Source organism: Microcebus murinus, chromosome 8 (assembly GCF_040939455.1).
Source record: "Microcebus murinus isolate Inina chromosome 8, M.murinus_Inina_mat1.0, whole genome shotgun sequence".
NCBI lineage: Eukaryota > Metazoa > Chordata > Mammalia > Primates > Cheirogaleidae > Microcebus > Microcebus murinus.
Genome location: NC_134111.1, coordinates 73,976,032 through 74,258,671, shown reverse-complemented (window position 1 = coordinate 74,258,671; position 282,640 = coordinate 73,976,032). Strand labels below are relative to the sequence as shown.

The window sequence follows — 282,640 nt, the reverse complement described above, 5'->3', positions numbered from 1 at the left end:
AAAAATGCAACTAAGTCTGAGAGATTTTAAGGAGATTTTTTTTTTTGAGACAGAACAAAGTCTCACTCTTTTGCCCAAGCTAGAGTGTCATGGCATCAGCATAGCTTACAGCAACCTCAAACTCCTGGGCTCAAGCAATCCTTCTTTCTGCCTCAGCCTCCCGAGTAGCTGGGACTACAGGCATGCGCCACCATGCCCAGATAATTTTTTCTATATGTTTTTAGTTGTCCAGCTAATTTCTTTCTATTTTTAGTAGACACGGGGTCTTGCTCTTCCTCAGGTTGGTCTTGAACCCCTGAGCTCAAACATTCCACCCACCTCAGCCTCCCAGAGTGCTAGGATTACAGGCGTGAGCCACTGCACCCAGCCTAGTTGGCCAGTTTCTGTTTTTAGTAGAGTTTGGGTCTTGCTGTTGCTCAGGCTGGTTTCGAACTCCTGATCCTGAAGGATCCTTTGCCTCAGCCTCCCAGAGTGCTAGGATTGCAGGTGTGAGCCACCGTGCACCGGCCCTTCCTAGAGATTCTTAGATGAGGATCCTAATTGCTGAGCCAGAGTGGCTAGATTTAAATCCTAGCCCTTAGCAGCATGACATTTGAAACATCATTTAAGTTTCTGTGCTTGTCTGTATCATCTGTAAAAGGAAGATTATAGTATTTGCTTCAGGCTTATGAGTATAAATTAGTAATATTTGAAAAGCATAGTTGAAACAGTGGCCTGTATTTTAAATAAGGTATTTTGGGAGAAAGGCATGTATGTCCTGACTCTGGTACTTCACATAATGTTCTTTGGTGTCCCATGCAATCATTTTTTTTTCTTTCTCTGTGTTACCCAGGCAGGGCTCCTCAACTCCAGGGTCCCAGCGATCCTCTTGCTTCAGCCTTCCAAATAGCTGGGACTACAGGCACAATTCACACCCAGCTGCAATTGTCTTTTAATCATCCTACTCAAAAAAATGAATACATTAGGGTTTCCTGTGCAGAATATTTTTCTGGAATTTTTTTTTAGGAGTAAGCCCTATGTTAGTGACATTTCCAGTCCATGTAAAATAACTTCTAAGCTGCCTTAAATTCTTTGCTGAACATCTGGGAATCAAAAGTACATTGAGGCCGGGCGCGGTGGCTCACGCCTGTAATCCTAGCACTCTGGGAGGCCGAGGCGGGCGGATTGCTCAAGGTCAGGAGTTCAAAACCAGCCTGAGCGAGACCCCGTCTCTACCATAAAAATAGAAAGAATTTAATTGGCCAACTAATATATATAATATAAAAAAAATCAGCCGGGCATGGTGGCTCGTGCCTGTAGTCCCAGCTACTCGGGAGGCTGAGGCAGGAGGATTGCTTGAGCCCAGGAGTTTGAGGTTGCTGTGAGCTAGGCTGACGCCACGGCACTCACTCTAGCCTAGGCAAGAAAGCGAGACTCTGTCTCAAAAAAAAAAAAAAAAAAAAAAAAAAGTACATTGAGTTGAACTCAATCATCTTCTTCGTCTGCTGAAATGAAAAAGGAATAAATAAAAGGAAAAGAAGTACATTGGGGCTGGTTGTGGTGGCTTGAGCCTGTAATCCCAGCACTTTGGGAGAATGAGGCTGGAGAATTGCTTGAGGCCAGGAGTTCAAGACCAGCCTAGGCAAAATAGCAAGACTCTACAAAAAAATAGGAAAAAAATTTAGCTGGGCATAGTCATGCCCATCTGTATTTCCAGCTACACAGGAGGCTGAGACAGGGGGATTGCTTGAGCTCAGGAGTTTTTGTTTTTTTTAAATTGGAAATATTAAAATGGTTTAATGACTCATAAAACTTTGACAGATTGTACTATCTTTTATGAGGCATTTGTTCTTTGTTATTTATGTATATGTGAAAGAAACAACATACTTGTGTTTTCTGTTCCCCATTTCAGAGGGAGATTATGAAGAGAGGGTCTAAACTATAAGTCAAAACCCACCTTGCATAGAAATGAAATACAAAGAGAACTAAATCTGTACACAGTTGTGCCATAAGAGCATAGGTGGCTTAGCTCGTATTTTGGGCATGAAGTAATTTAGTTCATCTCACAGGAAACAAAAGCAGGTTCTGATCATGAAAACTCCAATTAATTATTTTTAGCATGCCTCTTAATTTTTCTCTCCCCTGGCTTCTTATCTTCTGTGCCTGAGTCTTGAACAGGTAATCACTTGAGAGGATGTCACTGATAGATGGGCCAGGGAGGAAGTGTCAGCAAACACAAAAATGCAAATCCGGCCATAACTATATAGACAGTCCACCTGAACTGTTCAGCCACGTACCCGTAGATAAATCTAATTATTGCAGAAAAAAGAATAATTCCCTGAAACATCTGTTTAGCTAGCTTCTGGCCCTTGTAGTCCATCTGCGTGGGCAGCGAGCTCAGATGCTCCAGCATGGCTGGCCGAGGAGGCAGGCAGTAGAGGGCAGGTGGCAGGCTGCAGGGTGAGGGTGACTGAGCGAGCTCAGGAGTTTTGAGGTTACAATGAGCTACAGTGATGCCACTGCAATGTAGCTGGTACAACAGAGCAAGACCCTGTCTCAACAAAAACTGCATTGGTTGCATGTTTGAAAGTAAATGTATTAGATTGGATGACCTAAAGGCCTATATTATTTTCTTAGATTTATAAGTAAGGCAGTTCAGGCTTTGAGGCTTGTCATTCCTCAGGAATGGTGTCCAGAGCAAAGTTGTGCTAACATCCCATTTGTCAAAGTCACATGACAGGTCCCAGAATCAGTATGGTAGGGTACTGCAAGGTTGCATGGCAAAAGGGGTGGAAAACTTGGGTTATCAGTGCAATCTACCCCCAATCTATTAACACAGCAGCCAGGGTGAGTTTGTTAAAATAATCACATCACTCTTAAAATCCAATGGCTTCCATGTCAGTTTTACCAAAGTCCCTACAGTTGCCTTTACAGGGCTTTACAATTTCTGCTGTGCCACTCCACTTTTCTCATCACATGACCAGCTACTTTTCCCTCAGATGCAGTGTGTGGCCTCACTGGCCTCCATTCTCAAGCCCACCAAGTATAGCCAGGTGTGGCTGGTGCCTGTAATCCAGCACTTTGGGAGGCTGAGGCAGGAGGATGGCTTCGGGCCAGGAATTCAAGACCAGCCTTGGCAATATAGTGGGACCATATCTCTAAATCGCAACAACTTCCCTTGTCAACTTCATCTATATCCCTTTTGTTCTTTTTCTTCATGGGAGTTTTTACTATTTTAACATATTTTCCTTTTTAAATTTATTTTTTACACCTTTAAAAGGTGAACTCCAAGACAACAAGAAATGTCACTTTGCTCTTTTTGTTTTGTTTTAAGTTTTTAATTTTATACTCTTTTTGTGTGTGTTCCCTGACCAGAAACGATCACAACATGTCACTTTGTTTACTGTGTATCCCAAGAGCCTATAATTGACCTGGTAGATAGAAATCTCAGTAAATGCTTGTTGAATGAATGGATAATGACCTTTTATTTTGAGCAGGGTTGTTAAATGAGTGATCCATGTAGATAATCCAAAAGATTATGCAGAGAGAACAGTAACTGTGAAGCCTCTGAGGCAGATGCATACTTAGTATGTTCAAGGAACAGTAAGGAGACAAGTGTGGCTGAAGCCAAGTGGGTGTTGAAAAGTGTTGGGAAATGTTAACCACTTCGGTACCAGCGTCAATTATAGTCGATAGCCACAGATGAATGTGCACAATGACTGTAGCCGACAGCCATGATATGAAGGCGCACAGCCGGGTGTCTTTAGCAGACAGCTGTGATATGACTTTTCTAATTTTTCATTTATCAAAATAAAATTGTGGGCCAGGTGCGGTGGCTCATGCCTGTAATCCTAGCACTCTGGGAGGCCGAGGCGGGCGGATTGCTCGAAACCAGCCTGAGCAAGAGCGAGACCCCGTCTCTACTAAAAATAGAAATAAATTGATTGGCCAACTAATATATATAGAAAAAATTAGCCGGGCATGGTGGCGCATGCCTGTAGTCCCAGCTACTCGGGAGGCTGAGGCATCAGGATGGCTTGAGCCCAGGAGTTTGAGGTTGCTGTGAGCTAGGCTGACGCCACGGCACTCACTCTAGCCTGGGCAACAAAGCGAGACTCTGTCTCAAAAATAAATAAATAAATAAAATTGTGAAATTAAAAATAACGTAATGAAAACATATATGTATATGTTATCTATGCTGATTTACATTACAAGTATAGCTGCCTGTAAAGTAAAACAAGCTTTCAGTGCTTTAAAGCTTTCCTCATCACACAAGAGCAAAACGGATTCGTTGTCAATGCACAGCACAAACTATTGTGCGGACTATGCGTGCCGGCTGTGGGCAAGGTTTCGCGGCCGGTGAGCGCTGTACCATCGTGGTTAAAGGCATCCAGGGGCCAGATCATAGGGCTTTGTAGGTGATTCCATGAGATAGGAAGTCACTGCTCCACATAGTGGCAAGAATGATTGCCAGCAGCCCCTGGCTTATATGCTTCCACTAGAAGAAAGAAAATTGCCTTCCTTTCACAAGTCACAGAAAAAGATTCCCAGAAAAGTGGTGATATTTTAGATTTGCTTCCCCAAAATCCAGGGGTTTGAGGGAAGTCGGCAGGAAATATGGACAAAATAAGATTGGCCATGAGATGATAATAGATGAAACTGAGTTGATCAATCAGGGTTCATTGTATTTTTTTCTTGTATTTTTTAAATTTTCCATGAGAAAGTTAAAAATCCATTTAAAAAAATCTTTCTCTGAAGTTGGTTAAAGAAATAAAAAGAAAGATACAGAGCCAACTGAAAACTCAATGTAAACAGTAAAATGAAACTTAAGCTTAACCAATCAGAAACCACCAACTAACCTCCCACTAGAGACTTTCCATTTTAACCAACTGGATATTTCCTTTGTCTTGCTTCTGTAAACACTCTGTAAGTTTCCCCCTTGTACTCTTAGTTCATTTCCTGTTGCTGTGACAACTCTGGGTAATTGAGACTTGGTAATTGATAAAAAAAAAGAGATGTATTTCTTATAGTTCTGGAGGCTGGAAAGTCCAAGATCAGGCAGCCAAATCTGTTTGGCTTCTGGGGAGGCCCTCGTGCTGTGTCATAACATGGCAGAAGGCATCACAGGGCGAGTGAGGTGCACTGAGAGCCAAACTGGCTTTTAGAATAGGCCCACACTTGTGATAACTAGCCCATTCCCATGATAAACTATTAATTCATTAATTCAAGAGCTTCATCACCTCTTAAAGGGCCCACCTCTCAATACTGCCACACTGGGGATTAAATTTCAACATGAGTTTTGGAGGGGATGAACATTCAAACCATAGCCCCCTCAGTGGAGCTCTGAACCACTGAGTCAAATGCTACCCAATTCATGAACCACTGTCTGTTCAAATAAACACATTAAAATTGTGGCCGGGCGCGGTGGCTGACGCTTGTAATCCTAGCACTCTGGGAGGCCGAGGCGGGCGGATTGCTCAAGGTCAGGAGTTCAAAACCAGCCTGAGCGAGACCCCGTCTCTACTATAAAAATAGAAAGAAATCAATTGGCCAACTAATATATATATATAAAAAATTAGCCGGGCATGGTGGCTCGTGCCTGTAGTCCCAGCAACTCGGGAGGCTGAGGCAGTAGGATTGCTTGAGCCCAGGAGTTTGAGGTTGCTGTGAGCTAGGCTGACGCCACGGCACTCACACTAGCCTAGGCAAGAAAGCGAGACTCTGTCTCAAAAAAAAAAAAAAAAATTGTAATGTGCCTAAGTTTATCTTTTAACACCACTGTGGGTAATTGTTTAATTAATACCACTGAGAAACTCTGGGAACCAGTATAGAACTTTCTTTTTTTTTTTTTTTTTTGGGACAGAGGTCTTACTATGTTGCCCAGGCAGGGCTCAAATTCTTGGGCTCAAGTGATCCTACCACTGCAGCCTCCCAAGTTCTGGGACTACAGGCATAACTACTGTGCTCAGCTTTCAGTACACGTGTCTTAAAGCTTTTCCACCTGAGGGGATACAGCCAGAGATACAGACTACTTATACACCAATTCCTGTCAGTCGCTGATTTAGGCTGCTCTGAATCAACACCAGGGGATGTTAATCCTCGGCACTGCTGGACGACGTCGAGTTCTGGTAGAGTGGGCTCTCGCTGCCAAGGAAAGCCCTCAGGCAAAAAGACACAGGTGTTGCCTGGAGAACTTGGACCTGGATGTTCTGTCAAGGTAAGGAAGGCCAGAGGAGATCATAGCGGACACCAGCAATGTCTGCCACAGGCCACTCCTGGCACCTCTGAAATCCACTCAGGCTCTACCGTAACTTTACTCCATCCTGTCATTGCTTCCTCTAGGTGGTTGCTGGTCATAATTTTAAAAATAAAAGAATTTATAACAGGAGGATAAATGGAATAAGCTGTAACATCCCTACTGCTGTAGTTGGTCCCAAGGTCAATGGTGACAACACCTCCCCTCCACTACACACTATAGATTCTTGCCGTACTGGTCTAAAAGCTGGCCCCTGATGGAGTACTATGATACTGTAATATAACAGGAAATATGTATTTGATCTTTGGCCCCAGTTCCCGGCACAGAGCTCCTAAAACCCTTGAAATTTCCTGGATGATAAGAGGCGGGATAAGGGGGAGATAAAGGTGAAAGATGCACTTTTTGTTATTCATAACACACCCCTTTCAGATACACCTGAGTTTATGTTCATTAGGTGAATTTTGGAAAGCCTCAAAGCACTGGGGGAGAGAGGGGCTGGTTTGCTGCCAGGGTGACAAGCCATGTGATTTGAGGGCTGGAACTTTCAGCCCCACCTCCCTGATCTCAGGTGGAGACAGGGCCTGGAAATTGACTTAACCACCAATGGTCAATGCTTTAATCCATCATGCTCATGCAGTGACACCTCTGTAAAACCCCAATAATGGGCTGGGCGCGGTGGCTCACGCCTGTAATCCTAGCACTCTGGGAGGCCGAGGTGGGCAGATTGCTCTAGGTCAGGAGTTCAAAACCAGCCTGAGCAAGAACAAGATCCCATCTCTACTATACATAGAAAGAAATTAATTGGCCAACTAATATATATAGAAAAAATTAGCCGGGCACAGTGGCGCATGCCTGTAGTCCCAGCTACTCGGGAGGCTGAGGCAATAGGATTGCTTGAGCCCAGGAGTTTGAGGTTGCTGTGAGCTAGGCCGACGCCACGGCACTCACTTTAGCCTGGACAACAGAGTGAGACTCTGTCTCAAAAAAAAAAAAAAAAAAAACCAATAATGGGCTTCTGAGACCTTCTGGGCTGGTGAACACATGGCAGTACCAAGAGGGTGGTGCCTGGAGAGGAACTTGCATGCCCCACGCCTTGCCCTGTGCAGCTCTTGCGTCTGGCTGTGCCTAAGTTGTGTCCTTTCTAATAAACTGGTACTCTACTCGGTAAACTGTTTTCCCGAGTCCTGTGAGCCTTTCTACCAAATTACTGAACCCAAATAGGGAGTCGTGGGAACTACAAACCTTCAGTTCATAGCCAGTCATCCAAGGGAGCAGAGGCCCAGACTTGTGCCTGGCATCGGAAGCGGCGAGCAGCTTGTGGGACTGAACCCTTAACCTGTGGGGCCTGACACTAACTCCAGGTAGTGTCAGAGGTCAACTGAATTGTAGGACAACCAGTTGGTGTCTGCCAGAGAATTAAATTGAGATGTTGAGGGGAAAACACATATCTGGAGACCGGAAATGTTGGTGTGAGTAGCAGCAGAGGAAAAACAGTTTTGTGTTTGTGTTTTCTTTAGAGGTGCCCGAACCTTCATCCCTTTCGAGGCAGCTGCGTCCCTGCTCCTCACGCCCTTGTAAGGCCATGATTGCGGCAGTTATCAAGGCACAGATGTCCCAAGAGGTGCTCTAGTGAGTTCTTTGAGCTCCAGACGTATTCTGCCGTGCCCCTGTGGCAGCAGCCCTGTCTGTCATAATAGGCCAGTTTCCCTGCCAATACACTGACGCCTTCATTTGAAAACTGCCGAATAATCAGGCAGCGGTATGGGTTTAGCTTTAGCGGAACATTTACTATGTGTCCATGGTGGAAGTTTCTCCCATCCTTGGAACAGAGCTCTAGTACAGAAGTGTCCCAAGTGGGTTGCTGCAGTGAAGACGAGAGAGGCCACTGTACTTCCGCTTACCATTCCCGTGTATTCTACCCTCTGAGTACACAGCATGGTCATTGAGTCAAAGTATATGCCACAAGCTGTGGTTTGAATGAGTCCCCCAAATGCAATGGTGATGAGAAGCGGCACCTTTAAGAGGTGATTAGGCCATGGGAGCTCAGGAGACACTGCCCTCCCGAATGCAGCAGTCCCGTTATCACAGAGTGCAGAGGCGGTTAGTTGCTGCAGGAGTGGGTTTCTGATAAAAGGATGAGTTCAGCTCTCTCTCTTTCTCTCTGTCTCTCCCTCCCCGCCCCCTTCTGCCATGGGATGGCATAGCATGAAGGTCCTCTCCAGATGGAGGCCTCTCCACCTTAGACTCCCCAGCTTCCAGAACTGTAAGAAATAGATTTTTTTTTTTTTTTTTTTGAGACAGAGTCTCACTCTGTTGTCCAGGCTAGAGTGAGTGCCGTGGCGTCAGCCTGGCTCACAGCAACCTCAAACTCCTGGGCTCAAGCAATCCTATTGCCTCAGTCTCTCGAGTAGCTGGGACTACAGGCATGCACCACCATGCCCGGCTAATTTTTTCTATATATATTAGTTGGCCAATTAATTTCTTTCTATTTATAGTAGAGAGGGGGTCTTGCTCTTGCTCAGGCTGGTCTCAAACTCCTGACCTCGAGCAATCCACCCACCTCGGCCTCCCAGAGTGCTAGGATTACAGGCATTAGGAACCATGCCCGAAGAAATAGATTTTTTTACTAAAATAAATTACCTAGTCTGTGATATTCTGTTATATACAACATAAAACGTTCACGTCTTGGAAGATAGTGCCCCAATCTCATAAATTATCCCTACACTGGTGTCTTGGCAGCACTTTTTCTTTCTTTTTTTTTTTGAGACAGAGTATTGCTCTATTGCCCAGGCTGGTGTGTAATGGTGCCATCTTGGCTCACTGTAACCTTGAACTTCTGGGCTCAAGGGATCCTCCCGTCTCAGACTCCCAAATAGCTGGGACAATAAATGCATGCCACCACACCCAACTAATATTTTTTTAAATTTTTGTAGAGATAGGGTCTCACTATATTGCCCAGGCTGGTCTCAAACTCCTGGCCTCAAGTGATCCTTCTGCCTCAGGCACCCAAAATGCTGGGATTAAAAGTGTGAGCCATGGTGCCTGGCTCTTGGTTGTGCTTGAAGAGCCCATTCCAGTATTCTCTCTGATCAAGAGCTTCTGGGTGAGGTGGTATAATGGGACTGGTGAAACCCATGGTCACATGCCCATAATAGCATCTCCTTTGTCATAAGGTGTTTCCCATGTGAATTTTTCTTTTTTTAATAAGGGGTGGGGGATTGTGAAGAGGGGTGTTCAGTTGCCTTGTTTGTTTTTGTTGAGACAGAGTCTTACTCTGCCACCCTGGGTAGAGTGCAACGGCTTCATTGTAGCTCACCGCAACCTCAAACTCCTGGGCTCTAAGTGATCCTTCTGCCTCAGCCTCCCTGGTAGCAGGGACTACAGGTGCACAGCTGCAATGCCTGGCTGGTTTTTTTTTTCCCTTCTTTCTTTTTGGTAGAGACAGGGTCTTACTCTTGCTCAGGCTGGTCTCGAACTCCTAACCTCAAGCAGTCCTGAGCTCAAATAATCCTCCCGTCTTGGCCTCCCTTCCATGTGATTTTTAAGCAAGACTCTCTAAATAAATTAGACATTCTGTAAACTCTTGGGTAGTGGTGCTGGTCAAAGCACTAAGGGCAAGGAAGGTAAACCCATATTTGGAATATGTGTCAAGTGCCAGTTAGGATGAATTGCCCAGCCAGGCATGGAAAGAAAATGACAGGAGTCAGGAAGTGGAGCTTCCCTTCCCTTACTCATACCGTACACTCCACCCACTCACCCCTGCTCTCACCTTAAAGTCCTCCAGCAAGGACTCATTGAACAACATGTTGTCCAGCTGATCCTTTGTTTGCTGCAAGAAGAACAAAAGGAGGATGAATTTGAGGTTTGGGAAAAATACCTAAAATGCATGTTTTTCTGATGTACTTTTATTTCTAGAATTTCTCATTTTTAATCAATGTAGGAGAGTTTTAAAAACAGAGGATTCCATGCATAGTGGATTTAACCATTTAGTTAAATGGATTTAACCATTTAACCATCCATAGTTAAGTGGATTTAACCATTAGTTAAATCAGTTCCTCCTGGTTGGAATCAAGTTATTTTTAAAATCTGGCCAATTTTGAAGCAAAGGCAAAAGCTTGACTCAGTGCTGGTCTTTCTGCAGAGCCACATGAGGTCCTAAGGGACACCTATGTCAACCCTACAGTGCCTTGAGTCCCCTCTCATGTCCTGCTCTTTGCTTTTCTTTCTCCATACTGTGGACACCCAGCTCCACCCTGGAAAGACGTGTGGGGATGGGAAGCATCTCCCGACGCACGTCGTCCAGGTGCGGTGCTTCCCCAAGCCATCGGTCTTTCGGGTCTGGGAACTCTATAAGCTGAGGCAATTTTACTTCCCTGTCACAGGACATGGGGAGCATCTTTACCTCTGATCAGACCCTTCTTGATTTCTCCCAGCCGATAAAGAATAGAGCTCCAGGCCGGGCGCGGTGGCTCACGCCTGTAATCCTAGCTCTTGGGAGGCCGAGGCGGGCGGATTGCTCAAGGTCAGGAGTTCAAAACCAGCCTGAGCAAGAGCGAGACCCCGTCTCTACTATAAATAGAAAGAAATCAATTGGCCAACTGATATATATATAAAAAATTAGCCGGGCATGGTGGCGCATGCCTGTAGTCCCAGCTACCAGGGAGGCTGAGGCAGAAGGATTGCTCGAGCCCAGGAGTTTGAGGTTGCTGTGAGCTAGGCTGACGCCACGGCACTCACACTAGCCTGGGCAACAAAGCGAGACTCTGTCTCAAAAGAAAAAAAAAAAAAAGAAGTCTCTGAGCATGGCAGAGAGTGGCATTTACCTTTTTAGGCAGCTTTTCCTGCATCTATGCCCCATCATCCGGGCTTAGCTTAGCTCACGGACCCATAGCTTAATCTAGGACTCTCTTAAGATTCAAAATTTGGGGGGAATGGGTGCTGGAGATGGAGGTGGAGGAGCAGGAGGAGGGTTCTTACAGCTCCAGCAGAAGGCCGGGTTCAGGCAGTGCCAGGAAGAGAGAAAGCGCAGGAGGGAATTATACTCACAAAGAAAATCTTCACCCTGCCGAAGGCAGCTCAGAGCTCCCAGAGCATGTGAGGCAGGCTGGCTGGGAAGTGGGTACTGCTGTTCTTACACTGAGTACTCTCGGCTGGCCCCCACCCCACCCAAGAAGACCAGGCAACATAGCAGTGCTGAGCTGGGCACGGTGGAACTCTGCCTTCTGCAAATCTGCCCTGTGGTTTGCTTTTGCAAGAGCAAGCCCCTGAGGTATAGACCTTCACCTCCTCTGTTCCCTTGTATATTGTGGTCTCCATTCATAAAAAAGCCAGAGTTGGCCGGGCGCGGTGGCTCACGCCTGTAATCCTAGCACTCTGGGAGGCCGAGGCAGATGTATCGTTTGAGCTCAGGAGTTGGAGACCAGACTGAGCAAGAGCGAGACCCTGTCTCTACTAAAAATAGACAGAAATTAATTGGCTAACTAAAAATACATAGAAAAAATTAGCCAGGCATGGTGGCACATGCCTGTAGTCCCAGCTACTCGGGAGGCTGAGGCAGCAGGATCGCTTGAGCCCAGGAGTTTGAGGTTGCTGTGAGCTAGGCAGCACTCTAGCCGGGGCAACAAGAGTGAGACTCTGTCTCCAAAAAAAAAAAAAAAAAAAAAAGCCACAGCGTTAACAGATTTCCTGGAAAAGGTTTTTTCTGATCAAAGCTCCTCCCTTCCTTAGACCTCTCCAATTTTCATTTGTTGAACTTAAAAGTTTTTAATTTTTGCATTGTAAGCAAAAGGACTAGTTAAACTTCTGCAATAGGCTATTTTTAGTACAGAGTACTTCCCTCTTGCTTTTTTTAAAAATAAATTTAAGCCTCTCAAAAAAAAAAAAGTTGATTTTCTGGGGAGAACAGCTGTTCTGTGCATGGAGGCCTACAGCTGTGGGTTCCATTCAGGTATTCCTAGGTCACAGGGACGTGGACAAATTGACCATTCCAGAATACACTGGGATTGAGAAATAATTGGGTCCTCCCAACCTGGGTTGAATACCTAAGACTTCTCCCTACTAACTTGGGAGTCACCTTAGTTCTCTGGGGCTCAGTTTTCCCACGTGAAAATAAGGGGGTAGGCTAAATATCTTCAAAACTCCCTTCTATTAATGGTTCTCACATTTTATGCTCCAAGACTGACCCTTGATGTGACTGGCTTCCTAGAGGACAAGCAGGGTCCTGGGCTGTGCTCCAGCCTCCTTCTCTGGTTTCACTTAGAAACCAGAGACTTACCCCATGTCCCAGAACTTGGGGTAAGTTAGTAAGAATCATCCACATCAGGCTGGGCGAGGTGGCTCACGCCTGTAATCCTAGCACTCTGGGAGGCTGAGGCGGGCGGATTGCTTGAAGGCCGGAGTTCGAAACCAGCCTGAGCAAGAGCAAGACCCGTCTCTACTATAAATAGAAAGAAATTAATTGGCCAACTAATATATATAGAAAAAAAAAATCAGCCGGGCATGGTGGCGCATGCCTGTAGTCCCAGCTACTCGGGAGGCTGAGGCAGGAGGATCACTTGAGCCCAGGAGTTGGAGGTTGCTGTGAGCTAGGCTGATGCCACGGCACTCACTCTAGCCTGGCAACAAAGTGAGACTCTGTCTCAAAAAAAAAAAAGAATCATCCACATCTCCTGAAAGCTTTTCACAGGCCAGGGAGGGCGTCCTTACCGTGACCCTCATTGTCTCTACTTTATAGTGGGCACACCAGGCACAGAGTTGTCCAGGAACAAAAAAAGAAAATGACAAGCCCAGGTTTTTAATTTTTATTTATTTATTTTTTTGAGACAAAGTCTCACTCTTTGCCCTGGCTAGAGTGCTGTGGTGTCAGCTTAGCTCACAGCAACCTCAAACTCCTGGGCTCAAGCAATCCTGTTGCCTCAGCCTCCTGAGTAGCTGGGACTACAGGCATGTGCCACCATGCCTGGCCAATTTTTTCTATATATATTTTTAGTTGTCCGGCTAATTTCTTTCTATTTTTACTAGAGACGGGGTCTTGCTCTTGCTCAGGCTGGTCCTGAACTCCTGAGCTCAAATGATCCAACCACCTTAGCCTCCCAGAGTGTTAGGATTACAGGTGTGAGCCACCGCATCCGGCCAAGCCCAGATCTTTAAACTCTTAAGTCATGGTCATAAAATCCGAGAACTTCTCTGATTGCCCTAAAATCTTATTTTTGTGTCTCCTCGGGGCCAACCTTACTGATAGACACAAAATTTAATTGAGCACTTCCAAAATGGTGGTGTAAGAACCTCCAAAAATCTGCTTGTCATTTTTTCTATAAATGCTCCTGTGCACTCAGATGTGACCATTCCAAGCCATACTCCTTGTAGTCATCATCACTGCAATAATGGCTAAGTACACCAGCCACTTGGTCCCCAAAGCATGCACTTCATTAAGTGCTTCGTCAATTATTATTATTATTATTTTTTTTGAGACAGTCTCACTTTGTTGCTCAGGCTAGAGTGAGTGCCGTGGCGTCAGCCTAGCTCACAGCAACCTCAATCTCCTGGGCTCAAGCGATCCTACTGCCTCAGCTTCCCGAGTAGCTGGGACTACAGGCATGCGCCACCATGCCCGGCTAATTTTTTTTTGTATATATATATATATTTAATTGATCAATTAATTTCTTTCTATTTTTAGTAGAGATGGGGTCTCGCCCAGGCTGGTTTTGAACTCCCAACCTTGAGCAATCCGCCCGCCTCGGCCTCCCAGAGTGCTAGGATTACAGGCGTGAGCCACCACGCTCGGCTTGGTCAATTATTTGATTAACTGCAATGATATCCCATGTCATGGATTCCTAGCCTCCCACTTCCCACTGGCAAAAAACTCAGCAGTGCTTCTAGGTTCAAACCAAATGGCAAATCCCCTCTTTGGGAGTCTGTTTTGTAGGGCCACTTCTTACCAATTCTTTCCAGTCAGGAGACAGAGGAAATCTAATTATAATGGAGAGATTTAATATAACATATTTAAAATCAGGTACTAGAGACTTGAAAAGGCAAAGGGGATGACGACAGAGGTCATAACTGCAAGAAGCAGCAACCATCTCTCCGGCTGGGGATAAAAAAGGGAAAATGTCAAGGTCATTCAAATTTAAGGTTTGGAAGAAAGTCCAAAGATGTGTCATTTAACTTGGGGAGGGACCTCTTCTTGGCTGAAGCTGGAGCCTTGAACTCAGAGAATGAAATTCACAGGGCTGGGAGTAGACCTTGTAGAGGGAAATGCTGGTTGGCTGGTGCTGGTATCTGTCAGAGAGACTGTGGGGCTGATTCTGACAGCGTGGACAAACTGCAAACTTCAAGTGCCACTGCCAGGGTGAAGAACCATTGCTGTAGTGACACTGACAGGAATAGGAAGCCAACAGGAAGCAGCAAGACTTCCTTCCTCCTTTTTCATCCTAGTCTTCCTCTAGAACTTCCTGTAGGCAGAAACTAACTGGGAACCAGATGGCATATAAGAAATGTAGTCTGGCCAGGCATGGTGGCTTGTCCCAGCTATTTGGGAGGCTGAGGCAGGAGGATTGTTTGAGGCCTGGAGTTCAAGACCAGCCTGGGCAACATAGCAAGACCCCATCTCTAAAAAAAAAAATGTACTCTGCAGAGTTCCAGCATCATAGAGGACAAAAGGATTTGTATGAAGCTGAGAGAAAATAGCTTAACAATTGACACACTACCATTTGTTTTTTTTTCCTACAATGATTGATCTATTCAGGTTTTCTCTACCTTCTTCAGTCTATTTTGGCCATTTCTTTTGCTATTTCTCATTTTTCTAAATCACCATTCAGGATTGCATGTAGGTGAATGTTAACAGATCTAAAATAAAAGTTAAGATACTTTGTAACCCCAAAAAAGTCCAGATGTAGGTTATCCAGGGATGAATGCTTGCGTCAGGAACTCGGGCTTCTATTTTTTTTTTTTTTTTAATAGAAAGGGTCTCTCGCTCTTGCTCAAGCTGGTCTTGAACTCCTGAGCTCAAGCAATCCTCCTGCCTTGGCTTCCCATAGTGCTAGGATTATAGGTATGAGCCACCACACCCAGCCCCAGGCTTGTTTTGTTGCCCTGAAATTCTCAGCGCGTGATTCCTCATCTCCATGATCCACAACTTCTGTCTGAACTCCAGCCAGCATGTCCACTTCTCAGCCAGCGGGAAGGGGAAAGAGAAGATGCCGCCTCTCCCTTTAAGTAGCTCATGGCAGTTGGGCTACTTAATCATATAGCCACATGTGGCTTAATCATATGGCCACACTTATCTACAAGGGAGGCTGGGAATTGTGTTTGAGCAGCTAAAAGTTGGGAATTCTATTTCTAAGAAAAAACGGGGGAATAAATATTAGGGCCCACTGTTAGTCTCTGCCATATAGACATTAATGCTAGCGATCTGCCCATTTTTATTTTATTTTTTGGAGACAAGGTCTTACTCTGTCACCCAGGCTGGAGTGCAGTGGCATGATCCTAGCTCACTGTACCACGCCTAGCTAATTGCTATGTTGCCCAGACTGGTCTTTTTTTTTCCCTTCCTCGCCCTCTCCACCCAGCTTTTCCCAACTCTGGGAAGAACCAGGAATACAAGGCTGCCCAGGCCAGTCTTGAACTCCTGTTTTCAAGTAATCCTCCCACCTCAGCCTCTCAAAGTCCTGAGATTACAGATTACAGGCGTGAGCTACCACACTTGGCCTTTTTTTTTTGTCCCTTTCCCTCCACTGTTTAACAGCTTTTCCAGGTGGTGAACCTTCTGTTTTCTGCTGAATCTCTGTAGGGGCACTCACCTGACAGGGTAAGTTAAGGGGAGAGGACAGAGGGGTAAGTTAATGGTCCTCAAAGATGTTCAATAAACTTCTGTTTTCAGCTCCACCACTCACACCCACCCTTAGAAGAAACTAGTACCCCCAACTCCTGAGGCTCTCCGAGTCCTGCAGTGCCAATCAACTTTTTGGGTTATTGTCAGCTCCCTATTGCACCACAAGGACTTAGCAGAACGAGGCAAGCTAAAATCAAGCTGCTTGCTGGCCATATCTGCTTTCCTTTTTGTAACAGTTGGATATTTTCCATCTGCCATTAACTCTTCTCTCTTGTTCCTTGGCCTTGTAAATTTATAACTTTTAGTTATTATAATGGATCTTGTGAGGACATAGACTGAATGCTTTAAGTCACACAAAGCTCACCTCCACGCGTTATACTGGGCCGTGAGGATTTCGGCTATCATCTTGCTCCTCCCTTCCTACAGTTGCTAAACAGGCACCATAGTGCTGGCTGCTGGTACTCCCATTCCCTTCCATCTATTCCTATCAAACAAAAAACCTGTATTCAGGACATATGCACAGTGCCCAGAGTTCTTTGCACTCCCATTAACATACTCTTGGTGAATAAAAGTAACAGTCACCACTGAGTATGTATGTGCCAGGTACTGTGTTAAGCACCTTTAAGTAGAACTTCTCAACCATCCCATGAGGTAGTTGTCATTCTTATTTTATTATTAGACAAAATAGTATTATTTTTTCCTGTTTTTTTAGAGATAAGATCTCGCTATGCCACACAGGCTGGAGTGCAGTGGCTATTCAGAGGTGCAGTAATAGCGCCTTACAGCCTTACTCCTGGGCTCAAGTGATTTTCCTGCCTCAGCTGCCCAAGTAGCTGGGACTACAGGTGCATGCCAACACACCCAGCAACATTTTATCCTCTTATCATCATTGAATTGTCACTCATATTTTACAAATGCAGCAAATAAGTCTCCAAGGTTAAATTACTTGCCCGATCACATGATAGATGGAGACAACTCTTTCTCTAGACTATACTTTCTAGGTAGGCATGCACTATTTTGATCAGATGTGAGGGGCTTGGAAACCATATTTTGTCTCCAAGCTTTCTCTCATGGTATCATTTTTTAAATAAATTTAAATTTTATTTTCTTTTTTAGTGTTTCAAAGCAAAGTATCTTAATAATTTATAGACTACAGCCTTCAAACAGGACTCTCCAACTTGCCAGTCCCTGCCACATCCTTTCGCTTTGCATTTAGCCTAGTCTCCATTACCTGCCCCCTCCTATAGGTCTGAATCTTGGGGACTGGGTGCTTTTCATTACCATTGTCCTAAGCTGAGCACAGTTCCCAACAACATGCATTTGTTGATTGACAGGTTCTCATTGTCTCGGCCACATCAGTCCTGACAACACTAACAGGACACAAATAGCTTGGACTTAATCTAAGAAAAGTTACTTCCCAGTATCTAAGTATTTGGAAGTGACATAACAGCTTTCATTCTATAGGCAAATATACCTCCTAATTGTCTTTTAATAATGGAATAAATTGATGGGTTTTAGAACCTTTTTCATATCCTCCTTCAGTATTCCCTAACAACTGATCCATGAAGTATTGTATTACTTGCTCTCATTTCTTCACTTATTTGCATGTTTACTATGTGACAAGTGCTGCCAGTTATTGGGCAGATAGGAGTAAAGAAAAGGCAGATTAAGCTAGAGTTCATGCAGGGCCTTCTAGGTGAAGACAAAGGTTTTAAACTGTTAACTACCTACATTTAAAGACTGCCCTAGCTGTGGTGTTAAAAAGAGAAGGTGGACAAAAGTGGACACAGATATCACTTACTAACTAGATGAGATACTGGTGGCCTGAATGAAGGCAGTGGCATTGGAGAGGTTATGTTGGAGCTGGAGTGAACAGGACTTGAAGCTTTCTGGAGTAGATGGCATTAGTATCTTCTGAACTGAAACACGGGCACTTTTTGAGTGTGTACGGACAAGAGTTGAAGTATTAGAAGCCACAGAAACACAAAAGTGGATCTGGAGAAAAAAAAAAGTGTGGAGGCACAGGCTTTTCAGTCATGTTACACTGAGGCAAAATGGGAAAGGTCAGGGACTGAGGCCTTAATGGACAACCATCAATTGAACAGTCATTGCTTTTTTCTATATTAACAAGGAGGCTCATGAAATTTTATTCACTTTTAAGGGTACAGACAAGAAGCAAGTTTCGCAGTTAAACACAGAAGTAATGCAGCAATATAATTACTGGCTTGGATGGTTATACTTGAGGTTGTTGTGTGCCAAGAGCTATCTGGATTACCAGCTATCCAGTTTTCTCCGTTCTTCAACTGTTTGCCATGCTGGGCACCATCAGTCCTAACTAGAATGGAAATTAGGTGTATTTACAGAGGATAATTTTGTTCTTAAAATTCCAGAAACTGTAGAGTATCTTTTTGAAGTAATATAGGCTTTAGTCTATAAACAGGTCAGGTACTTTCAATAGGTTTACCTCAAAGTTAACTTTTAAGCACAGCCTTCAGGATTTTAGCTAAAAAAAAAAAAAAAATGGCTTAAACTATTTTCATCCTTAGCACGAACTAGCTCCTAGCTTGTTTGCTCAGATATTTTTAAATGGTTACACTGAAGGGAAATTCCCTGAAACAGAACAGCTCCATTATAATATTTGACACTTTGTAGCACCCCAAATCCATTATATAACCATAAACATTCTAATCATATCATAGTTTAACAAGATATCAGTCCTAGATAAAAAGTCTACAAAGCAAGGGATTCCACAGATTTTTAGCACTGTCTCCTCTAGGGAACTACAGTAGGCATCACAAGCAGTTGAGCTTTTAATAACTAAGGTTCTGATTAAGGGTTACTGTATTGACAATGACTGAATACATTTGTAAAGTAGCCTAATCCTTTCAATTCATTAAGAACTGAGACTATAATCCTAGAATAAAGATAAAAGGATCTTAAAATGCATTGGAAAAATGAAAATAATTGGATTTAATGTGACTGCTAATTCCCATAGTTAAATGGGGGAAAAGTGGGGAGGAAAGGAGTCAGGAAGCCTTTCAAATGATCCAGTTTCTATGCCTAAGATTGTGTTCAGATACAAATCCACTGCAATTCAAGTTCTTAGACAAAGGCCAATTATAAATTCATTACTTTGATATCAAAAGTACTCATCATCACATCATCCAAACTCCACTTAAATAAAGCCTACTGAAAAAACTTTTTATTCTTAATATTTTACAAAGCTCTAGGCCTCAGTAGGCTGGTGAACAGAAATACTTCATTATTGATCCTAGACTACTAATATTGAACATGAAAAAAATCTTAGCAAGGCAACTGACTAGAATTATCACAGAAATTAACCTGTTTTACATGGTACCTGTTAATAGCATGAGGAATATTCTTACAAAAGCTAATTCAGTAATCTAAGTAATAATGTACACTACAACTTTGGCACCTATATTTAAAGCCAACCAATAGTTCTTAGTTCTGCAAACAGCCTATCTGAGTCTGACAAGTAAAGGTTTATCAACAAAATTTCAGTATCATTTATCAGTGGTATGCCTACAACTTTAAATCACTCATCTGGAGGATTTCCACTAATTTTTATAGATTAGAAGGAACCCAAATGATTCCTTTAATTAATGATACATTTATAATCAAAGAGGAATCTGTTAAGACCTCAGAAGCTAATGGGAAATGCTTTGCCTGGTGCGTATGGTGGGCTAAGGTACAAAGCAAGACGGTGACTGGCAGACAAATTTCCTTTATGTTCTACTGACCCTGACAGAAAGAATACTGCTTGGCAGTACAGGCAAGCATAAAGACATGTCTGCCAATGCAACTGTCTATCACTAGGTTTCCTTCCTCTTTTTTATAAGAGGTATGCATTCTCAATGGGGGTGATAGTGCTCTGAAGGAGGACCAAAAATATTCCCTCTTTTCATGTATAAAGCATAGAAATAGCACATATACAGCATATCTATGATACTAAAATTTATTGGGGGCACTATTAGAAAACAAGCATAAAAAGGTTTCTGGGCTGGGTGTTGATAATGGAGAAAAGCTTTAAAAAACTGAATAAGAACTAGTTAATTTCTTGGTCACATGCATCTCTCCTCACTATCAATATTATGCTGTATCAAAATATCCTGTGGCATTTTTGGTAACTGCAGTTTTTATAACAACAGAATAATAAATACCTTTAGAACAATACCCCCAGAATATGATTAAGAAACTTATGATCAGCTCCAAAAACACATAGTTTCTAAGAGGAGACATCCTTAGATACCAAGTTAGGAAAATCAATTAACATTTACCCAATCATAATAAAAAGTACAATTTATTATCTATTTTAAGAATTACATATCTGAGGCTATAGGCTGGCACTGGCAGCTAGCAAGTTCTAAAATTATCACTAAGATTCAAAATGAAAATCTAGTCTTTTTATAAAGCATTCCTTTTCTTTGCACTATACTGTCACAGGTTGACTTATCCATTTACTATACTATAATACTGTAGTAAGTAAACACTACTTTGTCATTATGAAGAAGAAAACAATGATCAAAGATCTGAATGTAGTTCTGGAAGACCACACACTTTCACTATACACTGTATATAATAAAATAGCACATTTTGTATGGCAGTAACATGCAAAGACTTGGTTGTAGAAATGTTCATGTAGTTTCAGCTATATAATTCAGTGTAAGTGTTTACAGTTTGGGAGTTATGAAAGGAGGAATTATTACTTAATGCTATACAGTAAAGACATAACACACAACATACAATCCACTAGGTTTTAACATGGAATTTACAAAAAAAAAAAAGACTGATCTATAAAGCCTAAGTGTAAGGATGGACTTTATTTTAAAAAAAAGTCTTTTGAGGACTACAAATTACAAAGTAAAAGCAGATCACTACATAGAAATCTAGTGAATACATTTTGCCTGTGCACGAAAACTTTATCAAAGTTATTCATTTAACAAATTCACCCCATTCACAATGTTTTCAGTTATAATGCTCTTTTAAAGGTTACTATACCTTTATTTCAAATTATATTACACGTTATTTCCCCAAGATGAACTTTTAAACACCAAACTCTTGGCTCATAAGAATGGCACCTTCAAAAGGGGCAATCTCTACTCAGTTTCTGGTAGCATTATTCCAGGCTAGTTTCTCTCACCAATTAAAAAACCTTCAAAATGTTCACTTTTAACACAAAGTCTTTCCATCAAAAAAATGTGACTACATTTTTTTTCCTCTAATGTCTACATCATAGATGGGTAGCAGCAAGAAAAGGAAGATGAAAATTGAAAGGCAGCCATTAAAATAAATGGATCAATTGTATAGAAGAAATATTTGGCTCATGGCAATTAAAAAATGGCAACTAGGGTATATGTTAATAGCCAGATACTTGAGTCATTACTGAGTATTTTAAGAGAATGAAGTCAGTCCAGTATGACCAAGTAGGAATATGTAATTATCATTGCACTTCATTCTTTATAAATTCTCTAAGCCAATAGGAAATCTAAGTTATAGCTAGATTTCCAATTAGAACATGCTGGCTCTTAACACTTTCAACAATTTTTACAGGGTTTATACATACATCTGTCATTTCCCTTACTCCAATTTCTTTATGAGTCCTTTCCCATCAATCTAAGCATATTCTGAACATAAAATATTTTAAATGATAAGACTTTTCTAAGGTACATTTGAAAATGGTTGTATTAAAAGAATACTCATTTGTTCTGCCTGGACAGACACAAACAGAATACAGAAGTTTCTCAATAGGAAAAAGCTTCCCACTACCTCTACCACATTTGATTTCTCCAACTTTTTAAGTTTGTTCTCCATGGCTTAACTAAGGATGAAAACCATAGCAAACAAATGAGCTTAAGGACATCTGGGGTTAAAAAAAAAATGTTAACATGCAAGCAATGGTCTAAATATCAAGATTCATGTTAATGAATTCAATTACTGTAGATGAGATTTTCATTGATGAGTAGGGCTCTGGGCATACCAAATTATCACACAAATCATTGCCTTTTGAGACTTTGGATACTTTTACAGTTTAATTTGCAAACAGAATTTTTATAACAAATTATTTTTAACCAAATCATATCTTGAAAACTTTTTATAGAAAACCCAGGGAATAAAGTGAACTGTTCATTGTGGAAGGCCTTAAATTACATTATTACAGTAGAAAATACAGGAGGTAGAAGATAACTGAAAAGACTAATGCAACATTAGATTCAAATCTATAGCTCCTGTAGCTACTTAAAACATGGTTTTAGAAACTAAACCCAACATTTCCAGTAACCATAGAAACAGTTAAAATAAAATTTGCCATGAAAGCCCTTATATCATGCTTGATATAGGGAGGTAGGAAGATGTAAGAACCAGGACACATGAGACATGACAGTTTATCTACAACTCCTGTTTGCTTTACTGAGGGTGTAGTCTCAAAATTCAGTCACCTTCTTCACCTTCAGACTCAGATTCTAGAAAAGGGGAAAAATGTAGTCAAGTATTATATATTAGAAGGTAAAAGTTCTCACTCTTATCTTTGAAGCTTTTTATCATAAGAAATCTTATCTTAGATGAGAGGAATAATTCAAAAGCATTCATTTATAAATCTCAAAATTCATAAATTTTAAATATTGTAAAAATTGTCAATTTGTCTTTTAAGAATGTTTAGTATTATGGCAGAGCCACAAATATACTGTAATGATTAAAGCCCAGTTTTCTCCACCTGCCTTAAATCAAACAACTATTTGCTATCTGAACAAAAAACTGTACTCTAGGTACAAAACAGCATCAGAATGAAAGAAGGAAGCACATGTGGACATGCACTATGACCACATTAAAATTAGGTTCCAAGCTTTACCAAACCAACCTGTGCAAAATGAAAGAGACTTACCTTCTTCAGCATTTTTGAGCCACTCTACAAACTTTTTCATTTGCTCAAGGAAGACACTTTTTCCCTTTGCAACATGTGCATCCTTATACCACTTCAGAATGGGCTCTTCACTCAGGACTTCAGCTATAAAGAATAACCATTACATTAGGGAAGTTTTAACATATTTTCCTACTTTAAGCAAAGTCAGAGTCACCTGAGGTGCAAATGCCTGGTTGGAAAACAAGACCCTACTGAAAAGTTATGTAAAAACAACTATTTTTCATGTCTGTAAGATAAACCTATATTCAAACACTGGTTTCTTCAACAATCAATTTCAAGAAATATAGAAAAGATAAGGCCAGGCGTGGTGGCTCACGCCTGTAATCCTAGCACTCTGGGAGGCCAAGACGGGCGGATCATTCAAGGTCAGGAGCTCGAAACCAGCCTGAGCAAGAGACCCTGTCTCTACTAAAAATAGAAATTAATCGGCCAACTAAAAATATAGGAAAAATTAGCCAGGCATTGGTGGCGCACGCCTGTAGTCCCAGCTACTTGGGAGGCTGAGGCAGGAGGATTGCTTGAGCCCAGGTGTTTGAGGTTGCTGTGAATGAGGCTGATGCTGCGGTACTCTAGCCTGGGCAACAGAGTGAAACTACTTGGTAAAAGATGAAATGGGAACCCTGTATCGAGAGACATTTATCAACTTGTTGCCAATGTACCAAACTACAACTAGTGAAAAAACACATGAAACCAGTGATTTTTCTGAACTGAAGGCAATTTTGCCTCTCAGGGGACATTCTTAGTTGTTGTACTGGGGAGAGGTGCTACTGGCAACTACTGGATAGAAGTGAGGGTACTGTTTAACACTATAACGCACAAGATAGTCACTTACAAAGAGTTAACAGAGTTAACTGGCCCAAAATGTTAGTAATGCCGAGGCTGAGAAATCTGTATTAAATGCCAGGAATATTTAGTAGAAAATTTGCTAATATTTTAAAGTATAAAAATGTTGGTTTTATTAAAAAGAAAAAAGTAAATCCTTATACTTCATAGATCCACACTGAGAAATGTAAGAATTCAATGACAATTTCTAGGATTTGTTTGTAAATAATCTGAGCAAGATAGAGTAAGTGGGGTATAAATGCTCCCAAGAAACCTAATTACAAACTGGTAATCACTGAAGCACAGGAACTCAGAGTTCATCACCCCATACCTTCTTGAAAACTAGGGGACAGAATACATGTGCACACCAACTATACTCACTGGGATCAAGGCTGGCCTGATGAATGTACAATTTAAAAGAGTTATCACTAACCATACTAAATTAAATAACTGCAATGGGTTCTCTCCCAACAGAGGTCTTGTCCTTAGTAACCACTTTAGACCAGGTTTCTGAAATTGGGATCAGAGAAAAGGGAATGATAACTGAAACGGGCTTTTAATCCAAGTGATCTGAATTGGTCTTGAAGGACAAGTGAAAGTCAACAGCTGGTGGTGGGGTGAGATGAAGAGAAGCAGTCTTCACATAGGCTGAAACCTACAGAAATATGAAGAGTGTGTCTGGGGAAGGGACCTGGAGAATTTGATGTGGCTTGAGTACAGGAAGCAAAACTCATGAGGCTCAATAATGAAAGCTTTAGATTTTAACATGTGAAGAATGGAGTTTAGAAATGTTTTGATGCCAATGCACTAAAAATAAACCACTTTAATCAGGTGACTCTGTCTTATGACTAAAGCATTAATAAAATAGTTGAGGGAGCTGATGTTCAGATAACTACTCATTTTGTATTATTAAGTTTTTAAGGATATTTATTAAATGTATTCACAAAATCCAAAATTTAAATTACCTTTATAAAAAAGCACCACTATTTTCTGGAAGGCTTTCATGAAATGAATGTTGTCATAGCAATACTCCTGAATCTTCAGTAACAGAGTCAGCTCAGACTGACCTTGAGTTGTAAAGGCAGCAAGTAGAGGGCTGTATTGCTTTTTTAAAGTAAAGGAAGACAAAATTTAGTCATTACAAGACCATCCATTAAAAAATTCCTGTAGTACAGGCCATAGCTCATCTATTACTATCACTGTGAACTATAATCTATGTACCAGAAATTAAAAACAATATAGTAAAGTAGTAAAGCAAGTACTCCAGGTAACTGTCAAACAGAATTTTAGAGGAAAAAAGAGAACACTCCTATTTCCCAATATTCCCTCGAAAGCAAACATTAAAATTACAGGGTTAAGCTCCTTTTAAACATGTTCTTGGCCAGGCATGGTGGCTCACGCTTGTAATCCTAGCACTCTGGGAGGCCGAGGCGGGCGGATTGCTCAAGGTCAGGAGTTCAAAACCAGCCTGAGCAAGAGTGAGACCCTGTCTCTACCATAAATAAAAATTAATTGGCCAACTAATATATATATATATATATAGAAAAAAATTAGCTGGGCATGGTGGTGCATGCCTGTAGTCCCAGCTACTTGGGAGGCTGAGGCAGAAGGATTGCTTGAGCCCAGGAGTCTGAGGTTGCTGTGAGCTAGGCTGACGCCACGGCACTCACTCTAGACTGGGCAACAGAGTGAGACTCTGTCTCAAAAAAAAAAAAAAAAAGTTTTTGTTTTTAGCCTGTGAACCAAAGAAAGCCCAACTCAGACTTAAAAGTGTTATCAATAATTGATGTTATCTGTCTACTTACTGATGGGTCAATTCCCAGGAACCGTGATAAATTCTCTTAGAAAAGTATAGTCATCATTCACTTATCCCCACTTAAAAAGCAGAAGTTTGTTTTGTCAAGGCACAGTTCTAATACCTTCAAGTGCTTGATGGCTTGCTCTGCTACAAGCTCCTCTTTTTTGTTCCATTCCACGGTGCTCATTACACTTGACCAGACTATTCCAATGACAACTGGTTCGGGGATGTTGTTTTTTTTCATCTCCTCCTTGACATACAAAATTATCTGGGAAAGATTCCAAATTTAGTAACAGAAGTCAGTTTTGATATATGTACACTTCACATGTTAAAGTCAGACCTTTTACAAAAGTGTAAAAAAAAACCCTTCCATGCAATTGGCAACAACTACATATAAACAGAGACCCTTTAAAACTGGAAGGGCTATTGAGCCTCAACCTTACATTTCTGGGTATCTGAATAAGCTTATGAAAAAGACTAAGGCAAACTCCCAGTATACATTCTGTAACTATTAACTCAAACTCATGCTGGTGAAATACTTTAAAGTTTTTCAAATGACTGAAGCTTAGCCATAAAAAAATGGTTTAAACAAAAGCAGCTTACATCCTTGAATGGATCACCACGGGACATCTGTTCTTGAAGTTCCTTCTGGAGCTCCTTCCGAGCTCCTATGGTTTGCTGATTCCGAACATACTCTGAAAGCTCTTTCAAGCCTGCTTCAGTAAAATACTTTGTGAAGTGTTCAACGCTTTGCTTATTGGCAGGAAAGAGTTCCTGAAAGGAGAATTTAATCCGGTTAAATGGTCTTTAAATCAGATTAAGAAAAATACTCTTTCCACAGATCTAAAAATACACCTGTTAACAAGAATGGCAAGAAAAAGTTACAAACCATCAGTCTGTTATCCATGCTGACTTTCCGAAGACTTGCAGCTACTGCATTGATATCTTTTTCATTTATCCATGATTTAAAGAGCTTTACAGCAAAAGCTGCTGAAACCCCTGTAAAAGAAAGAAACTTAACAGAAGTACCTTCCTGGCTTCAATCACTGTATCCCCTTCAGATACCCTGCTTCATAGTTCAACCAGGTGAGACTGTTTCTCCCCAAACTTATTACTACTGAGCTTTCCTCTTCCACCATTTACCATTTCTCCAATTTCCCTATTCTACCATTTGCTAGTTGTACATTCTTGGCTAAGTTACTAAGTATTTTTGAATATGTTAATTGAGGGTAATAGTCCCCACATTTGACAGGGCTATTGTGAGAACTAAAGGTACCTTAAAATACTAAGCATGCCAAGTAATTAAAAATTACTGTATAGAGCAGGGGTCCTCAAACTTTTTAAACAAGGGACCAGTTCACTGTCCCTCAGACCATGGGGATACTGTGGGCCCAGGATGAGTCAGCTGCTAAGCAGGACAGGCAGTGGTGGCAAAAACACCCAGAGGGCTGGATAAATGTGCTAGGTGGCCCGCTTTTGGCCTGCGGGCCATAGTTTGAGGACGCCTGGTATAAAGTAATTCAATGATTAAAACCACAAAGAGGGAACTGATTTTCCTTTTCAGCTTGACATTTTCCCCAATGTCTTCTCCATTAAAGATGTATCTAAGTCTCCCTATTGGCATTAATGTTTTAGGGTTCCCACAGTGATTCTTATTTTACTTTCATCACATATAATCGCCTTTTGTCTAAATCTTATTTGTTGTATGCCTAAAGAAAACCATTAAACTGGGATGCCAAACGTATACAATAGGTGTCTTGAATTGAAATTAGCTTACTAAATTTAAGGATGGTTAATAAACTAAGACCATCACATAAATCACATTTATGAATGGTAAACCATGCCCTTTTATCAGTTCACCTTTAATGCTCTTATGCACCTCACTCTTAAGTCAACTACAGACCATCGTTTACTAAAGGTTGATTACCTTCTTTAACCAGATTCTCATTATAAAGGCTATTGAGAATGGATGCATTAAGTGTTCCATTAGCCAGAAGAACGCCAGTCAACATAGCCAGCTTGTTCCTCTCTGACTCTGAAAAACCCTTTAAGAACAGCAGCAGCTGTAAAAGTAAATAGTTAAAGGTTAAAAGAGCAATTGCATTATATTAAGAGAAGTAGTAAGACATACTGTATTGGTCACACTTGTGGGCTCTGGGGCCTAACCATCCAAGTTTGTATTTGTATTATACTACTCATTAGCTGAATGATCTTGGGCAAGTTACTTAATCCCCCTGACTCAGTTTCCTCACATGTAAAATGGGGATAATAAAACTTGCCTCACGGGGCTTTACTGAATATTAAGTGAGTTAATATAATTAGAACAATGCCTGGTACTTGATAAATGTTACTATTAATAGTACCAGATTTTCTGTGCATTTGTATTTGAAATATGCCATTTGTTGGGACACTGAACTAAGAAATAATACACAGCAAGTTGGAAATATAAATACATACATATATATATTTTAAGACAGAGTCTCACTCTATTGCCTGGGCTAGAGTGCTGTGGTGTTAGCCTAGCTCACAACCTCAAACTCCTGGACTCAAGAGATCCTCCTGCCTCAGCCTCCAGAGTAGCTGGGACTACAGGTGCATGCCACCACATCTGGCTAATTTTTTCTATTTTTAGTAGAGACGGGTTTGCTCTTGCTCAGGCTGGTCTCGAACTCCTGAGCTCAAGTGATCCTCCTGCCTTGGCTTTCCAGAGTGCTAGGATTACAGGCATGAGCCACTGTACCTGGCCTAGAAATATTTTAATAAACTAAATGATATACTCCCAAACATTCAATGACAGCCTACATTAAATATCTAAAATTATCTCAATGTTGTGGCAGAATTAGGATTTAACATTCCCCTTTCTGACCCCCAACTTTTTGTTTTCCACAACGCATATTACTCCTCATACCTTTTTTACTTCATCTTCAAAACCTTTCTCCAGGTATTTGTAGCGCCTGATTAACTTGTTAAAAACCTATGAAGAACATTAAATGAATTCAATAACTTCAATGTGCAAATGCCAGGTTACTAAAAGATCTAGGTCAGGGCCACTAAGATCTTTTCCATAATATTTCTAGAACAGCAAAGATGTGAACCTTCCACTGGATAGTACAGCTTACAGGCTGTTTAAACCAGCTTGAGTAGAGTTTTGTCAATTCCCAAATCTTACAATATACCAATGCTGTTAACAGTTTAATAGCCACTTCTCAGATTACTGTATATTAAACAAGCACTTATTATTGCTCAAATACAACTCATTTATCCATTTGTAGGACATGCACAGAATAAAATCATACATATAGTTCTATATTTCCTAATAACAATGTCTAGGTTAGATGCATTTAAATTCTTTGCTAACAATAATACAAACATAACTATGCATGAAACCTTCAAATGAAATCTTGATTAATAAGCTAATCTGCCTACCACTCATTTATCTTTAAAATAATTGTATGCAGAATTCTTCAACTATGGAAATCATAATAGGGAACTAATTTTCCTTTCCAGCTTGACATTTTTGTTAAAAACAGAAAAATTCCAGAAGGACAAAGAGGAAAGGGAGAGGTAATTTAATCTCTTCTATTTTGTTCTCCTTAACACACCTGAAGTTTTAAATTCATTATACTGTACCAAGAACAGCAGCCTGAAAACTCAATCTAATTCCTTCAACTTTCTACCTGTAACCTTCTAAAAGCAGAATATTCCTTAAACAGTAGTTGGATGGACAGTAGTTAGCTGAAAAATAATTAGATAGTTTCATTTACCTGAGCAAATGCTTGCATGGTCTCTAGGTCTTCTTGTGCTGCGAACACACAGACATCTGTACGCATCATGTCATCTGCCAATGTACCACCTGGGGCTAAGGTATATTTTGCAAAAAATTTGCAGTGACTTTCATTTTAAATTGCAATCATTTCTATCTTACTTTTTAAATAAGATTTCATTATGAAATAAAGTAAAACAATTTACACAGGAATAAACTCAGCACCACCATCCCACTGATACCCATCGCATTAAACACACAATACAGCCAATTCTGTTAAGTGAAGATGTTTTGATTATTACATGTAACTTTCCACACAGGAAACAATCCTTCAACCTTCCAAAGAGGCTTTACTATAAAAATGCACAAGTTAGAGACTTTACATTTTATTTTATTTATTTATTTTTGAGACAGAGTCTCACTTTGTTGCCCAGGCTAGAGTGAGTGCCGTGGCATCAGTCTAGCTCACAGCAACCTCAATCTCCTGGGCTCAAGCGATCCTACTGCCTCAGCCTCCCAAGTAGCTGGGACTATAGGCATGTGTCACCATGCCCGGCTAATTTTTTCTATATATATTTTTAGATGGTCAATTAATTTCTTTCTACGTTTTTAGTAGAGATGGGGTCTCACTCTTGCTCAGGCTGGTTTCGAACTCCTGACCTCGAGCAATCTGCCCACCTCAGCCTCCCAGAGTATTAGGATTACAGGCGTGAGCCACAGCACCCGGCCATAACTTTACATTTTAAAAAACAAAGGCAGGGGATAAAGTTAGTAGGGGTACAGTACAGACGATTGTGTGTTGATAAATGTTAAGGTGGGAACAGATAAGATGCTCATTATACTATTTTCTTTAGGATATGTTTGAAAACGTCCTTAGTAAATGTTTTTAAAAGATTTTTTTAAAAAGCCTTGCTGACAGCAATATTATGAATAGAAAAGAGAAATCTTTCATATTTCTTACCATTATGTATGAGCAATACATAAACTGGTAATACAATGAAAGAAATACTCAACTGACTAGGCCATTAGAAGGCATGAATTCTGAAGTTCCCAGTTCCACTACCTGACTAAACTGTCTGACTACATGCCACCTAAATTTTTTTCTAAGCTTCCATTCTGCTTGTATAGGACAGGAGTTCTGATTCCATCACAGCTTGGCTGTGAGGGTCAATACAATATTACTCTGAAAATATACTGATATACTTATGTTTTACATTCTTTCTTTCAATTGTCTTTAAAATCCAGTGTATATTTTATAGCTACAACACATCTCAATTTGGATTGGCCACATACCAAGTATTTAATAGCCACACTGCAGTGACTGGCCACTGTACTGAACAGGGCAGGATTATAGCTTTCAGGTATGTAGAAGTATTTCATAGGACAGAACAAGAGGTAAGGATTTCTCCATTAACTGGAGTGTTCAAATACAGGTTGGGAAAAAAAAATCACTAACTGGGGATGTTATATGGACTTCAGATATCAGCTAGAGAACAGTCATCCTTAAGGGTATGGTTCTATAAGAAGCAAGACAGAGCAAGGCAATCTAACAACTATGACTTGGGAGGAAAAAAATGGAAAAGTCTACAGGATAATAACAAACAAAATACAACACCACCCATTTTGATAGGTTTGTTAAATAGTTCCTATTCTGGATTATCCATAATCTCTACACATCACACTTGCCTAAACCATTAAATTTACAAAATCCAGACACTTACCCAGCATTCCACCAGCCACCAGAATGTCAAAGAGTGTTTCTGCATATCGACGGTAATCAAGTTTTGCTCCAGAAGCATCAAGAAATTTAGCTACTGCTTCCAAATCAGTACCAGTTTCAGTTAAGCCTTGAATAATACAGTCTTGAAACTGAGTAGGGTCAAACCTCTCTTTTTCATCTGAGGGAGGGAAACCCAAAACATTTTAAAAGGTTTTCCAAAATGCCAGGAAACTATCACCTTAGAAAGCTTTAACTACTACTACATTAACTAAATTCATCACAATTTCATTTATTTCAGCAGCTGGAAAAAAGCAAACACAAGCTAGATTACCCATGATTTGCAATAAGCAAACACAAGATGAGACTAAATGCCCATCCTTTGCAAGTTTTCCCTCAGCAAACACAGGCAGGATGGCCTACTCACAAGAACTGTGTGACTTTTTTCTACTTTCTTGTGATCCTCTATGCCCGAACTCCCTACTGTAAAATGGGGTAAGAATAGTATCTATCCCATAAAGTTGTTGTAAATATTAACTAACATTAATAAAACAGAAAGCACTCAGACCAGTGCCTTGCCCACATACCTAGCCTTTACTGAGTTGCTTTTACACATTCCATCATAGGGATTTGATTTCTCCATCTACGTTTGATGATATCTTAATTTTCACATACCACTAAGGTGACAAACTCCTTTCTGTTCACCTAGGACTTTCCTGGCTTTAGCACTGAAAGTCCTGTGTCCTGGTAACTCTCTCAATCCCAGGCAAATAGGGATGGTTGTTCACCCTACCCAGGACCCCAGTCAACAGCTAGCCAAGAAATCATGCATGATCTTTATCTGGAACTGTGGCAATGACAGCTCTCCCTGATGCTGGCAATAATAATAAAGTTACTTGCTATTATTTATAGAAAGGTAATATCAGTAATTCACATACTCAGAGGATATAGTCCCCCATTACTGCCAAATTGCTCTAGTTTACAACTCCTGCTACTTAAGAAAATTTACTGGCTGAATAAAAATGAATGTGCAAAGACCAGAATCAAATCACACTTTGGTCTCACCACCACCACTACAAGGGGACAGGCCATGATTAGAGATTATAAAATTCTATAATATACATCTCAAGCTGTCTGCTACTGAGGGTAGAAAATGAAAAAAAAAAAAACACAACTGACCCAGTTCTCTACTTCCTCAAAACGTCCTGCAAAATAAGGTTAATATGTGCTTTCAAGCAATAGCATTTAAAAGTGTTTTGGGACAATATTAAACTTAATACAAAAATATACCTGAGATTACATCTTACTTAGCTTTGTATCACCAGCACAGTGCCTTGCTACAACTCAATATTCACTTAAGTACCCACTAATATAAAAAGGTAAGGTAATTCTAATACTTTTCCTACTAAATCTGTATTTCAAAAGATATTACAATGTGAATGTTATTCCATAATTAACCTCCCTGAGTAAGTCTGAGTCTGATTTTTCTTTCACAAATCTTCACATAATTTGGGTGACCAAATCAGAAGCTCTCTTTTTATCAATTAGCCTTCTTAGTCAAGCATAAATTTAAATGGATACAAAAGATTCTGGAGGTGTGAAGATAGACATTAACATATAAATGTTTACCTCTTTTTCTGGTTTTAAAACGCTGGCCTGATAGCGTTGGCTTTTGCTGCTTTTGATTATTCATAAAAGACACCCTAAGAAAAGAGAAATATGGCCTTATTATCAGTGTCATTACACTCATTTAAAACACAAAGCATCAAACCTTAGTCTACTCACATATAAATCAAACGGAACACACTTTCAGCTTGACAATATACCTGGTGCAGGTACAAAGAATTACCTTCACTTGATTAAATGTAACATAAAAAAAAAAATCTTCATTTCTTTCCCTACAAGAAACTCTTTTTAAAGAAGTGAACTACACTTTTAAATGACTTTAGGATACCACAGTGATTGGTGGCAAATCAATCATCATAAACATAACCGGTCTCTTCCACATTCCTCTTTAAATTCGCCTCCATCTTCCACTATTTCTAAGCAAGGCAGAACGCACCACAATCAGGAGGTATCCAAAACCTGTATGTCAATTCTAAGATACTGTCAAGAGGTGAATCCCTTCTTCCGGGGAGCCTGGTTATGAGCAGCACCACCCTACCCTAAGTCGTGCCTGTGACCGCAGCAGCTGCTTGCACTACTCCAGCCTGCAAAATTAGCTCAGGGCAAGCCCAGCCTCCTCTGCCCATACCCTACAGTACAAGCCTCCTCCCGAGCACGTGTCTTCCAATCCACACCCTTCCTAGGCCTCCCGCACGAGCGACAGATCACCCGCTCCTCGCCCTGGACCCCTTGGCCACAGCGGGGCGCCGTAGGATTCCGAAGCCCCTTCTCCACTGACCCAGTCGCCTGTGGTGGCGGCCGCCGCAAAGAGCGGACCACAGGCGCCGAGGCGCTTCGCGCCGGGGCCCCAGCCGCCCCGTACATCCGCCCGCCCTCCAGCGCAAGCAGCGGCAGAGGAGGCGGCCGCAGTGGTGGTGGCGGCTCCTCCGCCCCGCCCGCCGGAACCCCCCCACGCGTACATCACCTAACAGAGGCCGCGGCGGCTTTGTTACCCAGGCCGGGCTGCGCCGCAGGGGGCTCGCTGCGGTCACTGCCTTCTCCGCCGCGACGCGCGCCCGCACCCCACTTCCCGACTCCGACCGCCCCTCGGCCTCCCTGCTGGAGCGGCAGCTCCGGCCTTCCAGTCCAGGCCCCGGATCCGGATCCGGCCGGGGCTCATGCGGCGGCCTCCGCTCGGGCCCACCCGAGCCAGCCCGCACCAGGCCTGCCGCCTCCCTGACCCAGCGTCGACGGGCCGCACGGCAGCCCGGGGACGAGCGGGGCGCCGGGCCTCACCGAATTTAAGGCGAAGAGAAAAGAGCCAGAAATCCCCGATGTGGCGGCAACTGCGGCGGTGTCTCCTCTGCGACCGGAACTAACGCGAGGAGGAGAAGGAGGAGGGAAGAGGTGCCACCCCCGCCCCGCTGCTCTCCTATCGCGAGATTTCTTCTCCGTGCACCGCCCCGCGCCCCTCGCCGAGCGCGGCCTTGAGCCTCTGCCTTTTCCATTCCTTGGGGCTGAGGGTGGGCAAGTAGGAAGAAGGAGGGAGGAGGGCTTTCAAGGCTTCTCGTCACATAATTGGGCTCCAGATTGCTGGACGCCTGTCCTAGGCTAACCTCTCTTTCCTCCCACCGCCGCGTCACCCGGCCTCCTCACACATGGCGGGGTTGGAGAAACGAGGCCGCCCCTAGCCACTCCCGCAGTTGGACGCGACCTCCCGGAGGCCCTCCCCCCACCCCCTCCAGCGCCGGAAATCGGGCCCGCGGGCTGGGGGCGCCGGGGCGCCGCGTGGGCGGAGGCGGAGGGCCGGCCCAGGGGCTTGGCTTGAGTAAAAGAAGCCGCACCTCGTCTCCACCCCGGCCGGGGTTGGCGGAACTCGCTCGGGCCAAGTCCGAAGCAAGGCGGCGCTGCCCTACTGTGCTGGCTGGGTGGGGTCGTTCACTGGCTCCCTTAGGAGAGAGAGGGGGCCCAGCCAGAGGGTTCAGACGGGGAAATGCGGCCTCCATGCCTTGCAGTGGTCTCCGCCGTTGTCTCCTGAGTGTGGTGGTCGTGGGGACTTGGAGAGCATAGGGAATCCCGCGGAGGGCTTGTTAAAACACTGCTGGGCCCACCTGCAGAGTTTCTGATTCCGTAAGTCTGGTGTGGGTCCCAAGAATGTTGTGTCTTTCCAAAAAGTTCTCTGTGATGCTGCTGCTGGTCTAGGGACCACTTTGAGAACCACTCAATTAAAGGGTATATCATCAGGGAGCTGGGGGACGATCAGATGAGATAGTGCATATGAGAAGCACTGTGGACGTTACAAAACTGCAAATAGGGATGCACAGCGGCTCCGGCTTGTAGCCCCATGTTCGTATTCGTTGTACCTAAGTTTGCTTCTCTCCATCGACTTTCTCACTCTCCTATCAGAGAAACCCTGCAGACAGGGTTTGTGTCTAAAATCACCCTCCCTGAACTCTGCTTCTCTCCCTTATCAAAATCCTTCATAGTTGACTTTTTTTCCTTAGCTATCTTACCTCCCTCCTCCCTACCTTGATGGGAAATTACTTTCTCAGCTTGCTTTCCTGAAATTATTGGCAGATCTAGTGATTCCTTTCAGTCTTCACCCACCTTGCCTCTTCTGAGCATTTGGATTGCTCCTCCTATCCTGGTTACTCTCTGAACACTCAGTACAGTATTTGCTGACTCCTTTTCTGTACTTAAACCTTTTCTTTCTTCATACTTACTTCCATGGCAATCTCATACGTCCCCAGGGATTTGACATTTACTCCATTTAAAAGAGTTCCAAATGCATCTATTGAATCATTAAGCAAATATTGGTTAAATCCATCCTCTATGCCCTTCCAAGTTGAGGGAACAGTATTGGGAAGGTCTTTTTTTTTTTTTTTTTTTTTTTTTAATTTGAACAGTGCTCTACACGTTTGGAGAAGCTTCTCTAGTAATGAACTACAGAAATTATCCCTAAAAGTATAGTGGGAAGATCTTGAGGCAGGGAAGAACTTGACCTGTTGGAGGAACTGCAAGAGGCTAGTGTGGCTGGAGCTTGGTGGGACATGGGTGGGTGGGGAGCAGAGGAAAGTGGCAGAAGCCAGATCTCTAAGTCTCTAACTCTGTCCTTTTTCCCAGACCACCAGTACACACTCTCTGCTGGACTGCCAAACAACACTCTCAGTGCTGTGCGTTACTCTTTCCCCAAAAGCATTTTTTTTTCACTTCTGAAGTTCTGTTAAAGGTACAATGTTTCACCAATACAAATGATAGCTACTTTTATAGAGTACATATTAGTGTCAGGCACTCTTCTAAGCATATATTAACCTCATTTAATCCTGAAAACTACTCTATAATCTAGACACTATTATCAGCCCCACTTTATAGATGGAAAACCTGAGGCACACAGGTTAAGTAACTTGACTAAGGTCATAGAGCTAGTAAGTGGAAGAGCTCCATTTGAACCCAGTCTGGCTTCACCACTATAATGCCCTGCTTCACCATCAAGATCTTATTTTTTTATTCATTCAACAAATATTTGTTGAGCTAGAGACCAGTAGAGATACAGAGGTGACAGGCCTATGGCCTCACAAACCTTATCTTCTATATTTTCCACATTTTTGAATTCCATCATCTTTTTCCAGTACCATCTTGATTTATGCATCTATTACCCCTAGCTAAATGGGGACTTTGCAGTAACTTCATAACTGCACTATCCCTTTCTCTGTACTTTCAGAGTAATTTTCTCAAATACAGCCTGAATTATTTCACTGTTTAAATGCCTTGGTTTGTACTTGAGACTGCTTGGGGTAGTGCTGACCAATGTTTTTCACCTTTACTTCCCATCACATTGATGGTTCTTAACCTGTTATTACCATCCACTGTGGGGACCGTAGCAAGCAATTTTTGACTAAAAACTGTACTCAAGTTAGAAAGTTATTGGGCATGCGTGGCTCACACTTGTAATCCTAGCATTTTGGAAGGGCAAGGTGGGAGGATTGTTTGAGCTCAGGAGTTTGAGACCAGCCTGCGCAAGAGTGAGAGCCTGTCTCTACAGAAAATAGAAAAATTAGCCATGTGTAGTGGCATGTGCCTGTACTCCCAGCTACTCAGGAGGCTTAGGCAGGGGGATCCCTTGACCCCAGGAGTTTAAGGTTGTAGTGAGCTATGATTATGCCACTGCACTCTAACTGGGGTGACAGAATGAGACACTGTCTCCAAAGGCAAAAAAAAAAAAAAAAAGTAAGTTTTTTCTTTGAAATACAAGTGGATTACAGGTTATCTTTATTATAAGATCATTCTCACTTGCATTCTGATATGCAGTATATCTAGGACATGAGGGAGAGGTTTGGGGTTACTGGAAATTGAACATGGCAGGCAGTGAACTTTTCTGTGCTTTTATGCTTTTTTCAGTTGCATCCATGGGAATAGGTACAGTGGGCTGGCATAGGAAATTTCATTTGTAAGTTGTATCATGGCAGAAAAAGGTTCCAAACAACTGACCTCTATGCTCTAGTCAGAAGAATCACACTGTGTCTTCCCTTTTCTTGAATCTTACTGTTCCAAGCCTTAACTCACTTAACTACCTTTTCCCTTAGGCCTTTCTTAGTCACTGGGGATGATGTGAACATATTCCTTCTTTGAACTTCCTTTGTACTTAGTGCTTTTTTCTGATATTTTATCTATTATAATTTTGTATTTATAATTGTTTTTTATCCTAAACTGAAATCCTTGATGCAGCAGCTATTTCTTACTCATTTTAGTACTGCTTCAATGTTTAGCAAGCAACATACTTTAATAAGTATGTAGTGAATTTGATAAAACTAGTACTTTTGTTACAATCATAGAGTTAATCATGGGGGTGAAAGAAGGGTGACAAGAAAGTTTAAGGAAGAGCTGGTTTCCTTATAGGGATGCTTAAAGATGGATATTTATTTATTTATTTATTTTGAGAAAGCGTCTCACTCTGTTGCCTGGGCTAGAGTGAGTGTCGTGGTATCAGCCTAGCTCACAGTAACCTCAAACTCCTGGGCTCAAGCAATCCTTCTGCCTCAGCCTCCCGAGTAGCTGGAACTACCGGCATGAGCCACCATGCCCAGATAATTTTTTCTATATATTTTTGGTTGGCCAATTAATTTCTTTCTATTTTTAGTAGAGATGGGGTCTTGCTCTTGCTCAGGCTGGTTTCAAACTCCTGACCTTGAGCGATCCTCCTGCCTCAGCCTCCCAGAGTGCTAGGATTACAGGCGTGAGCCACTGCGCCCAGCCTAAAGATGGATATTTAAAGGAGGATCTAGTTCCTGACTATTTTCTGATTTCATGAAAGTCACTTAACCTCTCTGTGAAATGTATCAGATGCTCTCCGTGACAGTTAATGCCCTTTTGTCTTTCAAAATTGGGATTTCATGTCTTTTTCAGCCTGTTATTGGTATCCTCAAACTGATTGGAGTTCTCAGTGATACGGTCTGTGTCTGCTTGATAAATGTTGTACTAATGTAACTGATGACCATAAGGAGAGTAAAGGTAAATCCAATTTTTGAGGACAGCTCTGATTAGGTAGATAAGGCCCAAACTTGCCTCAGATTGACTTTCTTTTTTTTTTTTTTTGAGACAGAGTCTCACTTTGTTGCCCAGGCTAGAGTGAGTGCCATGGCGTCAGCCTGGCTCACAGCAACCTCATCAGATTGATTTTCATTTTGTGAAAGTGCTACACAAAACCTTGTTGTTCAGACTTTTAGTACTCAGCTAAGCGTTCTGTAATAGCTAACCTTGCCAATTCCAGCATGTAAATAATAACGTTTTTGGCAAAATATTAGCCACATTCAAGACAGGGTCTTATGATAAAAGTATTTTGAAATTTTTCTTCATGATTGATAGGCCAGATTGATAGGTTTCCCTACTTTGAATTAAGATTTATTTTGTGAATCAAAGTATTTCATTGGTCATTCCTGTCAGTCTTCATAACATTTTTGTGTAGGATTATGTTTTGGTCCATTTTCTGTTGCTTATAACAGAATACTTGAAACTGGGTAATTTATTAAGAAAAGAGATCTATTTCTTACAGTTATGGAGGCCTCAGATGTTTAAGGGCTGCATCTGGTGAGAGGCATCTTACTGGTAGGACTCCCTTACAGTGCAGGGTGTCACATGGCAAGGAGCCTGAGTGTCTAATGTGCTCAGGTCTCTACCTCTTATAAAGCTACCAGTTCCACTCCGGTGATAATCCATTAATCCATGAGTGGATTAATCCATTCTTGAAGGCGGAGCCCTTATGATCCAATCTCCTCTCAAAGGCCCCACTTTTCAATGTTGCCACATTTGGGACTAAGTTTCTAACACATTGAATTTGGGGGACACATTTGGACCATAGTGGATTAGTATTGTTTCTTTCTGAAATATTTGGTAGAATTCACCAGTTAAGCCATCCGGATCTGGGCTTTCCTTTGTGGGGAGATTTTTAATCAGTACAGGTAATTCCTTTACTTGTTATAAACCTCATCAGATTTTAAATTTCTTTTTAAGTATGTTTTGATAATTTGTATCTTTCTATGAATTTGTCATTTCATCTAAATTGTCTAATTTGTTGATATAAAGTTTTTCATAATATTCTCTCTCTCTTTTTTTTTTTTTTTTTTTCTGTGAGACAAGAGTCTCACTCTGTTGCCTGGGCTAGAGTGCCGTGGCGTCAGCCTAGCTCACAGCAACCTCAAACTCCTGGGCTCAAGCAATCCTTCTGCCTCAGCCTCCTGAGTAGCTGGGACTACAGGCATGCGCCACCATGCCCGGCTAATTTTTCTATGAATTTTTAGTTGGTCAATTAATTTCTTTCTATTTTTAGTAGAGATGGGGTCTTGCTCTTGCTCAGGCTGGTGTCAAACTCCTGAGCTCAGATGATCCACCTGCCTCAGCCTCCCAGAGTGCTAGGATTACAGGTGTGAGCCACCGTCCCTGGCCAGTAATATTCTCTTATAACCCTTTGAATTTCTGTAAGGTTGGTAGTGCTATCTTTTCTTTCATTCCTGATTTTGGTAATTTGTGTCATCTCTCTCTCTCTTTTTTTTTTTTTTTTTTTTTTTTTTTTTTTGAGACAGAGTCTCGTTTTGTTGTCCAGGCTAGAGTGAGTGCCGTGGCGTCAGCCTAGCTCACAGCAACCTCAAACTCCTGGGCTCCAGTGATCCTTCTGCCTCAGCCTCCCGAGTAGCTGGGACTACAGGCATGCGCCACTATGCCCGGCTAATTTTTTTTTTATATATATATCAGTTGGCCAATTAATTTCTTTCTATTTATAGTAGAGACGGGGTCTCGCTCTTGCTCAGGCTGGTTTTGAACTCCTGACCTTGAGCAATCCGCCCGCCTCGGCCTCCCAAGAGCTAGGATTACAGGCGTGAGCCACAGCGCCCGGCCTCTCTCTCTCTTTTTTCTTCTTCCTTTTTCTCTTTCTCTTTTCTTTCTTTTTTTTTTTTTTTTTTTTGAGAGCCTCACTTTGTTGCCCAGGCTAGAGTGAGTGCCATGGCGTCAGCCTAGCTCACAGCAACCTCAAACTCCTGGGCTCAAGCAATCACACTGCCTCAGCCTCCCGAGTAGCTGGGACTACAGGCATGTGCCACCATGCCCGGCTAATTTTTTCTATATATGTTTTAGTTGGCCAATTAATTTCTTTCTATTTATAATAGAGATGGGGTCTCGCTCTTGCTCAGGCTGGTTTCGAACTCCTGACCTCAAGCAACCCGCCCGCCTCGGCCTCCCAGAGAGCTAGGATTACAGGCGTGAGCCACCATGCCTGGCCTCTTTTTTCTCTTTTCTTTTCTTTTTTCTTTCCTTCTTTCTTTCCTTCTTTCCTTCTTTCCTTCCTTCCTTCCTTCCTTCCTTCCTTCCTTCCTTCCTTCCTTCCTTCCTTCCTTCCTTCCTTCCTTCTCTCTCTCTCTCTCTCTCTCTCTCTCTCTCTCTCTTTCTTTCTTTCTTTCTTTCTTTCTTTCTTTCTTTCTCTTCCTTTCTTCCTTTCTTTCCTTTCTTTTCTTTCATCTCACTCTGTTGCCTGGGCTAGAGTGCAGTGGCGTCATCATAGCTCACTGCAACCTCAAAGTCTTGGGCTCAAGGGATCTTCCTATCTCAGCCTACCCAGTTGCTGGGACTACAGGCACATGCCACCATGCCTGGCTAATTTTTTATTCATTATTTTGTAGAGATGGGGTTCTCAATATGTTGCCCTGGCTGATCTGAAACTCCTGGCCTCAAGCACTCCTTCCGCCTCAGCCTCCCAAAGTGCCGGGATCACAAGCATGATCCGTCATGCCCAGCCTCTTTTCTTTCTGGTCAGTCTAGCTAAAGGTTTATCAATTTTGTTGATGTTTTCAAAGGAAAAAGATCTTTCGTTCCACTGATTTTTTAATATTTTTTTATTCCATTGATTTTCACTTTATTATTTTCTTTCAGGCAAGTATGCCGCAGACTCCCTGTTCTTACCTAAGTCTAACAGTTTTTCTCAATCTGTCATTTGCCTTTGGTTGATTTCTAACACCCTGGAATGGTGTTTTGGGATAATTTCACCTGTGTCTTGGGGAAAGGGTTTGCTGATCTTTTCATTCTGCCATTTCTGTGAGTCTCCTGTAGTACTTTTGGATTTAAAACGTTTGAACTTTCTTCTGGATAGACTTCTCAACATGGTAAAAAGAAAGAAAAAAGAATAAAAGAAAAAAAAAAAAAACAAAAACGTTTGAACTATTAGTACTTAAATGAAAGATGCTAGGTGCAACATGTGAACTTGAGATTTTTGTTGTTGTTACAGAGTCTCGCTCTGTTGCCCAGGCCAGAGTGCCATGGCGTCAGCCTAGCTCACAGCAACCTCAAACTCCTGGGCTCAAGGGATCCTCTTGCCTCAGCTTTCTGAATAGCTGGGACTATGGGCACTTGCCACCATGCCCAGCTAATTTTTTTTCTGTTTTTGGTTGCTCAACTAATTTTTTTTCTATTTTTAGTAGAGACCAGGTCTCACTCTTGCTCAGGCTGGTCTTGAACTCCTGAGCTCAACCAGTCCCCCTACCCCGGCCTCCCAGAGTGCCAGGATAATAGGCGTGAGCCACAGGGCTGACCTTGATAATGTTTTTAACTTTGGTGATGGAAATGAATGCATAAATGTTTCTTTTTCAAAAGCAAGTAACAATAGTTCTTTGTTCCAACAACTAAGAAGATGTCAAGGGCCTGTTTCAAAAAGAACATTGCTACCCTTGGAAAATGATCTGGGAAAGCATTTATATTTCTGTGCTTTGAGTCTTGTAGAAGCTTATAGAACATTTGATGAATGGCTTAAATATTGCATCATATATATGTGAAATACTTCTAGACACACACAAGTATGTATATATGAATATATTTATGTACGTATGTGCAGCTGGAAGTACTTTCATAGGCTTCACAACATTTTTACAATGGAAAAGCTTTGAGGTGTAGTGCGAGCTTTTAAATAATTTCATTTTAGATGAAGAATGTTAAATATCATTCAGTTGCTGCATATCTCATATATAACATTTCCTTTACTTGCTGCATAGAAATATTTTAATAGTTATTTTACAATAATCGTATTTGATATGATAAAAATAAGCTTTGCTTAATGATCTGAACATTTACTAAAATTTGGTAAATAAGTACCTTCTTTATTTGGTAAATAAGTACACACCTTATTATTTATATTTTTGAATAGGCTGAAATAATTGGAAGGCTTAGGGATTTAAGAAACCTGGCATATATATGTTATCTCTCTCTCTCTTTTTCTCTTTCTTTCTCTCTTTTCTCTCCACATAAGAATGATGACAAGTTGGTCGGGCTCGGTGGCTCACGCCTGTAACCCTAGCACTCTGGGAGGCTGAGGCGGGCGGATTGCTCGAGGTCAGGAGTTTGAAACCAGCCTGAGCAAGAGCAAGACCCTGTCTCTACTAAAAATAGAAAGAAATTAATTGACCAACTAATCTATATAGAAAAAAAATTAGCTGGGTATGGTGGTACATGCCTGTAGTCCCATCTACTCAGCAGGCTGAGGCAGTGTGATTGCTTGAGCCCAGGAGTTTGAGGTTGCAGTGAGCTAGGCTGACGCCATGGCACTCACTCTAGCCTGGGCAACAAAGCGAGACTGTCTCAAAAAAAAAAAAAAAAAAAAAAAAGTGATGACAAGTTAAGGGGAAAACTCTTTGCTCCTATAAAGTGTTTATTCAGAAAATACTTTGAGGTGACTTGCAAAATAGTATTTTTGGTGATATGTACATTGTAAGTTATATAACATTGCAGGATTTCATTACAACAAAACAAAACCCAACAAAGGTCCAGTGTGAGGGCATATGGTATATTAGCTATAGGATTATTTAGAAAAAACTGTTTATTGCTTATTAATTCAGATCTCTAAATACATTACTGTGCAACTAAATAATAAGGAATCTTACTAATGACTCCAGATCCAAACATCTTTGTGTTAGAAAATTATCTCAAATGTAGAACTGTTTGTTTGGCTTATTTAGATGGCCATCTTTCTATGATGTCTTTTTTTAAACCCAAATTTCGCTTTTTGGGTACCTCTATGTGATGGAAGGTTTTTACCCAAGATGAAAAAGCAACTAAACTAAATAGAACTAAGTTACCTGTGATCATTAGGAAATGATAATAATAAAGGAACTGAGTCACTGCTTTATTATTATTAATAGTAGTACTACTGCTACTACTTAGTGGGTATCACTGCTAGTACTAATGGAGTGATCATAGTAGACCTTAGGTTTATAGAGTGTTACTGTTTACAAAATATTTTCACGTGTTTTATAATTCTTCATAGAAAGTTTGTGAGAAAGTATGACTCCTTTGCTTTCAAAGTAAGGTAACTATAATCTTATTACAGTATATTATAATATAATAATGATTATTATTCTTCCAAAAGAAGGCCAGGGAATACCATTAAGTAAATTTAATGTCACTGTATCTGATGAGACAAAGTAGAACCTTTTTACTTATGATGCATTTCAGGTCCTACTCTTAAAATGCAGTGTTAAAACTGTCTTGGAGGATTTCCCAGATCCTTCTGGGATAAAATTAGTTTTCTTTTAAAAAACAGTTACATTTTTTTCAGAACCTAACCAGTACAGAAGGCTGTAGCATCAGAGAACATTACACAATAAGGCTTGCCCAGAACACAGATTCTCAGCACTAGGTGACTAGTTACAGTAAGTGTTAAGATGAAATTCTCCATTAGTTCTCTATACCTATTGCTTTGAATTCAACTCACAGTTTTCAGTACCTAAATTCCATGAAGAACTTTTAGATCCTAGGTAAAAAAAAAAAAAAGGTATGGAATAACATTAAGAATATTGCGGGTTTTATGACTTCAGAAATTTTGAGAATTTCTTGCCTAGGAAGAATAGTAGATTTAATTGCCTTTGAGAAATGCATTTGCTGAGAACTAGGAAGGGCTCTGCTTCTCTTAGGTGGAGAAGAGGTGACAGTGAAATGTCCTAGGACCTCAAGTGATCCTCCTGCCTCGGGCTCCCAAAATACTAGGATTACAGGTGTGAGCCATTGTGCCTGGCCAGACCTCCACTTTTATTTCCTTTATTCAGTAAATACCTACTAGGTGACTGCAGTGGAGGTCTGAAGACAGCAAGTGATGGTGTGTATGACATCCTCTGTCCAGCGAGGGACATAGCACAATACCGTTGCAAATATGCAGATGTAGAGGTGTATGTACAAGGTGCCATTAGAATGTGGAAGAGGGAGTGACCAACTCTACAGGATTGGGAACGATGGGTTCCCAAAGGATCCTGAATAGGAGGTGTTTAAGGTGGTTCTTGATGGAAGAGAGGAGGTTGCTTAGAAAGGGAAGAGGGAGTGGGGGCAGCACAGGGAACAGTCTGAAATGGGACAATGGCTGCTGAATTCTAAGGGCAGGGAGCAGCTTGGTGTGTGTGGTGTACAGTGCACATATATCTGTATCTGCGTATGTGTATGCTGGGGGAGGGATGGCAGACAGGAAGCTGGGGTTAGCTTGAAAAGGGCTGGGTGTCCATCCTAAGGAGTTTGGTCTTCATCTGTGTTCTTTGTTCCATGTGGTAATTTACTTTAAAATCCTTGAGAACTTTAGTGTAAACTATATGATTTATTTATTTATTTATTTGAGACAAAGTCTTACTTTTGTTGCCCAGGCTAGAGTGAGTGCCGTGGCGTCAGCCTAGCTCACAGCAACCTCAGTCTCCTGGGCTCAAGCAATCCTCCTGCCTCAGCCTTCCCGAGTAGCTGGGACTACAGGCATGTGCCACCATGCCCAGCTAATTTTTTTTTTTTTTTTGGTATATATATTTTTAGTTGGTCAATTAATTTCTTTCTATTTTTAGTAGAGATGGGGTCTTGCTCAGGCTGGTTTCAAACTCCTGACCTTGAGCAATCTGCCCGCCTCGGCCTCCCAGAGTGCTAGGATTACAGGCGTGAGCCACTGCGCCCGGCCTATATGATGTATTTAAACATTCATTAACTTTTATTATATACCCTGGGTCGAGTCATTTTGCACCCTAGGTGTCACTAATTTGCATTTGAAGAATCCAAATCATAAATCTACACTTCAAAATTGGTTACCTACGCATTTCAAATAATTTGCCAAGACTCCATCATAGGTTTTGTTAAGTGGTATAGGGGATGTTAGAAATAAGATACACGATTGGCTAGAAAGGTTACACTCACTCTGTGAACCTCATCTGAAGAAGGTCTAAAGGACTCCTGGTTCTGAGTGCTCGATTCCCGGGGGATGCGTGCGGTCAGTGGCCCAACAAGGAGGGTGGATCATTCTGCTCCCAGACAATTGTGTCCTCTCAGAGTGACCCTGTCACGCGAGATGTTTGACTTACCTCTCACTAGTGAAGGCTGTGGATATTTGTGAAAAGAACCTGTCAATTGCTGTGTTCCTCAATTTCCTGATTGCCTTAAGTCACCCTGTGATCAATCTGGTCAGTAGTGGAGACCACTAGAGATTGTCAAACTATGACACCAGCAGACCATCTGTATTGTAGAAATTCCACTCTGGGGGAATGGAGCACTGGAGACTGAGACCCTACTGGATCCTATTTTAACTAAGTCAGTGCAACCCTCCAACAACCTGCTTTTTGTATACTTGCTTTTCTTCCTCTTCCCCCTGCAGATTTTTAAAACTACCCACATTCTGGCAATACCCCTTTGGGAGGTATATCAGGATAGGGTAGGGGTGGGGAGCAGGGTGTGGGAATTTTGGAAAAGCTCTTTAGGTGGTTTTGCTAGATCTACCCTTCCTTCCTCAGGTGAGATTTCATGGATAGATAACTTAGGAGTGGGGAGAATAGCGTCAGGGCTGAGGAGAGAGGGCAGGATTTTTTTGTTGTTTGTTTTTTAAAACATGTATCTCATTCTCCCCAATTTTTATAGATTGTGAGCAACTTGAGAATGGAGTGTGGAAATTGAAATAATAAGCTCCCAAACTTTGGTTCTTTTAGTTTTTGGTTAAGAATATAAATAAACTATTGTGTTGCAATGGTGTTTGAAAGGCTTTGAAAGAAAAACTCAGGTACTTTATATTTTTATGATGCTGATCTGGATAAGCTTAGAGAACATACATATTCCAACAATTTCTTGAGCACAAGGAACAAAGACAGCAGAGAGGTGCACAAGATCTATTTAAATTGGTGCAGGCTCTGTTCTTGTTTTTTTTTTTTTTTTTTTTTTTTTTTTGAGACAGAGTCTCGCTTTGTTGTCTAGGCTAGAGTGAGTGCCGTGGCGTCAGCCTAGCTCACAGCAACCTCAAACTCCTGGGCTCGAGTAATCCTTCTGCCTCAGCCTCCCGAGTAGCTGGGACTACAGGCATGTGCCACCATGCCTGGCTAATTTTTTATATATATATCAGTTGGCCAATTAATTTCTTTCTATTTATAGTAGAGACGGGGTCTCGCTCTTGCTCAGGCTGGTTTTGAACTCCTGACCTTGAGCAATCCGCCTGCCTCGGCCTCCCAAGAGCTAGGATTACAGGCGTGAGCCACAGCGCCCGGCCTCTGTTCTTGTTTTAATTGCTAAAAAAAAGAAGAGGAAGAAGTTTGTTCTTAGTTACTCATTTAAAGTTAATTACATCGGGCTGTTTGTTTAAAGTTAAAACGAATTCTTAAATACACGTATTCTTCCTGTGATGTAATCGTCTACTAGTTATACTTAGTCAATAGATTGTATTTGTTGTAGGGTATTAAGTTTATTCATTTAAATTATTGATAAACTATGTTCATCAGTTACATTACTGTATAAGTTGTGTAGGCTCTTCTGACATATAGAAAAACCTCAGAGTTCTGTGTTTGTCTTTTTCCTTGCTAGCCACATGTCAGTGTGTAACTTTAAAAATATAAACCACAACTCCTATACAATATATAGTGAGCAGATGTCAAAGATATAGTCAATGAGGGAGCCAGTATAATAAAGCGAGTTCAAAGGAAGATATGAGAAACCAATATGGTAAAAAGGAATTTTGGAATAAGATTGTAGACTTAGGGGGAAAAACTTCCAAACAAACAACAAAACGAAACTGGTTTCTCTTCAATTATCTAGAAATCCTCCTGGGCATGGTGGCTCACACCTGTAATCCCAGTATTTTGGGAGGCTGAGGTAGGAGGATTGCTTGTGGCCAGGAGTTTGAGCCCAGCCTGGGCATCATAGTGAGACCCCCATCTTTAAAAAAAATTTTATAAAAATTTGTCAGATGTAGCACACATGTGTATAATCCTGGCTTCTGAGGAGGTTGAGATGGGAGGATCTATTGAGCCAAGGCGTTGAGGCTGCAGTGAGCCATAGCTCACACCACTGCACTCTAGCCTGGGTGATGGCGTGAGAACCTGTCTCAGAAAAAAGAAAAAAAAATACTTTGTTAATTTATCAATCTTCTACAAGTTAATACCTGTGTTAGTTTCCTGAGGCTGCTATAACAAAGCACTACAAACTTGATGGCTTAAAACAACACAAATTTATTATCTTATAGTTCTAAATATCAGATGTCCAAGATGAGTCACACTGGGCTAAAATTGAGGGGTCAAAAGGGCTATGTTCCTTCTGGAGACTCTGGGGGAGAATTTGTTTCATTGTCTTTTTTTTTTTTTTTTTTTTTTACTTCTGGAGACTCTCTGCATTCCTTGGCTTGTGGCCCCCTTACATCTTCAAAGCCAGCAATTGGTCACTTGAGTCTTTCTTTTTTTTTTGAGACAGTCTCACTCTGTTGCCCAGGCTAGAATGCTGTGGCGTCAGCCTAGCTCACAGCAACCTTAAACTCGTGGGCTCAAGCAATCTTTCTGCCTCAGCCTGCCGAGTAGCTGGGACTACAGGCACATGCCACCATGCCTGGCTAATTTTTTCTATATTTTTAGTTGGCCAATTAATTTCTTTCTATTTTTAGTAGAGATGGGGTCTTGCTCTTGCTCAGGCTGGTCTCAAACTCCTGAGCTCAAACAATCCGCCCGCCTCAGCCTCCCAGAGTGCTAGGATTGCAGGTGTGAGCTACCACACCCGACCAGTTGAATCTTTCTTGAACTCAATCACTCTTAATACTGACTCTCCCTGTCTCCCTCTTCCACATTTAAAGAATCTTGTGATTATAGTTGGTCCTACTCAAATAATTCAGAATACTCTCTTTATTTTAAGGATGCCTTATTAGCATATTTAATTCCATCTGCAACCTTAATCCCTTTGCTATGTGACCTAACATATTCACAGGTTCTGGGCATTAGGGTGGGATGTCATGAGGGGACCATCATTCTGCCTACTATTACCTGACTTTTCAGAATCTGGGCTCTAATAAATAGTAGACACATAAAGTTACTTTTTTGTAGGGCTCTACTGCCTATGTGCCTTTCTAGGTTGATGAATAATCATCTTTTCTGTTCTGTTCAATATGGTACCCACTAGCTGCATGTGCCTATTGAATACAATACTTGAAATGTGGCCAGAACAACTAGGGAACTGAATTTTTAATTTAATTAATGAATAATTAAATTTAAATAGCCACATGTGGTTGGTGGCTACCATATAGATAGGGCAGCCCTAGAGCATCAGATTATAACGGGGTTATTAGACAGTGCTAGAGTACAACATTGAAAAGTCACACTGTACTTTTTTTTTTTTGCCTCATTTCCAAGTTTTGGAATTTTTTTCTTTTTTCTTTTTTCTTTGAGACAGTGTCCCGCTCTGTTGTCCTGGATAGAGTACAGTGGTGTCATCATAGCTCACAATGCTCCTGCCTCAGCCTCCTGAGTAGCTGGGACTACAGGCATGTGCCACCACACTTGGCTAATTTTTCTATTTTTAGTAGAGATGGGGCTTCACTTTGCTCAGGCTGGTCTCAAACTTCTGAGCCCAAGCGATCCTCCTGCCTTGGCCTCTTGTGAAAGTAAAATAATTAGTGGCTCCAGCAGATGTAAATCCAATAACAACGTGAAGCCTGGTTTCTTTGTCAAAGAGCTATAGCTTCTTTCTTTTTAACCTTCTTTAGAGCTTGTGGCTCGTGGGTATCTGAGTTACACAGTGTAGTTTCATCAGTATTCTCTGTTGTCATAGAGCACACTCATTGTGCTCTATTACAGAACTAAAGCACTCTTCTTCAATCAAACATATGTAAGTACCAGTCTGAGATAGACCTGTGGCAAAGGAGGAATAAAACACAGTCCCTGCCCTCAGCCAGTGGGCCTCTCGTCTAGACACACCCAGACAAATAGGTTGTGTGTGCGATAGAAGAACCAGGTATAATAGGGGCATGAGGGAGAGAGGGTCACTTCCACACCAAAATTGGATCTATTAGCCTCGGCAAGAAAGTTTATTGGTATAGTGGGTTGAATGGTGTCTCCCAAAATTCACGTTGACCTGGAACCTCAGAATGTGGCCTTATTTGGAAATAAGATTTTGGCAGATGTAATTAGCTAGGTTAACACGAGCTTAAACTGAATTAGGATGGGCCCTAAATCCAATGACTGGTGCTTTATGAGAAAGATAGAGGATTTGGACACAGACACACAGGCAGCGGGCCATGTGATGATGGAGGCAGATATGGGAGCGATGCAGCCACAGCTAAGGACAGACAGGAGCCACCAGGAGAGGAAAGGAAGGGTTCTTCCCAAGAACCCTCTGCCCTACCAAAACCTTGATTTGGGACTTCTAGCCTCCGGAACTGTGAGAGATTAAATACTTAAGCCACCCAGCGTGTGGTAGTTTGTCCCAGCAGCCCTAGGAAATGATGGCAAGGTGCTGGGTAGGTCACAGAACTGAAGGCGGAGCTGAAAAACCAGGCCTTCAGATGTGCAGGAACAGGGCACTCCCGGGAATCTCAGCGGCAGGAGCTCCTGGCCTTGCTCTTCATGGCTCGGCCGTGCAGGCAGTCTGCCGCACTGGCCTTTGGACCTTGTGTCCATTGCTCAAGAGACTCTTAACTCTCAGGATAGAGACTCTGGCCCCAGCTTATCCTGTTCCTTTCCCCAGCAGCCTGGCTGGAACATGCGGAGTGGAGAACAGATGATTTCCCAAAGGAAAAAACAGCAGTCAGATAAAAACAGCAGGTGACCACTATACAGATGACAGCAAAGTCCCATTTGGAACAAGAAACCATACTGTTGAATGCGTCTCTTTTACCCAGTGACAGGGGTGTTTACCGATGTTGAGAAAGATTATCCTGGCAGCTGTGTGCAGAATGGTTTGGAGCGAGACCAGCTAGCCAGCCAGTACACCGTCTAAAGTTGAAGTTACAGGAGCTCAGAACAGCTTGTCCTGCCGTGGTGGCTCTGCAAGGGAAAGAACACCTCCTTTTTCTCAGCGGTATCTTAACATTGACTTTCAGGGGTGTGTGGGGAGACTGAGACGATGTCTTTATTCTCTATCTCCAACTATTTCTACCTAACTTTTAACTTTTTGACATCTTAAGAATTGGAAAAGAGGCTGGGTGCAGTGGCTCATGCCTGTAATCCTGGCACTCTGGGAGGCTGAGGCAGGAGGATTGCTTGAGCTCAGGAGTTCGAGACCAGCCTGAGCAAGAGTGAGACCCCCCCATCTCTACTATAAATATAAAGAAATTAGCCAAACAACTAAAAATAGAAAAAAAATTAGCCGGGCATGGTGGCACGTGCCTATAGTCCCAGCTACTAGTGAGGCTGAGGCAGGAGGATCGCTTGAGCCAGGAGTTTGAGGTTGCTGTGAGCTAGGCTGCTGCCATGGCACTCTAGCTCGGGCAACACAGTGATAGCCTGTCTCAAAAAAACAAACAAAAAAAGAATTGGAAAGGATATCTTTTGCTATTTGTTTACTCAATTATGAGACAGATCAAGTGTTAGTTTTTACTGTTTTGGGGTGTTGCCAGGAGCAGGCTATTTTCCTTTACACAAGAGAAAATCTACTCGGAAAACCCAGGCTGAGAAGAGTATAAATGCCTCCTCCATTCCCAAGACCAGGGGAAAGAAACAGGATCCACAGAGCACAAGATGGGCATTGGGGGGTGACAGTTCCTCACTATTACAGGCACCAGGCTGCCACTGATGGGGGGGAGCGGGTGGAATTGTCCAGACAGAAGAGGAACAGCAGGTGTGACAACGGGCCAGAACCGGGTGCTTGTCCTGTTGCCTTAGACTTCCCCTAACATTCTGACATTTGGTCATTGTATCCTGCCCATTTGCAGGGCCAACTGAAAGTAGCTCTAATCTTGACAGCAGTGGCTGGGCATTCTGGGATCGGCTATTCCTGAAGGGAAAAAAAAAAGTAGCTAATAAAAGTAGTTACACTTTCTGCATGTGTGAGAATTAGATGGTGTCTTAGTTGGTTTGGGCTGCTATAACAAAAATACCATAAACTAGGTGGCTTATAAACAACAGAAGTTTATTGCTCACATTTCCAGAGCCTGGGAAGTCCAAGATCAAGTCTAGCAGATTCAATGTTTGGTGAGGGACCCCTCTCTGGTTCATAGATGGCCCCTTCTTGCTGTGTCCTCACATAGTGGAGGGGGTTAGCTAGCCCTCTCGGATCTCTTTTATAAGGGTGCTAATTCCATTTATGAAGGTGATGCCCTCCTGAGCTAACCACCTCCCAAAGGCCCCACCTTTTAATATCATCACCTTGGGAGGCAGGTTCAGTATATGAATTCTGGGGGGACACAGACATTCAGGCCATTGCAGTATAAGTCTTTGCTTTATCTTTTTATTATTATTTTTTGTAATTTTTGAGCTATGTCCATGCATTACTTATTTAAAAATTTAGTAATTTTCATCCTTTAACAATGCTTATTGAGCCCAAAGAATGGGTTTCAAATATGTGGCTTCAAATGTGTCTTTTAAAAATTATTTTATTAATATCCATGCGATCCAGATTTTAGTACATCAACCCACAGAAATAATTTTTATTCAAACCACTCTATTTTTAATGCTTTATAGTTTTCAATCATGACAAATGGAAAATAAATGCCTAGTAACCATCCTTAGCTCTAATAGACCAAATTAAAAAAAATACAAATTATATTTACCATCATTTAAAATAATACATGTGATAAAACAAATTTCTCACATTCTTATTAGGTTAAGGATTTTATTTTCAAAAGAGTAAAAATTAAAAAAAAATACTTTAAATTTATTTCATCCCAGCCACTCCAAGTTTTCCCAGCTCTTTTGCTCGTGCATCTTTCATAATTTTTGTCCTGCCCATGACCTTTCTGCTCCTGTCCCACTTCATCCCTGGGCTCCTGTGGCCTAGGGGAGCCTCCACAGTCAGCAGATGGCCCTGTGGACAGCTGTGCCCCAGCCCTTCACGCACATGTGCCCACAGCCCTGAGTGACCTCCAGCCTCCTCCAGGCTGTGCCGCGTGCCTCATCGCTACCTTCGCTCACCAGTCACCAGCCTTCTCAGCTCTGCCTCACCGTGGCAGCCACTGCAGGAGTCACTGCAAACCACCGCTTGGTGACCCTGAGCCTGTCAATTCTCCCTAGTAGAGGGTCAGGTTACCTCCTAACTTTCTGGTCAAATAAGGCCTAATTTATATGCTGGTTTTTCTTCCTCTGAAGGCCCCTTAAACTCAGATCAGTGGAATTTGGTGGATCTTGTATATTTTAAGCCATAAGGTAAGGGGTGATTACAATTTATAATTCTCTTGCTCTGTGTTATCCATGTCAATGTATGGGAAATTGAGCCAGGCAGTATTTCTGAAACTTTGATACCAGATGGGGATGTTTTTCATCAACAAATTAAAAAGAAATAAAAATAAAAACTGAGGGCTTGGGGAATAACACATTGAACTTTTTTTCACATTGCTCTCTCCCCGTGCCCCCTTCAAATTTTGAAAGAATGTTAATCAGTTGAATAGCAGATCTACAGGAGGAAAATACCACTCCTTTGCTGTCAATCCATGGTAAAAGCAAAACAAAAACTTGCAGAACTCTTGTGGTGTCACTGCTCTGTGGCTTCTGGATCAAATATGTCCCTGGGAAAAGTCATCAGATGTTTGTCTACGGAGAAGTGTCTTTCATTCTGTGACTGTAACCTGTATTACCAGTCCAGTTAGACTGGATGGACTCAGAAAGGAAAAAAATTGCTTTTACAGCAACATTTACATGATCTTTTTAGAAACAAATCAGTATTCAACTTGCTTGCTGTGGTTACTGCAGTGCTTCCCTGGTGGCCTCTAGCCTGAAAAGTCTAAGTAAATAATTTGTAAATAATGATTCATCTTGTTAATGTACTCAGACGTGGATAATGCTTCGAAATTTCATGTCTTTCCCCCCACAATAGTATAAGAATATCAGTTTGGAGTTCAGTTACGATTAACAAGCCATCTTTTTTTGGCCTTAGATCCAGGGCCAGACTGGAACATGACATTTTTTTTTTCCTTGTGAGAAACTGAAACAGCTGGGGAAAAAAGGAAAGAAAATTATTATGAGAAAAAGTGTACATTAACTTTTGTGTGTGGGGAGAAGAAAAATAAGTAGTTGAAAATTGGATTGGTAAGCTTTGCAGCTGTGAATAAGTGCATTTTGGTAGTTACTTCATCTTCCTTGGCCTCCATGTCTTCACTTATTAGAAGCTGGATGACATCAGAGGTTTTCAAACATTTTTAGCAGAGGTTTAAAATGTTATGGGAGGCTGGGCACAGTGGCTCATGCCTGTAATCCTAGTGCTTTCAGAGGATTACCTGAGGCCTGGAGTTCAAGACCAGCCTGGGCAACATAGCAAGACCCCATCTGTCTCTACCAAAAAACATGTTGTTGGGAACACACATACCTGGATATGTTTTAGTATGGTATAACTTTAATATATAAGGTCAATGTTGAACACTTACTTATAAAGCAAATATCTGAGAACAATTAAGCTACTTTGAAGAATGTAAAAACTTGAAATTGCAGGTAAAGATGACAGTTATCTACTCAAAATGCAATTTATATCTGCATTTTGCTTTGATTGCACAGCACGGAGAAAATTCTGACACACAGAAATAATTCTAAATGGTAAAGTGCCAAGAGAGTTTTTTTGGTTTTGTTTTGTTTTCTGTTTTTTCAATTTGTTTTGCAATCTGAGGATAGTCTTAATTTTAAAGTCTGTACAAAAACTTGACAACTCACTAACTCAGTTCATTGAATTAGTTTAAATTTGGTATTTAGCACATCTTTGAGTGTGTGTGTGTACCTCCTGTGTTAAGTACTATGTGCCAGGCATGATGCTATGTACTTTACATGCTTTGGTTTACACAGGGGTTAGAGTGGATTTGCCATCACACCCCCATTTAACTTTAATAATTGGAAAGAGCAAGAATGAAAGAGCTCAGGTAATTCTGCCCTGCATTCCTTGGGTGTGTGTTTTAAAATTACTATTTTACAATACTGCAAAATGTAATTTTAAGCGTCACCTATTGTCATTTTTGTTGCTTTTAAAGGAGAAGAAAATTCTCATTATTTATTTAGTCCGATTTAGTAAAAATATCAATGCAAGTTGTCCTCATATGACAAAGTACAGTGGAATTAAACATATTATATGTATCAATACTTGGGGATTGTTTTAGACATTTAATTGGAAAATTATATTTTAATAAAAAACTTTATTAATTTTTTTCTGAACTTATGATGTAGTTTTTTCTCTTAATGCTTTCAGTTTTTCTGTTGTTGCTCAATAAGTTTGCAGAAAAGCAGAAGTTAAATTTTCTAACAATAAAAATATCAGCTTATATTTCCCAAGAGACTCCTTCGGCCACTTTCCAAAGTCTTCCGTGCTCTATATTTTGTGTTAAACAGCACAAAATTGTAGCTGTTGAACTCTATGAATACAAATAGATAACTCTTCCAAATAGCACTAGTTACTTATAAATGAAATCAGTAGATTTCAGTTTGATGTTTTGCATTCAATTTGGAAGTGATTCTTCAAAGAATCAGCAAGTAGGATCTTTAAATATCTTAGTCCACTGCATTCCCATGTTTAATTTTATTTTAAAATAAGAAAACCTGCCATGTTGGCTAAGACACTCTGACCATCCTTTGTTAGCTTCCAAAGCCATGCATGCTTATTGTTAAAGGATTAAAATGTTGGATAAGATATATTGACTTAAAAATGAAACTTGATTTAAACACTTGTGCAACCCTCAGGTCCCATAGAACACAGTTTGAAAACCACTGGACTGGCTGATTTCCCCCCCCCCCTCCCTTTGAGTAAATATCTTTTATTTATTTATTTTTATTTTTCTTTAAGATTTTTATTTTTATTTTACTGGAAATCCCCTGATCTTTCGATATCTTTTAGCTTATTGAGCTTACCTTTTGGGAAATGACAGCAGTGTTATGCTATAGGGATAGACCAAGGTTTAAATGTCTTAGGGTCATCTCTTGGGATCTAAGAAAGAAAGCAAATTAAATTAATGTACCATAATATCCTTGTAATATTTCACTAGGAAAATTATGTGAAATCTTTTTTTTAGGAAATCTTCTGATGGGAGGAGGCTGGATTTTCCTGGCTCCTGGGAAATGAGACTGTGTGGTTCCTTTCCAATGACAACTCTGAAAAGACATTGGGTTGATGTTGTGCTCTCTGCTACACCTAATGTTGCTGAATTAGAGGGCCTGTCTTTGCTTCCTAGATATGAATCCCAAAGAGAATTGTAATATGTATCCTATGAATACCTTTGGGGGAGGGGGATGGAAAGTGGGCTGTGGCTAGGCTTGAGGTGTTCACACTAGAGCCCATAGACCTGGACCCCTCTGCAGTGATACAGAACAGCCCTGTCTGCACCTTCAGCCAAATAATTTGCCTAGTATTGTTCTCTTCTCGCTAGTTAAACTGCAGCCTCATTTCATGCTCCTGGGCTACACGCTCTGAGAACGTGACTTGTTTCTCCTTCCTTGTGGTTCTGAATGCCTGTCTCTTCTGCAAGGAATTCTCCCCTTTAGGTTCAACCCCAAAGCAGAACACACATTACTCTCTTCCCCTGTTATGTTTTTATTTGAAGGGTTGGTTGACTTTTAGCTACAAAGGTATTAAAAACAAAAACAAACTGCCCTACTGTTGGAGAGCTACGAAGATTCCAAAAAGCTTTTTTTCCCCCTCCTAATGTTTATTTCACAAAAATACAAAAAGAAGACAAAAAAATTCATAAGCTGTGTTCTCACTATTTGCTCTTCATCTGTACTGAAATGTAAATGAAGGGCTAGGCTTGGCCTTCCCAAACGGCCTTCCCTATGCCCTTAGCTGCTCCTATGGAAGGTGCCTGGCTATCTTCTTTAGAACTAGCCTATTCTGGGCTGAGCGCAGGGGCTCACACCTGTAATATCAGCACTTTGGGAGGCCGAGGTGGGAGGATCCCTGGAACCCAGGGGTTGAGGCTGCAGTGAGCTATGATTGTGCCACTGTACTCCAGCCTGGGTGACAGAGCAAGGCCCTGTCTCTTAAAAAAAAAAGAAAGCCGGGCATGGTGGCTCACGCCTGTAATCCTAGCTCTCTGGGAGGCTGAGGCGGGAGGATTGCTCAAGGTCAGGAGTTTGAAACCACCCTGAGCAAGAGCGAGACCCCGTCTCTACTAAAAACAAAAAAAATAGAAAGAAATTAATTGGCCAACTAATATATATAGAAAAAATTAGCCAGGCATGGTGGTGCATGCCTGTAGTCCCAGCTACTCGGGAGGCTGAGGCAGAAGGATTGCTTGAGCCCAGGAGATTGAGGTTGCTGTGAGCTAGGCTGACGCCACGGCACTCACTCTAGCCTGGGCAACAAAGCAAGACTCTGTCTCAAAAAAAAAAAGAAAAGAAAAAAAAAAAACCTAGTCTGCTCTACCTGGGCTGGGCTGGACATAGCACCTCAGTTTAGTCTGAGGTAGATTCAGGTCTACTATTCTGCTGAAGGTTATGGGACTTTTTAACCTCTTCTGAAACTCACTTGTTCTTTTCACCAGACCTGGGCTCCCAGGGTATCCTTCTGTTTGGGGGCTTAGACCGACACTCATTCTCTTGCTGCACTCATTCTCTTTCTTGGGTCTCACCTACTCCCTAGCCTCTGGAGGGAGGACATGATTTCCTTTTGTGGTCTCAAAAATCCAAGCCCTGGGACTTAAGCTGCTCTTCATGGATATTTGGTGATCTCCTTCCCGTCTTTCTTTCATCTTCCCCCTCCTCCACTCTCCTTTTCCTTCCTGCTTGTTTCCTGAAAGCTATGAGTAAAGAAACACATTCACTATGGATGTCAAGACTGATTCCACTTTTAGTTAAAGCTCAGCTTCTGAATACCTGGCCCTAGTCTCACTGGCCTCAGGTAGTTGCCATCAACCTGGGATTTTTCAGTGTCATTGTGCTGTACAGGATTAACTCAGCAGGCTTGGGTTGTCAAACCTGTATATTTCAAAGAAAGGTTTGGATCTTTCAGGTCTTGGGAGATAACCTGCAGGTAAAGTGTAGGTAAACCAGGCTGCCCGCAGCATGTGAACTGTTCGCGTGCCTCTCCTCCGCCATCTGGAAGAAAGGGCTCCTTTTACTGAACTAAACAGGTGGCACTTTAAATGCTGGCAACTCTCAACAGAGTCTGGCATCTAGAAATGCAAAAGAAACAGGGAGGGGAAAAGACTAGGGGCTGTGGGAGAGGCAGTGATGTGGGGGGGGGTTGGTGGATGGAGACTGTGTTAGGGTTGGGGAGGGGCTTTACCTGTGGCTTTGGGCCTTGGTAACAGTTTGACCCCTGGGGGGCTAGTGACTGGCCACATAGCCACGTGGGCATTGCACGCCTATGGAACTGAGCCCAAATAAAAACCCTGAGCACCAAGGCTCAGGGGAGCTTCCCTGGGTGGCCGTACTCCATGCATCGGCTCACACACTACTGTTGGGAGAATTAAGTGCATCTGTGTGACTGTACTGGGAGAGCACAGGTAGATGCTGGTACCTGGGCCTTCCTGGGCTCTGCACCTTTTGCCTTTGAGGGTGTTAATCTGTGTCCTTTCACTGTAGTCAACCAGAACTGTGCATTCAACAGCTTTCCTGAGTTCTGTGAGTTCTTCTAGTGAGTCATTGAACCTGAGGGTGGTCATGGGGACACTGACTCAATCATCTTTGTTGTCAGCATCATCATCTTCATTATAATCATCATCATCAGAATATATTGACCATTTACTATGTGTGATGACTGCTAACTCCTTTATATGCTATCTTATCATTCAATTGCCACAACAACCCTGTAACATAACTGGAATTATTCTCTCCACTTCTCACTCGTACCATAGTTTATAGATAAGGAAACTGAAGTGATAAGTTAAATCATCAAAGGTAGAGCTGGCATTCAAACCCAGGTTCCTCTAACTGCAGGCCCCATGTCTTAACAGTGAAGCTAAAACAGCTCATTGTAATCCCGCTCCCTGCTGGATGAGGTGGCTGTCTTCTTCCTGCTTTACATTTTGCATCTCTTATTCCCTCTCTTATGCTGTGGAGTGCCTCCAGCTTTGTTCTCTTCCCTTTTAGGCACTCTCCCAGTCTCTCCCTTTCCTCTGCTTCTCCCAACCTCAGGAGTTAGAGACCAGGTAGGAGAGATTTTAGATATAAAAATACATTCGATAACAGTATCAGAGAATCCCCTTCAGTAGTAAAAATGGCTACTGTGTGAAGTGTCACCAAGCATTGCAGGGAAGAGATTCGGTCCCTGCCTCCTGGGACAACCATGTGCAACGTGGAGCCAGTTTCACAGCCTGTTAGAATGCCAGTAAAACCTCTTCCAAGATAGCATGAGGGGCAGGGAGAAGAATGTGGTTAAGTATGTGTAGACGCCTGTCTGCATATGCATGTGTATGTGTACCTGTGTGTACATCCATGTATGCATGTGTGTCTCATGGGAGCAGGACAATAGGTTCAGCATTCTGAGGAAGATGCCATGGGAGACTCCACGCTGAGCAGTCTGCCCTGAGTCATGCAGTCTGCTTCTATGTTCTGCCTCAAAGAATCCACGTGACTGAGGCATGTTTGTGCTGGCCTAAGGCCCTGCCAGTTATCTGTGGCTGAGATTTCAGCTGAGCAGGTTGGAGACTGCTTGTTTCTACACGTTGTGTTATGTGAACCATAGGAAATAGAATGCAGTCTTATAGGACTAGCAGTACATCTCCTCCAGCTCAGAGAAATCCAAGGTTGTGCGTAGGATACAGGGTTGAGCAGGCTTCACCTAGAGGGACTAGTGTTTGGGGCTGTCCCAGCTGGGAGAGGTGTAGGTAAACCAGGCTGCCCGCAGCATGTGAACTGTTCACGTGCCTCTCCTCCGCCATCTGGAAGGAAGGGCTCCTTTTACTGAACTAAACAGGTGGCACTTTTAATGCTGGCAACTCTCACAGAGTCTGGCATCTAGAAATGCAAAAGAAGCAGGGAGGGGAAAAGACAAGGGGGTGTGAGAGAGGCAGTGCTGTGGGGGGTGTTGGTGGATGGAGACTGTGTTAGGGCTGGGGGAGGGGAGGTGAAGGCCTTTAGAAACTAGCTGTTTTTGGCTGGTGTGGTGCCTCATGCCTGTGATCCTAGCTGTATTTTGGGATGCTGAAGCGGGAGAATCATTTGAAGCCAGGAGTTCAAGACGAACCTGAGCAACATGGCGAGACCCCAGCCTCTAAAAAAAAATAGGAAAATTTAGCCAGGCATAGTGGTTCATGCCTATAGTCCCAGGTACTTGGGAGCCTGAGGCAGGAGGATCACTTGAGCCCAGGAGTTTAAGGTTGCAGTGAGCTGTGATGCACAATACTGCACTCTCTAGCTCAGGGAACAGAGCAAGACCTTGTCTCAGTAAAATAAAATAAGATAAAATAAAATAAAATAAACTAGCCATTGCCTATCTCATAGAACAGCAGCCATGGCCATTTGCAATTGAGAACTGATCTAAGATTAAAAGGACTTTCCCCCTTAAGTACTTAAGTACTTAAGATCAGTTACTATCAAATCAAGCCTCAGCCTAACACATGACATTAGCCACTTGTGGTTGCAAAGATTCCTTAGGAGTCAGCATGATCAAGGCTGCCTCTTCAAAATGTGGGGTGAGCTGAAACCTGTTTACAAACCTGTTTTTCAGTGGAGTTGTCTGACTTTACCTTCCAGGAGATGGAAACCGAATGTGCTAATTGATTTTACAGAGCCTCCCACTACGGCAGCCCACATATGCCATGTTTTTGTGGTTACTCAATAAATACTTTTTGCTGCTGCTGCTAACAAGGTAACACAATTAAAAAAACCTCTTTTCTATTGCCAACTTCTCCAAGGCAGTAATTTTCTAATTTTTAAAGGTGTGAATCCCTTCATGTCTCTGAATCCTAAAGATTTTTTTAAAAAATGAAATCACTGTTTCTAAGCAGAAGTCCTCATTTGAAAGTGTTAATTATGTATCTTTGTATCTGTTTAAAGAAAATTTACTTTTTTTTTTCTTGTGGAATTTTAAATGACTGTACAAAACACATTTTCCAAGAAATACTTTTTTTTTTTCTTTTTCCCATCACCAAAAAGGAAATTACATAGAGATGATGTTTCTGGCCCCATCTGGCTGAGCAAGGCTGCCCTGCTGGTTTTGAGCAGAAACTTTCACCAGCAACACTGTTTACACCAGAAATTCACCACCTGAGAAATGGCCTATGTGTAAAAACAGCAGTCAGCAGCTCTCTGACCAAGTTAACCAAACCCAAACCTATAAAAAAGCCTTTTGATGCAGCAAATGTTCATTCAAACAGTAGAATTTTTTTTGTAAGAAAAATGCCCTAAGTTTCTTACCAATGCCTGCCTGTTGGTGAAGCCAATTTACCCATGAAAATGAGGCTGCTTGTTATAAGGGTTATTGTTTATTCTGCCCTCAACAGGTCAACTTGACTTCATGTGGAAATACTTTTTAAACCCTTTGGGAGAGGCATATTTTGAAGAAGGTCATTAACACTTACGGGTATTTGGTGATGACCTTAACTCTAATATTTACAGAGTGATTCATATTTACACAGTATTTTTATATGCATTATTTTATTTAATTCCAAGGGAAAAGTACTGAGTGTTTTACCATCATTTCTGTTTAAGAAATAGATCTGGGTGGGCTATTATTTACCTTATGGCTATAAGGAGGTTATTAAAAGAGGAGGTTTTGAACTTTTCAATATTCATGTTCTAGTCTTCAGACATTCTGACCCCCTGAACTTCTTACTCATCAGAACAAATTGTGTTTTGACAACAGTGTTCAAAGGCCAAATACAAACAGTGTTAGTATCTATGTTTCTCAAAAAATATATGTGTTTTTTGCATAGTACAGCATCACATACCAGTTTGAGTCATCATATATTTCAACTAAAACCTATGTTGTAGCTTGATCAAATGTATTTAAAAATGTCAATTCTGGGTCGGGCATGGTGGTTCATGCCTGTAATCCTAGAACTCTGGGAGGCCCAGGAGGGAAGATTGCTTCAGGTCAGGAGTTCAAGACCAGCCTCAGCAAGAGTGAGACCCTATATTTACTAAAAATAGAAAGAAATTAGCTGGGCGACTAAAAATAGAAAAAACTAGCTGGGCGTGGTGGCGCATGCCTGTAGTCCCAGCTACTTGGGAGGTTGAGGCAGGAGGATCGCTTGAGCCCAGGAGTTTGAGGTTGCTGTGAGCTAGGCTGATGCCATGGCACTCTAGCCTGGGCAACAGAGCAAGACTCTGTCTTAAAAATAAATAAATAAATAAAAATGTCAATTCTGATAAGAACTCAGATTTATTCCAAGATGTTTTAAAGAGATTGGTCTGTGTGATCAGCCAGGCTATAAGAACTTCCGGAGGCCTGCTGTGGTTCCTAAGGTGATGCACGAATTGTGCTTCCTAAAGATCTGAAGAAGTAGAGCTGGAACGTGACAGAGGAACGTGACAGCAGGAAAGCTGCTGTTTGGAAGAAGGACTGTCTAGGTTTCACCCTTCTGATGGGAAGATAAGTGGTGTGCCAGAAGTTTATATTTCTTTTATATCTCTACCAGGGAGAATGACAATTGTGAGGTTTTTTCCTACCAGAGAGGCAAGTCAGACACTTAAGAAGAAGGCCACTTTTGAGGGCCACTTAGTCCCTAGCTACTTTGAATCTGTTGAAATGGCCACAGGGTCTTTGCACTAGCTACTCTCTGCCTGGAATGCACCATTACCAGCTCACTCCCTCATTTCACTCAGGCCTTGTCTCAAATGTGAACATCCCCAGGGAGAACTTCTCTAACAAACTATCTCCAATAGTCTAAGGCAATCTCTCCATCACATTCTAGCCCCCTACTTTTCTATTTTGCTTCATGGCATTCATCACCACCTGCAGTTATATTGTTTGTTTACTTGTTTACTGTCTGGCTTCCCCAACAGAATGTAAGCTCCATGCTGGCAGAGACTGTCTTGCTCACTACTATCTCTGGTTCCCCAGCAGTGCCTGGCACTGGGAAGGTGCTACATAAATACATTAGCTGAATGAACAATTGCATGATGAGTGACCAGAGCTGGGGACTCCCCATCTGACTTCTCTGACTTTAAGAAAAGATTAAGGCTAAGTTGGAAAACTTTTGTTCTGTTGACTTACTGGGATAACCCAGGGTCAGCCAAGCACTTACAATTCATTATTTGTCTTTCTCCGCTGCTAGACTATAAATGCCTTGAGAGAACGGACCTGTGAGTCTGACTCACCACTATCCTCCCTGTGCCTCAAGCTCTGCAGAAAGGAAGGCACCAGATTAACTTGTTAGATTTGAGCAAACTATGAAAGATGAATAGGGGTTAACCAGCTAAAGAAGGGAAGATGGTTCCAAGTAGAGGGAAGAACATGGCAGAGGCCCTGTAGCAGAAGTGAGCAACTCTGTCTTTGATACGAGGAATGAGAAATGACAGAAGGTGGCGAGGGTGGCTGGGTGGGGTACCACATGTGGCTGTAGAGTGGGCGGGGTGCTCTGTGCTCGACTCTGAGTGTTTGTAGGCTTGGTCGGGCACGTTAAGAAGTTTCATCTATCCAAAGAGCAAAGGGAGCTTTTTGCCTTTGTGCGTGCTGGAGTGACACAGTCAGCTTTGTCATGTCACAAGCCTCTGGTGCTGGGGGTGTAGGGTGACCAGTCAAGAGGCTACTTTGACCCTGGCTAGAGAGATGGTAGTTGGACTTGGGGTCACTAGGAAGTAACTCCACCGTGGTAGGAGTCTCTGTTTCATTCACTGCTATGTCCCAACCATTGTTCTATAGAACAATGCCTGGCACACACTGCGCATTCAACATATGCTTGTTGAATGGAAGAATAGCACAGTGGTTAAGAATGGAGGACATGGAGTGGTCAAGAGATCATTAAGAGGTAAAAATGAACAGGCCACGGTGAAGGGCTGGCTACTGAATATAAGGGAGAGAAATGCCCGGAGCATTCCTAGGTTTCTTGTTTGTTCCTATATGGGTGGAGGAGTATTGCCATCTCCTGCAACTGGTATAGCAGAAGGATCTGTATTTTGTGTGTTTCTTGGCCTCCTTGTTGAACTAAGTGTCAGGACCTCCTCCTCTCTGCTCTCCTTGGGAGGCCTCACTCAAGGCTGGCTTCTGGTTGTCCTCTCTGTGCTGGGGACCAGCTGAAGAGAGGGGATCTAGGGGCCAGAACAAAAGTAACGTGTGGATCACTGAAGTCTTGTCAAGGATTTGAAGAGGGCTGTATTCTCATTGCGTCACTGAGGTCAGTGGAATGGCTAAGGATAGTGTGAGTCAGGATAGGCGTGGAGGGTAAATGCTTATTCTCTACATGGTTGAAAGTGGCCTTGATATAATAACATAGGGCCTATTATTAAGAAGTTAAACATTCTGCCCTGCCCCTACCCCTCAAATTTATTCCAGTGGCTACAAATGAAGATTATAAGTGTATAGGATAAATTAGTTTGGCCAGGTATTTTTTTTTTTTTTGAGACAGTGTCCCACTTTGTAGCCTGGGCTATAGTGCGGTGGTGTCAACCTAGCTCACAGCAACCTCAAACTCATGGGCTTAATTGATCCTCCTGCCTCAGCCTCCCGAGTAGCTGGGCCTACAGGCATGCACCACCATGCCCGGCTAATTTTTTCTCTATATATATATTTTTTAGTTGTCCAGCTAATTTCTTTATATTTTTCTAGTAGAGACGGGGTCTCGCTCTTGCTCAGGCTGGTCTCAAACTTTTGAGCTCAAACGATCTGCCTGCCTCAGCCTCCCAGAGTTACAGGCCTTGAGCCACCATGCCCAGCCATTCATGAGTATTTTAGAAAGTGAAAGGTTATTCTCGAATTGGCTCTGAGCATTTGGTTGATGGATGTACAAATCAGTAGATAATTTGTATCCATGAAGTCATATTAAATTAGTCTTTTCTAGCAACCATCAGACTTGGGAGAAAATATGGTCTGGTCACATGGACCAGGTCGCTGAGGGTCTGAGTCCCAAATGGCAAATGAAATCAAAATGAGTCACTTCTTACCATTGCATGTGGAAGAGAAACTTTGCCAGACAACCACACTATTAAAAACAGCCTGAAATCTTAGAAATGAAGGAATTCTTTTCAGGAGCCAAGCCATTGCAAGACTGAAAACATTAACCTCAGGCAAGAAAGAAAAATTAGAAGAATCTTTTTGCTGTGTTGTATATTTTAGTTTCCCTAATCTGCCCCATTCCAGTAAAGGATATTTATTATTGCAAAATGTGAATGAGAACATTTTTTTTTTTTTTTTTTTTGATACAGAGTCTCACTCTGCTGCCCGGGCTGCGGTGCCGTGGCATCAGCCTAGCTAACAGCAACCTCAAACTCCTGGGCTCAAGCAATCCTTCTGCCTTACCCTCCCAGGTAGCTGGGACTATAGGCATGTGGCACCATGCCTGGCTAATTTTTTCTATTTTTAGTTGTTTTGGCTAATTTCTTTCTATTTTTAGTAGTGATGGGGTCTTGCTCTTGCTCAGGCTGGTCTTGAACTCCTGAACTCAAGCAATCCTCTAGTCTCAGCCTCCCAGAGTGCTAGGATTGCAAGCGTGAGCCACCACGCCCGGCCAGAACATTTTTTTTTAAAGGTGAGATGTACTTATGCTTTTGCTTCTGGGGTATGAGATGACATGATTCCACAGTGACCATGCCACGAGCATGGTTGGGAGTAGGCAGACGAAGGCCCTCGAGGCCAAAACCACACAGAGGAGTTCCTGGAGTGGAGGGTGCAGTCCCCTGGCCCTGCCCATCTGTGGAGCGACTGGCCAGAGGCAGGTGATTGTATAATTGCTGTGGACAGTGGACTCAGAGGAGTGTCAGAACCAATGACTAGGAGAAGACTTAGAGGCAAATCACAGGGTAATTGGTATTATTGGAGGACAAGAAATATTGTTGGGTTAAATTTGGAGATGGAAAGAAGCATGGATCATGTAGGGGAAGGAAATGGATAATTATAACACTTCCCTTTAATCAACATTCCTATATTGTTTTTTCACTGTATGGCTGGCTATTTTGAAGAGATCAGTTAATACTTGGGCTTCTTTTAATAAAAATTTGAAAATAGGCCAGTGTGGTGGCTCACGCCTGTAATCCTAGCACTCTGGGAGGCCAAGGTGGGTGGATCATTTCAGCTCTGGAGTTCGAGACCAGCCTGAGCAAGAGTGAGACCTTGTCTCTACTAAAAATAGAAAAAAAAAATTAGCTGGTCAACTAAAAATGAAACAAAAGATTGGCCAGGCGTGGTGGCTCGTGCCTATAGTCCCAGCTATTTGGGAGGCTGAGGCAGGAGGATCGCTTGAACCCAGGAGTTTGAGGTTGCTGTGAGCTAGGCTGACTCCACGGCACTCACTCTAGCTTGGGCAACAAAGCTAGACTCTGTCTCCAAAAAAAAAAAAAATTTTTGAAAACATAAATTTTCTTTTAGGAAGTGGAGAATCAATTCTTTCTCTCTGGAAGGCAGTATACTACAGCAAAGCCGGATGTCGAGTCTTAACCCCCACTTGCTAGCTGTGTGATCTTGGGCAAGTTATTACACCTCAGTTTCCTCAACAGTACAATGAGAAAACTAGGAGTAGGGACCCAATAGAGTTGCACTAATGACTAATGAGATAATATATGTAAAATGTTTAGTATAATGCCCAGGCAATGTTAGCTGCTATTATTATTTAACATTTAAATTAGGATGCCTTTAGGAAATTGGCAAAGGCCAGACTCAATGACCTCCAGAAGGTTGCTTATTTGTAATATTCAGCAAGTTGGGATTGCCACGTGTGTGCCCAAGGGCACTAGTGCTCTCTCTCTTGGGCTGGGAGGCATTAGCATGACAGGGAAGGGAATCAAGTGGAAAGGTAGCATCTGTCAGAGGGACCACATTATTTCTAAATGATGGGCAGTCTGTGTGTGCTCTTTGAATAGGGAACATGGACATCAACATCAAATATGGCTACGTGACACATGGGTTTCTGTGTGTGTGTATGTCTGTTTTTGTTGAAGGGCAGGACAGAGTAGGTAGGCTAGAGGGAGGGAAAACTTACCACAATTTGCTTCCCATTTAGCTATTAGTTTTGGAAGCATGGATGATACTTCAGGGTTGCTGAGATAGTCAAATCAAATAATACATGGGGAAATGTTTTTTAAAAAGTTGAAATTACCACCTATATACAAGGTATACGTGTGTGGTTTGTTTTAAGTTGTGTCTTTCTTTCTTTCTTTTTTTTTTTTTTTTTGAAACAGTGTCTTGCTCTGTTGCCCGGGCTAGAGTGCTGTGGCATCAGCCAACCTCACAGCAACCTCAGACAACTCCTGGGCTCAAGTGATCTTCCTGCCCCAGCCTCCCAAGTACCTGGGACTACAGGCATGTACCACCATGCCTGGCTAATTTTTGTTTCATTTTTAGCTGACTGGCTAATTTTATTTTCCTATTTTTACTAGAGACGGGGTCTTGCTCTTGTTCAGGCTGCTCTCGAACTCCTGAGCTCAAATGATCTGCCTGCCTCAGCCTCTCAGAGTGCTAGGATTACAGGCGTGAGCCACTGCGCCCGGCCTGTTTTAATTATTTTATATTTGATCAGTTAGACACATGTTAGGTTATAAATTTACCCAAGAGGTCTAGTAAGCAGGAAGTAGAAAAATCACTTTTTAGGAAAACAGACAGCAATTCCATACCATTTCTGTGAACCGATCTGCACAAGCCATTCGAACCCACGCTGGCGTTGCTGGGCTGTGCACTGTGAAGTTGTCGGCTAGGTCTCTTTCTGTGCGTACTGCGGCCACAGCATCAGCGATGGCAAAGAACACAGAGGACCCCAGGAACATCCCAGACTCCCCGAGGCCCTGCAAGAAAGCACACTGGTTTTAGAGGCTTCCATACTAGACCACAAGCTACTAGAGGGCAGGGGCCTGATCTTGTTCACTATTATATCCACAACTCATGGCACAGTGTCTTGCATATAAAAGGTTCTCAAAGAATGTTTGTTGACTGACTTACTGACTGACTGAACTAAGCTTGAGTTATCTTTAAAAAAATCCCTATATTGGCCGGGCGCGGTGGCTCACGCCTATAATCCTAGCACTCTGGGAGGCCGAGGCCAGAGGATTGCTTGAGGTCAGGAATTCGAAACCAGCCTGAGCAAGAGTGAGACCCTGTCTCTACTAAAAATAGAAAGAAATTAACTGGTCAACTAATATATATAGAAAAAAATCAGCCTGGCATGGTGGCGCATGCCTGTAGTCCCAGCTACGTGAAGGCTGAGGCAGCAGGATGGCTTGAGCCTAGGAGTCTGAGGTTGCTGTGAGCTAGGCTGACACCACGGCACTCACTCTAGCCTGGGCAACAAAGCGAGACTCTGTCTCAAAAAAAAAAATCCCTATATCATCTGAAGTTCCCAGATCTTTAATACTGTCTGGGTTAAATCTTTGTTCTATAGGAAAGGTATGCATGTGTGTGCATGCATGTCTTGGTGTGGTGAGGGGAGGGTCCCCTCTTTAGTAAAGGACATTCAGTGGATTGAACTGGCCGGCTTCCTCAGCAGAGAGAAAAATGATTCATTATGACTCCAGGGTCAGGGGTGACAGGGCACTCTAGAAGAAAGAGTACAGACTTTGATACCAGATGAAAGGTCGAAAACCCATCATCTGCGAGGAATAGGCAGATACTGTAAATGAGTGATGCAGGCAGATGAAGGACAGTAAGGAGTAGTGGGGACTATGGTGAAGTAGAGATACTCCATGTCCTATCTAGAGGGGGCAGCTGTTCTTTGGTTCTAGCTAATCGTTGCCTTCTAGGAATGCAGCCAAAGTGATCAGACCATCCAAATTTTCAAGAGAATTTAGATATTTCTATCTTAATGTAAAATGCCCTGACTTTTAAAAACACTGTGGAGGCCAAATAAAATGCATCTTCAGTCTAGATTTTGCCAGTGGGCCACCGATTTGCAACCCCTGAGCTAGAAAGAGTGAGTCTGAATCCTGGCCCTTACTCTCTCTGTTCCTCTCAGTAAGTGGGAACATCTCTCTGAGCCTCTGTTTCCTTGTGAAGTGTGGGCAAGGATACCTACCTTTGAAGGTGTTGTGAGGGTCAAGAAGTGCAGAAGCATCTAAGCACAGCTCCTGGCACCTGGTAGCTCCCTGCTACTGCTACACAGTACACTCCATGGGGACCTGCAACCTGTGATCTTCCCGAGGGTCTGCCCATGAGTGGCTGGCCACAATCACAAGGACTCAAGGGGCCCATCTGCCTGTTACTCTTGGTGACTTGAAAGCTGTTCCCTGTAGGCTCTGAGCTGCCCTTTCCACTTTGAGTGATTTCCAGTTCAACGAGAGTTCAGAGGCCCCATCATTTGTCTTTCCTTTCCAGTTTACCCTGACCTCACCACCGTGCGTCTAGAGGATGCTCTTGCGCTGAAACTGGAAGTTTGGAAATGATGAAATTCTTGCAGATGTATACGGACTCTTTCTTTATTTTAGGGTACTAGCAAGAAATCTCCCAAAAGATTTTAAAGAAAACTTTAACAATACATCTCACACCTAGATAAAGTTTTTACCGCATGTGGTTTTCATGTAACCTGCATACAGAGATACAAACAAATACCTTTAATTGCAGTTTCGTTACATTAGCAATTACTAAGGGTCTGTGTCTTTGCTTTCGGATGCTATTGACATTTTGCACGAGGTGATTCTTTGCTGTGGGGCCTTCTTTGTGCATTGAAGGCTGTTTGGCTGCATCCCTGGCCTCTACCCCGTAGTGGTAACATCCCTGGTTCCCCCTCCCTGCCTGCCACATTGTGACAACCAGAAATGTCTCCAGACATTGTCAAACGTTCGGGGGGGGGGCAAGTTGAGACCTACTGCTCTAGATTCATTTCTGGGTGTGGCTGAGAATCTTGAGCCCTTCAAAGGTGAGTGATTTGCCCAAGACCATGGGGGAGGAGCCAAAAGCCAGGTCTTCTGAGGCCTCCGTCCAGGGCTCTGACCACACTGCCGTTGCTTCCTGAGATCTCGGTAGCATCGTGCCTTCAATCCTGTTTAACACTGTAGTCTTACGGGTCTTAAGTGAAAGTGTTATTCTATCAAGAAGGCAAAGATTTTTGCTGAATTTTAGAGTTTCCGGTAAAAGAGAAAATTATTAGCATCTTTGGTCCACGGTTGCCATTGAGTGGATCGTTTATCTTTTCTGAATTTGAGTTTTCTCTAGGTGATTCATCTCCAAATTCTAACAGTTTATAGTGATTTGGTCCTGATAACAGTTTGCATTTATTTATTATTTTGTCCACCTACTTTCATTTTCCATGCTGCTGCTCAACCCATTACATTGTGCAGTAGTAGGTTTGGGTGCTTACCTTTGATGAGTAGATGGTTATTGGGGTTTGTGACGATGGCAACAAGGAGACATTGAACTCCTCCGGGACATCAGTGATGGTTGGAATTTTGTACTCATCTGGGCTCCGAGAATGCAGCACACCTTCTGGGGAATATTTCAGTTCTTCAGTGGTATAAAGGCCCATCCCCTGAATAAACGATCCTTCAATCTGGAGGAGGACAATTTCAAACTTTGTGACCTTGTGTCCTTTTTAGAAGGCCCTTACCTACACCAAAATCACCCTCAGGAAGGGGCATCCATCTGAGTGGGCCAGCACCCACCTGCCCGATATCGATGGCCGGATTTAGGCTGCAACAGGCATCCATGACGATGTCCGTTCTGATTTTCTGCCCAACACAAAAACGACCTCACCATAAATATTTGAGTTAAAAAGTATTATTGTCAGGTTTATTCAAATGGAGTCCAGTTATTCCAGAACTTCTGCTGGTTAACAATCTATAGTGATTTGGTCCTGATAACAGTTAACATTTGTTGAACCCTGTCAACAGTAGAGCTGGTAAGGCGTCTGCTAGGGCCTTTAGATTTAACGCTAGGACTGTCCATGACCCTGGAAGGTCTTTTGCATTCATGGTTTTGACTCCTCTTAAGTGACTCCAAAGTCCATGGCATGTTGGTGTGTCTGAGTGAGGCACTTGGTAAATAATTGTTGTGCCTGGTTTTTCATCCGATTCTCAACCTGGATTTGTTGTTCGAATATAGTTCGTGAGCTCATCTATTTCTCATGATGACCTGATGCAGGTGGTATTGTTGCCCTTTTTTTGAGAAAATCATCTAGCCACACTAGCATGTGTGAGTCTGAGGATTTGTAAGATCGTGGAAGGTAATAGGGCAAATGTTGAGACCACTTTTGACTCTGCTCGTTTACTTCCTCTTCTGAGAAACACCACACAAATCTGGCCCTTCTATTGTGGCACTGGGCATGTGATGCAGGGTGCTAGGGACCCCCAGAAGGCCCCATAGTGCCTGTGGTCTATCTCAGGAATACCTCTGGGCTTTCCTTCTGCCCCATTTTCCAAGGCTTGTTCTGATAACATCATCAGCCCCGTTACTTTGGCTCCTACTTTCTATCCAGCCCTTTGGATTTGGCAATTCTCTCTTATCTCAAACCTTGGCCTCTAGGACAACCTGCCCTGGGCCTTTCGACTGGCCTCCATCCATCTTCAACCTGGACTGGGAGGGAGACTGGACACACCTCAGAGTGGGCCTTCGATTTACTTCTGCCTTGAAACCTGCTATGTTCGGCATTCTGGGTGCTGGATGGTGCGAGGCGATGGCCGTGCGCTCACCACCGTGCTTGGTTCACCAAACACAAGCAGCCAGCAGCAACAGGCCCATCACTTAATTTCTCTTTAATTAAAAGATGTCTTACCTCTTCAAAGAATAAACTATTCTAAGGGATCAAAGTAATATTGAAATTACAGAATCTTAAACCCTATCTGTAAATTGGAAGGCACAGAAAAGACCAAATTTTAACTTTTCTGGCACCGTGCATTAAGGAAGATTCCCATAAGGTTAGTTTCTTGAGTGATTTATACTGAGTTCCCGAGGGAGAATTGACAGATAAAATAAGTATGTCCCAAATATGCATGGGACACATTTATACCAGAAAATTATTTGTTGTTTATCCGAAATTCAGATTTAACTGGCTGTCTGTATTTTAATTTGCTAAATCTGTATCTATACAAATTGACCATTTATATTTTTGGGCAAGGTGGTTCAAGGTGATGTTGTAATAATTTGTATATGGAATTTAGATGTATCACTGGTGCATCATGTAAACTTTCTAGCAATTTACCATACTTTGGGTTATTCTATTTGAGGTTTCTATAATTGCTCTGTTACCAGAATGGTACCTGGGGTATATTCATGGATTTATCCTCTATGGTGCAAATAGTTAACTTTGGGTTAAATCTGACTCCTGGCCGGTGTGGTAGCTCACACATGTAATCCCAGTGCTTCAGGAATCTGAGTGGGAGGGTCACTTGAGGCCAAGAGTTTGAGAACAGCCTTGGCGATGTAGCAAGTTCCCATCTCTACAAAAATTAAAAAAAAATATATATAGCTGGGCATGTTGGTGCATGCCTGTGGTCCCCCCAGTTACTTGGGAGGCCGAGGCAGAAGGATCCCTTGAGCCCAGGAGTTTGAGGCTCTATTGAGCTATAATTGGGCTACTACACTCCAGCCTGAGCAACACAGAGAGAGACCTTGTCTCTTAAAAAAAAGAAAGAAAGAAAGAAAAAAGAGTATGACTCTGCTTCCAATAAGTGTTTTCTTGGATATTCAATTACACAGCAAACACAAAAATGGTTTTCACACCTCTCCCCCACCAAATCTGTTTCTTTAAGGGTCAGTGTATCCTTGAGAGAATTGACTTTAAGATTAGCACATTAACTACAGGCTTTCAAAATGTTCCATGAAGACTACCAAATGACCTATTGCTCTAGATTAGATAACTTGTCCTGTCCTTCCTTTAGGAATAGAATCTTTTCCTGGGAAACACTTTAGAGAGTGATTTTTTTTTTGTCTGAAATGAAATAAGAAATTCAATATATTTCAGGCTGTCACGGGCAATCCCTTCTTGACCACTACGTTGTCTTTTTAAAGGGAAACTCAGGATGAGGCCAGATCTCTGGACACTCCCATGGGATTGAAAGGATCTCGTTCTTGTCGTATGGGCATTGCGTGATGAAACTGGGCTACTTACTGCACAACACACTGTGGTTGTTGCTGTTTTAACTTGCCAAGTGGAGAGTTAGATTTGACTTACCTTGTGAGCCCCTGTCAGGCAGTCAATTTCAACCTCGGAACAGGCGGCGCCATAGACATAGTATGGAAACGGGTCTCCCTCTCCCTTGTCCCAGTCCATGAAGGCTTTGTAGCCCCTGAGGCAAGAAAGAGAGCCCTTTAGCTGGTGAGGTGGGGGGCAAACAATGTCGATTCATTGTAAAAATTACCAAAGTTGAATGACAGCATTTCATTTGATTGGCGTTCATTTTAATTGCCTTTTAAGCTCATTTAAACTGCTACGTTGTATTTACAACCTAGCTGGTTATAAATTGCCACCATTTTAAAGAGGATATTACTTAAAATTAAGGGCAAAAAAAAAAAAAAAAAAAAAGGCTACTGCAGCTAGGATGTGAAAGAGAGGGGGAAGCAGCAGACTGGGCCCAGACTCACAGTGTGTCTATATCTTGATGGTCTAGGGTTTAAGGTTCGGCCTTTCCTGACCACTGAGAACCTGAATCGGTTTTCATCAGTGTTCCCAGAGGGACCCCACAAGTAGCCAAAGGAACAGGGAGCTGGTGGAAATTCAGGGCTGGTAAAGAATTCAGAGCTGGTAATTCAATGCATTAATTTATAATGGAAGATGCATTCAGATAGAGGGCTGGTTTGCTCTCTTCTTGGGTAACCGAACTCAGGAATTGAGAACTCATGTACAGGGCACGGGGCTGGGCTGTTACCTCCTTCTTTCCTTCTTTCTTCATGAGGGTTTGCTTCAGTGCTCTCTCTCTCTCTCTGTCTCTCTCTCTCTGTCTCTGTCTCTCTCTCTCTGTCTCTCTCTCTGTCTCTCTGTGTGTGTGTGAATGTTATTGGGTGGCTTGTTTCATTAGATCGTAAAACGAATTTCACACGCTTCTTGAATTTGACAGCTTTTCTCTCCGTGATTCATTCTCCTAACACACATTTCCTGAGGGCCTCCCACGGCTGCCACTGCGTAAGTGATGACTGGTGATTACCATCCTGCCCATCTCCTCCCACCCGGCGAGGAGCTCCAACATAGACAGCTTTATGGTAAAGGCAGGGAGATTTCTAAAATTGAGATGCAAGTTATTTCTAATGATAATGTCCTTGGACTACTCACAATAAAAAGTAGTAAATAATGATTAGATGTTGTAAGTCAAAGTGTTTTTTTTTTTTTTAACCCAATAGAGGTATTTTTATTATTTAAGGTTTCTTTGAACATAACTGAAAAGTCTATGTGAAATCATAGAGTTTGGGGCTTGGTAGAGACCTCAGCAGTCTCATAATAGAAACTTATTTTACAAATGAGGGAACTGAGGCTCAGAGTGATTGGGTTACCTCTTCGTTTCTCAGCTAAGTCAACACATTATTTTTTATTTATTTATCTTTTCTTGAGACAGGGTCTTACTCTGTCAGCCTGGGTGGAGTGCAGTGGCATCATTGTAGCTCACTGCAACCTCCAACTTCTGGGCTCAAGCGATCCTCCTGCCTCAGCCTCCCGAGTAGCGGGGACCACAGGCGCACGCCATGACAACGCCTGGCTGATTTTTCTATCTTTAATAGAGATAGGGTCTCACTCTTGTTCAGTTTGGTCTCCAACTCCTGAGTTCAAGTGATCCTCCCTCCTCAGCCTCCCAGAGTGCTGGGGTCAACACATTATTGTGATTTTTACCTGAAGTATCCAGTGGCTGAGAGACTGATTCTTTGTTCAAATGCAGCTTCTATCTGCAGAATGGGCATATTTAGTTAAAATTAAATAAATATACCATCTGATAGGTAAAAATGAAAATGTTCTATGTAAAATTGACATCTCATCCTTGTTGCTGGTGCTTTGGTACCAATAATAGAACACATCATAATATTATTTTTTCTTTGGCTGGCTCACTGACAATTTCCTTCTGATGGAGTTTAGAAGTCTGGATTGAACAAATATAAAATAGAGTCCTGCTGCACATCCATGGTATAGAGGCTTAGTGCAAAAGGTATTTGGGGCTTTATTTCTAAATGTTAGACCTTTATAGTAAGTGTGAGATGATTATTCTAATGAAAAAATGTATAGGATATTGTTCAATAGGATTAAGTGAATAATTTCCCTTGAGACATATTTAGTACCAACTAGGCCTTTCAGTTTTCCTACTCCATACCCAAAGCATCTTTAAAGTTTTTTTTTTTTTCCGTGACTTGGGAAGGCTCAGTCTTTTTCTGTTCTTTCTTGCTTAAGCAGAGTGGGTAAGACCTCTGCGTATTCTTCATACACTTCCATTCCTCCTCCTGGTGGCTGATGTTTGCCGTGCGCTGTCTCCATACATACCTGATATATATCCTGCAGTAGCCTTCTCAGCCTTTGGAGATCCTGCCCTTTTGCAGAAATCCACTCAATGTGGGGCATGCTCCATCCCTGTGATACTTAGAGGAACTGTCTCTACATAGGGTGGCTGAGCACTGCCATGGCACTCTCTTAGTGCGGGTTTGGGTTGTTTTCTCATTTTTAGTAACAAATGGGGTGGAACACTTACCCAGTCCTCCCATGTACCTTCTGGGTTTTTCTTAATGATGGGCTCAAGGCGTTTCAGAAGGATCTGACAGGCATTCTTGAAGTATTAAAGAAGAGAAGGCACATTAGGGAAGAGCCTGGTGGTTACGATTGTAGATTAGGTCAGCAAGTGCTAGGGAGTGCCTGGTCCTGACACACTGGGAATGTGAAGATGATAACACAGCCCCTGCTTTTGGGGGTGGTATCGGCTACTGGCAGGCTTTTTCCCTTCCTGGTTCACTTCCTGTGAAAATATGGGTTCAGCTGAATTTCTATTCTCAGATCCTGTTTCTTAGAATATTCAGGTTCTTCTTCTCTTTTTCTACATCTTTTGTACTTTTACAGACCCTCTTTTGTATTTTTCAGCCATTAAAACAAATAGAATAAACATTCTATTTTCATTCAAATTTGTGCTTTCCAGTCTGCAACAATGATGCGCCAGAATCCCCTTGGGTCTGAAATAGTTATCTCTCTGTCCATCCATCTACCCACCATGAAACCCCTGCAATGAAGCACTGGGCTTTGGGTGTGAATGAGAAGATAATTAAATTTACTTTATGATAACTTAGACCCACAAAGTTTCTGATCCTTAAAACAGAAACCTAAAATTCAATTCCCTAGAAGATGGATTAACATTGATTTTGGGCTGACAAGTCCCAAACACATTGAGCTGTTCTTCTCCTGTGTTTGATCCTACCCCAAATTGGATCTCTTGCACTTGAGGTTTCTCACACTTTTGTTCTGAGCAAAAAGAAGTCTTTGTGTGCTTTTTGACCTCCTAAGAGACATCTCCACAAAATTCAGATTGGTTTGAGAGTGGTTCTTCTTGGGGGCATTAATGCAGTGTCCTGAGAAAATGCGGCTCCCACAACATGCCAACGCAAAAAGTGAACAGTTTGTAACAGAAACGTGACAAACAGATATTATCTCAAAAGTACATGCAATCAGATATTTGAGTTAAGAACTGTGAAGTCACAATTCTATTCTGAGATAGTGAAAATTTAGCACCTTTTAAAGACATCAGTTAGATAATAAGTAGAGTGACAAGCTCTGAGTACTCTGGTAGAAAGCCATTGATGACAAGGCTTTAATGGCACCGTGTCTCCTTGGCTGGAGTCCTGTCTGCCAACCTGTCTGTAAGACTGTGTGTGTCAGGGAAACCTGCACAGCTCTGCATTACTTGGTACCCAAATTTCTTCTTGCTATGTTTCCCAGGAACAGAGACTGCTTGTTCACCGAGATCCATTCTCCCCTTCTTCCACAGCAGCTGGGCCCATGGCTTCCAGTACTCTACACTTCCCAACCTCCCTTGCAGTTAGACATGGCCTGACACTGGTTCTGCTAATGGATTATGATGGGAAGTGACTTGCATCACTTCCAGGTCTGGCCCCAGGGTCTTCCGCACTATCTTCTCCACGCTCACTCAAATGATGCTCAGGGCAACCTCGAATGCCACACGTTGAAGATGGCGGAGCCCCCATCAATGTGGGTGCTTGGATGACCAAACACTCCTCTGGACTGGCACATGTACAAGAAAGGGACTTTTGTTGTGTTTGAGCCGTGACATTCTGGGTCTATTTGTGACTTTAGTTTAGCCTATTCTGACTAATACAGTCTCCTGACATTTTGGTTATCCCAAGGCTATGCGAGTGACACGGATGACCGCTCTGCAGCCAGCCACTGTGCCTGTATTCCGCTAAGAAAACCAGAGCTGTGGGAAAAGCACACAGGGAAAGGCAGGCAGGGGAATCACCTGCACAGCTCTGCCGTTGACATCCGCACCGACGGATGCTGCTGTCGCAATTGTGTTAGGCACCGTTGCTGTGCTTGTTTCACAGATGTGCATATAGGACATGGGTATTTTTAATTCACGGCTGGCCACCTAGGAGAGAAATAAATATTTTCAAGTCCATCAAGAACATCTATGAAGATTTGAGTAATTATTTTTTAAAATAATAAAAATTATTTTTTTATTACATCTATGATATCCTTTTAAGCCTAAATAATGTGCTTTATAAGTATCAAAACTGCTTTTTAGTAGGGCCTCATGTTGAGTTTTAAAATGTTTTCTTGGTAATATTCCACAGTGGTTCTTCTTTTCAAATTTAGTGCATTTAGGATGTTAAATATTTCCTTTTTTCTGAGTTTTACATGTGTGGGAAGTAGGCCAAGTTAAGATTATCAGGCACTGATGCAGCCACAGTGGCAGGAAGAGAGATTGAGATTAGATTGACTGGCTGACTAGGAGTTTGCTCTGAAACCTGTTGATATCAGGATAAGAGGAACTTGGAAAGACCTGGGAGGCCTGTCTTCTTTCTTACCCTTATCCCATCTTAACTTTAGCTTTCTCCCTCTTTTCTTCTATTTGTTCCCATGTGCTTATATTTCTGTAGTATTGGCTGTTCAGGTTTTTCTTTTCTGTTCTTTTCCTTCCAGTTTCTCTAGCAAACCCATGTGAAAGTTAAGATATTTAATCAAGGAGGAATGCAGGCCATAATCCCAGTACTTTAGAGGGGGAGGTGAGGCAGGAGGATCATTTGAGGCCAGGGGTTTGAGGCCAGCCTGGGCAAAATAGCGAGACCTTGCCTCTAGTAAAAGAAATAAATAAAAGAATAAGAAATGAAAAGGAAAGAAATGGAAGGAAAGGCAGGAAGGAAAAGAAAATAGCATTATTTTGGCTGCTGTTGTCTTTCAGTTTTTGCAAAAAAACATCTTCTCAAGATGGCTATAGTTATATACTTGTTCTTGCTCCCAAGTGCCAATCTTCTGACCAATGCCATTTAATGTGAAACTTCTCCAGAAAGATGCAAAATGGGGAAAAAAGGAACAATTTTATTGCTTCTTGGTGATGAAAATCCAAAGGGAATTTATTGGTTCATATAACTGGAAAGGATAGATGAAGCTAGTGTCAGGCATGTTTGTATCTAGGACCCTGGTCTCAACAGGGTCCTCTCAGTCTCTCACATGTGCTTTTCCTTCTACGATTGTCATATTATTTACAAAGTAGACAGGCTTTGCCCAGGGCACAGAATTGCCTTTGGTGACCCCTGGCCTATAGCATGAAATCTAAACAACCTCAGGGGAAAGACAGTTCCTTTCTCTCAGCGATTACTCATTGGTCCCAGGAAAGGACTCTGATGGCCTTGCTTGAATCATGTACTTTCCACCTGGATCAGTTAGGTTTGGAAACTGTGACTGCCCAGAGCTGGGTCTTGTGCCTTTTTCTGAGGCAGGTGGGGAACAAGGAGGGCGATGGGGCTCAAAAGTACCTGAATTGAGGAATCTTTCAGAAATTTATGGAATGTGGCAGGCATAGCATTCAAAATGAGTTAGGGGGCAAACAGTCTAAAACTACAGATGTGCACTACAACAATTTAATAAATTTGTCATAAAGTTAAATTTATTCAAGTTAAAGACTTTTCTTTTTTCCCCTGAGATTATTTTCTTACTACTTTGTGTATATATGTGTGTTAAATATCCTTTAAAAATTGTAGGATGATGACAGATGATGAAATACTGTCCTTACCTGTCAAAACAAAATACTAGCAACCTAATATTGTTGTCTGAAATTTAGACATTACAAACAGAAAAGCTGCGAAGCCCCTACTCTTGCTACTCTGCAGGGAGCTCCCACCGCAGTGCTCCATGGGCTCCTGTGTGGTGTTTTCTCTAACAGCCACCTCCACCCCTAGCCCCAGCCAAGCTCTAGGGGTATCTGCATGTGTGGGATTCCTGCCGCCTCAGCCATTCTGCTTGATATGCAAGAAGCTTTTCAACCAAACAGTCAAGATTTCAGGGTTTGAAGATTTCAGGGAAGTCATCATTTACCCTAAAAGATGACTCCCAAATTTCAGTCATGTAAACAATGTATAGCGAGACTAATGGCCTAATTTTATTTATTTTACCTGTAGCATTTTGGTGTGAATGCCCTGTCCCAGTTCGTTGCCTCCATGCGTGACCAAGACAGACCCATCTGTGTAGATATGAACAAGCGCAGCTGCCTAGGAGAACAATCAGAAGGCATAGCTCAGAGCAAGCTGGTATTTAGTGAGGTTCAGTACAAAACACGAGGTAGTGAAACACCAGTCTTGGGGAGCAGGGAGGCTCAGAAGCTTAGTTCTGTTTTGTGCAAAAAGTCACATGTAAAGAATGTTCTTCCTGGTTTTAGTAGGAGCCCCTTTGGCTAACCCAGGAGTTGTGATATTGGTTCCAACTATTTGAAAGTCACTTCCGTGCTTGAAATCACTGGCTGGCCCCCAAACTAGTTTGTAAGTACTTGCACGTCATATGCGCCCATCTGCGCTCAGCTCTAGATATGCAGAGATGAACCAGAGTGGCTCTTCCCCAAGCAGCTCACAGAGTAGGGGGAAGATAGGCTGGAAATGAAGTCACCGTGGTGCAGAATGATCAGTGAGATATAGGGGGTGGCATAAGGGGCCCTGGGAGACCTGGGAGGACAGGTCCTCCCTTCTTGCTGCTCAGGGGTAGGTTCCCCAAAGTGACAACTGAATGGAATCCAGAGGGGAGAGGGGCTTGCCAGTGGGCAAGGTGGGCAGAAGCCTTCCATTGGCTGCGAGGGAGAGCCCTGCTCCTCACTGCAATACGGGCCCTTGGGATTTGGTCTCTTGCGCTTTCCCAGCGCCACCCCTGCCTCCTCCTGCCTCTCTCTGAGATCCCCAGCCCTGCTGCTCTTGTCCACCCGGGTGTCTCTGTCCGGCCTGTCCCTCCTCCTGTCCCTTACCTGTCTGGCCAGCCTGCAGGCCCACACCCCACCATCCCTGTTCTGTTAAAACTTCCCTGAACACTTCTCGTCCCCACCCAGGAAGGCTCAGTTACCCACTTCTCTGCACTTCCTCTTACGGGAAGTACTGGGTGAATAGCGGCCCCTCCAGAGTTCACGTCCACCTGGAACCTCAGAACGCACCCTCACGTTGTCTTTGCAGACGCAATTAGTTAAGATGGAATCACACTGTGTCAGGAGCCCCGGCATTCAATAGCCAGTGTCCTTATGAGAAGGCCGTGTGAAGACACCAGGGAAGATGGCCATGTGAAGGTGGACGGGTGACTGCAGTAACGCTGCCACAAGCCAAGGGATGCCAGGAGCCACCAGAAGCTGGGAGAGGCAATGGAGGCATCTGGCCTGGAGACTGCAGAGGGAGCACGGCCCTGCTGACACCTTAATTTTGGATTTCTAGTCTCCAGAACTGTGAGAGAATCAATGTGCTGTTTTAAGCCACCTGGTTTGTGGTGCTTTGTTACAGCAGCCACAGGAAATGAACACAGGGGGCGACCCACTCTTAGCTCTGAGAGTCTCACAAATGAAGGGCACCTGGTCTTGCTCATCTTTGTGTCCTATAAAAACTTTGGAGCAATACTGAATCACAGAGACATTTACTTAAATGTTTGAGGAATTGGACAAATAGGAAGATGGTATTTTTCCTTCTAGGAGGAGAAGGAATGAATGCTTCAGTCCACTTGTGTCTGGAGGCACCTGGAGGCCCAGGGATGGCTTGGGGGTTTGGGGATGTCCCGGTTTGCAGGTGCTAATAATAGTGTTTCCTCTCTGTGAGCCTCTGGACTCCCTCTGAGGGTAGTGTCCTCCCTGTTTGGAGTAGGTGTTCCAGCTTTGTGAGTCACCAGCTGACCTGGAATAACACCCTTCAACTCCTAGCCAGGTGATTCTTAGGTGTATTATTAATAATTTAGAACTCTGTGGGGAAGCTGGGGGCTGTTCAAATGGAGACTTAAAGTCACTACTTGATTTAAAGGGTTTTTAGTGATGAGCTGAGAAGTTGGCGGCTGTGGAGGAGGGCAGAGGAGGCTGGGGTTTAGGCGAGGAGCGGCTATATAGTGAAGGGAAGTGTGTATATATTAGGTCTTTGGTTCTTGGTCCAGAGCTCCTAAAACCTTGGAACTTACTGTCTTCTGTCTGCTAATGAGACGACTCATAGGAGGACCTAGCTAGCTTCAGCACCCCTTCAGAGGGGTGCGTGTTGATCTTTCAGCCCCTCTCCCCAGCTCCTTGGGGGTGGGGCTAGAGATTGTGTCCATCTGTCAACGGCCGATGATTTAATCACCCGTGCTTATGAGTGAAACCTCCACAAAACCCCAAATGATGGGGTTTGGGGCACATCTGCACTGGTGAGCACACGGAGGTGCTGGGCCGTGTGTCTGCAGAGGGCGCGGGAGCTCCTCGCCCCTCCCCCACGCCTCGCCCTGTGCAGTGCTTCCTCCCACCCGGCTGTTTCTGAGCTGTATCCTCTATAATAAACTGGCAATAATCGTAAGTAAAGTGCTTTCCTAGCAAATTATCAAACTCGAGCACGGGGAGTGAATGCCTCCAAATGAGTAGCTGACCAGGCAGAAGTGTGTGTAGCCGGGTACTCCACTGGGGCTGGTGTCTGAAATGGGGACAGTCTTGTGGGCAGTCCTGGACTGTTAGAGTGTGTGCAAACTCTGGGCAGTCAGCATGAGAATCGAATCGGATTGGGGACACCTGGTTGCTGTTAGAGAGTTGGTTTGGAGAAGACACAAAATTTGGTGCTAGAGAGAAATGACCCAGGCGGCTCTCCAGGGTCTCCTATGCCCCCAGCCTTTGATTCAGGCCAGTGTGTAGGAGGACAGTGAGCATTCTCATGCCTGTTTATAAAGTGGGCGTCCTGGATCTGAGCAGGAATGTGACCCAGAGGCCCAGGAGTCTCACCTTCCCCACCAGAGGCCCAAGAGCCCTGAGCAGCGTGGCCGAGCTCTTCAGTATGCCCTGGAGAATGCCCAGGGTGCTCCAGGAACTCTGCCAAGTGCTCTACGTTCATTATCTCACGGGATCCTCATCAATCTTAAGACATAGTTATTATTAGTCTTATTTTATAATTGAGGAAGCTGAGGCTCAGAGAGGTCAAATAACTTGCTTAATGTCACACAGCTAGTAAATAGCAGGGTCAAGGATTTCTCAAGTCCTCCTGACTTCAGTTGATTAGGGATTTGGGGGGCAACCCCTTCATTCCCTAAGAAAGATTTCCTTTGGCAAGGCAGCTTTGTAGTTGTGTGTGTGTGTGTGAAAGAGAGAGAGAGAGAGAGAGAGAGAGAGAGAGAGAGAGAGAGAGAGAGAGAGAGAGAGAGAATCTGCTGGCTGTCAGTAGCTGGATTCCTGTGGAAGGATGCTTTCAATGGTGTGCACACAAGGGAGATCTAATGCATGTATGATTTTCTAGTTGTTTGATTTTCTGCTTTTGGTGGACAGTAATGGGGAACCAAAAACCATTCCCAGTTTTCTAACAGTTTTCCAAACAGCTTTCCCGTCCATGCCTGCTGGGACTGCAGGCAAGACGTGTCTGTCCCAGTGCTTGCAGTATCTGATGCACTCATCTACACGCTGCCCTTCCTCCTCCCTTCTGGATAGGGCCTGTGAATGACTTGCTTCTGCATTTTGCAAATTTATTTAGGAGGATTTCTGGACCCTCCCTCCCATTTCCCCACCAGAACTGGACACAGATTCTCGGGAGAGGTGGCTTGAAACTGCAAGCTGGCCAGGGCAACACGGAATGACGTCTCTGCCTGAGACTCAGCAGGTACAACAAGGAGTGCTGCGGGCGTCTGGGGGCACAGATGGGGAGAACCCCATTCCTCCCCAAGCCGTGAGACCCCCGAGCTCAGTAAGAACATGCTTCCAGGTTCCTGTTCCCTTTGGGATAGTGGGGAGTCAGGGGAGCATTTCTCCATCCTGGCAGTTATGCTGCAGGTCTCAGGCTTGCCGAGGCTGTTTCCCACCACTGGGGCCTTTTTCTATTGCACTATGTTAAAAATGATGGCAGATGAGGGCTGCTCAGGAGAGTTCTGTAGGCTTCTCCCAGGTGTTGGCAAGGAATGGCTCAGTGCTCTGAGAAAGGAGATGTACTTTCTTTTTTTTTTTTTTTTTGAGACAGAGTCTCGCTTTGTTGCCCAGGCTAGAGTGAGTGCCGTGGTGTCAGCCTAGCTCACAGCAACCTCAAACTCCTGTGCTCAAGCAATCCTCCTGCCTCAGCCTCCCAAGTAGCTGGGACTACAGGCATGCGCCACCATGCCCGGTTAATTTTTTCTATATATATTAGTTGGCCCATTAATTTCTTTCTATTTATAGTAGAGACAGGGTCTCGCTCTTGCTCAGGCTGGTTTCGAACTCCTGACCTCGAGCAATCCGCCCGCCTCGGCCTCCCAGAGTGCTAGGATTACAGGCGTGAGCCACCTCGTCTGGCCAGGAGATGTACTTTCAAAGTCAATACAAGCTGATTGGGCCAGGAGTGTATCTGGCCTGAAAGTTACTTACCATACATGAGAGAGTCTTACCTGATGATAGCTTGTTGCAGCAAAACCCACTGAAAATTTCATGGGGATAATAGCAATGCCTTTCTTCTTCCAATAATTCTTCTTATTGAACTCTTCCACTTGTATTCTTCTGCTATGAAAGGAAGACTTGTCCAGACATTCGTTCCAACACCTTATCAAGGGCTCAGGGTTGAATGCTTGTTTGTAGATAGTTTTATCAACCGTTTTGTACATGTTTTTCTCCCTAATCTGAAACAGGTGGGAAATTCGGTCAATAGTTATGGTAAGACAGAAACTGACTGCCAAGTAGAGACTTGAAAAGCTTCACCACGATATAGAGTTTGGTAGGGGGTAGACAGAGTCTGTTTTTTTCTTTAGACAGCATGTGCTTTTGCAAAAATAATGGGGGTTATTTTTCATTTCTTCATGAATGCACCAATCAGGGTCTCTCCCCACTGGAAGCAGAGGGTAGTGGGTAGGGATGAGTCCATGAAAGGTGGTGGGTTGGAGGGGCCTAGGGAGGCAGAGTTTTCTTTTTTTTTTTCTACAAGGTTCAGAGGATGGAGCAGAGCTGGTAGAGGGTATATTAAAGAAAGGATTTATTATCACAACTGAAGATTTGTTCTACTAGAGAGGAATAACATTGCAGATAATAACAGATCTCCTTTAAGCTATCCAATCGTCTTTGGAATGTAGGAATAAATCTTTTAAAACATTTATTTGAATAGGGTGGTGTTTTATGTCCTGGAAACTTGCAACACTTGACAAAGAAGGAGAACTTGCTGAGATATGCCCAGGAGTTCTTTTTTTATTATCCCCATCATATTTTAATAATAAAATAACTATTATCAGCAACATTATTGGGATAATACTATCTAGTTTATTAAAACAAATATTTTAGTGAATGTGAACTCATTTGTTTCTTGTAGAAACTGTGTGAGGTGAGTCACTTTGTGCTCGTTTTACAGATAAAGAAACTGAACCACAAAGAGATGGACTCTCCTTGCTCATGCTGTTCCCCTTACCCGGATTACCTTTCCATGCTCTGGGCTATTGTTCTTCAAGGCCTATCTCAAGTGCTGTCTTCTCTAGAAAATTCTTCCTGATTCCCCTCCCCCCATGCCCATGTGATGTCTTTCTCCTGCGTACCCACAGAACACTCCACATGACTTCTCTTAGGAAAGCTGTTGTCTTTCTTGTACAATATTAGGTGTTCCTTTGTGTGTAGGAAGTACCTTGATAATCACAAATAACCAACCCGGAGGTGTCTCTTGAATTTAGGGACAAAGGGGTTCAAGGGACAAAGCATAGAACATGTTTACTGGAGCAGAGGGTTTATATTGGGGAAACAGGGACTAGAAATGGGAAAAAGTAGGTCGGGGTCTGATTGGAATGTGTGAGGAGGGGAAGAGTGCTATCAACAGTGATCTCAATTCCAGAAGCTGCCTCTCTCTGGTAGAGCATAAGTACATCCTGTGCTCCTTCTAGTATATTGTGCAGAATAATATTTTTGGAGGGTATTCTTTTGGCAGTATCTCTCAAAAGTTTCCAAGTGTACCAGCAATTCCACTTCTGTAAATTTATCCTGTAAATATACTTATACAATAAATAGGGCAAAGTTATATCCTTGGTACATATGTACCAACATGTTTATTGCAACATCATTTTAAAAGCGCAAAATCAGTAACAACCAGAATGTGTATCAATAGTGGAGTGGCCAAATAAATTATGCTAAATCCATATTACATAGTACTATTCAGTCATGAAAGAGAATGAAGTGGATCATTCTACTGACATGGAAAGATGGCTGTGGCATGTTGTCAAGTAGAAAAAGGAAGGTGTAGAATAATATGTTTGCTATGATGCCATGTTGGTAAGTAACTACATGTGTGTCATATATGTTATATATTAATGTTTATGTATCTCTCTATGAATACAAATGGGTGGCCAAAGATAGAAAAAGGGTTAGCATGATAAACATGGAACTGTTACCCTTGACCAACAGGTATGTGGGGAAGAAAAATAAGTGCATTCACTTTTTATTTTGATTACTTCAATGTGGTTTGAATTTTAAAAACAGTAATTATTTTTATACACATAAAAATATAAAGAAAGAGAAATCTTTGCATAAGGAGGGAAGGAGTAAGATAGGGGGAGGTAAGTTCTTTTAGGTAGCTCCTAATTTATTTTGAATTCTGAGCCAGGGCTAATTTGCGTGGTTCTTCTCATTTATTTCCTGGGGCAAGGTGGGTGGTTCCCCACTGGGTCTGATTGATTCCTCGGCAACCTTGATTACGAACTTGATTGCAACCTTACCTTTTCTGGCGGGAGGCCACACTTGGCTGCCACTGCTGTGATGCAAGACTCTGTTACCAGGGTTCCTTGTGGGAAGCCAAACCCGCGAAAGGCAGTATTGGATGGTAAATTCGTCATGCATGCACGGCCCCGAAGCCTGAGGTTGCGGATTTTGTACGCATTTTCTAGCTTTAGTATAAGAAATTCTGTTACCTAAAGTAAAAGGAGATATTCACATATATTGGGCACCACTTTTTTCTTCTCTGAAAGTCAAGTACAGAGTTGAATTGTTTATAGAATTTAACTGCTTTAGGAAACAGGCTTCGTGAAGACTCATCTAGAAATTTTGCATTCTATTCATGATCAAGCACGTTGCTGCTGTCTGACCCACGTACCAGCTCCGAGTCATCCAGGGTGCATCCTCCGTTAATGTAGCACTCTATGTCCAGAGCTTTGATTCGCCCGTTGTCCATGAATCCCACCTGCCACCAAACGACGGACATTTTACTGAGATGTTAAAATTTGCACGCCAGCATCAAGCCGCAGCCCAGTTCCCCACTGGGCAGGACTGAAGCCAGACTCTGCCCCCATTTGCTCTGTGGTGGACCACGCCTGGCTCTTCCCTGTCAGTGCTTGACTGACAGAGACTTTTTTTTTTTTGAGACAGAGTCTTGCTTTGTTGCCCAGGCTAGAGTGAGTGCTGTGGCATCAGCCTAGCTCACAGCAACCTCAATCTCCTGGGCTCAAGCCATCCTACTGCCTCAGCCTCCCGAGTAGCTGGGACTACAGGCACGTGCCACCATGCCCAGCTAATTTTTTTCTCTGTATATATTAGTTGGCCAATTAATTTCTTTCTATTTATAGTAGAGACGGGGTCTCACTCTTGCTCAGGCTGGTTTCAAACTCCTAACCTCAAGCAATCCACCTGCCTTGGCCTCCCAGAGTGCTAGGATTACAGGCGTGAGCCACCACGCCCGGCCTGGAGACCTCTGCTGATCTGAACTCCGCCCAGCACCTGCCTTTTAACATGTGGTCTTCTAGCTTCACAGTCAGTGTGCAATCCTTTAAAGTCCTTGCTTGTCTCCAGCATATAATTGCCACCCTCTTCCTTCTTATTCTTAGAAGATTTCCTTCCCTTTTTTACTGGCTGTCTTTCTAATTTAGTCAGTGGTTTTCTCCCTTGTGGAAAAGCCGCTAGAAAGTGTTGGAGTGAGCTGCAGTGCCTCTTGTTATGGGAAAGCCTCTGAAACCAAGGCGGTGAGTGACGCCCGCGAGTGACTGCTCTCGCTTTGCGAGGTGGCGAAGATGCTTTGTAAGTGGGTTACAGGCCCTAGCAAACCCCAGCTTGTGCCGTCGGTACTGTCGTGGAGGAGTCTGGGGCAGCTTGCATTTTCCAGTGGTGCCATTCCCATCCCACCCCCTAGACCATTTTGTCTGCACAGCTCAAATTGAAAAAAGAGATTCCCACTCCCTATAGTAGCTCTGCCCAAAGAAGGATGGCCCTGGTCCCTTGGCCTTTCTGAAAACACGGATAAATACAACCAGAGGAACTGTTCAACTATATGGCTATCATCGTCTACTCCAAGGGAAATACTGGGTAGTAAACTACAGAGAAGTTGGGAAAATCCACAAATTCAGGACTTATGGTAATTTTGACAAATGCTAAGCTGAAGTTTACCTTTGATTTTTCATGAATAAAGGACTGCAAAGCAAAACAGTACTATAAATAAGGGAGCAGAGAGAATTCTTAAACTATTTACCGTAAACTTTTCGAGAATTTTGGAAGAACCTATTTGCACATAAATATCTATTATGCTAATTAACAAATAGTTCTGAATTATCAAGAAAAACTTTTTTAGCTATGTCTGAATGGGGCTATATATGTATATATACACATATATTATTACATTGGAAATGAAATTTTCTTTAAAAATAAAATAAAATTTGGATTTTTCAAAAAGTCCATTTCCCTCTTTTTAGTTATATTTTATATTACTATTATTACAAAAATATTAACAGTTTAGGATCTTTTTAATAAGTATCAGTACAAAGCAGTCTCATAACTGTGATATAAAGCTGAATTTATAATCCAGGCTAAAACCAAAGCACACGGTAACCACCCTAACAGCAGCGAGTGCCGCAGTCTCAGCAGCGTGCCTCTGTTGGTTGAGGTTCTAAACAACGATGACAGCTGCAACTATTCATCTCTGTGCATTTGAAGATAAATAAAAAGTTTAATGGCCAACTATAGCCCTATAGTAAGGGACTATAATTATAAAACGTAGAAATTTTTATTATAAATTATAATTATAAAATTACTAATTATACAAATTACTAATGCCATTGGAAAAAATAAAATTTTGCTGTGGTGTGGAAAGTTGTGGCTTTAGTAACACGGGGAATACAATAATGTAATAATGTAAGATAGGAAATCTATGTATATGCTGCAAACAATTAACAAATAAAGCACATTTGATATGCTTTACATTACTTTAGAATGATCCTAAAAACTCAAAATTTGAAAAGTGGTATTGTTGCCAAGTGGATGCCAGCAAGTATTTGTAATAGTGTTTATACTATTATTACATAGAAATGCAGTGAATGTGGTTTGAAACAATTTTAAATTCATTCCTTAGTGGATTCTTTTTTCCTATCAGCAAAGAGCTTTTGTAACACTTTCATAACCACTTGGTGGAAACACTTGTAAAAAATGATTTTGCAATTAAAGTAGTCAAATTGTTTCCAAAGATTTCTACAGCAAACTAAGATTTTTACAGCCAAGAAGTTTTGATATAACAATGTTTGTAGCTTCTTTTAGTTTTTTGTTTGGTTTTTTATTTTGAGGAACCACTAATATAAATCCTTATTCCTTCAAGTAGTGTTTTTATCATTACTTAAAATTGTATTTTTTATCATCAAACTTATTCATAATTATACACTAGATTTAGTAAAAGCTCCTCATAAAATGTTATGAGTATTCAAATACACCATATCCTCATTTAATATTTTAGGTGCTAAGATTGTTTTTAGAATTTGGCAAAATCAAAATAACAGAAAAGGACAAAGCCATTTGAATAAAATGAAGTATTTTACTAATTTCATCTTTAATACTCACTTTATATTTTCCAAATAACGGGTGTCTTCCCCCAGTTATTAACATATCATCTTCACGATCAAGAACAAGACGAATGGGACGACCAGTTCTAAAGAAAACAAATCTTAGTCAGATTTTCCATCCATCCCACCCATCCATCCATCTATCCATCTACCCATTCAACCACCTATTTATCCATTTCCTCATTTAACCATCTACCCTCCCATCAATTACTCACTTATCTACCCATCCATCCCAGAACTCTCCCACCCATTTATCCAACCATCCATCCACATCAATTTTATAATTGCATACAACATGCTAGGCACTGACGTGAATTAATGTATGACTAAGTTATTGTCTCGGTGGTCTATAAGTCAATGGTTGGAGATAAAACTAAGGGTATTAATGTCGCATGCAGTTAAGTTGTATTCTTATGGCTTCAAATATGACCTTCACCCAGATGCAGCCATTTCCCATTATCTTCTCCACTAGTTACAAAGGAGAAAGAATGTGAACGGATAAATGCAACTTAATAACACTACTGGAAAGACAAGGCCGAACACTCATCCTGGGATGTCTGGCTCAGCAGTTTCACCCCCGAATGCTGCTATGTTGGCCCAGTTGGGCCCTCAGGTAGCAAGGAGTCTCAGCCTTTCTGTATCTCTAGGGCAGAGGCTCCTACACTTGGGAGTGCAGAAGAATCATCTGGAGCACTGGTGAGAATGCATATTCTTGAGCTTTCATACTGGGATTCCGATTCAGTAGGGTTGGGAACAGGGGTTAGAATCTGTGTTTTTCTCAGTGATTCTGAGGCAGGTGTCTTCAGGCGCACGTTGCAAACTGCTGTTCTAGCACAGGGCTCCCTGGTCTTCAATGGTGAGGACACCTGGAGCATCAGTTAAATGTTTCCAGATCCCTCCCTGGGTAATCCTGATTCAGTGCGGCTAACATGGGGAGGAAGGAATGTCTATGACCTTTCAGGAGATCTGGGAACACTACTTCGGGGATCATTTAATGCATGACAGTTGTGCGCCAAGGAGGGTTGTATCTTGAGGCACTGGTTCCACCCTCGCCTGCACAGTGCAACCACTGGGGAAGTTTGTAAAAACACTGATCTGGGTCAGTACCGGGCAGCCCAGGGAATGGGACGTAAATTCTCCCCAGATGACTCTAACGTGCACTCAGGCTTGAGAAGTCTCAAAGGCGGGAGGCCTGGTGGGAATTCAATGAACTGATTGTCTTTTACCGGGTCCCTGGTGGGTGTGAACAGAAAGAAAGAACTGGAGGTTGAATTCAGATACTGTTTTTCCTACCTCTCATTGAGGACTAAGATATGTGTCTTAGTGCTTCAAGACCTAGCTCTGAGCTACACAAAAGTTGTCAAACGAAGTGGGACCTGTGAACGTTGGAGGCTGATTTGGGCTCTGAAAAACTACTAAAGAAACAGCTATGGAAAATGAACAGGTGACAGAAAAGCCAGCACCGAGTGCACACAGATGCTGAGGCATGAACAGCAAAGGAGTGAGCTTCTCCTGGGGAGGGTGGCTGGGAGCCGCCCTTGAGAATGAGTCATCTGTCTCCTGAGCAGACTTTGAAGAGGTGGCCTTCCCAGGTGCAGGGAGGCGGAGGATGGAGCTCCTCTCTTTTCTCACCTCACTCTGTTGTGGGGCTGAGAGTGGGAAGGCAAATTCAGGAGCAATATCCCCCTTAGCGTTCCGCTTGGGCAGGTTGACTTGCCCTACCCCTAAGGAGCCACCTTCCCTGAAGCTCAGGAATGGGCAGCCCCAGCCCTGGAGCTATTCAATGAATAATACCTCTGTTCCTTCTTACAGCATAGCTTACTCAAAGTCCTGTGCACATTTGACCTCTGCACTAACTCTAAAAGGGTGGGAGGACAGGTATTATTATCTACATTTTATAAAGAAACAGAGACTGGAGGCTGACTTGCCTAAGAGGACACACATGTGCTTATGACGGCAGCCCATGTGACTCTCAGGCCACTGATTTGCCCTCAGCTCTATGCATTTTATACGTTCCGTGTCCCCAAGCGTACTTACTTGACAGCACCCACAGCTGCAATTGCCCCGAATACAGCTGGCCTTCCGACCTTCCCTCCAAAGCCTCCACCCACGCGTTTTACATGGCAGGTGATCCTGTTGATGGGGATGTTTAAAGTGGAGGACACTGTTTTCTGTAAAAGTGAGACAAAGGGAAGGCATGTGAGAATGCAACGGCAAGGAAGCTTTTGTTTCCTGAAACGCAACATCACAGCAGCCTTCATTCATGTCTACCGGTAAAAACAACAGATATAGTTTGAATCTATCTTGCAGGGGGTTTATTAAGTTTATAAACATCGTGAATCTTCACAAAGCAGCCCTTCCAGCAGAAAAATAATGGAGCTTCCTGGAGGGAAAACTATCAGAGTCCTGGATTCCTGTCAGAAGTTGAATTCCTAGTCAAATGCTTAGACCTAAAATCCCAAGGAGGTGAAAACCAGCAAACTCCTGACAACCTACTAAAGATGATATATTTGCAGTTAAAATCTAGAGCACTTCGTGATCGGGGAAATGAAAATAATGTGTTGACTCTAAAGGTTATCTGTAATGATGATTTTAGAGAAAAATGAAGTGCAGAAATAATTTAGTGGTGTCATCCCATCACAGAGTTCATCTAAGCATGATGCAAATGAATGTACTCTTTAGACCTAAAGTGACTGTGGCTGTTCTTTTATTAACTTGACAAGACTAGAAAAAATAAAAAGGTTCTGCGGTCTCTTAGCAGCTCTTCTGATGTCTAATGGTTGGATTCTAAGTTTCTGCAGGTAAAATGGCTACCAACTGTGAGTTTGTGGGGCTCAACCGCCATAATGGAATTGGGAGGGTAGAGGGATGGGGCTGGTCCTGGGTCTCACCTGCACGTGGGCTGGATCCTGTGTTGACACAAAAACATCCAGTTCTTTGTCCTCTGTCTTTGGAATAACAAGCACTCTCTGTGTTTCCATGTAAAAATGTTCCTGTCCTCCAACATGGACCTCTCCTGTTAACCATAAGCACAGGAAGCTTCTGAAGGTGTGTGTTGGTTAAAGCCACCATTTTGGGGAATTCAAAGGCAATTAGGGCCCAGTGCGGTGGCTCAAGCCTGTAATCCTAGCACTCTGGGAGGTTGAGGCAGGAGGATCGCTCAAGGTCACTAGTTTGAGACCAGCCTGAGCAGGAGCGAGACCTCATCTCTACTAAAAATAGAAAAAATTAGGTGGGTGTGGTGGCACACGCCTGTAGTCCCAGCTATTTGGGAGGGTCAGGCAGGAGGATCGCTTGAGTCCAGGAGTTTGAGGTTGTGGGTAAGCTATAATGACGCCACTGCACTCTAGCTGGGGTGACAAAGAGAGACTCTGTCTCCAAAAAAAAAAAACAAAAAACAAAACCAAAAACAAAAACAAAACAAACAACAATAAAAAAAGCAATTAGGACATGGACTGGCTGGCCTGGATTTACCCTGACCAAGCAACCAGGCATTTGTCCTGTGGCAGAGACTACAGTTCTGGACGAGTTAAAAGTGGCAAGTTCAGTTCCTTACTCTGTCTTTGACTAACTAAAATCCTGGGAATTTTTCTTTTCATTTATTCTATTGCTCCCTACTACTTAACTCCACCTCAAAACACAGCACAACACACACACACACACACACACACACACACACACACACACACACACACAATTTGAGAGAAAGAGACATTTGGCAAAGCACCAAGACTTTAGAGGTTGGTCTTTCTGAGGGGAAATCACGCGCTCTTGGTGTCTGTTTTGTGAACTCTTCAGGCAAAGAGTTTCCTGAGTAGCTTACCTTCAACGATTTGGTCGACTTTTTCAAATGCCTCCTTGATGTTTCCTTGTTCAAGTTTTTTTTCAGGGCATAGGAATGAATTGTGTTTTATAGCATCCTGAATGACAGAAGAAAAAGCACAAAAACCAATCCTCCCTACTTTTTCTTCCACTGACAGTTTTTTCTTAAACAAAAGCCAGCACACTTCTGAAGCTCACTGTCTCCTGGGACACCTGAAAGGTGCCATACAAGCACCGGAGTACGAGAGCAGCAGGCTCACAGGGAATGTTCTAGATTTGCGAAGAAAACCAGCAAGAAGGATTAGCAAAATATTAAGAAGAAAGCTATGTTTAGAGTTGAGGTCTGCGGACAGCATGATGGTCTAGGACAATAAATACAAATTTCTCATTTTCAGTGTGAACCTCCACAAACACCTGATAAGACCAAATGCATAATGGGTGACGTTTGGACCCTCCGTTTTTCACCTCCTCCCTGAAGAAAATGCTTGTGCTAGATTACTTTGGTAGCTTGTGTACAAGAACCTCTAACTCAGGATTCTGAAAACACCGAGGCTGCACTGAGGGAGAAAACACAAGTCCTTACACATCTCTGGGGCGAGAAACGCCATGAGACATTGTAGGGACTTTGTTCATTTCTCTGGGTATTTGGCATAATCTCGCAAGACTCTTTCAAGCCTGTTGTTCTGTGTTTTTTTTTTTTTTCTGACTATAACATGAACTGGTTCACACCTAAAGACTGTGGTTCTGTGGACTGAGTTACTGACAACTGATCCTTGCTTAACCTTTAGACACAAGGTGTTTTTCCATACTTGAGAATGACATCTGTCTCCTGCATTTGTAGACTCCGATAGCCTCAGATTCCACAACCTTTCATTCTGATGATGCTAGTGAGAACAGCTGATATATACCGTGTGCTTGCTTTGTGTTAAGCACTGTACAATAGCAGTGTATTTCCATGCCTTCTCACATGAATTCTTTTATGATCTCCATTTCCTAGGTGAAGAAACTGGGCTCAGAGAGCTTAAAGTCACAGTGCAAATGAGCGATGGATGCAGTGTTCACAGGCTTGGCTTTCAGAAACATCTTGCCTAATGATGAATACTCGATTTCTCAAAACAATAGAAAATAAACAATATAGTTGAATTTTTCATTTTCTGCTATACTAAGATCTTAATAAGTCATCTTTTACATGTGGAAGTATATGGCCATACTGTAAATGTGTCATAAGAGAGTATAATATTATTATAGCATGCTATATTTAGCAAGTGCTATGTGCCACATACTGTTCTAAGTGCTTTACACATATTGACTCAATCTTATGACAACCCGATGATGTATGTATGTATTATTATTACCCCATTCTATGATGAGAAAACCATGGCACTAAGAGGTTAAGTAACTTGCTTAAGGTCACACAGCTAGTAAGAGGCACAAATGACAAATCTGGTCATTTGGCTCTAGGACCTGTGCTTTTAACCATTACCCTACATTGCCTCTCACATATATAATCATGTAAATAAATGAGTGAATAGATTAATTGATCAGTATTGGTCCATATGACTAGTTTGTAACCTGCCTTTGGTCACAGAAGAATTTTTTTGCTGACTCTGGAAAGTCCTGTTCTGAGGGAACTCTGCATCTCTAACCCTTCTGAGTCCCAGACTATTTCATGGGTGTGTCCTCCCCCTTGAGGAAAGTGAGATTACAATGGAAATTTCAAAAGCTCCTATTAGGAACCTAGTGCAACCCAAGAAGGGGAGTGAGCCAAGAAAAATGGCCCAGGTCTTTTGCAAACTTGGCAAATGGGAATTTAGAGCAGAGTTGATTTGGTTTAGAAAGATCAAGAAATATGTGAGGTGTTTTTTTTTTTAAACACTTTGAATATTAAGCAATGTAGATTAAGTAACCTTTTAGCTATATTTCAAAATGGTTCAAATGATTCACTAAGGCCTTTGAACAGTTTTTTTTTTGTCTGTCATAAGCATACAAACAAGCACGCTTTTCTCAACTCGCTTATTGGGAACTTGTCCCTTACTAAATTATAACTTGCAAACCCCAGTCTACATTCGAATTTTCTATTCTCAGTCTATTATCTTCCCTGGAAATACTATTGAATTCCATTATCTAGACCCAGGAACGAGAATGGAATTTTCTGTGAAATTCCACCACAAAAGTCCTGCTGGTTTTAGAATCCACCTTGAAAACATTATCATTCACAAAATCCATTCTCATCATCTTCCTCAAGTAATGGAGTCCCCAAGTTTTAGTGAATACATGGCCGCCTGGAATAACATCTACCCTTCCCTGCTCCCCTTGCAGTTCGGTGTGGCATGTGATGAGGTTCTAACCAAAGAGATGTAGGAATGGATGTGCAAGGTGCATACTTCCCTTTAAGGACTGGGAAGTGTCCTTAAAGGGAGGGGACACACCCTTCCTCATCGCTGCATTCTCTCTGCTGTCTGGAATGTGGACTTAATGGCCAGAGCTTCAGTAGCCATTGTGGACCAAAATGTGACCTGGAGAATTGAAACCATGCATGATGGAGTGACTAGATAGGAAACCCGACCGCTGACACATAGAACTCCTTAGAAGCCCTGGACTGACCACTTCTAGATTTTTGAATGTGAGAGAGAAACTTCTATTTGTTTTTTGTTTTGTTTTGTTTTGTTTCTGTTCCTTGGAGCCAAAGAGAATTTCAACTCATACAAGTAATACCTTCCAGAGAAAGTTGATTTTTCTAGAGTAAGCCAGTGACAAGAAAAAATAAGATCCCTGAGTTCATCTTGTGTTAAGATATTTACAAAGTACTTTTGATTCTACAGCTTTAGGGAGAGACCGGCTAGCCCTGCTTACCTGGATGGTGAAGATTACGGGCTCCAGGTCTTCATAGGTGATCTTTATCTTTTCAACTGCTCGCCTTGCCTGTATGTCTGTCTCTGCAGCCACAGCGCAGACGATCTGGCCCACACAAAGTACCTGTGGAAAGGGCACACATGAAGCAGAAAATTCTGGGTGGGAATAGGCTTAGCTCAACCTCACCAGTGTCTTAGATGTTATTGTTGAGCAATAATAACCACATTGGAGTCACATATGACCATACATGCTTGGCTAAAAATTTAAAAGAGTTTTTTACAGAGAAGATAATTTAAATAATACAGACAGTTCCACTAGCCATTTAACTTGGTGAATGGAAGCCCCAGGGTGGACCTGAGTTTGGCTGTAACCTGAATCTGCTGTGTCCTCTGTTGGCCTTGGTTCACATGTGTCACCTTCACGGTATCATTTTAGAGTTTAAAGATAAGCAAAGTCACTTTTTGTACAATGCGGGTCCTGTCGTGGACTGAATTGTGTCCCTTGGAAAATTTCATATGTTGAAGCATTAACCCCCAGTTTGACTGTATTTGGAGATGGGGCCTTTAAAGAAGTAATTAAGGTTAAATGAAGTCATAAGGGTGAGGCCTTGCTCCGGTATGTCTGGTCTTCTTGCAAGAAGAAGGAGAGACAGCAGGGAAGCTGTCGCACAGAGAAAAGGCTGTATGTAAGAGGACACAGTGTGAAGGCGGCCAGCTGCAAGCCAGGAAAGCAGGCCTCCAGGGAAACCAAACATACCAATACCTCGATCTGGGACTCAGTCCCCGGAACTGTGATACGGTAAATTTCTGTTGCCACCTAGTCTGTGGTATTTTATTATGACAGCCGGAGCAGACTAACACAGCTCCTAAACAATAGCCAATCTCTTCATCTGACGTTCAATCAAAAGACCAGTGATTCATTCTGTGGCTGGAGGGGAAATAGTCTGTGTGGGACTCCCTGAGATGTGACAAAGAGAGCTCACTCTTCTTGAAAGCCTCTACACACCAAGCCCCGCCCTGAGCACTGAAATCTCACAACCACACAGTGCAATGGTACTGTGATTATTCCCCCTTCGCAGCTGACAGAAACCAAGAGCTAGTGAGGGGAAGAGCTGGAGCGTGAACCTAGGCAGCCTGGCTTCAAAATCAAGTGCTCAAGCAGTGATTGCTGAATTAGAATTAAAAGGCCAAGGACAGCAAGAGCAACTTTATTAAAATTGGAGTGTGTGAAGAGATGTGGGATATGGTGGGGGGTGGTCCAGGAAAGGAGGGAGTTCAGTGTCAATAACACAGAGTGGCCATATTTTTTTTGTACTCTCCTTTCTAGATTTTTCTAGAATGGTCTATGCTGATACAGATCAGTTCCTTGCATTTACTCTTTAGATGAGGGTAAATGGACTCAAGAGCTCACAGTGGCAGACTAGGACTTGTCACTTTTCTGTCATAAGTTTCCTTTTACTGTGTTATTTCCTGACTCCAGAAGAGTAGGGCTGAATAAAGACATTGGGGCATCTTTATTCAGAGGCTTGACACTTCTACCTCCCGCAGCAGGAAGTGCTGGGAAGCTGGCTGGAGGTGGTGCCTCGGTGATTGTCTGCATAAAGTCATCTGGGAAAGCGTGTCCCTTACGTACCTCATCCACAGCCAGCAGTTTGTCATCTTCGGCACCATTGGTGCCTGGAATGTCTTCAGCTGTTATCACATCAACCACCCCGGGCAGTTCGAGGGCCTCAGAGAAGTCAATTGACCTGAACAAAGAGAAATATTTAAGAAGCAGACATCAGCAAGCTTTGAAAGGGCATCAAGCCTGAAGAAGGGATAGAGCATGGCTGAAAATAAAAATATGTGACCATGAATCCAGCTTAGGCCTTGACCAGTCCGAATGAAGCTGCCAAGGAGTAAGGGCCAGGAGGAGAGCCCCTGGGGGGGCTCGGTGGCTGTGGCAAGGTGCATGAAGCTGAGGACAGGGCCACTTACTGTGCAGTAAGGAAGTGGGCATTTTATCACCTGCTGAGTATCACCCCTACAACAAACAGTTACTCCTTTGAGCCATGCCCGAGGCTGCCGCAGGGAGAGGCAGTTTCGTGAGGTTAGGATGAAGGTAGGGGGCCCATGACTGTGAGTTTCACCCTCTCTTTCATGATAGTCATTTCCAGATGCTCTCTCTTCCTCCTCCTGGGGCTGGTGACCTTCCTTTATTCTTTTCATTTTAGGTTCGTTAGGTTCAGGGCATTGCAGGAGAATGAGTACACCCCTCTGAGGGAATCTCCAGGTGTGCTTTGAAAGGCTTTTGAAAGCTTTTCCTTTACTTACATGATTTTAGCATGAGCCCTGCTGCTGGTCACCAAAACCATGAAAAGTTCTTTATCCACCATGGGGATGTCATCGCAGAATATGGCTTCACCGGTGGCATGTTTCAGACCTGACAGGTGCATTATGGGGCGTCCAACTGGGTCTCGGGGTGGTTGGTGAGGATCCACACTCTACAGAGGAAGACAGGTTGCCCCAGAAACTTTAAATTTTCACAAGTGGCCTGGCCAACCTCCAACATTCCTGATTGAGAATTGAGAAACTGGATGGTCTGCCCAGGGCAGCAAGCCCTGGAGTGGGTCAGATGATGAGTGTGACAATTTGATGATGTAACCACAGTGGAGAATTGTCATTCCAGCTATGTGGCAACACCTTGGATACAGCCAACCTTTTGTCCAAATGGTGAAGGGGGTGAAGGGGCACCCCAGCTTCTCCTTTTGGCATCTTCTTTTCCCCAGTGATGCTGTGTCCTTCTTTCTTCAGGAATCTAGAACGTCTTCCTGTCCCGTTTGCTTACCTTTCCGGTGCTCAACCTGTCCACATGTAAAGTGACCCTGTGATAAGGCCTAAAGTGAACACAGTTTCCCAGGGCGGGAGGTTAAAATCTAAGCCAGAGCCTGAGTATCGGCTTGGTCAGGGCCTCTGGGGGGTGGCAGCGAGTCCCACCAGATTCAGGTCAAGGTGTCCTGGCTGTCCCTGTGAGTGGCACAAAAACATTACTGGGCGTATAAGTAGATGGGGAAGTGTTTATTCTGGAGCTTTTCTCTGGGACGATCTGCCTGTGCATGTGTGTGTGTGTGTGTGTGTGTGTGTGTGTGTAGGTGTGGTTGGGGAGGAGCGTGCTCTGGCAAGAATAAATAACTTCTAAACTGCCCTTCCAGAAATGGTGAGTTCAGTTACGTGCAGGGCTCTCATTTGCTGACTGGAGAGGAAACATTTGCAATCAGGGTTAGGAGCCAGACCTTCTAGCTCAGGGCTCTTCTGAGTAAATATATATAAAAACAAAAGCCCAAAGAATATCACTTTGAAGAGGCTATCATTATTAGTCTGCAGACGTGCCAGGTGGTTTGGCCTTGGGTCCGTCTAGCGGCAGCTCGGGCCTGTCCTCAGATCGCTGCGTCTCCCTGACTCAGCCTCCTCAGCAAAGAGCCAACGCGCTGGGACCGGCTAGAAAGTCAGAACTGAAAATCACAGCTCTGGAGAGCTTGCTTGCTCACACAGCTCGGGGGTGCAGGTTTCGGTTAAGTTAGACTCACTGACCTGGTACGTTTGGACTCCCTGGGGTACTGTGACCGGGAAATCTTCTAGAGCACTTAGGAATCGGTCTGAAATGTCAGGGTGACGCTGGCTGTCCTGAGAGATGAGTCAAAACAACAAAGACAAGTCGGTTAGTCCATGACGAAGCTGGGCTTTGGTTTATGTGACAATGACTTGGCCGTGTACCCAGGGTGGCCCGGATAACCAGCATTCACACTGCCTCCCAGGGCTCCTTTTCCCTGACTGCTTCATGTCCTCCACCCCATCATGAGGGCCCGACTGACTGGTTTGAATCTGATCCTTCAGTCCCGAGGAGGGGTAGAGGCAGGAGAAGCAAGGAGGCTGTGGCCGGATAAGCCACCCTAGAATAAGTGTGAGTCTGTTGTTTACGAAAAGGCCCAAGACCCGTTTTTCCCAGCTTTTCTGGGAGAGCAGTAGAATTGGGAAGGCTGCTCTGGGTGTCACTGAAACTCGTCAAGTGTCTTGATTCAGAAATTAAACCGCAGCGAGGACCATCCCTGGGAACACAGTTGGCGAGGGTCTCTGTATGTGACAATGAAAATCATATGCTTTAGGACTGGTGGGCTATTGGGGTGGTGTGGTGGGGAATTGGGGTACAAGGTAGGGGGAGAGCTGTAATCATGGTCAGGGGAGGGAAGAGTGGAGGGGGGAGAAAAAGAGGGAGGGGGGAGGGAGAGAGGGAGAGAGAATATTTTGCTTTGCTTAGCGTATCCAGAAGTTCACAACCAAAAAATCTAGAAAGCTATTTAAATGTTAGCATATACATCAGTTTTCATCTTTTTGAAAAATAAAATTTTATTTTGCATTTCATATTGAGTATAAAATTCCAGGATAGACAGCAGGAATCTGCAGTGCCACAGAGCAGAAGAGTACTTGTCTGTGCAGTGGAGGGACAGTGACAGAGGGGCACAAGGTGCTTTTGGATTTGATGGAAATGCTCTAGACCTCGCACAAGGTGGTGGGTACCCAGGCACACACATTTGTCAAAATGTGCTGAATTTAAACAGAAGTATTTTATTGTGTGTAAATTATACTTCAATAAAGTTGATTTTAAAAGAATCGCGCACCTGAGGCAGGGGCCGTGACGTTTCAGTGTTCAGGGTGGGCAGGGAACTTGCTGAGACTCGAGCAGCCCCTCAGGGCTGGACCCCAGAGAAGGGCTAGGTGGGGACGGACAAGGGCTGACGCAGAGCAAATGACAGGAGAGCAGGAGTCTGTGCACAGGCTGCACACAGACAGTTTGCAAAAGCAGTGGGAGAGCTGTGAGCTTACAGCTGCAAGGAGCACATAAAAAAGCAAGACGTTGTGGGCTGAATTGTGTCCCTCTCAGATTTTTATGTTGAAGTCCTCTCAGTATCTCAGAGAATGTGGGTTTATCCAAATAAGGTAGGGCCTTTACTACAGAGGCAATCGGGTTAAAATAAGGTCATTGGAATGGGCCCTAATCCAATATGACTATCGTCCTTATACGAAGGGGAAATTTGGACACAGATGTGTGCACAGAGAGAATTCCACGTCAAAGCAGAGATCAGGGTGATGCTTCTACAAGCCAAGGAATGCCAAAGACTGCTGGAAAGCCACCAGAAGCTAGAAGAGAGGCCTGGGACAGATTCTCCTTCACAGCTCTCAAAGGAACCAACCCTTCTGACACCTTAATCTAGATTCTAGGACTTCTAACCCCAGAACTGTGAGACAGTCCATTTCTGTTGTTTAAGTCACCCAGTCTGTGGTTCTTTGCTTAGTAGCCCTAGGAAACTGTAATAATATACCAGAGCACTCACAGGCGCAGAGAATAGCTTCACTAGCTTCTTCAGTTCCTGCAAAACCTCTAGGTAGAATTTGAAGAGGAAGCTGACTACCAGGGTCCTCCTGAATTCCACCTGGCCACCAGGAGCTGAGCCTGGGAGGGAAACCTCGTCCAGAAGCAGCCTGCAAGCCTCATCCAGCATCAGCTCGTTCCAGCGCCTGGCAGGGTGGGAGCAGGAAGGAACAGGTTAAAGGGCAGTCTCAATTGCATGGCATGAACTAGATATAGGATGGTGACAGTTTAGAGACCCCAGAGTTTCACTTTTTGAGTTGGAAGGGAACTTAGAAATCTCCTAATCAAGCCCCTTAGGAAAACTCAAAGCATGGGGAGGCTGCATCAAGTAGCCCGAGGGTCATGGGTGAGAATGGAACCTGTTCCACTGCACCATGAACATGGACGCGCTCCAGAGCCAGAAGTGCCAGAACCAGGCACTAAATAAACAGGCCCTTAGGGCCAGCTCCATTGTGAACTGGACAGGACTCAGACTCGGATACTGCCTTTGCAGAGGGAGGACAGGCGTGCCCCAGCCGTGTGAGTGTCAGGGGCCACTCAGACCCTGCCCGGCGTGGGTTTGCTGGGGTGCTGATCTGCATAAGGGAACAAGGGCCAGATGGGAAAGTTCACCTGCTGGCTGGACTCAGGCCTGGCCCATTTTTGTTGTATCCCTCACTTAAACAGTGGCATCTAATTAATCAAAGTTGAATGAGGTTTAATTCACTCAGCGAAATGACAGAAAGAACAAGCAGTGATTTTCACGTAGGAGTTTCCATCTTCTCAGGGCCTCCCCAACACTTGCCAGAGCCGAATTTCCACTTGTTTACTCAACGTCAAGTTTCACCCTAGAGCGCAGGGCTCCGCTTACCTCCCGAGGAGCTGCTGGCAGGACTTCTGTGCACTGACGGTGGCAGCACCAACACCCCCGTAGGCGATGCTCAGGTCCGCGATGCTGTCTGTGCCTTCTTTGAAAAGGACTCGCATGCCGGCATTCACGTGGGGCAAGGCATTTTGCTGGCACTGAGCCTGCCGGAAGGCTGACACGAATTCCCACTGCGGAGACGAAAACCATTTGGGTTATCTGCTATGTCAAAACTAAGAGCGTGGTTTATGCTTCTTGGTGTCACTAATCAATCACTTAGACGCAGTCTGAAGGGACCCGAGGAACAGTGGCACGGTTACAGGACACCATGGCTGCCTTCTCCTTCAAAGCGGGAATGGCGTCCTTCCCGAGGCCCAGCCCCATGGCCCTGCACCCTTGAGGAGGAACGAGAACCGCCGTGCGCTTTCCCTCCCAGGCCAGGAGCCTCTGGGCAGAACGCTGTGGGAACACTCCTGTGCACTTGTATTTCCGGGTGCCACCTTTTCCAGTCTTCAGACCTTTTTCCTGTGAGGATGAGGAGCCCTCCCAACACGAGGGCTCTTAAAGGTGGTTTGCTTAAAGTACAAATGAGACCCACCCCATTTCTTGGTTTGTAGAAATGATCGCTCTTCCATCTGGCAAAGCTCACAAGGGAGCCTGATGGAACTTTCCAGCAGCTGATGAGGGACTCTTGTATCAGCAGCGAGAGTGTGTGTGTGGGGGACAATGGCTGTCCCAGCCGGCCCCTTGGCTCCTTGACCGCTGGGCGTGCCTAGGAGGGGTCAATGACCATGGCCTGCGTCCCTAAGTGCAGTTCCATCTGCGCTGCCATCAAGGGTGCTCACGTCTGAGCCTGCCCGTTTTTCTGTTGCCTTTACAGGGATTTGAATGGGAACACATTTTAAAGTTTTCCTTCTGAAGGAAAAACTAGTGAAGACTACACATGGCTGAGCACAAGACTTAACACCAGACTTCCTCCAAACCCAGCTGCCTCCTGGCTCCCGCCTGTTGTGAATGTGCGAGTGTGTTGAACCCCTCTCTCTGGGAAGACCGACCTCTTGGATTCAGGTACAGCTTCGGGAGAGGCACAGGGAGCAGGAGCATGGACAGAAGGCCACCTCCGTAGTTGGCTGGGTGGCCACGTCAACCCCAGGGCTCCTGGGTTAGTGAACATCTGGAGGCTGTCCTGCCCCCACGAACTGTTGGTGGTGGCTGGAGTGGGCAGTGGGGAGGCCGAGCCTTAGCCTCATCTCCCTGGGGGTCAGGTGGAGAAGCCCGTTCCACAGCCAGGGAGCTTCAGCCTGAGGACACGAGGCCGTGGCAGTGTGACCCAGGCCCGCCGAGGCCCACCCACAGCTGAAACAACACCCACATCCACACCCCCGCGCTGCTTGCTCTCGGCTGCCCACGGTGGGACAGGAAACAGGCTTACAGGGCAGCCTTCCACCTGTTTCTAGATTTCTAGAGATGACTGTACTTGGTTCTGAAAAGGGAAAAATAAACTGTTGAAAGCAACCATTGGAATTCTTACCTTTCGAGAGGGAGGGATATGCACAGATTCCAAAATTTCCTCTGGCTTAAGGTCCGCACTTGCCAAGCCAGCAAGAAAACACTCATCTAGAGGAATCTGCCGAGTGCCTTCTGTGGAAGAAAATGACCTTTCTGTAGTAACAGCAAGAAAAGTGAGATTGTTGTGTACTTTTGAACGTCGGAGTGGACAAGGAAAGGCCAGTTTTCTCTGCAGAGTGACGCAGGGGGCTGAGTCCATTGCACAGTCACGGGCACGTCCTTGCCACAGGAGGGGTGGCAGCTGCTTCCTGACACTCACCCCTCTCTTACCAGCACACGCGCCCTGTGACGGGGTCTCCGCCATCGCAGGCCTGCCGGGCGAGTGTGGTTTCCCCTTTCCGTGCAGGCTGGCTAACTAAGCAACCCGCTCCACGCTCATGGTCACCCGCCAACACCCACGTTAAGGGCGTAACTGGAGCGAAGACAGAGCTTGTTTCCGCTATTGACCAAGCTCCAATAGTTGGATTTGTTTTTGTTCTCGCTGCTTTTGTCAGCTCCTAAGACAGCTACTTACACCTTTAAAGCAAAGTGAACAATCCGCAAAGCCTCCTTCTAGCCCAGCTGTGACCTCTTGGTGATCAGAACGTGCCCTCTGGCTCTGCAAAGTGGCGTGTGGTGCCACAGGAGGTGCCGTGAGGGCATCAGAGTGCGGTCTGGGGACTCTGCCTGGCCGGATCCTGGCACCCTCTGGCCGTGCTGGTTGGAATGCAGGTGTAGCTGTGAGGGAGGCAGGGGCATCCCAGAGCAGCCCCTCTTGGCCTCTGCTGGGCCCTGCCCTGCTGCTGGGCCTGCTGGCCGAGCTACTGTCCTCACTGGAGTGGGGCCGTGCTGGGGTGGATAGGCTTTGGCTGAGCTGGGGAGGCAGAAACCCCCAGCGGATGGTGACGACCAGCACGCAGGAGAAGAACACTAATGCCGCTGCCGCTCCTCCTCCCACTGCTGCTGGAGTGCAAGGCCCTGCACGGAGACCTGGCCATCCTTGTTGTCTTGATGCCCAGAGGCTTGGCTTCTCCTCTCCTGGACTTTTGGCTCAGCTGGGGTCGTCCCAGACCACAGGCCTGGGGGACTGAGTGAAAAGCCTGGTTCAGACAGCAGGGTGAGCCTTCCCTCCCCACCCAGCGCGGCCTTGTGGCCTCACGTGAAGCAGAATAGTGTGAGGGCTGTGGGCGGATGAACGCTGTTCCTGGGCCACCAAGTCTGTCCTCTACAAGTCTAAATTCCCAGCCAGGAGGGATTGGGTCGTGTTAGCCAGCAAGTACTTCAGGGAGGGGAACGACACCCAGGATGCCATTCCTGCTTGGACACACCCTGGAAGTCCACCTGGGGTAGAGATTGCCATCGTCCCCCAGCACTCCTGTGGGACATGTCACCCATAGGAGGCACATTTTAGGGCTGGGGAGGAGAGGCAGGCACTGGGAGGCCCACTGGGAGGTCAGACCACAGGTTCACAGCTGCTGTGGCTTGAATGTTTGTCCCCTTCAAGACTCATGTTGAAATGTAATTGCCACTGTGATGGTATTAGAGATGGGACCCTTGAGAGGTGATTAGGCCAAGGGGACTCTGCCATTATAAAAGGGGGAGTTCAGCCCCCTCTTCCTCTCTTTGTCCTTCTGTCTTCTGCCATGGGGTGACGCAGCAAGACGGCCCTCACCAGATGCCAACGCCTTGACCTGGGGCTCCCCAGTCTCCAGGACTGTGAGGAAATAGATTTCTGTTCTTTATAAATTCCCCAGTCTCAGATATTTTGTTATAGCAGCACAAACAGACTAAGACAACGCCCCATCGCTCCCTCTGCAAGCGATCCCAGCTGGAGGTGGAGCAGGTTAGAGATTAGCCGTGTGTAGGGCCAGCACAGCCAGCACGCAGTCAGCACCCAGTCAAGGCGGGTGTTGGCGTCCTCGGAGCAGACAGAGTCAGCGAGAGTGCATGGGGCACCCGGGAGAGACGGAAGGGTGGTTTAGTGGGGAGCCGCCCCAAGGGAATGTTCCTCTCAGCCAGCAATTAAAATCAACCACTGCCCCCCTTCCTCCAGAGATCCACGATGTCTGCGTGTTCACAGTGCGACGTCACCAGACTCGTGGCTTCTTACACAGCAGCCGGTGGGGGTGATTAGAGGGTGCCGTGGGGGGGCCTCAGACGGCATGTTGGTGGAGGGAGGCCTGTGAAGAGGTGGAGGGGGCAGGGAGCTGCCCCTCAGGCCACAGGGAGGGAGCTCACTGCAACCCCACTTTCTCCCCAGCCTCTGCACACCACCCTGGCATTTACTGGCCAAGCAAAACACACGAGCTAACATGTGGGCTGAGTGTGTGGTCCCGGGTTGTGTGCACATGTGTGCATGTGTGTACATGTGTGTGTACATGTGTGTGCATGTGTGTGGTTCAGAAGGAAGCACCGGTTGTCCTTGCATGAGCCTGAACTCCCCATGCCAAGTTGAAAGTCAGAGTTCTGGGCTCTTACTTAAAGCAATTTCTTAAAAAAAAAAAAAAAGACAGAAAGTCTGCAGGAGCTGCTCAGCACGTTCTGAGAAAGCTTACCTGCTGAGATGAGGTTGAGGGTGGCACCGCCCACAGCAAGAATTGGATTGAGGTCCGAGTAGCTGTGCCGGCTTATGATATGTCCCCCTAAGGACTGAGGAGAGAGTCACAGCTCAATCATTCTGTCTCTTAATTTCTCTACCCCACCGGCACCTGCTTATGGTCCCCCCCCTCCCGTGGCTCTGAAAGGGGCAGGAAGAATCTGGGCAGTTCAGCGAGGTGGGGAGGCGCCAGTGGAAGGCGCCTTTGGATTGAAAGGGAACTGAAGGCAATGAGCACTTACCTAACACTGGGTGTGTTGCACGTGCTGTCTAACCTCCCTACCCACATTTACTCGCTGCACCCTCAAGACAACCCGGTGAGATGGACGCCATTGTCCCTACTGTGCAGATGAAGAAACTGGGACGCGGGGAAATCGGGAAGCCTGACCAAGGTCCCAGCTAAGAGGCATAGGCTTCGGAGTCAAACCCGAGCAGAGAGGCTCAGTGGCCAATTCTGAGCCACTACACTGGGTCTCGACCCCAGGGCAATGGCCGTGGTGCAGGACACAGAGATGCCACCCAGCCTTGAGCACACAGGCTCTCGGCCTCAGCTCTCGGGGGCCTCTGAGGTGGCCAGGCTTCACTCGGGCCATGTCAGGCTCTGAGGCACCCACGCTGTTGACAGAGTATTGCCCCTGTGCCTTCCTTGGGGACCTCACTCGGATGTGATGGAGCCTGTGGCATCTCGGGACTTGGGAGGGAAAAGACCAGCCATTCGACCCAACGCCCCCCTCCCCACGGGGTGACGGAAGCTGCAGTGACCTCCCAGGTTGCTGTGGTCTGGGCTGGGACACAGGCAAGTACAGGGAACCCCCGTTCCTCTATGCACAGTTCAATCTCAAAGTTCTTTTGTTTGCCCTGAGCTGCAATCTGTCTCCCTGGACTCTCACCCAGCGGTCACACTTCTACACATGTGATCATGTGTGACAACACACCCGACCTCAGGAGTCCGTAAATGTTTGAAGGCAGCTCTCATGTTCCCTTTGACTGTCCTCCTCCCCACTCCTCTTTTCAGGGTGTCTTCCAACCCCCCATTCTCCTGCCGCCATCTCCTTGCCAGGCTCCCGGGTGTCTAGTCAGAGCTCCCGGGTGCCCAGAGAACATTTTGGAATCACTTGAGAGCTTTCTCAAAGGTCGTATGTTTCCCCCCACGTTTCTCATGTCCTAAGGACTTCTAGCATGCCGTTTGGAGAACGTAGGAGAGGGAGCGCGTGTATTTTGAAACGCTACTTATGCCTCTTCTGTTTTCTTCTGTGGTTGAAAACAGCCAGACCAGAAAGTGTACTTCTCGGATTTGGGCATTATTCTCCAGCTGTGGTCTGAACAGTCCGGAGTAGCAGAGGCTGCCCTCCTGGTTCTAGACACTATACTTTCACGGATGCAGCCTAAGGCTAAATTAAGTTCTTTGACAGGCTTATCATGAAATTAGCAAAACCAGACCCTCCTTTTCACACCTGGGTTGCCGTTTAGCCACTCAGTTGAACTTGATTTATAGTTCTCTTTTAAATATTTTATTAAATAATGTCTGTTAACTTAAAATACTTATTTATTGTGCCTGTTATTTCAATCTGCTGAGATCTCTTTGCATACTGATTCTGCCAATGCCTATTCCAACATTTCAGTGAGATTAAGAACTAGGAGAAATGATTGAAAGTGATTGAAACCAGGGGACGTACTGCCATATTCCGGATCTGCGGGCCTGCCAGACTCTTCAGGTGCTTCAGGAGGGCTCGGTATGTTTGAGTTTTTTCCTCTGGGAGCTCGGATACTGTCTCAGCCAAGATGTCCTTCAGCTGGGCCAGGCTGCAGCCAGCACCTATGGTCAGTCCTGGAACGCAAATTGCCTTTACTGGTGACATGGGAGGAGCAGCTGAACTGTAACCAGGGCAGGGCCCAGGGCCTCAGGGTTCAGCTAGTGCAGTGACCATCCACGCTGGCTGCACGGAGAACCACCGGGAACTCACCAACAGCACAGATGCCCCTCTCCCAGATCAATTAAACCAGAATCCTTGGGCTTTACAAAAGGCTCTTCAGGTGGCTCTCCCATGCAGCCAGGACTGAGAAACCCTGGGCTGGCCTATGCTCTTCTTTGGATAGACACAAGGAGATAGAGGCTAGAGAGAAGGAATGACAGTAGGAACTTGCAGGTGGCAGACCCTACTAGAACTTTCTATGATCCCCTCCTGACCGACCTTGGTGAAGCTAAGCAAAGTTGCTTTGTGATTAATGGTGATAAATCTGACAGCATTAAAATAATGGTAAAGTTCATTCAATTCCCTAGGTTGTTGTCGAAAATCAATAATGGTTTGATTGGAGGTTTTGCACCTGATACTCAAAATCTTCAACAATAGGTTACATGAGGGTCACTTGAGAGAATGCTCATGCAAGGGTGGTTACACTGAGTGTTGCTGGAAGTAGGAAATTGGGGGTTCCTGAGGAGGTCAAGGGAGCAATGGGTGAGCATCTGGGAGGACTGGGGCAATGCTATTTGTCGTCTGGCAGGGGAGTAATTCAAAATATTAACAACTGCTGCAGCTATGCTTATGAGGATTGGTATGATATTAGTGTGAGCTTCAGGGTGTCTCTTCAGTAGGGGTGGAAGGGTTCAGATCAATCTTCAAATGTGAAGTAGTCACCCAAACCACCAGGACCTGACTTAGGCAGCCTTTTAAAATTAATCCTTTTCTTCCTGGAGTTTGCAGAATGAAACACTCACATAGAGTTTGATTTGACAGCACGAGTAGTGTTAGTCTGTTTTTATCCTGTCTCAGTTTGGGCTTTGATTTTTCTTTTGTTGATTAATCTTCGAGACTATTTCACCCTCCCACATAGTTGTATTTTATCAATATTAAAAATGTACTTGGCACCATACTTCTCCCACCTCTGCCAGTATACTCAACACCCCCACCATCCCAGCTGACTTAACTGATGGGGAAACCACTCCCTGCTCCTTGTCATCCTTATGCTAAGCAAATCTTGCCTACAAGCAGCTAAACTGTCCCTCCTCCCTGGAACATCTCAGCCTGTTTCTGTTTCAGCATCTCCTAAAAGGTACTCAGTGATATGGGATCTGAGCCATCTCAGACCCATCAGCCATGGTCTGCTGCTCCCTTATCCCCACAGGGTCCACTGGAGCCTGGTCTTCAACTTCTGCAAAAATCCTGGCCTTATCTTTGCAGAAATGCTAGGGAAACCAAGCCCGTTTCCTGTTACACAATTCTTTCTTCCTAAGGAAAAGACCTATAGCCTTATTAACAGAGAAGAAATCATAAACAAAAGAATTATTATTACTATTAGTATTAATATCAGAAGCATTGCACAGACAAGCCTCACTGCCTCTTACATGACATAGGCAGAAAAGGGCAGCCCCACACTAGTGGGGACTGAAATGCCAGCCGTCTGCTCTATTGCCTGAGTCCTCTCAAGATTTCAAACCCAGTTTGAAGCTAGACAATCCTATTTCCCATTGCTCACATTACCACCTCACTTTGCGCTGGGCAGGACACATTTTGTGCTAGGCCACACAGAGAAAATTCTATTTACTGTAGTTCTATTCATGTAACACCTAGCTTTTGTGCAATTGGAAAGAGTTCCAACTTTGAATCTGGGAAAGGGCATTACATTTTAACTGCATGCTTTTCAGAGTTCCTGGGTCCACAGGATAAACATGCAGTGACTTTCTGGAGCACTTACTATACTAAAGATTTTGAGAAGTAAAATGTATGCGGAGCCAAACATGTACATGATAGGGATGAGCAGCAAAATTTAAATAAACGTTTAAGTCAAAATTATAGCTGTTGAAGAAATCTATTTCCAGGGGGTGCCAGTGTGGGGGAGGGGGCACATCTGGCTCCAGTGCACCCCTCCCCTGCCAGTGTCCTTCACTCTTCTGGGCCTAAAGAAAAGGTCGAGGATCTGGGAAACTTCCCTGGAAGCCACTAGAGGGTACTCACGCTTTAATTTTAAGAGGCCCAAAGGAAGGCGCATTGTTAGTTTCCTCAGGTGTCAGAATTTGGCTCTACCTGTGGCTGCAGAGACTGAAGTGAGCAGTCCATTCAAACAGCCAGGGGGACGGGTGGTGGGGAGGGCTGGGGGGTGCAGGGGCAGTAATGAAAAGGGCACCGAGTTGGAAGTGGGAGACCTTGTAACCTGACTCCCAGCCAGCTTGGGACCTCAGGCTCATCCACTTTCCTTTGAGTGTTGGCTTCCTCATCTGTTAAGATGAGAGACTTGGGCTATACTGAGGATTTTGAATTGCTCTGTGAAGGACCCTCTCAGGGACAGACAGATACAGGGGCTCAGGGACAGGGGGTGATGGTGAAAAGTCTTTCTTTCAAACTGAGCAGCTTATTTTCATCTATTTATTTAAGGTTCGTTTGAGGATAAATTTGTGGTGCTCAACAGAAGTCTGAAAACAGGGGGACTAAATGATGCCTGGGGTGGAGAGTTGGGCCAGGGCCTCCTGCTGTAACCTCTACTTGGACTGGTTGTCTATATGCCCAATCGCCCGTTCTGCTATTCCCTCCTCCTCTCCTCTCTATTCTGCCGGCACCAAGCTTTCTGTCAAGCCCAAGCACATTCCTCTGTTTTTCTAAATGGCATTCAGATATGCTACCTCAATTGTCCCGAGACTGAGGCTCTGAAACCCTGGTGCTGGGCAAAACCTAGGAAGGGTCCCTTCCCTTGCAGATGGGAGAGGTCAGGCCAGGCACGGGCAGACTCGCTGATCTGCAGCACAGTCTAAGTTTGGCTGATGATGGTCAGAGGCCAGGCAGGTGGGACTCCTGGATGGCAGTGATGCGGCCATGGCGGGTCCCCTCTCTCCACCACGGACCCCCACAAATGCATGGTGACCAAGTCAATCTTGACTCAAACTTCCAGTTCAGTCAACCTCCCTGTTGCTTAAGTTAAGGACGTCATCATCACCACTGCCTCCCATTGCATTCCAGTTCCTGACCCCCTCATTCATTCATTTTTCCATAAATTCATTCATCAGCCATTGACTGAGCACTTACATGCATGCCTATAAGGACTAGGGGCTTCATGGATGAAGAAAGGAGTGAATAAGGTTCCTTTTGTTAGAGGGTTTGCCATGCATCTTGAATGTCAAGTCCTGCGTGTTTTCTTCCCACTTTGTGAGCTCCACCTCGTCTGGTACAAGTACTCTGCACTAGCGGGCTCTTCAGGGTGTGGTAGGCGCCTGGGGTGCTTGCCCAGCAGGGCCTTTGTCCCACTTGGCCCCTTATCATTGTCCCCATGAGACAAGTAGCATGTGAGCGCCAGGTGATATTTCTCCTACTTTGCCCCTGCAAACATCTCCGCTCCATGGAATTGACTGTCCCACCGACGGACAGCATCTGCCCTCTCTCGCTGTCATCCTGTCAAAGTGACACTGCAATTTCATTGTCTCTGGGGCATCAAGGCATTTTATAGATGAGCATTCTGCAAGTGACTGCAAGGTCCTGAATGATATAATTGGGATACTTCATATTCTTGAAAAGATTTTGACAGTAAAGTTTCATGGTGGGGGTGTTAACATCACCTTAGAAAATTGATGAGGAGCTGGAAATAGGCCAGACAAGATACACGAATGAGGAGGCTGTGAGTTACTTGGCAAGTGGAAGGTCAGTGCAGGCATGGCTTCATCCACACCAGGAACTCACCTTCACTTGTTTTAGTCACCATGGTCAGCTCGGAGATCCGGGCAGGAGAGAGGAGAATTGGGTGAAATTGTCCTCGAGTTTTCATTGCAGGTCCTGAAGAATAAATACATTTTAGAGACAGCTAGGAAAGAGAAAATGCCCCTTTTTTTTTGCACTGAAATTTTCTCATATACAAATTTTAAAGATTGACAATAAATGTGTATAGATGTGAAAGCAGTGGTCACACACCCCTGCCAAGTAAATTTATAGAATGTGCTTTCCCAATGTATATATTTATTTACTTATGTACTCAATACATTTATGGAAAAATAGGAAAAAGGCTGAGAAGCTCTTAAAACATTTCTTGTTTATAGGCGCCAGGAGACACATAAAAGAATATGTGTAACAGCCAAAACTTGAAAACAGCTGGAGCTCTTTCGACAAGGCAGGTTTCAGCAATAGAATGGGTGAGCACATTGTTCCACACTTACACAATGGATAAGGCACAGCCACATGCAACTATGTGGGTGAATCTCCCTCAGGTCAAGAGTTTTGAGTCAGCCAAACATATTGCAGAAAAATAATACAGTGTCAGTCTATGTGAAGTTCAAAACTATGCAAAACTAAATGACCTATTGTCTAGTTATTCGGATATATTAATATGTGGCAAAATTATAAAAATAAAGAAGAGACTGATCAGCACAAAATTCAGGCCAATGAGAACCTTCAAGAAGGAAGGGAAGGCCCCCAGGGCCTGCAAAGTTCTTGATAAAGCTCAGATGCTTAAAGTGGGTGTGGGTGGTAAATGAGTGTGCACTGTGTTGTTAATAGCTCCACACCTATTTTATAAAAATCCATTGTGTTTATTAAATATTTAACAAAAACAAAATTAAAAAGGACATGATAAATTAAATGATTATAAAACCCCTCTAATACTTTCCCGCCACACCTCAAGGCATCGCCCCGCCCACTGCCAGTGCATCTGCACATCCGGCTTTGGAGACTACCGGTTTTCTCATAAAGGATGAGGTTTTTATCCCTCAGAAGTAGTTTTTGTAGCCCGAAAACAGGAAGTTCGGCTCGGCGTTCACTCACCCAGGGAGGTGTTGCCCAGGATGAGAGGCGCTTCCGGGTGTTTCACCTTCAGCTCCAGGAGATCCTTGAGGGTCCCCGGGGAGATCCAGGTAACCCTCTCTCCATGAAAGGTCAGCGTTCGTTCTTCTGGGTTCTCAGCCATCCTCTAAGGGCAAATGATAAGTACATGTGCTCGTGTGCACACCTGCCCTCCTGGGTTACACAAGGTCCCAGGGAAGATGCCTCTAGAGAGATTTCAGGGGTTCTGGGGTGTGCTTGCTCAAAAAGATACTCCCTACACCTATTGGCTAATGCTTACATTTTATCATTAGATGGATTTTTGAGGGCAAGTGATAATATAAGCTGGCACCTGTCATTGATCATTTAGTATGCATTAATTTAGCATAATTTAGTCTCATGGCTTTAAAAATCATAATTACACTAATGCTCCTAAATTGATATTTTCAGTTTGGATTTTTCCTCTGAAATCCAAACTCATATCTGGGGGACTCGATTTTACCTCTTAGATGTGAAATAGGCATCTCAAATTTAATTTGTCCAAAATTTAGTTTCTTATATCCAATCTCCTTCTAAGCTCCCTAAAAGGAACCCCAAAAGGAAAAGTTCTCTGTTCCTCTGGAGGTCATGCCCATCCCCGAAAATGGCCACTTCACACTTCCCTCTTCCAGCTGTCCAAAGCCCCAAGTCAGCTTTGACTGCTGTCTCTCTTCCACACCCACAACACATCCATCAGCACATCTTGTTGGCTTTTCTTCCAAAATATATCCAGAATCCACTCGGTTCTCATCACCTCCACCCCAGCAGCCTGGAGCAGCCTGGCCCGGCCACCACCACCGATCTAGATGGCAGTAGTTCCCTGGCGGGGCTCCATGCTCCTTCCTTCCCTCTGCAGGCCACTCTCAATGCCGCGGCCAGACTGAGCCTGTCTCAACTTCAGAAAGAGCATGTCCTGCCTCCTCTGTCTCCCTAACAGCTTCTCACCTCATGCAGAGTAAAGGCTGGCCAGCATTAAGCTCAGCATGGCCTGCTCCACCCCCCCCATAACTCCCTCTGACCTCCCCTCGCTCACCCTGCCCCGCCAGGCTCACTCTGCTCTGTCCCTTCATCAAGCCAGGTGTTCTCCCACCCTCAGGACCTTTGCACTTGCTCCTTCTCCTTACAATTTTAGCTGTAAGGGCTGGCTGCCTCGCTTCCTTCCAGACTGTCTTCAAATGAGAAGGCTTCTCTGAGAAGTCTTCTCTGGCCAGAATATTTAAAATTGCAACTCCCTGCATCCATCCTCCTTCTCTGTTTTATTTTTTCCTCCTTAATACTTCTCACTTGCTAACACACTGGGTCTTTTATCTATAATTTTGCTAACCGTCTCTCTCTCACCAGAGTGCAAGCTCCTCCAGGGCAGGCCTTTTTGTTAGTTTTTTTCCCTGCTGCATATTCAGTACCTAGAACAGTGTCTGGCAGAGGGGTGGGGAACCTGTGGCATTCTAGGTTCTTAAATGTGGCCTTTAGACCAAATCTAAATTTTGCAGAACAAATCCTTTTATTTTTATTAATACATTTTTTCATCTTATATATATATATATATACTTAAAAATGAACATATTTAAAATACGAAAGAATAAGATAGTGTCAGTGAAATAATCCTCCTAGATCAACTAGCACAATTAGAACATTAGTAAGCCATAAAAGCTAAATTGACAGCTGCTACACTCATGATTTAGTTCTAACTTCCCCAGCTTGACTGACACCACTACCTTACAAGGCTGGTTGTCGAGAGTTTATGGGGACTGACTACGCCAGTCTGTTATCAGCTTTTGACAACAGTGCACTGTGTTTATGTTTGAGGTGGAATTTGTGAATAGCTGCACAGCTTGACAGTATTTTTTAATTCTGTTTGGTTAATAGCCCATCATGTCAGAGAAGACCAACAGAATGCTGAAGGAAGGAAACACATTTTTAAATGAGGATTGGAAATTGCAATTGTATCTCGTTTCTGCTAAAGATAACATGATTTGCTTGCTTTGTGATGCTGCAATATAAATATTAAAGAAAGTCAATGTTCATCAGCATTATAACACTCACAAAGATCACAAATATTTTAAATTAGAGGGAGAGGCCTGAAAAGTTGTATTATAGAAATTAAAAGATGAAAAGCAAAAAAGCAAAGACAGTTCTTTCAAGCAGCAATAAGACATGGAAATAATGTCACTGAAGCAACTTATAAAGTAGCTTATAAACTCAGGAAAAAAGGGAAGCATTCAGTGATATAGAAATTGTGAAAGAATGCATTGTTGAAGTTATAGAATGCTTAGACGCCAATAACATTTCAAAGTACAAACAACTGCATCTTTTAAGGAGAGCCATAAATGACCAGCTGCATGAATTAGCCTTCAACTTAACAGAACAAGTTCATGCAAACTTCAAAAGGAAAATATATATTGTTTAATCATTTTGGATGAATCAACTGATACTACTGATTTAGTGTAAATTTTATACTTTTATACTTCATTAGGGTCATAACAGAAGATTTTCTTTGCTACGAAGAGTTACTCACTTTCAACACTCTTGCAAAAAGAACACAGGGAATACATAACTTCCAAGATAAATGTTGTGAAATTGGACTGAACTTGGTAAATTTAGTGAGTGTATGTACAGACAGTGCACCTTCCATGACAGGAAAACATGAAGGGCTTATTGCACAGATAAAAAAAAGTATTAACAGATCCAGATGCTCTCATTTCTTTTAATTGTACATGCATCGGCAAAATTTCTGTGCTAAAGCTACTATTTTGAGTAACACTTTGCAATAAGTTATAAGTATTTTTAACTGTATTGGTGCAAATGCAACACTAGCAGCATCAGTTTCATAACATGCTAAAGTGTGTTGGCTATCACAGGGACAGGTGTTAGCCAAAATTTTATCTCTGCAAGAACAGATAGTTAAATTTTATGAAGGATGGAATCAACAATGTGAATTATTGAAAGAAGATTCGTATAGGGATGAAGCATTTCTGTGTGATATATCAAAATGACTTGAATATTTCTTTGCAAGATGAAAGAAAGTCTCAACATATGATACATGGCAAAAAAAAAATCCAAGCATTTCAAAAAAAAGCTATCTTTTTTCAAAACACTTCTTTTTCAAAAGGAAATTTCAGATGAATATTTTCCCCAGTTAGCAAAGGTCACTGATGAGCAGGGCGATGTATGTGAATCATTTGAAGAATTAGCAGCTCTTATAGACCTATGAATTGGCGAATACAATGAAAGGTTCATCAACTTTGAGAATCATGATATCACACTCAAATTAGCATTTCAGCCTCACCTAGTTGATATCACCACGGCACCTAAAGAACTGCAGATGGAATTGATTGAGCTTTCAGTAAATGACATTTTAAAGTCATTGTTCCATGCTAAGAAAGATCCAATTGAAATATGAAAAAATGCAGTAGATTATCCATGCCTTCAGCAACATGCCCAAAAAGTGCTTTCTTGCTTTTCCTCCACTTATTGCTATGAATCTACATTTTCCTACCTAACCCAAATCAAGACGCCTTTAAGGTCACAAATGACAGATGCCCATCTAGAGGATCAACTGAAACTGCGGACCTCCGTGTTGCAACCAAATATTCCAATGCTTTCTAACAAAAAGCAGACATAACAAAGTCATTAAAAAGTTAGTTAACTTTACAATTAACAAATAGTTTCATTTTTTGAAATGATTAAGTATACAGTAGTTAGATTTTTACAAAATACTGTACATTTTTTTTTTATTTTTTTTTTCCCAAAATCATGGCTTGTTGAATTACTGTACATTTTTAAGTACATCTAATTGAAGTTTCTTGAATGTGTCCTTATTTGATTATAGCTAAATTAATGTGGCCTTCCATCATGAAAAGGTTCCCCATTCCTGGTCTGGCATGTTGCTGAATGGGTAAATATTTGTTGGATAAATGAATAATGAATAAACACACCAGAGCCCATTCAGAAGTAGGTATTTTATAGAATTGGACTGCTGGATGCCCGGGGAGAAAGATGGAGATGCGAAAGGAAGGCTGGATGAGGAATAGGCAGCCCTCCTGGAAGTGCTCCTTGGGGCCAATGCTCTGGCGTCTCCGGAAAGATGGGCAGAAGCTTAGCGATGCTGTATTGCCTGCATGGGCACCAGAGACACGTTCCACATGGCATGGTGAAAGTACTGAAGAAATCATTTAAAAAAAAATAGCCTCAGCTGAGGCATCAGGGGATGTGTCCAAGGAGTCCTCCAGGGCTCTGTGAGCTGGGGAGGAAGCAGGCACCTTGATCTGTTCAAATACTTCCACAATTTGACAATTTCTCAGGCAGGAAAATGGGTGGTTTTATAAAACTGAGTTTTTAAACTAATGGTATTTAAACAAGCACATAAAACACCCAAGTCATCTTACCAAGAGTTCTGGAGGAAATATGAGCTCCTGGGTGGGGTCCAAGGGCTGGAACTCCTCTTTCGCAAATAACTCCGTGCAAATCTTTATAAAGGGAAGAAGCAGATGGCCCTGTCAGCCCAGCTCCGTGGGAAACAGCGTTGTAATTCTTTACAGGAGTTAGGCAAGATGAACGTAGTAATAACTTTCCCAGTCTCCTTATACAGGGACATAGTTCAAACCAAAGAATTTAAAATAAGAAACTTGTTGTAAGAGAGATACTGATTTGCCACTAACGTGATACCAAAGGAAAGAAAGAGTATTCTATGAAATATGCCAAAGAGTATTCTGGGAAACACCAAGACAATTTATGGAAAACTATCAGAGGTTAAATAAGATAGAGAAATCCTTCCCACTGTGCCACGTCAGGATTCATAATACTAAAAGTTCTGAGAAGTCCCGTTGTTTAAGTAAAAATGACTCTACACATACATACCCGTGCATAAACACACATGTGCACACACACACACACACACACACACGGCACACACGCAATCTGACTTTCCTAACAATAGTTAACATTTACTGAGTGCTTACATTTCCAGTGCTTTGTCATGCATTAATAGTTTATTTAACTTCCATGATAATTGTACAAGGAAAGTAAGTTATCTCCATTTTACCCATTAGGAAACTAAAGCACAGTGAAAAGTTACCCACACAGCAATCTTGTCTGACTCAGATCTGCTTTAGCTTTGGAAAACACTTATTGCCAGAAAACATTCCTGAGGAGGTGTGGAAAGCTGGGAGAAAAACTGGGGTGCCGAGTAGAGGTGAGGGCGGTGGAGAAGGGGGATTTGAGGACAGCAGGGGTTGCCGGGTCTGGGTTCACAGTCTTGGCTTGGCTCCAATGGAAAGATACTTAACCTCTCTGAAGATTAAATTATAATCCATATTTTGAAGGGTAATTTTGATATTAGGTGACATGACCTGACATTCATCCAATACTTCCCCTCTTTTTCTATCTCTTAGATCTTCCCAGATTCCAGAAGGAACACTTATAACTGTTCCTTGTAAAAGTAGGGCCACAGATTGAGGCATTACTGGCCCACATGAATGATCAGTTTTTGTGTTAGTTGGAATTAGAACTATAGGCAGTACCTGGGGATGGTCATATGATATATCTCTAAAACCTAGAAATAAGATTATGCCTGAGAATTAAAATGTAAAACAAACATAATGAATCAAAGATGAGAAATGAGAAGTTTCCCTAAACGGGTCCTAGGCCAAGATTTATAGTTAACCAAATTGAAGATATTGACAGCTTAAAGAGAAGGAGGAGTCACAAGGGCAGACACCTGGCTGTCCGGCAGGTGCCCACTGGCGGTAGTGCAGGGTCTTCTGTGATTAAGACTATGCAACTGGGCCGGGCGCGGTGGCTCACGCCTGTAATCCCAGCACTCTGGGAGCCTGAGGTGGGCAGATCGTTTGAGCTCAGGAGTTCAAGACCAGCCTGAGCAAGAGTGAGACCCCATCTCTACTAAAAATAGAAAGAAATTAATTGGCCAACTAAAAATATATAGAAAAAATTAGCCGGGCATGGTGGCGCATGCCTGTAGTCCCAGCTATTCCGGAGGCTGAGGCAGAAGGATCGCTTAAGCCCAGCTAGGCTGACGCCACGGCACTTTAGCTCGGGCAACAGAGTGAGACTCTGTCTCAAAAAAAAAAAAAAAGAAAAAAGAAAAGGCTACGCCGCAACTGCCTGTGTCCATGCTCGCCAAGCAGTCTTCTCACTATAATTTGCCTTCCTTTCATGTTTTCCTACAAGGAAGGCCTGTGTGGCTGAGTGACACCAAGACGCTATTACTGTGTTTCTCTTTATAAATGAATGTTGGAGCACATTCTGGTTTAAATATCACGTTCTTTTGAGTTTAGTTAAAGTGAGTCAGGTGCTTCCTAGAGCCCAATCGTTGCCCAAGTTAATTCCAGAGACTACAATATTGAAGATAGATTTTGGGGTGTATTGATCCCACTCCCTCTGCGAAGCGGCTGTGGGGGGTGCGGCCCACCTCCCTTGGGCAACAGCCTCTGTGCCATTGCACACTTTCTTCACACCCGAATAAGGTGACAGCGGGAGCCAAGAATGGGGAAAAGGTGGGTGTGAAGGATGGAAACAGATGCCGCAGGGGACTGGCGGGCAGTGTTTGTCCCAGGCCAGCTCTGTGCTCTCAGATTCCCTCGCTCACAGGGAGCTGGTTCTCTATGTTATCCTGTATTTGAACTTCTCTGAGTTGAAATCCCTTAAGGATTTGGCAGTGGCTCTCTTCTGGAAACTGGTGTCTCTCAGAGAGCAAAGCCAGAGACCGGAATGTTTAAGGCTGGACTTCCTGGCTGTGGAGGCCACAGACTCTCCGCATGACACTGGACAGCCCCTCCTGAAGTGGCAGCGCCCTCTCTCTACCCAGGAGGAGACTGACAGGACGGCTGTGAGCAGGGCAGGCACAGAAGTCCCTTCCACTGGAGGATGGGACTCATTCACCGTTGGGGTAGGTGCTTTTTCTCTTGTATGAGCAGTTTTGTTTTTCTGTTGTTTCAGCCTTTCAGGCTATGGAGGGGAAAATCAGAGTATGGGCTTTGGATCACCACTTTACCCCGCTGCCACATGAACGCCCTCGCTGTGGACAGTTGTAAGCAAAGTGGAGAATGACCACTAAAACTAACAGGCGCAGTTGCAACCCTGAGCGGCGCTAAGCAACGCTCACAGTGAGAGGGGACATGCAAGGTAAGCAGATGGACTCACGTCATTTTTCCCGCCAAATGAGGAAGAAGCATTTTCTCCCTGATCCAAGCAGCATTTTCCTGTTCCCTTCTGTTGACAGCCATTTGACTCCTAAGAAGGTGAAATGCCTTAGATTAAAAATGTTTTTAGTAGGTAAATTGATATATGCCCTGAAAGGTTTGGCAATTTAAATGAGGTTTCAGACTTTTTAAGCTACTTTTTGTAGTTTCTATTGGAACAGGGATAGTCACAAGACCTTTCTTCTTTTGCTCTGTTTTTTTAAATGAAATGGTACATATAGAATATATAAAATATATAACATGATATATAATATATACAAAAATATAGAATATAGAAAAACATAAAAGAAATAAACTATCACTACTCTCCTGATGATATTTTGACATAATATATATTTGGGATTATATTAGTTTATATAATATATAATATAAGAATATATAGTATAAGAACATTTTTGTTCATTATATGTACAGCTTTGTGAACATATATGCATTTTTAAGGTCAATTCCTACTGGTAAAATTAATTGATAAGATCCTTTTCAGGGCAATAACAATGTGTCCACTCTGTACCATATATAAGATTCAACAACACTGAACATTATCAATTATATAAGGGCCTTTAGAACAATAAGGAAAAGCTAGGGAAAAAAAAGAAAGAAAGAAAAGAAAAAGGAAAAGGAAAAGGAGAAAAGGAAAGCCATTTTGGTAACCAGATCTCCCAGATATTTGCTATCTCCCTGGGCCATCTGGGGATGAGTTGACAATGAGTTGTAAAGCAGGTTTCCATTTGCTGGTGCCTTCATTTCCCATTTCCTCCTGAGTTACCTCTTGTATCTTCTTCCTCAAATAATTCTCCTAAATATCTAGGAAGATATGTTCTTCTGACAGTTCAGTTCTCTGTCTCTGCTTAGGTGTCCCAAGCTGCCACCTTCCTACTTCTGTCCAAGAGGCAAAAATGCCTGGACCACCCAAGCAGCACTTCCTCCCTTACTCAAAGTTCTGAGAGCTTCCACAGCAGACCACGAGAGAACAGTGATGTAAAAAAGCCAGCCTTCTCTTGGTCCGGTCCATATAGGTCTTGTACCTTCCCTCTCGGACTGGGCTGCTTCTCCCGTTACAGTCTCATGGGACCTGTTGGCTACAGGGCGGGGGCATCTGAGCACATTTTTGCCTTTATCCCCAGAGTCCGTGTGCCTGGAAAGGTGCATAACATCCACATCCATAGGGAAAGAAGTTCCCTTTAACCTCTTTTATTTGCATTTCACAAGTGCTTTTCCATTTACACCAGCAATTTGTTGGGCTTATGAGCTATTTATTTTACTTCTCAGTGTGTCGCCTTCGGCTCCCTGGTGTGGCTGTAGAAGTCTGGGACATGCATGCGTGGGTGACCTGCCTGGCTCTAGGGTGTTGTACGTACCTGCTGGTCTGCTTGTAGATCCACCTCTACTGTTTGTGGAGCTGCGGCAAAGAGCACAGAGGCCCCAGCCTTTGGTCTGCTGCGCTCCCTCCTGCCCTACTGTGCGCTGTACTGGTGGGAGGCTGCAAAGGCCCTGTGAGCACCCAGCCCGGATGGCCGAGCTCGGTCCATTCCCTTCACAAACAGCTATTCCTTGGCCACCTTCTAACCCAGGAGTGCAGACTCCGGCTGTCATGCTTTGCCCTAGATGGACTTCAGGAAGAGGCTATGTCTGGCCTAGGAGTGGGGTCAAGACCACATGTGGAGAATGATTTAGAAAAAGGTAAGGCTCCAGGTGAGCAAGTCACCTTGGCCCCATGGCATCCTGAGAACAGCTAGGGGAGAACAAGACCGGGGTCTGAGGTCTTCACTGCCTATGTCCATCCTGCCCTCAGCAGAGGGCCAACAGATGTGCCCGTCTGGTCCCCATGTGAAACACTATTCATGTGTCAACAACACCCTCAGTAACTGTTGAACTCTTGCTAAGTGCCAAGCAAGATTCACTTGGTTTTCACAGCAACCCAGTGAAGTATCTCCATTTTATAGCAGAAACTCCCTGTGCTCTTGTGCTGGGAGTGCTTCGGATCTCATTCTGCATGTCAGGTTCTTTTCTGTGCACACCTTCTCAGCTGGTTGGGTTCTGGAACTAACCTTGCCTCACCAAAGCAGACTCCAGCCCCTTGCATCCTTTTGTCTCCCTGGGTTTTCCAGGGCTCTCTTACCCATCCCATCCAGATGCCTCGCTTAACTGGTCGTGGGGGAACTTTTGGTGGGTGGTTAGATCACCCGACTTCCCGGACAACATTAAAGGTGGTGTAATGTTCCCCATCCTCAACAGTTAGTGGAGCTAACTCACGTGGTCTCCCTTCTAGTCTATTGAGATGGTCTAAAAACATTCACTTCCAGTGTCTCTAGACTTGATTGGCTGTCACTGTCATTTTTGCCTTGTGGGTATCAGTTACTCACCGTGCAGAAGGTCCTTCCACTCTCGAGAATTGGCCGATACCCAGTGCAGCGGCACAGATTACCTAATCAGAGAGGAAGCGTGGTTGTTGGTAGGCTTTGTTTTTACCAGTGTCTTTTGAAAGTTGAAATAAACCCAGCTTATTTTTTTTTTGAGGTTATTTTAATATTTGCCAAACCATTCAATACTTTCTTCCTCTACTTAGTAATTATGCTCCCCACCACCTCAAGTCCAATTTAATTTCTGTCGTAAAGATGCTGTCTAGCTGTGAGGTCACTGTCATCCATCTATTAATGTATTCATTCAACGTACATCTATTGACAGCAGCTATGAGTTAGACACTAGGTTGGATAGTGAGGATCCTCAGACAGAAAACACAGGCAACTTCCAAGGCACTAGATGAGCAAAGTATCATGCCTTGGACAGTTCCTCAGTGGTGCTCTTCTACGACTTTTAGGCCACTACATCAGAATCTCCTGGGAGTGTTTGTTAAAAATGGCCCTGCTCCAGTTCTCGTGAATCAGAGCATCTTGCAGGCAGGCCAGAAACCTGCATTTAAGAGGTCAGTGGGGAATCCTTCTGCATGGTAAAGTTTGAGACCCTCAGGTGGCCAGGGTGAAGGACTGAGGGTGGGGGTGGAGGAGCGCCAGTGTGGAGCGGAATTCATCTGCGAAGGCCTCACAAAGAAGGGTGGGCTTGAAGGATGGGCGAGCTGTGGGTTGGTGGGGAGTGGGGGAGGGTGTCCTGGGCTCCCAGAGCAGCATGAGCAGGTGCAGGGGGGAGATGTACTCGGGGTACAGAGGAGGCTGGCTGCAAGGAGCTGCGTAGAGAAGGAGGAAGTGTGAATTAGGGAGGCGAGTTGTTGGGCGTCTCTGAATGTCTGAGGGAGGGAGATTAGGCTTGGGCACACTTTATTCATAAGGAGCCACAGAAGGACCCCAAATAGAAGGACCTATGGAAGGTGGGGATTTTAGGTGACTTAATCTGATTTCTGAACCGGAGCAGAGAAAGAGAGGAAGAGAGAGAGAGGGAGGGAGACTCACCATTAGCTGGCAGATTGGCAGATTAGCAGATTAGGAGAGTGTGTCTGTGCTCATCTCTCATACCTCAACCTAAGAGCTCATGTGTCTAACAGATGATTTGTTTAGGGATTATTGACACCTGAAGTTGATGTTTATTGATTCTGCAAAAGGCATATGTTTATGGACTCCCCTTTAGTAACCTAAACGTATTTAAAAATGTAAAGGATACTTTTGATTTGCAGAGGGCCCTGTTGAATTGTGTCCCTGAAACCTGTGAACATGACCTTATGTGGAAACAGGGTCTCTGCAGATGTAACCAGGTTAAGATGAAGTTACACTCAATTAAGGTAGGCCTAAATCCATTGATCAGTGTCCTGTAAGAAGAGGGAAATTTGGACACAGACACGTGGAAAAGAAGGCCATGTGAAGATATGAGCACAGATTGGAGTGCTGCATTTATAAGCCGAGAAATGCCAAGGACTACCATCCACCCCAGAAGCTAGGAAGGGGCAAGGAAGCGGCCTCCTCTAGAGCCTTCAGAGAGAGTATGGTACTGCTGGCACCTCGACATCAGACTTGCAGCCTCCAGAACTGTGAGAGAACAGGTTTCTGTTGTTTTAATCCAACCAGTTGTGGCACTTTGTTAGGGCAGCCCTAGGGAATTAATGCAGGTCCCCAAGAAGGCGGGCAAATGAGCCTCTGGATAGAGAGGTGGGTGTCAGGTGGGAATGTGTGCTGTGTGCTAGTTCTGTATGGGCTGTGCCAGGCATGTGCTCTGATAGCAGCTGAAGCAGGGGCCTGCGTGGGGCTGAGGTGACATTGAGGGCATTACGGAGCAGCCAGGAACACACTCCCCACTGGCCTCGGGGGGTGGTGGGCTCTCTTTGTGTCAGACTTACCCCCCAGGGCTTCCATGAGCTGCTCCTCCGAGGGTTGCGGGTGGTTCCTGAGCAGCGTGTACATGGACATCACCATCCCAGGGGTGCAGAAGCCACACTGGGTGCCATGGCTCTTGGCGATCCGCTCCTGGAAAGATACACGCATGGTCGTGGCCTTGCCTTCCTCCTCCCACCAACTCTCACCATGCTCCACAGCCCGCACCTCCCTGGTCAGGTGTGCCCCATCCCTTGATCAGAGTCTGCTGGTGTCCCTTTTCCTAGGCTGCTCCTGGAGGAAGTGACTCAGAAGCTATATTCTATCATTGTAATGACTTCTCAAGGTCAATTGCCTAAGCCCTTCTAATTGGAAATTAGCAATATGCAGCTTCTGCTCCCAGAATGAGAATCCCCCAGAAATCAATTAATTAGAGGGAGAATGTGCATAAATTTCAAAAACAGTTTCCTTGAACACCTCCACATCTTGCACAGCTTAGTTCTGTCTATGAGGCTACTTCTTTCTGATTAACTTGGAGACTGTCTATTGCTGATCTTACTTTGCTTTGTTCTTTAAATTCTTCTGTGATGGCTCAAAGGGAGCTCGACTTTTAAAGGTTTAAGATTTTGGTCTGTGTCCTGGATCCTTGCTATTTAAAATGTAGGCCACAGACCAGCAGTATAGGTTCCCACAGGCGGTGCTTGTAGGAAATACGGAATCTGGGGCCCCTGCTCCAAATCTCTTGAATCTCAGAATCTGCATCTTTAATCAGTTTCCCCAGGTGATTCTTAAGTGCATTGAATTTTGGGAAGCCATGTTCTATTAATAGATTTCGGAATGTAATGTAATCCTAGGGTTTGGATTTATTGACCTTGTGGTGAGTACTTTCTGATCTCCTACTAGACTCTAGTGGACTCTTCTGGGTCCTTTGCATTTGCTGACCCCCTTGGAATTGATTCTCATGTGGTTAAACCCAGAGGCCCTCAGGGTTCCTATTGCTTAGAAGGACTCAATGTTGATTGATCTTGTCCTGTGACTTCCAAGCCTCTGTGACAATGACAGAGGGATTGATGTGTTCTCTACCAATGCATGTCACATTATTCTTAAATACAACCTTTCCGTTCCAGCTTCAGGTTAAGATTTGGAGAAACAGTTGTCCTGGTGCTCTGGCGAAGTCACTTTTAGACACCACTCACTCTTACTTCTGATTTTACTCCTAAGACCTCTGTACCACAGGGACTATCCTAAACTTTACCATGTTAACCTCAGAGACATTTTATTCTACATGTAATTTTCTTCGTACAATACCTATTCCAGACCATAGTCCAATAGGCATTAATCAATATTTCAATAGTCCTGCTTATCTTTCAAGTAGCAAAAGTACGTAAGAAGATGATCATCTCATCTCATAAAATATGAATGGAGTCCCAGCTTTCTTTTAAACCACTTAACAAGTGTTATTACTCTGATCAATATGCATGCCAAGCTTCCGCTTACCTGCTCACAACCTAGAAGCCTCAGGCAGTGCAGTCAACACAGCATGTGGTAAAAAGCTAAAGTTAGGAAATGAGAAAATTAGGATGGGCTCTTACCTGTACGGGGTGAAGCCTAGTTTTGATGCTTCCAATACCCTCCACCGTGGTGACAGCAGCTCCATACAGAGAGCAGATGGGCACCAGGCACGCAGTGACGGAGAAGTGTCTTTGTATGAGAAACACAAGGAAAATCAAGGGGAGTAACACAGTCTCGCCCCATGGAGAACCTGGACTCAAGAAGGTCAGCAGAAAGCCTCCAAAGCCTGTCATTTAGCCTGGGGGTTGGGAACTGGAGAGGTGACAGGAGGAAGAATTATAGAGTCCTCTCTGCTGATTCTGTGCTGTCTGTAGGAACTGGGGATTCTCAAGGTAAATCTGGGCATTCTGAACTTCAGTAAAACTTTCCAAGTTCAGAATAGACCCACCTGGGAGCAATGGGAATGGACTCATGCCACTAGGAGTGTGGTTGGACTTCAACTAGGATTCATGGGGACATTGACCTCATAACAAGCAAAAGGCACATCTCTGTCTCTTACCCATGTATACACATTTGGGAATTTTTTTGCTTGCTAATTTTAAGCTTTCTGGGTAAGGCCATTCAGCAGTGTTTGATGGCCTGTGTTCTGAAGACATCTTTTCATTTGTTGGGCCAATGGATTTGAGAGAAGCCCAAGTTCTAGGATCTGGCTCTGATTAAGGGTGGAAGTCTTGGCCCAGGTCCTTGCTCTGATGAACAGTAGAAAAAGCATTAGCTCCAGAGCCAGAAAATGCACGTTTGGGTCCTTGTTCTATAGCTTACTAGTTGTATGACCTTGAACAAGTCACATCATCTCTTTGAATCTCAGTTTCTTCAACTGTAAAATGAATGGCTGACCTAAATTGAAGTTTGTTAACCTGGGGTGCATGGATGGGTCTTGGGAGATCCATGATCTCTCTAAAATGGTATGCAAAATGCAGTTGGTTTATTTATTATCTGAGTAGATGTCTCACAGTGTTTACCAGATTTCTCAGAGCGGTCTAAAATCCAGAGATAGCAGGAATCTAAGAATCTTTCCTAGTTGTGAGATGAAAATACAAGCCAGGCAAAGAACCAAGGTCCTCTTCTGGCATCTGGGCATCTGGGTAGGATACCTTATCTTCTTGGACACGGGGTCATTCTTGGACACCATCACGGTGCAGGCACCACAGCCTCCTCTCCCGCAGGCGTACTTGGTTCCTGTGAGACGTACTGGAAGGGGGCGGTCAAGGAAAAGGTGCCAAGGCGACGTTCGCATCCAGTACAGCTGCCCCCCCCCCCGGGTCCCCAGTGAGAAAGTCTACGTTGTTGGCGGAGGTGCGTTCACCTGCCTCCAGGTCTCAGGAAAGGCCACTCCACATCTTACTAGCTGGGCGACACTGGACATACTAACCTCCCATTGCTTATTTTCTTACTTAAAAGGGGGAGGAGTAACACCTACTTTGTCTTCACAGGCTTGTTATAAGCATCTTGCAGGCTATCGGGTGTAAAAGCCCTTTGAAAAAATCTTATGTCACTATAGAAAATTCTGAATTGTTTTTTCTGGGTTCCAATCATATAATTGGAAGAGAAAAACATTATTTTTAACAACTCGATGTATTACTAGTTTTGCCCAGTAAATTGTATTGCATTTGAAATCGGGCAGTGGAAACTTTGGAGGACTCTCCCGTCCTTACTCGCAGATGTCACCTAGAGTGTCCTTCTGCTCTGGGGTGGCTGGGGTCCAATCCCAAACTGTCTGGATAAGGTCCCTTCTTTTTATCCATTCTTCTCCCTCACTGTGGTTTATTTCTGCACAATTTATGGGATTGGATGTCATTAACTAAACTGGCTAAAAAGATTTCAGAATCATAGACTCTTCATTGCTATTATCTGTTGAGTTTTATTTATTTGTTTTTAACCCCAGGGCTTGTTCATCTAAATCAAGTCAAAACCACAGACACTTACCAGAGGAGTGATGTAAGTGAATCAAGTGGGCCGTGTGTGACTACAGATCTCAGGCCCCATTTTAGAGAAGGGACCAGGAATCGTCCCTCCTCAGCTCTGAGCAAGACTGTCACCATGCGGGGATGGCTATGATGTTCTTATTTTTCAAGAGAAGCTGAAAAATCTTGATTTTTAAAAAACTATACAATTAACTAATTCTCAAACATTGACAAGTATTAATAATTCAAAACCGTGTGGACTTTTAAATAAAACTTGTCCAGAGGCTGATTTAATCAATTTATAGTTTCTGTAATTTGTTTATTTATTTTTTTTTGTTTCTCTGAGAGATCATCAGATTTACCAATTAACACACGTTTGCCAGTATGAAGGTCTGTATTCCGGGATGTAAAATGGTGCGGTGAGAAAACAGATGTCGGGAAAGGAAGTCTGTTCCTCGGACACGCTCCCCCTGAATCTGGGGAACGTGGTTTCATGAAAGGGCAGGGCACATGCCACACAAGCCTCTGTTACATACCAGCCCTGGGGGGTTCTGGAAAGCTCTCAAGGGAATAATTAGTGTGGAAGCAAAGAGCTTAGCTTCCATTTCACTGCTATTATCGGATATGAGAAACTCTGGGGAAACTTTATCCTCTCCAAAACAGCCCAATTAACCTAATAGCCTTAAAACCACTGCCAAAAGCAAACAGAGAGCAAGGGCCAAGCAGGCGACTGTTTGCACGGACAGATTTGCTGCGTTCTCATGGGCACAGCTGGCCTGAGTTCTAAGGCGCGCATAGACACGGCCAGGACTTTGGTAAAAAGGGTGCAGTTCTTTCGTAGGAAGGCCAGCAGAGTCTCTTCCGGGTCCACATTCCTTTCTATCACCTGTGTTGGAAAGAGAAGAGAGATTATTACGGGGCTTGTATCCATGACCCAACGGAATGTCTGCTGTGACCTGTTTGATTTAGCGATGGGGGTATAATAGCCTGATTCCATCTGCACCTGTTTTTTTGTGCTATGAGGCCAAAGTACTTGCACACACACTTACAGGGCAGGAGACTCACAGAGCAAGTGTGGCAGCCATGCTCTTACAGATGGTCAGAGCTGGGACCACTGCTGTGTAAATATGCCCCAGGAGTTGTACTCCTCGTATTTGTTCCACTATCTATTTTATGAAATCTTCCAATTCAGTCTTTTGTACTCTTGGAATATTTCAAATCTGGGAGGGACTTTGTGTGTGTTTGTGAACACGTGCACATGTAGTGAAGTGTCCTGCGGGGAGGAAAGCTGGGTGGGCAGGGTTTCTGGCACCTCGAGACAGCTCCGGCAGGGGACACATTTGATAACATCAGGGCTGTTAAGAATTGGTGGCAGAGGGGGAGGCGGGGGGAGTTGCTGTCACCCTGGCGAGGCTGGAGCCTGCCAATCCCCTCAACGGCAGAGGGCCGGGTAGTGAGCCTTGATGTCCCAGCTCAGGACCCAGAGTGGCTCTGGTGAGAAACTAGAATCCTTCCCCTTGAAAAGTGGGAGACTTAGTACACAAAACCCACGAGGAACCTGCTTTGGTGCCCCTTTCCCATTTGCTCGTTTTGTGTGTTTCCCTGGGCTTGGTCTCAGGGTGTGTGCCAGCACCACTAGCCATCCTGTTGTAGTAGAGGAGAGGAGGTGCAGCGGGCTGTCCATTTAGGTTCTTCCTTTCTCCCCAGAAGCAAAACATAAACTTTTGTAGACCTCAAAGAATAAAAAACTACTAGAAGATGCTTCCAAACTGAGATGTTAAAATTCACCTGCTTTCTGGCTCTCTAGGGGCCTCCTCCCCAATGAAGGAAAGAGCCCTCCTCTGCCTGCCCTTACCCCTCTGCAGGTCCTTTAAACACACTTACTGAGAATGCAGCTGGAAAGTTCAGAGTATTTTCGTTATTAGGCTGACTCCCACCTACCACACCCACCTGCACTTCTTCTAACCCTTGGCTGACTCCCTGTTCCGCTGCAGCTACAGCACGCTGGGCCCATGACTCAGAGGGGGGTGGGGCAGAAAAGAGAGGAAGGAGCTTCCCCTGCCTTTGCATCTCCAAAGCCTGGGCCAGTGGAACAAGCCAGGAAGGCCTCGTCACCCAAATGACAGTTTTGGAAGAGCACATGGTGGCTGCTGGTTGTGGAGGGGGGGAGGAGGGGGGAACGATGAGTTTAGCCAATCCCTAGGGTGGGGGGGCATGACCAAACCCCAGTTAGGTTTAGGGGCAGTCAGGGTCCCTGGGAAAGAGGTGGCTAGGCCCCAGAGAAGCCATGTGCCTTGGGAGCTACAGGATGGTTCCCTTGGGAGACAGAGACTCAGGAGAGGAAGGGCCTTGCAGGGAGCACTGAGGGGCAACTAGTGGCCTGCATGGGTCACCGGGGAGGACTGGCGGGGGGATGCAGGGGCGTTGGCAATGGAGAGCCCTTCCGTTGTCACTTAGGTTCCCCATGGAACTTAGCGGCAACCCAGGGAAAGAGGAGGACTCCAATCGACTATGATGACATTTCGATGGATTCTGTATAATGGGAACTCAACAATAACAATAACAAAAAATAAGTTGATAAATATAAAAATTTAAAAAGGCTCCATTTCTTGTCTTTCTGAATTCGAGGATCAAGATATGTTACCAGATAAAGTGCTGCCTCTATCAGGCCCAGAACCAAGTGCTCAGAAGCACTTAGGGGTTCCTAATCAATGAAAGAAGCAGCTTTCTTGTCATCTATACAGTCGCCCTAGAGTGGATTCCAAAGGCGAGACTCTGACTCAGGGGGGCGAAGTGACTCGCAAAGGTTATATGGATTCGTCCAACACCAGGGCACGTGCGTTACTTCTGCCTCCCCATCCCCCGGCGCTGAGCTCTGGTGGAGTGGTGGACAGGCCAAGTTAGGATGGGTCCCCAGTCCCAGGCTTCTTGCCCCTGACTGGAGGGGGCTCAGCCCAATGACCACAAGAGTGTCCCTCAAGCTACTGGCTTCTTTCTGTCTCTCTCGAGCCGCGGTAGTAACCCCCAGCACTTACCTTCCTCCCGTTCACGAAGAACACCAACTCATCCGATCGCGGCGGGCAAGGCATCGCACCTGTCAACAGGTGTCCCCTCACAGCTCTAGGTGGGAATGCTGTTTGCACCAGCACAGAATTGAGTGGAAAGATTTAGGTCTAAGCAGCTGGAATCTCTCCCTGTGTAGAAGCGGGCAGCCCGGAGCCTCAGAGAGGAGGGTGGGAGGTGGAGATTTCCTTGCTTTGTGGCTTTTTAAGTCCAGGGCACCTGTCTGGCCCAGCCTCTTAACTTGAGCCTCCCTCCGTCTCCCACCAATCCTGGCTTCAAAGCTGGCTCAGTACACAGCCCACACCTCTTCTTGCTTTTTCTGGAAGTTTGAGCGTGTCGATGTGAAAATCATAAACAACAATCCAAGCGTAAACACACTTTGCACATTGCCTCAGGCCCAGGAATGTACCCTGGATGGATTTCATTTTTCTCAAAGTCAGAAGTGAGCTTTCTGAGACCTCCCGGTTTCCCCAACATTTTTCTTACTCTAGTTGGAGAAACATCTCCTCATAGGAAATCACATGGTCAAGTCCAGTCTGTGCCCTAGTCACTGTGGAGGTGTGGGCTGCCTTCCTACTTCCTTCCCGCCCCCACGATCGTCCCATTGGAGAAGAGTGATCGAGTCGAGGCAACCACTGTGCAGATAAATAGACTGAGACCCAGGGAGGTGAGAGCAGAAGCTCAGAGTCACTCAGAAGTAAGTGGCAAAGCAGGAACTAAAACCCAAATCTTCTGGTTTGGAACAGCTGGAAAGTATATAGACAGAATCCTGGATGAAAAGAAAAATATCATGTTTGTTCTTTCCGAACACCTCAGAATAGATAGTTGCAGATAAGACCAAGCAGTTCTCATTCTTTCAGCTGAAGTAATGCCCAGGACTTGGCCTCAGGTCTGGGTGAAGCAGGGAGTTGCTTATGTGTTTGGTTTCAGAGATGAGGCAAGGCCTCTCTGCTCTCCGGTGCTTCCTCTACGAGTTGGTGGAGCCCTGGCTTCAGAATCCTGTTGACCACAGAGCTACTCCTGATCAAAGGGAGTCCCAGCTCCCAAATTTCTTGACAATTCAATGCCTAGGTCCTCAGGCAACCCGGCTTTTATGCACCAGTGGAGATGATTGTTTATGCACGTGCCCGTGTGTTCGAGTGTGCAGGTGGGTGTTTCACACGCGTTGGAAGGTTGTTAAATAAATCTGCAACAGATTTATTTGCAACTGCCCCCTCGTGAGAGGGGCAGTTGGAGAGATAGTGCTGTGAATTAGGTAGGCCCCTCAGGTCACCTTTTGGTCATACCACTCCTGGCAAAATCAGGACCTTTTTGATCACATTAGTCCTATGTGAAAGCCCCCAGTGGCTCTCTGAGGTCTGGGACGTAGGGTCCGGACTCCTGAGCCCAGCATGCAAAACCTTTCACGGACTGTTCCTGTTCTTTCCTCTGACTAGCTTGCTCTTCAATTAAAAAAAAAAAAATCTCCTGCTCCAGCCAAACTACTCTTCTCACTGTCCTTCTGCTTAAACCTTTAAACCTGACGTTTCCTTGCCCATAACTTTCCAATGGCCTCCCATTGCACCCAGCAACCCCTGGCTCCCCGCCTCTCCTTGCCTGCCGTGGAGGCCTGCCCACCCCCCTGAGTGTGTCTTCAACCATGTCTCCCCTCCTGCTTCTCGAATATGCTAAATTCTTTCCTGTCTCGGGCCTGTTGCCCTCCCGTTATTTGTGTCTGAGCTCTTCCCTGGTCCGCCAGTCTCATGTGGCACCTCGTCACTCTCTGTCCCACCAGCCTGTTCCATATTCTGCACAGCATTGGTTGCTACCTGACAGGGATACTTGCTTCTCTTTTTATTTGCTTTCTCCGCTAGAATATAAACTCCAGGAGGGCAGAGACTTTGCTTTCAGTTCACCCCAGGATCCCAGGGCCTAGAATGGCGCCTCCCAGAGAGTAAAGCCCAGTAAGTGTGCGCTGAACTGAACGGCTGGGGAAGGCCCTCCTGCCCCTTCCCACTGAGATCACCCTCCTGCCCGCCCTCTCCCCCACCCTCAGAAAGCAGCTCCCGACATCCATCCTCTCCTCTCGCTGCATTCCAAAAGCACCTTCAGATCCAGCTGATTGCTTCTTTACTTTTTGTTTATTAAACCAGGAACCAGGAAGCTAGTTTCTTATCTGCCATCAATTATCTTTTCAGTGTTCGTGTCTCATTTTTCCAATTAGGTAATAAGTTTAGAATGGCTGGTTGTATCACTCACAATGTTCAACATAAATGACCACTTATTCACTGCAAGATAACCCCATTAATCAATGCTTGACTGATTACCTAAAATACTTTAAATGAAGGCGACATCACTGATTCATTCATTCATTCAACTAGTAGTAATTGACCCTGTGCCTTGCACCGGGCACTATGCTAAGTGGTAGAGTATAGTGGAGAACAAGAGCTATGAGTTTTCTTTCTCTGAGGCATTTAAGGTTTAGTAAGATAATTGACATGCAATTAATCATTTATGCTTCTGACAGGCATAGAATAGAGAAATTAGCTTTATTTTGGGGACAAGAAAAGGAATCAGAAAAGACCTTCCTGAGAAAGGGACATTAGGCCTGAAAGATGGGTAGGAGTTGATTCCACAAGAATTAGGAGTGCAGGAGGAGCCGGGGGGAGGAGAAAGGAGCCTGAGGAGACACAGGCTTTTCTTATGCCAGCTTCCATTTAGGGGAAAACAACATAGGATTGTTCCCAAGGGTCAATGATCTGTTCACCATCTCACTCTTCCCTTTAAAAGAGGGCAGCTAGCACTCAAATGTTTATAGTAGCACAATTCACAATTGCAAAGATATGGAACCAACCCAAGTGCCCATCAGTACATGAGTGGATTAATAAAATATGGTGTATGTATACCATGGAGTACTACTCAGCTATAAAAAAGGTGAACTAATACCTTTTGTGACAACCTGGATGGAACTGGAGACCATTTTTCTAAGTGAAGTATTGCAAGAATGGAAAAACAAACATCACATGTACTCACTATTAAATTGGAACGAATTGATCAATACTCATGTGCACATATGGAAGTAAAACTCCTTGGAAATCAAGCAGGTGGAGGGCGGAGGAGGGGATGAGTAAAATGACACACACCTAATGGGTACAATGCACACTATTTGGTGATGGGCACACTTATAACTTTGACTCAGACTGTACAAAAGCAATTCATGTAGCCAAAACATTCATACCCCTGTAATATTCTGAAATTTCTAAAAAATGAAAAAAATTAAAAAAAAAATAAAAGGGCAGCTAGTAAACACAAGGTTACCATCCATAGTAGCATGATACTGCCAAGAACGGTAAAAAGCATCAATCATGGCGTTTCAAAATAGTTACTGGAATAAATCCTTCCGCGTCAATATAAAACACACGCATTGAAAGTACAAGACCAGTTTTACAGTACTAAAGTTGGATTATGATATTAGATTTGGAAGAGAAAAAAAGTACTTTGGATTAGGAAACCAAATGCGTTAATTGCTGGGAAACTGAAAATTGACCGGGAATGGTTTTAGAGAAGTGTTTTTCAATCTTGTTTGAATTCGGGAAAACTTGGAATGAAATCCTGTCAGGTGTAAACAAATGAAACAAAAAAATTGCTGTTCTAGCAGAGGGGCTGGGGTAGAGACCCTAAGTCCTCTGGCTTTCCCTCGTTTGAGAAAGCCCCAGTGCTCTGGGGAGCTCAGTTTGCAAACAGCTTGCTTCAGGGCTGCCCACAGTGAGAGGCTGGCAGGCAGGCTCTGCCAAGTCTTTCTGACTCTCAATTCTTATTTGAGACAATGGAAAAAAGCAACCACTGCTTTTTTCCCCCTTTTCTTTTTTTCTTCTTTAATAAAAAGGGAAGATTAAATTTCTTCACTTTCAAATGATTTTTTTTCTAGTAGGCAAGAGAGAAATCCCCATATATTGACCCAGGTGCTTGTATGTTTGTTTTAGTAAAGGTCTTATGATTTCCATAAAAAACCTATTACCCAATGGAAGAGTTAATATTAGACAGGACACTGCCTTCCCCAACTATTCAAACAGACTTTATTTCTGGAAAAAGACTGTGACATCCTGCTCACTGATGTCAATGGAAAAGTACTGGCCACTGCTTTGATGTCACTGGGGTGCTGCCTTCTGTTTGGAGTTTTTCGAAACCCAGAGATGGAACACAGGCCAGTGGACTGACAGTGGGCACTTTTAGGGCCCTGAGAGCTTGGGCTCTGTGTTCCAGACCTTTTGTTCTCAGCCTTTTGTCTGTGAGGCCCCTTCCTTCTCCTCCCAGCTCCCATCTTTCTGCCCATGTTGAGCAGGAAGCTGCTGGACCCACAGGGAGCCGGGTGCCACTGGGGCCTTGGGCTCTGTGGTAAGGGGTTCTCGCCCCCTTAGCTGGGGGAAGGCCTGGAGATCTGCACCCAAAACCCTGGGAGTCTGAAGGAGAGCTTGGCCCTGGGGGTGGGGCCGGGGCGGGGACAGAAAGCCTGGCATTGGTGTGGATGGCAGTCAGCAGTGCCGAGGGGGCTACCGAGCCCTCCCTGCCCCTGCGGCTGGGCGAGTGTGAGGAGTCAGGAGAGCTGTGAGGCTGGGAGGCTTCAGCCACTTGCCTCCGTGGGCCCTGGCAGCCTTCCTGCTCCTACTGTGCCCACGGGGTGGGGTGGTGCAGGGCGAGTTAGGATCATTTTGCCTTCTATGCTCTGTGGCTGGTGCCTCTTAGGATAGATACTCCAATAACTAAGCTGAAGTCCAGCGAGCTGACAAACCAAAAAGCATTCAAGGGGGCCTGTGTGGGTTGAACTGTGTTCCCAGTGTGATGTTATTTGAAAGTGGGATCTTTGTAAATGTCATCATGTTAAGATGAGGTCGCACCAGATTAGGGTAGCCCCTAAGTCTAATCACTGGTGTCCTTACAAGGAGAGGCAGATTTGAAGACAGGCATGTGGAGGGAAGATGGCATGTGAGGATGGAGACAGAGATTGGAGCGATGTATCTACAAGCCAAGGAGCACCAACGATTGCTGGCAACTACCACAAGCTAGGAAGAGGCAAGGAAGAATTCTTACTTAGAGCCTTCAGAAGAAGCATGACCCTGCTGACACTTTGATTTCAGACTTCTAGACTCCAGAACTGTGACAGAATAACTTTCTGTTGCTTTAAGCCGGCCAGGGTATGGTGCTTTGTTAGGGCAGCCCTGGGAAACTGATATAGACCCAAGAGGCTGGTCTCAAACTCTTGGCCTCAAGCAATCCTCCCGCCTCACCCTCCCAAAGTGCTAGGCTTACAGGTGTGAGCCACTGTGCCCGGCCCCGATACCACTTTTGAACTCCAAGGAAAAAGGGGCTATCTTACAAGGTACTAGGCTGAACGATTAAGTTTCCTATGAAGGAAAAGAAATCAATTTGGCATCAGACTTCTCAGCTGCCATTGTGGACATGAGAGGGCAGGAGGTGAGGGTCTCTGGTCGCTGAGAGAAAACAGGGCAATGGAGACCCTGCAGGTGGAGCAAACTTCCCACCTGGGATAAGACCACCCCACCTTAGATGAAAAATCAAACAAAAACCAGCTCAGATAAGAAAGGTGAAGAGGAAGGGAAGCCTCGATGGATAAGGGCAGGCTGTTTGGGAATGTGTAATATAAATCATAAAAAGCCATAATGCAAGGGAAATTCAATGAAGAGTCTAGAACTAGAACACACAGCAACTGTAATATCTTAAGGGCTGGGGATGGCTAGGGGTGTGGACGAGAATACTTAGTTACCTAAGTATTATCTTCCTGGGGCATGGGGTGGAAACATGGGACAGACAGAGCAGGAGGCCAGGGAAGAGTAAATTTCTGTGAGGGAAATATTTGATATCTTGTTTTCAACTAGTGGTAGAGAAGTATGTGTGTGTTAGAGGAGTTAAATGGAAATGAACAACTAGTGGTACAGTTTGACTTCCAAATTAACAAGAGAAGAAATAGAATTGCTGATAGCTGGAAAACACCAGCAAAAATAATGAAAAGGAAAAAAGATGGAAACCATGGTATAAAATACACAGTATATACCAATAACTAATATTAGTCTTAAAGGTAAGTAAAAAAAATTCAATTAAAATCAGGGATTAGATAGGTATGCCTTTTCTGTATACTTATGCAATTTAAATTATATATTATATGTGTAAAACATAATAGGCATGAAGTAAAATGCAAAAATTTTTAATAATTATAAGAAATGTGAATGAAATTAATTCTACCACTTAAAAATAACCACTAGCAGATTGGATCAGGAAAAAACCACAAACCTAGATATACTGTATACTATTTACAAGAGAAACATTTAAAGTCAAAAAAAGAGAGGATGAAAACATAGAAGGGTCAAAGTGGTAACATGCCAATGTAAACAATAAGACAACTTATTAAGGAAGAGTGATCTTTGCTACCTGTTTTACCCTTATTGCATCATTACTTTTTTATTGTGATATGAATCACATAATATAAAATTAACCATTAACTAGTAAAAAAAAGAAAATGGAAAAGATTAAAACTGTGTCATTGAACAACACACCAGGAGCAAATGAATTTACAGATGGATTTTATGTAATCATTAATATAATGGCAATGTTATTCCTGCTTATGAATATAGATAGAAAAAATTCTAAGTAAAATACTAGTGATTAGAATCCAGCAATGTGTCAAAGGATAATATACCAGTAACAATATTATCCTTAAAGGTAAGTAAAAAAAATTCAATTAAAATCAGGGATTATATAGGGATGCTTTTTCTTACCATTATTGTATAACATTGCCTTGGAGGTTATAATAGATGTAGTAAAATAATGAAACACTGAAATAACTGGTATAAATTGATATAAACATTGGCACAGAAAGCTTGATCTAGTGATTGGATATAATGTCAATATTCAAAAAATTAATAGCTTTTACTACTATATAGATAAGCACTCAAAAGTGGAAGTGGCAAAAATTTTATTTAGCTCTAAAAGTAGCTCTAAAACATAGAATACTTAAGTATAAATTTAGCCCTCCTTCAGAAAAGTATAGGAATGTACTCATGAAACAAAATCTACGTAAATGGAAAGACATATAATGTTCTCAGATGGAAAGTTAATATAAGAAGTAAATTCTATTAAAATTAATCTATAAATTTAATACAATTCTAATTAGAATCCCACTTAAGTTTTGAGGGGAAATTGAATAAAATGAAAATTTTGGGGGGTAGGGTATGAAACAAAATAGCTAAGAAGAATGTGAAAAATAACAGTGAGGGACAACTTGACACGTTACTCATATTAGTTATGGTGTTGGTGTAAGGACAGACAACTAGATCAGTGAAACTGATGAAAGACTCTAAAAATAGATCCCAGTATATATATGAATTTAATGAATGACAAAGAGGAAGTGTCTCATAGTATATTCCCTAGCAAGCGAATCAAATGATTGATGTTGTCACCAAAGTTCTTTGATTTTTTATTTCGATTCTTTGTTTCTATAATTTTTGTGAAATATTAGATAAAAAAATAGCTATTAATACTACAGTTAATATTAAGGCATTCCTATGACATTCTGGGGTAAATTTATGTTTTCTTATAATGCTACTTACAGACCTATCTTTTGTCAACTCAGGGCTTTAGTGCTCTGCCGAAAGTCATTTTCTTGAACATTTCCTCACGATCACTTATTTATGCAGAGCAAGTAAATTTTTTGGATTAGTGTCAATTCCAGATAGTGCGACTCAGGGAAGAGACTTTTCTCTGAAGTTTTATCTGTAATTAATAACAGCACTTGCACACAGTATGCTAATAACTGAATTTCATTAAAGACATTTGAATAAGTAAGGAAAGCATACAGCAAACATTTAACATGGAACTTCTGGGGCAAGTGCTGACTTAAAATATTACAAAATGTAAATTGTGTATTTCTTTGAACGTAAAATTATTCTTTTCTATAGAGGAAATTCATCTAGTGTATAACTAAATGTGATTTTGCTACTTGTACCAATGCAAGATTTGCATATTAATAAACTCAGGGAGTCCGGAGGAATAGCTCCGATGGGTCTGTGTGGTAGAGGAGGAGGCGGCCGCCTGACCTGTGAGGAAGGACTTGGCCCAGGGGGAGTGGAGTCCACAGGGGCCTCCAGCCACCAGCGCCTGCAGGGACAGCCTCAGGGCAGACAGCCTCCCTCCTCAAGGTCACGCCCTTCTTGCGGCAGCCCCATTAGAGACTGCAGTGATCCAGGGGCGACATTTCAGGCTAAGCAGGGCAACTCTGGGACAATGCTCGCTCCCAGGGCTCCTTGCCAGGTCCTTGGTGCTCCTCAGGCTGCACCGCAGCTCCACTTCCCCCTCTGCCTCACTCTGCTTCTTCAACCTTCCTCCCTCCGCCAGGTGTCAAGCCCTGAGAAACATCCTGCTCTCCGAACTCAGTCTCTGTCTGGAGAGTTCCGCCTGCGATACTGTGTGTTCTGATAGTGTGCGGAATATGCCCAATTTACGTCATTGCAAGTATCAAGTGCAGAGGATCTAAAGATTTTTTCCTTGAAAGAAACAACATAAATCTCTAAGCCCTCTGTCTTAGGCCTCTTTTTGACCTTTTCCAAAACCCGAGTGCATGCAAGAGTCTGCAGATTCAAGATACTAAGCAGATATCAACTCTGTGTCTACTACTCTTCGCTCAGCTCCATTTTTCCAGTTCTTGTAAGGTGATACTAACCCTTCTGTCATAAACTTTTGGCCCAGGAGAAGTAGGACATCCTTCACCACAGGTACTTTAAGTCAAAAAAGGAGAAGCACAGCAAGTATAGCAACTGCCACACATTATTTCTCTTTTGATAAACTTTGATTTAATCTACAATTAAGCAACAGTAATAAAAAGTTTCTACCAGGAGCAAGCACTAGCAGTTTTGCCCAGAGTTAATGATCGCGTGTGCTTTTATCATCAAAAGGGTGCTTGATCATTTACTGAGTCCACTGGTTAAAAAGATTGCATCTTGGACTTTTAGTCCAACTATCACTGGAATAACAACTTAGAATTGGACAATGATAGATATTTATCTGAATTAGTAATATGGGTTAAGTGTGTAATAGAATAGACACTATAAATTATCAATTTAATTTTTAAAGGCATTAGGATATTAATCATATGTTTGAAACCTGCTATTCTTTAAAATGTATTATTTCTGTAAATATATCCCCCACCCCAATTCTTCAAGGTAATGAAATACTGTTGAAATGATTAGATTTATTTTGCAAAAATGCAATTTCTGCGAATTTCTGTGTCCCTACAGTCCATGAAGTATAACACTTTTGTAATTAATTTATTTGTGATAAATGTGTCTTCCTATTTTACTGCTAGAAAAATATACCAGTGACCTTATTCTTACTGTTCTGTCTGGCACAATGAGTGAGGTTCTTGTGGGGTAGGTTCCGGGAAATCTAGGTTATTGAGGGCATTCAAACAGACATTTAAAGATACATGTACATACACACCACACACACACACAACACACATACTTCTCTTAGAATAAGAGACATTGACTAGTGAGTCTCTTTTTCTTTTTCTGGAAAGAGGCCTTTCCTAACCTGGCTGGTCTCATATACACATAAACAATTTCTACACACTTATTCTCTACCACAAAGTTACTATTAATAAATACAGAGCTTTAATATCTAGCACATAGATCCTTGACAATTATTTATTTGTGTTTTCAATACAAAAGTTTGTTTTCATATTTGTTTTCAAACCTCATGTGGGATTGAACATCTTTGGAAAACACAATGTGAAATAGCTAAGAAACAACTGAAAAAGAACCCCAGGAATTTTGTGCTTGTTTGATGGCAAAAGGAAAGTAGTTCTGATTTCACCTTTCAGACATTAAGATAAAACAAGGGACTCAAGAGTAAGTTAAGATTGTTGTTTTACTCAGTGTGATCTCCTGGGTGAGGAAGAAGTTGTATCATGTGCCTGGCTCCTGGCAGGTGAAGACCAGGAGGCTTTGGATGGTTACTTCCTGAAGCCTCATCTAAATGGACATGTGGGAGTGGTGGGGACTGAGGATTGTGGTGGTTTGCAGTGCTGGAGACAGCTCTTATCCACACACAAGAACTGCCTGTGAGCATCTCTTTCCAACTCCACATTCAGAGACTTCATGTCAGTGGCTTGAAATTGGCCAAGGTAGGAGTATTTACACCATGGAAACTGGCAAACACTATAAATCAGGGATTTTTCCAGGTGAGTCAATTATTACCAGCACAACATTGGCTTTGGGGAAATCCAATCTTTAGAGTTTGGGCAGTCGATGATTTTACTGAACTTTGAGCAGATTTCTGAAGAACAAAGCATGAGTAGTCTTTCCTGAGTTGTTTTGGGTTAATAAAAATTCTACCACATTTTGAAATCATAATAGATTTCAGGGTAATGCAAACTAAAATTTGAAATTTTGATTCTACGCTTCTACCTTTTGGTGAAAATTTATATCTTAAAACATAATCATGCAGTGACCTAAACCGTAGCATTAATGATGTTAAAATTATCTTTGATAATTGGAAACCAACCTATATTTTTCTCTGGCCTGAGACTTTTAAGATCAATCATATATTCTTTCATTTTCTAGAAAACACAGGATTAAGACACATGGATGGACCAAGGTGTAAATGTTGAAGGGTCATCTCTGGGAATCTAAAAAAGATAAAAAAAGGGTAGATAGTTATTAATAAAATGTTATTATATGAAAAATTGCTGTCATTCAGAAGACAAATTATGTTTTTTTAGGAAAGAACAAGTTAATGTCATTTTATTCTTACTAAACTTATATAATTTTAATTTTTGTTTCACTTCTTGAGTCATAAGTCTCTTTATCCTGATGAACTTCTTACATTTCCAATAGGTTGCATCCTACTCAGATGCCCTGTAATTTCTAAGGCATAAAGTGTAATCTAGTTTTATACCAAAGACTTACAGGGCTGCAGTAAGCATTTAAGTAGAGGGGTACTCTCCTATGATAGTTCTAGATATATTTTTAGTAGCTGGAAAATGGAACTATCTTCTATTAGTATGTGACTACAAGGCATATCAAGGTGTGCCCAGTGACTTGATACATTCATTTAAATTATTTTTATTAGTCTGCTTAAGCAATACTTTCTACAGAATTGACCAGATCAGGTATCTAGTTAATATAATTTGGTCATTGAGGTAATCAAAATATTAATACTACATCAACCGCATTTTGGTAAAATGTTTAAAGAAGCAACCTACCAGGTCCATTTGCTATTCACTCTGGCTCAAGAGTGTGCTTTTATTTTGGGTCTGAAACAATTAAACCAAAATTTAAAGAGGCTCACTCACTTTGCAGCTGCTTTGAAGCATATAAGAAGTGGCAAGTGGAAGCAAAATGAGAATTTTCATTGAAAAAGATTAACCTGCCTTGTAATTTTGTCATGGTTATAATCAAATTCATACCAAGAACCCGAAAGTCCACATAAGGGCTGATTACAATAGGAACCTCCCCTTACCATGTCAGTAAACTGATCCACACAAGTCATCCTGATCACTTCAGGAGTTGCTGGGCTACTCAGGGTGAAGGTCTTGGTCAGCCCTCTCTCTCTTCGGGCAGCCGCCACTGCGTCATATATGGCCAATAGCACAGAGGAGCCCATGAACATCCCAGCCTCACCCAGTCCCTGAGAGAAGGGAAAAGGCTATCAGAAATGCATGGGTCTTTGAGGGCTAACTAGCGTATGCACACATATACACCCCCACACACTTCCTCCTTCTGGCTTTATAACCTTCAAAGTGGAATGCTTTTGAATGGCCATAATCAAATTCCCCCCATGACGATTTGTGGGCGGGATCCTCCTAGGAGTAGCTGGTGGAAATGCCCCAGGACATCAGGATGTCAGGGCAGCTAGAGACTCCTGCTCCCCCACCCGGTAAAGTCCTGAAGATCAAAGCTCTCGGTGCCCTAGGATACTCCGACTCTGCCTCCAGACCATTTGTGTTTAACACAAGACCGGAATGAAACGACCACAATCTTTGCAGCGGAGCTTGAAAGACAGTGAGGTGGTGGCCTCTTTTCATGTGTGCTAACTTCCCCGGCATATGTTGGAAGCTTTTGAACTCACAGTTCAGTGGCATATTTTGAATGATTCGCCAATACTTTTTTGATGTTGTACTGATTTTTCTTCTTTCTTTCTTCAAGGTAGTGTGGTCTATGTTCTGTGTCCTTGGTGGAGGGATGGGACAAAGGCTCAAGCAGATAAAGGCTTCCTCAGGCTTTGGTTGTTAGCAACCTGGGTTATTCTGAGGCAAATATGGAGGGAGATGTGGGCTGCTGGGGGAGGGGTTTCTCGAAGGCAGAGAGGAGGGAGGGGTGGGGGTGGAGGGACCTCGTGCCCCATTTGGAGCTGAACAGGCAGGGAGGTGACTACCGTGTTTCCCTGAAAACAAGACCTCCCCATAAAATAAGCCCTAGCAGGATTTCTAAGCATTTGCACAATATAACCCTACCCCGAAAATAAGACCTAGTGATGGGCATGGCTACGCAGCGTATCTGCACAACCCATGCATTTCATCTCAGAGCGGTAAAGAAGACAAGCAGCCCTTCTCATCTGCCCCATGAGAGCTCTGTTGCTCGACATGAGAGATTGGGGCCAATGGTTCTAAAGGAAATAGAGTCGCAAGAAATTCAGGATGGAATTCGGGGTTTAGAGAGTTATGATGATGTTCCAGAAGAAGATGACTTAACTATATTTGAATAAATGTAGATTGTTGCACAGTACTTAAAAAAAAATAACACATCCCCTGAAAATAAGCCCTAGGGTGTCTTCTTGAGGAAAAATAAATATAAGACCCTGTCTTATTTTTGGGGAAACATGGTAGACCCCAAGTGGCAGGATTGTATCTGTGCTGGGCCAGCCTTTAGAGATCTCCTTGGACAAAGTCTGGTACAGAAGTGGAGATAGAGGCCTTCTTTCCAACCTTGACCTACTCTTAGGAAAGAGGAAATCGTCTTGAGACCTGAGGTTAAAGTTGCCACCTGTCTGGTTGGAATAGAGCATAAACTGGGGAAGTTGTGTTTTTGCACACTTGCTTGCTGTAGGTCTTTATGGGCTAGTTGAAGGCCACATGCCCCAGGGAGCATGGGGCCGACACCTGAGCTATCAATGTCTGTGGGCAAAATGTCAGTGAAAAGTTGGTTGAAAGCCCATTCTGACTCGGGGAGGGTGAAGAGAGGCTGTGTGTGTAGGAATGGAGTGTGGAGGACGGGCGGGACAGTGCAGGAAAGAGAGTTCTGGGTGGAAGGATTTGCCTGTGACGTCAGCTCATCTCAGGGTGAGCTGACGTCACTAGCCTCACCAGCCAAGATGTGCAGCCCCTTCTTGCTTGATTCAAATTCCTTTCGTGAGTTCTCTCAAGCATGAAGACTCTCCTCTGGTTTCTGGAGTCAGTGAGTGTCATTCTGCCACAGACTTGCTTTTCTTTTCCCTTTCTACCTTTCAGAATTTACAACTCAAAGGAGAGAGCAGATTCAGGGGATGGTTTCATAATTTCTTGAAAGGGGAGGTTGTTATGAGTTGAATTCTGTCCCCCTCCAAATTCATGTGTTGAACTCCTAACCCCCAGAACCTCAGAATGTGACTGTATTTGGAGAGAAGGTCTTTAAGGAGGTGATTAAGTTAAAATGAGGTCATTCAGCAGGGCCCCCATTCAATATGACTGGTGTCCTTACAGAAAGAGGAAGTTTGAAACAAGAAGGAAGATCAGGAAGAGGGAACAGATGGCCATCCACAAGGCGGGGAGAGAGGCCTCAGAAGAAACCAACATGCCAACCCTTTGATCTTGGACTTCCAGCCTCCAGAACTGTGAGAAAACAAGTCTCCACTGTTTGCACCACCCAGTCAGTAGTATTTGTTAAGGCTGACCTGGCCAACTCATACGGAGGTCTTACGTTCTCACCTTGGATGAGTAGATGGCGATGGGATTTCGGGAACGCACTAAAGTGACATAGAACTCTTCTGGAATCTCCGTGACGGTGGGAATTTTGTAGTCACTTGGACCCCGAGAGTAAAGCACACCTTCTGGGGAATATTTCAGTTCTTCTATGGTATACAATCCCATGCCTTGGATAAAGGCCCCCTCAATCTACAGCCAAAAAGTTCACAGGTTATAAGTATATGACATTGGTTGAATAAAATTCCAGTGTGAATGAAAATGGAGTTCTGAGTCATAGTACACCATTCTCGAAAGCACCGCTGTGGGCCTTGCAGAGGGTCCCTCAGGAACTGGTGCCTGTCACTTTGCCTGGCCTCATCCTTGGGTACCCCATACTGGGGTACCTGACATTAGCCAAGTTCCTGGTAATTCTCCAAATTCATTAGGTCCTTCCTCACCACCGAGTCTTTGTAAATGCAATTTCTCCTCACCCTCCCCACCCCCTCCCACCTCAGCTTGTCCACCTGGCCAGCTCCTGTTCATCCTCCATGCTCCAGCTGAAGAATTGCGGCCTCTCTGGAGCCCTTTGGACCCTCCCACCGCTCCCTGGGTGGATTTAGGAACTGCTTCCTCGGGCTCCCTGTCGTGGTGGCACTGGGAGGGTATCTTCCTTGTTTGCCTCTCGCTCTCACCCTCTCTCACACTAGCTTATGAGCAGCTCAGGCCTGGCTTTCTTGTATTCTGTTCTAAGCCTGGTGCCAGGTACGTAGATGCTCCATAAATGTCTGCTGAAGCAGATGAAAAAGAAGCTGACATTAAAGGAATATGAACTAGAATAAATGGAGCCAGGACACTGCAGTTTATTCTAATGTCTGAATTTCTTTACTTCCCTTTCTAAATTACCATGGAGAGTAGATCAGTGTTAAACAGGAGAGGTTGGAAGACATACCTATATTTACTAAAAGGCATGTTGAGTTCTATTTGCAAACCATTATGCTTTAGGAAAAAGGTCCCTTATAAAGGGGGTGTTTGCCTAGAGGTTATAAAAATTAGAGAGTTACAGTTTGTATTTTATTGAAATGCAAAATTTAGGAATAAATAGGTAAGCAAATTTGAATGCTAAATTTGGAAAAAACAATGCTTGTCTCTAAAGGAAAAGATCAAAGCTCAAGAGACTCAGTCTAACACACTTCTGGTTTCTTTCCTTTTCCGATTATAATGTCTTCCTTTTTGCCTTTGCTTTAATCGACAAAGAGGCACAAGAGTTAGCTGGGAGGAGGGGGAAGGAGGAGAGGGGAGCAGGGCCCAGAGCTAGCTGTAGTTTTCAAACTTTTCAGGCCGAAGATCAATTTTGGGTACAAATTCCAAGTCCCAGCCTAGGAAAGTTTTGATGGCGCAGGTCTGGACTGGGCCCAGGAATCCATATTTCCCATAAGTGCTACAGGTGCTTCTGTGGCTGCCTCTGAGGACCACACTTTGGGAAACACTGAGGGACCAATATAATTGCTCCTTTTGAAGCCCTCAGCCAAGCTAGCTAGGTAAATCAATCTCTTAGGACTCAGGATGGCAAGAAGCTGTTGGCAGATGAATGCACCGTATGTCTGTCAGGGTTTGACGCCAAGCCACTCAATCGCTCCAAACTGCCACTCAGGTGCAGACTGAGGACCAGCTGCCTCGGCCTGCCCTGGGAGCCAGTGAGCAGGTCTGGGGCGGGCTGATGCGTCTGGTCTGTTGGCCCCACTTTGAGTAATAAAGCTGGGAAAAAGAAAGCTAGGATACATCAACAGTGGGAAAGGTTTTAATTCCAAGTTTAAAAAGACTTGGGGTGAGTTAATTTTATTTATTTGCGAGATAAAACTCAGATTTAAATTCAGCAAGACGGGGAAAATTGTGTTTAAGCATTTCTTTTTCTAATTCCTCTAAATCTGTGTAGTCTGTTTAAATTCAATACTAAAGGAGCACTAATGTAATGTCATTATGTATCTCTAGAATGTTCTCATAATGAACATATTAATGCTCACTGAAGAAAAATTAGGAAGCACCAGAGTTATAAAGCAGAATACTTCACATATATTCTTGCCATGCAGAGAAACCATTGTTAGCTTGTTCTTGAATTTTCTTTCAGTTTTTTATTTATGTGTGCATAAGCATGTGTATGTGTGTGTAATAGATAAAATATATTAATATATTGCAGAATAGTTGCACTAGGTATGAACAAAGTTTGGAGGGTGCTGGAGAATAGTATTTTGAATGAATAGCTGCGACATGGGATTGACCAAAAGTCCCCGAGGGGGCGGCTGTGGGATCACTCACCTGCCCAATGTCCACGGCTGGGTTTATGCTAAAGGCAGCATCCATGAAGATGTCGGTCCTCAGGAGCTGCGCCAAGAGAAGATGCAGAATGCAAGATGTTATTTATTTAAAATAGACTTTTACTAAAATTAGATATCTGTCCCTGTTTGTCGCCCTGGGAGGATGGAGTTGATTGTTATTTGCAGTGTTTGTGTTTACACTGTGAATACAAATGTCACTCCCTACCTTATGAGCCCCGGTGAGGCAGTCGACTTCAACCTCAGAACAGGACGCGCCATACACAAAATACGGATACGCATTGCCTTCCTCCTTCTCCCAGTCCATGTTTGTCTGGTAGCCTCTGAGAAGAGAAATGAAGAGTGAAAAGGAAAGGCACCCTCCCCGCTAGGGGTCTGATCGCCCCTCTGTGCTGGGTGGGCGGAAGTGGCTGGGGCCTCCCTCCCTCTTCTCCGTCAGAGGGACCCGGCTGCAAGTTTCCCCCGCAGATACCGGGAGAAGATCAGCTGGTGTGGGAGCCCTGCCCTCCAGCGCACGGTTGCTGGGAAGGGTCCGGCTGGGTGTGGGTAGCTGTGGTGTCCCTCCTGGCTGGCCAGTAGCTGCTGCTCAATGGAGGCTCTGGATTGTCACCCAGTGCCTGGCCCTCCCCCATCTCCTTCCCCACCCCCACGCCCCGTGACTAAGGGGTTAACCCCAGGCCCAGCAGAGCTCCAGCACTCCCGACACCTGTCCAGGCGGATGACTGATGAGCGCACACCGCCCTGCCCAAGTGTAATTTAAGCCAAAGTAAAAATGTCCTTTACTTGTAATATCCAGTAGTTGAGAGACTGATGGAGTCTTCAAAGGCTTTTGCAACCTGAAAGCGATGATTAATTACAAAGAAATATAAATTTAGGGCAAGTAATGAAAAATGCCTTCCATGCTGGCCTCATTTGCTCCTCTTGTTTGCTCCAAGCTCTGGACCCACATTTTCCTAAGTGAGACCTGTGCCTGGACATGAGGTCATGCTTGTCAACGGAGGTGCTCAAAGCCAGCTGCTAGCTGTGCTCTGGGACCCTTTGTTTTTTGGGGTTTCACAGTGTAAAGTTTATTACTTTTCACCCTTTTTAGGTTTTTAGATTAGGGAGAGGGATATATATATATATATAATATATATATATTTTTTATCCTGTTTTGCTCCCAAATAATTTGGCTGTCTCCATATATGATTATGTCAGCTTTCTTGCTGGAGTAAACTGGGTAGGGTGGGGAAGAGTAATGACAATAGTAATAATAGTAATCATTATTAAAAAGAGAGTGATCCTTTGATCTTAGGAGTACTACTATCAGCATTGTGCAGGTGAGAAAACCAAAGCCCTGAGGCACTAAAGGGGCGCTGTGTTTGAATGTTTGTCTCCCTCAAAATTCAGATGTTGAAATCCTAACCCCCATGTGATGGCATGAGGAGGTGGGGCCTTTGGAAGGCGATTAGGTCATGAGGGCAGATCCCTCCTAAATGGGATTAGTGCCCTTATAAGAGAGGCCCCCAAAGCTGCTTTGCCCCTTCTGCCATGTGAGGACAAAGCCAGGAACCAAGAAAGGGGTCCTCACCAGACACTGAATCTGCTGGTGCCTTGATCTTAGAGTTCCAGCCTCCAGAACCGTGAGAAATAAATTTCTGTTGTTTATAAGCCACCCGCTTTATGGTACTTTGTTACAGCAGCCCAGTGGACTAAGACGGGGTAAGTGACAGGCCAGTGGTGACATCGCAGAGACAGCAGCCCTAGGTGTGTCTTACCTTAGAGCCCATCCTGCTATTGTGCATGGTGAGGAATTAGGCTCTGAAATAAAGTCAGGTTTCAATGAACACAGACATCCCTTTTATTCTTTCGGAGAAGTCAAAGCAAATGCTAATAAATGCTTTGTTTCTTGAATGAGCACCAGCCATCAGCCCATGCACGCAGGACTACTTCCCATCTGGATGGAGGAGCCTTTGCCTGACAGGGATAATAACGAGGACACTCACCCAGTCCTCCCATTTTCCTTTAGGGTTTCTCCTGATGATAGGATGAAGACGGGCCATAAGAATCTGGCAGGCATTCTAAAAATAAATATTTGAAATAAAGTCAGAAGTAAAAGGCACAGGAAATAGCGAAATGTTAACTACTTAAATCAATTCAAATGTAAACCACCAGTTTTGTGAACCTGCTTCCTAGTCCTCTAGGCAGGGTTTGCTAAACTGGAGTAATGCATGGAACCTCTTCAAAGGGAAAAACATTCTGCGCTTCCTGCAGTGTTGATTTAAAATTGTTTTTATTATAATGTTTGAGTATATGCTAACATAAAGCGAGGTAGAGTCTCTTCAGAGTTATAGCTCCTTTATAAATATACAACGAAAACAAAATGACATAGCATGCACTTCCATCTATATGCTAGTAAAACTCAAAATAACAACATGAATTTACTTGATGGATGATGTTGTTTTCTGAAGCAAAATTGCTGCTTGGAATGTGGAGAAAGTATCGACCACTGCGGCACAGACACCTTTGAGCTTGGCATGCCTGTTGTGTGCTAGCTGATGGACCCATGTTCTCCCCACTCTTCTTATTTCAATTGCCACTAGATTTATATTTGCATTTTGTACCTTGCCATCATTTGCTTGTCGCTAGGCAAGAAAACATCATTTGTGTATGAAGTCCCTCTCTGCTCTTATCTTGTTGTTTTGCCACAAAGTATGCTCTTGGTCCCATATGTGGGCAAAGAGATCTCACGGCAATACTCTAGTCATTCTGAGGATCCAAAATATACCTATCCTTATTTTAATTTTTTTAAAGATTATCATTAAAGTGAAAATAAATTATGGAGGTGAAATCTTGGACTCCTGAGATTACACCTGCTGACCCCTGGGTATCAGCAGACCCCAGCTTGGCTTCTGCTCTTAATTCAACTCCCAAACCATCTACATCTCTGCCCTTACTTATTCTCAGCCGCAGAACACCCTACATGGCTCCCCTTGGTTTCTGTTCTTTCTTTTCTATTATCCTCTTTTTGGGAAATGGTTTATGGCTTTTCATGTGTCAGGGAAACCTCTGTTTTCATAGATATGTCTTTGCTGGTCCATTTAGTTTTTAATCACTGAGCTCAATACAAGTGGATGCCTTCCAAAAGAGTGCCTCCTTCGAGGCAAACCTAAGTCCTGGAGTTCCCACTCCTGTCCAAATATCAGACACTCTTCCCTTTATCATGCCCTGAACACTATGCTTCTGTGGGTAACTTCAGACTCAACAGTTTCATGGTCTCCTGAGATAATTTCTCCTGTAGGAGAGTGAGAAATTGCAGTGAACATTTGTCTTTCTTTTGTCATCTTCATAATGCCTTTCTAGGGTGAAGTGTCTCACCTTATATTTTTCTGTAGGATCACCTCCCTCTACTAAAGTTCCAAATGCCAGAAGGAATTTTTTCAGCTTCCTTTGCATTGTAGAAAATTTCACAATATACTGAAGTGGAGATAATAGTACAATAGCTTCCTTCCTGTTCTTTATGCAGCTTCAACATGGTCATCACCCAGCTATCTTTCTCACCTCTTCTTTTACCTTGCTCACCTCTGCGCTCTCTGCCGTGGTCACCTTGACCTCCATACAGCCCTCCCCACCGTCAGGGTGGGTCTGGGGCAGGGTGGGTCACAAGTGGTTAAAGCCATGGGAGAGGCACTGCCCGCATCAAAGATGCCCAGAAGGGACTCTCCCAGGTGCTCACAGTGACATTCATGGACGAAGCAGTCAGATGCAGCATGGCCATATCACACTGATGTGGCCAAGTAAGACGTTTTCTGCTTCTTACCTTCCTGCCCTTCTATCTTCAGACTCTCTATGGTATAGAATGTAGGCTAGGAAGGTGGAGGGGAGGGGGGAAAGCACAGAGAGGGAAACTGGGAGAAGCTGCACCTGACCCTTTCTACCTGCGGGCCCAGCTGGGAAGCAGCAGAGACAATGCAATTTGAAGTGCATTTTAGAATTTTGGATTGAACATTTTAATTACTGAAATGAGATTGTTTCCATGAAACAAAGTGACTAGTGGGCTTTAAGTGGTCTTGGAGTAATTAGAAAACTACGGGTAGATGACATTCAGGGGGAGGGAAGAAGAAGCCTACAGAGGGAACCTGAACCGTGGCTGGAGAAAAGCTGCATCCGTAGGAGTAACAGCTTCATACATCTATTTATTGTCTGCTGAATGTGAGTTCAGTGAGATTTTGTTCAGTTTCATTTATTGCTATACCCCTAGTGCTTAGAACAGGATCTAGGCTCACTAGAGTGGGCCTCAGTGCATATTTGTTAAATCACTATTGAATCAATAAAATAAATGTGAAGTCACCCACACTTAATGAATTTTCATATGGTAACTCATCAAAAATCAGCATAAAAATATGAAAATATTTCCCAAAATATTCTTGTTTCTTCTTCTTCTTTTGTTTTTAGTGGTCTCGCCTTATCAGTTCCTGAAACTGTGCCCAATTGCATGTTGGGTGTCTCCTTGCAAACTGTGCTTGTGAGGCAATTAACATCTGGATGAAAAGTGAAAAATGGACTCAATCATCTGCACATTTTATCGAAATTAGAATTTCCCAGAGTGTTTTTCTTGGGCACTGGTTCCACAGGATGTTAAGAGGTATTATATTAATTAAAATGTTTTCATGGTTAAATAAACTTGGAAAAAACAGACTGAAACAAAGTTAAATAGGTTTCTGTACTGCAGGACTTTTCCAGAGACTTTAATATGCTAATATGTCTTATAAGCCTCTGTGAGTGGAATTTAGTAAGTATGCAACATTTCACAAATTTGTTAACTATAGAATCCTTATTTTTTTCCATTGAGCATTTCATGGGACCACTATGCCAAGCAGCATATTTTGGGGAGCTATGGTTCATATGATATGTGGGCACATTGGACAGGCTGGAAGTTTCTCTTTCCGTCCCGGTGCTTGCCATTTTGTGGAGATGGTTTCTGTGGGTGATGATGACCAATCAATAGTTTTTTAGAGGTTGGGGGTGGGGCAGGAGGCAGTGGTTGTGGCTTCATTGCATGATCTGTGTAATCCACCTGATTCTATGAGCTGGCTGGTGTCTATACCCCTAGTTTTGCAGAACAGGAAAGGGATTCCTAGAGAGGTTGATTGCCTGGCCCAAGCCCTGTGTGGAGCCAGGATGGGATTCTCCTGCCTTGCTCTGGTGTGCTGGGATGAGAGAAGGGAGATATTTTCTTACCTAAGGAAAATGGATGCTGCTGAAAGTGCAGGTTTGCACATGCAACAGAACTTTAATTATGAGAAGCAGCTCAGTATAACAGAAGGAGCACCAAATGGGAGCCTCAGAAAACTTGACCTGGGGCCCTCGTCTCTGGCAGTAACTAGCTGAATGACCTAGAACTTGACCTTTCTTGGCCTCAGTTTCATCTTCCGTAAAAGAAGGAGTGAGACAAGGTCCATTCCAGCACTGTCACTGAGTGACAGAATTGAAAGCAAAGTCACCTGCACGGCCTTTCCGTTGACGTCTGTCCCCATTGACCCTGCGGTGAAGACAGCATTGGGCACCGTGATCGTGCTTGTTTCAGACAGGTGTATGTAGGACTGGGGGATGTTGAGTTCTCGACTAGCCACCTGCCGGAAGCAGAAGAAAAATATTTGTCATGGACTTGAAGCCCCTCTGCCAAATCAAAAACCTTTATGTTTTTTTTAGAGCTGAATATAGAATCTGGCTGTTCTCCTGCAGAGACAAAAATTTAAGCAGGCATCCTGGGTTTGTAGGTAGATTGATGCACTCGAAGATTTTAAATGGCACTGTAAAAGACACACACCTTTTGAGAGACATGTGGCCAACCACAGAACCTATTTATACCAGTGTCATGGAAGCCATGTGGCAGGATGTTCACCGTGGGACGTCTAATTTAGTAGGACAGGTGCAGGCAGGCACAAGACCATGATCTTACTGTTTCACCTTCATCTCTTCCTCATGATTTACAGACAATTTAACAGATTATGTTTACTTTGTTGGACATTTTGCAGGCATAAGGATTTTGTTGGGAGGAAGCAAGATATGTTCAAAGAAGGCCCTGTGGATTTTTGTGCTTTTCTAATTCCAAGTATACTATTTAGTAAATACAACTTTATAATATTCTTTTCTTAGGGTGAGTATCTTCTCTGTATATCTCATTGGGAGAGAAGCTTTGTTTCCCATGCATATTTTTGATTCAAATGTCATATTCAACAAATACTTTTTTCACATTAAAAAGAAGGGAACATTTCCTATTGCAGGAATCTCTTGCTTTTTTGATAATATTAGAAACACTTCTTTGAATTAGCATACATAATGGCCAGTCATGTGACATTTCTAGGTAGAATGCAAATTATAAGAGCATAATGTTTCATCGTATTAAATATATTCATTTCTAATTGAGAATTTGAATGAACACAGGATTGCTTTGAACAATTGCCATTGAGAAATAAAAATAAAATCCTCAGCTCTCCAGCTGACTAAATGGATCCTCTCTTGGCCAAGGGGACTCCAGAGAAACCTTTAAAACTGAATTCCTGGCCATGATGGGATGGGAGGTCAGACGTGCCCATCATACCCTGTCTCTCATTAACTGACATTAGACTTTCCTTCTTAAGGTTAAACACAAACCAGCCCTTTCTAGAAACTTGCGCCACCACTGATTTCAACCAATTGCCTGACGCTGCAGCTGGACTCCCCTCTCTTTTTGAAGTTTTGACACAACTGACTAGCATTCCTTGCTAAGAGACCATGAATCATGGACTGGTTCTGACTGGTTGCTTCTGTGTCCTCTCTTTCACCTTCAGATGTATAGAGTCTAATTTTAATGCATTTAAATGTTAAGTCTCTGCCCAAAATTGATTGATGCATGTTTACTTACTATAAATACATGCGTTCCTCCCTTTGTGAATATCCCTAGCTCCTGCTATAACCTGTTGAATGTGTATAGTTACACAACCCGTTTAGCATAAATTCCTGTCTCACCCTTCCTCCTTCACAGTGCCTGCTTCTGGTTTCTGCTGGAGGCCACCTTCCCAGCCTACAGGATGGCCAGCCTGCAGGCTGCAGCTTTTTATATGAAATAAAGCTCTCCTCTCCAAATTTATGGATATCATGATTTTAAGTCAACATCATAAAGCTTAAAAGTATTTTATCTTTGAAAATTCAAATAACATTTTTCAGGAGATCTATGGACTTTGTTCTTTTGTGTGCAGGAAGAATAATACAATGTATTTCCTTAATCCTAGCACCATTGCCCTCATCCCCCTGCATTTTTGCATTTCCGAAGTCAGGATGAGTCCTACAATTGACTTACGCATGTAGTGTCATGGTATTTATTTTACTTAACAAGAAAATAGCTGTTAAGTTGGTTGTAACGTGCTGTACTCTCCTAGTAATACATTGGAGAAGACGGACACTTATCTCACCTGAATCATTTTGGTGTGCAGGCCTTGTCCCAGTTCACAGCCACCATGAGTCACCAAGATGGAGCCATCCAGATAGATGTGGACTAGAGCAGCTGCCTGTGGGGAAACAGTTGTAATCCCAGTTTGGAAACTGATGCAGCCAAATGTTGCTGTGAGTGTAGCCAAGGTTGCTGGATGAATGGTTTTGTTCCATTGAGCCAATCTCTCATTTTCTGTTCTAGACAAGAGAGCTATTTTTGGTGGCTACAGACAACCTCTTGCAAGAAACCTGAGACTTCAAAACCATCACTGTAGACAGATGAATGTACTCCTCTTCCCTCCCAGTGGTCTCCTGCCTCCTGGCCTTGTGTGGTTGCCTTGGGAGCTGCCCCTCCAAAGCCCCAGCCTGCACAACATTTTATTATTCTTCCTTCCCTGGACGTGGAAATTAAAGCAAATGGAACCTACATGAGTAAATTTACAAGCACGACCTCTACTGGATACTTAGAGGAACTGGAAGAATCTTGAGATGTTTTCATAGTTTCCAGACACTGATCTTTCAGTATAATGATGGGGTAGGGGTCTGCACCCCACTCTGGAAATTCAGAGGCAGGTTGGAGGTGGAGCCCAAATACCCTTTTTTTTTTTTTTTTTTTTTTTTTTTTGAGACAGAGTCTCACTCTTTGCCTAGGGTAGAGTGCCGTGGCATCAGCCTAGCTCACAGCAACTTCAAACTCCTGGGCTCAGGTGATCCTCCTGCCTCAGCCTCCTGAGTAGCTGGGACTACAGGCATGTGCCACCATGCCCAGCTAATTTTTTCCATATATTTTTAGTTGGCCAATTACTTTCTTTCTATTTTTAGTAGAGACGGGGTCTGGCTCTTGCTCAGGCTGGTTTCGAACTCCTGACCTTGAGCAATCCTCCCTCCTTAGCCTCCCAGAGTGCTACGATTACAGGTGTGAGCCACCACGCACAGCCCAAATGCCCTTTTTTAAAGCTCCCAGGTGATTTCGATGATTAACCAGGTTTGGGATTCATTGATTTAGTCCACATTCTTCACTTTGCCTGTGGGAGAATAGAAGCCTAGAGAGGGGAGACTTGGCCACAGCCAGATGCCTAGTTTGTGGGAAAGTCAAGGTTGGAACCCACAGTCCTAACTTGAATCCGGTGTTCTTGGCTACCACGCCATGCTGCCTCCTCAAACTAACTGCTGCTGTCCATCTCCGCAGCTGGTTGTTTTAACTGAGGAATCCACAGAGCGCACATGTGGCTCCAGGGACCAGACCCACAGGAGGGAGGAGGCTGGGCTATGCAGGGTGGTTCTGCTAGTCGCTGGGATTTTTCTTGAGAGCAATCCCCACCCCACCTTGAGAGCTCAGACATGTGGCCCAGGATTCTGCACCTACCCCTTGGGTTCCTACCTCTGGATTAAGCCCTGTGCCCCTGCCACTAAGCAGGCAAATACCAACTAACTCATCTCCCTCAGTCTTCTGGGTACGACACTGTATTCACAGAATCACTAAGTCCTCTACAAGAACTGTTAAACTTTGCGTTTTTGCCTCTTTGACAATCTAGCAAGAGTAATGCATGACCACGCATGAACGAGTATTGCCACGTGCTTTCAGGTACCATGTTAGATTTTGTGTTGATGACTGTGTAAGCAGCAGGTAGGATGACATTAATCGATGGAGCATATTCGAGATAGGAGGTGGGGCAGTGAGTCATCACACCATCACAGACATTTAGGATGCAGCAGCCGCCAGGACCACCATTGTTTTCTGAGTAAGGATTTAGTTTTAGAAAAGCAACATCATTCACCACATTAAATTAACGGCACTCTTTTGAATACTACTGGCATTTATAGTATTCATTTTTACTTAATTTGCAAATTTGTTTTGTTTTATAAAGGCATAAGAGCTAAAAGAAGCTTATTCTTTGTTTTATGGTTATATAGTTAACCACTTCCGTATGAGCGTCGACTATAGTCGACAGCCGCAACGAACGCCCACAGCCAAGAGTCGAGTTTAGCCGACAGCCGTGATATGACTTTTCTAATTTTTCATTTATCAAAATAAAATTGTGAACATTTAAAAACAACGTAATGAAAACGTGTATGTATATGTTACCTATGCTGATTTACATTACAAGTAAAGCTGCCTGTAAAGTAAAACAAGCTTTCAGTGCTTTAAAGCTTTCCTCATCACACAAGAGCAAAACGGATCGGCCGTCAGTGCACAGCACAAGCTACCGCGCGCACTGTGCGGCCGGCTGTGGGCAAGGTTTCGCGGCCGGTGAGCGCCGCACCGAAGTGGTTAAATAACATCAAAATAAATAACTTAAGCAACCATTTAGAGTCCACAAGAATTTTCTCCTTCAAGGGCATCTGTGTGTTATTCTGGCTGGAGAAACACTACCTGGGGGAAAGATGCACACCTGCTCCAGGCAGGGCAGTGCTTCTGGCCGTCCCCTCCCTCCTTCTCTTTGTCCTTCCTACCTTGTTAGTGTACTCTGAGGAAGGGTGTGCACAGGAGGTAGTTTTGGTAAGAGACAACTTGGGCAGACCTTAGTCACACCATGAAGGGGGCCTATAGGCCTTCCTTTGCCTTGGCTTTGGTTATAGAGACATTTCAGAAGTTAATGGGGATGGAAACAAAAAATAAATGACAGAATCAGACACGGAACCCTACAAAAAGCTGGTTATAATGAAACTAAAAAGGAGACCCAGGAGTCACTGAGCCCCAATATGGTAACACCAAGTTTCTTTGTGAATCACATAGCTCTGTCTGTTCTCATGTGTTTTTGCAAGCTCTGTCTTCAACTGACCCTACTGCTTTGATTAAGACAGGAGGGGAGAGAGAAAGGGATCCTCTTGTTACCCCCTAGTTTTCTCATGGATTTGAAATTTGACCCCATCCCTCAAAACCTATGTTTGGGGCCCTGCTACTTCAGGGCAGAACCCCTTGAGCTGAATTTTATTCTTTATTGCTTTCTGAGGTCCCTGATGTGGTGACCTGCCAGGTCTGCCAGGACATCGTGGTCCCCAACCCTTGCCTAAACCCATTCTCTCTATTTCCTGCTACAGGAAACTGCCCGGTTTCTTCACTCTTCCCCAGAGGGAAACATCCCTGGTTGTACAGGATTGCCTTTTCCGGGCAGCCAGTCATTTGGAAAACAGCTTTGGAGGGAAAGATACCTCCTCCAATCTCACCTGATTGTAGTAGGCTATGGGGATCCCAATGGTAAATTTCATGGGGACTACGGCAAGCCCTCTCTTCTTCCAGTAATTCTTCTTGTTAAATTCCTCTGCTGCCAGTTTCCTAGCATAGAAGGAAGATTTCTCCAGACATTCTTTCCAGCATCTTCGCAAGGGCTCTGGATTAAATGTCTCCTTATAGGCTGTTTTGCTAATTCTCTTATACATGTTTATTTCTTTAACCTGAAAAATGAGAAAATAAAATGAATTTCAAGGATAGATGCTTGTTCCGTATGTGAAGCATGCATTTTTGTTATATGCCTGAAAGTCTTTCAAAATAAAAAGAAGTAACTAGCTAAATGGCTATAGATATGCAAGGGCAAGTGTGCATGCATAAATATAATAACAATAGAAACTACTATTGAATGCTTTGTATGCATGAGGCTCTAGAGTGTATTATCTCAGTAAACTTCACAATAACTCTGAGAGGTCCCAACTATTAGTAGCTCTGTTACAAGTTTGTTGGTGGTGAGACGAAATTCTCCTGATTCAAAATCCTTTTATTTCCACACACGTTGTCTTACTCTTAACTGTTCTCAAATTAGTTCCTGAAAGTCTTGAATTGTGGTAAAATATTTGTACAAATGTGTGTAATCTTTCTGTTCTATTTATTCCCTCGGGTGGGGAATAAATAGATACTGGGATTGGCCGTGTGTCTTGTTTTGGCCAATGGGACTATGCATATATATGAGGCAGGCAGAGACTTGAAAAGTGCTCGCATATTAGGGCTTGTTGCATTCTTGCTGCTTTTGGGGACCATGTGACCACCACCATGAGAAGGAGTCTGAGCCAGCCTGGAGGATGAGACACTCTAGAACTGAGGCATCCAATTGAACTGGCCCAGACCAGAAGAGCTGCCCAGCTGATTCACAGAATCGTAACAAATACTATCTATTGTTTTAAGACACTAAGTTTTGTGATCAATTCACCCCATAGCAAAAATCAGCTGAAACATAGATGATGCACTTTACTTCTTTGAATCCACATAGAAGCTGACATAATGTGCTAGGTAGGTGCTCAAGATATAATGGAATTCTCAGTGTATTCTCAGTGTTTTATTAGGGGACTCCGACTGATTACCTCTTCAGGGAGTAAGTTACACTGAGAAGCCACAGCAGTTATGTAAGCTTCAACGACCACCGTAGCCTGAGGGAAGCCAAATCCTCGGAAGGCGGTGTTGGAAGGCAAATTCGTTTTGCACGCCCTACCACGGCACCGGAAATTAGGAATATAATACGCATTCTCAGATTTCAACACGATGAACTCCAACACCTGAATTAAAGCAAAACAAAACAAAACTTCACATCTGTCAAACATTCAAAACCACTTATCTGAATTTTGTCTCTGACTTGACCCCTTCACAGAATTTATCTGATTTGTAAGACAAACACTCATGCAAATGAAGTGTGGTGCATATAGTTCAACTGGTAACCTTTGGGAAAAGTATGTTTCTTACTTACCATCTCAGATTCATCAGGAGTGCACCCACCATTGATGTAATATTCAACATCAGCAGCTTTGATCATGCCGTTGTTCATGAATCCAATCTGCAAAGTGAAACAAGTAAGGCAATCATCGTGACAGTCCTTCTTTGCAACTGCATCATGCTGTACACAAATACCTCTGATCATGGTTGTCAATCCATATTTAGCTTATGCACATGACTGGATACACCAGTGACCAGAGGAATATAAGGATGGTGCCCAAGTTGAACATGATCCTAACAGAAAGTTCTGACTTATTTTAGGGCAGCATTCAAACATCCCTTTCAAGGGGTATGGAATTAGTAGTTGTTTTTAGTATTGGTTGGTTAACGCTGGACAATGTCTTAGGCAGTTTGCTGAACCATTTATCTTACTCACTTTGTATTTCCCGAGGAGTGGGTGACGGCCAGCAGTTATCAGCATGTCATCTCCGCGCTCCAGGATAAACCGGATAGGGCGGCCAGTCCTATGGGAAGTGATACTATTAATATCCTGGATGCTTCACAAAATTGTAGGAACACAGAAATGGGGGAAGGGGACTGGAGATAATCTAGTGTATTGGTTTTTAATGGGTGTCATAACATTCCTTAGACAATGTTTTGGAAGTTTGTGGGGCATTAAAATTAAAAAAAATATTATTGCTGTAATTGCCATTTGGGGCTTACTCATAAATTCTTTGCCCAGGCCAATATCTAGAAGAGTTTTTCCTACATTTTCTTCTAGAATTCTTATGGTTTCATGCATTACATTTTAAAGTCTTTTATCCATCTTGAATTAATTTTTGTTAGTGGTAAGAGAGATGGATCCTGTTTCATTTTTTTGCATGTGCCTATCCGATTTTCTCAGCAGCATTTATTAAATAGCACTTCTTTTCTCTAGCATATGTTATTGTCTGCTTTGTCAAAGATCAGTTGGCTGTATGTGGATGGTTCTATATCTGGGTTCTCTACATTTTCCATTGGTCTATGTCTCTATTTTTGTGCCAGTACCATTCTGTTTTGGTTATTATAGCTTTGTAGTATAGTTTGAAGTCTTGCACAAGCTGGTCTTGAGCTCCTGAGCTCAAGCTATCTTTCTGCCTCTGCCTCCCAGAGTGCTAGAATTATAGGGGTGAGCCACCATGCCTGGCTGAGTCTTTGGGGTTTTCTAGATAGAAGATCATAGAAATATAAATAAGTGGGACTTGATTAAATTAATCTCCCACACAGCTAAGGAAATAATCAGCAGAGCAAAGAGAAAACCTACAGAACAGTAGAAAATACATACAAGCTATACATCTGGTAAAGGGCTAATAACCAGAATCTACAAAGAACTCAAGCAAATCAGCAAGAAAAAAACCAAACAACCCCATTAAAAAGTGGGCAAAAGACATGAAGCTTTTCAAAAGAAGAAAGACTAATGGCCAATAAACATACAAAAAAATGCTAATCATCAGAAAAATGCAAATTAAAACCACAATGAAATATCACCTTACCCCAGTTAGAATGGCTTTTATTTAAAAAACGTCCAAAACTAGTAGATGCTGGCATGAATGCAGAGAGAAAGGAACGTTTATACACTGTTGGTGGGACTGCAAATTAGTACAACCTCTATGAAAATATTGTAGAGATTCCTCAAAGAACTAAAAGTAGATCAACCATTTGATCCAGCAATCCCACTACTGGGTATTTACCCCAAAGAAAAGAAGTTATTTTATTAAAAAAAAAAACCTGCAAGTGAATGTTTATTGCAACACAAGTCACAATTGCAAAGATGTGGAATCAACCCAAATGCCCATCAATTCATGAGTGGATTAACAAAATGTGATATATGTATGCCACAGAATACAATTCAGCCATAAAAATGATGTATTAATACCTTTTGCAACAGTTTGAATAGAACTGGGGACCCTTATCCTAAGTGAAGTATCTAAACAAACACCACATGTACTCACTATTAAATTGGAACTAACTGATAAGCATATATGTGCACAGAGTGAAGTAAAACTCAGTGGAAATCAAGCAGGGGGTAGGGGGGAGGAGGAGATGGGTGAAAACCTATCTAATAGGTACAATGAACACTATCTGGGTGATGGGCACATTTATAACCCTGACTCAAGCATTACAAAAGTGATCCATGTAACCAAAAATATATCCCCAAAATATATTGAAATTAAAACAATGAAAAAAATAATGATACTAATAGATTTTAACCTATTAAATAAAAAAATTATTATTATTCTGGCTTAGTTATATCTGAAAATTTATATATTGCAATGATATTATTTGGTTATAAGTTATTCTTATTTCTCTTTTATAGTATATTAAGGAATTGTATGGTTATTTTGTAATTGTGTGTGTAATTATGGATTTCACTTTGAGATAGTAAAGAAGCATTAAAATATTTGCCATAAGGGGGATGTTGATTGAGACTGAGAGGGTTGACACCAATGCTCTGTCATGCTCAACCTTCCTTGCATTCAGACTCCCTGCCATAAAATGTCCCAGTGCCAGCAAACCTGCTACTTTCAGGACAACACTTTCTATTGTTGGAAAGTGGCAACGAGCTAAGATGTTCACAGTTTTCTTTTTGTAGCAGTAGCCTGGGAGAAGTTAAGTTTGTCCTGAGTATATCTTGATGAACTTCGGTAGTTACAAGGTTGAGAAAAGACACGGCTGTTTTGGTGTTTGGATATTCCAACTGCACGATGCAGAGGCTAAGTGAATATTCCCAGGCAGCAGCAGAGCCCCCAGTGTATTTCATGATAAAATGTGTCTTTTTTTTAAGGTTGGGGTTTTGACCTTCCTTTTACTCTGACAACCTCAGCAGAGCTGAGAGCTGGGGTGCGGGGCTGACAGAACTCGGGTGGCATTGATGCTATGGAGACAGCTGACGCTTACTTGTTGGCGGCCACAGCACCTACAGCTCCTAGCAGAGCAGGCTTGGTCACTTTCCCCCCAAACGCTCCTCCAGCTCTTTTCATGTGGCAGGCGATTCTGCTCCTTGGGACATTTAGTGCTGCAGCCACGTATTCCTGCAAGAGGTAAGCCCCGAAAGCCACATCAGTGCAATTTAATAGTTCACTTTAATCTCTGCCCATGAAAGAAATTTAGTCATTCAACAAAGACTTTACATTTACAGAATTGTGCGACCATCATCATAATCTAATTTTAGACCATTTTCAGCATCCCCAAGGAAAACTTGTATACTTTAAGCAATCCATCCTTATCCCCCTCCAACCCCAGCCCTGGGCAACTATTAATCTACTTTCTGTCTTTATAGATTGGCCTGCTCTGGACATTTCATATAAGTGAATCATAAAATATGTGGTCTTTTGTGACTGGCTTCTTTCACTTAGCATAACATTTTCAAGGTTCATCCATGTTGTAGCATATTATCAGTATTCCATTCATTTTTATGGCTAAATAATATTCCATTGCATGGATATATCACATTTTGTTTGTCCATTCATCAGTTGATGGACATTGAGTTGTTTCTACTTTTGGCTATTATGAGTCATGCTGCTATGAACATTTGTGCGTAAGTTTTTTTGTGGACGTATGTTTTCATTTCTTGTGGGTAGATACTTAGTTGTGGAATTGCTGGGTTTTATGTTCAGTCTATGTTTAACATCCTGATAAACAGCCAAACCGTTTTCCAAAGTGCCTGTGCCATTTTTCATTCCCACCAGCAATGTATGAAGGTTCAATTTATCTGTGTCCTTGCCAATACTTGTTATTGCTTGTCTTTTTGATTACAGCCATTCCAGTGGGAAGTGGTACCTCATTGTGGTTTTGATTTGCATTTCCCTAGTGACTAATCATGTTGAACAGCTATTCATGTGCACATATATTAGTGGTTCATATATCTTCTTTGGAGGAACGTGTACTCCAATCTTTAACTGGGCCTGCTTTTGACACTGCCCCAGGTTCTGGGCTGTGGCAGGCTGTGGCTATGCAGTGCCCTACTGACCCCAGGGAAATGCCTGCTGTGTTGGAGCTGACTGTAACCAGGAGCTGCTGGTGGTGGGTGGCATTGGTGACTTTGGGATATATGTATTCTCCACTGGAGCCCAGAGTCACAGACCGCCTGCCAAAAGGGACCTCAGAGGTGATCTTTATCACCTCCCTCAATTTACAGAAAAGTATATTGATACCCAGTGACTTGTAGGAGATCACATAGCTGCTTAAGGGCAAAAAGCTCTTATCTCCTCCTCTGTCCATGTCAACTGTGTAGGCCACAGTCACACCCTAGCTCAGCATCAATGCCCTCAGCCTTTCATTTTGCCTGAAATGGCAGCTGGTGGTGTCCTCCTCCCATGGAGCCTCCCCACCCCTTCGGGACCTCAAGGTGTCAGCTCACCTGTGCTCCACCAGGAAGCTTCCAGCCTCCCCTGTCGTGATGATTGTCATGACTCCTTCCCCCAGTATGATTTTTAAAATACCCTCCTGTGCCTGGCACTATTCTAGGACCAACAACTCCATATTTTGGAAGAGGGGAATATCGGAGGATTTTCTTCACTTCCCTGGGTATGGCAATGCCTTATACCTCAACCACTAGCATAGGATTGCAATTTACATGCTACTTACTGAGCTGAGCTGAAAACGCCTTGGAAATGCAATTGATTTATATAGGTACAACAAATACACAAGAACAGTCATATAGAACAGCAATACAAATGAACCCTAAAGGGAAATGTAAGTATACTACTAAGGCTTTGACTTCCCTGAGATTTTTACAATATCAATTGTTGTAAGGGAAAGATGAATCTTGCCCTATCTTTTGGAAGGCGGCAAAACTTCCGGATCACTTTGAAAGGTCTGCCCTTTTAAGGACACATTTGCCCCATTTTCTTCATTCTGGACTTTAGCTAGTGTAGAATGTACAGGGAGCTCGAGGCACAGGAGTGGGAGGGACCAAAAGGCCCTGACAGTAGAGGGCCTGGGGGCAACGGCCTCTCTTCACATGACCATCTGGAGTCTCATTTTCCAAGGCTATCCCATTACCTGCACATGAGTTGGAAATTGTGTCCCAAGATGTAACACCATCTCTTTGTCTTCTGTTTTTGGGATAGCCAGGATACTTTGTGTTTCCATGTAAAAATGCTCCTGTCCTTCCACGTGGACCTCACCTGTAAAGCACAAACACAGGGCAGTGTCTAATCACGAGTCACAACGTGGGAGCTTCTGGTGGAGTTTTGCTTATAAAGAGTGAGCTGCTTCCGTTTAGGGAGAGACAGACTTTATATCATTTGATTAGGCCACTTTTTCTAATCTTCTTGGTGCTCAATGAACTGAGTGACCCTAGGTCGTTCACTTCACCTCTCTTAGCCTCAGTTTCCTCATCTGCGTAGTGGGTGGCTAGACCTGTGACATGCTGAACTTGAGAGCACAGACTAATCGGACTATATACCCAGGTGCAGCCACTTCTTTGCTCAGTGAATTTGGGGAAGTTATTAAATTCCAGTTTCCTCAGCTGTAAAATGGGGGAAAACATGTACCTCTATCTGGTTATATTGAGGATTATTGAGTCATAGGGAGAATAAGTAACTTGGTAAAGGACATACAGGTCTAAAATAGCAGAGCTGGGGCTGTTCCCTTCCCTAAAACCAGCCCACTCTTACTGGTTTATATGAGATTTTCAGCTTGTTCACTGTATTCTTATCTTTTGTAGGCCATACCAAGAGAGGCATTTGGCCCTCGTTTAAATATTTGAAGACACAGTTTTCGCTTTACAACTACCTAAAAGACCCCTGTGCTATTAAAACAAGTGAATTGTTCGCCAGAGTCAAAGGATTATTAAAAATTATTTCTTGGGACAATAGATTGCCAGTCATGCAAAAGGGCCCCCCAAAACTCCCCAAATCTGCTTATAGAATGTATATGACTTCAATCTAAAATCAACATAATTTTATTTTAAATTTTTTAACAGGAGAAAAGGGTTTATTTTAAATTTTTTAAACAGGAGAAATAGGCTTATTTCTTATAGGCTTATGTGGAGGGAAGGCTCATAGAAATGAACTGCAAACCTCAAGGAGGTAGTCAGGCCTGGAAGCTTATATACCATTTTAACAAAGGACAATAAATTTGTGGAGAAGGGGCAAGATAAAGGAAAGGGGTTTTGAGCTTTTAGGAATGGTAAATTGTGAGAAGACAAATATTTAGGGGAAACTAATATAAGAAAAAGGTTATATTAGTGAGGTTTGTTATGCAGATTCCTCTCACTGCCCTCTCTGGGCTGATAAGAGCCTAGAGTTGCCTCTTGTTCTGCCCTTCCTGGTATAAGAGAGGGGAATGGGAACACCTTCACAAAAGGAAATTTATGCCCCACTTTTAGGTAAATTGGGAGGTTAGAGAGCTTTTTTCTATATCTGCTGTTTCTTAATTGCCTTCAGCTCAAAATAATATTTTATTTTAGCATATTTTAAACTCAAATTTATTTACTTAACAATTACACAGTGTTTATAAGATGCTAGATATTTTTCTAAGGCTTAGTGCTTTATAGACAATTAATTCATTTAATCCTAACACCAATCCTATGAGGCATGTATTATTACCTCCGTTTTGCCAGATGGGCATCTGAGACAGGGAAAGGTTAAGTAAGGTGCCAAAGTCTCACATGGTAAGTAGCAGAGCTGGGATTCAAACCTAGGCAGCTTGACACCAGACTTCATGCTCTCAATCACTACACCACATTTCTCCATGTTGGCATGCTCTGTGACTCTTAGTCATTCCTGCCCAAATTCCCTTCATGTTGCAAATTTCCAACTTGTGCCAAAATTCTGAACTCCCACAATTACCAAAATCCAAAATGGCAAATATCCCAAATGGCAAAATCTTGAATGGCACCTCCTCAGCCTTCTGTCTTTTGGGTAATAATAACAATTAAAAGAAAATATACCATGTTGCTTAGAGCAAGGACTTAGGGTCAGCCAGTCTTGGGCTCCATTCCTGGTTCTACTGCTAACCGGATATGAGACCTCAGTCTTATAAACCTTATAAAGTTTTGGGGGTTTTTTTTTGAAACAGAGTCTCACTCTGTTGCCCAGGCTAGAGTGCCGTGGCATCAGCCTAGCTCACAACAACCTCAAACTCCTGGGCTCAATCTATCCTTCTGCCTCAGCCTCCTAAGTAGCTGGGACTACAGGCATGTGCCACCATGCCCGGCTAATTTTTTCTATATATTTTTAGTTGCCAGTTCATTTCTTTCTATTTTTAGTAGAGTCAGGGTCTCGCTCTTGCTCAGGCTGGTCTCAAACTCCTGAGCTCAAATGATCTTCCCGCCTCAGCCTCCCATAGTGCTAGGATTACAGGCGCGATAAACCTTATAAGTTTTATAAGACTTAGTTTTCTCATTTTAAAAATGAAGCTACTGATATGCTCCTTTTCAGAGTTGTTCTGCTTTCATGTTAAATAGTAAGCAGTAAATACTTAGCAGTTTAAAATAGGTTTAATAATAATACTCATCTCTTAAGGTTGATATTAGGATTAAATCACATGATATATGTAAAACGCTTAGCATGGCGTCTGGCACAGTAATTACTTGATCAATGTTAGCTGATAATGTTACTATTAAATAATCTTTGGCCCAAATTTATAGTTTTTGTAAAATCTCATTAAATTTTTTAAATAAAATCCATTACAAGAAATGAATGTTTGGCATAAGCAGTAGATACTGTTAAACTTCTGAGCATCTCTCATGCGTTTACTGGCTATATCTAACTACTCTTCTGAGGTAGTGATTTGTTCTTGTAATTGGGAGGCAGTCTACATTTCTGCTTGAACAGAATGATGTTGAGAAACAAGTATTCTAAAGGTTTCTCCTAAGTTTTTAATAATTAAAAAAAGCTTGCAGCACTTTTCATTCCAGTTATTTAAGAGTAGATAATAGATCCTGTGAAAATTACTACTCTCTCTTATCAAACATCAATAGTGATTCTCTCAATAAAGACAGATGTAGTTATGAACTTTGGCCACACATTAGAATTTCCTGGGGAGCTTTGTAAATAATATTAATGCCCTGACCCTATAGTCTAAGATTCTAATTTCATTGGTCTGGGGTGGGATCTAAGTATTGCTATTTTTAAAAATTATACTAACTAGGTCTTAGCCAGTGCACTAAGTCACAACAAACCAAAAAGCAAATAATAGTATCAAGGACTGAAAAACATAAATACAACTGTCATGACAAGATTATGTACATAGAAAATTCAAGAGAATCTCTAAGACTATTAAATTAGTAAGTGAATTTAGCAACGTTGCTACATATAAAATCAATATACAAAAATTAATTGTGTTTTTATATACTAGACACAAGTAGAAAATTAAGTAAAAACAGTATCATTTACCATAGCATCACAAAGTATCAAATACTAGAAATAAACTTGTGCAAAATCTCTATAGTGAACACTAAAAAAATTACTGAGAAATTAAAGAAAACCTAAATAAAAGCCGAGGTCTGCCATGTTCATGCATTAGAATCCTTAATATTGTTTAGATTTTAATTCTCTCAAATTGATATATTGTTTCAATGTAATCCCAACAAAACCCCCACCAAGTTATTTTTGGTGGAATTGATGAACTAGTGATAAATTTATATGGAAATGCGAAGAACCTATAATAGCTTAGCTAATATTAGAGAAGCCCCAGCAAATTATCAGAGTTCAAGTCTTAGTATAAAGTTACAGCAGGTAACTATGGTATTAGCATAAATGTAGGTAGACAGACTAATAGAATATAATAGAGAATTCAGAAATAGAACACATATATAAACACCTGAAAAACAATACAAATTGCACTGCGATTCAGTAAGGGAAAGGATAGTCTTCAATAAATGGTGCTGGGTCAATTGAATAGCCACACAAAAAAATGTAATCTTGGCCACTATCTCATACCATACAAAAAAATTAATTTAAGATGAATCACAGAGCTAAATACAAAAGCTAAAACAATTAAGGTTCTAACAGAAAATGTAGAAGTATAACTTCATGACCTTTGGATAGGCAAAAATTTCTTCAATGTGCACAAAAGCACTAACTATAAAGAAAAGACTGATAAATTGACTTTCATTAAAACAAAAAAATTGTTTATAAAAAGGCACCATAAAGAGAGTAAAAAGGTAACTCACAGGTTGGGAGAAGAATTTGCAATACTTGTAACAAATCCAAAACAATAAGAAACCTCCTATAAATCAGTTAGTAAATAATTGTTTAACAGTTATTATGTTATAATTAATTACAATTAGTACTTTTAATTTAAGAAATTATAAAATAGGCAAAAGACTTGAACAGACATTTCATAACAGTCCAATGGCCAATACACATATAAAAAGAGTTTAACATCATTAGTTATCTAAGAAGTCTAATTAAAACCATAAGATACTACTATATACCTATCAGATCAGATAAAACTAAAAAGGCTGAGAATAACCATGGAAAAATGGGACTCTTAATTGCTAACAGTAGTATAATTGGTACATTTCAAAAAAATTTTGGAATTAACTACTAAAGCTAAAATGTAAATATGCTATAATAGTAACATTCATATAGTGTCGGGCAGGTTGGAGGGTGGAGGAGGGGACGGGTATATTCATAACTAATGGGTGTGGTGCGCACCGTCTGGGGGATGGACACTCTTGAAGCTCTGCCTTGGGTGGGGCAAAGGCAATATATGTAACCTAAACATTTGTACCTCCGTAACATGCTGAAATAAAAAAAAAAATCTAAAAAATAAATAAAATGTAAATATGCTATTATTCAGCAATTCCGTTCCTTGGTATATTCTTTTAGAAATAAGTGCTTATGTTCACCAAAAGACAAGCATAATAATGCTTATAGAAACTTTATTCACAATGATTCCAAAGTGAAAACAACTCTAATATCCATCAGGGGTAGAAAGGATTAAAAAAATTGTGGAATATTTGTATAATGAAATACTGCCAAACAATAAAAATGAAATACTAACCTATACAACAACATGGATGGATCTTCCACACATAATGTTAAATAAAAGATGTAGACACAAAAGAGGTTATACTGTAAGATTTCACTTATGTGATGTTCAAAAGAGGCAAAACTAATTTACAGTTAAAAAGTTCAAATAATACCTTGGGGGCGGGAGGGGGCGGAGTTTACTAGGAGAGGGCATAGGGAAGCTTTGTGGGGTGCTGGAAATGTTCTATATTTTGATGCAGGTTGTATTTGCATAAGTTTATACATATATAAAAAATTCACCAAGCTGTAAACTTCTTGTGCATTTTAAATTATTATCTAAAAAGCACACTTGGATAGAGAAGCACTGCCTCTTTAGAGTTTCAGTATTTCTCAAACCAGATGATTGAAAGTAGAGTCTTCAATTTTGGAAGCTTCCTTTTCTGGCCCAAGACTACTTACCTTCGATGATTTGGTCAACATATTTAAAGGCTTGCTCCACATTTCCTTGCTCGATTTTTTTCTCAGCAGACAGAAAAGAATTGTGCTCTATGGCTTGCTGCAATGAAAAAACAAACCAACCAAAATATGTTTTTTTTGGCATTCTAATAAGCCATTTGTCTCCCATCAAAATTCCATTCTCCTGCTTAAGTAGATCTTTACACACCAAGATACCCAGAGCCAGAGAGCATGAAGAGTTAGCAGAGAGTGGGTGCAATGGATCACAGGTGTTGGTAACTCACTAATTTTGTTCAGTGCTTTGGGGAAGCATTGAGGGGCATACAAGGGTATAGAGACATGGTCCCACTTCTAGATGACTGAGTGACAAACTGAGGCCGTTTGGTATTTAGATGCCAACCCCGGGGTACACAACAGAGTAAAGAGAAGTCAAGAAGGAATGGGCTGGTGGAGCTCAGAGTGTGCAGGAATGGCCTCATTTTGGTGACCTCAGTTGGATCCTGCATCATTTAAGTCAATGACACATTATAAAACAATAGTTTAAGGTTGAAACCAAGCTAAGAGGCCAAAAGGAGGACAAGGCCAGATTGGCTGGGGTGCAAGTTTTCTATCAAGAAACAGAAGAAGGTGAGTTTGGAAAGGTGGGTGGAGGCTGGACTATGAACTGAGGAGTCTGAACCTTATCTAAGGGGCACTGTTGAGTAGGAACAGTGATCTGAGGAACTTAGAGGCTTAGAAAAGTAAATGTGGTAGATAGATGGGCTGAAATGGAAGTCAAGAGCCTCTATGAGTGGTTATTGTAGTAAATTTGACAAGAAGGTAGTGAGAACTGGGCTGAAGGGTGAAGTGAGAATGAGTGGAAAGAAAGGGGCAGACTTAAGGGGCATTTAAAGGATAACAGGGAAAGACGTGAACTTGGCAACTGCTGGGAAGAACAAGGGAGACTCAAAGAGGGTGCTCAAGTCGGCATCCTACTTGGGGAGGTTCATACTGCATATGCATCATCCATCTACCCACACATCCCTCCATCCTTCTGTCTTCTGACACCTGTTATGGAGAGTCAGCTGTAGGTTTAGAGCTTCACTAGGCATTGGGGATGTAAAGCATAGTACAACATGTCCTTGCCCTGGCTCATAACAACAGCTAAAACAAAACAGCAGCTAACGCTTATCGAATGCATTCCCTGTTCTAGGTGCTGCTCTAAGCATTTTACTTGGATTCTCTCATTTAAACCTCACAATGACCTTTTGGTGTAGGTACTTTTATGGTTCCCATTTATTCTAGAAATGAGGACACTAAGGTATGAGGAGTTTAAGTAATTTGCCAAAACTTTTGTTGCTATTGAGAGGTTACTATATGGTGGAGTCAGATTGAGAATCCAAGCAGTCTGGAGTCTGCACTTAAGCAGTAAGTGGGCAGGGAGACAGATGACCTGATACAGTAAATGTAACAACTTTTATTAGTTCCACAGTGCTCTAGATTTTCCCACTGACTAGTTTCGTGTGTGAGGTCATAAGGACATTTCTCTGGTGTTGCTTATCTGTATCTTTAGACCATGCCCTGGCAAGATGCCATGGGGGACGTGGGCACAGGATGCTTCATTTCCATGGGTTTCTGCAGAAGCACTGCTGGGAAGGAGGGGTCTAGCAGGTACGGTCCCAGTGCTTCACCCTGAGGTGCAGATTGCTGGAGCCTTCACTCTAGAACTATAGACAACACTGAGCAGAGCACAGATAGAGCCCAACTTATGCTAGTTTACGACTCTCTGGTTGAACTCTGCCTGAAGTACACTGCTCTAATCATTCTAGAAGACACAAAGTGGTCCGACTACCTCTATTGTGATAATCTTTGGTTCTATGTCTTCATAAGCAATCTTCACTTTTTTGGCTGCTTCTTTCGCATGAACATAGGTGTCAGCTGTCACAGTGCAGACGATCTGACCCACGCAGATTACCTGTGGAAAAACCACATGTTGTGATTAGCTAATACATAGAATCAGTACAAAGGAATTACTGTTCCCACATTCTTACATTTACCCACTGGGTTTTTGGGACCCAGAGAAAGATTGTTTTCTACCTATGAGAATAAACTCAAAACAGTGGCTTGAGTGGGATTTAGGGGGCACAAAAAGTTCGACACAGAATTTAATTATCTGGTTTTAAATATCTGCCTTCTGATTGCCTTTAGCCACATTCTTCACCATAATCACAGCACATGCAGTGATCCAGTTATCCTGACATTTTGCTGGGTCTTTCAATGTGCTATGCTTTATTTTGCTCCCATGACTTCTGCGACCTTTTAGAAGCCTTCCCTGAGATGACTTATGGCTTTTATCAGAATGTCAAAGGGGTCCATGATTCAAAAGAGAAGTTGCAAATCACTGAGATAGAGTCATTGATTCCCAGTAAGTCTTTGTGAATGAACACTAATCCATGGATGTTATGGGCATAACCGATAATCATTTTGGCATTTCCAGCAAAGGATTAAGATGATAAGCCACACACAACTCACACACCTCATTCTGTGCATAGAGAATCTCTCCTTCATGATTATTATCTCCCGGAACATCCTCTGCTGTTATCACATCAACCACACCTGGAAGTGCCAGGGCTTCTGAAATATCAATTGATCTAGGAGAGAAAATTTGAAGATAGATATTAAAGTTCAATGTATGGTATAAATGATTCCTCAAACACAGAGAAAAACCACAATAGACCTCATAACTAAATTATAAAGCAATACTTTATGTTGAAAAATACCAGTACTTAGCAAGTGTTCTAACTCTTGGTTATAGATTCTTTCATAACTATGCTTAAAAAATGACTGATTCCCATTCAGAAGAGAAAAATGAATATTCTTAATTTGACTTAGATATGTAACAAGCTCTCAGTTTGAATGTGAAAGTGTGAATGCATTTCAGTAATATATAGAAACATCTTTTATTTCCTTACATAATCTTTGCATGAGCTCTGGTACTGGTGACTACAGCCAGGAAGAGTTCTTGGTCAATGGGAGGCATGTCATCAATAAATACAGCTTGTCCTGTGGCATGCTTGATGGCCGACTGGTGCATCACTGGGTGTCCAACTGGATCTTGAGGGGGTTGGTAGGGATCCACACACTGTTAAGGAACAAAGTGAACAAGTTTTTTTTACCACCAGAAATTCTCATGACTTGAAAATTGGGTCTGATATATCTGGCTTACTCCCAAGTCAAAAAACCAAACCAAACCAAAACAACAACAACAAAAAACTATAGGCAACTAGGTGTCTATATACATGAGCCAAGGTTAACAACTATTCACTAAGTACTATGGTAAGGGATATATTTTGGTTACAACCTTCCTCCTCCCACCGCCCAAAGAAGACATCCTAAGAGATTCAGGGAGTTATCGTAAAACAGGGAAGGCTTTTAGAGACAGTAAATGTTGAGTCAGGTTTTAATGGAAGGACAAACATTGGCCAAAATAAGGAGGAAATTTTAGGCAACACAGCTGATAATAGTGGGAGAAGAATGATTCAGAATCTAATTCTTGTGTAGCCTTGAGTAACAGCACAGAAACTAAACCAAATAATCATGTATGGACAGCAACAGGCAATATCAGCTGGATCTAAGTAGACACTATCTTTACAAGTAATAAAACACAGAGTTATTGAAAAGAGGGAGGTATATGCATAATGCGTACATCTGAATGCATAAACAGGTTAAAACACAGAGAGCCCCATCCACCAACCTGGAACATCTGGAGTCCTTGGGGTGTTTCTATGGGGAAATCTTCTAGAGCACTCATGAACTTTTCTGGGATATCAGGAAACTTCTGGGGATCCTGAAAAGAAGATGATTTCTCATATAATTTTACAATCTATATGAGTACCTTGGAAAAACACATATAGAAATAAAGTTATCCAATCTATTACCCCAGGTCTTAGGTGCTGATTCTGCTGGGAGAAAGCCTGGAGCCTTGTATTCCCTATGCTAGCAACAGTTGTTTGTAGAATAACTACATTGATTTGTGTGCCCACAAAAGTGAATGTTATTTACAGGAGGTGAAGACTTCCTTTTATGACGAGGTCTCCTTTTGAATGAGTGGAAATATGCCCTTCTACATGGAGGCTGTGCTTCCAAATCTGGTCCCATGTCGTGGGCATGTATCCCAAGGAGGAATAGAGAGAGTAGGCAAAGATTAATCTACAAAGATGTTCAACTGCAGATTATTTATCATAGTAAAGAAACTAGAATTAAACTAAATATCCAACAACAGGGAAGTTGCTAGATAAATTAGGGCATTAATACATCCAGATATGATATTCTGCAGTCATGAAAAGTGCTTTTGTAGAAATGTATTTATTGACACTGGGAAATGTTCATGAAATACAGTTAAGTGAAAAAGAATTATAAAAATTTACATACGGTATGATTCCATTTTTTTGTAAAAAAAAGAATAGAAAAATATAAAATTATATATTCTAAAATTTTAATGTGGTTGTGATAAGATTATTGGATTATAATTGATTTTTAAAATTTTTGCTTCTTTGATTTTGAGTTCTTCTATAATGATAGAATATGTAATAAACAGAATGCAATATATAAAACAATATATAATAATGTATAATATATAAAATAAAAACATATTTGAGAGTATATATAGTAATCTATTAAATATATACTGATTATATATCTATATACTGAATATATTATATAATATAGTATATAATGTATAATAGAATATAATAAAAATGATAAATAATAAATGTTAATAAAATAATAAAAAGGACTAGCTGAACTAACAGAGCAAAGCTGTCAATCATAAAAGAAATGTTGGTATAGTAATTTGTCTGCCATTTGGGATCACCTTGTGGTTTATCAAGGAGACATTCATGGGTTATATTCAATCATGGGTTATATTCTGAGAAACACAGCTTATTTTAAACTAGGCTAGGTAAGAAAAAAATAGTGAACACACAACTAGAGATAATTTAAATGTCTAAAATTCAGGAATGGATCAAATCATAGCACATCTATCCATAAACATGCCATGCAACCATTATGCCTTGATGTTATCACTGAAAAATATTTAATGGCATTGAAAGATGTTTTTGTTACTAAGTGAAATAAACAAGCTATGCCAAACAGTTATTCATATACTTACATGTCCATAATGAAGGGTTTGGAAGGATACACACCAAAATATTCATTGTAATTATCTATGGGTGATGGAAATACAAAAGATTTTCTCCTCCTTTGTGGCTTATTCACATTTTCTCAATATTAAAGTATTATTTTAATAAAACAATTATCTTTGGTAAATGAAAAGATTTTAAGGTTTGCTTACAGAAGTCTTTTCAGTACTGTAGGTCAGCCTGGTATGCACATTAGCCTTTGCCACGTGGATTGGAGGGCAAATGAGGGAACAACGCTGTCCCCTTCTCAGCCCAGGCGTGAAGGAGGGGGGAGGGTGGGACAGCAGCAAAGCAGGCCCAGGAGAAGAGTTGGAGGCCGGCAGCCCTACCCTGAGGGCCCTGCCCAGGTATCCCCACTGTACTATCAAAGCCGGGCAGGGGAAGTCTTCCACGTGCAGACGCATGCCCTGAATGTCAAGGCACCAAGATTAACAGAGAAGCCATTTACCATTTTATTCAGTCCTTGCCTCACTTTGAGGTAGAATTTGAAGAGTAAGCTGATGATGAGGGTTCGCTTGTATTCCACCATGCCGCCCTCAGCTGCTGGCGGGATGTAAATCTCATCCAGGACCCAGCGGCAGGCGTCACTCAGCATTTGGTCATCCCATCGCCTAGCGGGAAAGAACGTAAACATTTCACAAAAGAGGCCAAGACAGACACCAAACTGATCCGGCAAGGAAAGGTGGAGAGCAGTCTGTATACCTATGAAGTCTAGACCAAGCATCCTCCAGAAATTTCTTTAGCTTTCTGTTAGGTCTGGAGCTGAGAGGGAGACACACAAAGCCTCATGTGTCGCAAAACGCTGCTTATTTTGAGCATCTGGGTGCAGATGGGTGGAGGCCGAACGAGCGTCCACCATCAGGGTGGGGAAAGTCTTGGGTTTTATAGAGGGTTTTTCTGGGGGGAGTGAGCAACTGGGCCAGAACAGCCTCTGTAATCAACCAATTTCTGGGACCCCTGCTTGGTCTCATCCTGCAGAGATGAGGGGGTGGTAGCTTCATCCTTCTCAGGGAGGGTGGGAATGCTGGCGCTCAGCAACTGGCTGTGGTCAGAGTTAGATTTACAACCTCCAGACTCCTGTTTCTATTGTTTCACAAGCCTAAGTTTTCTATTAACCGCATTCCATCCTATGCATACTTTTCTGGTTCCCATCCGGAACTAACCTAGCACTTTCTTTAGTATCTGATGCACTGGTTCCTGGATTTTCCCTACCAAGTCCTCCTTTATTATTATTTTTAACTTCATGGGTTGGGAATGTTGATTTACCTCAAATAGGTTGGGTAAAAAACAAAAAACAAAAAAAATTAAAACCAAAGCTTTCTGGTCTGGGACTTTTTCTATCTTGCTCACTGCTATATCTTCAGCAACTAGACCAGTGCCTGGCACACACACTTTGCTGAATAAATATTTGGTAAATAACTGAATTATTGAGATAGTTGTAAAGTATTTCCCAAATAAAAGTTTCTACATAACTGTTTTGGAAGCATAGAGTTATTTTCATATCTGAGAAGAAACTCAAGTTTTAATAATCATTGACAATCATGTATGGGTGGATAAAAGTATTGTAAAAGCACTAGTTGGAAGAATTTTAAAAACTTACTTTTCAAATGCTAGAAACAATGACAGTGACAGAGGCAGGGCATTTAAGCTTTTTGAATATTTCATCTTCTTTATGTGGTTTAAGGACATTTTCAGATGTCTTAGGACACAGTATTGAAGACATTTACTTATTATGCAGGTTAATTAAAAGTGAAAATTTAAAGATAGCATGTACTCAAATCATGTAATTTGTGCGTTAATCTTATTACAGAAACCTGAAATAAAAGAATCACTGCTTGAAGGGGTTGGCTTTTGGATGGCTTTGCACTTTCTTTATATTTTTCTGCAGAGCTTAAATTTTCTAGATGATCATATATATATATATATATATATATATATATATATATATATTTTATAATCAGAAAAAAATCCCCCCAGTGCTATTTTCATTAAAAAATTAACACCAGAAAGGCCTGAGTCGCGTGCCCCGGATGTGCTGGGACGTACCTCCCAATAAGCTGCTTGCAGCTCTGGCTTGCAGAGACAACAGTGGGTCCAACGCTCCCGTAGAACATGTGAAGTTCTTTGATAACGTTTGTGCCATCTTCAAACTTCACGCTCATCCCGGCATTGACAATGGCAAAGGCATTCTCCTGACGTTGGGCCAGCCGGAGTCCTGACACATAGTGCCACTGGGGATAGAAAATCACTCAGAACACTTAGTACTTATCTCCACTGTCTGCCGGACAGCAGCACTTTGATGACTATTTATAATGAAAAGGATCCGTCAATGATACAAGTTATCACACAGGCACGGTTACTGCCCGCGGTGTTGACTGTAAGTGAGCGCTCTCCTGCGTGCTTTGTATGTACAAATACTTGATCCTTACACCAACGCCACTCTTTCCAATCTATAGTGAGAGCACTGAGAGGTTAAGTAACTCACACAAGGTCACACAGTAAGTAGCTGAGCTGGAGTTCAAACCTAAGCTCTCTGGCTCCAGAGTCTGTGCTTACCTGCCAGGCTCTCTGCCTTTCAACACCTAATCATCACGTGTGGCCTTGGGCAGGTGACTCAAACTGGGCCTTAATTTTCTCTAAAATGAGGAGGTTGGTTTTGATCAGATGGTTCCTTCGGGGCTGCTGAGTGGGATGAGGGGAAGATTGGGAGACACCATGCCTCTGAGACTGAACTATCACAGCGTCACTTTTATGTCTTTGGTGTTCTATGTACGTTTCATTGAATAAAGCGTTATACTACAAAAAAAAAAAAAAAAAAAAAAAGCTTGAAAACCACTGGCCCAAATGGTCTCCAAGGTTCTTTCAAGGTCCAAACATGGCATTGTAGGTCGACTCTCATTATTTGTGCGGAACATTACAGCCATGGGGTGGGAAAGCCTCCCTGTGTGGCCAGCATCCTGGTGGGGATGGGGGAGGGATGTCAGGATAAAACATTTTTGATATAGAAATAAAACTGGTGGGTAGGTATGGTGGCTCATGCCTGTAATACTAGCACTCTAGGAGGCTGAGGTAGGAGGATCGCTTGAGGTCAAGAGTTCGAGACCAGCCTGAGCAAGAGTGAGACACCATCTCTACAAAAAATAGAAAAATTAGCCTGGTGTGGTGGACTTTAGATTTACTCAATCTTGGCTAAGATGCATATTTCTCTGAAACCAAAAATTCAGCTCACATGAAAGGTTCTACTTTTGCAGGGCTGAGATTCCCTTTAGGTACAAAGATAGGGCCCAGGATACTTTTAGGAGCCCATGGAAATGTCTTAATATCTTTTAAAGTCAAAAGAAAACAATGAATATAGTAATGTATATAGAACACTGAATGCAGCCAGGCTTATATTATCTGTATACCATCACAATCATGTATATCAACATGATACTTTTTTATGGAGGAAGGGACCCACAGAGGCAAAATTGCCTGGAGCCCATAAATGTCATAATGTGGCCCTGATGCGAGAGCAAATCAAATGGTCACCTGGGAATTTGCCCCTCCCTGTGCAGCAGCCCAAAGAGTCTCCCTAAAGCAGATGGTTCAAAGTAGAGAGGACACCACTCTTCCCGGAAGCCTGTCTGCGGGCTTGCTGCACAGGGCCGGGTGGGGGGTGCTTCCCCGGGGAGCCCTCACCTGAGTCGAGTAGGGAATAGAAACAGACAGCACGATCTCTTCCGATTTCAGGTTGGCCTCAGGTGATCTCTCAAGGAAAGGGCCATTTAAAGGAATCTGCCGTTGTCCATCTGTTTGAGAAATGACCTCGATCAGGATGAGCTTATCAGATTGGAGAATATGCAGCCAGTGACATCATAGACGATGTACGTATGTTCTGCTTACTTTACCTCACACCTAAGGGTGGAGCTGTTCTCAATCTAGGGGCACAGGTGGGATTCCCGATAGTCACACGTCACTTAATGACGGGGACACATTCTGAGAAATGCATCCCTAGGTGCTTTTGCTGTTATGTGCACATCATACAGTGTCCTTACACAAACCCGGTGGCATAGCCTACTGCACACCTAGGCTATGTCGTACAGCCTGTTGCTCCCAGGCTGCAAACCTGTACAGCGTGTGACTGTACTGAATGCCGTAGGCAACCGCAGCACGGCCATACCCATTTGTGTATCTGGACATAGCTAAACACAGAAAAGGTACAGTAAAAATACAATATTATGATCTTATGGGACTACTGTTGTATATGTGGCCTGTTGATTGAAATGTCATGGGCACATGACTGTATATATACATATATATATATATATGTACACACACACATATTCCTTAAACAGCTTGCCACACTCTCTTATTTGAGCTGCAATATTTTTAAATGTAATTTTAACCAAGGAGAAAATATCTTACATCAACATCCCCATGAATAATATGTATTTGTTTTTATTTCTTCAAGTTTAAATCATTTTCCCTCCTCAAAGCTCATGATGTTTTTGAATAAAGAGAAAAGGAATAATATGCCCCACAAACTTGATTGTGTTTAAAACGAAAAGTCCTGTAAGAAAAATTGCCCTCTTTATGAAAGAAACTCTGCAATGAAATATGCCATAAACCCTTAAAACCATGGAGATATCTCTCATTAATTTTTTCTTCAATCACTTTCATATTACAATTTGCTCATAAGTGTAGCCAAATATTTAAGAAAAATTGTCAAGTGCAGTAAAGCATCTGAGCTAGGAGATGCAGACCATCTGGAGAGCAGGAGAATTGAGAACAGCTTCGCCCATGGGTGTGCGGTGACGTACATGTAACCTCAGAGTCTAAATCAGACACATTGGGTCCCTACTTCATGTCAGGAGCTACATCACTAACAGCGAAAAGTACAAGATGAAATGCCGAAAGCTTGGCTGCGGAGTCTTACCTTTAGATATCAGATTGATGGTAGCGTTTCCTGCTGCTAAAATAGGGTTTAGGTCAGAATAGTTAGGCCGGCTCACCACATGTCCTCCTAAAGTCTAAATAAGAAAAGATGACATTTTAAAAGCTACACTTAGTTACTTGACAAATAAGAGGTTATGTATACGCAGGCCACATGTGGCCTTCTGGATCCTTGAGTGCGGCCTTTTGACCGAATCCAAATTTTACAGAGCAAATCCTTTTAATAAAGGGATTTGTTCTGTAAAGTTTGGATTAGGTAGAGGGGCCGCACTTGGGCATCTGGAGGCCACATGTGGCCTTGAGGCAGCAGGTTCCCATCCACTATGACACAGTATGTTGTGCAAGATTCCCACTCCTGATCCCATCCAAACTTATAGCGTGAGAACATATTCCTCCTCCATGTGCAATGAGGAGGAAAAGTTTCCTTGAGAACTGACCCTTGTATGTGTTTGTCTCTGTTTAGACGTACTTCTTTTTTATTTTATTTTATTTTATTTTTTTGAGACAGAGTCTCACTCTGTTGCCCAGGCTAGAGTGAGTGCCGTGGCGTCACCCTAGCTCACAGCAACCTCAAACTCCTGGCTCAAGCAATCCTCCTGCCTCAGCCTCCCAAGTAGCTGGGACTACAGGCATTCGCCACCATGCCCGGCTAATTTTTTGTATATATTAGTTGGCCAATTAATTTCTTTCTATTTATAGTAGAGACGGGGTCTCGCTGTTGCTCAGGCTGGTTTCGAACTCCTGACCTCGAGCAATCCGCCCGCCTCGGCCTCCCAGAGAGCTAGGATTACAGGCGTGAGCCACCGCGCTCAGCCTTTTTTTTATTTTTTTTATTTTTTTTAAATTTTTTTTTTTGAGACAGAGTCTCGCTTTGTTGCTCAGGCTAGAGTGAGTGCCGTGGCGTCAGCCTCACTCACAGTGACCTCAAACTCCTGGGCTCAAGCAATCCTTCTGCCTCAGCCTCCCGAGTAGCTGGGACTACAGGCATGCGCCACCATGCCCGGCTAGTTTTATATATATATATATATTAGTTGGCCAATTAATTTCTTTCTATTTTTAGTAGAGACAGGGTCTCGCTCTTGCTCAGGCTGGTTTCGAACTCCTGACCTGGAGCAATCCGCCCGCCTCGGCCTCCCAGAGTGCTAGGATTACAGGCGTGAGCCACTGCGCCCGGCCTTAGATGTACTTCTTGATAGGCATGTTTACCTATGAAGACAGACAAAAATGGAAATGAATGGGAATTAGGGGGTGGTGCTGGCAGGTTAGGGAGAAGGGTGGGTATGGCCAAAGGGAAGGGAGAGTGTCCAGCATCACGGGGTGGGGTGGAGAGACCCAACCTGAGTGCCGAGGCTGTGTCCTCAGGCCTTCACGAAAGGCTGCTCCGTGCATTGGCCTGGAAGAGGCAGTGGGGGCCTCTGGAGGACTTAAGGGACAAGTTGATGTAGAGAGAGGAGCGGCATGGTTCCGAAAAGGAACAGAAGATGCAGAAGGGGAAAACACATAGTGGGTTTTGAGAGTCCGCAGCAGGGCCAGGGACAATCAATCAGGAGAAATGATGCATCCCCTGGGCCCTTAAATCCTGCGGGACTGCCCAGCATGTGTGGAATGAGGAGTGGTTCAAATAAATTGTTTTCAAATCTTAAATAATAAGGAAACCCCAATAAGCTAGACAACTGAGGGCATCCAAGGATGGGCATGTGGGATACACATGTCTAGAATTTGACCTTGATGCAAAGTTCTAAGAGGGGAATCAGCCATAAAAGAGTATTTTGGAAAGCAGGCTTTTGTTTATTATTCCATGGATAAGACATATTCACAGACTGTTAGAGCTGGACAGGACCTTAGAGATAGTCCATGGAATTTTATTTTTGGGGTGTGTTTTGGGTGTGTTTTTTTCTCCATAGTTTTTACTTTTATTTTAAAATTTTTATTTTATTTTTAAATTTATATTATTTCTTTTCTTTCTTTTCTTTTCTTCCCATTTTTTAAGTGTAATATTTTTAAAATTTTAAATTGACAAATAATTGTATATATTTGTGGTGTATGATGTGATGTTATTATACATATGTATATTATAGAATGATTAAACGAAGCCAATTAACATATCCATCACCTCACATATTTATCATTTTTTTTGTGGTGAGAATATTTAAAATCTACTCTTTCAGCAATTTTGAAATATACAGCACATTATTACCAACTGTGGTCACCATGTTGTGCAATAGATCATTAAAGCTTATTCCTCCTGTCCAACTACAACTTTGTACCCTTTGACTAACATCTCCTCTGACCCTGAATCTTAATTTTTAAAATGAAGAAACAAACAGTGGCTTAAAGGGGTCCAAGTGGCTTGCCAGGATCTTCTGACTCCAGTACCATGATCTTAGTGTCCCATGTATCACTCACCTGGGACACACACATAGACATGCGACAGGAAACGTCTCCCCTTGGACACACATCTATCTACACACAACGTGTTATCTCTCACTTTGGGCACACACACACACACTCACACTCATGTTGTATAGACATGTTCAACATTGACTTTGGATTCCTCTTCAGAGTAATGTCTGTGAAACTGAACAGAACTGTGTGACTGCCTGTAACTGCGACTTATTTAACAAAACACTAGGGAACATACAGCCATATTCCTAATCTGGGCTCCTGCAAGTGTCCTCAGGTGCTTCAGGAGAGCTCGACAGGTCTGAGTCTTCTCCTTCGGTTGCTCCGAAACGATCAAGCGTAAGGCCTCGTTCAGCTGGGCCAGGCTGTATCCCGCACCTATGGTCACCCCTGAAAATAGAGTAGCGGATTATGAACCTACAGGGAACTGGAACAAGATAGGGTTGCATAGAAACTGTCTTTTAAATGTATCTTCTCTTTTCGTATTTACTCAGAATGACAAAAACCAAAGATAATTAAAGATATTTCTGGCAATTTATTTTATTCCCAAATGCTAAGTACCAAATCCCTTTTGTCATTCGTGTAGATAGCCGTACATGCCATACATTTTAGCATGTATCAGCCACAGATATCTGGTGCTCATTACTTCATTTATTCCCAGTTCAGTTATCCTGAATAAATTGATCAAATATGAAAATTCCAGCAATGGTCCTAGAATATTTTTTAAAGTTCATTAAACCTAAGTAGAAATTGACCTGCAAAATGTGTATTGCATATCTACCTTTCTTTCCCAGCCATTTCTTCCTATTGCTCTCTTATCAAAAAGATAAGAAGAACAGACACCTGCCTGTACCTCGGGTCAGTTTCATTTGCAGGTGTGCTATGATTTCAGTGGTGACGTCACCTACCTCATGCATTCTCACTGGGGGCAATACTGCCCCTAAGGCAGTGAAAAAAATCTTACTCTTTATATATATATATATGTATAAAGCACCAATACACATTCTGTACATAAACAGATACACAGTAAATCCATTGTATTAAAACTTCAGGGAGGGATGATTAGGGAAACCATATCTATTGCTCCTTAGAGGGGTGGTAATAAAGAAAAGAGTGAGAAACACTGATCTGATTCTGCAGGTTCCACCCACCCCTGTCCCTCCACCCCCATCTCGCCCTAACCGAATACCCCACACTCTGTCCTGCCAGCCCTCTCCTGTACCTGGCTGACCTCCCCTTGCTCCATCTCTTCCTGCCAATCTTTTGATGTAGATTTTTCCAATGGGGGAAAAAATGAACGAACAGACTGACTTAAGGTAGGCAGGTCAAAGAGGTTAGCAATCAATTATCCACTTGATTTCTGTTTGCTTACTGGGAGAAGCCTATTTTACAGGAGTTTAGGCCTATGATCCATTCAAAGGCTTAGTGTGGGTAGTGGCTGGTGAGATAAGCCTTATTCAGTGCACCATGAGGAAGGAGGAGGAGGCCTAGGACCTAGTCCTGACTTAGCTGACAGCCATATGGTCTTGGGGAAGTTGCCTAAGCCCTTTGATTCAGTGTGTCCTGTAGGATAAGAGAGATACCAAGGTTACTAGCTAAGTCTACCTCCCAGGGTTGTTTTGTGGATCACAAGATAAGAGATGTGAAAGCACACGGTAAATTGTGAAGAGTGTAAAAATAAGATTATTGTTCACAGCTATATTTCAAATCTTGTGGCCCAGACTTTGTGTGTGTGTGTGTGTGTGTGTGTGTGAGTATCTGTGGGTATGGCATTAGCCTCAAGCAGATTTATGAATGAGGGAGTAACATGTGACAAGAACCTTTCCTACTGACCAGCAAATGTCTTACGTGTTCCTGTTCGGTCAATCCCTCCATCCCTGGCTAACCTATGTGGCATCTTCCCACCCTTGTGGCTCCTATGGCAATGTAGTACTCAGTGACACAGCTGAGGGGATCAGTTTAAAAAAGTGCAGAGAGGACACATAGTAGGTGCTCAATAAATGGCTTTGAATGAATAAATGAATAACAAAGTCACATAGTCTAAGAAGTGCTCAAATTCACCCAGTGTAGGTGGTCGATTACTAATGGCTCACCAACATGCAGTGGCTACATCTTATTTGAACTAGAAGGTGCTTACCAGTATCTGTGGTGTTCACAAAATGTAGTTCTGGAAGCCCAAGTGGAGATAGGAAAACTGGATGGAATTCATTTTTGAATTTAATACTGGGTCCTGAAGGGGGAAAGCATTTAAACTAATTAGAAAAATTAGAAAAGGAAGACAATGGATGCTAATAAATGTTGCTTACTAATAAGCTAGAGTGAAAACCGTGACTTAAATGATTCATTTGCAAAAGAAAACAACAAAGCATTCCAAAGGACCGTAGGCACGATTAATAAAAGTGAATTGCATTTATGAAGAGTTTGAAAAGAGACACATGTGTTTAGGTTACCTAGTCTAGACTAAAGAACACATGTGGCAACCACCTACCCACTGCAGTGTTCCCCATGACAAGTGGGGCTTTGGGGAAATTGGCTCTCAGCTCCAGAAGGTCGCTCAGGGTCACAGGGGCGATCCAGGTAGTCCTTTGCCCTTGGAACGTCAGCCTTCTCTTGTTTGGATCTTCTGCCATTCTCTGCAGAGAAACAGCCAACATGCTTTCCAGCAAGGCTCTTGAACAACACGCCATGAGTATATCCACTGCTGTGGTGTCCAAGTGGCCTGCTGGTCACTTCAGCTTCCTGAGGACACTCAACTTTTAGGGGCTGGGAAATGGTGGTCTGTTTCAGACGACCCAGATTGACAAGATCCATGTGGGTACCACTGAGTAAACATCATGATAGGTGTCCATCCACAACTGGACATAGAGTAAAAGCGATTTGTGTTTGCGGAGTGAGTGTGTGAAGAGGGAGCAGCTTGGTTTAATGAATGGTTTAATGTCAGCCTGGAATTACAGTGCCAGGCTTCTTCCTCTAGTTCTGCCCTAGCAGTGACTTGAAGGAGACTCAGCTTAGAGATTAGGGTTTTTTCTAGGACAACAATTGCATATAGGCAAAATTATCCTTGAAAAAAATCCCTTAAGTCATTCACCAGGTGTAAAATTGACTTTTTTACAACTCTGTAGATACATATACATATATACACATATAGATATATACACATACCTATACATATAGATATAAACCTACATCTATGCATAGCTATAGCTACAGATATAATTTTTAAATAGTAGATTCACACTTGGGGCATCCAAGTTCTCGCACTCAGTGGGGTACACGGGGACTGACCCCCTCTGAGAAACCAGGAGAATCGGATCTCTCACCTCATGCCCTCTGCAGGGCATGGCGGTGGAATGGCACGGTGGGTACACACACTATTTATATTATTCTCTCTCCCTCTTTCTCTCACACTGAGCTGAAATTACAGAGGCTAATGATAAGAATGATGCAATCCCATTATTCTAAGTTTCATTTGATTCTTACTTCACCAGTTTTACAAGACGCCTTTAAAACATCTCAGTGTCTGTGTGGCCTTGGGCCAGTCACCCACGCTCTGACCTCAGCGTCTTCAGCCGAGGGGGTTGAACGACAGCACCTCTGAGGTCCTGGTCTCCCTCCTCTTCAAAGCTGTCTGCTTTGACTGTTTATGGTACAGCCGAACAGGTCCCTAAACATAGGCTATTGCCCCATGATTGTGCTGGACACATTTCCAACTTTTAATGTCCAAAATGAGGGTAATTCCATAGTGTAATCCAAAAGGCATATACCACCCCCTGTTACGAGAAAACAAAAGCGAAGTTTCTTACTATCAGCTCAGGAGGGAATATAGGCTCCTGGGACGGATCGAAGGGCTGGAATTCATCTTCATTGTACAGTTTGGTGCAGATCTCAACAAAACAAAACAAAACACAGACAGGACTTCAGAGTAACTGAGAAAGGCACAGAAATCATTAAGTGTGGGGCTCCAGAGTCAGGGCCTCTACCCCTGACACCCCACACAAAATGCAGAGGCACAGGGCACCCCAGAATGGGGTCCTTCCCACCCTCCAGGACCACGGGATGGCTTCCCTGGAAGATTTTCTGGACTCTGGTTTTCTTGCTTTGGCATCAGAAATTGCGTTTTAAACTTCTGTGCTGGGTCTCAGATATTATTTGCGGGTTTTTTTTTTTGCCGTGAACATGAAGGTGCATCACTGCTTAGTCCCTCAGAGCGCTCGTGGGTCAGGGGGCGAGTTGGCAACCCCAGAGGAAGGCACAGGAAGTTGTACCGAAGGAAAACAGCCTTCTCTGGTGATCGGCCTTGTGAATGGCACAGGCTGGCTGATTTTTGGAGCTCTTTAAGGCTGTTCGCGCCCGGTATTCACTTATTTTACACTTCACTCACAGAACAGAATAGAAAGCTGGAATAAATCTGGATCTATGTGGGTCTTTTTCAGTCAATCCCAACTGAAGTGGAAAAAGCGGATACTTACCTTTTCCTGTCTGTTTGCAAAAGACTTCTCTTCTGAATCCAGGCAACATTTTCCTGACCCCTTCATTTGGCAAACAGTCGATTCCTTAGGAAGTAATGCAGCTGAAATTAAATTCTTAATTCTTTAAACACTTACCAGGGTACCTGGCAGGGCGGGTAACAAGCTACTCTGCCACCGAGCAATTATAGACAATCACAGGGACTGTACAACCACACTCGTGATAGAGACGTGCAGACGTGCCACTCAAGTCCCAGGAGGGGACAAAAAGGGAGAGGGGGGAGAGCTCAGCCAGACAAGGCCTCCTACTGGAAGTGGGATAAACGAGTGGAGTTACAATGTGGTGATTTAAAGAACCCAAACAGACTGCTCTTATCTTACCCGTGTGATAGCACATATCTTGAATCAAGTCCTGGGAAGACAAACTGGCTTTAAGACTTTCCATACACAAATATACATAAACTGAAAACCTGAGTTTATTTGGATGTCATTCTGAACTATTCGGATGATTTAAGCCCAAACCGTTTAACCTTAATTTTCAGGACATTATATGAAGACTCAAAGTAGGCGGTTTTGGCCTGGACCCATTTGTCAGTTACTGTAACTATCAGACTAATTACCCGTGTTTGCCTTTTCAATGTGCAAGGCCGCCCAGGGGTCCGTGGCTGTTTGGAGACCCTGCGCTCGCACACGGCGTCAAGGGATCCTGGGCTCTGGTTCCTGCTTTCCCACAGGAAAGCTTGAGCTTGTTAAGTTAGGGTAATAGGATAATAGGATAATAAAATCTATCCCAAACACGTTCGTTAGATTTTAAATATGAAGAAAGTTTGCCACGGTGTCTGACACATAAGAAATGCTGCAAAAGTGGCAGCTGATCTTTTTACTTGTAAGGTCATTTTCTACAGAGTAAAGAAGGGATTTGGATTTGGGGACAATTCAAATTGCACAATAAAGGAACTATAATAAGTAAATAAGTGGTTTAATGTGGGGATCCAGCGTGAGAGTAAAAATATCTGTCTTTAATCTATATCTTTGTATATTGTCTCAAGGAAAATAAGCATGTAGTTTTAGGTCGAATCATATGAAGATGTTGCTGTTTTTGTAGGTCAAAAATGGCAGCCACTCATGTGGTTCAAAATAAGTAGTACCTTACCCAGCACTTTAAGTTAAACTATCCTGTAGTTTGTAAAACTTCTTGAAGTTCTTCATGACTGGCATAAAAATACATCTTTTCAAACTTTTTGAAAGGTACTTTGAAAGAACTGATGTACCTTGAGTTGTTTTTGATCAAGAAAAATGATATAAAATTAATTTTTACTATAAAGAGTGCTGGGAAAACACCCTAACTGAAACCTTCTCAAAAGTATGTCTCCTCTTGACATTTAACTTTCTGAAAGTAGTATGTTTCAAAACTACCTGCCCCCATCCCCTGCACATACTAAATCATTTTTTTTTCCAACAGTCTTTGTCCTGTTTTGTTCCTGGATCTCTCAGGTTTGCAGGTGACTTGGATTCCTCTCTCTCCACACCCTTCACTGTCTGGGGTTATGACTCTGGCAGTCCCCTTCTGGGTAGTTATGTTTCTGTCCCTGCATATGCCACACTCGGCTATGTGGTCATTCCGCATGCCTGGGATACTGCACTAGTCCATGCCTTCTCTCCGCGCCACATTTTCCCAGGCTTGTACTTCCTACCAACAAGTGCTGAGAATTTTCCTTCTGAAATACTGCTCCCATTGTGTTACCCCTGGCTTGAAAACAGACAATGACTCCATGTGGTTATCAGCTTTAAGTCTAAATTCCTTAGCCCCAAACAGTATCTTTTTACTCTCCAGTGCTTCAGTCACATCAATTTCTTACTTGAATCTCAGACAGCTTTCCTTTTCCTACTTCCATGCATTTTCTTACTTGGAATTTTCTACTGGCTTCTCTTCAGGCATTCACTTCTATCACTTCCTTTAGGACCTAGCTCAAAACTCCCCTTCTCCAATAAGTTCTTTATGTCTCTCTCCTTCCCACTCATTAACACTCTTTAATCCATGTTTCTTTGAAATTTATAAGCATGGGATATGGATATATTGAGCTTTTAATATGTTGCTTTTCAATTACGTTTTTGTTGTTTCTGTGTTCTATTTACTTCAATAGAGTATGCATTTCTTGAAGTCAGGGACAATACCCTAGACTTTTCAGGAAAGTGCCAAATTTAGGGCTACAAACAAGATAGATGCTAAGCTAAACATTGTACCCCCTAATATGCTGAAATAAAAAAAATAATGATGAAAAAAAAGATACAGTTTATTTAAGAAAATACCAACAGAGTGCATTTAACAACTTCCAGTGGTTAGAAAGGTCAATGTGAGGTTATTTTAGAGATTATTGAGTGCACTGATTATTTTAAGAAAAGGTTCATTAATATATTAAGTTAATAGAATTGATATTCTTTTTAAAAAACTTACCGCACAGAAAGTTTTTCCACTTTCTACAATTGGTCGGTATCCAGTGCAGCGGCACAAATTACCTGATTAACAAGGAATCAAGTTTTAAGGAATAATATAGAAATATATTGCATATCTGTACTTCATGTTTTTGGCAGAATAACTGTATTAATCATTAGACTCTTTGTTCCCTAAAACCAGCAAAATGGTTCTCTGGAACAAATGTTCTCCTTGGAGAGGTTCTTCAAGCATAGACCTGATATTACTTCCTGGTCTTTTGGCTAAGATCGAGTGAAGAATAGATCTTGTGATTACATTTTCTTACTGAAATACCACAAAGGGTTGTTTTTTCCTTCCTACCTTATTTCCTGCCCCTGTCCTAACTCGTGTACCTGCCACCCCCACAATGTCTCATGTGTGGCCCATCATCAAGCCTTTCTCATGCAACCTCTCCTCTTTCAAATGCCCTCTTATGGGAAGAGGAACTGGGGCCATTCTTCAAGACCCCAGTCCTCCTGCTCCATGGGGTCTGCTGTAACCCCCCAGCTGGAGCTGTACCTCTGAGTGTCTGGATCCTTCTGTAGACCTATCATCAACTGCTGGAGCAGGGTCACTTATGTACGTATTTATGTGTGTCTCCCTCATTGGATCTCAAGTTCCTGGAGAAGGTAAGGCTTGACTTAGGTGTTCTTGAATCCCCACCAGAACAGCACAGTGGGTGTTCAGTAAGTACCTGGTATTGTTTTAATCAGTCAACAGTTCCAAAGTATGGTGGAAAGGGTGAGGGAAACCGTGGTCTTTTAAAAAAGCATATTCAAACTTTGTAGCCAGTATAAATGATATTGATGAAGGGGTTTTAATAACATGGGGAAATTCTCATGTTATATACCATTAAAATTCTTCATACGATTTAAAATTATATATATTACATAATAGTCACAAGCATTTAAAATAAGCAAACAAAACTTATGCACAAAAAAGACTGAAGGAATGCAGAAGTATTTGACAGTGGTTGTCTCTTGGTGGCAGAATTATGAATGAGTTTTTCCTTGTCTTTTAACATTTTAGACATTTTTCTTAATTTTTAATTATTTTTATACTAAAAAATAAATGTAAAACTATGCTCAATCACAGTTTAAAAATCTCAAAAACAAAGCCAGGCGCGGTGGCTCACGCCTGTAATCTTAGCACTCTGGGAGGCTGAGGCGGGAGGATTGCTTGAGCTCAGGAGTTTGAAACCAGCCTGAGCAAGAGCAAGACCCAGTCTCTACTATAAATAGAAAGAAATTAATTGGCCAAATAATATATATAGAAAATTAGCCGGGCATGGTGGCGCATGCCTGTAGTCCCAGCTACTCGGGAGGCTGAGGCAGAAGGATTGCTTGAGGCCAGGAGTTTGAGGTTGCTGTGAGCTAGGCTGACGCCACGGCACTCACTCTAGCCTGGGCAACAAGCGAGACTCTGTCTCAAAAAAAAAAAAAAAAATCTCAAAAACAATGTATATGTGAGGATTTGGCAGGTTTAAACACCTACAAGTGAAGTGTTGTGAAAGCTTGGTGCCAATAAGTCACGTGGAAACTTGGGTAACAGGTAGACTCCTTTTTTTTTAATTAGAATGAGAATAATTTAGGAAGAAACTGCATGCATACGAATGGCTGCTAACATCATGATCTCTCTTTTCTTTTTGCTAAGAAGAAAAAACATAGAAGGGTGTGAATTTAAAAGACTTTCTTTAGAGTAGAGGAAGGAACTGCAAAGGACTGAGGGGAAGTCTGGAAGGACTTGAGTGAAAACAGGTACTCAGGAGGCCTACCTGTTAGCCAGGTACCTGGAACTCCAAACCTGTTCTATGGATCTGTTGATGGGGATCTATGTGTGGGCCGGGACTGCCGTCTCTAGTTACCCGAGCACTGTCTACCCTGGGCCCTGCCCGCAGAGGCCCGAGAAGGCTCACCTCCAAGAGCTTCGGTTATCTGGTCAGGGGTTGGCTCCGGGTGGTTCCTCAGCAGTGTGTAGATGGACATCACCATCCCTGGGCTGCAGAATCCACACTGCGTGCCGTGGCACTTGGCGAGCCTTTCCTGGGAGACAGTACATCATTTATGCTTTAAACCTCTTTTGCTTTCCTATCTTGGACACCAGTAAGCAGTGGTGCTTCCATAGTTAGCTTTCCAGAAATAATTTCAGGGTAAATATGTCCCCTGGAAGAAAAATACTTTTATTTCTTAAAACCATATACATATATGATTTTTGCCCCCAAGAAAAGCCTAGTGGCAGGTATTAATTAAATCACCATAGTCACTAGATCCTGGTCTCTTTATCTGTGGAATAGGAAGGGCAGTTTAGAGTAAAATGCTCTGGAGTCATGCTCATGTGAGATTTGGTCCTTACTACAACTCATTAATTGAGTGACCTTGGGTGACTCACTTGACTTTTATTCATCTTTAAAATCAGGATGATAATGGTACCTACTTTACAGGATGGTTATGAGAATAAATGAATGAACGTTTGCAAATCATTTAGCATATTCTCTGGCAAGTCATTGTCACTCCCCTCTCCATCCATATTATAGAATTTTGATGGATTAAATGACACAATCTGTATGAATGCTTTGAAAATTGTAAAGTGCTATTTAGTGGTGCTGTGCTAGTCACATATTTAATTTGTGCACATAAAACTTTATATACACTCAAATAAAACAACAAAACAAACATAACAATAAAAAATTGGGTGAGAAATGACAATTTCCTGCATCTACTCTGTATAAAGAGCCTACACCATGAGGATACAGAGCGGGGACATGATCCTGGGTCCCCCTGTGGGTGTCAGTCCTATGCCTGTCACAGGGGGCTCAACTGGCTGGCTCGAGCGTGATTCAGATGTTTTCAAATAAGCATTTTTCAAACAGCGTGGCTCCTAGAATGAAAGCCAGATACTTCATCTTTGGCTTAACTGAGAGGACAGGCATGTTCGGATGCGGGAGGGAAATACGGCTGTGTCAGGTGTCCTGCTAGATGGCGAGTCGTTTCAGGTGTGGTGCAGAAACCTGGCTGTAAAAGTGCTGGTGGATGTTTTAACAGCTGGTAGTCTGGGAGAAGAATAAAGCCCTGATTTGTATCGTCTGCCAATTTTCCTAGTATAAATACTTCCACCGTGGCTAGTATTATTTTATAAACTATTGAATCGTTCAATCTGTAGAGTTTAATTTTTAATAATGACTGGCTTGCACAATTCCTAAAAATTTAATGACCGGTTTTCACAAGCCAGTACAAGCCTATTCCAGGGCACTACTGAACAAATCTGGCATCTGCACCATCACGACTGGAGAGAAAGAAATCTGACAAGTACAGCCTGAAGTGCTTCTTCCACACCGGTGAAGGGGACGAGCCAAGCATGGGGCGAGAGCTGAATGAGAACAGGAGGTCATTGAATTTACGGCTGATAAACACTAACACTATTCATTTACTCATCACCATCCTGTAAAGGAGACACTGTTACCATCCTAATTTTAAAGATGAAGAAAAGTCAAAAAGTCACCCATGTTCACACAATTAATGAGTTGCAGTAAACTCCCATGAGCATGACTCAGAGCTTTTGCCTCTAAATGACACTTTCTATTGCACAAAGAAACCAGGACCTAGAAAGTAAAATGAGTTAATTAATACCTTCCACTTTCAACAAATACCCATCAAAGGCAACACGTTGTCAGAGAAACTCTTGGCCTCTATGTTCCAACAATAGCCTTCAGAGACAAGGAATCTCAAGGGAAAACACAGCTATTCATAATTTCCCTTCTATACACTGCCTTTAAAACTCAACCCCTGCAGAAGTTCCTATTCTAGTATAGAAAAACAACATTGTCATTTCATTAAAAAGTCTTCTAAACTTTAGTAAACATTGTTATTTTACTTGTGTTTTATTGTGGTATAGCATACGGTTACTTGTTAGACACTTGGAAAGCATTTGGGGGAGTATTTGTACACATAATTGGCCTCTCAATCAGAGTTAAGTAATTTTGAAATGGGACTGACGACTAGTATCTTCTATAAACTTCTCACTTCCTATCTCATTTTCTTCTCTTGTCAGACTGGATTGTCTTTGTTTTAGTTTAGGGCAAAGATGAGGCTGAGAAGTTCTCTTGGGGTTGAGATACATTACAATCAATGATAGAATCCGGGAAAGATCTCTGAACATACCCCTGGCTATGAAGCCAAACCTTACAAAATGAGAATTTAAAAGCACAAAGGAGTTCGAAGTTGGTGACCTAATTGGAGTGCATGCCTATGCGGGATGCCAACATCTGGTCCAGACCACCTTCCCCTCTTACCTGCACTGGGTGAATCCTGGTTTTGATGCTTCCTACACCTTCCACTGTGGTGACGGCAGCCCCATACAGAGAGCAGATGGGCACCAGGCATGCGGTAGCTGGAAAATGGCTGTGATGGAATCAGGTAAAGAGAACACTTTGGAATCATGGGGAGAGGGCGACACAGTCCAGGGAGTTAGAGCAGTTATTTCAGGAGAGTCGTGAGGCTGTATTTCCCTGAGAGTACAGAGCAGGCTAGATATAAAACCATACATTTCTGGGTGTGTCCAAGAAAGGACTTACATATAGCTTGTGCAGAATGGCAGAAAGAAACAGAAAAAATGAATAATGAAGACTTTTTTTGAGTAGGACCTCCAAGAGAACCTCCTTGTCCATTTTGTTTTCTCATTCTAGGGAAAGAGATAAGGAAACTATGGGTGGTTTCGCCCTGTGATTCTCAATCATGGAAAACTTTTAAAAATACAGATACTCTGCTCATGCCCTAGGCCAGTTAAATGAGGATATCTGGGTGGGATCAGGTAGTCACTTTTTGGAGCTCCTCGTAAGATTCCAGTGTAGGCCAGTGTGAAAGTTGCTGGGTTTTGTGCCCGTGTCCCGACCGTCTCTCCCACACTAGCGTATGGGTCAATGACGTGGCAGGTGTGGCTAGCACCAGGTTCTCACGTCACCAGTTTGGAATGGGGTCCAGATTCCCACTCAGGTGAAGTTCCATTCTCCTTTCAGGTATGGGACATTGTTCCTTTCCTGGGGAATATTTCCTCTCCTCTCCTACCCAGGCTGACAGCATGAACGTGGCTCTTCTGAGGAACAGATAGAAGCCTGAAGCCGCCCAGCTGACCTCTGGGGGACCCTGGAAGAGTGCTTGGCATACAGAAGTAGGGTGGACCCCAGGTGACCGCATGGAACAGGTACAGTTTTGCTTCTCATGCTCTGCAATTCCCTTCCCCTTAGGTTTGCTTCCTTTTGATCTTCCCCCTCTCCCTTTTCCCTCAGCGACTCTCCCAGTGCTCGTGGCTCCCTCAGCCTTGCCCACGTGCCTCAGCCGGGGAACAGAGGCATGGGCTCCCTGCACCCGCCAGCCTGCGGCCCCTCCTTTATGTCCCCAGTGTCTCACCTTCCCGCCGGCCTGGCTGGAAACCTGCCTTTACCGCTACCTGGCCCATGAAACCTCGAGCAAGTTGCTTAACTTGCCTCAGTTTCCTCTTTTTAAAACTGAAAGAGATAGTAATGCTTATCTAGAAGTTGTTTAGGGGGGTGAAATATAACAGTATGTGCGAGCCACTTTGAATAGTACCTGGTACACAATAAGCATTCAATAAATGTTATTATTTGTTATCATTGTTATTATTTATGTTGATAACTTCCAATAAGTTAGCTCGAGATGAGACCTCTTCTCTAAGTAACAGACCCATCTATCTAGATGCCTGGTGGACGGTCCCTGTTAGGTGTCCCATAGTTACCCCACAGCTAAACTTACCGCTTCCCCCTCCTCTGCTCCTCCTCTTCCAAGTTCCCTAATTTGTAAACCTTAACACCCAGTCCCCTAAGGCAAACACTTGAAAATCATCCTAGACAGCTCCTCCTTCACCACCACATTCGGTCAGTGAGCAAATCTACATTTTTAGGTCAAGGAGATGGTGGCACAATCCTGCAGTGTGACTTAAGGTCTCATTTAGCCCCTACAGGCAAACAACTCTTCTTAGTGTTGTTGAAGCCATGAATCTTCCACTAGGATGATTGCTTCTTGCATTAAGCCATTCTCACCTGACCTTACCTTGAAATCTCCGACTCAAAAGCAAATAAAGTGTTTTTTATGGCAATAGAGCAGAGCCCTGAGAGACTGGCGGGTGGGATGGTAGATTCTGATGGGAAGAGGGTCTGCGGGAAGACCTGGAGTTTAGGAAGTGGAGGCCTAGAGTGTGCAGGCCTAGAGGCAGCCAGAATGCTGGAGACTCAGAGAGGAGGGGGGGAGGACAGGAGGGAGGCGCTGCGCCCGCCCCAGGTGTGCCAGAGCAGGGCCAGCCCCACACGAAGGATACTGGATGGTCTTGGTCTTGGGGTTGTATCGTGACACCATCACCGTGCAGGCACCGCAGCTTCCTTCCCCACAGGCATATTTTGTGCCCGTGAGACGGACGTGAGGAAGGGAGTCAAGGAAAAGGGAGTCCAAGAAGCCCAGGCTGCTTCGATTTTATGTTCTTCCCCCCATGCTGCTAATGAGCCACACATTCTCTTGAGTCTTGTACCAAGTCGGCCAGTTTCTTACTTAGATTGTTCAGCTTTTTGCTTACAAATGAGCTCATGATGAAAGGTGGGAAGAAATGTTTACAGACACACAGTGCTTTATCTGAAAACCTCGGGTCCAGGTGCATTTCTAAATTAAAAGTTTCCCAGATTTTGGGAAGGTAATGACATAGCACTCCCAGTGGGTCTAGGGCAGCACCTTGTAATCGAAATTACACATTGACGTAATCGAATCACGTCTCTGCAGTGAACCATGCAGATATGCACACTAAATGGGGTACACCAAGACTACAGAGAGCCTCTGTAGGTCAGGGTTTGCATCCAAATGAGTTCTGGAAAAGCCTGCTGAATTCAGAGCTGTGGGCAATGGGATCTGGTGGTGAGAGGTGGTTTGTGTGCTTAGAAAAAAATCCCTGCCCCACCTCCCAGGCTTAACTTTCCCCGGCACAGCAATGTAATACTTTTACCTTCTTATGGGATTAGAGAATATTAATTTAATAACCGTGGCTCCTGAACCAGTAATGTCAACAATCACTGTGTACTTTTTTCCTATATTTGCATATTTTCACAAAAGGAGAACAAATAACTTATGTAAATCCCCTGCTTTAGGTTCTGTAAGAATCTACAAGACTTTGCTTAGAACCTTTTTCTGGGTGCAGTTTAAAAAGGATTTCATGGGTGGAGGTTGAATTGGCTTGGGTGGAGGTTAATATTAATATTTATCTTGGAAATGGCTGCCCATGCAGAGGTAATATAGGGTCAGCGCAGAGAGCTGAGAAAGTCTCTGCCTCGGTCCAGAGTGGCTGCACATCGCCCTGCTCTGGTCTTTTGTCCCCAGCCTGAGCTCACGACTGCTCTGGGAAGGGCTCAAAGGAATGTGGGTCATCCCTTAGTGAAAGGGCTCCACTGAACACAGCATCAAAGGCAAGGAAACCCTTCATTTCTGCTTTTGGTCCTAAACTTTCCAAGTAAAGACATTTCTGCTGTCTGGCTCAAAGATGGAGGTCACTTTTCACTTTGTCAGACCTTAAACCGGTGCTGTGGTGTGGTTTTGCCCTCTGGACCCCCCACAGCTAGTTCAGTGCCCCCTCCCTCTGCCCCCGCTAGAACAGCCTGACTCAGTTGCTTCCATGTTCTGCCCACTCATCCTCAAGTTCATAATTAGGTATGGTTGTCACATAAAATGTAGGACTCTTGGCTAAATTTGAATTTCAGAAAAGCATCAAATGATATTTAAGTGTATGTCCCATGCATTCCAATTCAAATTTAATTGGGCATATGGTATTTTTATATGCTAAATCCAACAACCCTTCTTAGGTGCAATACGAACAATACATCAGAAGTCTGTTTTTTGATCCTTTCTGAGGAAGAGCTTCCTCAGTGCCCCTCCAAAACACAGCCCTACAGTGTATCTAGAAGTTTTCCCGAGACTAAACAGGGCAGCCAACGTGTGCAGTTGAACCTGGAGTTTATATTGGAATCTTGTCATTCATCTGTGAGTTACTGTGTCCCTCTGTGCCAGGCAGGGAATATGACATCAGAGTCAGACCTGGTCCTTTGCTTCAGGGATCTCGATTACTTATTTTTCCTTCTTTTCTTGTCACATCCTGGCACTTCCACCTCCGAGTGTTTACATCTGTCAGGATAAACTTCTTTCAGTTTTTCACAAGTAACTATATTCTCTTGTCTCTGGCCCCGTGCTGCTGACCTCAAGCCTTTGGTTTGCCCTGAAAACTCTTACTCAACCCTCCTCTCCTCCTTCCCTCCCCAAGTCTTGCTTGCAGGCCCTTCCCTGAGCCCCCAGCACAGCCCTTGTCACACTTGCTCTATTTGTCACTTCACTGGCCGTCTCCCACACCAGACCCAGGGCAGACGCTGCGTCAGTCTAGATGACTTCTGAATACCTGGTGCTCCATAAAATGTGTTAGCTAAATGAAGCAAGAATCATTTTGAGAACTGCAAGAGATGTCAGGCCTGCAAAGAAGGGTATGTGAAGGGCAAACAATTGGGGCTCCCTCTGAGACATCCCATATTTCTGGTTTTATCCTAGAGCTGGGATCTCACGGAGATTAAGCAACTGTAACGTGCTGCACCCTCCTTGCCCTAAGTAGCTGCGGGATTATCTGGTTCCTCAGGTCAGATTGCTTAACACCAGACTGACAGGTGTTGAGGGAAGATGACGCCCCGGCAGGCTTGGGCAGGGCAGCCGGGGTGGGTGCAGCATCGCAATGGGAGGCTGCGGGTCTTGGAGGGTTCCTGTGACCTTGGCAGGGAGGGTGTGGAATGACAGAAGGGAGGTGGGGACGCCTCCAAACAAATTTTGCTCTTCGTGTGACTGTGTCCCATTCTGGGAATGACGCCCAAACCAGGGACCAACTCAGCAGCAAATTGGGGTTTTTGTGGCAGCCTAAAGTTTTTACAGTATGGAGGACCTGCTTTAAAAAAATATAAAAAATTATAATATAAATATACAGAGCTTAGGAAGGGGCCATGGGAGTCCTTGAAGGTGACTTTGACAGAAGGTCTGTGTTTATCCACAAATACTCATTCCTTATATTGGCCATTCATCAGAACCACCCACTCGAGAAACAAGTTAAAAATAGCATTCCCCACGCCATCTCAGAACTGTTGGCTCTAATCAAAAGTGGGGAGCTGGAAGTGCCAGGTGAGTCTATTTGCCCAGAACGACTTATTTATATCAGGAAGCATAAAGGAATGTGGGGGGTGCTGGGAGATGGAGGAATGAGAGGCCGGGGGCGATTTTGCCAAAGACTAGTTCTGGCCATGTTCACTTGGGAGTCCGTGAATTTTCAGCTTGCTCCTAATCCAGGTGAATGTCTCCATTTTAGCGTGTCTGGAGAGACCGCAGTGATGTGTGTAGTGGATTTAGAAGTGACGGAAAAGGAGAGCGGTGGGGCTTGCCGGGTATGGCGAGATGTTGACACCGAGTAGACGGGAGGGAGGAGGACGGGGGTGGGGGGGCGTCTGGAGTGAGCGTGGACAGACAGGGACATGAGGAGGCCGTCTGGGCAGGGCAGTAAACTGAGGGTTAGGAAACCAGACTGCAAGGGTGTGGGTCGTGAGAGGTGGAGTCTGGAGAGAAAGATGAAGCAGCTGGGACAGACTAACGTAAGTGCTTGGCACTTATAAATAAGTATATATTTCAAATATATTCTCACAGAAAGTCACAAAAATAGTGCAGACAGTCCTATGTGCCTATCACCCAGCCTCCTCTGATTGAGGACATCCCTCGTGGCTGTAGCACGACATCTGAACCAGGCAATTGACACTGGTGCAGCACTGATAGCTAGATGACAGAACGTACTCAGATTTCACCTCTAGTACATGCACTCACGTGTGTGTGTGCAGCTCTATGCCACGTTATCTTATGTACAGATTTGTGTAACCACTGCCACAATCACTCCCTTTACTGCCCCTTTATAGCTGCACTCAAATTTAAGAAATTCTTTTTTTTTTTTTTTTTTTTTTTTTTTTTTAAGAGGGAGGATCTTGTTCTGTTGCCCAGGTTGGAACGCAGTGGTGCAGTCATAGCTCACTGCAGCATCAAACTCCTGGGCTCAAGCGATCCTCCTGCCTCAGCCTCCTGAGTGGGACTATAGGTGTGCACCACCTTTTCCAGCTAATTTAATTTTTTTTTCCGTAGAGACCAGTGTCAATACATTGTGTCACCACACTTTGTTAATTTTTATTTTTATTTTTGTAGAGATGGGGTCTTACTATGCTGCCAAGGCTGGTCTTGAATTCCTGGCCTCAAGCAATCCTCCTATCTCAGCCTCCCAAAGTGCTGGGATTACAGGTATTTGAGCACTTGGCCAAGAAAGTCTTCTTGAATAACTATTTGCTGAAGGTATATTGACGGTATGGAGGAGTCGGGGAGTCAAGACCAGAGGTGGGCAGCTGGGCGTGCATCAGCTACACTTTGGAGTTTTGAAGTATATTTATAAAACTTTATTTTCTCTGATAAGGATTACAAAAAGGTGTAGGACAAGTCAGTGAACTGTCCTTGTGGGACACTATTGTCAGTGACATGCACTTGTGGACATTTGGCAGGATAAAACTTTGGCTAGATGTTTCTACCTAACACTCCTGAATATGAAATCGCCACCAGAGTGACCCTGGGGCTCAAGGGTCATAAAGTTATTTCCAAAGTGAGCCCACTCACGGTTCACTGCACGATTCTTTTGGTTTTGCCAAGGTAAAAAAAATTACAACAAATAGCACATAAATCAAACATGTTTTGATGCATTCTCTGAACTCTAACTAGACTCTGCAAATAAACACAAGGTCATTTATTTAGAACAAGTATAGACTTTCTTGCTACGTCCCAGCGTATTCTGTTTTACCATCCAATCCAGATCGATTACAGTAAAATGAAAGGATACGGACTTTTCTCAGGTAGAACAGGAGATTTACCTCGGGATCAGCTTTCTTCTCTGTTACCTGCATTGTGAAGAGAGAAGGGATTTTAGGAAGATAATATCAATGTGTTATGGCAATTCTATCCATTGTTTGTGGGCCTATTTTTGATGGGCTGTGGCTTTACACAGAAAAAAAAAAACAAAGAAAATCTTTTCTAATACTTGGAACTAGAATTTTGAAGAAATAGTGCAGCATGATTTCAGTGTCTCTGAATGTCCCAAAATATATGACAATTATAAATTCTGGATTGTTTTCCCTTAGGCATACCTGGGAAGGGCCCAGATAGGGAACAGATACAGATTCCAAAATTGACTCAGATGAACTCATGGCCATAAAAAGTCATAAAAAAGGTTGGCCAGAGATGACTTCCTAAAACAAGGGATTTTGCTTCCCTACCTCTGCCCCTAATTGGTATGTCATGGAGGAGCCACTCCTGTACCCCCAGCCCCACCCAGTGAAATGGAGGTGCCAGTGTGCGAACAGGGAACAGAGAGCGAATGAGGCTGTGCCCCTTCCCTGGAGCTCCAGGCTGCTACTGCCAAGAAATCGCAGCTAGGGCACAAGACGAAAGCCATCAGCCCTGCCTGGCCCTGGAGGGACACGGCAGTTCCTCTGCTGGGTGCGATCAGGCAAGATCAGGGAGGAGATCTGGAGAGAAACTTACCTGGAAGAGTAGCAACACTGACTCCCCCCCCACCAAAAGGACATCATTTTTCTAAAAGTGTCTTTTTATTTTCACGACCTCAGAAGAAGGCAACAAACCACATTGTTTCTTTTTACAATGCCTTCTATCTCCAAGTTTCCTTTCAAGTCCTCAGAAGATTTACTCAGCCAGAGAGGGGCTTGGCGCGCCTCCACTCTAAGTCTTAGTGTGCGGAGGGGACCAAGTATAGTGGTGCTGCAGACACAGAGCACCGGAGCTCTAGTTCCTTTAACGCCATAATTGTGCAGCAGTGGAAATTATTTCAAGGTGGGAACAGATGGAGGATAGAGAATGATAATGGGCAAGCCAGGATGACTATGCCTCTTTCCTGTCTCCCCCATATGGGGGGAACATGGCCTAATGACACTAGGCTGGCTGTGCTATAAAGACATTGGTTTGCCTGATACGACATTCCAGGTAAACAGTAAATGTTCCCTAATCACCTTAGCAGCCCACCCAGTGCAGCATGATTGATTTAATTGCTGTCCCCTTCAATCATGACAATGCCTTAGGGCCAAAGAGCACAAATATGGCCAGGTTCCAAACGAAGAAGGAGAAAGGCAAGATTAGACTTTGGGAAATTAATCAAAGGCTGGCTTCCAACTGCAATTCTGACATTTAGAATAAATATTTCCCAGCCACTTAAAATAAATGTTTCAGTAATCATATGAAAAATGCTGTGCTGAAGAACCCCTTTTTAGTAAGTATATGTAAAGAGGAGCAAGCTCACTAGTAATCAGAGAGATGCCAATAAAATCAACAACGAGACAACACATCACACGTGTCAGATCAGCAAAAGTTAAAAAGGCTGATTGTATCAAGCATTGGCATGTCATATATTGGCAGGGAAACAGCGCCTGTCGCGCAATGAATTGTGGGAAATGTAACTTGTGTGGTACTTTGGAAAACCACCTGGCAGGACCTGTGAGATCACTTTGCTACAATCTCACCTGCAGATCCTCTTGCCAATATCAGTGAGGAGACCCATCGTAGGATGTTCACTGCAGCATGTCTTGGGGTCTTGGGTAGGGAGTTGGAGGTGTCCTATCTATGCTGAGTAGGCAAGGGAAGGATATGTACAGCCTGGAGAACTATGCATTTAGAGGTGATTTGCCAGGCTTTCAAAGAGCAACATGGATAGATCTCAAAACCAGTGCTGGGGCACAAAAGGAATAAAAAGATTGAAAAATCACAGCATAATTTATGTAAGTTAAGAACACACACACTCATGCACACACAAACACTGTGTGTATTTTAAGGATACATTTACATTTCTAAATAAGCATATAAAAAGTAGATGGGAAGAATATAGATTTAAAATACGTAGGAGGGAGGGAAAGAAAGAGAAGGCAGGTAATAAAAATAAAAAATAATATGAAACAAAAGAGGAGCCTTGGCCGGGCGCAGTGGCTCACGTCTGTAATCCTAGCACTCTGGGAGGCCAAGGCGGGTGGATTGCTCGAGGTCAGGAGTTCGAAACCAGCCTGTGCAAGAACGAGACCCCGTCTCTACTATAAATAGAAAGAAATTAATTGGCCAAATAATATATATATATAAAATTAGCCAGCCATGGTGGCGCATGCCTGTAGTCCCAGCTACTCGGGAGGCTGAGGTGGCAGGATTGCTTGAGCCCAGGAGTTTGAGGTTGCTGTGAGCTAGGCTGACGCCATGGCACTCACTCTAGCCTGGGCAACAAAGCGAGACTCTGTCTCAAAAAAAAAAAAAAAAAGAGGAGCCTTGTCTAGAGTGTGGTGGTGGCGCTGTGCCATTGACAGAGGGGGCCACCAAAATATCGGCTTTGAATTCAAGTTTCCAGTCCTGGAGAGAGAATGATTATTATAATACAATATTAAAGAATATATAGTTTTATTAATCAACAAAGACAATGCAGTAAAGGCCATTTTCCTTACACTCAGAAAAGTTCTTAGCTTTTGATTTACTGCAAACCGTCACCCAGCCAGTATTTTCCTGATGTTCCAGTTGGCTTTAGGATATTCAAGGTCACTGACCCCAGGCTTTCTTTGTTCTTTTCTTTCTCTTTCACTTTTTGTTTATTAATTCATAGGTTTCCTAGAAATGACCTTTTCTTGCTATTCGACAGGTGAAATTCCCAAGAATTTTTGCTTCTATTAAAGTTTTGCCTCCTCCTTCAGAAAGAACATCAATCATCTCATATAACCAAGACTTGAGAAGCAAAAACACTTTCTGAAATAGTTTTCTACTTTATTATTTTACTAGTTTTTCTCTAATTGTCTCAAACATTTAGATATGCATTTTGACTTTAAAGCATCTCAAACTTTTCATTTGTTTGTTTTGCTTTTTAAAGCACAGGGCTGGGAACGCCTGGCTCAGGCTAAGCACTGGGGCTGCCTTGTGTCCTGTGCCGGGGAAAGCAGCCTGCTGGTTGCAGGGTCCACGCAGGGGGTGCGTTGGCCTCTAGGTGAGTTGATCAGCCTAAGGGAATTTATCAAGGCCAGACAAAATCATGTGCAAGTTCTTTGCTATTATCAGGCTCAATGTTATATATACCTTCTATTAAAATAGCGCTGGTGAATACAAGTAGAGCTTTATCCAAATAAAGGAGGGATGTGAGTTTTTCGCCATCTGTGTCCTGAAGCACCCACTGTCAGAATTCACTCCCATCATAACATAACAAATAAAACAGTTTGTTGCTGATTCAAAAGAAAAATAAAAAGCAAATAAAAAGCCCCTGCACTCTTTAAAAATTTTGCACCAAAACTCGAACAAAGGACCCATGTTCAAGTTCATAGCGCTACATATGACTCAAAAAAGAAGAAAGAGGTTAAAGAAATAAGAAATGCCAACATAGTAAAAAAGAAAAAGCTTAGCTTTTATTCCTGGTATATAAAAATTCATATGAATCATGTTGTGCACTTACCTTTCTTCCATTCACAAAAAAAATCAGCTCATCGGAATTGGGAAGGGAAGGCATCACGACAAGAAAAAAATGCCTTTGCGGTGATAGCGTTGTTCCGAGTTTTATATTCTGTTAAAGAGCAGATATATTAGAGTAGTTGCTTGGAAGCCTATCGGTCCTGGGGAAGCCCGAGCTGACAGTGGCAGCGTGACGCGAGCTGATTTATAGTCACTCTGCCAGGCCAGGAGCACCAACCAGGGCCCTCACCTGCCAGGCCCATGAGCGCTTCCAGCAGCTCTTGGCAGCGCTGTGTCTCTCCTTCCCGTGAGTCAGGCCATGTCTTCACACTCCCTTTGAAGTCCAAGACTGGTTGCCCCAGGCGTATGTGTTTAAAGCCAGGGACCTATAATAAAAAGTGAGTTTTAAACAGGGTTTTACTTAAACAAAACCAAAACCCAAAACTAACCCACCTATAAATCAATTTGATGCTACCAACACTCACGAGACCTCGATTCTTTCTCAGGTTTCTCTTGTGTGAAAGGGCAAAGGGAGATTCTACCATGCACAGAACTAAAGGCTTCATGAAAATGTGTCTTGAAAACCTGGCTGTAACAGCCTGCAACTATATTTTCTTCTTTAATCTTTTTTGTACTCACTGGTTTTAAGACATCAAATTACTCAAAACCATTAGCACGTGCACAGGCTTGCCATGTGCTGGAGGCTGTTCTCAGGACTCCTTTAATTCCACAACAGCTCAGTAAAGTATCATCAACATCACTTTTGCTTCACAGATAAGGAAACTGAAGCACAGAGGCATTCAGCAACTTGCCCAACATCACACAGCCAGGGAGTGGCAGAGTTGCTCCCAAGTCCGTATCTTTCACCTCCTTCCTGTGCTGCAGATGGAAGTGTGGGAGGAAATGAGGCCAGAGGAGTAGTTAGTGGCCAGGTCATGTAGGGAGGCCATGTAGGCTTGGTGAGGTTTCGCCCAGGGCTCTAAATATTAATATGATAGGAAGCTATTGGAGGATTTTGAGCAGAGGGTGGTAGGATCTAAGCTCTAAGTTTGTGTGTGTGTGTGTGTGTGTGTGTGTGTGCACATGTGTGACAGGGTCTCACTCTGTTGCCCAGGCTGGAGTGAAGTGGCATGATGATAGCTCACTGCAGCCTCAAACTCCTGGGCTCAAGTGATCCTCCCACCTCAGCTTCCTAAGTAGCTAGGACTTCAGGTGTGCACTGATTTTTACATTGTTTTGTAGAGACGAGTCTCAGTGCATCGCCCAGGCTCCAGGCCCTCAGTGATCCTCCAGCCTCAGCTTCCCAAGGTGCTGGGATCATAGGTGTGAGCCACTGAGCGCAGCCACGATCTAAGACTGCACTGGCTGCTGGGTGGAGAATGAAGGGTGAGGGCAAAGTGTGAGAGCGACAATTAGAAGTCATGACAGTGGCACAGTCAGGATACTATGAAGCATGAGCCAGAGGAGGGGCGGGGAGAGAGGAGGAAGGGGCCAGATGTGTTGGCAGGTGGATGTGGTGGTATGTGTGTGAGGTGGGGAGGAGGGCGAGGAAGGGGTCAACCTTTTGGGCTGAGCAGGTGGGTGAACGTGGTTATCTTTTACATCCTAAGTCCTGTTTGGACATACTGAGTTTGAGATGCCTAAAAACCATGCAAATGAAGATGATGAGTGGGTTGCTAGATACTTGAGGCTGCCTTCTTGGCTTTCTGGAAAAATTATTGCTGGAGAGAGTGAGCTCCAGGTCTAGGGCAGGATTTTACCTGGAGAGATTCCAATCCAGTCTTCCCTCAAGCTCCTGGTTCTAGCCTCACGGACTACGCAATATGGTGACATACTCCCCTGTCTTGCTGCCTCAACAGGTCCCACCCTCATCCCCTATGAGTGCTCCTTGCTTGACCAGGGTTATGAAGGATCCATAGGAGTTCATCAGAAAAGCAAAGAAAAAACATTTTTAGCAGAGGAAATCATTTGCATAAACTCAAAGAAGTTTATCATTGAATATTGTGATTCAGAGATTTACAAATAGTTTATTTTATTCTTACATGTGAATTGCATGGGAATGAATGACAGGAATATGAATATCAAATAAAACCATTCATTAAAAAATATTTACTTTTGCCTGACAAGATCCTTGTTCCATGGAGTTTAGGTAGGGGCGAGTGTGTGTGTGTGTGTATTCTATGAGAACTATAAAGTAGTAGGAATAAAACTCCATGTGTTTCTAATGTGGCAGGATAATAAACAACTAGAAAAACAAGGTAACTTCAGGAAATGGTTAGCAACGTGATAGACGGGATAAGGTGTTACCAAGGGACTTACGGGACTAGTTTAGTTTTAGGTAGTCAGCGCCGGAGTGCATTTGCGCTGAGTCCTGAAGGACAAGCCACCAAGAGAAGGCTGGGGAAAGAGCAGCACCCTCGGCGGCCCTGAGGAAGATGACTTGGCGTGGGGGGAACAGCAGAAAGAAGGCCAGCGCGGCTGAGAGTGCGGGCGGGGGCGGGTGTGGAGAGAAAGAGAGATGGCGGTTGCCAGGACAAGCGGCTTGGAGGGTTCTGGTGGCAAGGGGAGCCAGCAGAGGGTTTTGAGCGAGGCTGTAACATGCTGTGATTCATAGTAGGGGATTCCACTGTATAGAGAATGAAATATTGCTGGCAGGAGGGCAGCACGGAGACTAGATCGGAAGCCATTTCTGTGTGCCCCGGGCTGTGGGTGATGGTGGCTTGGACTAGGGTGTAGGGTGGTGGTGACAGAGACAGGGAGAAGGGGACAGACTTGCTATGAATTTTGGATGTAGGTCCAACTGGACCAGTGGATAGAGTAGACCAGAGGCGGGTAAAGGAAGGAGAGGACTTGCGGATGAGTCCTGGGTTTCTGGCTTGAGCAACTGGGTAGATGGTGGTGCCACTGGCTGGGATGGGAAGATGGGATGAGGGAGTCAAAATCCTCTCTAGAACCCACCCCGTGTAAGCCGCTGTTTGATTTCCAAGCACACGTGTCAGTTGGATCTAGGAATCTGGAGGTCAGGGAAGGGTCTGGACTGGAGATGCCAATTGAAGGGTCATCAGCCTCTAGATGATACAACCAAACACTCCATGGGAATCGTAATGTGCTGGGAAAAAGGTCGTCTTCCTACTGTGGCAGGATAATTTTGAGCTGTTAGCTGATGTGCTTCTTTCCTCACTCTTCGGGCGTCAGTGGGGGCGGCCCACGCCGCCTGTCTTCAGAGCAAGCTCTTATGGCGGGAATGCAGAGAAGAACTAGGTCAGGCTCAGGCTGACCTGAGCCTTTGAGACTTTTGGCAGAGATGCCAAGAACAAGGACAGGTAACATGGTAGACAGGGAGACCTAAGGCGAGTGCCCTGTCCCAAAGCCATTGTTCTGAGGCTGCTACGAGAACTTTGCATTGCTGGCTTTCCTCTCAGTGAGGACTGAGTTTCTGCTACTGGGTGGAATGAGCTTGAGGTTGAATTTAAATGTACTTTGTGTAATAGAGAAGCTTTATTCTGTACTCAAGCCAGGCAAAATGCCTCCCTACATTAGTCCACTGAATCTTCACGATAATCTCTGAGGCAGGAATATAATCTTCATTTTACAAATGAGGGCTCAGAGGCACCCAGAGAAAGATACAGTTACATGTTGTGCACACCGGAGCCTGTGCCCTGTGAAATTGCTATTTATAATTTAATGTATAAAATGGGTTGTTTCTTCAACCACCCGGCGAGGTAGAGGATAATTCTGTTTCCCTGGAATGCTGAAATACTCTACCCTAACAGAGAAATGAAAGTTTCCACTGCATGTGAGATAGAAACTGCTGCAGCTTTCAAATGTCAGGGCGATTTACCTATCAAGTTCTCAAAAATTGTAGGGCCTGACGCAGAGCACCTTCAAGTCCCTGGCTGGGTTGGCTTCGTTTTGCCACTGATGGGCATGGTTCCTAGGAAGACCCAGAATGACCTTCCGGAGTTGTGTTGACAACTCCGAGTCCAGGCTCTTTTGATGCATTTTTCAAGCAGATGGAGCTGCAGTGGCTCCCTGGTGAACAGAAATGTGTATATATGGAACACCAGCTGTTCTGAAAGATTGAACAGCACAGAGATCCTGCCGGAGCCCTAGGGCTCTTTGTTCAAGCTTGTAATAATATGATGACGACCTGGTCACCCCTAGCACGTGAAAATCAGCAATTATGCCTTAGAGTTAGACATTTCCTGAGCTCTTGCATTATCAGCAGGCTTGGATCATCTTTGCCCAGAGATATAAAACTACAGACTTCTCACTGTCTGGGCAGGGAAGCCTTACCCTCCGTGGACACGCAGGTCATGTTAGGAGCTCAGCGGCCTCAGTGGGCTCCATGCTCTGCAGCCTAAAAGCACCAGCTGTTTCAACACGCATTTACTGCTTCTCTGCGTGTAACAAATAAAATATCCAGACACAAAGGGAGCTCCTTGAGACTGAACCGCCTAAAAGGTGCTGCTTTCCTCAAGTATTTCCATTGCCTTTGCATATATTTTACAATCTGTACTCGATTTTGGTGTTTCTGAATTCTGGTTCATCTCTAAGAATGGGGCTCAGTTCTGCCATTTGCTGGGTTTGGGAAAAAGAGCAGTTGCAGAGCTTGAGGGAATTAGGAGGAAACAGGTTTTTCTAGAAGTGTTGTGATGAGCTATACATTGGATTTCAATGAACATCCTTCAAGAGACACAAAGGTTGGGAAACATATTTACATTATTTGTGGTTGCCAGACTGTTTCTCGTAGTGGAGCTTGGTACATATCCGTGGGAACACGAATCTGTCGGTACACGAATTCTGGCACACCTATGGCCAGAACTTTTGCTGGGTCGCTGGAGTGCTTTGTTGGAGGGATGACCAGTCACGTTTGCACAGGGCGGGAGCCTGTGAGAGTGAAGGCATGGTCCACTGCATCCCCTGTCCTCTCCGTACCCACCCACCAGTGATTCCACCATTTGCCCTCTGCAGGGCTGACATGTCCACCCTCAGGGTCCACAAAAATGTCTTCCTTTCTTTTAAAATCAGAAGAAAATAATGAGTATAAATTAGCCTGGATTATCTTTGTGTGTGTTTTGTTAGCCAATACAGTTGTAAAATATAACTTGATTTTTATGGAAGAAAGGGACCACAAAGGCAAAAGTGTTGAGGGCTGAGGCAGGTCCTAGTGCAACCCCTCTCCACCTACTGTCCTCTGAGCGGGCCAGGTCCTGTGCTGCCTCCTCCTACCACAGGGCTGCATTGCCTCCTCCTACCACGACCACCGTAGGCTGAATTCAGTGGTGAAGTATTTGTTGCATTGTTGAGCCACAGACCTGAGCCAAATGCTTCACCTTTACGTTTAATAAAACCCTCCAGCAATTTCATTATTTGTCATCTGCCTAATTCCTCTAGCTATTGCTCAGTTGTCCTGAATCCAGGTGGCCCCTCAGCGTTCAGTGTCACAGTGGGTCAAACCCATTCATTCTTCTCACCAACTTCCATATGGCTAAGTGTTATGGACACTTTTTGGTTCAGTGAAATTTAGTACAAATGAAAGCTCTACCGTTTGAGAACTTTACTTTGGTGACCTCTTCCGTGGTCTGGTGCCATTTTGTAGCACCAAACTGGGAGCACGCACGCGGACAGACGTGATGCATACAGCAAAGGGGTCTTTGTATTTTTTGGCTGTGCTCACCAAGACCTCGACTCCAAAGGCCAGGTTGAAAACCTCCCCGGTAGAGTTCTCTTTCCCTTTCTAGTCTCTCAAACTCATTTCCCACATGCAGCTGCGATGATCCATTAAAAAAAAACAAACAAATCGGAATATGTCACTAATGTGCCTAAATGCCTTCCGTGACTTGTCCTGTGTTTGAGAGAAAATGAAGACGCTACCGTGGCCCAGGTGGTCTGGGCAGCCGGCCCTCACCCCCCTCTGGGCCCGCCATCCCCCTGCAGGTGCTCCGAGCATGGGTGCTCCCAGCATGGGTGCTCCGAGCATGGGTGCTCCCAGCATGGGTGCTCCGAGTTCCCCAACCACAGCCCACACTGCCCACCCTGAGCCTCCGACTTCATGCATGACTTTATAAAAACAAAGGGATTTTTTAAAAAAGGAATAACTGAATCCAAAGTGTAATGACAACTTTATACTAAAGATTTTAGAGTGTTTTGCTGTCAATTTCCTGTTCTTCCTCACTGAAGAACTGATAATAAACTTCAGCAGTGTGGCTGAGAGAAAAGTCTGTGTTCTTCCTGGATCCTCCTCTGGGTGGTCCATGGTGTTCTGAGTCCCTGCTCCGAGGTCCTACTGTGTTATTTCAGGGCTCGTAACACTCTTCACAGACAGGTCTGAGTTTTTGCTTATGTACTTGCTGAAGAAAAGTCTTTAAGTATGCAATCTCTATCAGTTGATTTCTTCTGAAGTCTTCGCTTCTCTCCAATATGCTTTGCAAATTTTTGCATGCCTGTTTTCCTTTTTAATAAAAAGGAATGTGTGATGCTCCGGCTCTGTCTAACTTTAGCATCCTGTATCTGTGTTCTCTTGGGTAGCTGCATTCTCTCTGCAGGGCCAGCAATGCCCGTGGCTGTGCGTGAGTGAGGACACCAGCATTCTGGAATAATAATAATAAGAGTTAATTTTCATTGACTGCTTACAATGTGCCAGGCACTGTTCTAAGCATGTGCTCATTTAATCCTCAAAAAAACCTAACAAGGCAGGTACTATTATGAACCCACTTGTAGATCAGAAAAACCGAGGCAAGGAAAGGTTAAGTAACTTGCCCAAGGATCATACTCTAGTTACCGAGCCAGGATTCAAACCCGGGCAGACTGGCTCCAGTGTCCTGGCTGGTAACTACTGGGTACCAGGGCCTCCCTGGGGACTTGTGAATGCCATGAAATTTCAGGGCAGCTTCAGTAACTAACACCCCCAACCCCCATGGAAAGAACTCGCTAATGAGTGGCTCAGGAAACGCATCGCCTCTCCTCCTCCCCTGGCAAATATGGTATTGCAGGTAGATGGTGGCGATATGAAATGTTCTTCTGGTTCAGAAGCAACTGGCACCTTGGCCATTTGTTCACTCTTTCTCAAGTGGGAGTAGCAAGAAGGGAACTGGCCAACACACATGACTGTAAATAAGATGTTTAGAGGTCCATGACTCTTTGTAATTATCATGTGGCACAGTACTGGTCATCACAGGGACTCAAAAATGAATGTCAAATGAAGGACATAATAGGAGTAGAATGGTTTCTCGAGCTCCTGGCACATTTCTGATATTAAAATCCATTCCTCCAATTTAACAGAAGATAGTGAAGTAATTAAATTCACCCACAAAACTAAAAGACCAAGGAATTAACACAGGAAAAACATGATCCAGTTTTAAGCCTAACACTTAAATCATCAGAGCAGATCAAGTGAGATGTTTCTTGGCCATAGCAACCCAGGAGCCATGGGGCTTTCTCTGAGGATGACTGTTCACAGTCACCTCCTCCACCACCCTGGAGCCTCTCCCTCCCCAGATCTTTCTGGGCTGCTCACACGCCTCAATCATGTGCACTACTCAACGTCCACACCTGCTGCCGAGCCAGTGGCTGACCCACTCCATCCTGCTCTGTCCAGCCACTTTTCCTCACTTCCTCTTTTCATTTGTGCCTTGTTTTCTTATCTTTTCTTTACTCTTTAATGCCCCGTCTCATGCTTATGTTTTTTTCCCCCTAGTTTATTCCTGATTTCATTTTCTCCTTGTCTTCCTCTCTAAATAATCATTTGTGATCACAATGCAATCAAACTGGAGATTAATGACAAAAAGAAACAAAAAATATATATAACTGTAGGTAAATTTTATTTTCAGTACTTGTCTGTTCATGATAAGCCAAAAGCACAAGATGTTATCTTCATAGCATAATTAATTTGAAAATTTGGCTTTAAATCTTTTTTTTTAAGTCTTTTCTGTCTATATGCAAAAGGGTATAATAAATAATGGTTATTCACAGATGGTCTTTTTCATTATCAGTCACCTTGGCTTAGCTGGGGTGGGGATGAAGTTCATTAAACTTAAAGAAATGTAAAAGTTGTCAGAATCAAAATGGAGTCACTAATGTTAAGAAAACCCTGAAAAAGAGAGCTGAGAAAGGCCAAGAAGAGAGCATTTTCATGCCTAATCACAAAATCCATCACAAAAGACTCTACTAAAACCACAAACTTGAACAAAGCCACTGCAACCTCACGTAAAAAAATACTTCTGCAAGGACATCTGCCCAGCAACCGCCTGTCCAACCTTGAACTGGCATAACCCTTGTTATGCCTTATGATCTTTATTGGCAAGAATAATTACTTCAAAACAATTATGTAATCTTCTTCATTTTTTCCTTAAAAACCCTTGTCTTCTTTTACTTCCCTGAATATACACATAGTTTACTATAACATGTGTATTCCCATCGTGATGCTTTATAATCCCAAGTAAATATCTTTTCTTTCTGAGATCCTCTCTCTGTTTGTGATTTAGGTTGATAGCAGGCACAACAAGTTTGCAAAATTCCAGCTGATGAGATCCTCTGTTTTCTGCATTTTAAAACTAACAATCATTGCCAGTTTTTTCTTTTCTGGTGATACACAAGGGGACTTCAAAAAGTTCATGGAAAAATGGAATTAAAAGATAAAAATAAAAAATATAAACTTTATTTTTCAACATAAGCTCCATCAAGTTCAAGAAACTTTTGCAAGTGGACATAGCCATTTAGCTCATCTCTAAAAAGCTGAGGGTCCCAGGATTTAAACCCATCAATACATTCTTTTTTACATTATTAACTGAATAAAAATGGGTGTCCTTTAAAGATTTTTTAAGATTAGGAAACAAAAAGAAGCTAGAAAAAGCCAAGTCAGGGGTATAAGGATTTATACATGGATGCCTAAATGATTTCCTATGGAAACTCTTGAAAAATTGCCCTTGTTTGATGAAAGGAATGAACAGGAATATTGTCATGGTGGAGAAGGACTCTCTGGTGAACATTTCCCAGTTTTTTTCTACCAAAGCATTGGCTTTCTTAAAATACTCTCATAGGCCGAGCGAGGTGGCTCACGCCTATAATCCTGGCACTCTGGGAGGCCGAGGTGGGCGGATTGCTCGAAGTTAAGAGTTCAAAACCAGCTTGAGCTAGAGTGAGAACCTGTCTCTACCAAAAATAGAAAAAATTAGCCAGGCATGGTGGTGCATGCCTGTAGTCCCAGCTACTCAGAGGCTGAGGCAGAAGGATCGCTTGAGCCCAGGAATTTGAGGTTGCTGTGAGCTAGACTGACGCCATGGCACTCACTCTAGTCCAGGCAACAGAGTGACACTCTGTCTCAAAAAAAATACTCTCATAATAAGCAGATGTTATCATTCTTGAGGCCTCCAGAAAATCAATAAGCAAAATGCCTTCAGCATCCCAAAAAACTGTTGCCCTGACCATTGCTCTTTCCTGTTCTGCTGTTGCTTTTGTTTTCCACCTTTTGTTAGCCATTGCTTTGATTGTGCTATGTCTTCAGGATCACACTGGAAAAGCCAGTTTCATCTCCTGTTACAATTCTTCAAAGAAATGCTTTAGCATCTTGACCCCATTTGTTTAAAATTTCCTTTGAAAGTCCTGCTCTTGTCTGAAGCTGATCTGGGCGCAATGGTTTTGGTGCCCATTGAGTAGAAAGTTTGCTCAACTTTTTCACTCAGAATGTGTAAGCTGAACAAGTTGAGATGTCTGTGGGGTTGGCTATTGTTTCTGATGTCAATCATCTGTCCTCTTCAATTAGGACATGAACAAGATTAATTTTTCCCTCAAAAAATGATGTGGATGGTCTGTTGCTATGGGCTGCATCTTGTCCATTCTTAAAATGAGTTACCCATTTGAAAACTGATGATTTCTTTGGGGCATTGTCCCCATAAATTTTTCATAAAGCATCTGTGATTTCACCATTCTTCCACCCAAGCTTCACCATAAATTTGATGTTTGTTCTTGCTTCAATTTTAGCAGAATTCATGTTGCTCTGATAGGGGCTCTTTCTAAACTGATGTCTTATCCTTCTTAGTGCCTCAAACTAGATCCTGTTCAGACTACATCCTGTTCAGACATGTCATAATAAGTTAGTAAGAGTTTATTTTGGTGCAAAAAATTTGAAACCCATGCATAATTTTTTCATAATATGCATTTCCCATGAACTTCTTGAAGACCCCTCATATATAGGAAGTTATAGCAGACACACAAAGAACAGACTTTTGCGGTTCTTGATATTTTTGAGGAGCAAGGATTTGATATCTAGTTTTCCAAATTTATTTTCTGCTGCTATCTAAAGAGGGTGAATGTAATCTGGACACTGGTTTTTCAAGGTGGTAAGCACACAGATCTGCCAAGCGAGTCATTCAGTGTCTTGTGATAGAAAAGCAATTCTAACAATGTAGTGTCAAATTGACTCAACCAGCCCACACCAGTGTACTCACCGTCCTGGGTAGCTCCTTCTGACCCTCAGCCTGTGCCCGCCAAGTTCTTCTGTACCCATATCCTGCTCAGACTCCACTGCTTTGTTCTGTCCAGAGCATAGGAAACCAATGCTCTGAAAACAAGGACAGCCCTTCTGCAATAGTGAGATACTTTGCCCAGTATTTCCTGGGAGGCCACACTACTGGCTATACCATCCTTAAAGGAACACTGGCGTGGTTTTGTCCTTGCTGCGTTTCAAGGAAGACAACATCATGTCTTTCTCACACTTTGAAGGCCCGGTGTCCGCTTCCATTGAACTCTTGCACCTGCATAGAGCAGGCAGCAGATGAGAAATCATCCCTTTCCTGAAAGCAGAATATACATCCGTTTGTACTTGCATTATGTTAAAACAGATGAATTGTTTAATGAGATGTACTCTGAGTTTTCTTGAAAAGTTCAAGTGGGTGAAAGAAACATCAAGTTATTTTGAAGCCATGTAAGGAACTTCTCTTTACAGAATGGATTCCTTAAAACTGCCTATCTCTGTCTCTCACCCAGATGCTTTCCAAGAACCAGGGAATCAAGTGGAGAAAACAGCCAGGATGGCCTAAACAAACTTTGCTCCACGTCTCCTCTTTGCCCCTAGCTCCACTCGCACAACAATCAACGCTGCTTTCGCCTGGGGGTCTCGGCCGGCCTGTGAGCTCTTTACACGGATTTCCCGCAGGGAGAACTGAGTCGCAGCTGCTGCTCCGTCTTGTCATTGTCGCCTTAGTCCCCTGCGTCCCCGGGGACTGAGAGGTGGTGTCGCCGGGTGAGGGAGGTCAACGCTGCCGGCAGTCCAACCGCCTTCCTGCGCGTCCTTTTGGGGCGCGGGGCCTCGGGCGCGTGTCGCGGCTCTTCCCTAGCCCGGGTCTCCCCAGCTCGGTCTGCGGCGGGCGGTGGCCGCAGGGCACCCTGCACTCTCGGACTTTATCTGAGAAAGCAAAGCATTCGCGTCTCCGCGTGGAAGGGGAGAGTGGCGGTTGAGCCGAGCGGTTGCCGCGGGGCAAACCGTAACTCGGCCGGGGTCTCGAGCGGCCCGCACACCGCCTTCGCAGCCTCGGATTTGTGGGCTCGGATTTGCCGGCGGGATGGGGAATTTGAGCACCGGGAAAACCCGGGTCAGAAAGGCCAGGTGCTTTGCAGGGGTGCTGGGTTAGTTGCGGTTCACCAGGTTGGGGCGGTGGCCTCCCAGGCAGGCACAGTTTGAGCGTGTGCGCATTTTTTGGTAAAGGTCAGCAAGGTGTCCCCGCAGCCCACCCACCCGTTTCTCCTGACCTTCTCTTCCTTATGTTCAAGAAAGGCCTCCCCCTCCTAGCCCGGCCATACTGCCAGCTCCCCTTCAGAGTGAGGTCCCGCCTGGGTGACCTCCTCCCTGCACAATGACAAGCATGTGTAGGACGGTGTCATCCCCGCCAGTGCCCAGCAGCAGACGGGAGGCGCAGTGCACCCCCGTCCCGGTCTTGGACGTTGGCGACGAGCAAAGGACATCTGGGAGCCGGGAGAGAGGGCTCGGGGTGCCTTCGTCTATGCCAGAGTTAGGGATGGCGTGGTTTCCAGCCAAGACAGTTGTGTTCTCTCTTAAGTGTGTATGGGGTGGGGGTGGGGCATATATGGGGGAATTTTCAGGGTGTTTAAAACCTTGCAACCCCCTTCCCCAGGCAGGAGGCTGGCTCTGGCTGAAGGTGGGCTCCTGCTCTGAGTATGCACCAGGTCCCAGGACCCCACCTCAGTTTCCAGGGCCCCTCACCTCCCACTCCTCTCTCTCAGATCTGCCTTCCCAGTTGGTGTTTCCCCTGGAGCCGGCCTTGGCTCACTCCTTCCTCTCTTTCTTCCTTTGTTTTCTCTTTCCCTTTTTCTCCTCCCTTTGCTCTTTGCAGTTGCACTCATGAGTTTCATCCAGTCTTATCGTTCTGATTACTAACGTAATAAAGTGAGAATGTCTAACTGTGAACAAAGAAAGTACTATTTTTCTTACTAAAATTTACATGTTATCTATTTAAATGTAGTTACAGTTAGGCCTGGGGTGGGGGGAGTATTCTATGTGCAAATATTCTGAGTAAATGTGCTCACCTTTGTCCCTCCGGAGCTCCTCCTAAACGTGTCCGTCCCAACGCAGAAGCAGAGGGGACACTTGCTAACTGTGGGCTGCCTCTGATGCTTACTAAAGTGGGGACTGTTACATGGGCCATTGTATCCGTCTCTGCAGCTGCACATTCTCATGAGTTACATCCAGTCTTATCGTTCTGATTACTAATTTGCGCTCATGACTCATAAGTCTGTCTTGTATCCAGACCTCTTGCCAACCCGAATTGAGCACTGGATAAACCCCTTGGCTGACTACCAAGCTACACATCTAAACCCAAATTCGCCACCTTCCCTTGAAACCAGCTCCTCCTGTGTTGCCTGTTTCTGGTAAGGGCGCTGCTGTCTTCCCACTCGCCTGAGCACAACCTTGGACTTATCTCTGCTCCTTGCCTGCCCACCCCATGCAATCAGGGGCAGGTGCTGTCACCTGAATCTGTCTTTCCTCCCCATCACCTCTGGCATGTTCTTACTCAAGCCTTTGTCACCTCTTGACTATTGCAGTCACTTCCCAACTGTTCTTTCCCATGCGGATTCAAGTTATACAACTTGCCAGATTAATCTTCCTGATTATATCAATTATTTGATCAAATTACTATGAAAGGCTTATGTGGCTGACAATAAAACCTGAAAGCTTTAGCTTCTATTTAAGGCTATTTGTGATCTTGTCCAGGCTAGTTTTCCAGTTTTATCTCCAGATTTTCCCCATCATAGTCTACCCTCCAGCCAAACCAGGTTGTCTATGTTCTGAGATATACCTGCTACGTTCCTGATGCCCACACCTTTGTTTCCGCACTCTCCTCCACCTGGAATTCCTTTTCCTTTGTGTCTACTTGTCTAAATCACACTCATTAGCTAGATGTCATCTCCTTATCATCTCCCTTAGGGACTGCATTTGGACTGTGTCTGGTACAACACTTTCTACTTGCCTTGATTTCGTTATAAGACTTTATATAATTAAACTAGGTTATAAGTGATATGAGGTAGGATCCCTGTCTGATTTATTTTTGCAATCACTTAAGTGCTTGGCCACAACTTTTTAGCTCCCTAAAACTTTGTTGAATACATACATGAGCGATTGTGCATCTCAGCTTGCTCTCTGCTCCCCCTTTCGTCTTGCTCCTGAAGAGGAATGGGTCTAACAGTTTAAATCCCAAAAAGCCACCATGATACAATTACTGATTGGTTGCCACATACCTTATGTACCCTTAGTACAGAACTGTATTGTCTTTCCCATGCATTTTAATATGCATTATTATTTAATTGAGGTTTGTACAGGTCTGGTGGCTAATGGAGGTTTTCACTGACACCAAGTTGGAATAATGGGATAGTGTTTACGGCATTCCTGCCAAACCCCAGACACCTAGCTCCTTCTGCCCCTGTGACTCAGAAGTCTTCTTCTCCCTGATGGTGTTGCAAGCTAAGAAAAGCAGAAAACATAAGGCTAGAAACACGAAGGACTGGTTGGGGAATAATAATTGTCGTAATAATCACCGCTAACATTTATTTAGCTTTTAGTATGTGCCAGCACCATGTTAAACACTCAGAGCTAAGTTAAGCTCATTTAATATTCACAAGGACACTACTAGGTATTTTCTCTATTTTACAAATGTGGAAGCTGAGGTACAGACGTGTCAAAACTTGCCCAAGGTCACACTTACAGCTAATAACTCACAGAGCTGGGACTTGAACCCAGATGTCCCATTTCAAAGCCACCGCATCACTCCAACCTTTCCAGTAGCCACATTAAAAAAGTAAAATGTGAAATGAATTCAATGCATCTAAAATATTATCATTTCAACATCTTATCAAAGCAAAATTATTAACGAAGTAATTTTGCATTCTTTTTAGGTAACTCGATTTTGTCATGCAGTGTGCATTTTGCACTCACCGCACATCTCAATTTGGACTGGGCTCATTGCCAGGGCTCCACCGCCACCTGTGGCTCCTGGCCGTGGCATTGGATGGCACAGGCTGGAACCACAGGCCAGGATTCCCAACCTCTTCCAGGTCATGCTGCTTTTAGGAAGTGATAATAGTGTGCGGCGCACCCGGGATAGGTGGAGAAGGAAGCTTGTGGCTGATGGCTGCCGAGCAGTTGAGAGGATCATTGGTTGGTCCACCTGCCACCTTTTCAGGATGGGAAAGATCATTTCTTAACCCTTTAAAATCCATATTCCCTTTTGATAAATATAAAAATCCTGTATTTGCCTATTTGAAAATTCAAAATAGGTAATTTTTATTTTCCAAATGAAAACCTTATACTTGTTGGGACTGCGAATTTACATTTAAATTAACATATGTTTCCTGCCTCCACATGCACTGAGAATCACTGAGGTTGCAGAGAATGCACAGACAAGATGAAGGGGCCGCATAGCAGGTCCATAAACCAATCCACACAGGCCATTTGAATCTGCTCCGCATGGCTGGGCTGTTCGTGGTCAAAGTTGGGGCCAGGTCCCTTCCCCTTGGAGCTGCAGCCATAGCATCAGTGCCGGCGAAGAACACAGAAGACCCCAGAAACATCCCTGACTTGCCTGGGGGTGGAGGAGGAAAAATGAATAGAAGATTTTTAATAAACATACCTTAGGACGTCCAGACCATGGGGGTGGGGGAGGGGCAGGCACGCTGACCACTTGCCTGAGCTGATTTAGAGACTCATCTGAAAGGGTCCCCCCCACCTTCCACCCTTGGGGCAGCCAGCTGGTAGGCCGCTGGGGAGGCCCCGAGTGGGGCCTCTGTCCTATTCACTGCAGTATCGTCAGGCCTGGCCCAGTGCCTGACTCATGCTGGGGCTCAGCGGACGTTTGCTGAATAAATCCACCATGGGTGGAACAGCTGTCAGGCCTGGCTGACAGCCTCTCGCCTCTTCCGAATCGTTGCCTGTGTGGGCTCATTCTCTTTTTAAGATGATGGCCTTAATTGTCCTTCACGACAAGTTCTTGGGCAGCTCTGAGCTCTGCCGCAGAACTTGGTTTCTGCTTGTGTAGGGAACTGTCTGGCCCAGAAGGAGGTCTGTCCTGGAGGAGGGTGGGCCCAGGCAGTCATTCAGAAGCAGGCAAAGCTTGCCAGGCAGAGACTGGCCGAGGCCTGGCGCGTACCAGCAGCAGAGGGGACTCAATGGGTGTGGCTGGCAAAGCCAGCCAAGGTTCCGGCTATTGCCCACAGCAAGAATCGGGCTATTAGAGGATAAGGAGAACTTAGAAACGTCTTGCTTTTATGGCTGACACACCTAGTCAGAGCCATGCCAAGGGTTTATCCTCTGTACTTAAAATTAAAAAAATAACCAGCTTAGAAAAGCTTTTTCCAAATTATAGACTTACGATGAATCAAAGGTTTTTCAAGGTACGCGTGCCCCTTCCAGGAGATTCTGATGTGTCCTCTTGGTGGGTGGCACTTTTGTGCTTACCACGAAGGGTCTCTGGGTTAGATGTCCCCTGGGGCAAAATCCAAGCACCCCGGAGCCTGGGCCCTGCAGGACGGCACGGCTGTGTCGGGGGGACACTCATTCATCCTGTCCAGCACGGAAGACACCGTCTCGAGTGCTGACTGGCACTGTTCGCCCTGCTTCTACACGAGGGCCACACGGGGGCTGCCAGGCAACGGGCGACATCCAGCCTGCGTCCCTCTCACCAGGCCCTGGCCTGTGAGGGGCACATCCTTCTGGAGGAAGGGACTCTTTCTCCAGTGTGCCCAGAGAGCATCTGTGCCTAGAGCAGGGCTGGCGTGGTGACCAGAGCCTGCATCTCCCTGCCCCGATGGAGTTTAGGCTCGCTGGGGGAGAGACACGCAGGAAACACGCAGACACGCAGAGGTGTGCTGACACGTGGGGAGGGCAATAGAGAAGGAATAAAGGGTGCTCAGAAGCAGAACAACCGTGGGCACCCGCACACGCTGGGCGGGTGGAGCTGGCTTCATGAAGAAGTGAAGTTTGCGCTGATGTCTAAGAGGTGAGAAGGTGCCCGTCAGGGGAGGGCGGGAGGGAAGTGGAAGTCCCAGGCAGGGGGCAGTGAGATGGTTAGATTTGGGTGTCCACCTGCCTAGGCTATGGTACCCAGGTGTTTGGTCAAACACTAGTCTAGATGTCACTGGGAAAGTATTTTGTAGACGTGATTAACATCAACGATCCAACTTTAAGAAAAGGAGATTACTCCTGACAATGTGGGTGAGACTCATCTAATCCATTGAAGGCCCTCAAAACAAAAACTGAGGCTTCCCAAAGAAGAAGGAATTATTCTGCCTCAAGACTGCAACAAAGACATCCTGCCCGAGTTTCCGCCCACTGGCCTGCCTTACAGATTTTGGAATCGTCAAGCCTCCACGATTACACGAACTAATTCCTTAAAATAAATCTCTTTATAGGCATATGTGCGTACATATGTGTATACATATGTATGTGTAACATATGCATGTGGATAATAGATGTATATGTGTATTATATATACATAATGTATACAGACACACATGTATCCATCTGGTTCTGTTTCTCCGGGGGACCCTGACACAGGCAAAGCCCTCGAACAAGGGACAAACTGGGCCCATTCAAGGTGCTGAAGGAAGCTGTGTGGCCCGAAAGCAGTAATCGTGGCCCAGGAGCCTTGGGAAAGGTTGTCAGCACGGAATATGCAAGGATTTGGAAGCACATTGAGAACTGTGTGTTTTATCATCAGTTCAAGGGAAGCCGGCAAAGGGTTTTTACTGTGATTTACGCAAGTTTCTCCCTGCCCATGCGCTCTGTAGCTGAGCTGTTGCCTTCCCAGATCAGTCATGCCTTAGCTCGCGCGGTACACCTCGGACGTCTGTAAGCAGTGACTGACGCTGGGAATCAGCAGGCAGTTGGGGGTGGGGGTCATTTAGCCCAGGGAGACTTCAAGAGCCTTGAAGTATCATCAACAGGTGGCTCACTATTCCACCTAGACGGGTGCAGTCGGCTGCTATGGCAATGACCAAGAGGCAGCCTTGTCCTCCCCATAGGCAGCCAGGTCTTCCCCACAGCTGAAGGGACACAGGGTGACACGCCACCCCTAGGCAAACCAGCTGGAGGCAGGAGAGATGGATCCCGTGGCTGTGACTTTTTCTCCTGTCTTCTGCTTGTGCTGCCAGTGGCTTTCCACGTGTCTTTAATAATGTTTAATATTATCCTACTGAAGCCTGTCAGCGACCCCGGGGAATGAGGTCCTTGCGCTCTGAGTGTCCTGCCCAGGGTCGGGTGGCTATGTATGGTAGAGGTGGGCTCGGGGGAGGTCTTCAAGGTCCAGGCCCAGAGCTGCCTGCATTTGAGAGTGGGAGGTGCCGCCCCACTGGCTAGGGGTTCTAGGCCAGGGAGGCTTCATGAGGTGAGGAGATTCGTGGTCAAACAGACCCTGCAAGGTGGCATTCATTGTAGTCTGAGGTCCGTCCTTTAACCCACTAGACAGCTAACTGTGTCAGGCTCTAGGGTTGGCTGCCGGTCTACTCAGACTTCCGAGACACTGATGTGTGAACAAGATCCACCGCACGCATTAGTTTGCAAGGAGAAACACCACGCAGACAGCGCTGGGCTTGTGCTCTCTTCCTGCCCGCAGAACTGCATGGAAGTCACACTGCAACCAAAAGACCCCTTGGTGGGCTTGGAGTTAGGCAGGAATATATGAGCGATAGTTTACTCTAGTCAGAGAGAAGCTTGAGGAATAAGCTTGCCAATACCTTGGCCAAAAACCGGGGCTGTGTTGTGTTTGCGGCTGAACTCTCCCATAGCAGGTGCTTGATGTAAATATTTATTGAATAGATAAGTGAATGAGCAAACACCTGTCCAGGATGAGTTTGCTAGTAACATGGGTAACACTGGCAGGTACCACTTATTGTCACTGCCCATGTGCAGGCACCTGCCAAGCACTTTGCCTGGGTGATATTCTTCAATCCTCCTAGCAATTCTATGAGGCAGGCACTGCTATTGTCCCCACTTCATATGAGGAAACTGGGGCTCAGAGCAGTTAGGTGACTACGCAAGGCCCCACAACTAGTAAGTAATGAGCTGGGATTGGACCTAGTCCAGTTCCACTCCTGAGCCTTAAGCCATGTGCTTTCCCGTGCAGGGTGGTTGTGTTTGCTGATACATCTGACTTTACCTGTATCCAGGTTACAGGGTGATTTCTCCAGTCTCATTTCCTGCTACTTTGCATTGAGCAACATTACAGGTGTCTACCTGTCCTCACTACATAGAGCTCCTTATTGCCTTAGAGAGATTTCCCCTCCCCACCGGTTGGCATGCCCCAACTATACAATTTATGTATGTATACCTTTGCGTGCTGAGCTTAGGGAAAAGCACCCAAGGCGGATAGTGAAACCCAGTCTCTCCGCATGTATGAACAAGGAGTCCCAAGGTGCCCAGAACTCTCAGAGAGAACAAACGCCTCCCGGAGCACAGGGAAATGGCTATGTGACAAGCCGACAATTCCAGCTCTCCAATGAAGTGCCCTGACTCCCCTGGTCATTTGGCCCAGATGGGTGTAGTGTTGGGGGCGGAGGAGAAGACTGGAAGACAATGGTGCATGTTGTGCTGGGTCAAGAGGTTTCTTGTAAACTATCTGTTTCTTGGTTGAAAAATGAACACCTTAGAAAGAAGCAAACCATTGAGAGAGGACTGTTAAGCAACACTGTGGCCTTTTCCCTCTGTGGTTCTGAAACTGTACAAGGTGACGCTCTCTCAAGTTACTGTCAGCCAGGTAGATTATCCCAGGGTTTCAAAAGACCTCAGCTATTGGAAAGGAGATTGTTCTGTCACAAATACCCTTTTTTTCTAGGACATGCCTAGCAATGCCTCTTGGAGACCCTCTGGAGAAGGTCAGAGGGCAAGGGTCATGGGTCACCATCACAAGCCTGGGTAGTATCTGCGGTAGTCCAACTTTGTCACCTGCTGTACAATTCTGTAGGATGCTATCTAGTCTAGAACTCCTGTAATCCATTTCACATACAACTATGCATTTCCTGAAATGTGTTATTGAGGCTATAAAAATATATTCTGAAAAAATATCATGACCTATTTAATTCTTATTTTAATGAAGCCTGTTTGAAGGAAGAAAAAACTTAAGTGACAACACAAGCCCCCAATTTTTGAGTAGCTCATCCTTTTATGAAACTATTAAAGTGAAAAGATTATTCATTCTGAAACTTGCTCTGGAGTGAATTTAAGTTATGATACTTGTCAGGGATGAAGAAGGAGGATATGTAGCACGCCCTGTTTATGAGATGAACTGTGCTGGGATTACAGTTGACCTGGATATAGGTAATGGACCCTTCAGAGCAGTATTGCTCCAACCATATTCCACTGTAAGATGTGCATGTTGCATTTCACCGGTACACTTGTGTGTGTATCACACACACACTTAAGAAATAAATCCCTTCCCTTACTATGTATAAAGCATTTTGATATTTTCCATGTTACTGTATTCTATTTGACTTAACTGAAAATGGTATTTGTAACCCAGTAAATGGACTTTATGTTCCTCTAATAGGCAGTGAATCACAGGTTGAAAAACTCTACTCAGGAGTTTATTTGAGAAATTTTACCCAAGGGACAGGAAAAAGGCAAAGGAAAGAATGATCCCTGTCTTTCTTTAGGATGTACAGTACAGTGAACATTAACACTTTTGTGTTGCAGAGGCTGGTGGAGTGGTTCCGGGGCCAGCTATGGATTGGATGGTTAGAGACAGAAAAAAATCACTTGACCCTATCAAATGTTTGCTGGGTGTAGCCTGTGTTTAGCCACTGCATTAGTGCTGAGGATAAAGGGTGGGTGGCATAGGCTTTGTCCTCAAATTGCTTATAGCTATTTACGGGTGGGTAAGATTGCCTAGGGAATGCCTTTGGAATGAAACCCTAAGAGGTCCAGGGAAGAGTCCTGAGAACATCAAATTTTAAGGGATGGGCAGAGAAATGGCAATCTGCAGTAACAAACAAACAAACCCTCAAAAAAACCTCACAAACAAGCAAGTAGAACAGGAGGAACAGCAGGAGGAAGTATCCCAGGAACAAGAAAAGGGCATATTTTAAGGAGGAGGGAGTGGTCAACCATGATGAATCTACTGAGATGTCAAAAAAGTTAAGGACTAAAGAAGGTCTAATGTATGAGGTAGCACACTGGGGACTTTGGGGACAGCTATTTTAATGTTGAGAGGACAGCAGATAACAGAGTTGAGAAGCTAGCAGGCTATAAGCTATATAAACCAGTTTAGGTGAAATGCTATCTAAATAGTGTGTGGAATTGTGGCTCAAAGAACCTCAGCCTCGGCCTTATTAGCATTTCCCATTTTGACAGCTCATCTCCATATGTTGGTCACTGTGTCGTGACATCACGAACCATGACCAGTTCTGTGGACCAAAAGGGTGTGGTTATTGAATGGTGCTATTGTTGAAAGGTTGTTGTTAACTTCTTTTTGCTAACATATTCAGAACCATAATCGAGACTGAGATAAGGATGCCCATCTGGCCACATCAATGATTAAAACTAAAAAAAAAAAAAAAAAAAGATAAACAATCAAACAGAAGACTAGGTTCTCCATGGACTGTAAGCCCATAAATTCATATTAAAATGGGACGCCAAGTCTCGATGCCCTCACGTAACATTTAGGTAACTGCATAAAACTCTCAGCTGCTTTTAATAGGGAAGGTGAACGCTACAAAAGTTCCTGGAAAATGGGAGTAGAGTTGGCTTTTGATAGGAGGGAGTGGAGCAGGGGTTCTGGAAAGTCAGACAAAGTGACAAATCAAATCATCCACTCTTGGAAAGGGTCGATCACATCATAGGACAGGTAAAGATGCCTGAGCAGTGACGGAGCTTGGCTGGAGACAGGGGATCTGTGGCTGCACTTTGCAGGGGCCGAGGCAGGGCAGGATCTCCTGGTGCATCCTGTGGGGGTTGGGGGATTGGAGGGAGGAGTGACAAAGATATAGGACCAGCCAGGTGCTTCCGCATCTGAGCTTGGCTAGCTTTGCTTCCTCCGGGTGTAGGTCTCACTTTTTGGGTGTTGGGGTAGCCTCTCGCTGACGAGAGTGGCCTCAGGAGGGAAGGTGGTCCTTGGCAACAGTGGCGGTGTTGTGAGCAGAACTTGGCCTGCTCCATGGTCGAGGGGTAGTGTGTAGTGACGGTGGGGAAGAAAGTTCCTCCCTGTTGACAGTGTGAGCGAGGTTTGTGGGATGCAGCCTCTCTCTTGTGTGAGGGGTAGAAGATGTTCCTGCCTCGAGGCCTTCTCCTTGCTGCTGGCCCAGAGGCTGAATAAGGTGAAGGGAACTCATAGAACATCACCTGCCGGTTCACCTGTCCTCCCAGAGAAGACGAGCGGCTCCACGGCTGGCTTGCTGTGTGTACATTCCGAAACTTCCAGAATGGACCAGGATTTAATCCAGACAGGCTGACTGTGAGACAAGTTCTTGGAGTATTGTTTTGAGATTTTTGCCAGTTTAGGTGAGCTACTGTTTCACGTGGTCCAAGAGGAGGGTGAGATCTTTTGGGCTTGGAGGTTCTCCTGGAGACATAATGTAACTGTGGCAGAGCTAAGCCAGCGCCCCAGAAAGCTGTGGTGAACGTGGCTAAGGGTTCCAAAAGAGAAGATGTGTTTTACAGGCTAAGGGAATTTCATTGTTCCCCCTTGTCCCCACCCCCCTTCAAAAGGAGGGAGTGTTGTCACCAAAGTAAAACAAGGGCTAAGGGACATTTTATTATGTAAAATGTAAGGGACATTTTATTATGCAGTAACATTGTTACTGCACTGTGAGGACAGTTCAATGAGAAGGGCTTGCATAATGACAAGCAAGGGGACCCAAGATGAAGCTCAAATCGAGATGCTCTCTTGCCTTTGTCTTGGGTGTTTCTCTGTCCACAGGGTGGAGGAGTGAGAAGGCGGGGACTGCTCTGAACAGGGGACAGAGAGGCAGGGCCAGGTGTTTTGTCATCGGAAGAGGCTGGCACGCTCTCTTTGGCTCCCCTGGGCCCTCCTCTAGCTTTTCTCCCCGAGTTAAGGAAAGAGGGCTTGGGGCATTGCCCACTGTCCTGCTCTGGGGTGGAGATTAAGCTCGGGCTTTTGTGGGGAAACTTCCCGCCTTGCCCCCCGCGTAAGCAAAGGGCTTTGCAGGAGGATGCCAGCGTAGCTGCCGCGTCTACCTCAGGGCTTGGCGCCGAAGCTCTCAAGGAAAAACGGGCTGACTGTGGATCAATGTCTGGGACTTTCAGGGCAGGAAGTTGGGGAGGTTAGGGCAGTTTAGGATCCCAGGTCATGGCTACCTATATTATTTGTCCACTTTTTAATTGTGAGACAATTAAAGGGCTCTTTGAGAATTGACAACAGAAAAGTTCTTTGCGTGTGTGCGCCTGCATCTGTGCATGTCAGTTAAAACTCCTAGAGAAGAACCTTGTTCTTGAGTATGGAGACTGCAAAAAAGCTGGTAATGCTTTTGTCCAGTGGTGCTACTGCGTTCCCCAGACACAGCATGCAGGGGTTGCTGTTTTCTCAGTATAATCTGTCACCTCTCCTTGCCTTTTTCTGCTAGTAAGACTCATCTTCTAGGTTACCATCTCCAGAAGCTCTCTCTGCCCACCTTTCTACCTCTTCCCCATCTCAGGTTGAGTTAGGAAAAATGCCTAATAATAGTATCATTGACTCAAAGCATATGCACAATGTGAAGAAGTTTAATACATCCTTTAAGAAAGGCTAAACCACTTGAATAAATGATGGCTAACACTGGACCAGATCACTCATTTTCCCACGTGCTTGCTGACACTGAAATGATTATTGATTGTTTGCCTGTGTGATAGGAAAAAAAGATGTCTCAACATTTTTATTAAAAATTTGCCACACCAGGGATATGGTATTACCTTGTGAGTGCTTGTCGGACAGTCAATTTCCAGCTCGGAACACGCGGCTCCTAAAACAAAATAAGGGTCTATGTCGCCTTCTCCCTCCTCCCAGCCCATGTGAACTTCGAGGGCCCCAATAAGACAAAATGTGGTCTGTGTTCGAGTTGTGGGACTGGCACTCAGGATTTCTCTAAGAATACAGAAATCAGAGAAATCCGATCGGCGTCAAATTGCTAAACTACGCCACAAACACAGAATGCTATGGTTCTCAGAGTTTTACCAAGTACTTAGAGCAGAGGAGAAGGGACAAGAATCCACCATGAGGAGAATGATCCACTTCAACAAAGGAGCCTCTACTTTTAACTTTTAAAAAGTCCAAACATTTAAAAAGTCTAATCTACGATATATCTGTATTTTTTTTAAATGCCAAACAATTTGGAAAATAATGAAAATCCAAAATACTTTTCTTTTTTAAACTATCTTGTTGGTTGGTGGGTAAGTCGCCGTGGCTCTGAGTATGCTTTTTTCCAGGAAGTGAGGCTAAATTGAATTCAAACAACACAGTTTATGGGGTCTAGCTCACAGATGATGGCCATTCCTCCTCTTTGACTTATTGCTATGACGTTTCACGAGCTCAGACTCACAAACACTTGTGATGCAGCAGCACGTTGGTTTGAAAGCTATGTTGTGTAGCCATGGAGTCGAAAGGTGCAGAATCCTGCCAAGGAAGAGTAATATTTCAGTATATCTAGGAAGATTTGGGTGGATATTTCAATAACACGTCTTTCAGTTTAGGGGACAAAGCCTTCTTTAAAGAACTTTGATTAATGATATTAATGATGTTCTTTTTTGTTGTTAGACAGAGCCTCACCCTGTCGCCCAGGCTGGCATGATCATAGGTACGGGACTACACATTTGTAGTAGTACATCCCCCCAATTTTTCCTATTATGTATATGAGGTATCTTTAATTCATGGCTGGCCACCTGCACAGAAAAATCAGCAGACAGAATGTGAAACTGGGAACAACTATTTAAACCTATTAGAGAGTCTTTTCTTTTCTCTTTCAAAAAATGATTGGGAGATTTCATAATGGTTTGGGTAGAAATAGCCAAACCAAAACTTGCAAAGAGTTTTAAAACTCTTTAAAATGGGAAGTGTTTCTCTCTACCCCAAACCTGCCAGGGGTCAGGAAAGATCCCACAATGCCACATGGCAGGGGTTTAAAGTAGGCTTTACTGGGGAAGGGGAACATTGCAAAGAGAAAGCGTAGATTTCCCGTCCTTTCATCACCCACAGAGAGGCCTGCTGGACATGGGGGCCACATTCTAGAGAGGGCCATCCCCCTTTTATAGAGTGAGCATTAAACAGTGGACTTGGCGTGTGTGGGGGCATGAACAGGTTGCCTGGCACAGGAAGTCTGAGTTTGGGGTGCTGATTCTGTACAGGAGTCGTCTGGGAATGCTGGCTGCCTAGCACCTATGCTTTGGAGTCTGTGAGAAGTTATAGCCGCTCCAGTTAAGGGCGGCAGCCACTAGTCCCCTGGGAAGCTGACTTTTGGTGAAGCCCCTCCCTCCAAGGAAGGGAGGTGAAGCTCTTTTCCCAAGTCCCAATCGGCTCATTTCTGGGTAATCCAGAATGGGCTCCTGGGGACACTGCGGGCAATTCTGGTCACAGCATCGCAAAGCCCAAGGGTGATATAGTACTGAGCCTGGGAATATTTTATAAAGTCTAATTTTGGCCAGTGGCAAAATTGAAATCTCTCTAACTTGTATCATTTTGGTGTAAAAACCTTGTCCCAATTCAACTCTGCCACGAGCAATTAATACAGACCCATCTCCATGGATATGAACCAGAAGAGCAGCAGCCTGCAAACACAATTGTAAATCTGTTCTTCTGTCATCTGTAATATGCACCTTTTCAGTGAGGCAGTCACAAATGAAATATCAAAAGCCACTGAGATAAAGCCACAGTTTCACTGGCACCGGACCGGTGCTTTCATCCAAAGGTGCGTGCCAGCTGTGAGAAGCAAAGGTGCCATTCCATGAAAACCACAAGGTCAAGAAAAGCCTAAATGTGTATCCTATTGCTAGAATTTAGTCACCACTGTGGCAGGGGCCTCCCACCATTTCCAACAGCATCCTCTAGTCACACGGAGCCTGCCGGGCACTGTCCTCCTTTCAGATCTGTCCTGGTGCAAGGTTGAATGCAATAGGGACAGACCCTCACTCTGCTTCTCCACTCTGCAAAGCAATAACAACTTGACTCGAATTGTTAACAACCAGTAGACTTTGTTGGATTACAGACTCACTTTGTCCTTCGTTGTCATGTGGGGATTGACACTCTGTCCTAGTGAATTCTTTCTCCTCGTTCCTCTGAGCATAGTGTTCTCCATTGCTCATGGTGGGTAAAAAGCTTGCAGAAAATTATAGAATAAAATACAGCAAAGTATCAAAAACAAAATCTCATTTGTGATAATCTCATTGCTTACACATACTGGGTTATTATACAAAAAATTGAATCATGCCAATATAAATCCACAATCCTTCACCTACAATTGTGAATTCCCCAAACTCGGAAAACCTATTTGGTGGAGAAACTTGACCCAGTCTCATCTGAGGAGGTGAGATCCATAGTCTCTTAAATAAAACTCTCACTGCAGAAATATTACCATGTTTGACTATGGTACGTTGCCTTAGACTGTGCTGAGGATTTTGTGTAATACATGGTATATAGAGTATATGATCTTTTAAAATCAGAAAAATTTAGAATCCCAAAATATATCTGGCTTCAGGAATTTCATAGAAGAGAAAATGGACATGGTACCTATTTAACAAATCAAACATTTCAGAAAAGGACAACATGAAGGGTGAAATCTCCCCTGCTCCCTGGGCAGCCCTATCGCTTGCTAAACAGAACCAGTCGTCAGTTTCTTGCAAGTATTTGTGACTATGACATGATTTTGTGATATAATTTTTCAAAAGGTATAATAGAAAAACACCATTCTGCTCTTGCTTTATTCATTTAATCTGTCTTTATTTTTTTTAATACTGGCATATATAGATTCACCTCATTCACTTTAATATCTGTATAACATGCCATCATATATGTAGCATAATTTATTTTTTTTTCCTTTTTTTTTTAATTTCGGCATATTATGGGGGTACAGATTTTAAGGTTTCAATAAATGCCCATTTCCCCCCCTCCCCCCAAAAGTCTGAGTCTCCATCATGACCATCCCCCAGATGGTGCACATCTCACTCATTATGTATGTATATACCCGCCCCCCTCCCCCCTCCCACCTGCCCAATACCCTATTACTGTAGTACCTATGTGTCCACTTAGGTGCTACTCAGTTAATACCAGTTTGCTGGAGAATATATCTGGTGCTTGTTTTTCCATTCTTGGGATACTTCACTTAGTAGTATGGGTTCCAGCTCTAACCAGGAAAATATAAGATGTGCTATATCACCATTGTTTCTTAGAGCTGAATAGTACTCCATGGTATACATATACCACATTTTATTAATCCATTCTTGGATTGATGGGCACTTGGGCTGTTTCCACAGCCTTGCAATTATGAATTGTGCTGCTATAAACATTCGAGTGCAGGTGTCTTTTTTGTAGAGTGTCATTGGATCATTTGGGTAGATGCCCAGCAATGGGATTGCTGGATCAAATGGTAGATTCACTTGTATCGCTTTAAGGTATCTCCATATTGCTTTCCACAGAGGTTGAACTAGTTTGCAGTCCCACCAGCAGTGTAGGAGTGTCCCTCTCTCTCCGCAACCACGCCAGCATTTATTGTTTGGAGATTTTTTGATAAAGGCCATTCTCACTGGGGTTAAGTGATATCTCAATGTGGTTTTGATTTGCATTTCCCTGATGATTAAAGATGTTGAGCATTTCTTCATATATTTGTTGGCCATTCTTCTGTCTTCTTTAGAAAAATTTCTGTTCAAGTCCTTTGCCCACTTTTTAAGGGGGTTATTTGATTTTTTCTTCCTAATTTTCGTGAGTTCTAAGTATATTCTAGTTATCAGTCCCTTATCGGATGCATAGGATGCAAAAATTTTCTCCCATTCTGTAGGTTGTCTGTTTACTTTCATGACTGTTTCTTTGGCTGTGCAGAAGCTTTTTAGTTTGATCATGTCCCATTTATTTATTTTTGTTGCTGCTGTGATTGCCTTTGGGGACTTCTTCATAAACTCTTTGCCCAGGCCAATGTCTAGGAGAGTGTTTCCAACTTTTTCCTCTAGAGTTCTAATAGTTTCATACCTTAGGTTTAAGTCTGTTATCCAGCGTGAGTTGGTTTTTGTGAGAGGTGAAAGGTGTGGGTCCTGTTTTAGCCTTCTACAGGTGGCTATCCAGTTTTCCCAACACCATTTATTGAAGAGGGATTCTTTTCCCCAGCGTATGTTTTTGTCTGGTTTGTCAAAGATTAGATGGCTAAATGAGGATGGTTTTATATCAGGATTCTCACATCTGTTCCACTGGTCAATATTCCTATTTTTGTGCCAATACCATATTGTTTTAATTACTACAGCTTTGTAGTATAGTTTGATATCTGGCATATTAATGCTTCCCATTTTGTTTTTGTTGCCCAGAATTGCTGTTGATATTCGGGGTCTTCTTTGGTTCCATACGAAGCGTAAAAGTATTTTTTCTATATCTGTGAAGAATGCTGATGGGATTTTAATAGGTATTGCATTGAATCTGTAGATCAGTTTGGGTAGTATAGACATTTTGATGATATTGAGTCTACCGATCCACGAGCATGGTATGGATTTCCATCTGTTTACATCCTCTGCTATTTCCTTCCTCAGTGTTTCGTAGTTCTCCCTGTAGAGGTCTTTTACCTCCTTGGTTAAGTATATTCCTAGGTACTTTAATTTCTTTGTTGCTATTGTGAAGGGAATTGAGTCTTTGATTTGGTTCTCAATGAGATTGTTGTTGGCGTATATGAATGCCTCTGATTTCTGTGTATTGATTTTGTATCCTGAGACTTTACTAAATTCATTGATCAGTTCCAGGAGTTTCTTGATTGAATCCTTGGGGTTTTCTAGATACAATATCATATCATCAGCAAACAGTGAAAGTTTGATCTCTTCTGCCCCTATTTGGATACCTTTGATTCCATTTTCCTGTCTGATTGCTGTAGCCAAGACTTCCAGTACTATGTTGAACAGAAGTGGAGATAGTGGGCAGCCTTGTCTGGTTCCAGTTCTAAGTGGGAATGATTTCAATTTTTCCCCATTCAGTATGATGTTGGCTATGGGTCTGTCATATATGGCTTGTATGATTTTTAGGTATGTCCCTTCTATGCCTATTTTCTTAAGTGTTCGTATCATGAAAGGGTGTTGAATTTTGTCAAAAGCTTTTTCTGCATCTATTGAAAGAATCATGTGGTCTTTGTTTTTGCTTCTGTTTATGTGGTGAATTGCATTTATAGATTTACGTATGTTGAACCATCCCTGCATCCCTGGGATGAAGCCCACTTGGTCATGGTGGATTATTTTTTTGATAAGTGTCTGGATTCGGTTAGCTAAGATTTTGTTGAAAATTTTTGCATCTATATTCATTAGGGATATTGGTCTGTAGTTTTCTTTTTTTGTTGCATCCTTTCCTGGTTTTGGTATCAGAGTAATATTTGCTTCATAAAAGGTGTCCGGGAGGTTTCCGTTCTTCTCGATGCTGTGGAATAGTTTCTGCAAGATAGGTACTAGTTCTTCTTTGTAAGTATGGTAAAATTCAGGTGTGAAGCCATCTGGACCGGGACTTTTCTTTTTAGGGAGATTTTTAATTGCTGTTTCTATTTCAGCTGTTGAGATTGGTCTGTTCAGGGAATCTATTTCTTCCTGGTTGAGCATAGGGAGGCTGTGTGTTTCTAGAAATTTGTCCATTTCCTCCACATTTTCCAGTTTGTGTGCATAAAGATTTTTGTAGTATTCATATATTGTATCTTGTATCTCTTTGGGATCAGTTGTGATATCTCCTTTTTTATTCCTGATGGAGCTTATTAGAGATTTCTCTTTTCTGCTTTTCGTTAGCTTAGCCAATGGTGTGTCAATTTTGTTTATTTTTTCAAAGAACCAACTTTTTGTTTTATTAATCTCCTGAATAGCTTCCCTGTTTTCAATTTCATTTAGTTCTGATTTGATCTTGTTGATTTCACTTCTTCTGCTGGGTTTGGGGTTGGTCTGTTCTTCTTTTTCCAGCTCTTTGAGTCGTTTCATTAGATTGTCTATTTGTGATCTTCTTGTCTTTTGGTTATAGGCATTTATGGAGATAAACTTTCCTCTCAGAACTGCTTTAGCTGTGTCCCAGAGGAGTTGATAACTTGTCTCTCCATTGTCATTTTCTTCATAGAACTTTTTTATTTCCGTCTTGATTTCTTCATTTACGAAGTAATCATTTAGTAGGAGGTTGTTTAATTTCCACATTTTTGTGTAGAAATGTGAGTTTCTGTTAGGGTTGATTTCTACTTTTATTCCACTGTGATCTGAGAAGGTACATGGTATGATTTCTATTTTTTTTAATTTCTTGAGATTTTCTTTGTGTACTAGGATATGGTCAATCTTAGAGAATGTCCCGTGAGCTGATGAGAAGAACGTATATTCAGTGGATTTTGGGTAGAATGTTCTGTAGATGTCTGTCAGACCCAATTGTTCTAGAGTTTTGTTTAAGTCCATTATTTCTTTATTAATTTTCTGTTTGGAGGATCTGTCTCGTGCCGTCAGTGGGGTGTTGAAATCTCCAGTGATTATGGAGTTGCTATTAATCCATTTGCTTAGCTCCAGTAAGGTTTGCTTTCTGAATCTGGGTGCACCTAAGTTGGGTGCATATATATTTAAAATTGTTATCTCTTCTTGTTGGACTGTGCCCTTCACCATTATATAATGACCCTCTTTGTCTTTCACTACTTTTGTTGGTTTAAAAACTAAATCGTCTGAAATTAGAACTGCCACACCAGCCTTCTTTTGGCTTCTATTTGCTTAGAATATGGATCTCCACCCTTTTATTTTTAGTCTATATGCATCCTTGCAGGTTAGATGTGTTTCCTGAAGACAGCATATACTTGGCCTGTATTTTCTTATCCATTCAGCCAGCCTATGTCTCTTGAGTGGAGAGTTTAAGCCATTCACATTTATTGAGAGAACTGATAGGTAAGGTAGATTACTGATCATTCTGTTGGGTTGGATGTTGTTGCTATGATTTCTGTCTTGAGCCATTGTAATATCTGGCCTTTAATATCTTTGGGTTTTGGTTGTTTTTATATTCGTGGGTTATTATTATGATGTTCCGTGCATAACGCTGTTTTTAGTACTTCTTGTAGGGCTGGTCTTGTCTTGGTGAATTCTCTGAGCCTTTGCTTGTCTGAGAATGTTTTTATTTCTCCTTCATATACGAAGCTTAGTTTTGCAGGGAATAATATTCTAGGCTGGGCATTGTTTTGTTTCAAAAGAGTGAGATTGGGGCCCCAGTCTCTCCTTGCTTGTAAAGTCTCATTAGAGAAGTCTGATGTTATTCGAATTGGCTTTCCCTTGTATGTTACTTGCTTCTTTTGTCTTACAGCTCTTAGAAGGGCCTCTTTAGTTGATACTTTGGTCAGTCTGATGGCTGCATGTCGTGACATCTTCCTGTTTGCATTGAATCTCCCAGGGGTCCTCTGAGCTTCTTGAACTTGTATATCAAGATTTTGAGCAAGGCCTGGGAAATTTTCCTCTATTATATCTTCAAACAGCTTGTCCAACCCTTGAGTGTTGTCTTCTTCCCCTTCTTGTAACCCTATGACCCTCACATTAGGTTTCTTCACATAATCCCACAGCTCTTGTAGGCTTTGCTCTTTTCTCTTGTTTCTCTGCTCTATTTCTGTGACTGATTTATTTAATTGGAGGGTGTTATCTTCAAGCTCTGAGATTCTTTCTTCTGTTTCTTCTACCCTGTTCTTGAGACTTTCCACTGTATTTTATAGTTCCTTGAATTGATTCTTCATTTCCAGGAGTTCGGTTACACTTTTCTTCATTGTGTCTATTTCTTTTCCCATATCCTGGAGGCTTTTTGTGGTTTCTTTGTGTTGGTTATTGAGTTGTTGTTGTAGCTGGGTGAGTGTTCTTATGATCCACATACGAAATTCCTCTTCTGTCATATTGGTTGCCTGATTTTGGTTGGTGTCCGTTTCTAGGCGGCTGGCGCTCCTCTTTGGGGGTGTGTTTTCCATTTGGTTCTTCATATTTCCTGAGTTCTTTCGCTGATTTCTTCCCATGTCGATCAGTTGTTGTTTCTTTCCTTAGGTTATTGTTTGGGTATTCACACAGCTTGTTTAATTTCTGAGTCGTTAGGTGGTGTCTGTGGGTGAAATTGGACCACTCCCTGTATATTGAGTCACTGGGTGCCGTGGAAAGGCTATGCAAGATGCCGTCCCTGTCAGTAGGTGGCGTTTGCTTGGAGGAACAGGCTATACTGTTGATTTTGTGTGCTGTTAACAGCTCTTGTTCTGGGAGGAGCTGGGTTGGGTAAGCCTGCCCTCAGGCCGTTAGCAGGGGTCAAAGTTCTGTTCTCTGCTTCCAGGGAAAGCTGTCAGGGCTGGGCTGGAATGGTCCCGCTCAGCCAGAAAGTCCTTGCCGCTGGTCTCCGGGCTGCTCCGGTGGTCTCAGCCTCCAGTTCTCCTCCTCAGCCTCCTCCCGTGGAGTCTCCCAGGGTCTCAGGTACCCCTCCTTCCGGCCCTTGTCCACTGTATGCTCGTCTTCTTGCTTCTTTCCTCTAATTTCTGCTAGAATCTGTCTTTACTGCAGAGACACTCTGTCTGGTGGTGTTATTCGTCCGCCATCTTGCTCCGCCCCCTGTAGCATAATTTATTTAAGAAGTTTCCAAATAAGGAACACCTTGTGCCGTTTTTCCCCCCCACTTTTGTAGGAATATCTTCCAACAATGAACACCTTTGTATATATATCTTGGCAAAAAAATATTTTGTGAAAATGACCATCAGGTAAATTTTTAGCAGTGATAGTGGATATGGATTTTTTTTGGAGGGGGGAGATGATAAAATGTTCTAAAATTAGGTTGTGGTGATTGTTGCACAGCTCTGTGAATAATATACTATAAATCATTGAATGGTACACTTTAAATGAATGAATTTTATGTCATGTGAATTATATCTCACAAAGTTGTTTTAAAAATTTCTAGCAGTGGAAGTGGTCTGAGGGCATGTGCGTTAAAATGTTTGCAGTCATTTTTATAATTAGAAAGGTGCACGTTCAGCTGTGTCCTCACCAGTACCACTCTCTGCCTTCTTGCTCGGGCTCATGTCATGGCGGTCCCTTATGTGCTTAAAGGAGTCCTCTTGTGCCTCGGGGCCTGGGGCAGCTCTCCTGGAGATATCTGGTCTCTAGAGAGATAGCATCTTGGGTCTGCACTGCTTTTGTTGGCCCAGCCATAGCTACTTGGTGGCGTGACCCAGGCTGAGGGTCTTCCCTTAGCATGTTTTGTAGATCAGGAGGTGGAAGGTGTTGTTCCACCCATGTGATGAAGCTGGCACAGTCTGTGCGTGGGCACATCTCTTATCCACAGCAGTTACTGCCCTGGGGCATGAGAGGGTGCAGCTCTGTCCTGCCACAACCAACTCCCCAGCACTGGAATGATTCCATTTGTATTAATCTCACCTCTTTGGATGACATTTAGTCACCTAATTAAGGGTTACATCACACTTCTTTTATATCTCCTGCACTGTCCGACACACTTCGCTACTAAAAATGCTTTCACCTGTATTATCTCATTTAATCCTCACAACAAGCCTGTGAGATTTATTATACTATTCCCATTTTGCAAATGAGGGGACCGGGGTGAGCACTGGATACCTGTCAGGTCACACAGTCATTAAACGCACAGATGCAGGCTGCCAACACAGACCTCCCTATGGCAGGTCCCCTGTTGGCAGCCCCATTGCCCTGATGGCGTCATTAGCCACACAGAAGGTGTCCAGTGAAGTGTGCTGGGTTGACCGGCTCTGAGTTTTATCTTTCTTGATTCAGAGCCGATGCCTGAGGTGACTTGAGAGGGAACATGTTAAGTGTAATTTCAAAGGAGGCAGAGATGCCCTACAAATGAACCTCACCCCCTACCTCATCGCCATTCCCTTGAAGCCACTGCTTTTTCTCATAGCTTAACACTAAGTTGTTTCAATTTACTTATTCACCAGGTGAGGAAGGAAGGAAGTGGGAGATGAGAGGAACATTTTCATACAAAGACGTTAAGAAATTATATCCCAGCCTCCATGTATGTGTATGAATGTTTGCTTATGCTTGTGTGAACGTGGAGAAGGGAGTGGAAGGACCCACACCAGACTGTTAACGTGGGTGACCTGGTGGCTGCAGGTGGGGGAGACAGGTGGGGAGGGCAACATCCCCCTCCACTGATGAAACAAAGCAGAACAAAAAAGAAAACTCTTTAAAAATGTGTCTATAACTAAACAGCACATATAAAATGATCCCAACTGTGTGATATTACATAGACATGTGTGTGTATGCCTAGAGAGGTATAGCAAAGGATATTAACAAAATACTGATGGCCTCGTCTCTGCATGGTGGGCTTCCAGGTGATGTTTTTTTCTTTGAACCTATTGTACCATTAAAATTTTTTTCACAATAACAATCAGCCCATATTATTTATATAATTACCAACAACGCAATAAGGCTATTTTTCATTGAGAAAAAATATTGGCCACTAAAAATATATTTGAATAATTTTCTTTGAAAGGAGGTGCTCTAAGCAGCCATCTATGTGGTCAGATGTTTATGAGGCTTGTCCAAGCCCGTGTCCTGTGGAGCCCTGAGTGGTGTTGCTGGTTCCTAAACTGGGAAGACCTGGAGATTTAGGAGTCACCTACAGAAATGCCTTGTTAAGATACAGATTTTACCAGGTGGGTACAACTTGTTAATCTCTGATCTCAGGTTACCTGCTCTTAAGAGAGAATGTCTTGAGTAAGAAGAATCTTGGTGACATAAATTTTGAGAGAGGTAGATGGGAATGTTCTGGGGGGGGGCAGGGTGTGTGGGCTGCAAAAGCAGATCAGAGGCCGGGCGCTGTGGCTCACGCCTGTAATCCTAGCTCTTGGGAGGCCGAGGCGGGCGAATTGCTCAAGGTCAGGAGTTCAAAACCAGCCTGAGCAAGAGAGAGACCCCGTCTCTACTATAAAATAGAAATAAATTAATTGGCCAACTGATATATATATAAAAAAAATTAGCCGGGCATGGTGGCGCATGCCTGTAGTCCCAGCTACCTGGGAGGCTGAGGCAGGAGGATTGCTTGAGCCAGGAGTTTGAGGTTGCTGTGAGCTAGGCTGACGCCACGGCACTCACTCTAGCCTGGGCAACAAAGCGAGACTCTGTCTCAAAAAAAAAAAAAAAAAAAAAAAAAAAGCAGATCAGAGTTAGGCAACTTTGGGTGTGTTAAAAAATATACGTGTATATTCGTTTGAAAAAAAAACCTAACTTAGTCATTGTCTTCCCTGAGCTTAATGGTTGCAATTTTGGGTGTGGTTAATTAAACATCTGAAAGAAATCTCTGCTTACAAAGTAAGGATTATGTTTGCAAATCATCCCATGGTAAAATGCAAACAGAGCAGTGCAGTTGGTGAAGTAGACACACGGCCCAGTTCAGGGTACTTGAATGCGCCGGAGCTGCTCCCTGTCCCAGGGCCACAAAGGAAAGGTGACTGTGAGGAGCATGAGAAGTACCTGGGGCTCTCATCTCTTAGGCCAGGAGCCCATGGACATTCAGTGTAGGAATATCTGGATATTTTTTGTCTTTTTCTTCCAATAATCTTTTTATACAATCCTACAAAACTCAATTTTTGTAAAAAATTGTTCTAAAATATCAGTAACATTAGCTTTCAGGGATCTCTGTCTTGCCTTGATTTCAATGGCACTGATTTTTAAAAGATTCATTATTAGAACCTGACTATTTCTATACTCCCAAGTAAATGTATTTGGGGAAATCTATGGACAACAACAAATCACTGGCAGAAATGCTGATGTCTTCTCTGTAGTTTTCCAATGATTCCCCTACACCTTTGCAGAAAGGACCACACAATCCAAGCTTATTTTGCTAGAACTTGTAGAGCAATTTCAAGGAAATTACAAAGGAAGACCCATTACCCACAAAACAATTGTTTCACTTTCTCATTCATGTGATGATCTGCATCCACCCATCCATCATCCTTCCATCCATCCATCATTTCATCCGGACATTTATGCCTTGTTCTGGACAGGAATAAAGACATGACTAAGACAAGGGCTTAGTTTATAGCCTGGAGTGAGGAGCCCTGAAGGGCAATAATAAGTTTTGACATAATGCGACTGTAATGAGTTGAGGGGCAAAAGTGGGTGGTGCGCATAGGTATTCAGTGTCAGGGAAGCCACTCAGGCAATTATAAAGGGTTAAACAAAAGCATGACAACAGATATTAAATGAGATGGTGATTTAAGGCAGTCCTCAAAGGGATCTGTACATTAGAACCATGGTGCTTTCAATATTGGTTTTCCTTGCAGGCTTTTTTTGTTATCAGCAATTATTCATTCCCAATAGCATCTCCTCTGCTAGAGCAAAAGAAACAGATCTGCCAAACCAGGACCAAAACCTCTGGAGTTACTAGGTTATTTTCTAAAAATTAGTGTCGCTTATGATAATCCCTTGGAAACAAGTTTTTTCAGACTTACAAGCATCTCAGAACATTACTTGGTGATTAAATGTCTTTGGATATCCAAGTGAGAATTTCATAAGGATACTGGCGATTCCTCTCTTCTTCCGATAGCTCTGCTGGTGAAATTCCTCTGCAGCATTTTTCCTGATGCAGCGTGAAGAATTTTCCATACATTTCTCCCGCCATTGTATCAGATTCTTTGGATCAAATTCTTGCTTGAGGATTGTCCCGTCAATCGGTTTGTACACTTTTAACTCTCCGAGCTGGTGGATGAAAACGCCAAATTTCACAAGATCCACAGAGAGCGAGTCCATGATAGAGATTAGCTATAAATGATTATGGAATCAGTGTGAAAGAATACATTGAAAATAAATTAAGCATTTAAGAGACGATGTGATTTTGAGAATTGAAAGACTGTGCCTCTATCCAAAGGCCTTTTTTAGACAATTAGATCCTGCTACCTTCTCTGGTGGCAAGTGGCATTCAGCTGCCACAGCTGCCATCCAGGTCTCTATTACAAATGCTCCCTGGGGAAAACTGAACCCCTAGAAGGCCGCATTGGACAGCAAATTGGTCTTGCAGGCTCGGCCTCAGACACGCAGGTTGGGAATCTTAACAGCATTTTCCAGTTTGAGCAAAGCATATTCTACTACCTGAAAAGTGCTCCAAGGCGAAAAATGGATTAAAATCATAAAATCTGGATTGATGCCACCTTAAGAAGGCACTAACCAAATTCCCTGTCCAGGCAGGAGAAATGCCAGCCCTTCTGAGACGTGTGTCTCTACTGAATTCTCAGTGCTACCACAGAGAGGAATCCCATGAGTTTCCAGGCCACCTGCTTGAGTGACTACTTCATTTTAACTTACATGCATTTTACATATATATGTCTGTATTTATATGGGTAGATAAAATATATTTCTGCCATTTAAACTGATTAATGTTCTCCATTTAAGGTCAGCTTTTTTTAAATTCCCTGATACCCCAAAAATATTATCAGAATTATGGACACTTAGACTTTTTTTTTTCCTTTAGGCTGGAAACTTTAGTTTCTTTAGGATCTTTTTCATGTTTTCCCTGCATACTTAAAACATGAAGGCTAAGCAAGACCCAAAGTTTCTGATAACGACCCAACCAAAGCATTTCGGTATGGACAGCACAGAGTGACTCTCCCGAGTCACTGGGTCTGACTCCAGGTGGAGAAAAGAGTGAAAGAACAGCTCTGCCAGGCAGGTGCTGTCCTTTCCAAGTTGTTGTGGGATTAGAACAAACTACTGTTGCTAGATCTCAGGACAGCATTATATGCATATTTGTTATTAAATTAGAATGCATCTGTTTTGGGAATTAAAAATAACTTTACATCTCATAAAACTGTGGATGAGTGGGTCATAAAAATTCCACCGATAGCAGAGTGGGCTGTGGGTTTCTAGCTAAGGGCTCAGTAGAAAGCAAAGGTACCAGGCGGGGCCTCCCTCTGATGAGATGAGCAGGTAGAAAAGAGATGAGTTTTGAAGTTTCTAGAATAGGCAGAAACACTGGGGGGGGGGGAGGTAAATAGGCCAGTGATATCTTCATATCTATTGTTCACAGATTAGAAGTCAGCGAAAGGGGCCGTGGGAGGGCCGAGATGTGATTTTTGGAGCATGAGGCCGCCGGGCTGGACGGGTGGCTGGGACAGGGCCGGGCTCTGGCAGGAGAGGAGTTGCTGGCAGTGTGCAGGGCAGAGGCTCCCCTTGGCATGAGCAGAAGAGAGATTTGCCTGGGACGGGCCCAAACCTCGGCCCTCCTTCCAGATGCCGAGCGTGTCTTTCCCTGACCCCCCACTGGCCTTGCCTAGGCGAGGTGTTGGGAAGGAAGAGAGGGACCCATGACTGAACTCTGCTCTGGGGGAGTTTTCTGGGGGGCAACCCGAGGCATTCATCAAAGGGACACGCTGTGACTAGGCTGCAGCAAATGGAAAGTGATCGTCGGGCGCTCTACTCGACAAAGTGCCTCAGAGCTGCAGGGCCAGCAGCTCCCTGTCCCCTCACAGAAGGAAGGCGGTGGGATCTGGAAGCTGCGTGAGTCATCTGGCTCACAATTGGCACTCCATGCAAGGTGGGCATGGGTTGTGGGCTATACTCTACTCTAAGAAACCTATACTCTATACTCTAAGAAACTAAACTCACATTTAGTCAATCGTCACAAATAAGTGGAACCCCAGATGTTTTTGTAAGTTACATGCCATTTCAGAATCATCTGGTGTGCAGCCTCCGCTGATGTGATATTCAGTGACTGCTGCCTCGACTTTCCCAATGCTCGATCTGTGCGCAGTACACAACGTTTACTTCTGTGAGCGTGCAAGGTCCAAGCACGACATCCTGGGCATTAGAAAAGTGCAAGTGGGAGTCCCTTCCACTCCTGGTAAGTGTGGGTGAATAAGCAGGGCTGCTGGGGTCCCACCTCTGGCTCCCCCATGTACTAGCTGATGACCCCAGGCAGCCCACTCCACCTCTCTGTGTGTCAGTGTCCCCATGTGCAATGATAGAGATAAAACCACTACTTTGCCCAGTGGTTCATCAAGGTCATCTAGAGAGCTTGTTAAAACACAGACTGCCGGGCCCCACCTCGGAGTTTCTGATTCAGTATGCCTGGGCCCGAGAATGTGCATTTCTAACAAATTCCCAGGTGACAGTGCTGCTGCTGGTCCAAGGACCACACACTGAGAACCGTTGATCTACTCACAGGCTGTTGTCAACATCAAAAGAATTCACAAGAAGCCTCATGTTGCAACCAATTAAATAGCTCAGTTAATGTTAACTATTATTGTTAGAGTTGTCTATATTATGGTTATTACTGGGAAAACATGGCAGTGCATTAGAACTTTGCTCTTTTTAATTAACAGGTAATGGGGGTTTTCTGACTGCTGTGTACCACAGCACACAGATCCCCATCTTCTGGACTCGGGGCATCGTGTGCCCGGACCCCTCTCTGGCTGTTCACCCTGAGCTACCAGTTCATGATGAAGATGGTATTTAACCTGCTCCACGTGCACATACTTTTCTCCCGCAGGACAGGTGCCATGTGTTAGATTTCTCTGTGTCTCCTGTAACTCTTAGCATAATGCTTTGTATACAGTAGGGGCTCAATAAATCCCTGTCTTTGGATTTGGAAAGAACTCTAGAGGTCATCTGCTCCGAACTCTTCCAGTGCAGGCTGCCCTCTGGAACTTATTGTACCCGGGTCCCAAACAACCCTAGAGACTCAGCCTCAGGCGTCCGGGTGAGGCTCGGGGGTCTGCGTGTCACCAGCAGCTCCGGGCTCCACGTGGGGTCCTCCGGCCACCCCTACAGAAACACCAAACTGCCCATGGTGACGCACTGCTCCGTTGTGGAATCAATGGATTCGGTCAGGATCCACATACCTAAGAGAAGAAACAGAAGAGAAGGAAAGAGGAGAGGAGGGTTTGAGAGGAGAGGGGCAGGGAGGGCAGAGGAAGCATCAATGTATGACATGTAGCAGTCGTAGTGAGTGTTGTCGGTGAGACAGTGTGTGTGTGCGTGTGTGTGTGTGCAGGGGTGCATGTGTGTGTGTGTGTGCACCTGTGTGTGCGCGCGCACACACTCGGGGTCCCGTCGTAAGATGTCCTTTGTGTGTCCTGGTAAAACAGTTTGAAAGCAGGACAAGCGCATCCCTTCCTGCTGGCGGGAAGAGCACGTGGGAAGCTCGGCACAGTGCTGGCTGCTGTCACACGGTAGGGACCCACCTGTGCCTCTCTCAGAGCAGTGAATGGTTCTGCTCCCTCTTTCCACACTCTTCAGAAGTTTGCAGAGGGGCAGTGTCCTGGGAGGGCTGGCAGGGACTGGGCTGCCTAACCCAGCCCAGGAAGCTGGTGATGTGTCAGGATGTGGCAACAGGAGCTGTCAAGACATGAGGCAGAGAGGGAGGGAATCCTATATCCAGTGAGCCCCAGCTCAGAGGCCGGCGGGAGGGGACAGGAGTGAGGCAGGAGGGGCGGGAGATTCTGTCCTGAGTGGGCCAGTTGCTGTGCTTTGCTTTGTTTTAGGCATCCAGGAGTGCAGTCCTTCTCCCTGGGGCACATCCTATCTCCCGAGGGTGGCCCACACACCCTGAGCTCTTTTCTTCTTTAGACTAAGCACACTGAATTTTAATGGCACAGTTCTCAGTCTGTCACTGCTCTGGTTGACTCAATTGATACTCCCTGGTAGGTTCTATTACAGGACCCTGAACAGGTCATTTATCTGTTGAAAGAGCAACCTCTCCAAGGATAGCAGCTTATTTAACCCTTTTTCTGCCTGACGACCCCCTTTATAATGTTGGCCGTCACACACTTCCTTTCAGCATGGATTCATTGAGCATCACCTGTGTGCCCTGCATGTGCTAGATACTGGGAAAATCCATGCAAAAACAGGACCCTTCCCCCTATAAGAACCAGGCATCTGGCAGAGAGCCAGGCTTGTCACCTGTCATTTGATTCGGAATGAGTTTGTTCAAGGCTAGAGGGCTGCGCCAGGCAGCCAGGAGGCAGAGTCAGCACCTGGCACTGGGGACACACACGGTAATTATGGTAATTACAGTAACTACCGTGCTGAAGGAGCAAGCTGACTCTACGGGGAGTCTGGGCTCCTAGGGAAGGTGATATCCCAGCAGAGATTTGCTTCTAGTCCACAGCAGAGTGAGAAGCCACGCAGCTTGTAAGTTAGAGTTGATAAAGCTCTGCATGAGAACCGAAAATCTTCTCTGGCAGACTGAAATCCCTGGGGCTTAGTGCTGGAGTTCTGCGAGGCTTATTTTAGATTCTTAGCAGTATTTTCTGCTCCCTTCTAGATTCCAGGTTCTATCCTGCAGGGCTGAGGCTGCCGGAAGAATAGAGGTCATCTGCGAGGTGGGAGCTTCGGCAAGGTGGGAGCTTTCTATAGCTAAAGCATAACTGTGCGCAGGACGACTCAAGTTGCGACAAGTGTCTCCAAATCCTAACATGTCTGTATTCCAAAGGCCCCAGAAACAGGGAGATCTTCCAATGCCATAGCTCTGCTCATACTTCATCTTGCTCTCTCAGCCTTTCCTTTGTTCCCTACATTAATGTTCCCTTTTCTTTTATGGGCAGTGACTCAACCATCACAAAGTGCAATGCCAGGACTTGGGAAAAGGTACAGCAATCACGCTGTGGGGGTGAGCAGAGAGCTCTGCAGACGTTTGAAACTTCAAGTTAGTGAGTCACTGAATTTAGGTTGCGTCTAGTGACTTTCCTATCCGCTCACCTTATACTTCCCAAGTAGTAGGTGGTGTTTCCAGTTATCAACATGTTCCCACGTTCAAGAGTAAAACAGGTTGGGCAGCCAGTTCTGGAGAGAAAAAAATAGAAACACAACTTTAAGGGATTTGAGATTTGGGGGTTCAGGTGTGAGGGATGTTCCAGGAAAAATCACCATCCCTTGACTATACAAGTAAGAGACAAAGAGGGAACCATGCCCAGGAAAGAGTAGGATGCTATGAATTTCTTGATTTTTCCTAATAAATGAGGCAGCATGGAAGCTGTCTGCATGTTTAAGAAGTTCCTCTGCTGTCGCTCTTTCTTAAAAGATGTCATTTTAGAGCATTTTTTGTTCTTTTGGTTCCTAAAAGTGTGGTCTAAGTGTGGTCACAGCTATTCCTTCAGTGTCCTCTGAGTAATCTGGGAATTTCTAAACCCTCTGAAGTTTGAAGTTTCTGGGATTCCTGTAGTATTACCTTCGCGTAACCAAAGTGACATACTGAATACTCCTGTCCCTTAAAGTTGTCTCCCCGTGATCCCGGGAAGAACACCAGTTTTCCAAACAACAGGTTCATTCCTCCCATCTTGGCAGAAACCTGCTTGGACCAACAACCAACCCAGCTGCAGCGGATCAATGGGAGGACCAGGCGCTGATTTGGACGCTGCTCTGTCCTCTCTCGATGGTAGTCCTGGGTGAGCAGCAGTGGGTTAGCTGGGGTCACAAGGGTCATGTGCGTATGACCACAGGTCCTTCTCCTTCCAGCCACAGAGGCCAGCTACAAAATCCCTTGCCTACATTTCCCACAGTCCTCCAGGTACCCTTTCCTTACATTTTTGTCCTTCAAGTCTGTCTTTAGTGTTCATTTTTATGAGGTTTTTTTTTTTTTATCAGCATAGAAGCATAAGTATAAATGTTATAAATAGGCAGTAAACACCTAAAAAAATGTGTAACACCATTAATAATTAAAGTGAGGCTAATCAAAATAACATGATACAATTTTTCTCTAAATCTTCAAAGATCAGAATATATAATACTCAGTGTTGGTAAGGATGTGATGAAATGGGTGCCTAAATACCCAGTTTTTGAGAGTGTGCACTGAAACACTCTTTCTAACAGCCACAGTTTTAAGAGCCTAAAAAATAGACTGAAACTCCACTTCTAGAAATTTGTCCACAGGACAGAATTGGAAATGTGTGCAGATTTGTGTACTAGAGTATTCACTGACATAGTATTTGTTCCCAACAATGGGAATTGGTGAAATAAATTAAAGCATGTCCATTTGAATGAAAGAAACCCATATACATTAAAAATCCCATTTTGAGGTTGGGCGCGGTGGCTCATGCCTGTAATCCTAGCACTCCAGGAGGCTGAGGCGGGCGGATTGCTTTAGGTCAGGAGTTCGAAACCAGCCTGAGCCTGAGTGAGACCCCGTCTCTACTACAAATAGAAAGAAATTAATTGGCCAACTAATATATATAGAAAAAAAAACAAGCCAGGCATGGTGGCACATGCCTGTAGTCCCAGTTACTCGGGAGGCTGAGGCAGGAGGATCGCTTGAGCCCAGGAGTGTGAGGTTGCTGTGAGCTAGGCTGACACCACGGAATTCACTCTAGCTTGGGCAACAAAGTGAGAGACTCTGTCTCAAAAAAAAAAAAAAAATCCCATTTTGAAAAATATTTAACGGCATGGAAAAATGTTCGTGATATATTAGTAAGTGAAAAAAGAAGGATGTAAGATATATATAAAATATGATCCTCACTTTATAAAAATATGTGTTTTATTTATTTATATATTTATACACACCCTAATATCTCTTAAGATTATAAAGAAATCTATTAAAATTTTAATTGTGTATTAAGAAATATTATCCAAATCTTGGGAAAAAGACAAAACAATGACTGCATGTCTTTTCAATGTCTTGTTGGAACACAGTCTAGCAAACCTACTCACTGGTTACCTTATTGTCTAGGGGAATGTTCCTTCATTTTACTTATTATTTACTATTGATTAGGGCCTAGACTCTATGAAGTTACATAATAACACATAGTTTTTTTCTCCAGTTGAGAATAAAATTATTTCTACCCTGTAGAAAAAACAACCTCAAATGTTACAGCTATTCCCCATAAGCTATTAACCAGTTTTTTACCCAAACAAGTGACCTTCTTCATCATTCTTTGAGTGTCTATATATTCAGTCTCTCAAATGCACTCTCATTCAGTTTTGTCATTCTGATGGTTTCTTCCCTAATGAGTTAAGTAAATCTTTGACATATGCTTACTTAAGATTGGTATGAGAAGCAAGTTTTTAATACAGTATTTTAAAAATACTTTGACAATGGCCATATATGAGTAGTAGATTTATTCAAGATTTTTATTTTCTTTTTAACATTCTTCTGTATTTGTCAAAAGTCCATTAAAGGACATGTTTTATAGTAAGAAAGAGCAAAAAAGCACACAAGTATGCATGTGTATGTATACATGAATTCTACACTGATTTGTTAGGTATTTCTTCCCTAACTCCTTACCCAGGTAAAGGGCCTACCTTCCTGAGGACGTCTAAAGACGGCTTGGCTTTGTATGTGGGAGGGCACACCCTGACCCCAGAGGACATCTAGGAAAAGGTGTTGTGATGCTCCCTGAACCCCGGTCTGCCTTGCCGGGTGAGGGCAGAGGCGTCCATCTTCATAGTCAGCCGAGCTGGGCACGCGGTGACTTCTTCATGGGAGCTGAGGACGCCTGACTGGGCTGCCCCTTCATTCATGGAAACTGGAGTCCCATGGCAGGGACAGGGAAGCACAGGAAAGTCTGCAATGAGAGGCTCGGGGGAGGGCAGAGAGGACCACATGGGGAAAGGGTCCGCAGCGGGAAAGAGCCCATTCCCGTTCCCAGCTGGAACAGGAGTGCCTCTCAGAGGATGAAGGGAGCTGGGTCAACCTCGTCCTTTGCACTCATTCCGATTTTATGTCTTATCTTCTCCACCTAACCTCACCTCATTTCCAACCCCAGAGCAAAGTGCTGAAATCTCTGGAGCTGCTGGGCGATTGCTTAGAAATGCAAATGAAGATTTCTGGCAGTTTCCTAGTTTCTTTTTTCTTTTCTTTTCTGTTTTTTTTTTTTTTTTTTTTTTGAGACAGAGTCTCACTTTGTTGCCCAGGCTAGAGTGAGTGCCCTGGCATCAGCCTAGCTCACAGCAACCTCAAACTCCTGGGCTCAAGTGATCCTTCTGCCTCAGCCTCCCGAGTAGCTGGGACTACAGGCACGCGCCACCATGCCCGGCTAATTTTTTCTATATATATTAGTTGGCCAATTAATTTCTTTCTATTTATAGTAGAGATGGGGTCTCGCTCTTGCTCAGGCTGGTTTCGAACTCCTGACTTCTAGCAATCCGCCCGCCTCGGCCTCCCAGAGTGCTAGGATTACAGGCGTGAGCCACCTCGCCCAGCCAGTTTCCTAGTTTCTTGCTCTCCTTTGCCTAGTTTAGTGACTGGAAAGGACTCAGTGAAAAATCCAGACTTTGAGCACCAGCTCTTTATTTTTTTTTTATTTTTATAAAAATTTTCTTAATATTTATTTTTCCTTTCTTTTTCTTTTTTTTTAACAGCTGACATGTACAGATGTCGTTAAAGAGCACCAGCTCTTTAAATGCCAGCGTGGAGGAGACAGAACCGCCCAACTCAGTAAGCACCTGGCTGCAGAGGGGCTGTCATCCTGTCCCCTGGGCTCTGACGGGTGGGACAGCCAGGCCTCTCGCTCGGGCGTGTGTGGGACGTGCACGTGCTGGCCTGACTACACGCTGTCTCTAAGGAGACGACAAGAACCGATAATACGTCTCCCTTTTGCTGCGCTCTGTGCCCTCAGATACCAGGTCAGAGTGTTGACTTTTGTAAAAGGGACACTCGGAATACAGGCGGGCAGAGGAGGTCTCTGCTGCCCCCTGTTGCTGGGCCCCTGTAGCCCTGGACACTTGGAAGAGCATGCCATTCAGTTTCAGGAATTTTATTATATGAGAGCACATGCGTTAATCTGTCCTGGGTATCATCAAAATTTTAAGTGGTTGCCAATCTGATAAGTGAAAGTGGTATCTTGTTGCTGCTTTAACTTGCATTTTAAAAATTCTGAGTGAGGCTCGATATAGTTTAATGGTTTGTATTTATTTTCCCAGTTCTCTGCCAGTGGGTAGACTTTGCTTATTTTTATTTTTTTCTTATTTATTTATAAAAGTTTTTGCTGTAAATATGTTTCTTATTTATATTTTGTCCTAAAGTTTTTCTCTTTCATATAGTCAAATTTGTCAGTCTTTTCCTTATGACTTCTGGGTTTCATGTTCCTCAGGCTATGTTTTTTTAAAAAATTCATGCATATTTTTGCCTAGTAATTTTACACCTTTAGTTTTTAAGGTTTGAAATTTAACCAATATGGAATTTATTTTCTTTGTAAGGTGGAAAATAGAAGTACAGTTTCATGATTTTTTCTTTGTTTTTAAAATGGCTTGCTTTCATAAATACTCTATTTTATTACACTGATTTGAAATGCCTTTTTGTTTCTAATGATGCCTCATTTTCTGGTCTATTTCTGGACTACCCTGTTCTATTGGTCTATTTGTGTCTTCCTGTATCGGCACCTATAATGTTTAATTACTAAAGATATATATTTTATTCTTATATAGGGCTAGTTTCCCCTCATTACTATTCTTGTTTTGGAAAAATGTCTATTTTTACCTTTCTAGATAAACTTTAAAATCAAGTTCCCAAAAGCTTCTATTGGTATATTCCTTGGGAATGTTTTTCATTTATAGATTAAGAGAAAATTGATATTGTTACATTTTGTGTCTTCCTGGCTAAGGCCTTTCCCTTTATTTAAGTCTTTTTCAAAAAAGTTCACCAGTAGAGTTTAAAAGTTTTCCTCATGTAGACCCGGGATATTTCTTGTTGATTTTATTCCTAGAGATTGAATTTTTTGGAAACTGTTATTTCATTGTCTTTTCTGAGTGTTGCTTGTATAGAGCTTTTCCACAGCTGATCCCTTCCCAAAAGCTGACACTATGCTAGAAATATGAAATTAAAAAGCAAAGCCACATCTAAAGACAGTTGCAGCTTGACTCGACTGTTGTATTCTTCCAGAAAATGTACTGACCTTGTATGACTGTCTCCTTGAGGTATGGCCAAAGGGAAGTCTTCTAGGACACTTAAGAGTTTCTTGAAGATGTCAGAATATCCACTGGGATCCTGAAGTAAAGATGCTTTCATTATTTTAATGGAAATCATAATATTAATTATGAAGATATAGTTAATTCATATAAAAACATTTTTTTGAGACAGTGTCATGTTTTGTTGCCTGGGCTAGAGTGCCATGGCATCAGACTAGCTCACAGCAACCTCAATCTCCTGGGCTCAAGTGATCCTCCTGCCTCAGCCTTCTGAGTAGCTGGGACTACAGGCTCACACTACGACTCCTGGCTAATTTTTTCTATTTTTAGTAGAGACGGGGTCTCGCTCTTGCTCAGGCTGGTCTCCAACTCCTGACCTCAAGTGATCCTCCCACCTCGGCCTCCCAGAGCGTGAGGATTACGGGCCTGAGCCCGGCTGACATAAAAACATTTTTAAAATCTACATTGCTGCTTGGTCTTTAGACTTTTATTTTCATCGCTGTGGGGAAGTTTATATGAATTAAAGGAGCTCTTTGGACTTCATCCTATAAGGGATCTCAGAAAAATAACTTGAAAACAGAACTGTGGTTTGGTCAACACATGGTGCTGCTTTAAGCTTCCCAGCCTGAGAGAGGCTGGAAGCCCCTAGAATAAACTCTCTTCAGGACATCTGAACACATCTCTACCCTCATCTTTAACTGCTGTGAAACATCTAAGTAGAATTTGAAGAGGAAACTGATGTGAGTGTTCTTTGGTATCACGCCATTCCTCCAGGGGCGGTTTCATCTAGAAACAGCCTGCAAGCTTAATTTATCATTCTTTCATCCTACTTCTAGATACAAAAAATAAAATCCAACCAATTTAGTACAGTAAGGGATAAACAGGTATGCAATATTTACCAGAAAGTTAATTTTAAAAAAACAAAGGTGGATAAAATCCATTTTTTAAAAAATAGGAATATTATAGCACATAACTGGGCCCATGTGCACACTGTTTTATTTAAAATCTTGCTCAATAATCTCATACACTTACTCTACAATCCTACAGAGACACAGGCCTCCCCCTTTGATAACCATGACTGTGACTAATCAAGGGGTAACAGGCTTTATTTTGTATGAGGTGTAAGTGTATAAATCACCTTCCGATAAGCTGCTGACAGGATTTATTTGCACCGACTGCAGTGGGCCTCACTCCTCCATATGGGACACTGAAGTCCACGACGGTGTTGGTGCCATCTTTGAAAAGGACTCTCGTTCCAGCATTCACAATCGCAAGGGCAGTTTGGGGCCTGACACAAACTCCCACTGGCATACAACAAGAAGGAGTTTTTGTTTTGAAAAATTTGAAACCTATAGAAAAATCTCAAAGACAGTACAATAGATACCTATATACCCTTCACCTAGATTCACCGATTTACCAATGGTTAACATTACACCACATACACTCACTCTCACTTTAGCTAGTCACACACACATACACACACACACACACACGCATAGAGGTATGCAGAATTTTAGCTGGATCATTTGAGAGGTAATCATTGACATCATGACACCTCTCCAAGTATTTTCATATGTAACTCCTAAATACAAGGGCTTTCTTCTATATAAACTCAACATTGCTGTCATGATGATGAGACTTATATTAATGAGTGTTGAAACAATATTGTTATTTAACATCCATTCATATTCATTTTGTCCAGTTATAGAAATAAGACCCTTATGATCCCCCGTGAGAGCCATGAAGGTGTCATATTCTTAGTTCTCTAGCTCCTTTACTCTAGAAAAGTTCTTCAGCCTTTTTTTGTCTTTCATGACACTGACATTTTTGAGAGTCGTAGACTAGTTGTTTTGCAGACTGTCCCTTAGTTTGGGTCTATCTGATCCTTTCTTTTTAAAAAAATATGTATCTTAATTTCTTATTTTTTATTAGTATTATATTTTGTAGACATGGGGTCTTGCCATGTCATCCGGGCTGGTCTCAAACTCCTGGCCTCAAGTGATTCCCTCACTTCCCACCTCGGCCTACCAAAGTGCTGGGATTACAGGTGTGAGCCACTAGGCCCCTGATTATGTCTCTGTGAACTGATTTATTTTAAACTTTGCAGGGTGGAAAGAACACTACGTGGGTGATAAGGTATAGGACCTGCCTCTTCGTGGGCTGCAGAATCACCCACTCATTGCTATACACACTCTTCTGAAAACTCATGAGCCTAGAATATGCTCTGTTCTCAGAACATCATCTCCTTTTTCAATGGCAAATTTTCCTGAAGTCCTAGAATCCCTAAAATTAACCAGCAGAAACTCTGCCTATTGGATTCTGTTGCTCAATGGCAAGTTATCAACAGGAAATCTTTGTTTAATTTTATTCTTCTCCTAATTTATATTCAACCATATCTCTTAATTGTAGCCAAACATTCAATATATAAACACAGGGGGGCAGGAAACATCTAGCAATATTTTTGGTAAATGATGGTGATTATTTATCTGTCCTTGGTGCTCAGTAGACTTTTAGTAAAGATCGAATGAGTGAATTATCCTGGGGGAAGATGTTAGCAAGTGTGCCGCTCTTCTGTGTTCTGGCAGTGGCCATCAGGGTTCATTTATTGGTCCAACTGATCTGTAGCTCAACAACTGAGATACATAGTAACATCCACAATTGTCCAGATTTCTAATTAGCAAACAGATATTGCCATTAAACAAAGAGCAAATCAAAGCCTTCTTTCACCCATCAATCAATACACGAAATGCTAATATGGTAACTGTATCTTAGTAGGATCAGAACTCATTTGGTTCCTTGTGCATGTCTCTAAAGTTCTTATTAATTTGAAGAAAACATTGACCTTGGATAATAAGTACAAAATGAAAGATTTTATAAATTATTCTTGGCCAGGCACAGTGGTTCATGCCTATAATCCCAGCACTTCGGGAGGTGGAGCAGGAGGATCATTTGAGCCCAGGAGTTTGAGACCAGCCTGGACAACATAGTGAGACCCTGTCTCTAGGAAAAGTTTAAAAAATTAGCCTAGTGTGGTAGTGGTGTGCCTGTAGTCCCAGCTACTCAGGAGGCTGAGGCAGGAGGATTGCTTGAACCCAGGAGTTCTAGGCTGCAGTGACATATGATCACGCCACTGCACTCCAACCTGAATGACAGAGAACCTGTCCCCAAATAATTAATTTTTAAAAATAAAAAATAAATAAATTATTCTTTATTCTACTTAACGCCTCAGGCCGGTGGTGGGTTTTGGTCCTGTTATACCATCCATTCACTGTGAAACTTTGCTGAAATAATTAAACTCCTTTGACCTCAATCTTTTCACCTATGCAATAAAGTTATTGGTCTTTTTTAATTCTATAATTTGTCATTCAAGGGATAGTAGGTTTTTAGAGCTTTTGAATAAAAAAGATAAGAAAACAATGAAATGTCCTGAAGTTCTCTAATGAAACAGACATCAATCTGTTATTATTGTTTCCACATAGGCATGTATAAAGTATTTGCTACAAATTCTTTTTTTTTATTATGCAGAATTTAGTTTAAGTTAAAAATAAAGCAACTAAAAGCAAAAGATGGAAGTGGACATTGTAAACTTTATAATCTCATACCTTTCTAGAGACAGGAATAAAAACAGAAACTAGGGGCATCAGCACTGGGGGCCGTCTGGGGCTGGGGTGCTGGTGAGGTGTGGGGGGGGCGAGCCTGCCTTGCAATAAAAAAAAAAAAAGAAGAAGAAAGAAACCCCAGAAACTAGGGCTTGTTCTGGCTTAAGACTTGCTTTTGTTGCTCCAGCAAGAAAATGATCATTTAAGGCAATTTTCTGTATTCCTTCTTGTTAGGGAAAAAATTATCTTTTCCTTTAAAGGTACCCTATACTGTTGAAACTACTTTATATTTTTTTTCATTTTATTTTTTTTTCTTTTATACTTCAATCAGAGTGATGCTTTATACTTTTTTAAACCCAATAGTATTCTTATTCTAAAAATACATTCTAAAATTAAAATTAAACTGAAAAATAGCCACACATAATATTGTGACTATCCCATGTTCTGGTTGTTTCCAGATGTATCTGGGACCCATCTTGGAGAAACAGTCTTCTACTTGTGCGGACAGAGCAGAACTCTTCCAGTTTGGGGGAAACACTCTGCCAAGGTCACGGTGTGTGACTCGCAGGGCAGGAGGATTGGAATCAGCGGGTGAATGTGGTGAGGATGACAGACAGATGGGAGTGTTGAGGGGGGAGCATGTGAGCGAGTTTGAAGAGCTGAAATATCTGGAGAGCGGTGGTGACAAACACAGGTATATTACTCACGAGAACAGTGACATCGACAAACGAAATACAAATGACAACAGTAACATCAATAAATGAAACGACCTTAAAGTTGGGTGATATTGTAAACCAAGATCCTAAAACATGGACACACACATAAATGTTACTCTTTTTGAAATGGCCACCTGGGAGAGACGACACATTTATCTCGCAGTGCCGTCCTCCTCACGACACTGTGGGGACTCTTTGGGGGACGTTATTTCAGAGCTCTGGCCTCGGTGGTGATAAATCTTTCTCCTTTGAAGGTGGGTTTGATTCTTAGTAAGCAGTAACAGACATCCAGGAGCCAGCCTGATGCCTGAGGCAGCAGGCCAAACTGGCTAATAGATTTTTCGGTTAAAAGTCAAGCGAAAAAAGAGACTGATTTTTCTCGTGTAGTCTGTAAACCAAGAAGTGTTCTGTTTTGTCTTTTGTTTCAAGACAGAGGGGCCACTTCCCCAGGCTGGTCCTGCTGTAACTTTCCTTTCAAATAAATTTGCCTGACAAGGTCAGTATAAAATTAGATGTTTTATATTCAATAGGCGCTCAGCATCGTGGAAGATATTGTGTGATCCTCACAAATCCCCTTCTGAGCTTTCCAGTATAGTTATAAATTTTCTCATAAAAGGTACTATGATACTGTGAAATAATAAAAAATACATATATTGGTCTCTGCCTCTGGTTCCTGACAGAGAGCTCCTAAAATCTTTGTAGGTAGGGGCGCTAGGAAAATCTTTTGTTCTAATATTTGGTCTTCAACCCCCAGTTCCTGACACAGGGCTCCTATGTCCTTTGTAATTTCCCAAGTGACAGGAGCGTCTGCCACAGAGCTCCCACGTTCCTTGGAACTTCCTGATAGGAGCATCTTCCGTCCCAGTGAGGTGACTCTTGGTGGGCTTCTAGATAGTCCCAGGATCAAGGCTGGTTGTCAGGGAAACCAACCATATGATTAAAGGGGTAGAATGTTCAGCCCCACTCCCAGCCTCTGGGGGTTGAGTTGCTCACCAAAAACCAGTAAGGTAATCAATCATGCCAACATAGTGCAGCTTCCACGAAAACTCAAGAGGATAGAGTTCAGATGAGCCTCCAGGGCGCTGAACACATGCAGGTGCCTGGAGGGCGGCACACCTGGAGAGGGCATGGAAGCTCTGTGCCCTTCCCACACGCCTTGCCCTGTGTATCTCTTCCATCGGCTGCTCATCTGTCCCCTTTGTAATGTCCTTTATAGCAAATGGGTAACTATAAGAGGTCTTCCCCTGAGTTCTGTGTGCCACTCCAGCAAATTAGTCACCCCCAAGGAGGGGGTCACAGGATCTCCCAATTTATAACCTGTTGGCCAGAAGTTCCAGAGGACTGGACTTGCGATTGGCATCTAAAGCGGAGGGCAGTCTTGTAGGACTGAGCCCTCAACCTGTGGGATCTGGTGCTCTCTCCAGGTAGATGATGTCAGAATCCAGTTAAATTCAATTGGTGTCCGCTGGAGGATTGCTTGGTGTCTGAGGAACCCACCCCCACATGCGGTGTCAGAAGTGTTCTGTGTTGAGTGGCGCATGAGGGTACCGAAGTATATACATTTTTAAAAATGTAAACGATCTCTTTAGAACCTTAACATTTAAGTCCAAGACAAAATGTTTAAGTCATAAAGCTATGAAAGTAAAACTCTATGCTCCATGATATTATAGTCTTGCTGTACAACACTAATCAACTGTAAGTGTTCTGTCTTTTGATGATGAGCAGATAAGAAGAAAGACAAGGTGAGATGTTTTTATTGATGCTTCCTTATTACTTAAAATGTCTCATTTTCACCTACTGTCTTCATGATGTCGGTGCTTTCAGTTTTATCCACAGCAAAATGAAAAAAGTTAGCACTGTATACATCTCATGGTTGAATCCAATGAGGGGTTCATATTATCCTACAATGCTGTGTTCAACCTATTTATAAATCTGACATCAGCACTTCTAAGGGAACTCAGTAACTCACCTTTTGAAGCAATGTTGAGGATGCAATTGCCTACACCTCAAACAGGGCTGAGATCAGAAGTTGAAAGTCGACTAACAATATGACTGCCCAACGACTAAAGGAAATGTGACTCAGCAACCCTGGGACTTTTATTGTCAGTGCTGAATTAAACAGAGAATGACATATATTTTCAATCTGTCTTGGCAATTAGAATAAAAAATGCCAGTATGAATAAGAGATTTTCTTGCAAATCCTAAAATGTTTTAGAGGAATCACTAATCCTTCTACTTATTGACAAAACAGAAACTCTGAGGACAAATCATGAAAATCACTTTAATGCCACCCACTTCTAATTCTGATTAGGAAGGGACTCAAATGATGATTTCTGTATGAAGAATTTATTCTGAAACTATGCACGTGCAGCTTGCATGATAATAGACAGGAAAGGGTTAAGCAGAGTCACTTCTGGTGTTTGCAGTTGGTGGTGGGTGGGTGGGGGTAGCCAAGTGTGTCTGGGAGGGACAGGGGTGAGGGTGCGGGGTGAGCTGTGGGGTGAGGTGGGAGCTGAGGCAGAGAGGCTGTGAAAGAGGGGACCAGGCAGCATCCTTGAGACAGTGACATCTGCAGCCTGGGGAGAGTTGATCTCCTTCTAACCAGGGTACCATTATTAAAACCCTTCTCTCGGCTGCAGCAGCGCAGATCCAAGGAGCAGGGAGCTGACATCGTGATGAGAGATTCTGGTGCAAGAGCGGGCAGAGGAGAGATGGCTTGTGGGCAACACACACTTACAAGCTCTCTCTGGGGGGCTGGGTAAGCTGTTTCCTGGGAAAGGCCATGGATGAGGATTCCATCACTGAAGAATTGAAAATAAATTGCAGTTAGAATGACTGAGATTGCCCTTACTCATTACAGGCCCTGTGTAAAGATAGTAATACAACCATTCTAATTCGGGCAACCTAGAATGTGAATGTCACAGGATCCAAAAATGGCCACAAGAAACAAAAAGCCACAGCAGTCAAAGAAGAGGGTGTAGACCAGACCACAGCAACAATCCAACAATTCTTTTATACAGAGAGATTGAGGGTTAACAAGGGTAATGCCGCTGTGTATCATTTATATTAATATTATCATTTATATATATTATGTTATATATAACATACATATGTTATATATATTATGTTTATAGTTATTTATATATTATGTTATATATATGTTATATCTAACATACATGTTATATATATTATATTATGTTTATAGTTATTTATATATTATGTTATATATGTTAACATATATGTTATGTTATTAGGTTATGTTATATATATTTATATATTATGTTATATAATAACATATTTATTTGTATTGCTATTTATATGTGTATTATAATTAGAGTTAATAATATTTTATATCTATATATAACTATATATTGTAGTTGTTACAATATAGAATGACACTAAAAGGTTGCATAATTGTGTGGTTCTCATTCATATTTGTGATCAGCTCAGTTATTCTTAATGAACCCATCAGTTGTCTTTGTAAGACAACAAGTTCAAGAACCCCTTTGGGAGCTGTTAAAGATGGACCTTTCCGGAATGGAGATATCCTCCACAGACGATTGTGGACAAGATCCGCATCACAGGTGGACCAGGAAGGCAGCATCTCCCCCACTTAAAACCTGGCCCTTTAAGTGGCTTATCTACCAGGGTCTGAAATTAGGCAATCTAGGATGCAGCCCTGTGAAGAGCAATGACAGATGTAGCAGGACACGGAAGGAAGTGAATGATACAACCTTTCCTCACTAAAGTACCCACAGCCAGATGGTGGGTGCAGAAAACACACTGCCATGTCCCGGGCCTGCTGTCCAGCCAGGGTTCTCAGGTGCTTCAAGAGGGCATGGTACATCTGCGTCTTCTCCTCTGGCAGCCTGAGGACCACGCCAGCCAGGATGTCCCGTGCCTAAGCCAGGCTGAGGCCGGCACCCAGGGTCAGCCCTGAAAGGGAAACACCTTCGTTAATTTTCTGTAAACCTGGAAAAGAAGAGGGAAAGTAGTGAATGAGGCCAGAGTGGGCATATAATGCCAGCATTCTTTTTCCCAAATGCTGTATTTTCCTGATTATTGAAGTAACACACATTCATTGCAGATCACCTTGTCTGTGCAGAAAAGTAGGGAAGAGACAGTAAAAATAATCCCAAATCCCCGAAAGATAATCAGAACCATGGAGCCATGCATTGCTCTCTGCTCTAAGGATCAAGAGGGTGTCCCCACACCAGGCTGGGTGGCCTCTCCCACCTCCCCCTCACTCTGTCACTGCCCTTTGCAGCCTCTGGAGCCTGTGTGGTTCCCACCCTCTTTACCTGGTTACTCTCACTGGCTTTGATCCCGGCCGGGAGGAGCCTTCCAATGAGGTTGGGTCTCCCTGTTACCTGCTCCTCTAATAAATATCATGTTTCGCTCCTTTGCAACCCTCGTCACAATTGCTGTTTTGCATTTAATTTGTGTGGTTATTTGTTGGACACCTGGTCATCATCAGCTTGTGACCTTCATTAGGCCTGTGCCTTTTTCTTTAAATCACTGTGTGCCCAGCACCTAGCACTGAGCTCGTTTCCGTGTCTAACCTCACTCAGCCCCACCCCCTGGTCTTCAAGGTTAAGCTTGAATTCCACACCTTTCCCACTGCACCTTCATTAGTTCTCTCATTTCTCTCATGTCCTACTAAATTTGTATGCAGTTCCATGTGATTGCCACAACCAGGTTCTCTAGTTAAACCATAGTCCCAAGTGACACTGTAAGTAAATGCCAACCTGCCTGATTGCTCTCCCCCTCCCTCCACGCATTAAACAGATGTTTCTGAGCACCTACTGTGTGCCAGGGACTGTTCAAGGAGCTGGGAGCACAGACAAGGTCTCCTTTGTCAGGAAGTCAACATTCTCACAGGCGAAGACAGCCACAACCAGACAAATGAATACTCAAGTAACATAATTTCAGATATGATAAGTGCTTTGGAAGAACCAAGGTGGGGAAATAAGGTAGGTGTGAGCACAGGGGCTTGCAAACACCTGCTGCTAATCCATCATGGTGATTACAAAGCACTGCCACGCCAGTAGCTGTGCTTGGAAGCTTGTTAGGAAACTGAAAAATCTCAGCTAATGAATCTCCACCTTGTAAACTGCTTTCCTTTACTTTTTCATGCCACGCTGTATTCCAGTCTGTATTACAAGCATGGAAAAAAGTTTGAAAAAAATATTTTTATAATCATAATTGCTTATGTTTCTAAGAACATTAATGGCTTCATAGATAATGTACAAATGCTTTTACATTGTTTCATCAACAAACATGAATTTACCCAGCAGAGGGAGCTCACGCTTTAATTTTGGAAAGTTGGACAGCGAATGCTCTTGTAAAAAGCCCTGTGACTCTCATTTTAAATAAGATTTGCTTGTAGTACTTCTTGAAGCTGAGACCATTTGATTAAGGATGGTTTGATTTTCATTTGCATAAATAGATGTGACTGATGAATTCATTTTGGGGTAGAATTTTCTTCAATAAGCATCTGTCTTGCTTACTAAATAGGCTTAGAACAGGCCTCCCATCTCAGGAGTCTAAGGATTGATTCATCCAGAAAGAAGATAACTGCCCATATGTCCACCTCTCTATGGCTCTTTAGTACGCCATGAGCTCAAAGCATAAACTTATCCGACCTGTTTTAACATGGCTATAATTCAGTGCTGAACATTTGCAAATAGAAGTCTTTGCCCTTTGAGATTATAAAACAAATATTTATTTAGACTTCAAAGGATGTTCAAGGGATGTTTACAACAAGATGATCTAAGTTCAAAAGCAAATAAAGATTGAGAGAATGAACTAATTTCTCAGATGAAGAGCCAGAACTATGAAGGTGACTCAGCAGTGTTGAAACCACAGGTGAAATCAGCAACACCAACTGATGGTATGTGTGTGTGTGTTTGTGTGTGTGTGTAAACTACAATTTTCCAGTTATTCAAAGGACTATAAAATGACATAAAAGGATGTTTTAGGTAGAAGTTTTCCCTAGCATCCTGCATGCTCTTATTGTACTAGTACATTTCTACAAGATAGAAAGCAACAGTTTTTTAAAAAATATTTTTTTCTTATTATCTAAGTCAAACAGATTTCTTAACAGAAAAGACAGAGAAAAGTGTTAAGAAGATGTAAATCACAAGGTATTTTACATAGTGCTTCCAACTTTATATACAGCTTTAAAATGAATGTATGTGGCATTTTAAATGGGTATTTTTAGATTTCCTGTCCTTAAAAATCCCAGATTATCTTCAATTAAAAAATTTAAAATAGCTATAACTGGGATAATCCAAAAATAGTACAATTTTGAAAGCATCCCCTAGCTTGTGGAGGAATTTCCACTGATGATGAAGGAAAATATTAATGTCAAGTTATCACACTTATTACAGCAGTCTATAATTATCTCTTTATACATCTCCCTTTCCCAAAATACTATTAGTTCCTAGAGAAGAAATCATGTCTTTTTCAGTAGGCTTTCTCTACTATAGGTAGCCTAGCACCAAACACATGGTAAAGGCCTAATAACTGTAAAATTAACAAACAAATGAGTGTTTAAAATGATTTTCATCCCACCTGTACTTTTCACAAAATAATGTTGATCTAAAGAACTGAGTCCTAAATAGGGGTGGGGGGAGGGGGAATTCTTGCCTCTCCTTGCCGGACTGCTTTGGCACAGACATGAAAATTGGTTCTGTGGAGCTGGAGAGGGGAACATTAAAAGAATACCTGGAGAAATGCTGTGCTCTGTGACGATGAGGCTGGCTGTCTAACAGAGACTGTGGTAGCTGTACCATCTGCGGCTGGCGGAAGAGCAAAGCTGAGCACTGCTTGAATAATGGCTGTAGTTAGAGCTGCAGGAATTTCTGGGTGAATCAACAAACATTTGTTGATCCCTGGCTCTGTGCAGAAAATTGAGTCTCAAGAGAGGACGTACAATCTTTACCAGAATTTTCCGAGTCTAGGAGATAGTCTTTTCAAAAGATCAGATGTGGCTCAGTGTCGTGGTGTCAAATATGATTTCCTCCAGCCACACGGTCCTGTGATTTGGTTAGTGTCAAATAGCCTGAGCTTTCTTTAGCAGAACCATCTGCAACGTAAGGACCCTGTTACAATACATGAGAACACACCTTCTTTTGTGTTAGTCACTGTAAACAATTCCAAAATCTTTGCAGGGAAGATAATAATTGGATGGAAAATTTCTTTGAACTTCCTTTCAGGCCCTAAAAGATAGAAGAATTATCATCCGTGGGAAAGATGCCAGCTAAATTTCATGTTGTAAATCACGCTATGACTTCGTAGTGATAATTGCTGGCTCTAATAAAAAAAAAAATGAAGTAAAACTCTGGCAAATGAGGCTCGTTTTTCTCCTCAGTGATTTCCCCTATATTTGAACTGAGTCTGACCCAAGCAGTAAACTATCTGCAAATTTCTTCACCCTAAAACCCAGTGAGAGAAACATCTGTTTTACTATTTACTGATGCTTAAAAGAATGAAAATTTTAACCTCAGAAAAATTTAATTGCATTCTAGAGTTGGAATGAGAGGCCAACTTGCTCTTTAGAGGCCAGAGATAACAAGCTGGCCATTAGCTGGGCAAAGGGGGTGAGTTTGCATTACCAGGTATGTATTTTGATTTGTGAGTAGATGCTACAACTTACATCTCCCTTCACTAATTTTGCTTTTCAACATAGGAATTGGGACCCCGGGTATCTTTGCTACCCACCAAGAGTGGGTGTTCCCCATCACAAAAGGAGCACTGGGGTGCTTCATTTTCAGTCCCAGAAGGTCTTTTAGGGTTTCTGGGGTGATTCAGGTAGTTCTTTCCCCATGGAAAACCAGAACTTTCTTTTGGAGATCTTCTGTCATTCTCTGCGTGAGATAAATGAAGACTTAATGTTGATGCCAATGACAAAACATGTAAACTTCATTATAGCTCACAAACAGCACAAGAATGAATGGAACCTACCAAGGATAACAAAGCAAAGACAGATACTTATAGAATGGTGGCTTAATCAGTTCATAATTAAATCCATAGCTTCACATATTTGTTTTCTCATCTCTTTTAAAGTTTAAAAATAACTAAATCTTAATTTATGTGGTTCACACCTATAATCCCAGCTACTAAGGAGGCTGATGCAGAAGGATCGCTTGAGTCCAGGGGTTCTAGGCCACAGTGAGTTATGATAGTGCCACTGCACTCCAGCCTGGGAGACAGAGTGAGACCCTATCTCTAAAAAATCAAGAACAAAAACAAAAAACGTTTAAACAAACAAGAATCCTAGGTACCAGGGATGAGATTTCTAATGTCAATCCCAACTGAAGATATGATTATTGACTAAGTTGCAAATGATGCTAGAACATCAGCAGAGGATTAACCACATGTGCCTTGGGGGCCGTGTGCTATTCACTGTCAGGCAAACACATAGAATGACAGTGACAGTTGAATTTGGGAAGACCCTGGAACCTTTCTAGGTCTGGCTTGCTTTATCTGAAAATTAGGGATTTGACTAGATGACATAGAAAGGTCTTTTGGCTCTCAGAGAACACTGAACTATGCAGTAAGGCTGGCTGTTTGTTAACAGCAGAAATATAGCAAAAGCAGAGACTGCTAAGCTGGTTAAAGCCAGAGGGGACCTTCCTCTCACAGACCGTTATGGTTTCCCAAGCAAGATTGAGGGGTTTCACAGCTGAAAACTGGACTTTTCGCAATTAGTAGGAGAGTTATTAGGCAGAATTTTTAAAAAAGGTTTTCTCTCATCTATTTCTCTAAAACCAATGACTCTTTGGAGCTGACACTAAGATGCAATGAACACGTGTAAAATTAATATTTGTGAGGGTAATTTGCAAATAGTTGATCATGCTTAATTGGGCAGACTTTTTCTTTTCCTTTTTCTTCTTTTCCTTTTTAATGGACTTCTGTGCTCCTGGGTTTGATTCAGTGCAGGGATCATCTAATAAAGTAATATTTTCTAAGTCTAAAATTGTTCCTATTTCACTAAGTCTAATGAAATTTGCCACTATTTTATGGTGTTCAGCAAATAATATGGCATTCAAGGAAAAGCACTTGACTTCTGATTACTTCTTCACATGAGTGAATTTGAGGACCTGGTGTGGATTTACAGAGGAAAAAAACAATGAGGCCCAGAAAGGGGACGTGACCTGGCCGAGGTGACACAGATGGTTAATGTGAACAGGACCATGACCCCAGGGGCACCAGGCTTCTTGCCCAGAGTCCTCTGGAACGGAAATAGCTCCTTGCATCTGGAAGAAGCATGGTTTAAACAATTTCTACTGGTTAATAATAAACAAGGGAAACAGTTCTTGTGTGAATTGTTTCATTTGTTTGAAATTAACTTTGATGATATCCTTGCAAATTATATTATGCAAAAGTATTTTGTTCTTTGTGGGAGCCATCAAAGGGCAGATCTTTCGGTGGAATTTCCATGTCTTAATGGATCATTTGACTCTGAATAATTTCAACATTGAACAGAATCTATGGTGGAAGCTGCTGAAAATTGAGCAGTAATTAAAGGCAGATTGGCTAACTGGGAATTGCTTTCTCATAAAGGTTCTGTAAATGTTGCTTTAAGTTATGCGTTTTGTTGGAAAGGATGACAGAGAGATGGGAGTCCCCGAGAGTGGATTAAAGCTGATTAATGAAATAGTTTGTGTGTTCCTGTCATTGGGTTTGGCCAGTGCTTCTCAAAGTATAGTTGGGGGGATTCCTAGGGGTCCCTGAAACTCTTTCAGGAGTTCCAAGGTCAAAACTATTCTGTAATGAAAGACACTATTTGCATTTTTCCTTCTCATTCTCTCATGAGTACAGGGGAGTTTTACAAAAGCTGCATGATTTCTGTTTTCTCATGTTGCAACTGGCCGAGTGCAGAAGACGGTACGTGAATGTAACTGCCTTCTTTAGAGCCAATATTAAGGAGATTTATAAAAATGTAAAACAGTGCCACTCTTCTTACTGAGCTTTCTTCCAAAAGATATAATAATTATTCATGAACACTATGTCATTTATGCTAATGTGCAATGGATTCACTCTTGTTACTTTAAAATTAATGAATAAATGAGTAAATAAATGTATAAAATATTTCTCAGCTTTAATTTCAAATACTACAAATGTCAATAGATATAACCCACGTAAATGAAAGTTCTTTAGGGTCCTTAGTAATTTTTAAGGGTATAAGCAGTTCTGAGACCAAAAACTTGAGAATCACCATGCTAGGTAATAGGGACACGATGGTGACTATGTCACTCAACCCTTCCCTCACAGGGGGACTTGAGCTCACAGCCTGGTGAGTAGGCATCATGGCTGGCCATGAAAATATGCCCCAGGGGAAGGACAGAGTCCTTGGGTGCCCGGGGGCTTCCTCCCCAGACGTGGAAAGACTGTTTTAGTGACAGTTTCTAGCAGAAATAGAGAAGGCATTCGTCAGTCGTTGCTTTAGACCTCGCCTCTTCCATCTTGTAAATATTCAGCATGTCCTTGTTACTCGCATTCTTCCCGTCAGCATTTAAACACACACAAGCCCCTTCCACTAACAAGGCAGGCAAACTCCGAGCTCTTCCTCCCCAGGCCCCTTCCAGCTGCTGCCCTTTCCATTTTCTCTCCCTCAGCCAACTTTTGCACATTTTGGCTTCGCTGTCTCTATTTCCTCCCTCCCGCTCTCTCAGCACACGCCTTGCTGCCGTTGTGAAGGTTAACGGTGACATCGGCGTCACTGTTTTCCTCTCTCTCCCTACTTCGTCTCTCAGCAACACTTGCTGCATTTGACCACTCTCTCCAGAAAACATTCTCTTCCACTGCTTCCGGAACGGCCCGGTCTTCAAATTCGTGCTCTCTTGCTAGCTTCTTCTCAATCTGCTGGGTCTACTCGTTCTAATACCCATTCATCAGCCTTCGGAATTCCTGCTGGCCTAGACCCAGGGCCTCTTCTCAGCTATGCTCCCATCAGTGCCCGTGGCTTTGATCCCACCAACTTCTGCAATGAGCTTCCAACTACCTACTTGACACTCCGCTTTGGATTTCTAGTGTACGAAAATCCCATTTCCTGCTATGTCCCTGAAAGCTGGTTTTACTCCAGTGTCACTAACTCAGCCTCTCATTGTGCAAACTGTAAGTCTAGGAGTCACTCATGTCCCTCCTTCTTGTCACCCTTCTCTGCCCAATCCATCACAAGGCCCTAGTGGTTTTGCCTCTTAAACATTTCTCCCATCCTCCCTCTTCTCTCCACGTCCACCACTAGCATTGTGATCCCAGATACCATTGTCCCTTCCCTGGGCTGCTGTGATAACCCCCTGGTACTCTGCATTCACCAAGCCCTTCTGAGCTTTTCTTCCTACCAGAGGGATCCTTCAAACTTGTAAAGTCATGATATGACTCAAGGTACTTCAATGGCTTCCCATTACCTGTGCATGAAATTCACATCTGGCAGATCTGCTTCAAAGGCCCATCAGGATCTGGTCTCCACTTCCCTTTCCAACCTCGCACTATAGGGTTACCATGAACCCTCCAACATGCCATACCCTTGACATGTGGAATTGCTTATTTTGCTGAAAGTTCCGCATTCTGCAAAGCTACAGGCAAGACACATGATTTTTACTTTGCCTGGAATTCCTACTCCATGTCCTGTTTACTCTCCTTTCCCACATTCTAATAACACATATTTCTAATTCAAGGTTTAGCTCAAGCCAGACTCTTTGGAGAAGCCTCTGTGTACGCCCTCCCTTTCCCTCCTCCTGCTCTCTGCTGCACTCCCAGGACCTACTCACGAGTCCCTTTTCTAACCCTCTCCACGTTCTGTTAATTGTGACTGACCGTCTCTCTGGCTCCTAATTGGACTGTGAGCTCTGCAGGGGCAGGTGGTTTGTCTTTTCTGTATCCCAAGTGCCTAGTTTGGTGCCTGATATTTGGGAATCTCCTAATAGAAGTTTGTGAAACAAATATAAGTGACTCCAAAGAATGGTTGGAGAGATAGTTAAAAAAACAAAAGAAAAGGAGGCAGTCGAATGCTCTAAACCTGTGCCGGCTGCCCGATCACATGAGGCACAAAGCCTGCGCCTGCCCTCACCACCTGCCCCTTGCCTCATGGATTTCCCTCGGGTCTTCATCAAGATATCACTGGCTGGAATCCTGACCAGCCTGCCCTGCACACGGGGAGAGGAGTTCCATTAGATTAAAAAAGATCAGGGACAGGGTGAGTCCACCCAGGAACAAAGTCTGGGAGGAAAAATGCCTTTCCCAGCTTCCCAAGGGTGACAGTAGAGCAGGGCACCTGTGGGGGCACACACCAGTGGAGGCACGCTGGAGACAGGCTGATGGGACTGTTTATTCCCCCACAGTTGGCACAAAATCAGAAACAAACCAGGAGAAAGGGAACATAACCATTAGTCAGATGGAAATAGAAATTCTTGGGTTGGCTCCAAGGGCTGAAATTCTTCTTCATACAATTTAGTACAAACCTAAAGGGAAAAAAAATTAATGTTTTATAGTCTTTTTGGTAAGAACAAAATCAAGGGTTGATAAACATTATGATCCTTAACAGTCAAGTATTGAGTTTGTCCCATTGGAGGGGCCTGGTCTGGGTATCGGGTTCCCAGGGCGGCGGGGGGGACAGAGCAGCCCCGCAGCTGTGCTCTGGCTGGAGAAGGTGCAGGGTGGGGGATGGAGTGGGTTGGGGGGGGAAACTGGCAGCTGCTAAGCAGCTGCTCTGCACCTGGCACTAGGTCCAGCTGCAGAAAGATGAACCACGGGAGGGGTAGCAGAAGCTCCGAGTCCAGGAGTGGCAACAAGAGCAAGCTCCCCAGGAGGCCTGGAGCAAGGGGCTATAGAGGCTTCCTGGAGGAGGAGAGAGAGCAGGGAGTGGAGCAGCCCAGACTCCAGTGGGAGGCTGTTCTCACGGAGTAGGAAGAAGTCAAGCGGATCCTCTTGGCTACAGCTGGGAGGTACTAGGAGGCAGGTCAGACAGGGTTGGGAAGCCATCAAAGCAGGCTTCAGATTCCAGACAGTCTTCTGGGGCAACTGGAAGCCACTCAGCATTTCTGCAAGATTAATTTGACTACAGTGTGCAGTGGTTTGTAAAAGTTCAGAGCTATTCCTGGGCCATACCACAGGAAGTTCTAATCCAGTCAAATTAAGGGAAATCTCAGGCAATCACATTTTGTAAAAGCTTCCTAAGCAATTCTGGGAAATCTGGGGACCTGCCATGAGTTAGCATGTATGGGAGGTGCTGGACGGCAGGCAGCGTGGTAGGGAATCTGTTGCAATAATTGGAGTGTCAATGCAGACGAGCAAGTGCAGAGGAAACGGGACAGAAGAGCTTCTGGGCTGATGCACATAAGCATGGTGAGGCCTTGGTTCCGGAGGTATGGAAGTCAGGAGGGAGCGGGCAGAGCCAGGTGGGGGTGATGATGAACTCAGGATGAGACATGTGGGGGCAGGGCCAGGAAGAGAGCAGAAGCAGACATGGATTGGGAAACATTTATGGAGATGTCACCTGGAGTCTCAGGAATGGATGAGACATTAAGTGAAGAAAGGGCATGAAAAGAACGTGGCTAGAGAGAAGACAAGGCAGATGAGTGGGGAGGAGGAGAGGGCGAGAGTGGCTGCATCCTGTGAAGGGCTGTCTCACAGGGGAGGGACAGATTTGCCCAGCGTTATCTCATTCGTGGAAGTGACAGGAAGTGACAGGACAGCAGGTCTCGGCTCACAGTGAGACATGGCTTTCTAACAGATCTGTCCAGAGCTTCCGAACTCAACTCTGACTCAACTGTACATCCTGGTACAGTTCCAGGAGGGACCACCAATGGCAAGTTTCCCAGTTCCAATGGGAACTCAATGAGATTGGTTGATGCTTTGCGGGGGAGGTGAAGCAGGCTAGACACTTGCTGAAGAGAGTAAGAAAACAAAGGCTTAGAAAAGTTACATAATTTATCAAATTATAAAGCTAGAGAATAGTGAAGTCAGAATTCGAGGCTATGCATTCTGATGATGGAGTTGATGTTTATGAAACACAACTTTATATTCTCTCTAATTATTCATAATAACTACAATTTCCTGATTGTCCACCGTAGTCTGGGCATTGTGCTCAGTGCCTCCCATATATTAAGCGATTTAATCCTTAAAACAACCTTTCTACACAGAATAGTAGAGAACAGGTTGCCCCAGGGAGGGCTGAAAGGCCTGGAGCCCCTGGAGCCTCCTATATTATTAATAGAACAATGTCCACCAGGTTGCCGCCAAGATTCGGGGATTGGTCTTCACTGAAGAATTTTTCCTTCTCCTGAATCAATGGTCCCTCCATCTATTTCAGCCTGGTTGTCTGTCCTTTTTCTGTGCTTATCTGGCCCAGTGTTCCAACTAATTACATCAATTCAAATAATCTTTATTTTTTCATTTTGAAATATTAAGGGGGTGCAAGTATTTTTGTTACATGGATATCTTGTATAATATAATGCCTAAGTTAGGGCTTTTGGTGTCTGAATCATTAGAATAGTGTTCACTGTACCCAATAGGTAAGTTTTTATCCCACGCCAGCTCTCTCACTCTGCCCCCTTCTTGTTTTCTTGTGCCCTTTATGTCACTTTGGGCCCATGTGTACCCATCTGTTATTAATATATCCCACTTGTTAGTGAAAATGTGTTTGTTTTCCATTCCTGAGATACTTCACTTAGGATAATGGTCTCCAGTTCCATCCACGTTGCTGCAAATGACATTATTTCAATTCCTTTTTGGCTTTTTAAAATATATACTCTATGGTATATATAATATATACAACATTTTCTTTATCCACTCATGAATTGAAGGGCACTTAGGCTGATTCCACATCTTTGCAATTATGAATTGTGCTGCGATAAATATCTGGGAGTAGGTGTCTTTTTGATAAAATGACTTTACTTCCTTTGGGTAGATAACTAGCAGTGGGATTGCTGGATTGAATGGTAGGTCTACCTTTATTTCTTTGAGGAATTTCCATGCATACTGTTTTTCTTACAGGTTGTACTAATTTGCAGTTCCACCAACAGTGTGTAAGTGTCCCTTCCTCTTTGCATCCACACCAGCATCTATTGTTTTTTGACTTTTTAATAATGGCCATTCTCATAGGGGTAAGGTGGTATCTCATTGTCATTTTAATTTGCATTTCCCTGATGATTAGTGATGTTGAGCATTTTTTCATGTGTTTGTTGGCCATTTGTCTATAGTCTTTAGAAAAACTTCTGTTCAAGTCTTTTGCCCACTTTTTGATGGGATTGTTTGGTTTTTTTTCCTGCGGATTTGTTTGAGTTCTTTGTACATTCTTGAATCAGTTTTTTGTCAGATCAAATAATCTTTAAGTCCATGAGGAAACTGAAATAAAATAAGTCATTTCCTTATTTCCTCAGTATCCAAAGGGGATTGGTTCTAGGACCCCTCATGGATACCAAAATTCAATAATGTTCAAATATTTTATAAAAAATGACATAGTATTTGCATAAAAGCTACACACATTCTCCTGTATACTTTAAATCATCTTTAGATTACTTAAAATACCTGATACAATGTAAATGAGATGTAAATAGTTGTCATATTATATAGCTTTCATTTGTATAATTTTTTATTGCTATGTTGTTATTGTTATTTTTAAAAATATTTTTGGTCTGTGGTTGGTTGAATCTAGAAATATGGAACTCACAGATACAGATGGCCAGGTGTGTAGGTGATGATGGAAGGTACCTAGATTCTCTAACACATGATCTCAAATAATGAATGAATAAATTGAATTGAAAAATAAATGAAAAAATAAATAAATAGATCTTATTGTAACTTGTTTTATTTCTCCAGTTCAGATAGTTAGTGGCAGTAATACTTACAACTGTTGGGCACAATAATAAATGTGTTGCATGGATTATTCATGTCAATTTTGTTTACATAGCTCTATAGTCTCCATTTTTCAATCTTTCCTTTAGACATACAGTCATGTGTTGCTTAACAATAGAGACATGTTCTGAGAAAGGCATAATTAGGCTATGTCATCATTATGCAAACATCATAGAATGTATTTACACAAACCTAGATGGTGTAGCCTACTGCACACCTGGGCTGTGTGGTACAGCTTGTTGCTCTGAGGCTACATACTTGTATAGCATGTTACTGCACTGAATACTGTAGGCAACTGTAACACAAATGGTAAGTATTTGTATATCCAAATATATCCAAGAGTAGAAAAGGTACAGCAAGGCCTGGAGTGGTGGCTAACACCTGCAATCCTAGCACTCTGGGAAGCCGAGGCAGGCGGATTGGTTAAGGTCAGGAGTTCGAGACCAGCCTGAGCAAGAGTGAGACCCTGTTTCTACTATAAATAGAAAGAAAATTAATTGGCCAAAAATATATTGAGACAATAATTAGCCAGACATGGTGGCACATGCCTGTAGTCCCAGCTACTCAGGAGGCTGAGGCAGGAGGATTGCTTGAGCCCAGGAGTTTGAGGTTGCTGTGAGCTAGGCTGATGCCACAGCACCCTAACCAGGGCAACAAAGTGAGACTCTGTCTCAAAAAAAAAAAAAAAAAAGAAAAGGTACAGCAAAAATACAGCATTATAATCTTATGGGATTACTGTTGTATATGTCATCTGTCATTGACTGAAATGTCATTATGTGGCATGTGACTTGCATTATGTAGCATTTCCTTGCATATCCTCTTTGTCATCATCTTAACTCTTTCTTACTTTTCCACATTATTTTAACAAGATTGGAGTCCAAAACAGCTCTGTATACATAATTCCTGCAGGTTATAAGTTTATAAATTTTCAAGAAAAAGACTGTATTTTTTAAATTAGTGATTCCATATAGTTTCTTAGCTATTTACTGTAGGGTTTGGGGGAGTAGGTATAATGAAAAATATTTCGTCTTTGCTTAGAACTCCTAAAACCCTTGGAATTTCCTGAGTGACAGGAATATCTTTTGTTATTCGTAATGAGCCCCTTTTGATCACACCAGAGTTTATGCTAATGAAGTGACCTAGGGTGGGTCCCCTACATAGTCTCAGGAGGGGGCTGGTCAGGTTGGAACTTTCAGCCCCACCCAACTACCACTGGGGGTAGGGGTGTATAGAGGTTAAGGTCTATAAGAACTCTTGAACGAGGAGATTTATGATCTCCTGGTTGGTGAATACATCTGCATGCCAGGAGGATGATGCACCCCAACTCCATGGAGACAGAGCTCCTGCACTCAGGACCCTTCCAGACCTTGTCCTGTGTACGTTTGCATCTGTGTCTTTTATAATATCCTTTATAATAAACCGGTAAACATAAGTAAAGGGTTTCCTTGAGTTCTATGAGCCATTCTAGCAAATTATTGAACCAAAGGAGGAGGTTGCACGAATCTCCAGTTTATAACTGGCTGGTCAGGAATACTGGAATCCTGAACTTTGGATTGGCATCTGAAGTGGGGCATCTTGTGAGACTAAACCCTTAATTTGTGGGATCTGACAGGGAGAGAGTATCAGAATTAAATTAAATTGTAGGACACCCAGCTGGTGTCTGGAGAGGCGGAGAATTGCTTGGTGTGGGAAAAAAGCCACACATCTGGTGTCCGGAGCGTTCTGTGTGGAAGTGTGGAGAATCAGTGTGCGTTTTCTCCAGAGGGGGACATGGAGGGGGTGGGCAGAGGGTCTGAAACGAATGCTCTATGGCTGTGGCAGGCTGCAGAGTGGCTGTGGATTCTACACAACATAAAAGATGAAATGGTTTCTCCTTCTTCCCCATTTACCATTAGTACTAATCAGAGATGGAATCACATTCAGAGGGGACATAGGCATTTATTTCACAAAAGCGGTTCACTTTGGCTATGACTCAACGAAGAGTGCTGCTGAAATGACAGTATGAGAAATAGACTCTTGTCTGTTTTTCCCCATCACAAAGCAAGATGTTAGGAAGATGGCCTAATTCGTTTTCACTCAGAATATGCTATTTTATAAACTTCAGCTTCAAAAAAGCCATTAAGGTACTAACTGTCTACATTTCTGAGAAAACACCTAGTTACCCTCACTGAGATGGGCAAAGTGGTAAACCATTTTTCTCTAATATACAATATTGTGTTTCCTTGAAAACCAATCCCCCCGTAATGGGCAGATTGCTTTGCCATTCAGTCCGGAACCGCTGGCTCAGCAGCTATCCGCTCTTCCACAGGCACAGGACTGAAACTTTCCCCACTCCCCACTCCCAGCACAGTGGCCTAAGTTACCCGGTAGAAGGAAATGCACAATGTTGCAACCCAAAGGCCACTTCTCTGCCCTTGACATGTCTCCTTTATTCATAGCTAGATCTCCCATCACCCCTGCCCAAAAAATCATATTAAAAAATCCCAGCAGTTTTTCTACTAGATTGAATTTATGTTATCACGATAAGGAAACCCCCATCTATTACTTGGAGCATCAGCCACCTGAGACACCCAACCCTCAAGGAAGACCCACGTCAGCATAATACTACCCTATCACCTGGCCCAGCAACCAATCTATTACCTGGCGCATCAGCATAACACTAAACCTATTACCTGGAGCTTCAACTAACCTATCACCTTAGCCACCTGAGACCCCACCCCTCGGACCACCCCCACTTAATAAAAGTGGGAAAAATTGGGGAGACGGGGCTCAGAATTTGGTGGCAAGACCCCTCTGAGCCTGCAGGCTGGCAAATAAACTTTGATTCTCCGACTCTCCGTGTGATGCTCGGTTTGTCCTCACTCAGTTTGTCCTTGGGACAAACCACTGTAACACTTTCTATAACAATCAGAAGACATATCTGGGGTGCACTCTTGGGAAGGGTCTAGAACAGGAAATCAGTGAAGAGAGAGGACAAAGGACAGAGGAAATCCCTGTAAGGGGTCCGAGTCACGTGCTAGAGATATGCACATCTTGTGAGCAGAGGCACCGACCGCTTGTGTTTCAGACCATCTTTTCAAGGATGCCTGTATAGCGAACAGCCCTGCCTCCCTAGGAAGACAAAGACAGTGTCTTCCTGCACAGGAGTGAGCAGGAAGGCTCACTGTCCAGGTAAAAAAGATAATGTTATTTTCTGAGAGACTTACCATCCATTATAAAAGATTTGAGCTGCCTAAGTTCAGGGCTCCTTTCCTGTAATGCAACTCATTGCACATGCAGGTATCAGCTGCCCTCCTCACATTGCCTTGTGGCAGTTAGGGCAGGGACAGCCCCAGCGCTACCACGCTAGCTACGCTAATGCTGTGAGTAATGAAGTGCTTTGCTTCTGACCCCGAGTCTGTTCTGTGTCTTCTGTCAGCAGCCATCAAACTCTGGCAGGCCAACCTGTTAGCTTGTAAGTAGGGTAAAGTCTCAGACCTTTTGTAGTTCTTGACAGCACTAGACAGTAATAAAATATCATATAATATTGGAAAGACTGACCTTGACACAGAAGGTGCATCTCTAACAAAGATTGGAAAAGCATGTTCAAGAGCATGGCCCCTAGAGCTAATCAGGATATCACTTTATTATCCTGATTTCTGTGTCTTTTTAGACCAGTGGTTCTCACACAGGCCCTCAAAATCATGTGTGAATATACACACAACACTTTGCACAAAATTTTGTGGGTTTGTGGACTCCTTAAAGACATCAATTGACCCTGAATCAAAATCCCTGGTCAGGATTGGTTTTCCCTATGGGTAAGAACCCCTGGCTTACTGCTCACAACACAGTAGGCACTCAATTCATGCTCACAAGAAGGGTGCATGGATAAATTAAAGAAAGAACTAAGTTACGAGACTAGAAGCATACAGAGATGATACTCCAAAATATGAAACCAAAGTGGACACTAGTTATATTAGGGAAAAAGAATAATAATAAAGGAGGTTCTGGTAATTTTCCAAAGAAAATAATAAGAAAGATAGTCTTGGGAAAATAAATAGATTCAATGATGTCGTTAAGGACATAGATTCTGCAGCCAACTTATGAGAGTTCAAATTCTGACTCTTTTGTATCAAACAGAGAACAAATACCCTGCTCAGAGAAGTTGGAGGGAAGGCAGAACTACCACATTTCTACTTTTGCTTGCATATTTCTCACAAATGAATGCTCGGTGAACCAAATACATCAGACAAGCACAGTTAAAAAGACTTGAAGCCCATGATATGTGGCTATTTTAGGAGAGAGCTCAGCCTCTTTAAATCAGTTCAATAGGTCAGATTGATCATGGTGAATTATGTCCCATGACCTTGAAATAATTCATAGAGGCAGTCATGAAACCATGTCCATAATCTTTTTGAGACACCACGATGCAGCCACGTGGTGCTAGAATACTGGAGACAAGCAACCACTGATCCTGGTTTTCAAAAAGATGGCTGTGAGGTGCGGTTGACTTTGCTCTCAGGAGATGTTCTAGATCTATTCTGGAGTGGATTATTGACTACAGGGCCTAGAAGCAGTGGCTCCTGAGAGGAGATTGGATGCTCAAGAAAACCAGCTTCATTCTGTCTTGGGATAAGAATTCTAGACTGAGACTCTGGTCAATGCTGTGGACACGGAGCATGGGCATTTCAACAGGCACTCGACACACCTGTGTGCTTCTGAGGAAAGGCTGGAGGGTTGTCAATAAGTGCATGACGCCGCAGAAGGAGTTGTACTTGATTAAACAGCAGTTCAGTGTTGATTAATTTTCTCATAGTTCTCTGCTTGGTTTATTCCATTCAATATTTTAGTCAATGACTTACATAAAGATAGAAGGCAATGTTTATCAGGTTGACTTGCAAATACAAGAATAAAACTCAAAACGTATCATGACAGGATAGAATGCATATGTGAAATTTTATAGGAATAAAAAAGTTTGCAAAAGGACAAAAAAGGGGAAATGCCATTTTAAAAGTCTTAAGGCATTTTAATTAAATGCGAGTTTATGAGTCATAAGTGATTTTTCCCCTTAATTCCTAAGACTCTATGATTTCATAAGCATTAATAATACTTCAGCAGTTACAGCCACAACAACAAATAAAAAAACCAAAAGGTCACTGCTTCCATTGGTTAGGTCTAAGCACATAATTAAAAGATTTTAAAGTCCTAATGTTTCCAAACACCATTCCAATAACATTGCAATTGCAACGATGACGTTGATGCAAAGTCTGTTTCAATAAGCATATGCTACCCCAAAATATATCACATTAAAAATTACCAGAAACCATTGATATAGGGCCAAGCATGTAATAGTCATATGGAATATTTAGTTTACTTTCTGACTGTTGGCCTCAGTTTCCCCTCCTGCTAAATAGGGATGGATAATTCTTGCCAACACTACTCACGAGGAGTGAATCATAAAGACCAAAAAATCAATCTTTGTCTAGCAGTTCTGCCTAATTGCTTGGATGAAAATGCTCTAGCATCTCTACTTTTCTTGTTAAGGAGAATACTCTTCTATGGCATAAGAGGTTAGTGACTTACCCTTCAAGGTTTCCATGAAGTGTTCTGCGGAGGGATCTGGGTGGTTCCTCTGCGGAAGCTCATCACCATTCCTGGGGTGCAGAACCCACACTGGGTGCTGTGGCCTTCAGCTATCCTTCCCCAAAGCAAAGAACACAGGGTTCTAGCTTGAAAGTTTAGGGGTAAGACGCTCTCAGAAATGAAATAGTGGCTTCTGACTGGTGCAGGTAAAGGGGTAACAGCTGGAAGCGCTATGACTGTGCACATTTAAAATGCCCAGGGAGGCTTCTGGGAAAATATTCCACTGAGGTAGTTGGGAAAGGAGATCCCCAAGATGAACCTAGTACATTGCTTCAAGGGCACAGTTTGAATTCCCCCAAGACCACAGACATAGGGATTACATATTACACACTTATATTTTGCTATCTCCCCATTCTTCTACCGCTTGCCCCTTCCCCTGAAGGGGATTTCAGTTTGAGGGATTTATTTTCGTAAAGACTGCTCTAGCTTTCCCACTTCTTAACTTTTGTTCTGACCTACGGGGGTACCTGGTGTTTCATTCACGTCTGGAAAATTTTACTAATGAATGTTCAGTACATGAGTTAAAAAAAAATCCTATAAAAACTTGGCCCTGAGACTAACACACCCAGCTGTGTGCCCTGATGTCCCGAGGGACTTCCTGGGGGCAGAAAGACCAACAAGGCAGAGATGTTCCTCCCCTCTGGCCTTTGACTCACAGGTTTGCCAACGATTGTTATGGAACACAAATTCCTTGTGGGGCAGAAAGGTATTTTTAGAACAAGGCATAATCCTTGCTTCCAAAAGCTTATAACTTAGTTTGGATGATACCCAACATCTGTAGTCTTGACAAAAGACTATTACATAGCAACAAATGCCAAATTAAAACATACAGGTCGCAAAATTATTTTTTCTGGCTAGAATTAGCAGCATGGCTATTTACACAGACAAAACATAGAATATGAACCCTTGTGTTTCCCATTTTATTATAGCAACCAAGATAAGTGTGAATCATCCCGTTTCCTTGTCTTTGCTGTAGGATCCAAAGCATTCCTGGAGGGAGATTTCCTCCCTGAAGTAATGAAATAGCCTAAAATTGTAATGGAGTCTTCGACCCCCTCCCATAGACATGGAAGTGTAAAACTGAGAGTGGGTAATATGTAACAGAGAGAATGGCCTGGGGGGGAAAAAGGGTGTTTTCTGTCTTTTTAAAATTTCCCCCACTCTTTTTGAGAACTGAAGCCTGCATCTCTGCCTCAGGTAGGTGGTTGGGAGGGGCCTGGAGAATCAGCCACAAAATGCCCAAATTTTCCGTCAGTATCATCCAGGGCTCTCTGGATGGTGCGTGTGATTTCTCACCTGGCTGCAAGTGCAGCTGTTTTCTGGTCTCTAAACCTGCTGCAGGGCCCAGCCTACAGGGGGCGCTGGTCTTCACTCTGTGATTGACATTTGGGAATTGGAACACCCTGCAGGAGGCAGACTGGTCAGACACGCTGTGGGGCTTGGCTCTGGCGAACTCTGGCTCCCCGGGGTCAGCCCTGGGTTCCACGCAGGGGTGGAGCGGGCAAGGATCACGTGCTCACAGCTGGCCTGGAAGCTGGCCCTGGAGACCAAGGCAGGAAGCTCAGCTAACTGTGATACAGATAAAGAGGCCAAGGGGGCCTGTGAACTAATATTTCTCAGAGTACCTCAGGGTCTCCGGGAGTAGGGCTGTAAAAATGGGCTGTAAAAATCCATATTTTAAACAAGATCCCCAGGGGATCATTATCCTTGCTTAGATTTAGGAACCATGGCTGTACACCATTCCATTTGCAAGACAAGCCCCATTCCTATGCACAATCGAAATGTTTGTGATAGAAGGCTATAACTGCAAGAGAGTTGCAGTTTCCACAGGGCTTTTTTTTTTTTTTTTTTTTTTTTTGCTTTGCTTTCCCAAACAAACAAAAGGATATAATTTTTTTTCTCAGATAGAACAATAACTTTGCTTCAGGGTCTGAATTCCTCTCAATGACCTGCTCAGAGGACATAATTATTCAGGTTGAGGCCATCTTCCTGCAATTCATCGTTTCTGAATAGTAAGAATCATTTAGAATATGTTTGTTGATCTTGTTTGCCTGGCTTGACTAAACACCACTCTTGGCAATTGTGAAGTTGCATAAAACACTGTATTGTATTTGGCTCTATTTCTGCTGGACAAATGTTTGGCTTCGTTTCAGAAGATAACCAACAAGAATTTGCATTCTAACACAACGCTAGTTTTGGGAAAATAATAAAAATTTATGAAATATTGAGTAGCTATACACTTTAAAAAGTCCTTGCCTTCACCATTGAATAAAAGAAGTGGAGAATTGAATTAGGGGTTTCATGCTCATCAATGCCTGCAAAGCGTACCCTTTGTTCTTTGTTCTTCACTCACATTTGAAAAGTTAAGTAAGGAAGACCTTGGCAGCAGTATACAAATTGCATTCTTTAGCATCCGCAGGAAAACATTCATACAACTCACTAGTACGCCCTTTAGTAAAGGGATTCTAGAATGGTTGCCATCCCTTAGGGGAGGCAGTATGGAGCGGCAGAAAGAACATGAGCTCTGGGAGCAGACGGACGAAAGCCAAGGTCCCTCCACTGCTTGTTAGTTGAGGGATCTTGGGCACATTACACAACCACCCTGAGCCCCATCTCTTTTCCTAGCCGTGTGTGGAGCACGCAGCGTCCGGTACCAGTATGCTCGGTTTCAACTCAGACCACCTCTTCTTTTTGGCCAGTGGTGCCAAAAACAAGGATATTGGGTCACACATCTGGCACAGTGTCAAGGACAGTGAGGAGCAAAGAGCACATTCCAATCACGGATTCGGCCTCAGCTAAATCTCAAGAACTCAGAACAAAGAGGGACGGAAAATTATTTGGCCCATTTTCTTAAATGATTTAAGAATCCCTGCTTAAAGGAGCAAGGTGTTAAAATGTAAACTAACTGTAAAGCGTATTCCTGGATTTCTAGTGTCACCTCTCTTCCATTTTTGATGGTCAAACATTTTATGATTATTTGCAAATGATCTGAAGATTTCAAACTCTTGATTTGGGGGTGTCTGTGTTGGTAGTGGCACGGAGGTATGAGGAGTCAGAGCTGTGGGAGGAAGTGGAGAGGAAGAGAGGGATGAAAAATCAAGAAAAGAAGAGTCAACACCTGACACTCAGATGAAGTCAGATGCAGTTACAGAGGTGGGCTGAAGACATTGGTATGTCTAGGGCTTTGCATTTAGTAATCTTAATACCTTCTGCCGCATTACAGAGATTCTCTCTTTGCCTGTCTCTCTCTCCCTCCTTCCTTTCTTACTTCCCTTCTCTCTCCTCTCTCCCACCCCTGACAACTACAGATACAGACGGATATAGATTTGTCCCAGTCATATAGCAAATTGGCCGCTCACACCCCAGTCACCTGAACCTCCTGTCTTCTTGGCAAACATGAATAAAAGATCGCTTCCACCATGGTTCCTTTCTCTATATGAATTCAGTAAAGATAATTTCGAAAACTTGCTTTCCTTCCATTTGCAAAGTAAACAAGTTCACCTGACTCCTTAGAAGGAGACATTTTGTCATTGACTGAATAATTAGCTGGAATAATTGGCTGAATCTTGTGAAGTTGTATTCAAAGCACCTGCTGCTGTGTCCACTTGCCGAGGTGCTCCCTGGAGGAGGGTAGACAGGGAGGGGGCACGGGGAGGGGGGGAGTTGGATCTGCTAAGTGTGCTCCTCTAATCCAATCCTGTCTGTCTGTGCTCCCAATACTCTTATTCCCCCCACTTTCCTCTTCCCTTAAGACAACCTGGAACTTTAATCTCAATTTAGCTCTCACATAATGCATACTTCTCCTTGTCCCGAGAGCAACCCACTGGAATAAACATTCTCCTTACAGCCAGCAACAAGAACCTACTTTAGTCAGTGCCATGGAACTGAATCATGCAAACGTGCTGCATTTAGGTGCATGTCTTGGTGTTAAATGTATTTTTTCCTAATTTGTTTCTAAATTTCAAAAAGAAGGCTTCTTTTTTTTTTAAAAAATGGAATAACATAAAAGGGTACAAAGCAAAAAATGCAAATCCTTCATCCCGACATTTCTCTTCAGAGTTAACTATTCCAGATCCCTGTGTATCCATACAGAATTTTCCCATGCACATATGAACATCTATATACACACATGCATTTTTATTAGTTTCTAAGAAGTGAAATCAAACTATTCATAGTATTTCAAAATCTGCTTTGTTCCCCAATTTACTTAGGTTCTCTGTGCCTCAATTGCTTTACCTGTCAAATGGACAAAATAGTATCTCCCTCAGGGTTGCTTTGAGGATTAAATCAGCTCATACATGTAAAGTGCTTAGAATAGTGCCTGGCACATAGTAAGCTCTCAGAAGATTAACTATTTTTATTATTGCTATAATTTGTTAAACAAATTGATTTATGTTAAATTGTTTTCAACTTTTCACTATTACAAATAATATTGCAATGAAAATTCTTGGATGTCATTTTTGCACATTTGGGCAAGTATTTATGTCGGACAAATTGCCAGAGTTGGAATTTCTGGGTTGAAGAGTATGCACAATGCTGGATCTGACTAAATTGCCTCTAAAACGTGTGCCCTAACACGTGAATCCTGTATGAGAGAGTACCTCCCACACCTTCTTCGGCAATGAGTATTACTATCCCGTTTGCCAGTGTGTGGGAAAAATGACAGTTCACAGTTGACATTTCTCTTCTTTTGTGAGGCGATAGCCTACCTACACATTTAAAGAATATTTATATTTATTTTTCTGTCCTTTGACTATTTTCCTCTATTGGGGTTTTGACTCTCTCTATCTGAAGACTTTTATTATACACAATGGCTATTAACTATACTATGAAAGCCCGCCTATTTTCTGCAAGTCTGTTAATTGCCCACAAGGGACAGAACCTCATAGAGAGTCCTCAGTTTTGAGTATCTGCACCCTGGGGGAGGGAGCCCCATCGCCCGGCTGGCCTTGCGGCTGTGCCTGCACGAGGTCATTCCATTGCTCCGTCAGATCAGCCGCTTCTGAGCGGTGCAGCATGAGACGTCCGTGGCCAGTGGGTTTCATGGTCACGCACTCACTCCCACCCTTCTGTAACGTGGGTCTCTTTACTTTGCTGTAAATTGCTCTGACACGATGTTACGTGGGATCTTATGACGGTGGATTTAACACTGTGTAAGCCCTTCAATAGTGGTGATGGCTAAGGCCCTGGCGGGAGGAAAGTCAAACCTTTACCCATAACATGTATCTATTTCTGTTAAAGGGAATCACTGCTCCTCCCAGCGTGGAAAAGGCTCAACGTAGCTGGCTTGCCACCAAATGGCCAGTTGGTCTCCAGGAGAGACGGTGCCAAGGTGAGGACCAGCTTTGCTCTGTGCTGGGCAGACTGGACATTCAGTAGCTGGGTGGTGAGCAGGAGCCCATGCGGTCGGGCCCATGCATGACCTCATCTGGGCCACTGTGACTTTTCTCACACCCATTGTGTCAGCACTGAGGTGACCAACGACAGAGGCTGGCTAATGTCAAATGGCCATGTCATTTTGTCCACTGGGGTGGTTAGCGACTCTTTCATGGCAGGAGCTTTCTGCTTGTGTTAACCTGTGACGTGACAATCTTCACACGTCGTGCCCACTCCATGTGCCCAAGCATGTAGCCTTGTGCCCAGCCTTTCCCCTCCCAGGACCCTGGCCAGCTGGCCAAGCCATTTGCTGCTCCATGTATGTTCTAACCTTGGGCCACTTCTGTTTTCCACACAGAGTGGTTCACCAGGTGTGTTGCCCAAAGCTCTACCCATTGGGGAGACTTTCCCTCACCACCTCCTAAAGGGGCTGTAGTGCAGACCCTGTGCATACCTGGTTTGTACCTGCACACAGAGCCAACCTACTTGGGAACCAAGCCCTGACTTTTCCCTTCTCTATCAGCTTGACTTAAGGGACCCTCCTCCTGCCCAGTAGCTCCAGATGGGAACTGAGGGAGAGACCCTGAAGCAGCAGTGGTGGGTGGCGGGGTCTAGGATGCCTGCTCACACAGCCTGCTTCTCCTTCCATTCCTGCCTGGCTGCTCCTCTTCCATCTTACCTTATTGCCTCTGGGCTTGCAGGGCCTTATGACTTGCATTTTAACAAGATCCTCAGGTTCACTTTTGTGCATGTAACTACACAGTAGCAGTCAGACTAAAGTAGGGTGGAAGCAATAGCACCTTTCAGGCAGAGGACACAGACAAAAGGCTGTGGCGAGATGAACAGGAAGCCATTGAAGGGTTTTAGGCAAGGGTGTAACATGATCACATTGTGCGTGCACAGGTGTGTGTTTGTGTATCCATACGTATTCTCATGTAAACATGGCTTCAAGAAGGAGAACAGTTTGGAATGGAAGCAAAATGAATGCAGGGAAATCAGAAGGGGACCATTGCAATAGTCAGGGGAGAAAGGAAGGTGGCTCGGAGTAATAGATCCAGGAACTGTCTCCAAGGTGGGATCGACAGGGTTTCATGCCTGAATGGGCGGTGCACGAAGAGCACAGAGCATTTCAGATCATTCCCCCGTCTCCGGCTTTAAGAGCCCGTGGAGAGCTGTGCTGCCAAGGAGATCTGTTTGGGACACATTAAGTCTGAGTGGCCTTTCAGACATCCAAGTGGCAATAACAAGTGAGAGTTGGGTTTGTGGAGCTAAAGCTTGAGTAAGAGAGTCTTCCCCGGCAGGCAGTAAAGAAGGTCACCTGCCAGGGAGCACGTGAGACGATGGGAAACGAGGACCCATGGCCCCTC

The 282,640-nt window shown here is 43.3% G+C and overlaps 4 protein-coding genes and 2 long non-coding RNA genes across 9 annotated transcripts; 2 read left to right on the top strand and 4 right to left on the bottom strand.

Moving 5' to 3' along the window:
- Window positions 1-1,473: 1,473 nt before the first annotated feature.
- Window positions 1,474-3,804, bottom strand: LOC105856976 (signal peptidase complex subunit 1-like). The gene is given in 1 exon segment (XM_076005789.1): window positions 1,474-3,804. A coding segment is annotated over 1 exon segment (477 nt). The 5' UTR covers window positions 2,561-3,804; the 3' UTR covers window positions 1,474-2,083.
- A 17,082-nt stretch (window positions 3,805-20,886) lies between these two features.
- On the bottom strand, window positions 20,887-34,148 carry BZW1 (basic leucine zipper and W2 domains 1). 2 transcript variants are annotated; one of them, XM_012739055.2, is made up of 12 exons: window positions 34,003-34,148; window positions 32,731-32,804; window positions 31,106-31,282; window positions 29,386-29,480; window positions 28,530-28,595; window positions 27,549-27,684; window positions 26,511-26,620; window positions 26,225-26,395; window positions 25,743-25,889; window positions 24,789-24,927; window positions 22,963-23,085; window positions 20,887-22,543 (listed from the first exon to the last, which is right to left on the bottom strand). In XM_012739055.2, exons 2-12 carry the CDS (start codon window positions 32,792-32,794, stop codon window positions 22,512-22,514), a joined length of 1,260 nt encoding a protein of 419 aa, XP_012594509.1. In that variant the 5' UTR covers window positions 32,795-32,804; window positions 34,003-34,148; the 3' UTR covers window positions 20,887-22,511. The 2 variants fall into 2 exon arrangements, with proteins under 2 accessions (XP_012594509.1, XP_012594508.1); XM_012739054.3 differs by lacking the exon at window positions 34,003-34,148 and adding an exon at window positions 33,506-33,672.
- A 17,717-nt stretch (window positions 34,149-51,865) lies between these two features.
- On the bottom strand, window positions 51,866-131,049 carry LOC105856978 (aldehyde oxidase 2). Of its 3 annotated transcripts, XM_012739067.3 has the most exons (36): window positions 130,793-131,049; window positions 128,586-128,643; window positions 126,948-127,044; window positions 125,874-125,982; window positions 124,308-124,434; window positions 122,389-122,450; window positions 119,967-120,056; window positions 117,194-117,274; window positions 112,773-112,917; window positions 111,699-111,791; window positions 107,712-107,863; window positions 105,995-106,088; window positions 103,423-103,532; window positions 101,898-102,082; window positions 101,010-101,193; window positions 99,211-99,303; window positions 97,954-98,123; window positions 97,274-97,388; window positions 95,642-95,764; window positions 92,790-92,886; window positions 91,858-91,982; window positions 91,004-91,137; window positions 88,965-89,052; window positions 86,245-86,331; window positions 85,871-86,062; window positions 83,576-83,803; window positions 79,159-79,254; window positions 77,007-77,135; window positions 75,237-75,311; window positions 74,393-74,445; window positions 72,746-72,860; window positions 70,239-70,304; window positions 69,938-70,126; window positions 67,266-67,433; window positions 55,473-55,548; window positions 51,866-53,580 (listed from the first exon to the last, which is right to left on the bottom strand). In XM_012739067.3, exons 1-35 carry the CDS (start codon window positions 130,844-130,846, stop codon window positions 55,495-55,497), a joined length of 4,038 nt encoding a protein of 1,345 aa, XP_012594521.2. In that variant the 5' UTR covers window positions 130,847-131,049; the 3' UTR covers window positions 51,866-53,580; window positions 55,473-55,494.
- A 9,518-nt stretch (window positions 131,050-140,567) lies between these two features.
- Window positions 140,568-203,789, bottom strand: LOC105856979 (aldehyde oxidase 4). Its single transcript, XM_076005785.1, has 35 exons — window positions 203,621-203,789; window positions 199,982-200,039; window positions 195,374-195,470; window positions 193,335-193,443; window positions 190,962-191,088; window positions 189,029-189,090; window positions 186,577-186,660; window positions 185,911-185,991; window positions 184,596-184,740; window positions 184,245-184,337; window positions 182,346-182,497; window positions 179,688-179,781; window positions 178,451-178,560; window positions 176,819-177,003; window positions 175,221-175,383; window positions 173,326-173,418; window positions 172,544-172,713; window positions 172,108-172,222; window positions 171,424-171,546; window positions 169,596-169,692; window positions 164,212-164,336; window positions 162,106-162,239; window positions 159,605-159,692; window positions 159,203-159,289; window positions 158,823-159,014; window positions 157,698-157,925; window positions 154,511-154,606; window positions 152,561-152,689; window positions 149,063-149,137; window positions 147,861-147,913; window positions 147,286-147,400; window positions 147,061-147,126; window positions 144,772-144,957; window positions 142,329-142,496; window positions 140,568-141,495 (listed from the first exon to the last, which is right to left on the bottom strand). The coding sequence occupies exons 1-35, from the start codon at window positions 203,672-203,674 to the stop codon at window positions 141,442-141,444; spliced, it is 4,008 nt and encodes a 1,335-aa protein (XP_075861900.1). The 5' UTR covers window positions 203,675-203,789; the 3' UTR covers window positions 140,568-141,441.
- Window positions 203,790-214,924: 11,135 nt separating this feature from the next.
- Window positions 214,925-218,439, top strand: LOC105856897 (uncharacterized). Its single transcript, XR_012920508.1, has 2 exons — window positions 214,925-215,221; window positions 218,023-218,439. It is a non-coding gene; the product is annotated as an uncharacterized LOC105856897 (long non-coding RNA).
- A 17,137-nt stretch (window positions 218,440-235,576) lies between these two features.
- On the top strand, window positions 235,577-240,089 carry LOC105856980 (uncharacterized). The gene is made up of 3 exons (XR_001147430.3): window positions 235,577-235,708; window positions 237,756-237,918; window positions 239,710-240,089. It is a non-coding gene; the product is annotated as an uncharacterized LOC105856980 (long non-coding RNA).
- Window positions 240,090-282,640: the final 42,551 nt, after the last annotated feature.

Coding starts and splice junctions, on each gene's coding strand:
- BZW1 (XM_012739054.3), bottom strand. CDS start 33,591: ATGTACGGGGCGGCTGGGGCCCCGGCGCGAAGCGCCTCGGCGCCTGTG. Junction 32,805..33,505: donor CCGCCACCACAGGCGACTGG/GTCAGTGGAGAA, acceptor CTCTTTTCTTAG/GGTGTCTTTTATGAATAATC. Junction 26,621..27,548: donor TGAGAATCTGGTTAAAGAAG/GTAATCAACCTT, acceptor TTTCTTTTACAG/GGGTTTCAGCAGCTTTTGCT.
- LOC105856978 (XM_012739067.3), bottom strand. CDS start 130,846: ATGCCTTGCCCGCCGCGATCGGATGAGTTGGTGTTCTTCGTGAACGGG. Junction 120,057..122,388: donor GTGGAAGGACCTTCTGCACG/GTGAGTAACTGA, acceptor TCACCTTCTTAG/GAGTCAAATGGCTGTCAACA. Junction 117,275..119,966: donor CATTTGGCGGGAAAAATGAC/GTGAGTCCATCT, acceptor CCCTTTATAAAG/ATTTGCACGGAGTTATTTGC.
- LOC105856979 (XM_076005785.1), bottom strand. CDS start 203,674: ATGCCTTCCCTTCCCAATTCCGATGAGCTGATTTTTTTTGTGAATGGA. Junction 185,992..186,576: donor TTGCAAACAGACAGGAAAAG/GTAAGTATCCGC, acceptor TGTTTTGTTGAG/ATCTGCACCAAACTGTACAA. Junction 142,497..144,771: donor TCGCCATCTACTCATCCAAG/GTGAGAACGTAA, acceptor CCCTTCTCTCAG/GGACTGGGTGAGGCTGGGAT.